Consider the following 287395-nt stretch of genomic DNA (forward strand, 5'->3'; position numbering starts at 1 on the left):
TTTGAGGTACTTGTGCTTTACTGGAGTATTACCATTTTATATTACTTTGTACTTCTACTCTACTGCATTACACAGGGAGATATTGTACTTTTACTGCATTTATTGGCAGTTACTGGTTTCTTTTCAGATCACAAACACATATCTGCCTCTAAATATTAAAGTGTCAGCTGGTGATATGTGAAATCAATCTTATATTTATGAGTGTGCTTTAAAAAAAAAATATTTGTCCTGATGTAATAAATATGCAAAATTACATATTCAACTGTTACACTTTCATGCATTACATCAGAATGATTTCTCCTCACATAAATATAATTATTAGCATTATATTTAAAGGTATTTCTAATATTTGGGCCTTAATGTTTGTAAACAGGGAGGACAAAAAAAAACAGAAACACCCTTCACAGTATAATGCAGTCCTGCACACATCAAATAAAGAACTCAGTAATACATTTAATTTAATTTAAACATTTTCAACACTGAAAACTGAAAATGATGAGCTTTGTAAAGATAAATGTTATAGCAGGGCAGGATTACATTAGACTATGCAGGTGTACCTAATAAAGTGGGTCATTCTACATATAGAGTACTTTGAACACTTTTGAGAATATAATTCCTGATAATACTTCTGCTCTTCTATCTGAGTTGAATTTACTTGAGATGGATTTTTATAAACAGTCCTGCTGCAGATATCATAAGGTAAAATGCCCGTTTACAAAATGCACTACTTGAAATGTTTGTCACAAATCGGAGGCTCTTCAGAGTTGTAATTGTGTGGGTTTTTTGGGGGCATTTTCACTGTGTGCAAGATTGCCTCTCATTATTTCCATAATCCAGTCTGATAGCTGCCACTAAATCTGAACAACATTGTTGCTCTCAAACCTATTCCGGACTTTTGTTGACTCAATCATGCAAAGCCGGGTTCATTCAAACAAAACGTCTCTCTGTATTCACAACAGTACAGTCTGGCCTGTTTTTTTTACATAACCAGCTTACTCGAATCATCAACCCCAATCAGGCCTCCACTTCCCTTCTTCACGGTTATAACTGGGGCACTAGGCAGATTTCATAAGAGTAATGGTAACTGGAGGGTAATGGTGTTTCCTGGACAAAGGCAGATTTTGGTGTCTGTCGCCACCCGGTGGACGCTTGTGAACATGTCTTTTTTTTTTTTTTTTTACGTGTTGGCTGCCGAGTTTTGTCACGTGAGGTTTGAGTCTCGTGTGACCTTCAGTTGCCAAGAGTATCAGCAACAAACACCTGCGTGTTTGACATCTGAGAACCTGCCTGGTGGCTCGGGGCCCAAAGTGCAAGATAACACAGCCTTGATGATGTCCGAGTCACCGGCAGGCTGTTCCTGTATTTAGTTCATTTGTGAATATATAACTTCTGAAACATTTAAATTCCTAGAATGGTATTCAATGTGTTAGATTACTCTCAGAAACATAAAAAATATATTTTTCCCTCTCTGTGATTTTACATTTTGGGACTATTTCTACATAATACTGTCTATCCCTGAAAAAAAAAATACTGAATTACTGCAAAAAAATAATCAAAAGATTGTGTCAGAAAGGAAAGCCATTAAATCAATAGCGTCCATTTAAATATTGATTACCAAATTCAAATTATAAGAGCGGAGAATCACTTTAATGTATCAACATCGTGATTTATAGACGTACAGTAAGAAATCGTACTAATTTTAGATCAATTTATAAGAGAAAGAAAGTTCATCTTGGAATGATTGAGATTCAAATAAAATAGAAAAACACCAACACATACATACACCTCTTAATACTGTGCTCTGATAAAATGTTTTCAAAAGAACAGAACGCCTCACATGACAAGGTTCTTGGTTAAAACCTACAGTATGTGGCTAAAATAGATTACAGTACTTAAATATAAAAATAGACTCTGGATTTGTTTTGCTCTTTCCGTTCTCCGATGCAGTCTTTGAGATGGACGGCTGCGTTTTGTCCGGCGCGCCGACGGAGCCCCTCAGTGGCACATCCGAGAGGTCATCTCTTTCTGTAGGAGACACAAATCACACGGCACAGTGGACTAGGATGTTACCAAAGCTCGGGGTGAAGTAAGTGGATTCTTGAACTGCATCTGTAATCTCACGAGCAAAATAATCGACCGGAAATTGTTCGTCGATAAGACTTAAAGATCGGAGCGGAGCACGGCAAACAGTTTGTGATTGGTGCCAGAGGTGTTGCATCAATTGTCATCAGACAAGAAGGTGTGTAAAAAAAAATAAAAAATAAAGGCCAGAAAAAGGTCAAAACACAGGTTACACCCACAGAGAAACCCCTCCCCCCACCCCCAACACACACACACACACGCACACACACACGCACACACACACACACACACACACACACACACACACACACACACACACACACACACACACACACACACCTCTCACAGGGGTAGGAGGGGCCATTAATCAATAAAATTAACAACAATATATGTGGCTGACCTCAATCGGATTAATGTTTATTGTATTTTAAGAGAATATGACTGTTGTAAAAGAGTAAATTAAGTCATCTTCTTAATAAGTAGAGGCTGAATCTGAATTACACCTTCCATGAAATGAGAACTAAAATTAGTGATTAGGGAAACAAACATACATTTGCTACTGATAAATTTGAGATTCTTGTGGTCTCAAAAAAACCCGTTAACATTTGTTATTTTTAATGAGTTGAACAATAAACCGTTGAACCGTCAGGGTGCCACGTGACGACACTTTTGATTAGCAGTCACTCAATAGAGGGCACAAACCACCCACTGCTTTACTTTTTATTACCTATGCTATCTTATCAGCAAGTATAAGTCACGTTCATTCTCTACTGGAAGCGTTTCAGAGGCGCTTTATCTACCTGATTTTGTTAACTTGCTGATTTGGTCACGTTTCCTTGTTTTCTGTGTTTCTAGCAGGTAAACGTTGATAAATGTTTTTTTGTTGTTGTCAGTTTTGTGTTCATTGGTAATTCCTTAAGACAAAGTTAATACAAGTTTAAAAATTGTGTTTCCTTTAAACATTGTGACCACTCGGGGCACTAAAGGGACCATTTGAAAGAAATATTCCACTCAATACCTAAATCGTAATCTAAAAAAATTTAAATAAATAAATAAAAGCATTTTGATGAAATACTTAAGTTATCTGCTTTTTAACCATTCATTTAATATACCACTGATGGAGTTTAAGGTTTTGTGTTATCATCTAAAATTGGTAACTTCCAGGTCATTTTGCACTGTCTAGCAGGTATCGTTATAGACCGTTGAATATAATCTGCGATCAATAAATGAACTTTAAATAAGGAACAACAATTCTAATTGATATTCGATAATATTTCAAAAATCCTAGCACCACTCTCAATCACTCAGAGTTGAGTGTCGTATGACTTCAACGCAGATTTATGCATTCACTCTTTCCGATCCTGTCCTCCGCCCGACTCACCAGAGGCTCCAGCTCTTTCTGGTCCGTGAGGTTGAACTCGGTGACAAAGTAATAGAAATGCTTGTAGCAGGTGTTGACGTGAGCCTCGGCCCCCATCTGGCTCACACGGTCAAAGTGGTGGATGTAGACGTGGACAAACACCCGGAACAGACGAGACAAAATCTTCTTAGCCACCTGCATGAAGGTCTTAGGGAAGGGAGTACCTGGGAGTTAAGCAGATGGAGACTGAGCACTCGGCGGCCAATCCACGATGACCTGTTGCTGTTTGCACCACAGTTAGAAACACGTTAGAAATACCGACGCAGCCGATGAAAAGTGTGGCACGAGGTTTTCTGTGCTGACCTTACGGGGCCCCGCAGGGCGGACACCAGCCGGCCGAAGGATGCAGCCGGCGTCACGTGAATGGAAAACCAACACGACTTGGTCCGTTGAATAAGTCTCAATTGACCAAGTGATTAATTTAGTATGTCGTTTTGATTTGACTAATTCAATAATATTTCAGGAATCCGTTACAGAGGACCAGTGCGTCAGAGGTCGTTTCTATTCATAGCCGGCTGCACATTGTGTGACCCATTTTTAAATCCATTGCTTGGATATTTCTGTAGTTAAGTCAGCTGTTGAGCCACGGCACGGGGCAGAGTTACATACGGAGATAATACAAAACCGAGAATGCCATTGCAACGGATTATCTGTAATTTTTGCAATGTTCAACATGGTTGGTAATCTAATATATTTGGCCTTGCGGGCTTTCTGAAAGACAAAGGCTTTAGATTTTAGATGCCTTCATTCTGCAGAATTGTATCTATATCTAATTTTCCATGTTAATCATTTAAGTGGCTTTCTTTTGGCGTTTATGTCACTCGTGCTGAAAGGCGTCCACTGAAATAAAGATTAATCATTTATTAGGTAAAAATACTGAATATTTTTGCACATTACAGCAGCAGCTCTCCACCTTTTTTGCTGGTGACCTCTTAAAAACAAAACCATTCCGACGACTGTTCGTTACGCGTTGCGTCCGTCTGTTGTGACCAGTTCAAATAAAGACTTATTTCAGTTATTAATATGTTTCACATATTGAATATCAGTGGGAATTTTACTGCTGTATGACAAAATAATCATTTTTAACTGGAGATCTTGCTCCGAATTCTGCCATTCGGTGCGGAGAGTTTAAGAATCATCTGCGACGAATGTCAACACTTACCGACGTTGGTGGGGAAGATGTTCTCATTGTTGATTTGTACCTCGATCCAGTCCATTAGCAGGCTCATGTATTTGGGGGCAGACAGGGCGGTCGGCCTCTTGTACTTGTGCTCGTCCTGCCAGCGGTATTCGTACTTGGGTCCGCCGGACATGACGGGGCAGGTCTGATCGGTGCATGAGTCACTGATGGTGCCGTAGATGAGGTTAATGCGGTTGAAGAAGTCGACCACGTGGACGGCCACCCAGTCGTTGAGGTCCTCGCCGTGGGGCAGCTGCACGGCCTGCTTCAGGTCCAGGCCTGCGTTCAGAGACGCCTGGGCCTTCTTGTGCAGATCGAAGCGCTGCGTCCCGGGCTCAAACTTGCGCTTGGGCCGGAATGTCCTGTCTTTGTTGAAGACTTGTTTCAGGGCCAGGGACATGGTCGCATGTGGTGGCGGCAGGCGATTTGTTTGAATGCTTCTGGTGAATTATTTACTTAAAAAAAAAAAAAAATGGAAACAAGTCAAAAGGTTGTACAAACAACCAGTGCGGGGCGTTTTTGTTATGGACAGACAGTCTGGTCGTATTTATTTGGACTCAGTATGGGATTCTGCGTATGATAAAAAGAGAGAAACAAAGGGGGAGATAGTTTGGTTAATAAATATATACTTACAGTAAAATTCACACTTCCTGTGAAGCCATACATTGAAATATCATTTATATTTTACAAAATATTGCAATCTGGCTGCAGCTGTCAAACATCAGTCAATTATTTTAGTCTATAAAATGTCAAATAATAGTGATAAATGCCCAATCTAAAATCTACTAAGTATCATAAAAGACAATCGAAAAAAAAAAAAAAAAATCCTCACAATTATTAAAGCTGGTCAATTATCAAAATAGTTTGGTTACTTGACCAATTAATTTGAGCCCGAACAATACTGGATTTTTTTTTGGAGGCAGGATATTTTACAGTCTAACAAATAACTTGTGACATCATTTCCCTGAAAGTACATTTTTACTGGTAATTAAATATTTATGAAAAACTATTACTAAAAAGGGCACAAATAGAAATGGTTTTAAATGACCTCAAGCATCTTTTCCTGCATTATGTTCAGTAGAAAAAAAAAAAAGTATTCATATCACTGTATATCAAGCACTTATAGACAGTTGCCAATACAATCAGCCGATTGATAAATCGGTGGGGAACTACAATCATTTAATTGTTATTACAATTTCTACAAATTTATTAAACACTTAATATTATGGGTTGGCTGGGAAAAAGCAGTCCCGATCACGCACGAATAAAGTGGGCATATCTTAGGTTTACATAAAATCTTGGAAATTCAGGCTTAAAAGCAAAACTGAAAGTTTGAATAAAACATTGCACGAATCATAGGTTTATGCCCAAGCATCATCTTCCATATATATATATATATATATATATAAAAAGGACCATTTACTTATTCTATAAACTACATGGCTGCACTTGAAGGCTGATTGAAACATATTGAAACAGTTAAACGACAAGTCTGAACAGGGAGAACTCAACATTAAAGATGAAACATGGTCTCAGGGAGTCATTTCCTATTTCCGACACGACACCGAGAATCTGCGGAATGACAACAAAACCGAGTCAAACAGCCCGTTTCCAACAGAACAGGACATTTTTTTTAGGTTTATTTAAACCACCGTCAAAAAAAAAAAAAATCCGCGCTGCCTTCTGTCGTTTTTTTTTGGTTTGTTTTTAAAGCACATTTTCCGAGATGAAAGCCAGAGATTAAACAGCGGGGCACATGACGACTGGACGAAGTTTATTCGTGACGTTACGCGCTAACTCGGCCGGACTTGTTGCTCCTTAAAACGGCAAAAAAAACCAACAACAACAACAACAAAAAAACCCAACAGGACACGACAAAAACCCACATTATTCACCTTTAACTCACATCACAGCTTGAATACGACCGTCTAAAAGCAGCTATTATCTCGGACGGCGGATCAAACGCTGACGGTGTCGCACAGTTGAAAGCCACTTTACCGAACTTACTTGTTCCGCCTTCCTGTTTCCTTCGATCTTTAACCGGAATATGTCTGCTTTACCGATCGATAGCTTAACGTCGACGACATAAACGGACTACATTATGGACACACGGTGCCGTACATGTCGTAAAATTACTGATAATTCAATAAACATGTCACTTTATTGAAGAAACTAATGTCCGACTCCTCCCTGCGAAACGAAAAAGTACACCGCCAGTAAGCTGGAGGCTTCCGTGACGACTTCCGGTTCGAACCTTCAAAATAATGGAAATAGTGATTAATGAATCGCAACGAAGTCCACGATGGTGATACAAATAATTTTTTTTATAAAAGCAACACAACAACTGAGTTTCCATCTCTTATATTCACAACCTCAATAGGAAACACCTACCCAGGCTCAACATAAGTAAATATCTGAGGTACTTTTTTTTTTTTTTTTAAGGAAAATGTTGTCGCCTATTTTTTACACAATTGTAATCAGGCTGTAATCTATTTAAATAAGAACTCCAAACTGTAATTTCACAACCAGTCTTCAGTAAACTGAGAATGTCCAAACGGTCAGAATGAAAAAAAACAACAACACATCAATGCACTGTTTCAGGGCAAGGCCACCGAGCATTTTGGACATTGTTTAAATAGTTTTGTTTTTCTTCTTTTTAATACCAGACATTTGAAGAATGTTCGGTCGTTCATCATTAAATTCACTCCAATCTAAGGGTTGTTTTTTAGTATGATTTAACACATAGCATGTCTGTACTATTCACTTTATTTCTTACTAATTACTTGAGTACATTTCACTATTAGAACCTTTATTTCAAGAAGGACTTTTACTTTTACCAGACCAGTTGTCCATTGTAATATTTATAATTCAACTGATTAAAGCATGCGAGATCTCATTCCACCACTTTTATTACTTCCAACAGTGCAGTGTGTGGCTAGACCGGTTTGCAACGGGTTGAAAACTTTGCAACATTATTTTGAAAACTAATTCATCAACTTCCGTTTGCTTGGCAGGTCAGATGTGCTTCCTATAATACAGCCTGTTACAGAGTGGCAGGGGCCAGCCTAACCAACTTCAATTATTTTATAACAGTCATCCTAAATCACAATACATCACGTTTAAATTAGAAAAGATTATAAAACCACAGGAGACATCTGCTGTCACAGAACATGTATTCCAACATACAGACTACAGATTTTGGGAGACAATTTTAGTTTTGTTGATGTCAGGTTTTTTGATTTCTCTTTGCTTTTTCAAACCAGATGTGGTACCCACCACATGTATAGCCCAGAGGGCATGTTTATGAGATATATTAATCCACATATTTCTCTGCTACGTACTTGTTAAAGGTACATATGCTTTAAAATGTGTTCTCTGGTTTAATCTGTTTTTCTGTAGGCCTTGTGAAACATGTCAGTCCTGTGTACATCAAGAAAAAGAATAATTCAGTTTTTGTACTGTTATTTTGTTATAGTTTCTGGTGTTCATCTCAAAAGACATATCCCACATTACCTCTATGATTATGACCTCTACTAAATTAAATCTTAACAATAAATGTGTGATCATTTAAAATAAATTATAAACTCAAATGATCCTTTTCTTTTTGCTTTATTTGGCTTAAAAACAATAAAAGGCCCTTAGTTGGTGACAGATACCACGAAAAGCAACTAATACATGGACCGTATACTCCCATTATACTGTAAAACATACCAGAATATAAAATTAGTTCATTCATCAGTTTGAAGACACTTAACATTCAAACCAAGACAGACAGACAGAAAACCTCCTTATATGGCTGACACACTTTACAAATGCACATTTATTGTCACTGAGGCCTGTTTAGCTGTATCAGTACTGTAGTCAAAGCTGGTCAGTGTGCACTGTTCATAAAACACTCTTTGTTTTGGTTGTTTAATGACTGGTTGAAAGGACGCTTTGTGCAGTGCCGGGGACAGAGTGTGCCTTTTTTCTGTCTAGTTGGTAGGCTCAGCAGCGGCTGCAGCTCCCTCAGGCTTGGCCTTTTTGGATATGGAGTAATGGTAAGACCTCATGGACTCCTCAACCTTCTTGAAGTCCGGACGCTCCTCATGCCTGACGAGAGAGAAGAGAAGAGGAAACAGCTGTTATTAAAGGATGTAATTAATGGGACACAAACTCACAAGGTCTCAAGAGATCAGTGTCTTCTATAACTGACCTCAAAAATACACATTATGTGACGCATTGTCTTCATCGTCTTTAGACCAGGGTAATATTGTAGATTACTTTATTTCACCATAGCTCAAACATGGACGGTCGATAAAAGTGGATGTAGCTTCATGTTGTCTGTAATCCTTCTTAAATACCGAATGAAAATAGCAGATTATCCAACCAAACTCACCTTACTTAACAGCTAAAAGTTCAAATCGGATTCTTATACACCCGTACAGCTTTTTTCTTCTTTTTCCTTTCCCACTTGCCATTTACTGGCGCTATTCCCATCCCCAAGTATGAGACAATGCTGAATAACTTTCTGACATATTTAACATAAGTTTAAAGTGAAAATTCTGAAGTCCAATTTTCTGATATTTTAGTACTTGTGACTGTTACTTGGGTGTGTGTGTGTGTATTGTGGATGCTATGTGTTGTTGTGTTTTATATAATTAGCTCCCATGTCTGTCCTTCTTGTAAAAGAGATCTTGATCTCAGTGAGGCTCAAGAAGCTCAAATAAATAACTGACAAACACATGAACAAGATTCAGTGTCTCACTTGTATGTCCAGCACTCCTTCATCATGGTATACATTCGCTCTGGACATGCTGCAGGACAGTCCATGCGGTTCCCACCTTCTATGAAGCGGATCACATCTGGTCCTTTCATTTTCTGCAAAAAAAAAAATCAGAAAGACAAGAGATGTAATGACACGTTCAGGATCAATCCTCTTCTTGTGATCAAGTCCCGTTCCCAAGTGAAAGCTAATGTCGTGCCGAAACACACGTCACCTTGTAAGGTTTCCCTCCGTAGGTAAAGGCCTCCCACATGGTGATACCGAAACTCCACACGTCACTTTTACTGGAGAATTTGTGGAAGTTTATACATTCAGGAGCGTACCACTTCAGTGGCCATTTACCTGCCGTACGAGCCTGTAAACACAAAATGTCCAACAATAAGCAGCATGTCAGAGACTCAACTAAAGCAGCAAACATCACCGGTGATAAACAAACGTGTATTTATAACATATATATAACATGCAGTGGCTCGTTCATTACAATTTCTCTCCGTGTAATCAATACAGAGATGTAATGAAGAGTGGGAACAAACTGATACTGCGAATCAGTGAGGAATATGATCTGATCAACCTGAAAGCTACTTAAGGGTCAACAAAATAGGAAAAGTGTGTGTTAAAAGGTTAAAGGGATCATTTAGAGCACTAGTTAACAAAGTTTTCATCATACTAAAAAGCATTATATTTATTTTCGCTAAATTTGTGACTTAAATTTTTGACTTGAATTTTTAAACCTATCAAAATAGAAACACAAGCACTAAACGGTATCTGAACGTATTTTCTTTTTAAAAAAATAATTGTAATTTTTGTTTTTATAAATAAATTTAATTTTAACCTGTAACTTTGCACATTTTACTTTTTTCTTTTCATGACTATGAGTATGCTTTCATTTTTACATGTGCAAATGCATGATGTTTGGATTATTTTAAGGTGGTGCAGTGGCTCAAGGAGGTAAGTTTCCATTTTCAGAGTGTTCGATTATTCCTGTGAGTTTCTGAAAACTATATTTCCTCCAGATGTGGGTCAGTAAACCATTAAACAGGAAATCAATTGTTTTTCTTGAGTTTCAACAAAGCGGCTAACACTTTTGGGATGATAATGCTGAATTAGTATTTGTGCAGTGTGAGGTCAGCTCAGAAAGCAATCGATTTAAGCTTCACTATTTGTGTTCTCTGCAACACTGATTATACATTCATGTCACTTTGTCTTGCGGTGCAACAGCTTTAAATAGAAAACATGGCGACATGATGAGTACTTTGTAGTAGTTATCTTCTGCTCCCAGCGCCTTGGAGAGCCCAAAGTCACTGATTTTGGCAAACTGCTGGTTGACCAGAAGGACGTTACGAGCCGCCAAATCTCTGTGCACAAAGTTCTTCTCCTCCAGATACTTCATCCCCATCGAGACCTGGTGCATCAGGTTGACAATGTTCTCCACAGTCACAGTATCCCTGCAGATAGCAAAAATCAGGATAATAGGAATTTTCCATCACTAAATATATATATATCCCTGGATCCAAACCTACACAAATATGAATCGCAGTTTAATTAAAAAGAAAATAAAAACTTTTGTTACACAAAATTTTGCTTATTTTCTTACATTTGTATTTCAATCCATTTATTCTAATAAAATACTGAATAATATCACAACTTTAAGAATTAAAAAATCCTTTAAATGAAACATTTTGAAAAGGAAAAATGCTTCTTTTTGTAATTTTTTTCTTAAAATACAATAAAATGTCAACACTGAGGCCATAACCTGTGATGAAGGGTAATAAACCTGCCTACGTGTGAAGGAGTCACTTGCAAAAAAATATTGTATTTATCTTTGAATGTTACTCACTTATTGCTGGAGAGGAATTTGTGAAGGGGTCCGGCAGATGCCATCTCCATAACCAGCATCAGATGCTCAGCGTTGCACAGGCCGTGCATGCGGACAATGAAGGGGTTACTCAGCTGGTGCATGATCTCTGCCTCCCTCATCATCTCCTCCTTCACCAGCTTCTCGTTGTCGCTCTTCAGCACTTTGATGGCCACATCTATCTGACCCCTAACACAGAAAAAAACCAACACATTAAAGTGACTGGGCTCAGTAGAGGTACAAATCAAAGCACATACAACATACAGTTTGCACAACTTTAATGCAGTTTCTGTTTTATAAGATCCTCACGATTCCATCTTGAGAACTCCCTTCTTGACGCAGCCAAAGTTCCCAGAGCCGAGCTCCACCTCGTCGATGAGCAGCTGAGTCCTCTGGATGTTGAACCTCTTGATGTCATTGGGGTTGTGATACGGGTTGAATCCGTCGCAGTCCATGGGCAGAATGTCACGGTCTTCAGGCATCGAGACCACTGCAACAGCTGGAGAGTCAAAAGCACAAACCACATGCTGTTTGTACTAATATTAATCTGGTGGCAGGTTTTCATGTGTATTATACACACTATGCAAATACTGATTGGATCTTTTAAGACAATCTCTCAAAGCTCATTAAAAATCTCTCATTTATCAATTCAGTTTTTTTGTTATGTATCTGTAAACATTTTAAAAAGAAACCTCAGGGAAAAACCTTTTTAGCCTGGCTTTTACAGAAAGTGTCTTGTCGTTTATTTTTTTTAATACTTTTTATCCATTATTTTTTATTTATTTCACTGCCGTTTTTTAAAAACATCTTTATTGTTTCATTATTGTAATCTTTAAGTCAAGCTTAATTGTCTGTGCTGTTTTCTTGCTTTGTGAAGCACTTTGAGTTGGATGTTTGAATGAAATTTTTTTGTTAAAATTTAATTTGGTGGGGGGGATCAACTCCGGTTGCAAAAGTTGTGGCGTTGGCTCATACTCGTGAGTTTGGAAATGTTATCTGCCGCAATGTGGGCGACTGACCTCGAGGTGGCGGTGTGTATCCATTTGTGCCGGGTCGCCTCTGAAAAAAAAGACAAACATGAATCTCAAAGAATGAAAAATATGATGACTTGAACAAGTGCAGGATGAAGTGAATACTTACTACTGCAGGGATATTGGGTGCCTCTAAAAGGTTACAAGACAGAATAACATCAAATAAATAACTTCACCAGTAAATGTTAATAAACAAGTTTGATGTATAAACAGAACTGTGTGTTATTAATAATCCACAAACATAAACTGTTGATATGATTGAAAAAAGGAGAGATGATCAGTACTTTCAGCAGCTTTGCCAACACTAACACACGCCTCCCCGAGAACAGTTACCAGGCCATCAGATTTCATCTTCAGGTACTCAACCAGCTGAACATTGAGAGAAAGTTCAATTTTAACCTTCAGCTGCAACACAAATTTACAGCCAGTGAGAGTGAAGAAAAGAAAACCACGAGGGAGGACGTACCTGCCAGATTGTGTCAAACTTTGTTCCCTCTGGCATGGATAACTTCCCTGATTTGTCTTGAAGGATTTGATAGTGGTAAACTGTTTTCCCGTACACCGTGGAGAGAGCAAATGTACCAGACTCCTTTTTGTCTCTCACCCTGACAAAAAAAAACACAAAAACTGCACTAAAGCCTTCTGACGCTAAATCTTCAGAGGCTGGTCGACCTTGAGTAACTTACAGAAACTTGCCGTCTGGTTGTGCTCCACAGTAAAGCCGCCTCTCACCTTCCTGGCGGGTGATTTTACCGTGATACCAAGGCATCTTCTCGTGGGCCGTGGTGGCGATCAGCTTCTCGAGCTGAGGGGCTTGACTGATGATGGCCTGCTCCATGGCTTCTCCCTGAACAGAGAAACAGAAACCTTCAGAGTGCAAACAGATATTAGCGTGTCATACTGTATGCATAAAATGAAATAATATTCTGTATGAACTCATCTGAAAGAGAAACATCAGTTTTCCACCAGAGGTCATCTTTGCTTACACAGGTTGTCAAATGTGGTGTAAGATGTTGCATATCAGCAGTGTGATGGCAAAGAGAGCAGCAGACACAGTCCACTTACACCTGGAGGCAGTTTGGCTGTTTAACTGGAGTAATAAAAGGATGCTGACTGGTTACAACAGGAGGCAGATGTTGGAACTGAGTCTGCAGAGGGTCAGATCTCCAACTGAGATAAAGATTCTTTGTTTTTTGGGTGACCACAAAAGTGTTTAAGTCATGAAAAGGAGAAATTCCCCAAATCACCTGTTGATTCTGCTTATTTTCTGTGTTTGTCTCATCTGTAGATGTATTTCAATGCGAGAACTTTCCACCAGGGAACTGGAACTGGATGTCAGTTCTCCTACCTGTGTTTCAATCGGCTGAACCAGGGTCTAAATTAAGTCCTGATGACAAAAAGTCCCTTTCGATATTTAATGAAGTAAATGCTTTAAGATGAGATGGTACATTATGCCCAGATAAAAATGTGTGCTGTCTTTCATCCTTAAATGTGTGCGACTGATATTCCAACTGCTGTCAAACAATACTTTTGCCTTACTTCAGACAAACCAATTTGGCCATTAAAGGATCAGTTTACCCAAATTACAACGACATGCTGTATTTTCGCTCCACTGTGAGAAGTTTTTAAAGTGATGGGGAGCACTGAGATGTTGCTGATTGAAATTTAAAATGTAATGAACATCTGAGTGGAGGCAGATAATTTCTTCAGGAGCAGATTCCACAAGAGGCAAGTGTGAGAATAACCTTTTTTTGTTATTTGACTGAAATTACACTTTTCCTTTTACATGTTTTATTATATTAAAACTAAATTTGTATATAATAGAAGAGACAAACATATTCAAATCATTAACTTTAGTAAAAGTAGCAGTAACATACTATAATAGTACTCCATTCACAATGGCTAATAAAATGGACTTAAATAAATAAAAGTAAATGTTGTTCAGAATGGCTCTTTATCATAGTTTTGGATCATTATTGAGGTGTTAATATGTAAGCAGTACTTTAGCAGATCAGTTTAACTCTGTACTGTGTTGGGTGAATTTAACATTCTAATTCTAATGTGATTTTTTTTTATGTCATATCTTAATCTGAAAGGTGACAGTAGCAGTAATATTTTTTTTCAATGGAATCAAAAGTATTCTGGTAAAGTACAAGTATCTCTAAATTGTGGTATTTACTTGAATAAATATACTTCGTCACTTTCCGCCACTGTTGAAAAGCAGCTCGCAGGTTTTTAAAGGTTGTGACATGCAGCAAATATAAAACAGAACCCAGAACTCTGCAGAGCCTCACCTCCAGGTTCCAGGTCTGCTTCACGTACTCCCTCAGCATGTTGTCTCTCAGGTTGTCGAACACGCCGGACCGTATCAGTGTATCTGGGGAGCGCAGGCAAGGCTTCCTCAGGGTGCACACCAGCCCGTCAGGGTCTTTGCTGTAAAACTCGCAGAGCTCTGCAGGCCCGCAGTGAGACTTCCCTCCTGTGATGCAGTACGTCCCGTTCAGCTGTTTATCTATGGAATAATGGTGAAACTCCAGGTTCCACACAAGAGACAAGACGTAGCCTCCCAGACTGCGGAGACACTGTCGCAGCAAGAAGAGGCCGTCAGCCATCCCGGCCAGCTTCAGATGCTGCTCGGCCTCCAAGCGGCTGATGCTGCCGTAGTAGAAAGGCAGCTCGGCCGCAGAGTCGCTGGACATGGTGGGACCTGGGAGAGTGGAGTCGCACCTGGTCTGGTAGTCCTGGATGGAGGTGGTGAAGGGAAACTGGAGACACACAAAGGAGAAAAAAGGTGGAAAGTGTTTAGGAATATGCTGATTCTCTTAACCAACATGTGACGAGTACACTCAGATTTAAATTCAGTCTGTGACCTTTGGCCTTTCAGCCTTTTTCATCCCCTTTACCACTGTCTGCTCAATCAAATCTGCTTTTTTTTTCATTTACCAAATTACAAAAAAAGTTTTGGGAATACAGTTTAAAAAGGACAACGCAACAATCAGTGCTGCAAATTTTTCCAAAAACCCATAAAATCTTGAGAACCTCACATCTTTCTTTCAGGACCAACAACACACCTCACAGAACGGAGTTGTTCAGCTCTACACAGATGAGCTTTGAGGAGTCGTATGTCTGGATGAGATTGTTAGCATGAGGCACCCACACTTTGAGACTGCATGAAGCTTGCAGAATAACACATTTGTGACAAAAGCCACAACAGGAAGTAACAGTCCGCCCTCACAGCCTCTTTTCTCCAGCAAGTCGCTCTTCGGTTGAACAGGTGCTGTTTGGTTCTAGAGCATTGCCTCTGCATTAGAAACTGAAGTTTGTATATTTTCCCTTCATGGAAAAAAATAAACTTCTGGGAGAGAATTTATCCCAGAATATCGTCACAACAACTACTGATTTCACAAAGAGATGTGTCCATGAGGAATCTGATATAACCTCAGTGATGACTGAGGAGACGACATAAAGATGAGATTAAAATCAGGCAGGTTTTGACTGCAGTCTGGAACGGTTATGTGATAGCAGGCAAAACTTGTCTGTTTGAGTTAGAAGTGGAAATTCACATTGAACAATCACAGTGAGTGACGCACCTCAGGTCACAAAACACGGAAAGGAAATAATCTGAATATGCAGAGGTGGATGCAAAAAACATTGTGATTGTGGAATATTCCAATCAAACTACAAGGAAATAGGGAAGAAGTAAAGAAATTAATAAAATGCTGTGGATTAGCCAGGTTATTCTATAGTTTTTAAATCTTTAAGAGCAACAATAAAATCTAAATAAAAACACTTCTACCACAGTATGTTGGACACTTGTGCCAATTTTGATGCTGAAGTTTTATTTACCACAACGTGAAATCATAAAAAAAGTGTGAAACCTCAGCTTCCTGTCTAGAACCGTGCCCACATCCGCAGTGGACAACTGAACAAACACACAAAGCTGCCACAAGAAGCAAGGCTCCACTGTGACCTGACCTGTTTCCCACCACAACACAGACAGACAGACCCTTCGATGTGGACAAACGGAGACCCAATTTGTCGAGACGCAAGCAGTGAGTCAGCGTCACAAAAAGTGCTTCATAAACTTCATAAACATAGTTCGGTTTAAGTGAGATTAAATGTAGTCTTAATGGGAAACTTGGATCTTTGACTTCATTTATGATGATTCAGATACTAACTACGTTTACTCTAGTGCTGCACTAAATATAAATTTGAGGTACTTCAGATACCACGTTCTGCTGCACTACAGTTCAGAGGTAAACACTATGCTTTTTACTCTACAGTATTTGTTTGATATATTACCCCAATCCAAACCATAACCCTGAAGTCTTTACTGTGTCATCCTTTGGATTTATTTTCATCTATAATGTAAAATAAACTGGATTTCAGTGGAAACTTGAGTTCTGGGGGGACTACTAAATATAATTTCCGAGACAAAATATCAATAAACAGCAAAGTTGTGTGAAGATCTACTTTAGTAAAGAAAATATGAATATATGTAAATAACTTTCAATAAACTGTGAGCCACATGACATATAGTAGCGATCATCAATCATTTTTCCATCGACTTTAAATGAACAAGCAATTTCTGTGATATTACTGAAGGACTGAAAGAGAAAATTTATTTAATGACAAAACAACAAGCCCTCTTCAACACACCATGACATGCATATTGATCATGCTACTGTAATTTATGACATGACCAAACTAACCAAAGTATTGACAGCTTTCCAGCACAACATGAAATTGTCCGACAACAGCTGTAGCTGGGTGTCAGCTCAGCTCATTTTCTTTTTCAAATATGTCTTTTATGCTTTTTCTACTAAACTTTTGTCACAGAAACATAGTGGAGACAGATGAGGTGACACATGACAGTTCCTGAGCCAACTTTGAGGTCAAAGTGTTGTGCAATATCATTCAAACTACATTTGGGAATGAAGATACAGTTTTATACACTTTATAAATCCTTCTGATGTGCCTAAAAGACCTTCGTTAATGAGGTGTTTGCTGAGTACGCAGACAGTGAACCAGTGAGTGGTGGAAAAAGTCCTGTGAGTCACTCTTTTTTCAACAAGTGGAGGAGTACATAAGTGACACACGCCAAAATCTACAGGCCTGCTCGTTTTCCACAGAGAAGAGAGTGAATGTTTTTCCGGCATGAAAGTAAATGTAATGAATTACAAAGAAGAACCCTGATTGTGTTTGTCATTTGGGCAAACTTTTCTACTTTGGAGAGAATTACTGTTCCAGTTATCAATCTTGATGTCAGTGATGGAGATGGTTTTTTGAAGCACAAAGAACAGAGTGAAACTAAACATAGAAGCTATTATATTCTCTCTGATTGCTCCTTATGATGACAAACTATCAGCAATACTAAAAGCTCAGACTTGCAAGTCAAGACAAGAGAAAATCTGCACGTATGGGGGGGATATTCCAATCTCGTATTGGAGGACATTTCATTTACTGAAGTAAACGTAGCAATACCGCACTTTTTTTTTTTTATATAAATACTCCGTTACAAGTAAAAGTCCAGTATTGAACATCTTACTCAAGTAAACAACTATTAGCAAACAAACAAGTTGATTTAACTAAAACGTAATACAGCTAAAAGGTATCGCATTGTTTTGAGCTAAATGGTAACTACTCATGGTGATGCTAGGGGGAAAGTCAGGGCATGATCAAAGTCAGTTAGATTCATTCTCAGGGGAGCATGAACCTCTATACAGCAATCCATCCAGTCCCTTTTGAGATATTTCAGTCCAAACCAGTACCTGTCATGAGCCTGTTGGCATGGCTGAAAATGTCAGAAGCAGCCTTGTAAAACCAAAAAGTGTAATTATCTTGTAGAATGTAAACTCCTGCTTAGTTCATTAACATATCAAACGTATTATTATTATTATTATTATTATTTGGAGATGACATCAGTGTAAAAGTGAGAGGAACAGAGTAATATGTCTATGTCAGAGAGGCAGTATGATGTAAATACTGTGTAAATAGTAATCTGTCTACAGTACACCTGCTTCAACGATTGACAGCGGATAATACAAACACTAAAAACAAAGTCATCCCAACTGTGCTGAGACTCAGAAAGTCATTACTGCTGAGACATTGCAGCTTTTTACATCCTCCCTGAATCACACACGTAAATACCAGCGTGAGGTCAATGATTTGATTTGTCTCTTTGACTAACACGAGCTGTGTATTTTCTGCAGATTACGTGATTCATATGAAATCAAGAAGATTCCAATGATAACTATTTAGCTTTTAGAGTTTCGAGGTCATGATTATTTTGGTTGTGCTATCAGGAAGTTAGCTCACTGTTATGTAACTCAAAGCATTCCTCCATAGATACAATAACGTGTGAGACTGTGTAGGCATCCACCAACAGAAATGTGTTCCTTAACCCAAAAACAATAAATTAGTTTTCCCCAAATCTCTTGTTTTTGTGATGATTTATAAACATCTTAATATATTGATGGACTTGGATAAGAAGCTGATCTCCATCTCAGATGTAGGGCCTAAATTCCCCAAACTGAACCACAATTTCCTGAATCAGTGGAAACAATTGACATTCCCAATAAACAGTTTGCATGTGTTCCTGTGTTATGATTCTGATTGTATTATTCCAATCTAACCTCTACAGAATTAATTTATACTCATAAAAATGAAGTTAGGTCCCATTTTCAGTCGCCTTTACTGTATCATGTAGACCCAAAACAGCACAAACAGCATATCCCCAACAATTATTTTATTTCTGTTAATTATAATATAATTTAAATTAAATTTCTGTTAATTATAAAGAGAAGTTTTGAGTCAGTTGTGACTTAATCTAAAACTAAACTGTGCAAACTGAGCACATTTTGTTCATAAAAATTCTGCCCTCCAAACCAATATCGTCCAACAGCGGCTGGCACATCTTGCAGATATGCCGCAGTCCAGCACCAAAATACATCCAGTAATTTTAAGAAAAGTTACAAGCGATAAAAGACACACACACACACACACACACACACGGACCTCTCGGGTGTGTAAAACCCGACCCATTTTTGGTTTTCCATTTCAAGGCACAATGAAAGCAGCTATATTTTGCACATGTAATGGTTACATTTCCAAGCAAGAGCAACAATGCGTCGGCCCGACTGTGGCGCACACACAGTTTTACTCTTTCTTTCGTAAAGCTCAGACAGTCATGGAATTAAGAAAATAAATAAATAAACTCTTTTTGACTTGTGAGTTTGTCTGAATTTTAAAACAGATTAAAAGGCTTACAGACTCCATTTGGATCAAAGCAAATTAAAATTGATAAAACAAACTTTGAGCATGCAGCTTGATGACCGACTATTACTATCAAATTGCTGTTTATGAAAACATGTAAAATCTGAAGTGTATATGTTGCCTTTAAAAAATAAATTTCAGACTGTACCAGGTTTTTCTTGACGAATTAGAGGATTGCCATACAATTATATCTCAAGTTGAGACAAACAGTACCAATCACATCATTTTTTTTCACTAAATCATTCTACCAATCCGATAAAAACACGTTTGTCGATAAAAGATCTGATATTATAACAAAATCTACTTACATTTCACGGCTTTACTGCAAAGCAGAGCAATACTGCTACTTCAGAAACAAAGATATATCTGTCGATCTGACAGAAGTGTTAGGTGCTGTGAAAAAGTGGGTTTAGAGAAAATGAAACCCCCTCCTTCCCCTCCACACACACACACCAACAACATTTGCATACACAGAGCTCTGAATTCAGCTTGATGTTTACCTGTGACATATGAACTGTAAAATACAGCGTGAGTGATTCAATAGTAAAGAAATAGTTCAACATTTTGGGGAAATTACCTGTGTTTAAGCTTTAGCCAGGAGGCTCTTAGCTTAGCATGATGACTGAAAACAAAGGGAAACAGGTAGCTCTGATTAAAGTGACCCAGGACCCCATTTTGGCGTTAATAACATGAAAGCATGGCTCTTGGCACACTTTGGGATCTTTAGTACTTACTGAGCATCACTTAAACACCACAGCCTGTCCATCACTTTATGGCCACAGTGTATTCATCTTTTAATGTCTACCTTAAGCAGGATAACAACGCTATATCACAAAGTTCATAAGATCTGAGACTGGTTTCTTAAACATGACAATGAGTTCATTGTACTCAAATGGCCTCCACCGGATCTACAACCAATAGAACACCTATGGGATGTGGTGGAATTGGAGATTTTCATCATGAAGGTGCTGCCTACAAATCTGCAGCAACTTTGTGATGCTATCACGTCAGTATGGATAAAAATCTCAGAGGAATGTTTTGAGCACTTTGTTGAATCTATGCCATGAAGAATTAAGGCAGGTAAGGAAAAAAGAACGTGGTCCAACTGAGTACTGTCAAGGTGTACCTAATGAAGTGGCCGATGAGTGTATGGTTACATATAATATCGACCATATAATGATACTAAAATATTTTTTTCTATCCTCCCTTCGATGCAATGTACTATTCTAACATAGAATAACCATTTGACTGATACACCATGCTCCTGCAACTGTACAATTCTCACAGTACCAAACCAATGACAGGGATAGTAACCCCCCACAGCCCACACACACACACACACACACACACACACACACACACACACACACACACACACACACACACACACACACACACACACACACACACACACACACACACACCACCCCCTCCTCAGCGACTGCAGCTGCTTGCTAGGAGTCGCAGATCTGGCAGCCAGTCAGCAGGATCCCGCTGAATCAAGTCACCCAAAAACAGAGAGGAAAAAAACGAGGAGGAAAATGGGCTCCTGCGAAATAAAAGCATGACCATAAACTTGTATGCAAATTTTCCATAAAGTGATATAATTTGAAGGATTCCTTTCTTTAATTTAAGCAGTTTGGTAAACTCATTAAAACACTATGACTAGTAATGCGACTCGGACATCAGAGAGACAGCCTCCTAAATATCTTCAGTATATTTTGTGTCTTCTTTGACTGCACTTTCAGTTCCATTTGCATATACTGGGTTCAGAATCTGAAGGCCACCATGAGCATGTGCAATGAGAAAGTAAAGACAGACCTAACCACAAGTAGTGTGAAGCGCATGTTTAAAAAAAGCTATAGGGGTGCTATAATTGAATATTTCGGCCTGTTTTATACCTCGTGTGTTTGTTTTCTCAGCATCAATTACAAACACAGATTTTTTTTTTACATTTACATTTTTACATTTTTTATATATATATATATATATATTAGTTGAGAAGAGAAAACTTAGGCTACTTAACTACTTTTAAAAGTGTCTGAAAGTGCACCAAATTGTACTAAAGAGAGCTGCAAAACAGACATTGACATTCGCTTCAGTAATACCACTGTTCTTGACCAGTGCTTGATGTGTAAAGTGGTGAAGACTGGTACTTGCACGTAGTGGCCCTGCTACAGATTCTGACGATCCCTGACGACTCCGACGAATACAACAAAACCAGTCACACCAGAGCAACACTGATCTACACCGATCTTCACCATCAGCTCTCCGTTCTTAAACAGTACCCACTAGGCGTCACGCATCCTCATTAAAACGAGCCTCATGGCTAAAACCGAACCAATGTGTGATCTCATCCAGCACATTGCCAACCAACATCAGGTGAACATACTGCTGCTACAACTGTGTTAATGAAGACAAGCTACTTATCGATGGCTTCGACCTCTTTAGCTTCATAGGTCACAACAAACACGGCATCGCCTGCTATACCAAACAGGGAATTCAAACTGCAAGCGGTGATGTGCGGGCCCTCGCACGCTGCACGTCGGGGATCCAGCGGGTCAGCTCCCCAGCGGGTCGGCTCCCCGCCGTGCAGCACCCCAAGGTCCGCATGTTCCCGCTTGCAGTTTAAATTTTTTTGTCCTCGATCTCGTTCCTTATTCCCTTAGAGGGACTTGCCTAAGGGGGACTCAACCCCATGAACCATGTAGTTTACCCTTAGAGGGATTTGCCTTAGGAGGTCTTGCCCTCTGTGAAACATGTGGCTTACCCTTACAGGGATTCGCCCTACAGTGGCTTATTATTACCCCTCTGTAAACCATTAACCATGTGTGATACTGGCGCGGGGCTCGAACCCGTGTCTTCATGAGGTTGTTTCCAGCTGGACGTAGACCGCTGGACTATCTTCAGGAGAGGCAGGAGAAAGAGTTTCACGTTGTTCACTCAGAGCTTCCAGCGACTCAACCTACAGTCTGGTTAACTCAACAGGTAAAAGGTTCTACTTCACCAAGGTTGATATTAGTGGTTCAGATTCCACCTTGGCCTGTTGATGGTGATTCAACTTTTAGTAAAGTTGAAACGTTTGGAGAAATTGAAAAAAGTTTTGCTTCCACAACACATTACAGGAAGATATTTAATATCACTGCAGACCCCCGTGAAAACACGTATATCTACTATCCAAAGAATGTCTGCGGCAATTTCGGTCACATTTGAATGAATATTTATGGCTGGTGGAGTTATAGGTTGCAGTGAGACAAAGATTTGTCACAATGCTATCGTACTCCTGGGAAGGTAGATGGTGCAGTGGTTGGCACTGCTGCTTCTCCCGTAGAAGGTTTGGGGATGGAGCCCTCCCTTTCTCATGAACTTAAAAAAAAGAATCATAAATAATTTCTGACTTTGAAAATGCCTGTAATTTATTTGAACAACATGCCATAACATGACTTGTTGGCCGCCACGCCACGGGGGATACCGATCGACAATAACAACATTATTTTTGATAACTTTTAACTTCAAACATTTTAAGAGTGCACAGACTCAAGTCGGTCCGACAAAACCTGTAGGGAGTTCGTTACATACATGTTCACAACATACGTTTTAAGGAGAAGGGTAGGTTTTAACGGTAGCATTTTAATTTCGAAGCTCTGCTGTCTTTGTACCTATTTTGGCGCAGGCCAACATTGTCGTAAATTTAATTTGATGTAGCTGCCAACAGAGAAGAGCAGGTAAGCATGACGTGTTCTTGCAATGTGTGCAGGGCAGAAGTGCCGATTGCGCAATTAAAAGTTACAGCACACCAAAGTTTGGAGGTGCCGACACTGCGTACCGGTGTTTACCGATCCACTTCGAACCAAGCCCTCTGCTCAGCTCGATGTTTCACCACCAAAACCCCTGCATACACGGCCATTATTTTGAAAGTTTTTTTTTTTTTTTTTTTACCGGATGTGTCTGTGTTTTTTTTTGCAGCGGGGAGCTTGACATCTGCTTCACTGCAGCTCTGTTTCTGGAAGTGGAAGAAGTTGAGTCTCCTCAGTCACCCGCCGGCGCCGCCTCCTCCTCCTCCTCTACGTTCCGCTGCTGAGGACAGAGGACAGACTCACAGCGGAAACTTCTCCAGGGGGACACGGGAAGGTAGGTCAGCGAGCCCGGTCACACTCTCTGCGTACTCACTGCACAGCCTCTGGAAGAAAACGGCTCTGACATGATGCTGGCAGGAGGCTGTTCTCAACTCTTGTCCTCTCCTTTCTCCAGAAATATCCCTGCAGAGATTTTGAATGTCGTCCTTAGTGAGTTTTTCCACCATGGTGTCATAAGATCATGAGCTGCACCTTTGTGGGTTTAATGTCGTTTTTTTTAAAAATGGTATTTGCATTCTTCCAACAATTCCAATCCTTGGATTACCAATCTCTTACTTATGGCTGAGATCTCCTCATTGGTTGGTGATAGGGCTGGCAGCGTGTGCGTGTGCCTGCGTGTGCGCGTTTGCCGGTGCAGGGATGATGTGGCTGTCAGCAGACATCAGGTACATAATGGAAGGGTGGCATTTTGTCCTTCACCAGCTGGGGGAGCAACTTGCAGTTTCTTCCTGGTGGAAAAAAAAACACCAGTGATTCTGCAACAGGTTTCAGAAGGTACCATGCCATTATCACAGTGAACATGCTTCACTGTATGCAACATCTTCCAGGGATTACAGAGGAGAGGGTCTGTTTTTAGACTCACTCGTGCGGTAATTAGCTGTTTGACATGAAGGCACATGTATGCCAATCTGTGGTCCCTCACAGAGAGCAGAAATGGCAGATGAGTCATTACATCAGTTGCCTTGGGAGATATCTGCAGGTTTCTGCTTATATTGTCGGATTCTTGATCATTGTACAGCATCATTCTGTTTTATCCTAGTTTTATTCCATATACATATGTATTTCATCACTTTTTTTATTTGGCCAAATGGAGATCTCAGATGCTATCATTTGAGACGTGGATTTATAGTTTGCACGTGACGGTGTTAGACATTTCACAAGTTTATTTGGATTTTCACCATCACGCAAATCTTTCACACATACTGACACCGTAGGGATACACTTAACTTTTTCTCTTCTGATATCTCAACTTGACGTGTCGCTGTTTTCCTCAAATTCTAAATCTTTAAACTCAATGTGATCATTCCCCTTAATTTAAACATTACATTAACAGAGAAAAGTATATTCAAACTGGATCGGCCACGTCATGGCTGCCAGGACAGCAAACTTGCTGATACCAATTTGTCATATCAGATCAGTGCATCCCTAATATGAACACCTTTACAGACACACACATTTACAGCCTTCCTTTCCACTGCGTCAATGCTCTGTAAAGTATTTTTGTGTTTAAAAGTGGCTTACAATGATAGATAAAGAAGATTAGGGCAGACAAAATTGGTTAATTGACAGAGGTGGCATTGACTCTGATAAGCATTTTTCAATTATGCCAAACATTCATGAATCCAGCTTTTCAAATGTGAGCATTGCTTCTTTTATTTGTGTTTCGTGACAGTTAGGTGGGTTTTTCTTTTCTTGCTCTCGACCGTTGGCTGCCTTAAAGCAGATAAAAACTGCACAGAAATGAATTTGATAAAAGACAGAAAGAGAAAACCGTCCTCTACCATCTGTGCTCCGTTCCCAGTGCTGCTGGCTGACTCGCTTCATGTCGAGTCAGCTCTCTCTCTCACTAAATATTGTTTCAGACTCGTGAGGCACATTTTCAGGGTGAGGGGAGCACATCCGAGGTTCTCCGGCCTGTTTATGTTCCCACTTTTCATCTCTGCACTGTTTATTTGGGGAAATCGAGAAAGGAATGCCCGCCTCTTTCTCTTTCTTTTTCTGTCTTTTGGACCAGACGGAGAGTTTAGTCTGAGATATATCCCCCGGTCTTTACTATCACCTGTTCAGGGATTCATTTAGAGATTTGCTTAAATCTGGACCTCTTTCTTTTTTCTTTTTTTTTCAGTGAGGGAGCAGTTGCTGCTTAGGCAGACTCAAACGCAGCGTCTGACTTGTGACATTCGTCTTATGAGCAATTTGATCCCACAGCCTCATGGTCTTATTAGAGAAGAGAAGCCGCATTGCCAGTTTAATGAAATAATAAACTGAAACTAAAGCTGATTCATGAGCTTCTCCATGATCAAAGTGCAGACAGTGTGTATGTGTGTGTGTGTGCGAGAGAGAGAGAGAGAGAGAGAGAGAGAGAGAGAGAGAGAGTGAATGGGGGAGTGCGAGGCTTGAATCTAAGCTGAGGGACACTTAGCATCTGTTCCCTCCACACAGACTTTACTTTGAGCTGGTCATATGGCTTTGATTAGTGCGCTAGTTTTCGGATAGCTCCCCTCTCCCTGGCAACAGTTAAAGACAAGGACAGCATAGTTAGCTCCAATATTTAAAAGAAAAACATTCACTGTACATCCCTTACGCCACATGAAAAGCACCAGTCAGTGCTCACTGGTAGATGACAAGATGAAAAAAAAAATGACGTGTCATAATGCTCCGGGGTCCACCGGCTTGATTACATTGCAAATTTGGCCCACCCTTAAATTCCCACCTAATTATCCTGAGCGATCCAACTTTTCTGTCTCTTGTTAACAACGACTCCTTTCTTCTCCACTCTTCTGCAAATTGTGATAGCATTGGAAGTTGTGTGGCCTGTCTGCAACTCGGACCACTTTCCCTCTTGGCCGTGATTGCAGCTATACGCTCGATACTTGTAGCTCATCCAAGCAAAACACTGAGCAGAGAGTCCGTGTATGTGCTCACTTGGCCTGCTGACAAACATACGTTTTTATTTCGCAAAAGTGATACAGCCCAGAGGGAAAGTTTTGCACAACAGACCACGGAAGATGTACAACGCCATCACCTCTGCGAGACAGCTTACTCTTAATTTAGCTATATTTCTCTGCGGTTCATGGTGGAGTAATAATTTACCAGGAAAGCTGTGCAAGGCAGTGCATGCATGTTGTGAGGATTTTGTTTTTTTTGCAGGCTGTCCAAAGATCTTTTTAAGCAGCTTTACTTAAAAAGCACCAAGGGACAGCACTGGTGGGGTCCAATCTCCCCCTCTCTCTCTGGTTTAAATAAACAAGAGGAGAGTTAGTGGTAATGAAAAGCACTTGATATCAAGCTGCAAGTTTAATAACCCCACAATAAATCGAGAGCGGGAGCAGAAGAAGTAATGAAAATGGAGGGGAGTTTGGCTTGTGCAGGAAATGACTGGGAGAAAGCCTGAGGGAGGGGAAGAGAGAAAGACTTTTAGTTGTTCCACATATGAGGGAAGCTGCAACAGTACAAAGACCCCTCAGTGTTTTTAAAGCAAGCTCTCTTTTTACTGTACCTGCTCGTTGCTGTTTGAAATGAAACAAGAGGCACATTAGGGCTTTTTTCAACTCATTCCTCCACACAGGGTATTAACACTCAAGAATGGCGCTCCCAGCTGGCTTGAATAGCTTACACTCTGCTGTCCCTCTTTCATTCCTCTCGGGTTTTGCACTTGTTTTTTTTAGGGTTTTTTTCATCCTCTTTTCAGGAGGCAACTTGTTCCCTCTGCTCTCGTCACCAAAAGGTTTCCCATCTGCCTCCGATTACCTTTGGCTGCAGTTGGTTAGCCGCCAGCCATCTGGGCCAGTGTGGCGTCTCCGCTCGCTCTTCTCTCCCCAGACGGCTCTGAAGGAGGGATGGAGGGGAGGGAAGGGAGGCTGGGACGAGAGTGAACTGGGTGGGCAGACTTTACTTGGGAATAGTGAGGGTTGGATTTTTAGCTGACACTGCAATCTGTAGCCAGGAAACTCAAGTCAAAGAGAAGGGCACCCATGAAAATGTGACTTCTGGTCCTGGCTCTAGTCTGGTTTTGTAATGGGTACTGTGGTTCTGAGGAAGTTATTTTCCGTTGTTATTATAAAGCAAATTGGTCTATGTTGGTCTAAAACAAAACAAAAAAAAAAGAGCCCAAAAAAGAATAGTGCTCATTAAAAAGGAACTTAGGTTTATTTTTAGCACAAGACAGCCAAATTAGTAGTGTGGAAAACGAACAAAATTCCTCTCGCCAAGATACAAATTCATAATGTCTGGTTGGCTGAACTATTACGGTCAAATGATCATCATCCGGGTGCTGCCTCACAAACTTTCTATTCTTTATATTCAGCAGTTAAATGTAAGTTAAGTCAGTGTAAAATAGTAATCATCATCCGCTAATTGATAAAAACGGACATTGTGCAGCTCTATGCAGATGATATACAGCTGTATGTCCTGTTTCATGTGCTCTTCAATGTTTGATGTGTCCTTAAAGGGCACGTTTGTTTGTAGTGATTTACGACTGCATAAAGGAAAAACAAATTGTATGACGCCTTTACTCGATTGAGTCTGTGTTGGTTGAGCCTCAAGACTACAAGTAAAAAAAATGCAGGGTTGTGGAGTCAGAAAGACGTGAACCTACGAAACATCTGTGGCCTCTGATTGAGGCTATTAGTGTAACACAACAAAATCTCAGACTGAACTGCCGGCAGTTAAGTCGACATGTAGACACCATGTTTGAAGAGAAACTATCCGGTGCAATGCAAAGTTGGAGTACTTTTCAAAGATCTGAATCTCCAAACTGTTTCTGTAATTGAATCATTTGAACTGCACCAATTGCAAAGCACGCACTCCATAATCCGTCGATTATATTGTGTTGGATTATTTTTAATCTGCCAAATATCAGCACCGCCCTCAGTATCAGTGGGAGTATAATAATGACAGAACTCTTTGTCTTAGATGTAAACAAGCTTCATATAGGCTCTCATACCATCAGTGTGCTACACAGTACACTGGCCAATTAGTAAGCTGTACAGTCAGGCAGTCTGCCAGCAAGTCACTCAGCCATACAACCAACCACCAGAGTCAGCCAGCGTAGCGGTGATGGCAACCTGCTGCTCCTCTCAAATTGGCTCATTTTACCCCCAGACTCTCTGACATAATACCCACTTCAAGCCCTGTTTGGGCATTAGGCACAGCTTCTTTTTTCTTTTACAAGATCAATGGCTTCCTTTGTGTTTGAACTCTTTCCGGTGGGCAGGCAGCTTAAAGTGCGGGTCCTCAGGGGCCCCAGGTTGGGACCTGCTGTTGTCTCTGGTCATCAGAGTGAAAGACGGGGTGTTTGCCCCTCGCTAAAGCCAAGATTGATTATCTGAAGGAACAATGCCGGACTGGGCGGTCCTTGAATCTGAACTGGGTGGATTTGTCTTGTTAGACTGGGAACTCCATGGGTCAATGGGATCTCATGCTCTCTCTCTCTCTGTCTGTGTTTCACTATGTCTGCCTTGTTCTTCCCTCCTCTTTGAGCCTAAATCGGTCTCTCCCCTCCCTTTCACTGCCTTTTCTGGCCTTCCTCCTGCAGTTACTGAACACTTTCTCTTCCACAGGGCAACAGAGAGGAGTGTGAAACCACCACTGCGGCTGAGCCCCTTTACAAATCCGTCCAGGTGTTTTTTCTACTTCTATGACGACTTCTCCAGGATCCATCACCACTTGCTGTAAGTGCTGCTGACTCTCCTCAGATCTTCCTGCAGCCATGGCCCAACAGAGCACTGAGCTGTCCCACTGCTAGGCGACGGGGCATCCGAGAGGGCAGGAGACATGTTGGGACAGAGGCCCGGGGACCACTGCACTGAATTCTGTTACTATAGCAACTACTGTAGTAACCATGGAAACGCTATGGAGGACTGGTCTGATTTGCACTGTCATCGTCGTCATGGTTGCCACCGAGGTCGCAGGAGGTCACAGAGATGAGTTTGCTCAGTCACAAGGTGAGATATAAATCTGTCTGGGAAACAGAAAAAACAGTGTCTCTCTAAAGATTTTCTATATTTGACCCATTTTGGATAAGATGTGTGGATAAAATATTCTGACATGCTATATATACTCTAACTTTGTAGTGCAGTATCTTTGAAAATCAAAAGCAGATATCAGAAACTGTTTGTTATAAGGTCTGAACATTGCAGGTACAACTTTTGATACACTGAATGTTAACTGCTCTGATTAGCAAACACATCAATAAAACTGGCATTAAATTGCAATTGTCATTTTGTTCACTGATTAGAAAATTTTGACTGAAATCAAAACTGCTATATTCTGTTTTGGCTACACTTGTGAATTGTTGCTTGTGTTAAGCCAAGTAACTGCAACAAAGTAGCAGTATTTTTATTTTGTTAAATGAAAAAAAAAAAAGTTTTGTAGAAATGTATGACCACACTTCTCAGTTAGATTTAAAAAAAAAAAAAAAGTTGTAGAGCAAAATAATATGACAATATTTACTGTCTGATGACATAAATTTGTCTTAAGTCTGAGATTTTGTCATACCACTCGCAGCATGGTAAAACAATGAGGACTTAATCAAAAGTTGATCTTCTTATGTAGAAAATTGTGTAGTTAAACATGTGTTGACCATTTCCCATCAGAAAACAGAAGAGTATTAGAGTGGTGTCGCACCCTAATCCAAGGCCGGCCAGGATGGATAACAATCAGAAATTCAAGTTTTTTTCTGCGTCCTTGTCTCACTTTTAAGAGTTGCAGAGACTGGTGTTTGAGTTAAACACATTATTAACAGCACAGACTATATTCCTTTATAAATAGTGAGAAATGTTGTTGGTTTATGGTCTGTGATCCTGGCTTCATAGTTTTGCTTTAATTATTTTCATTCTTTGAAAGCAAGTTTAATGAATTTTATGGTCGAGGTACCTGGAGTAAAATCTGCTTTTCATTTCAATAAAAACAAAAAACAAAACTTAAATCTTCTCAATTTGCCAAGTTTCGATTCGAAATGAATATTTGTAAATACTTTCAGTATGTCATATTATTTCAGTTATTATGCGAGTTCAAAATATGTTTTATAGTTTCTGTAATTGTTTTTATTTGTATTTCACTTGCACAGTGCTCAGATGAGAAAAAGATGGCTGAAATGAGCCGTAGAAAAGGTTTCAGGTCTGACCGGCTGAGGCATACTCCAGGCCTGCAGGTCAGGGCTGGCTGAACTTGAACTCTGCTTCCACAAATCATGTTGTGGCACAGCCACGTGCCCGCCCCCCTCAGCCCTCACCACACAGTCTCTCTGTCTTTCTCACATTCCCACTGAAGCTGGAGCGACTAAAATCCCCCTAAACGCAAAGACATAAATTCCCCGATTGTCAGTGTCTCATCACCCCGAACAAGGCTGTGATTGTGTATTTCCTAAACTTAACCTCTGACCCCTCACAGCCATCTGTCTCTAATAGTCTGCCACGCTGCTTCCTTTAAATAACCCACCCCTCAAACCCTGACGTGGCTTCTTCCCTCAGAGACTTTGTTTTCCACAGGTATAGGAAGTCAGGTCTTTAAACCTGCACTTATTGTTTTTTTTTTTTCTTACATATGTCTTATATACCATCCCAAAAGTATATTGACACCCAAACATTAATTCCAAATGTGATGTTTTAGTGTCTTATTAAAAAAAAAAATGCTGCTTAATAACAGTCTACTTCTCTGGGAAGGCTTTCCGCAAGATTTTGGAATCTGGCTGCTGGGATTTGATCCCATTCAGCCACAAGAGCATTAGTGGAGTCAGGCACTGATGCTGGACGATAACACCTGGCTAGCAGTCGACATTCCAGTTCATCCAAAAGGTGTTGGAAGGGGAGAAGGTCAGGGCTCGAGTTAAATTCTTCCACACCATGGATCTGCCTTTGTCGTGTTAACAAATCACAAAAGGCCACAACATTTGAAGTACAGTGTTGTCTAAAATATTATAGTGTGCCGTAATAGTAAGATTTCCAGTATTTGAATCTCACGTAGCACAATCCTCATCTTTGCATCTGTCACAGTAACTTTAGCTTGGGTCAGGGGACTTCTAACTTTTCTACTCGTGTACGTTAAAATCGGTTAATGTGCAAGAATAGTAGGAACAAATTTAAGGAAGGAACTGATTAGATTAATCTGAAGTGGCAGCCTCCCAAAAGGCGTGTCTACCCTCACCACATCGTCACCTGGAGTTTCTTATTTGGAACGGAGGGGCTTTGCTCAAACTATTTAAAAAAAACAACACCCTTGACCAAAAGGACGCAAAGCATTAGAAGGGGATACACACATACTTTTGGCCATGTGTGTGTATTAATTACTTTCCTATATGGACAACCCAGACTGCATACCGAAGAAAGACAAGCAAGACACAGACAGATATATAAACAGAAAAAAAAGTGTGAGTGAGGTTGCGATTGTTTTATACACACCATCTTTTAAAAGCTTCCTTTAAAGCTGCTTCTAACAAGTCTCTTATCTCAAGGTGAACGCTCCTCCCATCATTTATGACTCTCAGGCTTTATGCTGAATAGTTACAGGGTCTTTCTGCTCTTGTAGTATTTGCTTCAAAGGGGGCTGAGCAGCAATGTTTGGCCTGAGGTGCCATGGAGGTGTGTCTGACAAGGAGGGAGGGGCGCTTTTCCATCCAGAGTACTTCCTCCCACTATTTTCATTTGGCGATAACAGAGCCAGAGTTGTATTTATCAGCACTGACTCGTTAGGGTGTTTTCGCCTGTTAAATTTAGCAAGCATGTTTCCACTGTCAGTTTGCTTTTTGTTTTAATCGCTCCATAACATTTTAAAATTCCGAATCAGTTGATTAACTTTTGCACTATTGGCTACAAAAATACAAAACACAGGCGCTGATGTTGATCAAGCAATGTAATTTGGATTACCCACTCATAAAAGTTATAGCTTCTGCCTTCTCGATGCACATCATAGTGTTGCGCTCCATTCGCATGCAACAGGAACAGTCTCTGAACCTTTAAATCCACCCCCACAGGTGACTGCAAAAGAACTGATATGCAAGTATGTTTGCCCTGATGCAAAGAGATCAAATTTTATGATGTGAAAATGACAAAAGAAGCTATTGTCATTGGCATGCATGTAATTGTCTTGTCTTCTGGTAAACCAAATACGCATAAATGTGATTAACAAGTCAGTTTACATACTGTGTTTGGATAGTTTAATTCTGCAAACATTGGCAATATAACACTGCTGCTTTGAAGTAACATCTGGTGTGTATCTGTTACTATGGGGAAACAACAAAAACTATCAGACAAACAGGATTTATAACAATTTTAACCACATTTGTCTCTCACTGCCTCCAGCTGAAGGTGTTTAATAAAGGTTGTTTTGCGGTCATTATGTCTAGATTTGGCATATTAAACAGTTAAGTCAATGTTTTTTTTAAATTTTCTTTAGATTAAATCAATCCGTAACAGCTACACGTGTGTTGTTTCCCTTGTGGTGTGGGCAGACATTCTGTGGGAACGAGAGGGGCTGGTTGGAAATCCTGTGGAGAGAAGGCTTAGGTGGGTTTTTAAAGAAAACACTTCCGCTGAAACCTTCATTTCAAACTGCAGGCTAATTTATTTGCTGGTTTTCATTACAGTTTATTCTGTGTGAGGTCTCATTAATTTCTTCCAGGGAGGTGGCTTATATCTACTTTATTAACACCCTCCCCTCATTTTCTCTTCAGGAGCTTTTCCTGTGCTTGAAAGGTAATGGTAATACAACCTGCCTGATTACTTGTTGTGGTTTGTGAAAGCAGGATGGATATGTTGTGGAAACCAGCTCAGTGCTCACAGGAACATAACACTTTTGAGGAATACAGCTCATAGGGTTTTGGTGCCTTCACTGTCAATTGGAAGTTCATTTGAAGTAGTTGTTAACAAGATTTCTTGGCTTTGTAACAGAAATTTCTCTGATAGTTCCAGTTCAGAAGTTGTAATAGAATATAGATATTTTTGCAAATATTTGAATCAAATTTTTCATTTTAGTTCTCTTTTTAACAGTTTTGAAAGTTTTCAGAGAAAATTTTTAACTCTTAATGAATCATCAACAAAACCTTGCGTTGCACCTGCTTTTATGCTCAGGGTATAACAAAAGCCTGAAAAGCCGTGATGGAAATAATGTTGCAAAACCTTACAGTGAAAGCCTCACTTAGTAATTTCAGCATTGAGAAAAAAAATTGCTGAGATTTCAGATTGTGCAGACTTTCTTAAATGCATTTAAAACTCTTCATTACTAGACAGCGTGACAAAGTATTACACGTCTAATCTGATCTCTGATGAGACAACAATTGCATGAACTTTATCTCTCCACCACTAAACGCTAAACAAATCAGCCATTATCTAACAGGTTAGTCGAGTACCTTTAAACATATAGCAAGCAAACCGCTAGAGAAATTCTTTCTGCTTCACGAGTCGGCACAGACCAAAACCAACCAGCAAAAAGACTTCATTACACAACTGTTGGCTCATAGTGGCTCAAGTATGTTTTGCCAACACAGTGGTGGAAGAAGAACGTGAAATTTCAAATGCAGAAAATGCAGACTCATTCACCATTTTTGTTCTCTCTTTGTGATTTAAGCCACTTGAAGGCTAAGTCTATTTCGTGCCAGCCTTCTTGTGTCGAAAGTGCGGTGCAACCTTACGAGATTCCCGAAGGCAGCGTTTGTAATTGTGCCTGCTGTATATTTAAGCCACATCTATCTGCTGCCTACAGAGAGTCATTTTCCCCGGGTATTTAGGCCGTGTGGGAAGGGGCTGCTTCTCCACCAACCGAGACCAAAGGTTTGAGGAAAACTGGACCCGTTTGCCTGTGACCTCTCCCTGTTAGTTAGCTGACGTTGGCTGTTTGGAGCTGTGCGTGTTTGGACAATAAATCTCCACCAGGCCCAGGCACAGACTGGGACAGACAGGAAGTATACAGTTTCAGGGTAACCACGGCAACATCCCTTTGGCCTCGCGAAGGAGGGGTTATTTGGAGTGGAGGGGCCTTGTCAGCAGCGGGCCAAGTCCGCAAGTTTGTCTTTGCCAACTGGGTTAGTCTCTCAATAAAAAGGCCCACATTGTTATTCAAAATAAGCAACTCCCACATCCTCAACTGTTTTTAATTAGAGCCAATTAGATTAAGATGAACTTTGGCTTTATGTAGTTAAACACTGATGATAACTTTATGCCTTCTTTATTTCTCCCTCTGTTAGCTGCTTTCCTGTCCAGTCTCGGCCAGTATGAGATCGCAATCCCTGTTCGTGTAGGACCTGATGGAAAGATGATGGACGCAGAAACTTCTCAACACCACCAAAGAAGACGACGCAGCGCTGAAGACAGGCTGCCTGACTCTGTATTACAAAATATTTACTCTGATTTTTTTTTTTTTTTTTGTCCTGTAGCTACACACATCTTTAAATTACTTGAATATATCTATATATCTCTCTTTCTCTGTCTCTTAGCTCTTCTACCAGCTGTCCACATCACGGAACAACTTTCTGCTGAACCTGACGCTGCAGGGAGGCCTGCTGTCACGGCAGTTCAGGGTGGAGTACTGGAAGAGGGGTCGATTAGCCTGGAGCCACCCTTACTCTCTGCATTGCCACTACGTGGGACACCTCCAAGACCAACCGCACTCCAGCAAAGTGGCCCTGAGCAACTGTAACGGCCTGGTAAGACTGAAACCTCGCAGTCTAATCCACAGCTAATACACTGAGTGAGGTCAGCACCCACAGCAGCGCTGGTTCAGCAAATAAGGGATCAGAAACGCTGGATTCCAACATCAAAGCATTACATTTTAACAAACCTTGAATCCTCAAGACAGCCTTAATCCTCAGCCAAACTGACCAGTGTGGTCTTTTTGTCAGGTCCTTTTAAACTTCATCTCGAAGGAAGGATTCATCCTGAAAGAGTCACTTTATTTTTGTATTCTCTAGATTGTTATTCCTACAGATAAATGACAAGTGTAAAAGACGATAAGGTGAAAAGAATCCTGTGCTATCATCATTTCCCTCCAAAAGGTTTATGCCATGTTCACGTCATAGGGGATGGATGGTTGAGGTGGAGAAGATTCTCATGTTTTCGACAAGCCAGGACAGTTGATCTGCAGTTGGTTGTAGGAGGGTTAAAAATATAACTATATCCGTTAAATGTTTAAGGGACGATAGAGCGCGTTGCCTACTAATCGTAAGGTTGGCGGTTCAAACTCTGTTTCCTCCCGTCCACATTCGGAAGTGTGCTTCGGCATGAAACTGAACCCCAGGTTGCTCCCGATGGCAGGCAAGCACCTTGGATGGTAGCTCTGTCGCCATTGGTGTGTGAGTGTGAATTGGTCAATGGGAGGCAAAAATTGCTTTGCGAAAAAAAGTGCTTTGTAGACTGCTAAGAAGGTAAAAAAAGAAAAGCGCTACGTAAGTGCAGACCAGTTTGTTTGTGACAGGAGTTTCCAGAAAATGTCAGTTTCTTTGTCTTAATTTTGTCTTGGATGTTGACATGAACCTTGTGTACATGCCAGAAACTGTTTTTTTTTTTTTTTTATAATGGCTGATGATAATTGTGCACGCTTGTGGACAGTCTCTCCTCAAATACATCAATGGTGTTTTACTCAGCAGGTTTCAGAAAGTTCTAAAAATGTGTTAGAAGTAGGGACGACCCAAAGGGTCAGTGGTTAGGATGCATAAAATACGTGCTTTGCTTTTGCATCCCTGATTTCGACTCCCGCATGGCCAGATGGTGGCAACACGTCATTCACCTACTCTCTTTCTCACATTTCCTGTCGATCTCCGCTTCACTGCCTGAATCAGACAAAATGACAAGAAAACAATCTTGTCTATAATTGTCGACATCAACCCTCCTAATTCTTCTCTTATGTTTTGGACACTAATTGTTAGATGATCTGACAAGCACTTTGTTTGAAGTTTGAGAACCATAACTTTTACCTATGAACTACAATGCATCAAGTTCTGATGTGCTCTCTTTGGGCTGTTATAAGGCCTTCTGGAAAACGTAAGATATTGTTTAGCTGTAGCCATCTTACCTCAGCCTCCCAAAGTGGACTGATTTAGCCCTGAGAAAAGCATCGATTCCATTTCATTTACTTTTCTCATGAAGTTATCTCAGCACACCATAACAGAGGCCTGGCACCTGTTTGTTGATGCTTCAGACTTGGTTCTCGTCTGAACCCCCTGACTGGATATTCTGAATTGTGATGCATCATTTTGTTGGCTGAAAGCACTCTGCTGTATTCATAGCACCGTGTATCTGTGTATCCTCTCACTACAAACAGCAGGCCCCACAATAACAGTTGTATACACAGCTGAGGATTAAACATGTTCACAAAGCGTTAATAAGCCGCACACGTAATTACTGTTGGTCAGACCAGCATGAGCACATTCACCAGCGAGCGGGCTGTGTGTCCAGAGGAGCATCACTAACTTTATTATGGGATTAAAGGCGCTTTCTAATCTGCCGCAGCGAGTCGAGTGGAGACGCTCGCTCTGACCGGGGCCAACACATCTGAGCAGAATCAAAGGAAGTGTTAGTGTATCGCTCGCTGTCTCACTCTCTCGTTTTTCTCGCTCCCATTCACTCTTTCATGCTCTCACGTGTGTTTGTTCTGTGGGTTCCTGATCCTCTTCTCAGATGGGTCCAGCGGTCCCCACAGAGGTCCCCGTGAGGGGAACAGTGTGTGTAGAGCTGAACACAGAGCGATACGATTATCCAGTTGTATGTGTAATTTTTAATATGAGGAGCACTACTTCACTGAACTGCTGTTGGAGACTTTGAGACTCTGGAGATGCACACCGAGTAATAATGACATATTTTAGGGTCGTGTTTATGCTGATGAGTGTAAATTCACATCTAATAATAAGAATCCTGTGACTGATAATATTGATAATAATTTCAAAACATAGGACATGATTTTTTTGTACCTTCAAGGCCCTCCACACTTCACATGTTTTTGTTTCGCCAACCAACAGCAGAGGTTATTTGGGACACATCATCAGTTGAGTACCTGAGCCTCATCGGGTGTTTCGGTGATTCACTCACAATTAACCCTCTGTTGAGGTAATAGGTCATAAACCCTGTCACTGTAAATGAGGATAAAAAATATGATCAATTTTAGTTTTTGAAACGGATTCTGATGAAGTTTATTCTTGACCTTGAAATTAATTTTTTGGTTCTCAAAGTCCACTACTTACCAGCTTTTTGTTTTCATTATTTTGTGATTTCACTACATTACAATGTTGTTTTATTTCCATTAAAAAAAAAAGTGCACAAAAAAACAATAACCACTTGTCAACATCTTCAGTCCTGGGTCATCACAAAGTTAAGCTGTGCAGCCAAATGTTTATTTTGTAGTAATGAATAATTCTGTAGTGGTAAATAACCATGGTGCTACTTTAGTTGACGTAAATTACATTACATTACATTACATTACATTTAGCTGACGCTTATATCCAAAGCGACTTACAATAAGTGCATTTCAACCATGAGGGTACAAAACCCAGAACAACAGGAATCAAGAAAATACAATTTCTTCAAGAAAGCCAAACTACAAAGTGCTTAAAAGTAAGTGTCATTTTAAGTGCTACTAAAGTTCTACTGTTCAAGGTGAAGTCGGAAGAGGTGTGTTTCAATGAAAGTGAACTGGATGGTAAGGGGGTTAAACAACTGTGTTACTACCGCGCAAGTAAATAATTGTTTAAATTAGATGTCGGTATATAGGTTTTTGGAAATTAGTTTCAGCCTTTTCTTTAATAGATTGATCTGTATTAACTTTATGAGCTTTTGTTACAATGCTCATTTGACAGTAAACAAAATTACTGAGATAATTAGTGAAGATTAGGACAATCTTTCACTGTAAAGTTTATGATATTTTTGTCATGATGGCAACTGTCCCTGTTCTGTTCTTCAAATCTGTGTCTCTGCAGCAGGGGGTGATTGTTGCAGGCGGAGAGGAGTACCTGATCGAACCCCTTGTCTCACCAGATAACCAAACCAGGACAGAGAGGGGGGATAGAGCAGAGGGGCGCCCCCATGTGGTTTATAAGCGGTCATCGCTGCGCCATCAGTACAAAGGCCAATCGTGTGGAGTCATTGGTGAGAGCAAAGATATTCTGGTCTCTTTAGTAGCAGCAATGAGGTCTAGACTGGAGGAGTAAACAGCCCCAGGCTGATCTGCACTGCAGCCAGCAGCAGAAGATTGCGGTTGTGTCTTGAGTTCCCAGTTGTGATTAGGCGTGACTGAGTCTGTGTTACAGGGCGTTGCTGAAAAAGCAAAAGTATGTTGTTCAGAAAACCATTTTTTTGACAAATAGAAGTAAAAAACAGTTTTGTAACGTTGTGTTTTAATTCTGCTCCGCAATCATGAGATGTTTGTTCAGGCAGCATTTTCTGGTTGCTTGGTTCAGTATTTGAGCTGATTATCATTAACTTTCTTCCCAGTTATTGCATATACAAACTGTAAAGTGAATAATTAAAAAGTATATGTATAACTAGCTGGACTGCTGCTGCGCTTTCTTAGGTTTCTTTTGAATATATGCTTTCTAAACGTGAGTGTTTGTGAACTGCCTCAGACGAGAAGCCAATGAAAGGTGCGTCATGGTGGCAGCGGACTCTGAAGACGCCTCCTCATCATGTCGGCCGTGGCCAGCTGCCTCTGAAGCGCTCAGTTAGCCGGGAGCGCTACGTGGAGACGCTGGTGGTAGCTGACAAGATGATGGTGGGTTACCATGGTCGCAGGGACATCGAGCAGTACATCCTGGCTGTCATGAATATTGTAAGTTTCACAACACAAAAGATATACTTTAACAATGCACTTTCCTGATGGCTTTTCCCAGAGTTATTCTTTGTGAATAAAATTGAGAAGTCACTCTTTTCTTCATGCCAAGTTTCACCATAAAACACAATCGAACTGAGAGGATGTGGTGAAGATCTTCTGTTTTTGTCTTGTTCAGCTTTTCTAAGCTGAACTACACAAAAACAATCCATCGGCCAATTGTGGTTTGGTTACTTGGCTTAATTAAAAAACAACAACAAAGGAACAGTTTGCTGTCCACAACGAAGATTTTTTCAAGGGATTAAAAAATTGTTGGAAAGAACAGAATGCCTCCAGTGTAGAAATTTCAGTGCTTCTCTAAGTCCATTTATAATGCATTTATGTGTAAAAAAAATAAAAAATTAAGTTGAAATAAATTAGATGTAGGGTTATTCAGTTGCATGGAAATAAACAAACAAATATACAAACAAACAAACAAAAAATGTGTTGACTGGTTTGTCCTCGGGAGGCCACATGCTTTACTCAGACAAGCCGAGGCTATATGTCATTGTCGGCATTAGTTCTGTCAATACGGATCTCTTCACACACAGTTAATCACTTTAAAACCACACACACACACAAACATATGTTAGGAATGCTTTTAATGAAAGGTTGGTCAACAGACAAAGCTGGTTGCATCCGGACTGTTACAGAACAAGATAAATTTACAGTGTCTCTTTAGTGGTGTGAAGCAAAGTGGACTAAATTACACCAGACAGCAATAATGACAAGTGTCTGAGTGCAGCTTCAGTGCTAGTAGTAGTTTCAACTCTGGTCTTCTTTGTTACTGTTGGTCCTCTAATTCTGATAATTACTGTACTCTCAGACTACTCTGTCTTCTGTAATGTTTGGCTGTAGCTTAAAGTCAATCTTGTTAGGGACACAACAAAGGAATGCCCTATTAGCCCAATTTTCTTTTCCCTTGCCATTGAGCAGTTAGCCTGAGCTGCATATATTTACCCAGACTTTCCCAGTGTGATGATTGGATGGTCTGTACTTTTTGACAAGGAGTTGTAGTTTATCCCTCCATTTTCAGGACAGGGCTTTGCTTTCTGGGATTTATCTTGTAATTACAAATGTATTTATGATGGATTACTCCTGTTTCTGTTTCCAGTGTTGTCTCAGCTGCACTGTAATATGCTCCGCTGGTGTATCAGCCGTTTTTAAGACTGGCCTTTTCTTGTTTCCCTGGAGGTCAGGTTGCCAAACTGTTCCAGGATTCTAGCCTGGGGAATGCAGTCAACATTGTCGTGACACGGCTCATCCTACTCATGGAAGACCAGGTAAATGAACTTTGTCAGCTACTGTAATAGCCATACAACCCTCCTCTCCTCTTTCCATGTCTATCTGCTCTTGCCTCTCATTACCCCTCTGTCCAGACGCCATCAAGCATCTATGAGCTCCTTATTTGTGTAAAATTATTGGCTTAAGTGTCTTTTCCCTGCACCACTCCCAGTGGGCTCTGAGTGTGTAAGTGGGTCCTGTGAATGCTTTCTGTAATGACAGGAATGAGAGGATGTAAGGAAGCAAGGAAGAGAGAGATGATTGAGGAAAGGCAGAAAAGTCAGGGAATGAGGGGAGTTTTGTACCTGTCAGACAGAGCTGCTTTGTGACTGTCCTGCTCGTTACTGCGGTGAACAGTGACCTCTCTGACCACTGCAATGACGCACGTCCAGGGTAGAGGAAATCTCAAAGTTAGATTTAGACGCTGATGTGTTTTACATCAGCGTCTAAATCTGCTTCACAAGAGGCGACGGACAAACCCATATGTAATGCATTTACAGTACCAGAGAACACCATCAGACATGATAGACCAGACCAGATCATGATGTCATGATTAATATCTCCTAGACGCACTAGCTATGTGACACTGTGGCCCACCAGTTTATCCTCCACTCAGACACCAGTTGGATGGCCTGCCCAGGGCATGAATCCTGATGACTTTGGTGATGCCTTGCCATGAAATTCACTACACACGTTCATATTCTCTGGGATGAATTTTAACAATATAAAAATGTGAGTTTTCATTGAGGACCACAGGTCATCAGGTAAAAAAATGTAATCAGTACTGAAGTATTTGCCGAACATTAGTGGTAGTATGATAACATGCTCAACTAAGAAGAAGACATGTTTTTTTCTTGTTGTAGCATGTTCATGTTAACATTGGGATCAAACCCCACCGTGCCTAAGTGCACCCTCACAGAGCCGCTGGCATGGCTGCAGACTCCTGTTGCATGAAGTAAGTGAGTGACTGGAGGTAGGAAAGGACATCGAGGGAGAATCCACACTTGACCACAACGCATGCGTTCAGCTCATAAAAAGTGCATGACCTTACAGGCATAGCTCAGGAGATGACATCTGACTACCCAGTAAATGACCTTATTAGCCTGCCATTAGCAGCATGTGGTGAAACGGTGCGGCCGGCACCATCGTAATGTTAACCTTCTATCCCCCTGACAGATGAATCATACTGAATTAAAGGGGCATTACAGTGTGGCTTTGAGGTTTCCTCCATAGCTGTCTTATTAGGGAACATTTATGATTCATACTATTCATACTGCCTCAAAATTAGCTCCATAATTTACTGCTCGGATGTGTTCGTTATCTGTCGGAGTAAAGAAGTAAATGCTAGGATCATTAGCGGTGGGCAGTATTAGTGTTGTTATTCTAACTCCATGGACCGTTAAGGTTGAGGTCAGGGAAGGACTGAGAGTAGTCTCTGTGAGTGGTTCTGTTGGTGGTTTCCAGGTCTGAAAAAGGCAAGCTGCTCCTGGAAAGGAAAATGAGGCCAGCGGTGAGCCCTGAAATGAGGGACTGTGGGATGAGACAATTACTAGTTATGTCACCACATGCATTCCTGGGTTACGAGTTCTCGCCAGCTGTGGCCAGCACAGCACTCCCTCCTTTGCTTCTCCTCTCTGCAGCCTCATAACACTGTGAAGGTGCAGAGATACATAGTTTTCACAGCACGGAAAGACTAACATACTGTAGTGGAAAAGAAGCCTAAATCACTGGGTTATCATAGCTTTATTGGGCTACTATGTGATTGTTGGAATGCCTTCTTTGTTAACATTGGAATAACTGTATATTATTGAATTAAATGACTTTGTATAAATGTATGAAATGCATGAGATTTTTTGGTGTTTGGAGAACAAAATGCATACTTTTATTTTTCAAATTTGCTTTTGAGTCTGCGTTTCCTCTCTTGTCTCTCCACCAGCCAACGCTAGAGATCAACCACCATGCAGGGAAGTCTTTAGACAGCTTCTGTAAGTGGCAGAAAACCATCCAACACCGGAGCAGCTACGGGAACGCCATACCAGACAACGGCATCGCTCACCATGACACCGCTGTGCTCATCACCAGGTCAGAAATACAGAATGAAAAACTTGTCTAATTGGAATGAGCAATTGTTTTGGAGCTTTCTTCATATCAATAATTGTAATTTAGAACAAAATTGTCTGTTGAACACTGTCTGTTAAGCCAAAACAAAATTTCCACTGCAACTTCTTCTCAATAAGAATAGGTTTAGTCTGTTTCCCTGTTCATATAAGGGTTAAAACAAGTCTTTCCTCCAAGATGAATTATTACATTCCCAGCCCCTCTCCTCATCTGTCGTCATTTAGCCAAGTCCAGGAGAGTTAGGCTGTATCTTGTCCTGCCTGGGGTGACAATATCTGGAGCCTCTCTGCACAGCTCAGAACAGGGACAGAAACATAAAAAATATATATATTACAGGAAAGAGAGGGACAATGACAGATTTATTTTTTCTTTAAGAAAGCAGCCCAGAGAAAATGGAGAGACACCCTGAAAGGATGAGGAAGCAAACAGAAATGAAAGCAAACCTGCAATGAAGCTGACAGTTGTGCTTTTTCTCAGTTTCCTCTTCATATTCTGTAACGGCACTCTCCGCTACTGATACTGCTGGTGGAAAACAGGCAAAACTGGTGGTTGCATATTAAACAGATAAAACAGTGATGCTACTGACTGAGGAATGTGCAACAGCGAACAATACAACCACGGTTTGGTTATAGTCATCTGAATGCAGTGGGGCTGCGCAGAGCTGCCACAAATACTTTCCTATTGTTTTTAACTTAATGTGAAATAAACTTGTGCTGCAAGGGGTTAACAGTCAAATAGACGAGGCATAAAAACAGATAAATGTCATAACTTTTTTGAGATGTGGTTTCGGTGGTGACTTTGTGGGAACTGTTGGATTTTACGACAGCATTTATCAAGCAGAGGATGGAAGCTGTCCAGACAGATGACACCACAGAGACCAACCATGGTTTCCGGCTATTGTTTCTTTGTAACTATATCTGTCTGCTATCACTTCTATCCACTGTCCCTCCATAAAATGTGTGTCTGTCTGTCAACATCTGGGAACATGCTGCATGTCCATGCCATGTGTGTTTGTATGTGTCTAAAATCAGTTTTCATTACGTGCTGTGTCTCTGTTTGGGTGTATTATAGAGTCTTAGTTTTAAACAGCCTCATTTATTTTCCTTCCCATCTGCAGGTACGACATCTGCATCCAAAAAAACAAACCCTGTGAAACCCTCGGTAACACACACACACACACACACACACACACACACACACACACACACACACACACACACACACACACACACACACACACACACACACACACACACACACACACACACACACACACGCTAAAAATGTGCATACTTATGAATACTCCCCTCAACATAATGCATTACACCCCTGCTCCTAACCTTTTCCATCACATCTACATACCTAACGCCAACCCTAAACCCTAAGCTGATCCTAAACTATAAAACACAGTCTTGTCCCTCTTGGCATTAGAAAGATCCAGATCAACTAGAGTGTTCTTATTTTCCAAAAATGCCCTCTCTTTAATGACTTACGACTCAAACTGGTCCTCACAGCGTTGACATTAAGTGGACACAACTTCTCATTCATGCACAAAAAAAAAAACCGGACTGCACATCATGTTTGACTTTGTAACTTACAAGGTGTACTGTGTATATTGCTGTTCTACTTTATCAACAATGTGAATTTAACTAAAACCAGATTGAGCAAACTCACTCAAAGAAATGTTTAAAATTTTTCAGATATATTAGGATTCCCTACAGCACAGATGTGTTTTATACTCATGTACTGCGTGTGTGTGTGTGTGTGTGTGTGTGTGTGTGTGTGTGTGTGTGTGTGTGTGTGTGTGTGTGTGTGTGTGTGTGTGTGTGTGTGTGTGTGTGTGTGTGTGTGTGTGTGTGTGTGACAGGCCTGGCTCCAGTAGGAGGGATGTGTGAGCCAGAGAGGAGCTGCAGCATCAATGAGGATATCGGCCTCGGAACAGCCTTCACTATCGCCCACGAGATTGGACATACGTGAGTAACACACACACACACACACACACACACACACACACACACACACACACACACACACACACACACACACACACACACACACACACACACACACACACAGGACAGATGGACGACCCGAAAACATAAAACCTCAGGCGATGGCTACAGCAAGCACCAAGGCACAGAAATGGGTCCAACGTAGACTGAACACATGCACTTGTCTCCTGTCACTGGGTATTAATCATGTTTTACAGTATACATTGGGGGTGACGTCAGAAATCTTTCAGGACAGGGTTAAACTCCAAATGTACAGAGATAATGCACATTAAACTGTGACCCTTCAAAACAATAGAGAAGGAGTACATAACTCATAAACATAAACACTAAATCCCTTGTCCATGACATAGATCCACAGTCCCTCTTTAGCTGAGCCTAAAACATAAAATGTTCGGGTTTCCTGAGGTGTCTCGTATTCTTAGTTGGGGCATGTCCAAGTTGATCTCTGCCTCCACAGAGAGATTGTTCTTAGATTACATCAGTTTATGTGATCTCTAACACCATGAGCCATTTCCATCAATTGGGATTGAGAGTGTGTTAATAGTTGTATATTTTCTTTCAGTCACAGTGGAATTAGTTACACGTGGGGCTCGTACAGCACCTGGATGTGTCTCTGCTTTTTATATCTGGCTCACCCAGATGATGCTGAAACTTTTTTTTACTAATCTACCTGGTGTCTGTGATCTTTATCACTTATTAAATCGTAATTCTATCATCCTGCGGGCTAGCTTTTCTTGGATACACGTGGAATAAAGAGAAGTTATTGTAGTGTCCTTCTTCCTCACTTCACAGTGCAAACAGCACTGAAGTATTACAGCAGATGGTGGATTCATCAGGGATTTGCCTTCTTAATGGTTAACACAGGTAGTTTTCAAGTATCAGACCCTGAGCCGGTGCTGTCAACATGACAGGACAGTGTGTTAATTCATGTGTGTATATACAGCGCAATCTGTTTCCCAGGCTTCAACACAATTAGCAGTTATTTTGATTTGTCCTAGGACTTGTTTTGACATCACGGTGCAGCATTAGATTAAATGCAGGCCTCCGAGTGGAGGAGGGGTACCCACATGAAAAGAAATGTCTGCTGGGGGATGAAACGCTTTCAGAACATTTATATATCAAGCTCAAACACAGCTACTGAGAGCGTTGTTGCTGTCTGCCATGAATGTTCAGGAAAAAAATGAGACTTAAATGGACCTCTAACAATGTCTGACTGTCAGCATATGTTGTCTTTTATTTATCCTTTTACTCTGTTATGTTAAGAATGGCCCAGGACAAGTAATAGTTTTCTGAAAAACACTTTTTACATATAGTACTTTGGTCAATGGGGTTCAGTCCTGGTCTGGGGACTCAGAGCTCTAAAGGTTTTCTATTCTGCAGACTTATATGTAACATATTATCATGTCAGGTGTAAAAACAATTACTCGGTCGTTAAGAGACTCTGCTACGCATTTAATCCAAAGTCAAACATAATTTCTCAGGCAAAAATACTAAACATTGACTTGTTACAACTTTTCAAATGTAAGGAGTTACTCATTTACTGTTGTATCTGATAATATATGGATTATTTTTAGGTTTAGGACTGTTGGTAAAACAATAATTTTTCTTAAATTACACTTGGCTCTTAGAGGTTAAAACATTTGATTGACAAAATGATTAATCCATTCTTCAAGAAAATTACTGGAAGATCAATCCATCATAAAAAAAAAAAGTTTTAATTAGTACCATATTTTGTGTAAATTGAAAAGTTCTTCACTGTGTTAGCATGTTAAGAATGAATGTAAACTCAGCCAGGCTTGTAACAAACAGTTATCTTAATAGATTTATCTGCTTTCTAGAGTGAGTAATTCATTCTTTGGTATGTAAAATGTCAGAAAAATAATGCAATAAAATAGGAGAGAGAAATAATATATTAAATAAAACGAACTCAAATATTGAATTTACATGTAAAAAGAGAAAAGCGGCACACACTCACATTGGGAATTCCTTTTAAGATAAATAATTAATGGCCTAAATTACTATTTGTTCTTTGCAGCTGTAATTTTAGGTCTAAACTTGACCTCACATTATACAGTTTCAGTTTTTATGTTTGTTAAAAATCAAGATAGACTGGCTGCAGTGTTTTTTTTATTCAAATATGTTGACATGCGAGTTCAGAAGCGGAGCCACTTTGAAGTTGTAGTTTAAATTGACATCACAAGGTTGATGTCCAATGAAAAAACAGCAGGGCACTACATTCTGCCAAAGACTAGTGTCTACAGTCCTCAGAAGATATTAGTGAAACATCTGGCCATAGAACTTTGATAGATTTAAGGTGGACATTTGTGACAGCTGCAGACTGTAATCTTTCATATGTCTGTTCTTTAGATCCCTCTTGGTTACCCACAATGATCTTTTTTCCACTGTCCCCATCGCTGCTGCAGGAGTTGTTACCCGTCCACATGGCCTCAAAGTGTTGTCACTGTATCATCATGGGCTTTAGGTTTGGGATGAACCATGACGGTATGGGGAACGCCTGTGGGCCCCGCAGCCAGGAGACCGCCAAGCTGATGGCTGACCACATCACCATGAAGACAAACCCATTCATCTGGTCCGCCTGCAGCCGGGATTACATAACCAGCTTCCTGGAGTGAGTCAGCCTATCAGATATCTGCAACACCACAAATAATTTGGTAATTAGAGGTTTGCGAAAGAGAAATTCTCATTGATGTCGGTTGTAACATTTTTGATGGTCAGAGAAACATCCAAGTTGACAGAAGGCGAATCCATTTCTATTTAATTACTGATTCTGTGGTCTGTCTAATGTTTCAATAAAACCTGATACATTCTCAGAATAAAAGACTGAATTGTTGCCAGTTATTGCATATTTTAATCTTCTCTGATGGGTGTGCTTTAGCTCAGGTATGGGCTCCTGTCTCAACAACGTCCCGCCAAAGCAGGAGTTTGTGTACCCCACCACAGCGCCAGGTCAGGCCTACGATGCAGACGAACAGTGCCGCTTCCAGTACGGGGTCAGGTCTCGGCAGTGTAAATATGCAGTGAGTACACTGTCAAGACATAATCTAATTTCATTCATGTTTTACTTTACTTTTATAGCATTTGTCATTTTAAATTGAAGTATTTATGTGTACTTTGTTTTAGTACATGTTCTATGAAAAATATGAACAAAATAAATGAGGCGGAATGTTTTTTGACTCGAAACCCAAAATAACATTTTGTTGTGCATGGCATTGTAGCCCAACCTTACTCTTGTTGTCTATGACAACTGATGTTCTAGCGAAAGCTGACTGCAGTTTCATGTCTTAACATTGTCACCCACAACTGAGCAATCACAGAGCTCCTAATGTAATTTTGAGATAATATTCTGCATTTGATTTTCAAAAGCAGGATGGAGCTGGTCGCTTGCAATGGATTTGGTTTAATTCCGTTATAAACAACATACATACATCACTTTTTTGTTTTGATACTGTTCATACCATTCAAATGGCCCCAGGCGGACATCATCTCTTTATTTAGCTCTCTGCTCACTCCTGATTCCCGTTCCTCCGGTTCTCTCCTTCAAGTCTCCATCTGTGACATAAAACCGCCCACAATACTTTCAATGAACAGCATGGGCTTTATTGCTTGGTCAAGTTTTACAGGGCCGGGTTCAGAGTGAGTGGACATCTGGAGTAGCAAACTGCTTTATAGACTCATTATTATTGATAGTATGTGGTCAGAGCATATGTACACAATAAAACTTAACCCCATGTGTTATAGGCATTGCTGCAGAGGGTGAAGGTGAACAAGCATGTTTCTGTCTTCACAATGATCAGAAATAAAAACACAGTTACACGTTGTCTCACTCTATTCTTTGTTTTTCTCTTCTCTCTGTCTCTCTGTTGCCAATGTTTTTATTCTCCTCTCGCTCACACACACACACACAGGAAGTCTGCAGTGAACTTTGGTGCATGAGTAAGAGCAACCGTTGCATCACCAGCAGCATTCCCGCCGCAGAGGGAACCATCTGTCAGACCAACACCATCGAGAAAGGAGTAAACACTGACAATATTGTTCATTTTTAAGTTATAGCATCATAGGAAGGCGTTTAACCAAAAGAAAGGCTGAATATTGCAGGTGAAGGTAGAATGGGACCTGTTCTCCTTTTTTTTTACCACAATAACAAAGCAGCACATGTCTTCATAATGAATCGTCTTGGCTGTTGTTTTAGTTTGATGAGATGTTTTCTAATAACAATATTTGTAAGATTAACCGTGTCAGCCTGAAAAACAAATTCAAAATGTTCCTGCAGTTGTGAGCCATGTGCTATTCTTAGTTTAGTTTATTTTCTTTTAAAATGATGATTTATATTATATTTGCTGAGGACTGCAGTTATTGTACTGTATTCATGCCTATGAGTCTTACGTACCATGCTTACGACTGCTACTATATATAAGTTTATCTCTGTTTATGGGCTGCAGTGGTGCTACAAGAGGGTGTGTGTGGCGTACGGGACTCGTCCAGAGGGTGTGGATGGAGGCTGGGGTTTGTGGTCACCGTGGGAGGAGTGCAGCAGGACGTGTGGAGGTGGAGTCTCCTCCTCTGTCAGACACTGTGACAGCCCCAGGTAATAATCTTAGCTGTGACCAATCTGAACTGCATTTTTAGGATTTACAGTCAAACTGATATCTTCCTAGATGCTTCAGGACAGAAGGGAGGAGAGCATGTGAGAAAAACATGTGTTTGAATTTAACATTGAAAATAGTCAATAGCCGTCTTTTATTTATCTACAGTTGTGAGTCTTTATTCTAAGTAAAGGTGGAGGAGAAAATCAGTACAGAATAGTACTGAAATATTTTCTGTGTCAATGTTAAATCAATACAAAGACATCAATTGTCATTGTCTGATTGTATGGAAAAATGTGAAATGGTGAAATGTGTTATTGATTATGCCACATTTACTGTATAGACAACATAAACAAGTTAATGTTCCTGTGATGTCCCTGTAGAGACTTAACAGTGAATATAAAATACTTAGATTTCGATGTAGTTTGTAAGGTCGCTGTGATTTTAAATATTCCAATTATATCTCTTGATTTTATCCAAATGTATCTTTGAATTTATTGTATAGAATATTCTGTTTGAGTGGTGGTAAAAGGGCAAAATGTGTGTAAGATGTCTTATATATTTGTCATATAAACAGTTTTCAAATTTGGATATGATATATTTGCCAATACTGCTGGTATGAAATCAACGAGGGATTGGCCAGAAGTTAAATGCTCCATCTTCATCACTCCACACAGAAAACATTGGTCATTCTTTTTAAATTCAGAGCATTTTTGCAGGCAGTGGTGGAGTCTGAATCATCACAAAACAACCGGCCTTTCGAATCAGTCACCAGATGCCTCATCTTGAGTTGATTAAACTGAGAATAGATTGACCCAAATCTGAGGCCAACAGTGTTCTCCTCTGTCATTCGTTGAAAGTTTAGCAGAAGCAGCCATTTGACAGTGATGGGCTGGAGCTTCCTTCTTAGCTCTATTTTAAGGTGTTGTCTTGACGGTCTGTGAGACACAACAAGTAAGAAAAGACTGACAGTGAGACTGAAAACTCACTGATGAGGGCAGACAAAGCAGAGATCAGGGTTGCGTTGTGATGTGATGAAGGTTAGATCTTGTTGTCTACTCCGGTGTGACTGACCGATTTACTTTGTGTTTCACTGTAGGCCAACCATCGGAGGAAAGTATTGTCTGGGGGAGAGAAAGCGCTTCAGGTCCTGCAATATCGATGTGAGGACTGCTGCCTTCTATCACCACCATCACTGTCAATAATTGGTCAACACACCGTGACTCTGCCAGCGTGTGTGTGTGTTGCAGGAGTGCCCTGCAGGCTCTCGAGATTTCCGGGAGATTCAGTGCGCCGATTTTGATAGCGTTCCTTTCCGGGGAAAATTTTACACCTGGAAGCCTTACAGAGGAGGTGAGTGAGTAACCTGCTCTGTGTGTGTGTGTGTGTGTGTGTGTGTGTGTGTGTGTGTGTGTGTGTGTGTGTGTGTGTGTGTGTGTGTGTGTGTGTGTGTGTGTGTGTGTGTGTGAGGTCAGCTGTCTTTCTGTCATTGTTACAGCTGTTCTTACTCTTCTATGTGGTTGAACCAGCCCATGCAGGTCTGCACTAAACTCAGCGTTGGTTTTTCGGGTGATGGAGATTAACAAACAGAAACTAAACAAAGATACTTGATGATTTTCATTGTCCATCACGGTCTCAACAAAAGCAGATGCGGCTCACTACTCTTCCTTCTCGTCTCGTGCTCTTTGTCATCTGCCCAGTCAGGTGTTACCAAACCCAAATTAATTGTTTGAATGAGGGTCTGGGGTCATACCATCCTACTGGTCTAGGCCTCAGGTTAATTTAGAAACTGTTGGAGCAGCCTTTAGCCAATCAGTATGTGATGAAACTGCCCGGCACTCAACCACCTTTGCAACTATATTTAGAAAAAACACTCAACTTTAAAGTTAGGGCACTTCGCCACCGGCAGTGGTTGCTGATTTATCCACCCTTCAGAATGGCTCAGCGAACGTTAATGTGAACAGAGTTTGCAGACTATAATCAAAGCTAAGAAATGGAAGCTGTGAGCAATGGTCTAGCAGAGCTAGAAATTGCTTTACGGTTCATTTAAATAAAAAATTAGTTTATTTGTTGAAGGGAGGCCAATAACAAAGCCTCATATCCCCAGATACACTTTGCTGATGAATATGTACAACTACCACTTAATTACTGGTTAAGTTGAATGATTGAATGATGATGGTATTTAATTTGTACTGGACTCATTTTATATTGTGATATAACCACTTTTACTTCTATGAGAAGACGAGACAAGAGTGTATCTTGAGGAAGTAGATGAGTAAAATGTGCATAGAAGAAGAGAATAGTAAAGGTGAACAGATTAAGATGGACAGACAGGAGTGAGCCAAGAGGTGATGACAGGAGACGAACAGAAGTCAGGAGAAAGAGAGTTGTAGTGTGTGTGTGTGTGTTTAGCGAGCAATAAGTGAATCAAAGCTGCAGGCTCTCTCCTGTCTGGCCTGCAGATGCTGGCTGCAGAGAGCCATGCGTCCCATAATGCCTTGCAAGAATTCCTTGCTTCTGATGAGCACAAGACGCGGAACCAGGACGTGAAAGATAAATAGTTTCAACGACATAACTGCTTTTAATCTGGCCCTCCAATAACATAATGGCTTACAGAGATGGTCGGCCATCCAAATCCAACTTCAGGCAACAAGTGCTCCTTTCATCACGTCAGCTGATTTTACAATGGAAATCCCTTGCAGCTGTTAAAATAGGAAGAGAGCCATAGTCTCTGCCCCGTGTTAAGGCCAGATCACGCCGTCCAGCCCCTTCTCTGTCCTCTGCAGCCCTCTCACTCTCCTCATCTTCTCATTGCAGCCCTCCTTCTTATACTTCTACCCTCACACTCAGACAGCTTCCCCTTCTTCTCCCTTCTCTTTTTCTTTGTCCCTTCACCGTAAAAACTTCTCACTTTAGTTAGTTCACCATTATGTAATCTCTTTCTAGTTTCTGTCCTGACACGGAGAACAGAGACAGCCTTTCTCTCTGAGCTCAGACAGCCAAGGACAGTTCATTAAAAAGGTCTCTGGTTTGAGCAGGTTTCCTTTTTTTTTTTTTTTTTTTTTTTTTTACAAACAAGCTGCTCCACATCACTGTTCTCAGTCCAACAGCCTTCACATTCAGCCTTCACACTCCATACAACACACCCTGCAAGTTGTAGCACACACACCCTGCTGCAAGCCACGATTGCCCTGCCAAAGCTAGGCAACATGGGAATTGTAGTTTTCCGTGGTCTGACCACTTTACTGTCTGCGAGCCCTGCCAGTACATACTCTCTTTCTCTCTCTCTCCTTCCCAGTACAGACTGTACCTGCTTCAGGGCTGCCAGCACAAACAAACGCAGCCCAGGCTGATGTCAACAGCCACTCAAACAGAGGAGCTGCTGGCAAGCAGCGCAGATGAATGAACGATATATACCACTTGGCAGGAGAAGGCCTTTAGCAACACTGTGTGTGTGTGTGTGTGTTTGAGTGTGTGTATCTCTAATTTTTAGGTATGCTGGTATATTTATGCATTTTCTTGGCCACAGAGTACTTCACCTTCTCACACCAGTGGAGCTACTAAATACATGTACATTTATTAAACAGTAAAGAAGAAATTCAGCTTAACTTTGACTGTGTAGTGCAGAATAGTTTAATACTGACTTTCTTCATGTTTTAACTTTGTTGCCTCAAATATTAATTTTACGTTGTCTATAATTTATGACATTTCTTCGAGAACAATTAAACATTAAACAGCGTTAGCTGAGGCAGAACATTGAGGGGTTGTTTGTATAAGCTGATTTGCATCAGCTTTTTCATACATGTTTCCTAATAATTGGACTGACTCAGAATTGGCCTGTCGTGCTGTACATGGGAATGTAGAGCCATTATTACACCTCTACTGACATGCTTGTGCCAATACTATTTGCTGCTGCAGCTCTATCCACCAACTCAGCCACTAAAGACTTTAATTTAATTTAATTTAGTTTAATTGTTGTGTTTATCAATGGGAAAGCCTTTCCATTACAGATATTATGGCTGCTCAGATTCTTGGAGATCTCCCCCCCAAGAGTGTTTTTTTTTTTGTCATTTAGTTTTTTGGTTCTCCGCATTTGTCCAGAAGGAATCAAGCCACTGTCTGGCCATACAGTACCTCGTGTTCTGTCTGTGTATATTTGCATTCATTGCGGTAGTGTTCTGTAGTTTGGTGTCTGTATAGGTCTATTCCAGCAAAGCGCAGACATAAACACATTCAGCTGCTTGTTCTCTGCTTGTCAGCACAGAAACAACTTTTCTTACTCCCCCTGCAGACTCTTTTCTCTCTAACACTATCTTTTCTGTCCACACCCCTGTAAGGATGTGACGCATTCAGCAGAACATGTGCAAAAGACAGTTCAACATGTGCACTTTATTCTACATAGCCTTATAGATTTTGATGCAGTGTTGATATCTATGCTTAGAAATATCAAAAAATGTACTTGATAAAACTGTGTTCATTGTCACCTTAATATTTAAGTAAGGCACGCTTCATGTCCGGTGTCATTCTTCACTTAGGTGTTCTAAAAGACAAAATGAAATACCCAACTATGGAACCTGCGGCTCTTTGCAGGAATTCATTTTTTGGGCAGTTTCCGTGCAGGACTTTTACTGTCTCATCAGCCCACATCCAAATTCTACACAGTTCGTTATATTTGCATCAGACTGCAGGATACAGGCCGCCAGCTCGCAGACAACTTACATTTCAGTTCCTGGAGAGACGTTTTAAAAGCATCTTGAACTTTTTTCACGACAATGGATAGGCGAGATTCATTTTTGAGATGAGAGACAGCCCAAACACTGATGATTTTATTGCACTTGTACTACAGTATATCACCTAAAGGCCTACTGACTACCTGTTCTGGAGCTTTTAATCATATTACATAGTATTAATCAGAGAATGGAAATTGGACTATGCCAGTGCTCTGTTTGGAGCCTTTATTTTAGATTTTGAAATGTACAGCATCTATAAAATCACTATAAAAAGAAATTTGCTGTAATAAAATGCTTAATTATTGCTCCATTTGGTTATTGGAAATATTTTAGAAAACATGACAAAATGTGTCTTTCATTTGAACTTTTATCACCAGTGACTGTGCGTGTGTGTAGGTGTGTGCAGACATACAGAACATGTGCATTTGTTCTGGTGTTACATTTGGGCCTCAGTCTGTGCAGCTCAACTGTGTTTTTGTTCGTGCTTGTTTTCTATGATGTGGATAGATCTAATATGCTGATACTGCTTTGTGTGTGTGTGTGTGTGTGTGCGTGTGCGTGTGTGTGTATGTGTTTGTGTGTCCAGGTGGGGTGAAGCCCTGTTCTCTCAACTGCCTAGCAGAGGGATACAACTTCTACACAGAGCGAGCTCCAGCTGTGGTGGACGGCACACCGTGCAGAGACGACTCTCTGGACGTGTGTGTAAACGGAGAGTGTAAGGTGAGTTAAGAGGATTCTGTGTGTGTGTTTGTTTCTATACATCCCCGCAAGTGTTCAGCTGAAATACAAGACGTTAGATGCGAGGAGACAGTTTAAACTGAATCAACAGAAGATTGTCTTCATCTGAGATAATATTGTTTATACTTGCTCTCAAGGCTCTGGACGGCCGCCATAGTCTCGTTGAACTGCTGACTGCCATTAAAGTCAGCTGTTCCGCTGAAAAACTGTCTTAACTTTGGCAGCATTCTTAGTTTCCCATTACCGACGCTCTCTCTTAATCCCGGCTGTTAATGAAAACAAAACATCCAACTGCTGTTCATTGTGATGAAGTGGAGACCACCTGGAGCTCCAACAGGTCCCTGGAACCCATTTGACACCCACATGGTCCATTTGTAGAAGAATGTAGACAAAATAAACTCTAATGGTAACAGTGCACAGTTTACGTGGTTGTTGTTGAGTCCCAATCTGTTTATTTTGGATGTAGTTCTGCTCTAACAAGTAGGTAAAAGCTTTTGACAAAAAATGAACACCAGGATATCCAGCTTGCCAGTGTGTCAGAGGTTTGTTCGACTGCAGAGCCGAGGCAGGCTGAAGTTCCTGGGCTCATCCAGAAAGAGGACTTTTTTGTTTATCAACACCCTCTCTATTTTCTCTCCTCCTCTTCCCCTATTTTTCCCTGTTCTGCTCTGCAGGAACTCAGTGACCCTCCAGCTCAGCTGTTCGTCTGTCTGCACTGCAGACTGGTTTCCTTTACTTTTTCATGCAGTTTTTCTGTCTGCAGTCCAGTCTCTCCTCTTTCTCTCTCCCGCTCCTCTATTGTCCCACCTCTTGTGTGTGTTTTATGCACACATAAAACTTCAAATACACTGTAGAGAAATATCTTTCTCTTATTTGCAGCCTTCTGCTGGTTTTGGTTGCCAAGTTGGGGTCTGACAATTAGAGACGGGGGAGAAACAGAAAGATAGATGGGCAAGTTTGGGACATAAAAGAAGGACTTTGGAACAGAAGGTCCAGTTGAACATAACATGCTGCTGCATACGAGAGTTACTTCTGCCACAGCCTTTTATTCTCAGATCTGCTGGATAAAATACAAAGTCTACAAAACATTAGTGAAAGTGTTCTTTCATGAAATTAATGACCCTCTCTCGGGGATTTTATCTGCTATTCTGCCTCAGATTAGAAGTAAAGGGAGCTCTATGAATAAAAAGGTATTTCAAGCTTTAAAGTTGAGACAATTATGACCAGACATTCCTGAAAGAAAATTTGCATGCACTAGCAGACTTGCTTGCAGTTGATTTGGCCCTTTTCATAAGGACTGTAGTTTCAAAACAGCTGGAGTTTCTTGCACAATAAGTCAAATAGATCATGTATTTCATACATCATTTGTGGTGTCCCTGGGTCATCATCATGACAGTAGTTGACACAATTCATTTCTTTCAATAGCTTGACTTCCTCTGCCCTGTTCTTTGATTATTTACCCGAATCCTTAGACTGTTGCTTGCTATTGGAGAACCTCTAAACCGATTTGTGAATACCAAATACAAAAGTAGATTTATTCTTGTTAGTCTTTGACATAAACTGATGTCATTCAAAATAATTAAACATATTAATTAAATAATAATTAATAATTAATTAAAGATATTACCCATTAATTTCAGCATTTCATCCAGTCATGTGAAATGGGTCCATATATTATTTTATATTTTATATTTATTTCCTTTTCAAAACAAAAAAACTAATGTTTGTTGTCATTATCAATTATTTTTGAATTGGTCACTTTGTCTTTAGAATATCAGAGAAAAGAGAAAACATGCACCAAGTTGTGGTGAGAAAGTCTTTTTTTTTTTTTAAAGCTGCAGTATATACAGTAAATATGATCTATATTGTGCTATTAGTCTCAATGAGCTCTGGTAAACGCCGTCTGCATGTAGACACAAGACGCCTCTGTATCATTTGAAACTTTGATAACTCACCACTACTCACATTATGAAGCCACCAGATCGCCATGGGTTAAAACACTGTTTCAAGTCCGAGTTTAGTTTTGAACTGTAAAAGTAATAATAAACTGAAGCCTCATTATCCCTCGCTACAATAAGCAACTGCCATATGAATATATGAGAAAAGGAACAGCTGCCATTAATTTTCTACACTTTTGTTTAGGTTTGGTTCACTGTTAAAGAGTTTGAGTAAAACCACCTGCTTCGCTCATCATGACATTTATTTATGTCGACAGCTATGAGTTTAGCAACCTAAGAGCATTATGTCTGCACAGGATCAGAAATCACATCTGGACTTACCATCTGATATTTCTGTGTTTTGAAAAAGTGGTCTGGAAGACATTAGGAGGTAATCCCTCAGCCCGGCCTCTGACACCTCTCGACTTACTAGCTGTGGCCTTTAACCCGTGCCCTTGAGTGACCCTGCAGCTCACTCGTTTCTCCCCTCTCGCAGCACGTAGGTTGCGACCGTATCCTCGGCTCGGACGTTCGTGAGGACCGCTGCCGGATCTGCGGGGGTGACGGGAGCAACTGTCTCTCTGTGGAAGGACTCTTCAACGACTCGCTGCCTGAAGGAGGTACAGAACTAAAATACTAAGAACCCCTTTTACTCTGATTTCACCATTTAGTTTTGTTAGCTGCTGCCACAGACTTCTCATATAGATGGAGATTTTGATCTGTCCTGACATCATTAGCGGCGGGGAAAAGGGGTTTAACTTTTTGATCTCCATAATGTAACAGTTTCCACCTTTCCAAGAACTGGATTAAGTTAACATGAGGCTTGAGAATTTACTCAACGTAATGTATCTGTTGTACCAAAAATGTGCACATTTGGATTCTGATACTCTGCAATGTGGGTGTGTGTACCTTGGACAGCAGCCTTGCAATGTGAGTTAGGATACCCCAGACTTCCAGAATACTTCATATTATTGTCTGTTCCCATGCAAACCCATGCTGTTACAGTTATTTATTTGATAAAGCCAACAAAACTCAACATAGCCACAGAATGATCCTTTATCTCGGCACCTGCTGCACTCTCTGATGAAAGCTTTGAGATAAATGATGTGTATACACACAGCAGGTGAGAGCTGATGCAGTCCAGACTTAAAGTTGGCATTGTAGATCTTAACAGTCACTTCTCTACATCAGGCAGTTCCATCATTACCATATGGGACAAATTGGAATTTATATTTTACAAAGTCAATCAATTCCTGGGTCGTCCTTTCACGTCATGATGGAAAGTCTTACAAGTTCGTTCATCAGTCCATCAATGTGGGCTTTGAATAGGTTGTCAGGAAGGTATACTCGTATATCATCTGCATACAAATGAAACAAATTTGTTTACTAATTGGATGACCAAGGGAAAGTGTGCAGATCTAGCAGTATTAAGACAGAGCAAAGGTTATAATCAGCTGCTAAGAGCCTAAAAATAAAGGTCAACACAAGATCCGCAGGTTACACAACTAACTAATCTACAAATGAACAAATTCAAGCCTGATCAGTTTCACATACAAACACACAGTAATGAGCCTGCCCAAGATCTTGAAGACAAAGAACTCCCCCTCAAAAAATCTCATAGGCATTTAAGGAAGGACACATTAATACACACATATACATATTATACACTGCATATACTTCCATATATTTATCCACTAGCCACCCAGGGACACGTGGCAGACAGATTTAGGTGAGGTCCGACCAGTGTGGCTTGAGGTCCTTCTGCTGTCGAATCTATTTTGGGTTACTTTCTCCCCACAACACCAGCTCCAGAGTCTCTCACCCAACTGTCAACACCCACTCACCCCCTCCCAGGATTCCTCAGGGGGGACACGCCCTGAGCAGGCAGCGGTGCTCTGAACCACAGTGACCAGGCTGGTCCGCCAACCCCCGCTGAGGTCTCAACTACCCTCAAAATATCTGACATTATTGTTGGCCTAAAAAAAAAATCCATTAGTAGGGCTGAAGTCGAGGTGCAGGTTTAGTCATGCATTTTGTGATGGTCTCCATAACCGATTGTGCGAATGGGTAAAGGGTTACTTCCAGTGATTATTGCTCGAGATGCAAGAAACAGATTTAGAAAATAAAACTGCAAGGTCAAGACTTCATGACTTTTATTTACTTATTAGAGTTAAGCTCAAAATAAAATGCTAGATCATACAGTTCCATAATGCAACCAGACGGTCTCATAGTTAGACTTTTTAATTCCAGTTTGTAACGCAGGCTTTTTGTTAAAATATGTCATCTCCAAGCCGAGACGCCATTGCCAGTGTTTCTCTCTCACATTTTAGAACTCTTCCTCTCGACCCACAGATCTATATTTACGGGCTTAGTAATACTCCTCATGACAGATAAGCCGATCTACATGCGTAAATATAGTGGAGTGCTCCCTAACTAAGCTGCTGTCCCATGTCCCAGCATGCATTGCAGTAGTTGGTCACAGCAACAGTGCATGCAAAAATAAATGATGTCACTTGTGTCTTTCATGTCTTCCCCATCACTTTGTCCACATCACTGCGAGGACACCCTGCTTTATGGTCAGAATTTTGATGTTTGCTGTTTCAGGGAAGCGCTTCCACAAGGCTTGGAAGTCTTAACGAGATCGGGCGCTGACAATACATCCGAGCTCACAGCCAGTTCAGCTTAAAGGCGTTTGATGGGGTTGAAATAAGATTTACAATTTTGAAGACGATAGTGTCCACATTCTTTTGGCCATATAGTGTAGAATTTCCCAAATGCTTTTTGGCCAATGAAAAGTTATACCAAGTTCACTTGAGTTCAAACTTTGTTCCATACTGAACCTGTCAAGGGTCCTAAAAGTCTAAACTCAGTCGGCTTGGTCACAACTGCAGCACAGCATGTTCTCGTCTCTAACCAAACTCCATCTCCAGGCACAGGACTGGAGGCTTATTCTGGTCACAGGCAGATTTATGATGAGCAGAATCACTCAGTCATGTCAACAGCAAGCTTTTGATTTCTCTAAACTCCTAAAGCCTTCAGCCAACACTTCTCCCTCTCTTCTCTGCTTCAGTGATTTAAAGGTTCCCTACGGAGTTTCTGACCTCTCGTAGCGCTACAGAGCCGTTTTGTTGGTCTCGTACACACTCACGTGCACAACACTTATCTGCAGGAGGCGGTAGCAGGCCAATAGATGCAGCAGTACATCAGCAAAGGGAGAAAAAAATAAGACTTCAAGCTTGTAAACATGACTATAAAGTGTCAGTTTTTCAAGAAATATCTGCTTTAGAAGTGTTTCATGAGGAAAGAAATGCCTTCATTGTATTTGTTAAACTTCAGAGAGAGACTCATTAAGTTTTTGTGAGTGACACTGAATGTAAAAATAACACAGAAAACTTCACAGGCCATCTTTAAATATGGTCTGTCTGCTACTGCTGAAGGCATCTGGCAAACATGAGTATAAGCTCATACAGCAAGTCACAAGAATACGCTCAAAACTTTTTATGTTTAACTCTGGTATTCTATTACCATAACTGAGTGACAACATTACCCATACAGGGCGTCTTTTATGAGCCTGGGATGAAGCCAAACTATTGAACGTGCACTGTAAAGTTTGACAAAATAACATTAATGTCTAATGGAGTTCCCTCCATCCCAGCAAACTGAAAGATTAGATTTCCTAGAGCCGCCGTGTTATTTAATTATTTCTCTACATAATTGCATTAATGTCCCTTCAAGCCTATTTCCAATCTGCCCATGTAGGCGGTGAGGGGTAACTGAAGTGTCAAGGGCCGGGGGTTTACAGCTCCTTTGCTCTCTGTTTACCACACAGGGTCCTGACTGTTAACAGAAGAGGCTCACCCTCACACTTTTGAGGTCTCTGTCTGTATCTGAGCTGAAACCTCAAACTCTGGCTGTCTCATCATCTACGCCTCCTTCTACAAACCCAGAGCAGGGTCAGTCCCACCTCTCAGGGCTCCACGAAGAGGTCACAATCCATGCATCACTGAGAGGAATTATTATATTCCTCCATTTTTTTCATTCTTTCTTCCTCTAGTGAGCTGAAGTTATTTACAGGACTACAGTGGCTGGCCTGCTGGCTGGACAGCAGAGCAGAGCGAGGCGGGGTGTACGTGAGATGAGCATAAAAAGAAAGGGGACAACAGTCCAAAACAGATGGAGCGAATGGAGGGGAAAAAGGACAGGAGAAGCCGGCTCTTGGCATCGTTCTTTTTCCCGAGCAAAGAGCTGAGCAGAGCAGCCGAGGACAGCTGCCCAAGAATGCAGCTGGAATCCGAAGCCTCTGCTTAGTCCATTGGCGTCCCACAGAGCTAAACACTGCTTATGCATCACTCCCCTGATCCCCAGTGAATAAACCTTCTTCACCTTCATTTTAATTTCTTGACTTTGTGTGGGTCTGTGTGTCTCAGGTTATGAAGAGGTGGTCAGAATTCCCAAAGGATCAGTGTTCATCCACATACAGGAACTCAACATCTCCCTCAATTACCTTGGTAAGACAATACTGAAGGTTATTTTAACAGAATCGCTTTTCAATCTAAATAGTTAAAGAAAATGCAATTTAGGAATCCACAATGCCACTACTACACTAACTTCGTTATATAATCTCTTACTTTTACTTTGTCCTCTTCCTCGTCTTCTGTGTCCCAGTGCTGAAGAGTAAAAGCGACCAGTACTTTATCAATGGGAAGCTGACCATTGACACGCCGCGCAGGTTCAATGTTGCCGGCACCACCTTCCACTACAGACGGCCCACTGACGGACCCGAAACTCTTGAAGCTCTGGGGCCAACAAATATTACCCTCATCGTCATGGTAAGAACAGAAACCACAGAGCTGGTCTTCCAAGAGAGCTGTTCGTTTGATTAGTACGTTTGATTCGTATTTGCCTAATAAACGGGAATGGGAGAATCAAGTCGAGCTCTAGAAAAGACAACAAAGTGAGAATGTGTGAATCTTAAATGGTTGATTGTATTTGTGTGTAGGTGCTGGTGAGAGAGGAGAACCCAGGGATCCACTATCGTTTCAACCCTCCGCTCAACAGGGAACCACTGAGCGGCTTCGCCTGGCACTACACCTCCTGGTCACGCTGCTCAGCTCTCTGTGCTGGAGGTACAAACACAACGCTAATAAACTGTCACCTTGGGCTTACATTCATACATTCACCACTACACGCTTATTCTTAAGTCTTAAGAATAAAATTTGCTCACGAGTTTCTGTGTTGGATGATACACCCTCCACAGTTTTTGTACAGGCGTGAAATGAGGTTAAACATGACCGTCTTAGACAGTGGTTCTCTCGAGTACACTAGTAAAATCTGGTCTTATAAAACACTGGGTGAAGGTGTTTTTGTGTGAATCATCTGCAGACGATGTGCATTGCCTGTTTTGAAGTCCCCGATTTTTTACCACCAGTGTGGGAATTCAGAGCAGTCTTCTTCTGTGGTGTCATGATTTCAGTGCTGTCACCGGTATTGAGGTCATGATGGGATCATGTGTTTATGGTTGAAGCCTTAAACCTCGAGGCCACCAGGGCTTCACGAGGAAGATACTATTACCCCGATACATCATCCCTACAAATGTGTCAGGTTCCATTTGTAAAAGGGGCACAGATCCGTCACTAATTGCCTCGTGTGTTTGTGCTGTGTTGTCTCACCTGTGGTCAGGTATGCAGATCCAGCAGGTGGTGTGTAAGAAGCAGACAGATCATTCAGTCGTCTACAACCACTTCTGTGACAAGAAGAACAAAACCAAAGAGAAGAGGAGATCCTGCAACACTGAGCCGTGCTCACCAACGTTAGTGGTCTCTTGTAGATAAGATGTGATGTATTTCTTCATGATTTTGATTTGAGATTGTGTCAGTGTTTTCATTTCCTAATTTATTATTTTATCCCAACATGTTCCATCTGTCTATACTGTCTACCTCCATTTCAGACAATTTTTCATTGTTACTTTTAGATCAAACTTTTGTATTTTTAAAGTAGGTCGATGTTTGATGACGTGCCGTTACACTGACATCATAATGACATTTGGATGGACATGATTTTGATGCATCAGTGTAGTGATTATTTAGGTTTCTTCTACAATCACACTATGGTAGTAATCACAATAGAAAAAATATTAGGGTTAATTTAATTGTTTTACTTTACAAATGCATGTGTGTGTATCTACATTATGTTATACAAATGAGGACATTAAAAACAAGCTCAGGTCTCTTCTCTGCTTGTAGCTGGTGGACAGGAGAGTGGTCGGAGTGCAGCCGCAGCTGTAACGGTGGCCTGCGAACTCGGGAGGTGTTATGTAAAAGGAGGCTCTCGGTGACAGAGGACAAGGTCCTGGACGACTCAGCCTGCACCACCCCTCACCCTCCGCTCACCGAGCCCTGCAGCAACCACAGCTGCCCCCCTGAATGGCTGGCCCTGGACTGGTCAGAGGTAGGCAGAGGTTTCCCATCATCCATGTGTTCTGCATGTACTCCTGTAATGTTTTTAGTCAACTTGAACCAATACTTGAGTTTTCCTTAAAATTCCTCTTGGATGAAGCAATAGTTTCTTTTCCAGTTGAACCTGAGAAACCCAAACATGTGCCAGCAGAAAGTAAGAGCAACCATGAAATACACAACAGAGGCACAGAGCCGACAACGCTGAACATATTGTTTCAGTCATGAATACATTGTTAGATTCGTCATGTGAGAATCTCCCATTTTAAATGTGACGCCTAGTTTTAGCAACCAGAGGAAGTTAAAGGCTGCCTGTCAGTGTAGCTCCAACACATCTTGTTGGCTGTTTCCTACCTGCAACAATTTGAAAAGGTCCTTTTCCGTGTTCGCTACTTTTTTCCTGGATCTAAACTTCTTTCTACCAGTTCTGGATGAATTGAAGCAAAATTAACTGGTGTCAGAAGTGCGTCAGTGTTCAACGTTTCTCTGACATCTTGTGTAATGTAGCAATGGCACACGCATCAGAGGAATTATGTCCAGCTGTTTTACAGGAACTCTGCAGGCTCAGGACTTTGTTTCTCATACAGCTGCTGCCCTCTGCTGAGGGGATTAAGAAGATTTTTTTGTTGCATGCTCGTGACCTCAGTGACCCCCTGCTGCAGCCTCCCGTCACCTCCATCTCCCCACCTTCCTGCTTCATGTTTTCCATTTTTTTTCCCTCCCTCTTTATTCATCTGGCACTCTATCTGCAGTGTACGCCCAGCTGTGGTCCTGGCTACAGGCACCGTGTGGTCTTGTGTAAGAGCGGGGAGAGCGGTGACACACTGCCAGAATCCAAGTGCCCCAAACAAGGCCGGCCCACCTCCAGGGTGCGCTGTAACCTGCAGCGCTGCCCTCCCCCTCAGTGGGTGACGGGTCCCTGGGGAGAGGTAAACCAATAAACACTTTCATTCTTAGCCCTGTTTATTTTAGGAAACACTCCATAAATCTCTTTGTTCAAATCCTAACAATACAAGTCTATATTTATTTGACTCTGTATATTCACATTATTATTATTATTATTATTATTATTGTGCTGCTCCACTATCTGGCTACTTGGAAAAAAAGTCTCTGCCACAGCAGCTGTTTGTTTCAGAATAGATATAAACAAGAATAGCCTCCATGACTGACCGGCCAAAGGAATGTTGTAAAGAAACCCAGACTTCACTGATGGATAATCTGAGTCACAATAGAGGCTACTAGCCATAAAAAGCTTCCATGGGCTGTACCAGTGATGTCCCTTAAAAAAAATTATCTTTTTATTTCATTAGAGGGGAAGGTCATTTATTTACAGGACATCTAGAGCTCCAAGAATCCTGGTGAGACTCCAGGAAACTGCTTCCAGCTGAAAAAGATTCACATAACACATAAAACCCCCCATAAAACTAACAAGTGTCGTTTTTGTAGAGATTAAAGAAACGAGACATAACGTATTAATCCTTATTGTCACCTCTCACCCAATGTCAGCGGTGATTGACTCCAGCCCCATGCAGCACTGTATTGCTCCTCTTACTGCTAAGCTAAGCTAACTGGCAGCTAACTGCCTTATCTGTCATATTTAATGGACAGGTATTACTGTGGCAAGACAGTGGACAAGTGTATTTCCTGAAATGTCCTTATTCTTTCTTCGTGTTGTTGTTACTTCCTGATTAATTGTATCTGCGTGTTAAATGTGTTTTTGTGCTTCAGTGTTCTGCCAAGTGTGGTCTGGGTCAGGAGATGCGTTCGGTGCAGTGTCTCACCCACACCGGCCAGCTGTCCAACGAGTGTATGGAACATCAGCGGCCTGCAGCCATGCAGCAGTGCAAGAGCAAATGTGACCTCAGTCTGCCAGTCAGTACAGACAACCCTGAAGGTCAGAGGTCAAAGTTCACTCCTTCTAGTCTCTCATTGTCTTGCAATCTCATGTTTCATACAAAGATTGAGTGGAGATAGATAGATCGCATTGATAGCATCCAATATTAATAAAATTAAGTACTGGAAAATAAAAATAAAAGATAAGAGACAAAATATACCAAAAGACTCACTTTTGAGTAAAAGCTGTCAGGATAACCGGTGAAGATGCACAGACAAGTCTTTGATATATGATTGCTTTGATTTAAAAGAAGCATTGATGAAGCTGTAACTCCCATTTCTTTGTCCACCTTGCAGAGTGCAAAGATGTGAACACTGTGGCCTACTGCCCCCTGGTGCTCAGGTTCAAGTTCTGCAGCCGGCCATATTTCAGACAAATGTGCTGCAAGACCTGCCAGGGACACTGACAGCACGAAACTCACAGCATCCATCATTGGGTCTTGTACACTCACACAGTAAGCCTGAAACCCTCCCACTGAGCCTCATAACAGCAGCCCTCTCACTGTCTCTGCCACAGGAGTGTGGGATCTACCTGGGACACTGTCATACAGACGCCTGGTCCTGTAACTGGTCAGAGGGAGCTTTTTTCTCCACCCAGAATCCAGATCAGAAGCCCCTCTGGACCGAGCTGGGCTAAAGCTGCCCGAGCTGAGTTTATACATTCCACTGGAGGGAGGGCTGCTGAAACCTGGAGGGGCAGAGAGAGGGAGAAACTAACCTTCCTCCATCATCTTTCAGGATGAATCCTCTCTCTCTGTCTCTCTAATCTTTCCCTTTCTCGTAACATTTTGGTGCTACTATATTTCACTTTGGCCACCGGACTGGTCGCAGTACTGCGAGTTCCACTTGTATTTGCTTGAGTGGCTTAAAAGTTTACCCTGATCTCTTAAACCTGTATGTTAACAGGTGATATTTTAGTTATGAATTTGCAAAAAAAAAAATCCACTTTGTAAAGAAACTGATTTTTCAGATATCTTTGCCCACAAAAAGGAATATCTTATATTATGAAATGAAAGGTTTGTGTCTATGTTATCTGATAGTTGTTACTTGACCACGTTGTTTTATGTTATTGCTTTGTTCTGTATTAACGTATTCATCGAGTCCTCGCTGTCATTCAGCTGAAGTATGAGCAGAGTTTGATTTTGCACAAAGAGTCAGCAGTCAGAGGACTCGTGTGTTTTATGTTTGTTTGCGTGTGATTTGACTTGATGTCTCTTCAGAAGCTATAAACGTCTCACTACAGTCAACCTGCCACAGTCTTGCCATGTTGGTTAGTTTGCTTCAATGTTCTCACCTCTGCGGTAAAACAGGGCTTCATGCCGAATGGAGACACTGCCTCAGTAATGTGAGCAAAGCCAATGCGCACTCACCAGGACATTTTACACGATGCTATTTTGTGCTGTGGCTGCAGACTGTTGCAGCTTGTGCATAAAGTTTTCAAAAAGGAACTTAGTGTCACTACCTGAAAATCCCTCAGTGCAGACTCGCTGTTAATGTTTTTGTGTTTTTTTTTCCAACCACATGTTCAACAGTGCAAGTAACTCATACTGTGAGTGGAAATTCAGAGCACAGTGAGCCACAGTGAGTGAGCTCTGCCAGCAGGAACGGGCCCAGTGAGGATGAGTGAAGCCCTCTGACCACACTGCTTTCATTTTATAGCAGGAGTGCTAATCCCAGGATGGATTTACACACACATAAAATGTCTGCTTTCTTTGTGGCAAAGATCTGATGTGTTAATGGATTCATTCAGGCTGCTGTGAGAAGATATAAGCCTTTAAGTTTCTAAATTAGAGCTTATTTATCCCAGTGTGATAATATTAAACCTGCAATAAGATTTTTTTTTTTTTTAACAATGACATATCATCACCTTTTTAGGTTAATAGGACAAACATCCAGCAGTCACGGAGCAGCATTATCACTCATGTGAAGTTGTGATTCTGACCTCCTGACGAATGTAAGTTCACTCAGTTTTTAGTTTCCACCAACTCCTGAGTGAAATTCTGAGCTTTGACCAGTTAATCCCTAACTGTGTCTGCCTGCTGTTTGGTCCTGAGCAGGTGTACAATGGCTTTTGGTGATTTTTTTTTTTTTTTTTTTTTAAACAGTGCCCTTCTGCAGCTCAAAACTACTTTATGAAACCAGTGAAAGTGAAACAAAAACGGTAAAGTTTCAGCCGGACAGCTAAACACATACTTACTATAGAGCTCTCTGCAGCCGAGAGAAGCTGCAGATTCAGGTGATAATTCTCTGTAGGTTCATCACTACAATCGACTCCTTTGATATATGGTTATCATAGAAGTATAGATGGTAGCTTCACCACACTCACTGTGTCACTGTTTCCCTCCTACTATACAGGAAACAGATCACCTGACTCAAATGTGTGTTGCACTGATCTCATTGAGCAGTTTTGGTCACACATTTTTAATGATGCAGTTTTAGCTGTTTCTCCATCCTGCAGATGCAAAATTTTGAAATGCTGCCTAAGAGGCCCAGAGATCAGTCATCAGGTCTGATGGCGTCACTGTGACGTCCACTGTGCTCTGAAGTCTGCTGACACTGAAAGCAGTGTAAAACTACGTCACATAATTTCATTGTAAAAAGAGGAAGCTCTTTCCGGGGAATGAGCTGCAATGTTCCTTTTTTTTTTTCTGGTGGTGCTTCGGTTTAGAATGGTGCTATTAGTTCACTGTTGTTGTCTGTGTTTCTCAGTTATCAGTTTAACAATTGTTAAAATCTTTTATTATTTAGAAAAACATTTGAGCCTTTTGTGATGATACCAATCTGCAGAGCTGGTCTGAGGCGTACGAGTGCAGCTGCCTGGGACCTCTCACCCACCACGGGCCCTCTTTGGGCTCCTCTGTTCATCTTTTCATGATTTAATTTGCACTCCCCGACTTAGAGAAAGTGGCAAATAGATCTTCACAAATCCCAAAATTCTGCTCCCGACATACATTTTAAGACTATGTCAAATCCTGTAACAATTTTCAAAATGAAACTCTAAAAATAATCAGAATTTCCAAGCTTTCTGAAATATTTGGGCATTATAAAAAAAAATAATGCATTTAAACAGCATTAAACAAACATTTTGGTTTGGAACATACAATTTATTCAGAAATAACTTTTGAACGCGCTTAACCAAATTTGAGGTTACCAAATTGTGCATAAGTTTTCAAAAATGACATAGTCTGGTAATCATTCACATGGAGCACAGAAATACTAAGTATATTTATAGTTATTAAATTCAGTTATATGTCATCAGAGTGTACAGATAATGTAGCTCTTCAAATTATCAGGATGTAATAGGTCAAAACACATGTGAAACATTTTCAATCTTATAAACTGAACAGGTGAACATGTTGCTTTGCCTAAAATGTCTTTAATCTCAAACATGGAAGAAATTTCAAAGGTTATTTCCCGGAGATCCTGATTCAGGCCCATTTACACCTGGTACTGACATGTGTCCTCATTATCTCAACTCTGCACTGTGATTGGATCTCAATATGCAAATCAGTTTGGTGTCACAGATGTAATTAATTTATAAATCACTTTGCAAGAGGAGACTTGAGAGCTACTGCTGCTACCTGTGGCCTTTGTTGGGCTTTGTTGACTTAGCAGGGAGAGGCAGGGTTAGCAGGAGGAGGTGGGGTTAGCGGGACGATATCAATTTACTGACAGGATTTTTCTCCTCAGAATATGTTCCCACTGTACAGATAATATTTACATCTGCTGAGATCTGATCACAGTTTAAGTCTGTGTTCATTTACAGTTTGCATTAATGTGCATTTTGCCTTATCTAAAAGACATCTGAACACCAGGTGTAAATCAGGTATCAGTGTCTCAAAGACATTTTCTTTTCCCTGTATATCTATCTGGGCCGATAATTAGGTTTCACGTTGAGTAGTGAACCTGTTTCATCTGAGTAAAAAGGAGGGATAGTACTTTATTTTGTTTTTCATACGCTAATTATAACATGACTTGTACTGTATATTGTTCAATACTATTGGAAATTAATCCATTTGTCCCCCATGTACATCTTTTTAAAAGGAAATATTAAATTGATTAAACATGGTGCATTGTTGATATTAGAAAATGGGATTTGGTCATTTAAACTTTCCTTCCTTAAAATTCTTCATTCATATTTGTAACAGTACTACACATGAATGAACAAATATAACAGTTCAACCTCCAAACAGAGCTTTAGTTCATCAATGATGGTCATCTATTTCTGGATCTGGCTGCTTTCATGGAAAACATGAAGCAAGAACTTTTTCATTTGGTCTGAGTGAGACAAATTTCAGTCGTCAGTGCGATCAAAGTAGGACGAAGTTCTGAGAAAGGGTCAGAGGACTGAGTGTTCAAATGTAAAAACATTTAACATGTTATTTTAAAATGAAGATATGGTGGTGAAATGTGGGAAGAGAGAGCAAGAATGTTGTTTTTGTTTGTTCTAACGAGTATCAGTTTGGTTTCAGGTCAGTTCAATAATCAATTGTTTTCTGGGAGGTTTTCAAGTCACGTGTAACCAAGGATTAGAAAAACTACAGCAGTAATAATAATGATAGAATAATTAAGGACAAATCATTATTAGTGTGATCAGCTGAAATTAATTGTTTAATTCCCTTCTAGTAGCTTCATGTTGAAAGATGTTTGATACAATTCAGTTTAATGTCCGAAGGTTAACACACGTCAAAACAACAACAAAAAAAGAATCAGAAAAGTGATAATCTAAAAGAACTCAACATGTTCAAATTTAGTCTTCCAAGTAATTGTAAGACTGTTTTGACCTTTTGCTACTGTTTCAGTTTGGCGACTCCTGGTGGCTGCATCAGAAAAGACATTTAGATCTGAAACCCCATGAGTCAGAAAGTGATATATCTTGTCAATGTTATGGGTAGATCACTAAACGGAGCCCGAGGATGCATTTCTTGCTGGAAAGTGAATCAAACAACTGAAAAGAGACCAAATGAGAGGCAAAACAATCAAAAACAGATGTAAAATCATGACCACAAAAAAACACTAGACAGCAAAAAGATGACTAATATCGATGCAAAACCACACAAATCAACCAAGTTAAAAATACAAAGTTGCAAAACAGCTAAAAACATTCATGATACATCATACCTCAGAAAGATGCAGAGTACTGCAAAATAAGATGCAAACTGATGCATAAAACCACAGAGACATAAATGCAAATGCAAAATAGGACAAATGTGACTCCACCTGACAGAGGATACATCATGACTAAAATGAGATGCTAAAAGAACATCAGATAAGGTTATCAGGAAGAGACCTCCACCCCTGACCCCATCAAGAGGTTTTAAACCTTACCATCAATGTATGAGACCAGATCCACTTTGATCTACATCTCCTGTACAGGAACCTGTAACATTAACACTCCATAAAACAGCAGAAACATCAATTTGACACCCACACAGACACACACTCACTCCTGTAGATTCTGTTTGAAGCCATCAGTTATTATGGGCGTTGGAAGCAGCAGCCTCTGACAACACAAACACGACGTGAAGCAACCACAGCCTGGGTGGAGCCGGCAGCTCACAACTGAAACACCATCATTTGGTAACAGATTGAAGATAATTATCACGTTGTTCCCATCGACACTCATCTGCAGTGTGGCTCATGAGTCGTATAGACTAATTGTGCTGTTAACCTCAGACACCGGCTGTTAACAAAACACTGTCGTCAGCCGGTTGGGTCATTACTTCATCCTCCATCTTACCACTCTGATCATGAGAGAAATACAGAAGTAACTGCTCAGCTTTGTGCGGTGAGTATGTGCATCAGTGTGTGTTATCTCTGAGCAGTTCTTGTTTCACACACTGAGCCTGTGGGAGTATGAGGAAGTAGTTTTTGAATGTTGCACTGTCTGTCTTGCAGGTTGCTGGCTGCCATTAGCTCCGACTGTCCCGCTGGGTGATGGCTGCAGTGTGAAGAGGGCAACCTGTGAATTTTAACAGCACGCACATACACACACACACACACACACACACAAACACACACTCTCTGGACAGTGGATACCTGAGGAGGAGAGCCCCACCGGAACTATGGTGCAGTACTACACCTTTATTTCCTCTGAACAGCTGTATCGATCATGTGTGAACACCAAGGCTTGTGTAAAAAAAAAAACGTTTCTTCTGTTTGCAAAAGTGACGACAGCTCTTAATGAACTTCATTTAATGTCAGTAGTTTCGTTTTTACACACCAAAGGAGGGTATTTTGTGCTTTAAAGTTCATTTCGACATGATACGAGATATGATAGCTTGTCTTAAAACGCCATCTCTTCAGGGAAATTCAGCTCTTTCTCACCAACAGCAGTGAGTTTCCTCTTTTTTCAGGTCAAGTCTTTAGGTTGAATCTACACCAAAGCTGCCAAATACATTGATTGCACTGCTGTGTACTTGATTTGTGATCATATTTTGGATAAAAACAAATTTAGATTGATGAAAGTCAGAAAACACAGGTGTGTTGTTTATAAAGAACAAGAAATGCACATAAAATGTTGTGTCCATGCTAAAATAAGCAGAAGAAATGCTTGGTCTTAAATTCAAAGTGTAAATATTGAGCTGTGTTATAATCTCACATAGTGTTTATTGCATTCAGGGAGGGCTAACAAAGTGAGCTGCAGGCTGCTGCAGTAAGAGTACCGGTATAATGTAGAAGGTTTAGAGGGTTTCACAAGAGGCGGTGATGAGGTGAGAGGGGGAAGTGGACTCTAGGAGAGGCCTATAGTTTCTGTCACAACACTTCCTCCTCCTGCTCACAATGGTCCCCACAAATCCGAAACCATGCAGGCCTATTGTTGAAGTCATAGTGTGTGCTCACGGTCCCTTAAACCCTTCTAAACAGGCAGATTCAAGGGGGAAGACATTAAAAATGTCCACCCCTATTATCGTTCAGGTATTACCCTTTCAAAATAAGAGCTGGAAGTGTGATGCAGGCCTTAGCAGATGGCTTTTAAAAGTATGTTGCACACTCAATTATAATATGACTTAGCTACAAACAGTGAAGGAATAAAGGCAGTGCGACAGAAATAACTGTTGAGCAGTGAGACAAGTGTTATGAGATCAATTTATTCCGTTTTTTTCTTAATTGTGTAGAAGGTTCCAGTTTAAAGACGTTAAGTTGTGAGATCTCAGCTGTTGTGACTTCTTCCAAAACCACAATGTTTCTTGCAGATGGTATTTTGATTGTGGCTTTCAAAGCATTTTTACACCAGCAGAAAATTCTCTCAAGTAACTTTTCGACGTGTAAAGAGTGTTTCTCAATGAAGACTTGTTACAGTGACACTGTCACATTTTCCCTCAAAATCAGGATCTTTTTTTTTTTAAATGTTTTTTTAACGCTTTAAGCATCACAAAGTCACAGTCCTTTTTTTGTGAATAAAAGTTCTTTCATCAATAGAAACCTCCATATGTAAAATCTTGTTCCTCAACTAATTAAATTACAGAAATGACTGTAACAATACAAACAACAGCCTTGTGTTAAATAAAGGTGACAAGAAAGACATTTAATATCAATCAATAAGTCTAAAAAAAAAAAAAACCACCTCGGTAGTAAAGTCACAGATGTAGAAGATGGATTTCAACAGGGAGACTGCTCCCAATTGAAATGAATTTTGACAGATTTAAGTCCAGAGTGCAGAAAGTTCACAAAACTGATGAAATTCTTAGAGCGTTGCTGTGAAGCCAACCCCTGAGTTAATGCCTACAGTATGATTCATGAACCAACAGGTGAGATGTTAGACACCATCTGGCCCAGAAATCAGGTCCAGCTGAGTGTTCAGACAGAATGCAAAGCAAATGTTATGATCTGACTCATAAACGTACAGAAAGCGAGGAAAACGAAGAGTTCAGTCAGTGGCTGAGGTGAATGATGGGTCGCCCCTAAAGACACTTCACACTCATGAGAAGACCATAACTGTGTCCTTTTGTGATCTTCAACTAGTGACACAGTGTTTCATTCTTACTGACATGTGAGGAGCTGGTTGATCACCTGGTTTACATAAAAGGAGAATGGACAGAGTTGTGCAAGAAGCAGCAGAGTATCCTGTAATTCTCTGGTCTGTCTGAACGTGAATGGCAGGAATTTAACCGTTTAACACTCACTGGCCCTAACTGTGTTAAATTTTGCTGTTTTATTTTTGAAAGGCATCAACCAAAATAAACATCAATAGAAAGTACAAAGTCTCACGGTTCAAAAAGCATAATCTTTTTGAACATACCAACACTGCAGCAAGAATAGCAGCAGCAGTTCCAGTAATAAGTGTGCATGTGCAGCAAAACGGCAGTGCTTGTCTATAGACGCACACGTTTGTTGAATCACTAAATCTTGCGCAATTTGTCTCGCAGAAATAGTCTAGCAAGCAAAATCATTCCAAACTTCTTGTCATTTTTTTTACAAAATGAGGTGAAACCTCTTCTGTTGGTTCTTTTAAAGGGCAGACACACGGTTTTTTATCTTGCAGCGTTTCCTAACAAAACGTCAAAATCTGCTTTATGTTCTCGAGTTAAAGGAAGCTTCTGACGATCTTCTGTATTCATCTTATTGTCATATTGTCATCACGACCCTTGGAAAGGCCGGACCTGATCCTGTCAATAACTTTGTTACAGTGTACGACATGTTCCTTCATTACGACGGATCTGATCTAGATAGAGTCTGTAGTTTATTTGGACTCAGCCCCACATACACAGTCCTGCTGCTATAGATATAATCAATATATGTTATACTGCAAGTACAACACTCAGTTAGTTTGGGTCCTCTCAATGGATTTGTTGGGATAACAAGTGGTTGCCACTTTGGTTGGCTTTAATTACATCTAAACCTGTGACTTCCATCTGAATTTCCCCTCGAGGGTGTTTAAATTTAGAAGCAAAACACACACTGAATGATTTCACACATCACATACACTGTGTGTTGAGTATGTGCTTCCACACAGACTTTCTTTTAAGTCAGCACTGCACCTAACACTGGACACATGTTATCTCTTATATTGACTTTCTCCACATCTTTTTGTTCACATTTTCCTCAAGCTTAATCTGACATATTTGGTATCTTTGGAAACTATAGGAGCGAGAATTTTAAATAAAGTTCACTGTTGTTGTTTTCTTTTTACAAACAGAGTTTGCATTGATGATCGGATAGAGTTATAGGTTTAAGTTTAAAGTCTGTGCTCTTTCTTTCTAATAATTGCAGAAATATTTGACTTTCAATAGAGATTTTAAATAGATCCAACTGGGTGTTGGGAAGAACATAACAAATTAAGTATAAGAGAAGAAAAAAATATGTGAAAGAAAATGTCAAAATTTATTAATATTGCAGGCTGGAAATGACTTTTCAGATACTAATGATGATTTTTTTTTTTTTTTTTTTTTTTTGCTGTTAAATGGCTATGATAATAATAACACTTGATACGAGACACAGCATGTAAGGTATACCGGTGGGCTTTCTATCTGGGAAGCAGTAAATATAGGTTGAAAGGCCCAGACCACAGCCCAACCACCATGCCAATAGAACGACCTGTAAAACTTCACACATCAAACAAACCAGCATCCAGATGCAGGAGGTGACAGTCGCTACCGTGGCTGCATCTACCTGTCGTTTACGGCGACTGAAAATGATCCTCCAGTGGTTTCAAAATTACCTCAAGGTCTACTTCCATTAGGATGCGATGACTAGAAACAATGCTCCTGCCCAGATGCATATATTCAAGCAGTGAATTTGGGTCGGGCTATTTAACAACCGTTTGAAATCAATCTATCCTATCAGAAGAATCACGACCTTATTACAAAAAGTAATTTCACTGCACAACAACCATTCAAGTTTAAGCAGTTGTTTATTGTCAGGCACTCTGCATGTTGAGGCACTTTTAATAATGCTTCTCTAAAATGTCCAAATTAGAAAATGAGCTCACCTCATCTGTCACTGGTTGCCTGGCAACTAGACCCAGCTTCCTGTGAGAGCAACCACAGGGGGTTTATGTTCTCATAAAATGACTTTGCTAATGCCAAACCTCTCTTTCAAGTTTACCAGAATCATGAAATACCCTATATTTGTCCTACAGGCTTCAATGCTCTTTCTTTCGTTCTTATTTAATGTATAACTAATCCATCTGTAAAAATTTTCGTGAGACTTTTTGAACCTGTTAGATGACCAAATCTTTTAAACTCCAGTTGCAATGTAGAAAAAAAAAACCATTGTCTCATAAGTGTTATTTTGTATGATTTCATTTCAAACACAGGAAATTACACATTTACTTATGTCCCAGATTGTGGTAGTAATTGTGATGAGGAAACTGAACTTGTGTAAGATGGATGGAATGTCCCTTTAAAGTATTTATAAAATGGTAATACTTTCTGTACCCAATTTCTGCATGTCTTTCTCTGCTGTGTGATTCAGGCAAAGTACCACTGGCAGAGTCAAAATGTGAAACAAAGTGGAGTGGACGACATGGTCCTGCTGTCCAAGATCACAGAGGACGCTATCGTGGAAAACCTCAAGAAGAGATACATGGACGACTACATCTTTGTATCCTACAAGCAGACAGTTATATCAATGTTGTTTTAATTTGTGGCTGGTTGTAATTTTGTACATTGTAACATTCAAAAAAGCATCCTGTGTTGTCAGGAGATCACATTAACTATTTTACAGGCAGTTTAGCCATAATGTGTCAATAATGTGATTGTCAGCGGATATCATTGTCATACCTACCTCCACATTTAATCGCACAAAAGAGATCAAAGAAAAATTCATCCTAACTTTCAGTGTAATGTGGGGCCTTAATGTTCCTGTCTCGATTTATCAAACAGATTTTGCATCAGAGCCTCTGCTTACACAAATGTCTCCGTCCCTACCCTCAAACACACTGCTCAGTGGACCAAAACAGAAATACTGTACAGTCAAACAATCATGCAAACAAATATGGACATAAACATGAGAAATTCACTCTTCCTCTTTTGCGTTGACTCAACAGCTCACTTCTGTCTTCTTAAAGCTCAGCTGAACTTCAAACCTATATTTAGAAAAAAAAAAAAAAAAAAAAAAAAAAGATTGAACATTAAATCCATGGCCAAGAGCAGCTGACGTCACCTCAAGTAAAACTACACCTACACAATAAGTCATGATTACAAAGTATTTATAATTGATTAATGGCTAATATGATTGACAACTCATCATTAAATGTTAGTCATTCGTTATGTAAAGGATCCCTGTAGTTCGGGTTACTCTCCTTGGACCTTTAAAGTAGTTCTTTTTATCAGCCTAATCAGGAAGTGCGTGGACTGTTCAATGGTCACGGCTGTAACGCAGACTTTTAGGAAATACTGAGGACATATTGGATTCAGTATTTCCCCCACCAACAGGCCCTGTGTCTGGTGATGGAGGCCGGTCCATCACTGTGATGCAGATTTAAATAGATCAACAGTTGCCAACTTGTTTTTGACATTTGGGTTTTGAGTGAAATTTCTCAACAATTACTGGATGTTATGTGGTTCAGACATTTATCCCGCTCAGGAAAAATCTATAATCTTGTAGGTTAATAAACATAAAATATTCTGCTTGGAACGATGACGTTTGTCCGTTATGGATTTTCCCACAAAAAGGTTTCAAGTATCTCCTATCTCATACTTCACAGTAAAGTTCATTCTCAATGTGTATACACTGGAGGCTTCAAGTTTCCATGTCACACTGGTATAAGTTGAATATTGGACCAGGATTGACTTCCCAACTATTTGTGATGTCACAAATCATTCTCGGAGGCCTGCCCCTTAAAAATCAGATTTTTACCGAGCATAGAGAAACTTTCTCCCCTTCAGCAGATGAATGTGAAAACAGCCTTCTAGTTTTAAACTCTTCACACACATCATTGTGCACAGTGAAGCTCGAACATTCAGCTGTCAGAACAAGGACAAAAACATTATTTTGACTTGAGGCTGATTTTAAGTTATTGTTATAAAGTGGTACCAAAAATTGACGCCGTACAAAATCCCAAAGGCTGAATCACTGCCGGAGGTTGTGTATTTCTGATTGCTTCACTTTATTGCGTAAAGACAGTTGGAAGTATGGTTCAACTTTATTCTGACGATGTTATGAGGATTGTTTAAAGAGTAAAATTGCAGAGGCATTTCTCGAGACTACAAATATAATATGGAAAAAGTTCATGGGACCTTTAAAGGATTCTTAAAATGCTGATATTATAACTTTATTTTTAAAAATAATTCCTGACTGATCTGTTCAATCCCATATTGGTATCACTCTTAAAGTTGGATCACAGTCAGGCTGTAGTATAAACATGTTACACATTATTCCCAAACTTTCCTTAACTACCCTCCTCAGACATACATCGGCCCCGTGTTGATATCAGTTAACCCCTTCAAACAGATGCCCTATTTCACTGACCGAGAGATTGAACTCTACCAAGGAGCTGTGAGTAAAACCCTCCAATAGTTTTCTCTCAGAGTTCTGCAAACGTGTGCCTTATGAGGTGCCGCGGTTCCTCTTACTGTCGTGTGCCTCATTAACTTGAAGTGATCCGCCTCTCTCTGCAGGCCCAGTACGAGAACCCCCCGCACATCTACGCTCTGACTGATAACGCATACAGAAACATGATGATCGATGGAGAGAACCAGTGTGTCATCATTAGGTGACCATGACAGTCCCTATTCTCATTCATATACTTGTGTTCGTCATTATCTTTCATTACATCAATGTCTGGTCTGTGCTGATGTGTCTTGTGTAATGATGTGTTGTTTTGTTTTGTGGTGTTGTGTTCTACTACTTTTTGTGTCATTGCACTGTGATAGCGGTGAAAGCGGTGCTGGAAAGACAGTGGCTGCCAAATACATCATGGGCTACATTTCCAAAGTATCTGGAGGTGGATCAAAAGTGCAGGTATAGACTGCAACTTACCTGACCCTTCAAAATGACACTTTGTTCTGGTTATTCTGTGTTTCACTCCGTGTCCCTGTGTGTGTGTGTGTGTGTGTGTGTGTGTGTGTGTGTGTGTGTGTGTGTGTGTGTGTGTGTGTGTGTGTGTGTGTGTGTGTGTGTGTGTGTGTGTGTGTGTGTGTGTGTCGCAGCATGTAAAAGACATCATCCTACAGTCAAATCCTCTGCTGGAAGCCTTTGGTAATGCCAAGACTGTCCGCAATAACAACTCTAGTCGTTTTGTAAGTGACATATTTACTTTCAAGCCTACTGTTAATGCTGTCTATGAAGTTTATTTAGTTCCTTAAGTTGATATTTATTAATAATTGTACCGTTTTCACCTGAGTTTATATTGTAAAATGGGAGCACATGACAAAACACAAGGTATGGGTTAGGTTAGGTTAGGTTAGGTAGTTACTTTATTAATCCCCGAGGGGAATTTTTTTTCGCTACAGCAGCATACAGAAGCAATAAGATAATCAGCAGCTGTAGTTTTCAACTATACCACATGACACAATTTCAGAAGCATAAAGTTAGCTTTTTCTTGATTTTTGACCACGTTAGCTGTGGGGTTCTGTTTGTGCCCAAAATATGTTGACATGTGACAAAACATTTGTCAATGTCTAGTCAACTATGAACCGTACTTCTGTATGCATGTATTTGTGCCCCTTGTTGTTGTGTGTGTCGTCCAATTGACGTAGATGATGTGCATGTTGACATATTAATGGCACAAAGGGAACCCCATAGATAGCAGGATGATTCCAGACATGGGCATTTGTTGTTTTCAGTAAAACAGCTGAAAAACTTTTGTATTGGATAGATTGTTGTGAAATTTGGTACACGTATTTATATCTGTCCATACATGTCAAAATGTCCATTTATTTTGTAACAAAACCTGCAAAACTAAAGACACTGCAGTTGGCCTCAGATGTGCTTTGTGTTTAGTGCCAAGCACATGCTATTGCGCTAACTTGCGAGACTAAAACGGTGAACATTATAAAGACTATGCATGCTAAACATCAGCATATTAGCATCCAACAGCCTGTAGAGTTATTAAGACTTACTGATTACTGATTGAAAATGACTAATCATTCCAGGTCAATGAATTAAAATATCACAATACTGACTTGTTGTGTTACCCAAAGATCCGCAAGAAGCATTTACACATGTATCAAATTATTTACTCACCTACTGCAGTGTTTAATGCACCTTTTATTTTATTTGCCTTTGTGTATACAGTTTGTGTGTGTGTGTGTGTATTTATTCATTGCTCTTATTTTTTTTCTAAAAAAATATTTTTATATATCTTATTTTATTGCATATGTATTTGTAAATTTATGTTCTTCTCGTGTGCCCCTTTTTGTGTTTCTATGCTGCTGTGACGACTAAATTTCCCCACTGTGGGGTAAATTAAATCTAAGTCTAAATCTGAGTCTAAAAAGCATTGCTGCAGCTCATGCATTGGTTTGATGCACACAAAAATACATTTCTCTGTACTGGCTGTCATTTCTCATCAGAGGTGGTCCTGATACTCAACTTTCACACCTATAAACCACATGAACATGCATATGTGCAGCTTCAGCACAATACATCACGAAATCAATTTGTTAGACTTCCCATCACCCTTGATGTCGCATCAGGGATCTTGTGTTCAGGTCAGTGCAGTGAGATGCATGCAAGCTGTTTTATACCGTAGATGTAACTTGGACGTTGCTTATCTTTCATCCAGAAAGCCATTTTGATTGTGATTAATTTAAAACTATTGTCAGTTTGATAAGGCTGTCAGGGCACAATGAGGAGAATTTCTCTTGTTGTCACATTTACCTGCTCACTGTCTGTTTGTCACCACCTGAGGGTTGATTTTCATTCATTTCATTCACCAGGGGAAATACTTTGAGATTCAGTTCAGCAGAGGAGGAGAGCCAGACGGTGGGAAAATTTCTAACTTCCTGCTGGAGAAGTCGAGGGTGGTGAACCAGAATGAGAGTGAGAGGAACTTCCACATTTACTACCAGGTCAGAAGCTGATGAGCTCAGTCACGAATCAGTGTTAGCTACTTTAAATCACACCTTGAACTGGGGGGTGCCAGATACAAAAACAAAATGTGTAACGTCTTCTGTACTTCCACTGTTGTCGTCCAGTTGATAGAGGGCGCCAACGCTCAGCAGAAAGAGGGCCTGGGCATCATGACCCCAGACTACTACTACTACCTCAACCAGTCTGGGACGTACAAGGTGGATGGGACCAACGATAGCAAAGACTTCCAAGAGACGATGGTACTTATTGTTTTCTGTAGATTGTCTATATTGTACCTGACTCTATAGCAGTGTAAACACATGGCTGGATAAACCTGCTAGTAAGCCTCAAAGCAACACTTAAATAGTGAAAGGAATACTGATATCAGAAAAGAAAAAAAACACATTATGCTACACAAATAGACGTCACACGTTTTTTTCTGCCTTTCTGCTCACTATTTTTTGTGAATTACCATGTTTGTAGCCTCTTTTGGCCGCTAACAATGATTCAAAGGAATCAATCTGACAGGTTTGGAGGGAAATGTCAGTCCTTATGGAAATGTTTACACTCATAGATAAGAGGTTGTACAGCATTATAAAAAATGGGGGAGACGAGTGTGCATTTCTATGCTTGAAGAAGAAATGGTCCCAGGTTTGCCATGTGCTAATATAACTGAACCCTAACTAATTGATGATCTTAATTCGGGACCTAATAGGAGATGCTTTGCTCCTTTTAAACTCATTTAGTAATGCATCCTTGAAGTGCCACAGCTTTCACACTGCTAATTACTCTACTGATTTCTGAGTAGCAGGCTAATTAAAAAAGACCCGTTAATCCGAATTAAACCTGTTTTATTGTATTTAGTTATGAGTTCAACTGACTTACAACCAACAAACTTAAGAAAAAATGTTGATGTTTGAAGGCAGCTTTTCTCTTTTTTTGTGCTAATTGACCTTGGTATAAGCATATTTATGTATCCGTACATATTTATATAAAAGACTGGAGTCTTGTATTATACATCAATATTCACCATCCAGAAAAAGGAGGAAATAAAGATGTATTACAGAATAAAAAAAATACCTCATGTTTGTCTGTGGAGCTTTAACAAACAGCTGCCCTCTCTGTCTGCTTTCACATTGTGGTCTCCAGGAAGCCATGCAGGTGATTGGGATCCCCTGTGACATCCAGGCTCAGGTGCTGCAGATCATCGCAGGTATCCTCCACCTGGGGAACATCAGCTTCATAGAGGCAGGCAACTACGGGAAGGTGGAGAGCACGGACTGTGAGTGACACGCCTTCACACTCACACATATATGCAGTCACACGCGGATTCGGTCCTCATGCATATGCACACATTCCCATTGTCTCCCTGAGGGATACAGCAAATTAGAGCTCACCATGACAAAAGCAGCCCCCTGACAGTCACCCTGTTAATTGATAGAATCTGTTCACATCAGTACGAGCTTGTTTTTTTCTGCTTTGTTTGCTGCGTAGGGACTCACTGCTCAACAGATAATTGGTGTTTACATTCAGGTGCTATCCAGCATTACTCCACTTTTCTCTCAAAGTCTTTGCTTACATCCACATTTACAGTGTAAAGAAACATTTTCAGGCCATCTGAATACTCAGTATTGAGGCTAAATATGTTACAATGTTTATTTAAAAAAAAAATTTGACTAAACTAATTTATTTCACTTCATTTGAATGATATATGTGCTGTTTTGTTTTGTTTCAGTGCTCGCCTTTCCCGCCTACCTGCTGGGCATTGACCCCAACCGCCTGCAGGATAAGCTGACCAGCCGGAAGATGGATTCAAAGTGGGGAGGGAAGTCAGAGTCCATTAACGTGACCCTGAACCAGGAGCAGGCCACCTACACACGAGACGCCCTGGCCAAAGCCCTCTACGCACGCCTCTTTGACTACCTGGTGGAGGTAGGCACACTTTACAATACAGTTACAACAAAAAGAGACTAAATGTAGTGGACCATTTTCTTCTTGTTCAAAGGAGATATGTACACTCACTCGATGCATTTGTATATTTCTCTTCTTTACTGTCTGTGTCCTGCAGTCCATAAATAAAGCCATCCAAAAACCAAATGAGGAATTCAGCATCGGAGTACTTGACATTTATGGTTTTGAGATATTCCAGGTTAGTTCTCTTACAACTTATGGATGCATTAACATTTAAAGGCAGCCACTAGAATATAAAATGTTCATTTTATAGATTCAGCACAGCAGAGTTTTTTTTTTTTTTTTTTTTTTTTTTACTGTTGTCTGACATCAGCTGTGTTTTCCTCTGCAGAGAAATGGTTTTGAGCAGTTTTGTATCAACTTTGTCAATGAGAAACTGCAACAGATCTTCATTGAACTCACTCTGAAGGCTGAGCAGGTATATATAGTGTATTTATTGCTTTTCTACATTTTGTCTCTGTATTTGTTTTCCTTGTCTTTAGCTTGTATGACGTAAAGACTGAGCTTCTATTAGGTCTGAATATAGTAAAAATGTATGTCCTAGAACCTATTTCCACTAGTTTTATTCAAAATATTTGTGTCTAATTTCCTCTCAGGAAGAGTATGTTCAGGAGGGCATCAAATGGACACCCATCGAGTACTTCAACAACAAGATTGTGTGCGACCTTATTGAAAATAAATTGGTAATCTCATAACTGTTTTTACTTGACTTATGAATAGGACATTGTCATTATTTTTTTCTTCTTTTATCTATTTGACATTAAAAAAAAAATGAAATTCTTAAACAGCCATCCTCTCCCTGCAGAACCCTCCTGGTATAATGAGTGTGCTGGATGATGTATGTGCCACCATGCATGCCAAAGGGGAGGGCGCAGACGGCACTCTGCTGCAGAAACTGCATGCCGCTGTGGGAACACACGAACATTTCAACAACTGGAACTCCGGCTTTGTCATACATCACTATGCTGGAAAGGTAGGAACCTGAAATCAAACCAAACTAACCCACTTTAGCAGAAATACTCGCTTTGACCAAGCAGAAACCTCCAGCGCTAAAAAAATTAAGCCAATGCAGAAGTGCCATAAGCTGCAGTTCCTAGAATGGCCACTTGAGGCTTCAATCCCCACAGACCTCCATGTTAAAATGCCCAACTTTGCAGTAGAAATAAACACGTCCACCTGTTAAAAAAAAAAAATTCAAAATCTCTTTTACAAGAGAGATCTGGCCAAGATAGAAGCCGTACAAATTTACTACTATGAAAATGCAGCATACACAACATGATATACACAATCCACAATAAATCAGCAAAATAACAATTTAAACATATTGTATTGGGGCTAAAAGTTAAGCAATAATTCCGGGTGGTGCTTCCTTAAGTGACAGGTGGGTGCCTTTACAGTTTGCTAGCTGCCTGCAAATTTCAACCACCAAGTTTCATCAGCTCCACCCACACACCAACTTTTTGCCCACTTTTGAATCCACCAAGCATGAGGTGAAGTTAGGCACTGACAATATGGCGGCAGCTAAAGCCACCTGTTAGCGAGTTTCGAAATTGTTTTTCAAGAAACCTGTGGGTGGCGTCACAGAGGCTAGATCCCTTTTTATAGACAGATTTGGCTTTGACTAAAGGACCAGTGTGTTGGATTTAGTGACATCTAGTGACAAGGTTGCAGATTAACCAACTGAACACCCCTCTTGTCACCTTGCCCTTTCCAAACATGGCCTCGAGGTAACATAAAAACTCAAAAGGCCCTCTCTAGAGCCGGTGTTTGGTTTGCCCCTCATGGGCTACTGTAGAAACATGGCAATGCAAAATGGTGGAGTCCATGGAAGAGGACCCGCTCCCAATGTACATAAGAACTCACCCTAAGGTAACAGAAACACAATGATTCTTAGTTTCAGGTGATTAAATACCAATGAAAACGAAAACCAAAGTTTTAATATTAGAAAATAAATCCTACACACTGCATTTTATTTATTTTCACTGGTGATGTTGCAGTCGGGAAGTCTCAATGACTGCAGATGTGTTGGGAGATTGAGGTTTATTCACATCAAGAAATTGGGATTAACATTTGAATTCAGAATTGTGTATAAAAACCTGACATTGACCCTTAATTAATGTTTTCCTGGTGGGTAAAGTTTTCACCTCAGTAATAATCATCTCAGGTGTCGTACGATATCAACGGCTTCTGTGAGAGAAACAGAGATGTTCTCTTCCCGGACCTCATTGAGCTCATGCAGAGCAGTGAATTGTGAGTCTCCTTTACTATTAATCTGATAGATTAATTTTTCCATGTTTAGTGAAGAAATACAGTAATAAAATCTTAAACTTGTGTCTTTAGTAACTTCATCCGTAGCTTGTTCCCTGAAAACCTCAACACAGATAAGAAGAGCAGGCCGACCACAGCGAGCTCAAAGATCAAGGTGGGAGTTGAATGTATTCCATAACACAGAAGAAAGAAAGAGGTTTTAGTTTGTAACAGCACATTGATCACACATTGATGTTTCCAACAGAGACAAGCTAATGATCTGGTGAGCACACTGATGAAGTGCACTCCCCACTATATCCGCTGTATCAAACCCAACGAGACAAAACGGCCCAAAGACTGGGAGGAGAGCAGGTCGGCATGCCCACAGTGGGACACATACAATAAAACATTTTAAACACTCTCTGATCCGTGGTCGTATCCGTTTTTAGGGCGAGGCATCAGGTCGAATACCTCGGCCTGCGGGAAAACATCCGCGTACGAAGGGCTGGATATGCGTACCGCAGGGTCTTCAATAAGTTTCTGATGAGGTGAGTTTCAATCATGTGTGTTATCTGTTAAGCAGCTCAAAAACACACTCTCATTGTGACTTTTGTTGTGTGTGCCTGTGTGTGTGCTTGTTGAATCCAGGTATGCTGTTCTAACAGCTGAAACATGGCCGTGCTGGAGAGGTCCAGAGCAGCAGGGGGTCCTTCACCTCCTCCGGTCTGTCAACATGGACAACGATCAGTACCAGATGGGACGCACCAAAGTCTTCGTCAAGAACCCAGAATCGGTACAGAGCTCTGTATATATTTTTAATCTGGCTGGTGTTCACTCTGTATTGACCAATGGGGAAATGTAACTACCTTTACAAATTCAAATCTTACATGGAAAAACTATGACAACAGCGTCTTCCCAGGTTTCTGCAGGGCTTAGGTGCTGTGGTAGTGGTGGTGGGCACTTATTTGGCAAAAGAAAACAGCATTTGCTCGTAATTATTGACTTTTATCATAACAATATTTATTTTTAAAGTGCATTGTCCGATATACAAATAAATAATTACCAAACACTGGTAAAACAAATCTCATAGCGAAGCTTTAGTGGCTTAGCTGATGTGAAAATGCACACAGTCCTCCCAAATCTGGAGTCAGATAGATGTGGGACGAAGTGGTTTCCACAGTTAGCCGACCATCTGACGAGCAGCTCTGATGGAGATTACTATCCACTTAAGTAATGTAATTAAAATTAGCTCCAACTCGACAACAGTTAAATGCTCCTCACACTTGAATACATCAGCAATAATTATCTATAAATAAAAAATAAAATAGTATGACACTTACTGGGCTGTTTTAAGTACATTTAGCAAAAAAATACCTTATAGATTAATATCTTATGATAAATTAGTTGCTGATTAAGAGATGTTCTACATAACAGACAGCAAACTGATTAAATACTATAAAAAAAATGTATTCCAAATTGAATGATAGATGTGAATTTTTACTACATGGTGTGTTCCCCCCAGCTGTTTCTGCTGGAAGAGATGAGGGAGAGGAAGTTTGACACCTTTGCCAGGATCATTCAGAAGTCCTGGAGAAGATACATCGCCTGGAAGAAGTACGAACAGATGAGAGAAGAGGGTGAGTTACAAAAACTTTACATTCACCACATTTTGCCCATAAAATCACTCATTTTGAGGTGTGACTCTAAATGTTTGCCTTACTTTGTGTCGCTCAGCCTCGGACATCCTGTACAACTCCAAAGAGCGGAGGAGGAACAGCATCAACAGGAACTTTGTTGGAGACTACCTCGGGCTGGAGCAGAGGCCTGAGCTGCGACAGTTCCTGGCCAAGAGGGAGCGCGTCGATTTCGCTGATTCAGTCAACAAGTTTGACCGCAGGTTCAAGGTGGGCAGCTCTATGAAGCATTGTGCTTCTGTATTTTAAAGAATACAGTAAATATTAGAGTTTGAGATGACAAATTCATCACAGTTTCCACTTTTAAAACTGTGATGAGTAAGATCGCATGTTCACACTCTACCTCTTTCCCAAAGTCACCCACTCTTCTTCTCCTTTCTGGCATCACCCACAGTTCTCACTTCGATTTTTTTTTTTTTTTTTCCCCCACAACACAGTCCATCAAGAGAGATTTGATCTTGACCCCGAAGGGCATCTACCTGATTGGTCGAGAGAAGGTGAAGAAGGGACCGGAGAAGGGACAAATAAAGGAAGTGCTTAAACGAAAGCTTGAATTTGGAAGCATCAGTGGTGTCTCTCTGAGGTAGGTCGTTGATTTACAAGTAATACACCACTTAACATGGCAATAGGAACATTTGTGGTTGATGCTGTGATGAAAATTATGAGAACTCGCATGATTCTAACCTCGTGTATGAGAAGCATCTGTCGCAGCGAGAGTAAAAATAGCAAACAATTTTCTAGAGAACTGAGAGTTCACAGAATTTGTTCTTCTTTGTATTGTTTCCACAGCTAACAACCTGACATTTTCAGGACAATTTTGAAAAACATGAATTACTGCATTTTTAAAGCAGACATGTTGTTTTGACTTTTACTTGAAGTTCTTTCAGTGTCTCAATTACAAATGCCACTTCCTTTTTCTATTTTAATTTGGGGTCAGACGCTGGTAAAAGTTTGTTTTTTCCTCCAGTACCAGACAGGATGATTTCTTCATCCTGCACGAGGCCCAGTACGACAGTCTGCTGGAGTCCAACTTTAAGACAGAGTTCCTCAGTTTGCTCTCTAAACGCTTCGAGGACTTGACCAAGAGAAAACTGACAATCTCCTTCGTTGATAGGTAGAACAACACACAGCCATTTGTTTGCATGAAGAATCACACACAGAGAGAAAGAGATTTCTAACACACTTTTAATCCCCGACTCAGACTGGAGTTCAGAGTGAAGAAGGAGGGCTGGGGTGGAGGAAGCTCCAGAGTGGTGGTGTTCCAGAGAGGTCAAGGGGATCTGGCCCAGCTCAAACCTGGAGGGAAGACCCTCGCTATCACAATAGGGGATGGTCTGCCCAAGTCCTCCAGTAGGTTACAAGAAATATTGACAAAGTACAGATTTGAAATAATCAAGTGCAAAGCAAAACTTTTGATCTAATTTCACACACAAATTTAAAGAAAGTACAAATACGAAGAGATGAGAATAAATAACATGTTGCCACAGATAGTTTGCTGTATCCAGATGTTTTAATTGTACATTTGTTTCAATAGAACCAACCAGGAAGTCTGCTCCACAGTCTCGTGGTGGGGGCAGAAATCCCGTAGCCAGCAGAGGTAAATCACGACTCCTTGCTAATTTATACTTCAACTTTTCTACATTTCAGAGGAAAATTTGGTCCTCTCTACTCCACTACAATTATTTGTCAGCTTTATTTACGGCTTACTTTGTTTTGTGAGTTTATTTTACAGATTCTCCAGACAGGAGTTACGAAATCACCCTAAAAATAGAACACAATATTACAATTACAAAGTTATTGAGATCATTTAGGAGCATGCAAAACAATTGATAAAACATTTGAATACCATTTGATATATGTTGCAGCTTATACTGTCTAACAGTATGTAAATCAGTAAAACATACCATACACATCTTAATGTAACAGCAATAACAACACAGTAATGTAATACAACACAGACAGGGGTCATTATAGGTCACAGAGAGTAGTTCACTGCTCACATCTCTGTTTTCTTATTTAAGTAACTTTTTCAGTGAATAGTTTGTCCTTACTTTTACTTCACTTTCTTTCTCCTCAGCGCACCAGAATGGAGCAGCCAAGTTCTCCAGGGGTCCTAACAACCAACAATCAGACAGCACATATTCTTCCTCGCAGAAACAGGGCCGAACACCCAACACAGCGCTCCCCAAACTGAGCACCCAGGGGGCCCCCCGACCACCATCCCACAACCAGACTAACCAGGCGAACAGAGATTTCCTGAATGTACCTGACCGGGGCATGTCCGGGTAAGAGAGATCACCCTGTGACATATGGGAAAAGGTTGAGGTGGTGACAGCGTGACTAAAATCCACGCATACAGGTTTAATGAGCTGTAAGGGCTTGTCAAGGTGAGGCTCAGTGCTTGCTGTGCCCAAACGCACGAGTGAATGTCGGAGTCAGATAAACCTGTTTATAGTGAGCTGAAGTCCTGATGCCTCCTTCACACTCGCTGCTGTTCCACTGGTTTTGTTGTTATGCTCGAAACAAACCAGTTTGTAACAGCCACATTCGAAGGCAGGTCAGAAAGTGTTACATTAAAAAGTGGGGCAAGACACAAAGGTTACATTCAGGCAGTCTGTTTTTGAATGTATTCACAAAACAGACAGTAAGAAGTTATGTGACGGAAATCTGCACATCTGGGAGTCCCTATTCTAAGATAAATGAACACTTAAACCGTTTGGATTTTAATAAGAAAAATTAAAAAAAAATCAATTTGTCAGCATACAAAAACAGGGTTTTGTAGCAGCGCCATAGCACACGTAGCTCATCAGTGTTACTGTTGGTTCTTCCCTTGTTCATTATATGCAGCCACGCACTCTGTAATGTATCTTTCGAACAACTTTAGCTGTAATCTCTGTTGTCTCTCTGGTGCCACATGATAAGCACGCGGCTTTATTAAGAACACTCCTATTGCATTCAAGGACCGGCTCACTTTGCTGAACTGGTGATGTTTAATTTGAGAACGTCTTGGGGGGGAAATTGTGTTTGTTAAGTATCCCTAAAAAGAAGAATTATCTCAAGAATCATATATATTTTTGTGAATGTACAAAGCTGTGGTTTTAGTGATTTGTCTTACAGTAAAAAGAAGCATTGTTAAAAATGATAAACCTTCAACTGGAATGTTATCTGTGGTTTAACCCTGCCTGTCTGCCCATTTATCCTCAGAGAAACAATTTCCTGTCATCAGCAGCTCCCGTCACCCCTTTGTCATTTGTCTCTCTTCTTCACAGGCAGCAGAGGAAAAGGAGCATCAACCAGCGACCTCCTCCTGCTCCTAAACCTCAGCCTCGACCCCAGGGTCCTCGCTGCCGGGCGTTATATCAGTACGTCGGCCAGGACACGGACGAGATCAGCTTCGAGGTCAATGATGTGTTTGACCTCGTCAAAGATGGTGTGTGAACAAAAGACAGACAGATAAAGAGGGATTAGAGAGGTTTGATCAATGTGGTTGATTTAAAATGGTTTGTGTCTCCGCAGATCCATCAGGCTGGTGGACGGGCAGGATTGGAGGACACGAAGGACTCTTCCCGGGTAACTATGTGGAAAAGATTTGATGAAGACTCGTGGACCTGTCTGTTGTTTGTTGAGGAATATGTGTACTCGTACGATTTGCTAAAGAAGCTGCCTGTGCGTTGTTCGTGGTCGATCTTCATTCATGATGGAAACGGAGCTGTTTGAAGGTGGACCTTGATGACATTTGAGCCGCAACTAACTAGTTTGGCAGCCCGCTGTACAAAGAGAGGACACATTGTTGTTGTGGTCATGATTGTTAAAACTCAACTGCACAGAGCTGCTCAGGTTTCATCTCTGTTGTTGTGTCAAACAACCTTGTTGTGAACGACTGAGCAAAACAATCTTTGACTTCGCCTGAAACTCCTTTCTTTGAGTTGTTACTTCACTGAATGTGACTTAAAGCGTCAGTTCAGCTGTAACAGAAAAATGACTTGAAAATACTGCATCACTTCCTGATGTCTGCAGTGTTTCTATTCACCTGAAGCTTTTCTCAACGTCAACAACCACCACTGCTCAGTATTCTTGATTAAATCTGCAGCGTGATATCAAGTAAAAATAGACATTTGAATTACTTCTGCATAACAACAAACTGTTTCAAATCAAATCAAAGCCACTGAAAGAAGCAATATTTTGGTATGTTTTTTTTAAAACTTTTTTACTAATGGATTTTACTAACAACAATATTTTCTTATATAAATTGATCTCAATAAAAACAGAAAGAAATATATTTTCATATTTTTACCTTTTGCACTGAGGATTATGTTGTCATTAATAAGATGAGAATGAATGATTTTACGTGTTTATTTCTGCCAAATTTTCATTTTTTTTTTTTGTGTATGTGGTTAATTTTTTTTAAATAATGTGATTCCCTCACAGTCAATCAAAATAAGATTTTCCATATGAATAAAAAAGAAAAAGAAAAACAGTCTCTCAGAACTGATTTTCTGTCTACTTTTCTTTTTTTTTTTAAGTGTCAAAGTTGTGTATTTAAGGAAAGGTTTACTTTTTATCAAAAATACAGACAGACATAGGATATATGAGAGGATATATAGAAAAGGTTATTTTAAAAACAGAAATAATGCATTATGAAATAAAACAGTGTGTATACTTGTCCAGATGTACCAGTGTAAAGATGCACAGAGGAGATTTCCTGTTGTTCTTGAGCTTGAATGAAGCACTGACAGGGTGACGAGTAGTCATATGTATTTACATTGAGAGAAGATTTATAAATGAAAAGATTTCCTCCAAACCTGTTAAAAAAGATCAAAAAGCTTTCAAAAGATCAAGATACTTTATTTGTCCCCATAGGGAAAGTTTGTTTGGACTCTGCACTGCACAGTAGATACAGATGAACAGCACACAAAATGAAATATAAACCAGCAGCCTAAAACCCAGGAAGATAAAACCAGCAACAAAAAACTTGCAGCATCAGCTCATAGACCCATTACTGGTGGTATCTTGCATTACCTGGTGTCTAGAGTCCTGATAACAGGCGGTCATAAGTGAGTGGAATGTTTCACCCTGCGTCGGGGGGGCTCTGCATCTTCTCCTGGAGGGCAGACCTCCGGAGCTGGAGCTCAGTGTGTCGGATTGGTGAGTACGACACTCCCACACTGCTTTTTGTGCTGACTCGGTCTGTTCATTAGTCAGCTGGAAGGAGTGTTTATTTTTAACACCACGGATTTTCACCATGGGTTTAATCAACTCGTCAATTTGGGATTTCATCTGAACTGTTTTCCAGACTGAGCAGTGATCCTACAGCAGATGATAGGACACCTCAGAGCATCAAGTTTCTGTTATCACGGCCAGCTCCTGAACAGTCAAATCAAAGATAATTATAACTCTCAAAACAACAGAAGCACTTTGTTTTGGGGTGTTCAAACCAGAATCAGTGTTGGAGGAGTTGCATGTTTCAGCTGTAAACAGGAAACAGCACAGAAAATAAAACCTACTCTGTGTCTCAGCAGCCAGGACTTAATTTAAAGCTCTGCAGCCTGCAGCAATTGGATTAGTCAAAGCTTCTCAACACCTGGTTTTCTCTATATATGCAGGCCCCTGACAGATTATTTCAACAGCACATCTCTGCCTCAGAGATCAGGGATCAACATGGCAGTGTGTGGTGGAATGTAACTAAGTACATTTACAGGGGTATTAAAGTTCCTAAAAAAAAACAACCTCTGAACTAACGTTATTTCCAGTTTCTGCCACTTTATACTCTCCCTCCAATAATTCAGAGGCAATTTTCGAAAATTTTAATCGCTGGTTACATTGCTGATTCAAATCAATTTTATAAAATATAACTATAACTAAATATTTTTATTTTTATTGGCAAAAAGACCTTATTGATCCTTTGGGGAATCAGTGATGAATTACTGAGGTAAAATTACTGCAACATCAGTAATTACAACACAGTAATATAATGCAAAATACTTTACTTTGAAATAGGCTGTTCTGCATAATGAGTACATTATCTTTTAGTACATATGACTATTACTTTTATCAGAATACTTCCACACTGTATTGCTGTTTTTAGCTACTTAAATGTATGTATAAATTATATATAAATGTATATATATATATCTATATATAATATATATAGATATATATATTTATTTATATAGTATTTTTTTGTTTACTAGAATAGGCTAAATATAGGCTCATTGATATGAGTCTAACTCTATTTTGTTGGTTGTATACGTATGTGTACTCTGGGATACGTTTTAGCGGCTACTGAAGTAAAATGACATGGTTGTATTTACTTGCAGTAAGCAAAATAAATTAATACTTCTACTTCCATCATTGCATTTGTAACACATAGCTTTAATATAAAACGCGCACGCACACATACACACACACACACACACACACACACACACACACACACACATACATACACACACACCACCTCCCCCATGCCTGCTCATCCTCTCCACATGCTTTTCATTTGAAATTCACTGACATGCAGATGGCCCGGTCGAGCCTCATTTGTAAGGAAGAACTGAGATTACACAGACAAGCACTGCAGCAACCTGTAATATCTGATGATGTCATCAGGGAGTGTCATATCTGTTTCATCTGTCGAGGGTGTTAGACAATAATTCGAATTTTAAGATTTTGGTTAATAATAAATCCACTCTAGTGGCGCAGATTATCGAGTTTACACCCCCCCCCCTCCCTTACAGAATTTAAAGTAGCTACTTTTTCACTCGTGTGGTGTTACATTATGATGTTTTCTGCAATATTTGTGTTTGTCAAACCAGTTTTTTTTTTGTTTTGTTTTGTTTTTTTACCCCTGGAGTCAAACAGGCCCGTAAACATTTCAATGAGACAGAAAAACAAACAAACAAACGAGTTCATTCCAGACATTTTCCCTCCGATGATATATTGGCTCAAAGATGTGAAACCATTGAACGTGCTCATTGGTGACAGCACGGTCTCACGCAACACGGGTGGAAGCGTTTCGATCCTCCGCCCCGTTAAATCCACCTGTTGTCACACCTGGAGCAGAGCAGCAGTGTCGGGCTGGAGGCTGGGACGACAGCAGCATGGGAGGTAGGAGCCAGGAACTTCTCACACTTTATAGCAAGTGCTTGAACCTTTTTAGTAGGTGTAACTCAGCTTTTCATGTCTCTTTTAGACGACAATAGACGAAGCTGTCACTCCTCTGACAATAAATCACTAGAATATTCCCATTGTTACTCCTGAAGTGACTCCGGTGATCAATAAGTGTCTCATTGGCTATCAATAGGCCTATAGGCCTACTGTATTCACAGTCTATTATCTACTGTCTACTGCCACAAGTTAACAAGTTAAACTAAACCCACTTTTATCAGTTGTAGCATTAACCAGCTGAAGTACACAGTAATACATCAACAATTATTGACTAGTTAAATTCTGTTTTATTATTAATATAGGCTGTATGAATATTCTGAAATGGGGTATTCTTCACTATCACCTTCTACAGCAGGACATTTACTTATAATGTATGTATAGTATCACTTTCATTAAGCAAAACAATTTGAGTACTTTCCTCCACGACTGGTAGCCACGTTATTAGGTACACCTATACAGTATATTGTAATTAAATACAGAAGCTCTGCATAAAGGTTATAATGTTTTTTTCTTGGCATTGTATTTTTAATCATACCTGTCTGTCTTTTTCTGTGTTACACATTGTGACTGTTGACTCCATGCAGCACAGGGCATTAAAAGGGCATTAAAGTATGATGATTTATTTGAAGGTTATTTGGACTCTATCCAGCTGCATTATGGGACTAAGAAATCTTTGTGTTTCTGCTCTGCTTTGTTTTTAACTATTACATTTGAGTGTGCCTCTAAACTGGATGAAAAAGTGAAACCAAAATGAAACGTGTTTATTTTATTAAGGTTCTTCTCAGAAGTGTAATGAACATGAGATTAAATTGAGTTGTGTCTTATTTCTCTCGGTCTCACAATACATTTAAACAGCCATTTTCAGATGGTAGTGAAAGGATGCGAATCCTCATTTGACTTTAAAAACAACTGTGGAAGAGTGGAAGATTTCCATAAACTCATGATATGGGAGAGAAACTGACACAAACACCTTCATTTGAATCTGTAAACGTGCAGGTGTGCCTCTCTTTATTGACTCACTGTGTCTCAGGTTTTTACTCCAGTGAGAAGGCAGGAGTTTTCTCTTACGAGAGTTCAGAGATCGACTGGTGCGAAGACAACTACAAACACTCTGATCATATCGTGGAGTACTTCAACACTGTAAGCTCTATACACGGAAACTTTTATATCAGAACACCTGCCACAGAACTGACAGTTATAGGCCTGTTTGATTGATTGATTGATTGATTGATTGATTGATTGATTGATTGATTGATTGATTGACAGATGAGCAGTTTTTTTTTCTTCATTATATCTCCCATCATGCTCTACCTTCTGCACCCGTACGCCAGAGAGAGGAACCTGGCGATCCACATAGTCTGGGTCATGATGATTTTTGTAGGTAAGTTGATCTTTGTTTGTTTGTTCATTCGCTAATTTGTTCCTTCCTTCCTTCCTTCCTTGTCATTCGCTTGAATTTTTTTTTTACAAAGTTTATTGTTCTGAAGTTATAAATTTAATAACATATACCAGATATAGGCACGAAAAAATAACGTACTTCTATTTGCTTGCTTACTTGCTTGCAAGCCAATTTAACAATTTCACATTTAAAAAATACTTATTCTCTCCTCTGCAGGGCTTTTCTCAGCGTACTTCCACATGACTCTTAGTTTTGTTGGTCAGATGTTGGATGAGCTGTCAATCTTGTGGGTTTTGGCAGTGGGATATGCAGTCTGGTTCCCTCGTAAATTCTTCCCCTCTTTTATAAAAGACAGGTAAGTCAACCTTGGAACAATTAACCCGGCAACAGATGACTGATTAATGTGTCCACAAGTCTTTTTTTAGTGCTGATTCATACCTCTGTGGGTTTCTAAGGACACACAGCTCAATAAACCTTTAATAAATCGTAAAACAATGAGCGTGTTTCTGAAGCACGCCACTATGAAACCTAACCTGTACTGGCTGAGGAGCCAGTCTGACAGCTGCAGCAGGACTCATTTCCCTAAAGGCACAATATGGTGCTGTGCTCTTCACCTGAATGTGACAGAAAGGGGCTGAAAAAATTGAACTCTACCCAACCTGTGTAAATATTTAACTGCAAGGTGGGAAACAGGAATTAAAATTTGATGAGCACCTGAAAAATAAGCCCTCAATAACCTCATAATAATTTCACAGTTTTTCAAGCTCAAGCTTGATCCTCCTGATGATGGGCAGATCACAGAACAGGCCCAGCAGGTCAGGTGGCCCCTGAGCCAGAGCCTCTGTTTGATATTAATTTTTCATGTTGGAAAGTCACAGAGCTGTGGCTATGGAGCCACAACCTTTCTGGAGCCAGCCACTAGTGGCCCTCAGTGGTATTGCAGTTTAAGGCACTTCTGCCCTGGCCTAACTTTTTTGGTCTGGAAGCGACGTCCACTTTTTTATTCAGTCTTCACAAATATGGACTGCAAATTGTCAACTGCACCTTGACTGGTCGGCAGAGGGATACAACCACGAGATGGTAATTCTAGTTTTGTCCTTTGGTCTGAGAGTTAAGACAGTAAGCTGTGGACAGGAGTGAGACAGCCTCTCTTCATTTCGGGTGCATTTCCATCTCTTATCAGTCGTGGTGTCTTGTGTTTGGGCTCCTAAACCTTTTCTTTTGTTACTCTATTCACCCACAGGTCCACATTTTCAAGGTTCGTCCTGTTGGTTACCGTTATCAGCTCAGTGTCATCGTTTGTCAAGCCTACAGCCAATGCCTACGTTTTAAACTGCTTCGGCGTCCATCTGCTTTACACTCTGATTGTCGAGATGAGATGGTGAGAAAAAGATTGTGTTTCTGGAAACTGTAGCTGAACACGGTTTTGATTCACTGTAATCACCAGTTTTCTCCTCCGTCTCAGCTGCACCGACCAGAAGGCCCTGCGTCTCGCCAAGCTGTCAGTGCTTCTATGGCTGCTCGCCATCTCCTGCTGGATTAGTGACCGGTTTGGCTGCAGTTTCTGGCAGCGGCTGAACTTCTGCTACCTGCACGGGATCTGGTAAATCCCAACTTGTTTGTGTCCTTTTCATTCCTTTTCTTTATTTTCTCTTGAACACTGTTTCCTAGAAATTACATGTATTTACTCATATGAAGATATTTAATGTCTATTATCAACTTGATGAGAAATGATTCTTAGTAAACAACATGTTTAGAAGTAATATATTTATCTTGCAACACAACTAGTAAACTAACTACTCACAGAAACTGACGCTTAATTAAACTATTTTAGGTTGTGGTTAGCATTTAGAGAAGGGTTTCGGTAAATACAGAAATTTTAGAGAAGAGACTTAAAACATTGGAAAAGATTCAATTAAATTCAATTTAGTTAATTTTGAGAGTCGTATCACCATGTAGCATGATCTCCATACACTTCACTAACAAAGAAACCACCCTAATAAAATGGAAATTAAAATATCACAGACAAATTGGAGAAGAAAAGTGTAAACAAACACAAGAAAGGCCAGAGACGAACAACTAAAGTGCTCCAATTCATTTATGCGATCAGGCATTTTACTAATCCAGTTATGAGTTTTAAAAGTGCAGTGAAAGACAATCATTATAAATACCGATACGAATTTGGTTAATAAAAGAATTAATAGAGTAACAGGTCACATTTGGAAATGCGTGAAGTACAAGAGAGAGCGTGAGTTGTGGCTGGTCAGTGGACATCTCAGCTTTCCTTTTATTGTAGGGTTTAGAAAAAGATGTGTTTACTGTAACATTTGACCAAGACCAGTCTTTGATTATCAGTAACCATTGTGCTTTTGTTGCCTAAACTCAACCACATGCAAACCCCAGTGTCTCCCGTGTCAACGTGCCTCAATCCTGACCACAACTGTTCCCTGAGAGCAAAGTCCATGAAACAAATCACATTCTGCTGTCACATGTCAAAGAAAATATATAGTAAACAAACAAACAAACAAAAAAAGAGCCTTGTTTATGTGTATTGATCTCTGTTTTCTATCTGTCGCTCCTTCAGGCACATCCTGATTGTGATAGCTGTAGCCTATGGCAGCACCCTGATAGCTTACCTGGACGCCAACTACGAGATACCGTACTCGCTGCCTGGACTGCAGTACTGGCCCTGTGACAAATGGGCGGTCGGATTACCTCACATTGTCCTCAAACGCACCATCAAGACGCAAAAACGGTGCTAACAATGCGACAGTTGAGTTTAACAATTCTGTTAGTTCACGGAGCTGCTGAAGTTTGTGAATGGCAACTCACCAAAGTGATGCAATATCATTGAGATACAGGGAAAATAACAGACTCTTTTAGCCTGGAAGGAGGCAATCATTTCTGTAAGACATTCGTACAATTTCACTTGGCTGTTCACATGAAAAGTGACAAAAATATTTGTGTCAGTGGTGAAAAAAGAAAGTTTAAGAGAGAACAATGGCTCCTTCTTCATCTCTACACCTGGCCGTGAATGTCAGATCGTCGATATCTGACAGTAACAGAAACTGCTGATTGAAACCCGTCTAACCCGGTTTCTGAAGCCACTCGTGCACTGTATGTTTTCTGATGATGAAATTGTTGTTTTCCTCAGAGCCAATACCTGCAGTTATTATTCTTCAGTGCTACAGAGAAATTGTATTAAAATGCCTCGATGTGCACTCTGTCCTCAGGGCCAGTATGAGCTGTGACCTGAATACCTGCAGTAACATTTTCAGTAACATATACAGCCGGTATTTCTCTGGTCTGTTTCTCTGGGAAAATAATGTGGTTTCATTGAGTACCTCTGAAATATGACTCTAGAGTGCATCTGTATGACTGACCATCTCTTTTGTCTGACTGACCCTGATTCACTAAAACGACCTGTTACAAGCCTTTTTGTTGAATTTGGTGATGTTTTGAGAATATTCAGGGACACTGCGCCTCCATTCACATGATCTTTCCTGAAGGACACAATAGATGCAACAAAAGATCCTCTTCACACAGAAACTGCACAGGTGTTCTCTGCACTTCAGTGTTCAACAGAGAACTCCTCTGGGTGATGGGATACGGACAGCACATTATTTATTACAAAACATCAGATTTTATGAATGGTCTGGCACGTTTTGACTCAACTGTAATTTGATCCTGGATGTTACATTAATTTTCTATGAATTTGAATAAAGCTTTAAGCTGTGTGTGTGTGTGTGTGTGTGTGTGTGTGTGTGTGTGTGTGTGTGTGTGTGTGTGTGTGTGTGTGTGTGTGTGTGTGTGTGTGTGTGTGTGTGTGTGTGTGTGTGTGTGTGACAGCTGTGTTTTTTTGGGGGTTTTTTTTGCCGTAGGTTCCCCCCTACATTTTGAAAAGGAAAATTGACAGGTTTATGTCTCACCACAACTCAACACCCTCTTGTCTGACAGCCAGATGGGAGTCCTTTTTCCTCAGACTTGACTGAGAGATAGACTTGGATAAGTTTGAGCGGCAGGAGACAGTGGGGAGGCGCTGAGCCAGTGAGAGAGCAGTGACCTTCTGTCTTAGAGTTGAGGCCCGATAATCTTACATCAAAGTCTGAGCGCTGCAGAGACTTTTCTGTCCTGGTGTTCTTCTGTGAGAAAGAGACGTCTTAAAGTAGAAAACTGATTTCTTTTCAGATGAAACAGTTGAAATGGACATGTAAGAAAGGGCTAAGAAAGATAAAAGCAGCAAAACAGATTAGTGAATCAGAACTTTGTTTTTTTTTCTTTACTCACAATAATCATCTGACACCCACTCAGATTTTTCTGCTGCCCCTGCTGTATAAAACTGGATATAAAGTAGCTCAAACTAGCTCCACCTGCAACAGCTACAACAGTAATGTACTGCTTGCAACACTGATCCTCCGCTAGTAATAATTTAATGATGTGATATATAATAATATATTACTCAGAGGGACCAAACCAGGACTTTAACTTTGACACTTTATTCATTTTGCTGCTAACCCTTCCACTTAAGGAGGATGGAGTATTTTTACATAGTTGTACTGATGCTTTTACTTGAATCTCAGTATTTATTCCAACACTGATTAGTTAAAAAAATAAATGATGCATAATATAATGCCCATTATTGTATAAATCAATTCAGCTTGGCTTCAGCTCCTCTATAAAATCATACCAAAAAGTGCCAAAATAAGTGCTTTTACTTTTGTTACTTTTGGGACATTTTCTTGCTAAAACTTCTTCAATGAAGAAATATTTTCAGATCCTTTAATAGAGTATTTATGGTACTTTGGTAAATGATCTGAACACAGCTTTGATGTTATTGTTTAAACTATACCTAAAGGAGGAAGAATATAGTGATTACGATTTTCTAAGTATTGACTGGAAGTTTGTTTTCAGATTTGGATCTTGGGAGACTTTATGATTTAATTCACCCCATTGTCTATTTGAAGCTCTGAGAGATACTTATAAGTCTCTCTATGATTATAGCTGTTTATGTTGTTTATATCTCGATTCATAAAGGTCTACCTAAACTGATCAATTCATTGGGCTTTCCTAGTTAAAATGAACCTCTACCATCTATTATATAATACTAATTCCAACGTAATAATAAAATAAAAAAAGTTAAAGCAAGATTTTCTTTGCTGTTTGGTTTGCTGGTTTTTTCATTCTGTCCACAAGGTGGCGACAAAAGGAACGTAATTTCTCCTCAGCCAGCAATGACACAACACTTTACAAACTGATGAGGGAAGCAATACTCTGCCTCAGTCATTTAGATAGACATGGATAGGTCAATTAATCTTTTTGTGTGGCTTGCCTTACAAACAATGGTCGTCTGGAAGATGTCTAGAAGGTGGAGCAGAATCTCTCTCTGAGCTGGACTGAGGATCAGAGGCTGAGGTGGACAAGATGCTCTGCAACAATCACCTAGTTCAGAAACATGGACAACCAGGTAACCTGAGAGGCTGCTGTATCTGGGCTTTTCATGGAGGGCTAACAATGAATAAACGTACAATATTTTACTCTCTTTCAGCTTTGAGTTCAGGTGAATCTGGAGATTGGCCACAGTGCTTAGAGAAGGGAGGCAGACACATCAGAAGACTTGATCTGTGACTGGATTGTTTTTGTCCAAGGACCACCAACTGTTGACATCCAGCTCCTGGTGGAGAAAGTTGTCTTCAACCTGCATGAGAGCTACCCCAAACCAAAGAGAGATATAAACACAACCACATATTTTGTATATACAGTATATATACACAAAATATTTATATATGTATATTTATTTATATATATATATATAAATATGTTGTGTGTATATATATATACAGATATATATATACATATATATATATTCATATATACAAAATATTTATATATATATATATCTATCAGGCAAAATTATAGTGCTAATTTCAAACACAAAGCCAATACAAAGAGCTTCATGTGCTTCATAAAAAGCATCAGGAGGGGCACCATAACAACTTGAAAACATATATAGAGTGTACAGGAACCTCCGCGGCAAATAGCTCAGCAGCTCCATTCCCTTCTACAAGACTGACTTAATTCTCCTGCACACAAACCCAGTCTTCTGTCAGCAAGAATAATCAGTTTAATGTCACTGTAACGTCTGTCTTCAGTCTGCCAGAAGCCTCCATACTAAGTGGTGGAGTCGGGCTCTGTCGGCTTCCTCGTGTGTATCGAGGTTTACTTCAAGAACAAGGTGAAAAACACGGACAAAGCTGTCAACGAGGTAAAGAAACAAGACATATTCCTCATGTCTTTTCCTCAGTTTATTATTTTTCATCCAGGAGCAGCCAAAAAAAGGTGAGCTTTAAATACGACCTGCTGCTACATCCAGAGGTGGACCCCTCTGTTGAACATGTGCGCGGGAAGACCATCATCTTCATCAACCCCACCACAGAACCAAATGTGAGGCAAAGAGTACGCTTGTTTGGGACAATGATGGACACCAATGCTGACAGGTAGTCTAAAATGTTGATGCCTATCTAATTTAGAACTTAAAAACACACAACAGACTATGCAGGTTTGAAGGTTAGACCTTTAACATGTGCAGGACAGAACAGATTTATTTTTATTAAAAAGACAGCTGAAGTTTCACAATAAATGGTCTTATGTGGTGCTGGCATACTATCACAGTCTGCTGTCCTGTATGATTTTGAGCGTTGAACCATTTCCTGAACTGTCTGGTAATCATCTTTGGGTTTCAGTGGGAATGTCTTTGTTGTAGCTGCATGGCCAGATTTGAGAAAACTGTCTGTCCTGCAGTGTTGACTTTTGAAAAGTAGAGCCATTCAAAATGTGGGACATCGTCTTAATATCTGAGACACGGGATAAAGTTGCATGTGTGCTGCCACATAAAGTGGAACACCTGGTCACCCTATTGATTACACTGATAGCTGAGTGACTGACTGTAGCTAAAAGTACCAGTAATCATGTGATGTACTGTACTAAACACTCTCAAACGTGTGGTTCTGCCTTCTGACGAGGTAAATAAAGTGTAAGAGTGCAGGATGTATATATTTGCATATAATCATTGAGAAATATTGTGGTTTGGCCTGCATGTGTACTTTAGATAAAAACAAACTCTTGCTGCTTCCATCTCCGTCATTCTCCTCTTTCCAGGTTCCTCTTTCCAAACACTATCATCCCCATACGAGATCCATAATTTGGCCTCTCCAGTCAAATGTGTGCTACATTGTTCACTGCTACTGTCGTGGAGAATTTCAGTCAAAATAACAAATAAAAGACTAATTTCTCAATGAGAAACTACAAGTAATTTATCTACAAAAAATAAAGAAAAATTCTCAATGTGACAAAAAAGGGACAAAAATACACACAAGGAAAAAAGGCAATTCTAACTGGTGTATTAATAAACATGACCAATCATACAATATGTATGACATTTCAGTCTGACCCACTAAGGTAATATAAAAATAAAGAGGGAGCTAAAGCCGGTGGCTGACTACATGCTGGAATTAAGATAGATTAAGAGACTGATTAAATGATTTTGACAAAACACATGACCAAATACACATTATAAAAAAAAAAAAAGTGACTCAAAACATCAATGAACTTGTGTCAGTGTTTCAGGTTAACTAATCAATCAGGCTGAAACTCCCTCTGAGATGACTCAGGATTAGTACAGCATATTTTGTGCATGTGAAAGTTTGTGTTGGTTTCTGTCACATAACAGGTTCTGATCTTCTTCACTGGTCTGAACTGAACCTTGACGCAGCCTCATCCTCATCTGCAACCACCATGACCTGAATTGGAAAGACAGTAGTGGTATTTCTGCATGGATCTTTACACTGTATGTTCCTCCATTCATATGATTTGACCTTAAAGCTGGTGTATGTAGCTTCCTGGAAAAAAAAAAAAAAATATATATATATATATATATATATATATATATATATATATATATATTTTTCATTTTTTTTTTTTTTTAAATACAGTCCTCCTTCTAAAACAGGGGTGGGAAAACTTTTTGGCTCAGGGGCCACGTTGACTTTTAAAATTTGACAGACGGGCCGGGCCAGCACCAGATGCATACATATCAAACATAAACATAAAAAAAAGGCATTACAGTGTTAATACTTACATTCACTTTTAGTGGGAACAGTGTTGTTGATCACCCTTCTTTGCCAGTGCATCGAAGTCTGGTGTTCGTTTTGTTGTGGCAATTCTCAGAACAGATCTGAGGTGTTCATCACTCAACTGGGATCTGTGAGGTGCTTTGTTGGTGTTCATCACACTAAAAGTCTGTTCACACACGTACGTAGAGCCAAACAACACCAGCATCTTCTGTGCCATCTTCTGGATGTTTGGAAATTTGGCTGCGCTTAATGAAGCATAAAACTCATCCAGTTTAAGAGAGTTGAACTTCTCCTTGAAGACGGTGTCACATTGGAGATCAATCAGTTCCAACTGCAGCTCCTGTGGCGTCGTTTCAGGGTCTCGTGTGAAGGGACAGGACACCAGCTGAAGTGACTTGTCAATTTTTCCAAAATCAGAGAACCGATGGCAGAATTCTCCATGCAGGTCGTCCAGTGATTTCCTGTATTTTTTTCCACATGTCCAGGGGCCTCTTTCAGCGTAGCCAGCGTGGGGAAATGAGCAAATGACTTGTTTGACATTTGCTTTGAGAATAAAGCAAGCTTGGTTTTTGAAGGCTCTGACGTTTGTGTACATTTCATGCACAAACTGGTCTTTCCCTTGTATGTCAGTATGTCCACAGCCAAAAGATAAATCACAAAGACAATCTGTGTCACTCAGCTCAGGAAAATCGTCAGCTTTCTCAAGTAGCTCCAAAATTGAGATAATCTCCTGTTTGAGCTCCCAACATTCGTTGACATACTTTCCCCAAACTTAAATATATATATATATATATGTCTGTGGTAACGTTGGCGAGCGGACTCCAAGGTAGCTGGAGCCTCTCGATGACCCCCGACACACCGTCATACGAGTCCTCTCCCCGCGTTTTCCCCTTCAGGGATTCCACGGACAAAAACTCCTCCGTTATCTCAAAATTGTCATTAATCCCTCTGATAAAAATTAAAAGCTGATTGATTACTTTCGTCCAGTGCCAAGAAATATAACAAATTTGTTCTTGCTCTCAGGACACAAGATACCTGCTGTCTCTACCATGCAAAATTAAGTCAATGTACCACTGCGCCTAGTGCGCCACCTGGTGGACCGCCAGGTATTACAGGACAAGGTCAAATGAATGCAGCCATAATTATGATATGATTTGATTTGGGCAATTCTGTACCAATCTTCGGCGGGCCGGATTAAAAAGACCAACGGGCCGGATGTGGCCCGCGGGCCGTGGTTTGCCCACCCCTGAGTCTAAAGCCCACCCCTGAGTTTGAAACCTCTCCCACCAGACGATCATGGGCATATGCACTCCCTTGATACATTAACACAACCCAGTGGTTGTCTGCCTGCCTGCCAGCTGTACTCTCCTTTGTCCCCACATAACCCAGGGTCTCAGGCCCGGTTTGCTTTTGGTGATGTGCGGTGGAGGTGTCAGTTGGTCTCCCCGTGTGCAACTTCTGAACCTCTTTTCACCCCTAAGGTCAGGAACTGTCGATTGCCTTTGGGAGAGAGGCGTCGCAGTCAAAAACACTCCCTTATTCTGGTCTTTGCTTCAAATTGGACGACTTTGTCCACCATCAGGGTGTGCACGGGGTCCCGTGAAGGGTCCCTGTCTGGTGACACCCGACCCTTGTCCGCCACTTGGAACTTCGCAATCTGCACCTCGGAGGAAGGAGAAGTTGAGGGTTCTGCTTTTTAGTTGTTGCCAGTGCTGTTAAAGAAACCAGGATTTTCCACCATTGAATCAGGTTTGATATCTGAAGGAAAGTTCACACGCATATACATTTGCAGATGTGGCACCATTCATATTCATGTTTGAATGTTTTCTTAAGGTCCTTCAAATGAATACACAATCACTGTATAGGTTTGGTTATCACATTGAACATATATGATTATTATGCACAATAATATATATTTTTTTTATTTATAATTTCCCCTTGTTGGTAAGTTTTAAAACCTTTTTTTTTTTTTTTTTTAACATAATAAAGCACTGGTATGTGTGAAATCTGTTGGATTTTGATCAGGATTGAACCGGAGGATTTAAAGGTTGATGTCTCAATAGAAGTCAGACTCCCTCGTGTCTGACAGCCAGGTGGGACTCCTTGTCCTCAGAGTTGACTGAGAGGCAGGCTGGATCTTTTTGAGCGGCAGGGGAAGGGGAGGCACCGGGCCAGTGAGAGAGTGGTGACCTTCTGTCACATAGCTGAGGCCCGATAATCTCACATCAAAGTCTGAGCACTGCAGAGACTTGACTGCAATGGGCCCTCACTCTCTGAGTCTGTATAAAAGAAATGTCTTCAGTCAGAAAATGAAATGTTTGAAAGCGAAGCTGGTACACTCTGACAATTAAGACATGGCTCAGGAAGCTCCCTACGAATACCTGTGGAGTTAGAGATACCAAAACATCTGCAGATATAGCTACCCAACTTCATTTGAGTTAATTTGTTGGATGTGTTATAAAAACAGGGTTTGCATGCTTGAAGTAATTTAAATTATATTGATATGCTTCACAGATCATATTAAGTGAAACACAAAAAACACTTCATTGCCAATAAGATAAAAATCTTGCCTTCAAAATATTTGTGACACAATGCTCTTACAGTAAAGTAAACATTTTTTTTTAAAGTTATTGTATTTTTGTATTGTTATTATTATTAAGTCATTAACATGCTTTAGCAGTACTTTAATGTTGCCGTTTGTGGCGGTATAGCACATTTTAACTGGTCTACATACAGTTTGGTGTGTTTTATAAGCTTACAAGTAATTACATTTTTGAATAAATGTGTCATAAAAAGCTAAATGTGCACCATAAGTATAGTACTTGAGTAAATGTACTTAGTTACTTTCCATCACTGCTGGTCAGTGAGTTACCTATGGTTTTATGAGACGTTTTTTGGGGGGATATGAGATCACAGAGAAGTTTATTCATATTTTGACTGTGCAACATCCTGAAAAAATGCACGAGTGAATTTAGAAAATGTAAAACAATTCACATTTTTGTTTTTGTTTGATATGAGCCTAATTGTTAATATTATGGATTTTCCACTTACCCCACTAATAGTAATAGCTGAAATGGGAAACAAATACAATCGAACTCCGATTAATCAATTAGCATCATGTGCATTTTACAATTGAAACAGAGTCGTAGCCATTGGGACAGGCTCGCTGTCACTCGAGAAAACCACCAGAAAATGCTTTAATTGTATTTGCAGCTCCGGGGCCGCCCCGCCCCCCGCGCGCTCCGATTGGTACCTTTCAAGAGTGCTTGAATTTGCCGCTCTCCGATTGGCCGAGAGAGCTTTCTGTTTTGGTTGCCTGCCAGCAGCCGTCTGGAAGGGGAGGGGAAGCCGTCTGCCTTCCGCTTCTGGGCTGGATTGACACACAATGAGGAGCGGAGGCTGGGGAGACGCTCCACAAACGCCGCTGTAAATAAATACAACAATCACTGAGGCCAGAAAAACATGGAGAACCAGGTACTGTGGCTTTTGTGTCTCCTTACGGACTGTGAACTTTTCAGGGTGAAAATGGCAGCCGGCTGCGCGCTGGCAGGGCAGGAATGAATCCTCTGTTCTGGTCGCCAGAAGAAGAAGAAAAAAAAAAAAAAAAAAAAAAAAAAAGCTCCTGCTGCTAATGAACTCGTAGTTGTTTGGCTCTGGAGCTATGCTAGCTGGGCACTCATACATCGGTATTTACCGCTAGCTAGCCTCCAAGCCCACCGCACCATTCAAGCACCCGCTCCGCATTAGCCGGAGCCCGCGACCGGGCGCACAAAGAGATCTACGGCTGCAACCGTAAATCCGGTCTGCTGCCTTTTAAACGGCGCCAGCACGTTGTTTAAGCGCCCCGAGGACCGATTTAAGTCGAGGTTTTGGTGTGGCTAAAGCTAAGCTAATCTACCTATGAGGAGAGCGTCGGCCGTGGGCTAAAGGCTAAGGAGCCGCTACGAGGCGCCGGGGAAAAGATTTGTCCTCTCCAGGTTGGTCTGGAGAAGGCGGGGTGTTGCCTCCTGCTGCTTACCGGCCTCAAAACCTTTTAACATAACAGGGGATAATAAAACCGGGAAATCTGCACGCTTTACCCCTCTTGATTATCTTTGCCTTGTTTGCCAAAGACTTGGTTAATACTCACCCCCACATTCACGGCTGTGGACTTAAAATGCAATGCAGCGTGGTGTAAAAGATGATTCTCTTGTGGGGCAAATGTTCAACTTGAATTCATTGGCAGAGCATTTAAAAGCGAGGAACCCGGAATATATATATATATAAAAAAAAAACATAATTGTAAGGCTCGGTCTGCAAAAACCTTTTGATCTTGCAACACATTTGATACTATTGCATGTAGAAATTTGCACAGTTAAGATTTATGCCATCATAATCAGGGTGCATAATTTATTTTGCAGAAAACAGAAGTGGGCAAACCAAATTACATGTCTGCTAACTGTGGAAGGGGATACAACTTGAGAATGGGTTTCTCTGTGAATGCCTGAGGTTATTCAGGACTGTATTTCAGATGGTTAGGCCACACACACCCATGGAAAGTGGCTCAGCCACTTTCTTGGAGCGAGTCTCCATTCAACGTTGAACCCTTTGAAGTTTTAACTACATCTGTGGAAGTGCATCCAGAGGAAGTCTTCTGCCACAAGTTAAAAGAACAGCATGCTTCTGTGATGCGTTTGACTTTTGTTACACGAGAACGATTTGCATTTGATGTTTCAGCCTTATTGGACAAACACTATATGCAAGCGTATTGGTTTAATTCTACCATAACGGAGTTCATCCTGTTTACTTCTTGTTAGAACGGTCTCAGATTGGTGTAGTTGTTATTTTTTTAAGGCAGTTTGTGGTCTTATTCAATTATATTGCTTTGTACTAGCAGGTTTTTTTTTTTTTTTAATATTTCTGGTGTCATTGACAAGTAAACACGATCATGTTAAGATATGTTAATAGGCATTCGTTTTAAATAGATACGTCAGACTTATAAGAGATTCGAGTTGATTCTGTAAATGTTGTATTTGAATTGACTTCATCGCAGCATCACGGCACAGTTGGACGGCAGCTCGATGAGTCAAACGGCTTCATGCATGGACAGTAAAGTAGAGTCATGACTTTGTGCAAACACTCAGAGCCATTCTGCTTTCTTATGGTCAGATCTGTGTGGATGAACACTTCAGACGCGATGAGCGGTCGGCATGCCGCTTTTTAATAATCCCCACACACTCAGTCACACACCGTCTTTCCAATACTCCCCTGTTTTCGTTAGGTGCTGCACACAGGCTATTTGTGACTCCCCTGTCACTCTTGGGGATTGATCACTTTCCAATACAAGTAACTGTCTCACCTCCTATTTGTGTCATCTTGCACATAGTTGAGTTTAGGAAGGATTGAGCTTTGCCAAAACACAGCTGCTGACAAGACTGCGTGTTTGCGTGTGTCCCCTCTTAGGAAAACTTTCTGACTTTTATTTTAATCGTTTATTAGCTGGAACAGATTAACATGGTCATGAGGGATGTTATTTACATGGCAGCTGGGAGTTCATTGTTTTCATGGGAGCCAGTGTGTCTGCCAAAAATTGTATTTCCTCTCAAATGGAGCTCTGTGTGTGAGAAAGAGAGAGCGGGCATGCATGCATCATTTCAATATTAACAGCTTTGTGTTATTTGTTTTTGTATCCACTGCATTGCCTTTGATAGAAGTTGGTTAAATAAATACGCGTCTCCACACGTCTGTTTGTCCATCTGATATTAGAGGATATGAAGGATTCAGAAAACATTGTTTTTAGATGTTTGTCTCCGATGTTTTCAATCCGTGTCCATCTCCATTCCATCAGTGTCATTTTCATTTCACGTGTGTATTATTCCAGCTTTATGTTGTCATAATGTTGTTTCAACTGTCTGATTTGTGGGAGTAATTAGTCCGTTCTGTTAGACTCACTGTGTGTTTCTAACATCCTGCTTTGTTTCATATTTTCAGGCCGTTTGAATTTTCATTATCTGTCTGCATTTTCTCAAGTTCAAAGGATTAGTCAGTTAATAATTTAGTAATTGATCTTCACTTGTAGCCATTTCTATAGCAAAAACTGTCAAACAATTGCCTTTTACAGCTTCCGAAATGTGAGAATTGGATGTTTTTTTATCACTGTAAGTTTGATATCTTTTGATTTTTGCATATCTGGTTGGACAAAAACAGACATCTGAAGATTCCACCTTAGATTTTGGGAACTTTCAAAAGTCACATTTCAGACATTGTGTAGTGTAAATGATGAATGATTTAACCAAGAAAACAATACATAAATTATACTATTGTATGATATTATATTCTACTATATATTAGTACAAGGACAGAAAATTGGTGTATATTTTCATAGTGGCTGAATCATTAGAGTCAATATTCCTACACAATTAATTGATAATAACCATCATAATTAGTTGCATCCCTAGTATTACTCTATATATTCCATATTTGCTCGTCTCAATTTCAGGAAATGGCCTTGTATAATTATCTAGAGTAACATCTACAGATGTTTTATTTTGTCCAACCAACAGTCAGTTTGCCAGTTTACAAATATTCTCAGTTTACGTCACAGGAAAGCAGCACATTCTCCCTCCTAACCCTGGAAATTATGAATATGTGGCGTTCAACAATCATTCAGTCAGCAGAATAGCTGCTCATTAATTGTCTGCGTATCAGCTAATCAACAAATTGTCTCCACTCTAATTTCTCAGCCTCACGTTGCCTCTTGGCTCTTATTTTTGTGATTATTGGCAGATATTCCATGTAGGGATGTAGCTAATTATTTTGTTCATAATCAATTAATTTGTTGGTTATTCTCTGAATGAATCATTTATAAATTGTTATGACCTAGGAAAAATAAAAAAATAAAAAAATGTTTTCCTGTTGAACAGTCCAAAATCCTGAATATATTTATTTTACTGTCATATGTGACAAAGAGACTAATAAATCATCACATTTTATAGGCTTAAAGAAAAAAAATGAAATGATCAGTTATCAGAGTATATTTTCTGTCAATTTTCAATTGATTAATTTTGGACACATTTTGGTGGCTCACTCCAGCTTTGTATTGTCATGCTTTGAATTTATTGTTTTCATTTCTGAATGAATCACTAGAATCACTCTAGAATCACTGTCTTCCTCTTTGGCTCATTGTGATGCTGATTTTCATGTTTTACTTATCACTGGTTTTTGAGGACTCCTCAGCGGGAAGGGGGGGTGCTGATGGTCGGAGGGACTACAGGGCTGCTCGCTGTGGGTGTGGTGGTGTCTGGAGTTTAAGGGCATTACTGCCACAGAATGGCTGGGCAGAGTGCCAGGCAGGGAGGTGTGTGTGTCTGTCTGTGTGTCTGTGAGAGAGTGAGCTGGAGAGTGCCAGACCAGCTCATCTCAATCCCGTCCCGTCTAATCCCCCCACTCGGTCCCAGCTCACGAGCTGCTCAGTGCGGGGGCCAAATCCCCACATTCTTCAGTCCTCCCCTGGACATAAAGTGCCTTTCTGTCCCCCACCCCTCCTCGCCGCCACCCAGTCCCAGTCCCCGTCCCTCATTCCCCTTTGCACTCGAGCTCCATAGCCTCTTCACTTAGCCTCCTCCACGGGCCAATCACCACCAGCACAGTGTCATTTTCGTGGCCTGCCGCTGTCATTGTTCTTGGGAGACAGAGGTAGCCCAACAACGCGGCCCTCTTCTGGACAAACCTTTTGAGATCAGTCGGCTCTGGCAGCTAATCACTCCCATTCCTCTGGGAGCGTCCCGACACCAGTCCGGCTTTGTGTTCGTCCAGGCCGTCTCCTCTCGAGTATCAAGTCCTCGGACTCGGAGCCGAGATTCAAAGGTTTTGTTCAAGGTGGAATCAGGAACCAATGAATAATGGCGCTTCGGATTAATCTCACCACTGGCTTTGCTTATGTTTATTTCATAAGCTACAAGGTGTGTTTGCTGCTGTAATTTATCACTGCCAGGGACAAGGATGAAGTCCGGAGCACAGAGCTTTGATTTACGGTCATTTTCATTATCGATCGGTTTGATTGAATTTCCTCGATTTATCATTTAGTACATAAAACAGCCGAACAGTGAAAAGAGGGCAGTTTCCCATCGGCCAAGCGACCGTCTTCAAACAACTTATTTTCTGATGATATAAAACAGAAAAACAAGAAATTCTGACATTTAAGAAGCTGGAACCAACAAATGTTTTCCATGTTTTTAAATGAAAGTACGACTTAAAAAATGAATTATCAAAATTGTTCCAGACTGACGGACTGTTTCATTTGATCGACAAATAGTCTCTAATCTACATATTGTGGAGTCATTTGATCCGTGACCATGTATCATATTGTATAAGCTCCTGGTATGTTTAATTTGTTACAGCTCTGCATACATATTAATGAAGTTCTTGTTCCGTTTACATCACTGTAATTTAAACGCACCTGTGAACTATTAAAGTAAAGTTTACTGACCTACTAAATAATTAATTGACTATGGAAATAGTTGCGATTAATCTTCTTTTGATGAACTAATTAAATACTCGACTAATTAATAGTTTCAGCCTTACATTAGTAGGACAATTAACAGTAAGATATTACATTAGTAATGAGGACGTATGGCAAACCTATCTAAAATTGGGTTAACCATATTTACGATTACTCCTTTTACTCTGAAATGTATTTACTGCATTAATTCTCAGAAAATGTCACATTATGTGATGATATCTTATCGAAGTTCAATTTTAATGAACATTTTTCCTTTTTGAGAACAAACAAGTAATCCATTCATTAGCAGATTAGTAAATAATTGCAAATTAGGAGTGTCCTTTGCTGTACAGACAGTAGACCTCTTGAATTCAAATTTGTGATTTTGGGCAACACAGATAATACAGACTTGACTCATAATGATTGTAGGAAAGGTGGGATAAACCCATTTAAATTTATGTCTACAGATCTTTTAGTTTCTTTTTTGTTTTTTAGTCTGGCATATTTCATTTGTGACATAAATCCTCAGAATAATACGCAAGCTCTCAGGCTGGTAACATGAGTATAGGCTAAAGAAAAGGATTAAATCTCCATGTAAATGAATCAACATGTAGGTTAATGTCTAAAAGAAGAAGAAAAAAGGCTGAAAGCATTTACTTTGCTCTGCTCTCCTCTACATGTACACATTGTCATTAACTTGGTTGATCTTCATCAGATTTTTGATCAGCATGAATCTATTGCTTCTCAATCCTTCCCCTGTAATTCACAATATGCTTGTTTCTGGTTTGTGTATGCGCATCCTTTCCTTGTAAAGTAACAAACAGAAAGTATTTGATCTGTTTGTTTCTATCTGTCTCCCTTTCAGTGCACAGTGCAGGTGAAGCTGGAGCTGGGCCACCGAGCCCAGCTGAGGAAGAAAGTGACATCAGAAGGCTTCACCCACGACTGGATGGTGTTTGTCCGAGGGCCGGAGACCGGCAACATCCAGCACTTTGTAGACAAGGTCGTCTTCCGCCTGCACGAGAGCTTCCCCAAACCCAAGAGAGGTAGGACGCAGCCACTCGGCTCTCTGCAAGTCGAGTTTATTTTTACTGCATAAAACATGATAAGAAATTCAGCACGAGATGCTCAAAACACACAGGGATTAAAAAAATGCTCATAAAAGAAAGGGTTTGAATGAAAACATGGAGGGAGGAAATGGTTTTTCTGTGCTTCTTTTGGGTATACGGATTACACATTTCATCCTGGGGCTCTTGTCTCACCAGAAATAGATCAGATTTCTCAATTTTGAATATGAAGTTGTTTATAAGAGGTCAAATGGTTCAGTTTGATTCATCCACAAGTAAATTTTTGCTTTTACATCTCTGACTCTTTAATGAATGAATCCGCTAACATTTAATCTAAAATATAACTAAACTTGATGCAATAATATCCTGACCCCCAAGGCAGATTCTGTCTCTGTCAGCATCACTATCAGCTGTTTTTATTATTATTATTAAAATGTTTATTAAATGTTTACTAAACATTTCCATGTTGTTCATCTTCATTGTAATATATAGATTTAAATGTTACCTCATTTCTTTCTGATCTCATGTTGTGACAGATTTGTTTGTTTGTCAGTAATCTTTACAATATATTTGTTTATCCCATCAACTTAATGTGAATGAAATATCTCTTCAACAAGTGTTGCCATTAATAAGTCCATGTTTGTTTGCAGTATGCAAGGAGCCTCCGTACAAAGTGGAGGAATCGGGCTACGCAGGCTTCCTCATGCCCATCGAGGTTTACTTCAAGAACAAGGTGAGAGAGACCGGACACGGGTAATAAACTGAGCTCTTTATGGGTTTCTCTGTGTGGATACTGCATTAATAGACAAGAAATTTAGGCTGTAGGTCAAGGAAGTGACAGTGTGACAATAACGTAATAATTCAAATGGATTGACATTACAGAAGGAAGCAGGAAATGTTTAATGCGGTCCTGAGTAATTTGTGTGAATAGCATTTTCGCCATCACAGAATTACAGGATACGCAGCATGTTGGTATAAAACTGCCACTGAGAAGACTGTCTCCTCTGATCCTGCTACATGTGTGATACCGTCTTTATGACCCCTGTTCTACGGGTAACAACAACAACAACAACCTCCGAGATAGCAACCAGCACTCTGAAAACGGCAAATTTTGACAAAGATTTGGATCACACGATAAGGCAGGTCTGCTTGGGATTGAACCATTTAAATGCCAGAGCTCGCATCCCCAATTGTTCCACCAACACGAGTCTCCCTTTCGACACAATTGTTCAAGGCTACTGTCGTTGCATCCGGGGCTCAGCGTCACCCAAGACAATTGTGATAAGTTTAAAGACAAAAAAAGCCAGAGCATGTTTTCATCCCTACAGTATAACAGAATGATATATGGGTGCAGGTAGATCATTCTCCAGCGCTCGCACAACGTGGTGAAGACAGGTCTGTCTATACGGGACTACAGCATCTAGTCTGTAATAGCCACAATACACCACTAGTACCTACAGCCTACAGGGTCTTTTACAGGGTCTTTTAGGGCTCTTAAGTTTCTCTGTTGTCATATTGGATCCCAAACAGGCCGTTATGTTGGTCTTAGCATGATTGAAAATTATACTTTCAATCAAAAGTCAAGCTTTACACTGAGCTGTTAAGAGAATAAAAGCAGACGCATTTTAAAATTCGAGGAAGCTGCGCAGGAGGACCAGAGTTTGTAGGAAAACTGTTAAGTGACTGCATCTGTAATTATTACCATAGTCAGGGTGAGAAATTACCCACATACACACCCTAGATGGGATTCAAATCACTCACCACAGGTAATGTCCAAATGAGCCCACCTCCCTTAGAGAAATAACTCCACTCTGAATGGTTGTTTAGAGGACCTTTACATGCTCACAAGAATTTGGGTTATAAGGAGAGATGAGGTCTTTCCAGTAGTAATCTACCCGTATCAATCAGGTTAAGTCCTTAACTTGATAAAGACAACTGGGTTTCCCTTTTACTTGATGTGTCCAAAATCAGGTTACTCTTTAAAACCAGGAGTAATCACATTACTTAAGTGCAAATTAACACAGTGATGGCTCAGAACCTCTGATTGACCAATATATTTAGGAAAATCTACTCTTCAGTAGGTTAGATACTCATTCTTGTTCATCAGATTGTGTTCGTTCGAAGTCATGGAAATAAAACAAGCACATGCTTTTATACTGGCAGCTTTACGTCTGCATCAGCCATTTAAAAGAATGAAGCACTCTACTCTCATTTCAAGATAAGTGCCAGGCTTAAGAAGTGTGTGCACATTAGTGTACCATCATCTACTGCACTTCTTTATAGTATTGAACCTCTGGACTGCATCCAAAAAACTGCTACATCCTCCTTTTCTGTGCAGTTAACTAATACACGACAGACAAACCTGTCAGGGTGATCAAAGAAACATGTAAAGGGAAGAGGAGAGCAACCATTAATCCATCATCACTCGTACAGAAATACTTTTTTGTTTACAAAATCTCTGAAGAGCATCTTAATGCATTTTCCTCAGCTTCAATTTTCACTCCGCAGCTCCTCAGGAATATCTCTTATCAGACGTCCAGCTATTTCATTCAGCTTGTTATTATCATGTGTTGTGAAGGGTGTCGCTGAGTGTGCGTAAAGAGCATCAGCACAGAAAGACAAACAAAGATTTCACACCTGCTTTTCTCTTCCCTTCAGGAGGAGCCAAAAAAGGTGCTTTTCAACTATGACCTGTTTCTTAATTTGGAGGGCAACCCACCGGTCAACCACCTGCGCTGCGAGAAGCTCACCTTCAACAACCCCACCAAAGAATTCAGGAAAAAGCTGATCAAAGCTGGAGGGGTGAGGCTGCCCGACACACCGGCTCACTGTCAGGCTGACTAACTGGGGGCTCGATGGCCGACTAGAAACAGACAACGACCACATACTGTGTTTTACCCTGGATTCTCAAATAGAGATGCCGGTTCTGGAAGTCCAATATTTAAATCCTCAATGCAGGGCATCTGCAGGTCCTGAAGAATCTTGAGGAGCATTTCATTCTTAAAAAAAAATTTTAAAAAAGGCTTCAGAAAGTATTAAAAAAAAAACTTAAAGTTTACTTTCAAATGTCTTAAAATCTATATTTTTCTTTCATCAGACCATCAAAAATGTACACCACAATTTCTAAATCCATCTGAAATTGACCCAGTATCTGAAAGTGACTGTTAGCCATGGACATCACAGAGTTTTAAGCCTTGTGATTGGATACTTGTTGTTCAAATGCTTCTTACATCTTCTAAATTTTCATGTTTTAAAAAAAAAAAAAATTATACTGATTGAGCTCAGTTTCTTGTCAATCTAAATCATAGAATAACTCCAACTCACAGTGCCTGGAAAAAGCTAATGAACTTCCGGATCCAAGAGACTCCAGAAACACACTTCCTGTTTTGCCGTTGATTTGTGATGTAATGGCAGTTTTAAAGACGAACAGATAAGCTTCATAACTGTTGTCTCTGCAATTTCCAGGTATTGGTGGTCCCTGAGGGGGCTGAAGCTGTGTCGAGGCCCAGCCCGGACTACCCGATGCTCCCCACCATCCCCCTCTCTGCCTTCTCAGACCCCAAGAAGACCAAGACCTCTCATGTGTCAAAGGTTGGTGAAGTGCCCAACAACAGTATGGATATATGCCATCAACAAAATCATTAAATCAGCCTTCAGAACAGGCTTACTCAGGCTACTAATCATTACCAGCTGTTTTTGAGCATCTGTATGCAGAATTACTCAGCCTGCTTATCTGCCAGGAGAGAGGACACATCAGGACACAACAGGAAATTGACCCCTTTACATTTTCCAGAGTCGCCTCAGTTGTTCTATTAACTTCTGTCAAACCAGTACAGTACAGACTGTGACAAATGACTGTATTCCCCTAAACTTCCCTTTCATTTTAATATTAAATACATGTGTCTTCAATCCACATTATTATTGTGCCATGAGTTGGCATGTGTTGAGCACCAGTTTGAGGCAGAGTGAGGACTTGGTTTCATCCAGCTGTGTCCATCTGCTGACTTAATACAGCCCATCAAAGAAGCTTCTGAAGACACGCTCTCCAGTCATTCAATACATACGGAGGCTTACTTTTAAAATGAATGACTTTTTAATAAATTAATCCAATTTGAAAACCTGTAAAAGTGTTTGCTGATAAGTGGGTGGACAGTGAGGCAATAATATTCTTCACCAGAGGAGCTCTTTTAAAAGCTGCTCCTGTGACTCTGTGGTGTTTTTTTTTTTTTGCACATTTGCTATATTACTATGACCATAAATGTGCTCATTGACAGCCTTCAAGTTAAGTCTCATCTCATTTGATTTAAGGTTGTATTAGGCTCATAGCGTGAAGCTATAGTGGCTCATTGGTGCTATGAAAAGCCATGTGTTATGAAGGTATGAAAATGATGTATTTAGATTCAAAGCAATGCCGTGCCCTCGTACAGCAAAGCTGCCAGCCAGACTATTTTTCTGTTTACATTTATTTACTGAGACTGTTATTGCTTTGGCTGAAATTCGCCCTGACCAAAATGTCTAGTTTGACATGACATCCACAGCAAATAATATGATTACATTACATACCAGACTAGAAAGCTTAGGAGGTGACGATACACTTGAATTCCTCGATTAGGACTTTGAGCTGCTGAGCATGTGTCCTGTTTTGAGTGTTTCAAGAGTGTTGATGACGCTGCCAATGTTTTCTCTCTCCAGGAACCCAGCAAAGAAGGAAGTGGTGGCAGCAGCAAAGGACCCAAACCACACAAACTGACCAAGGAGCATCGTGAACGGCCTCGAAAAGACTCTGAGAGCAAAGCCACGTCGAAAGGAGATAACGACCGAGATGGAAGCAGCAAGAGTGGCCGCGATCCTTCCTCTTCCTCGTCGTCGTCTTCAAAAAGCCGACAGAGATCAAAGTGAAAGATGAAGTTAAGGTTCTCCCCAAGGCGGCCTTCAAGGAACCTAAACTCACCCTGAAGGAATCAAAGATGGAGGGCATGTCTCCTAAAGGAGGGGGGGCTGGGAGCGGAGGGGGTGGCGGGGGAGGAGGAGGCGGGGGAGGAGGAGGCGGGGGAGGGCCTGTAGAGTCCAAAGCCCCGGGGAAACGACCCTCCACGGTGGAGTCTCCCAAACCCAGTGCTAAGAAGCAGAAGAAGGGCAGCTCCGAGGGGCCGAAGGTGCCGGCCGGCGGGGCCTTCACAGGAGCTTCTCCCCGTGTCTCCTCCTCGTCCGCAGCCAGCCAGTCGTACGCCGAGAAGAAACCTCCGAAGGAAAAAGGTCGCTGGGCAAAAGGCAAGAATGACACACAGGAGCTGAAGGAGCCCAAGAAACCTCCAGAGTCAGAAGAGTCGAATTCAGAGGACGAAGCATCCTCAAAGTCAGAGGTACAATGACGAGACACAAGTTTAAATCTAAATAATAGACGTGACAGAGATGCAATGAGCAAATTATTTTATAATGCCATGCTGCTTTTATTTGAGGCATAATAGTTACCTCGTGTTGAGTCTGTACCTGAGACTGTTCTTTATTTACGTCCTGTCAACTTTCTTATATTCTGTACATCTCCTTCGTCTCTCTGACTCATCATTTTCTTCTTCTTCTCTTACAGCAGTCGGCTCCTTCCAGTCCTTCCAACTCCAGTTCCAGTTCGGACTCTAGTTCAGACTCAGACTTTGAGCCCGGACAGAAACAAGGACAAGGTACGGCTCTTTCACATTGTTTTCATCAGAAGGTGTTAAATTTGCGAGAGGAGGCGAGTTTGTCACAATTTGATGGCACTTACTTCTGTGCTGAGGTCCCCTTTAACAGAAGTGACACAAGTTGAGCGATGTTCTGAATTTTGGAAGATACAAATGTTTTAGATGTTGTTTAGGTGACTCTGCTTGTCTCTCAGGGCCGCTGCGATCGATGGTGGAGGAGATCCAGTCGGAGGAGTCGGACGATGACGACAGCAGCTCGGAGGAAGAGACGCCCATCAAGACAAACCCGCCCAACCGCGACTCTCGGTCAGTCTTCCCAAAGCTCCCTCTCTTGAGTTTCAATTGGCATACCTCTGTACTTTCACTTGCTGTTTTGAGCGCATATATACATTCACACTGACACGTATGGCAACATGCAGTGTACAAAGAGTATCCGGATCGTGTACTTGCACCGGTCAAAAAAAATGGGCAAACGTTGGATCCTTCTCACCCTCAACTGTTGCCGTCTTGGCTACATAGTTGAAGGGGACGGGCCAACAACTTCTTTTGAAACTGCTGAAAGCAGCGGAAGCTGCAGCCGTTGTAGCAAACACGACGCTCCACAAATGGTAGTTTTGTTGCCCGACTGATACTGGATATCGGGAGCCGATATCAATATTAGTGACTAAAAAAAAGCTCGATATCAATGTTTTGGCCGACATTCATTATATGTGTGGTATACACTTAAGTTAACTAAGGATGACTTTTTTTTTTTTTTTTTTTTTGTAATGATACCTCAAATGTAGTTATTAAACATGTTGACACTGCTGACAAAGTTATGTAATGGAGACAGGATATGTTGCAGTGTATTGTACACACTGACATCAGTGCACTCAAACAGGAAACTATACTGGGAGGTCAATAAAATATACACAAATAGAAAAGATTTTTTTTTTTTCTAATTTACCCCAACTCCTCTTTTTGGCTTATGTTATGTAAAAAAAAAAAAAATACTGATGTATCTGTGACGGAACAACGTCCTAAAATCATACAGCCAATTTATAAGTTGGGCTGTAGAAAGTTGTACACATCCACACAAATGTGTTTAAAAGCACCACCATACGGTTGTTGGATAGATGCCATCAATGTGTCTGTGCGTGAAACGGAGGACTCGAAAAACACGTTTATTTCTGGGGGAAATCGCCAAACAAAAGCCAGCCGATACGTTAGCGGGTGGTGCATTCAAACGTAACGATCCTTTTTGGCGAGGACACAACCGCCGTGTTTGATCTGAGACAACGTGCACTTCACAGGCAAGTGTGCTAATATGCGGCGTATGACACAGAGGTATCCGAGATGAGACCTACTACACGTGTCCTGTGTGTCGGCCTGCGTGTGACTGACCTCTGACCTTACCCTGTACCCCCGTCAGACTCAGCCTGGACAGCGAGAGTGACAGCAGTGACGGCTCGCACCGCCCCAGTCGAGACCCCGCCCCGCCCCCGCAGAAACACAGCTCCTCCAACAACAAAGTGAGTCACACGGACCTCATTTTGCTGCATGCTTTCAGTGATGTATTGAACGGAACTGAATCGGTTTCAGACAATCAACACTCGGACCACAAAAAAAAAAAAACTTTTGCTGTTGCAGGAACCGGGGTGTGTACGTTTCCTCCGTCTGGTCTGATTTAAATCGGATTTAATCACTCCTTTTGTGCAGTTTAAAATAACGTTTATCATTAATAGTTTTGTATCATTAAATGCCGAAAGAGTGATTTACAGAGCGGTTTAATTTCAGTAACAATGTTTTCATATTGCCGAGTTTTTCCTTGGCATGAACATTAATTTCCTCAATCATTATGGTGTTTAATTTTGTGGTTTTGTGTGTAAAATTAGCCTGGGAATTTTCTTCCGCGTGTTTAAGGAAGAATTAAACTGTACCAGTGTCAGGCTTTAGTTTAGCAGAGAGGATTCATTGTGAATTTCAAGACATGCTGTATTTTTTATTTCAAAATAGCCCGAAGACATTCAGCAAACAGGAATAGAAACCAGAGCTGTGCAGCACTGCAACAGGCTTCCACTTAACCTTTCATCTGTATTAACTGCTTCTTCAACATTTTCTGTCTTCCTTTACCTCTTTTTTTTTTTTTCCTGTGCTCTCTCTCTGATCTCTGTGCTGCAGGTGTCAGTCAGAAAGAGTCCAGATTCCTCGTTTCGCTCAGAGAAGGTGATGAAGAAGGGATACGACAAGGTAGGAAGGGTAAATCAAACTTTTTATGCTTAAACTCACACACACACACACACACACACACACACACACACACACACACACACACACACACACACACACACACACACACACACACACACACACAGTGTTTAGTCAACGTTCAGCATTAATGCATTCAAGATGCAGTAATGACCAGGGAATTGATCCAGCTGTGCAGACGGACTTTGGCCTTTGAACCCCTGAAAAGAAATCTTTCCTTTCTTCTTTGTAACCGGATGATTAAAGTTGTGATGAAGTGAAGCTTTGCTCAACAGATCTTGCATCAAGCTTTCACATTAAAACATCTGCTGAGGAGAGACAGAGAAGCTAAATCCCTCTGAGTAAAGGTCGCCTTCAACAAGATGTCCAAAGTTAAAAGCTTGACGTACCTCTTTTTCCTGGTCCATTATTTTTGTGTAAAAAAAAAAAAAAAAACGCAGGTAGAACAGAGCAGCAGACATGTCTCGTTCTGGTGTTGGTCAGGTGAAGTTTATATACAGTACTGTGCAAACGTTTAGTAAATATGAAGTGAGGAAGTTACAAAAATAATATCATCAATTTTTATATATAAGCTAAGTTTATAAAGTAAATAAGCACCGTTTGCCTTTAAAACAGCATTGATTCTCCGCGGAACGCGTTCACACAACTCGGCAGGACGAGTGTTTCAGGCATCGTAGAGAACGTCCCACAGTTCTGGTGAGGATTTATGGCATCTCTCTTCATGTACCCGACTGATGATGCCTTCAAGTTTACCGTCTTCACAAAAGGTGTCCTTGTGAACACCAGTCTTTGGTGGTGTTCCCAACCTCGGAGCTCTGAGCTTTCTGAAAGCTCATCGAGTTCTCAAGTTGTGATGTATTTGCTGTCGTTTACAAAAATGGTGGAGGCCATGTACGTTAATTATTCGTTTGGAGGATAAAGTAATATTTCAAAATTGTAGGCGTATAGAGTTGATGTTCCAAGAAGCCTCATCATCTTCCAGTCATTAGGCCTTTGCGTTTTCTGCATTAACATTACATTACCCTTTGCAGGGTGAGAAGTGCCCGTCAGCACCCGATCTCGATTCAAACTTGGGAGCTACTTTTTTTTTTTTCCTCCCACTGATTTTGTGATGTGCTGCTCAGATTAATCGCTGCGACGCTAAGATACGCCGTCGATCAATCAATCACTGACACCTACCCAGCTCAATCAGACACATCTAGTCTCTTTATCAGTTTAGTAACATTGTGACTCATCAAATTGGTGCATGTGGCTGTGGAATATGTCGAGCCACTGCTGGGTCTCCCTGATGCTGAAGAAATCCTTCTTATTATTCAGTCAAGGTAGAGCGTCTTCACTATAAAATACTGCAGCACACCGTAGCTTAAAGCCCTCAGCGGTGCTTATTTCCAGATTCACAATTTTACATCCAACATCCACACAGTAAAACAACCAAATCATTAAGAACAGGTCATTTTGACTCCCTTTTTCTTGCACTGGTAAACTCTGTTGACCATGTTCGCTCTCCTCTCTAATCTCCTACCTGCAGGCCTACACAGAAGAACTGGTGGACCTCCATCGCAGACTGATGGCATTAAGGGAGCGTAATGTTCTGCAGCAGGTGCGTGCTCAGACCTTCTCTTGTCTGTTTGATGACCGTCACGGAGTGTTTTGTTGTTCAAATTGATTTCATTACTGTAAGCTGAATACAAAACGGTTTGGATAAATGAAAAAAAAATTAAATGAGTGGCTTGCATTTTCTAAACTTGATGCATCATGTCTGCAGAAATTGTTTATAAAAGTTTGACCGTGATGAATGTTCTTTAATTGATCTTCCTTCTCTGTCAGATTGTCAACCTGATCGAGGAGACGGGCCACTTCAACGTGACCAACACCACCTTTGACTTTGACCTCTTTTCACTGGACGAGTCCACTGTCCGCAAACTACAGAGCTACCTGGAGGCGACGGCCACGTGACAGGAAGTGGAAGCCGGCGTGTGGATGGCGGCGGCAGCAGAGGAGGGGGAGGTAGCCTCGGCGGTGCGTCTCCTCTTTAAGGAGGAGGCGAGCAGCCACGTCTGTCGCAGCCCTTTCACAGGCCTGACTGAACCATCGAACAACTACCACACAAACAGAAACACACGAACAAACACAAGCACACACAAAGACACGACACCACCTTCACAAGATGCTGGGGAGAGAACCGGAGGTGGAGGAGGAGGAGGAGGAGGAAGAGGAAGAGGAGGTGTGGAAAGGAGCGCGGGAGTCACTGAACTCCGTCTACAGTCAGGATTTTCACTACACGTCTCTTTTCTTGAATCTGTGCAGAGCTGTGGAATTCACCCCACACACCTCCCTCCACCCTCCTGCACTCATATTGCTCCCGCCTTCGCAAACCTAATACTTCCCCTCCTCCTCCTCTTCCTCTTCTTCCTCCCCCTCACATGCACACTCCTTACTCGGCAGAACACTCCAATTCACCCCCCCCCTGTTGTCAGCTGGAGCTCATTTCTCTCTCCACATACTCTTGAGTCGTGTGTGTGTGTGTGTGTGTGTGTGTGTGTGTGTGTGTGTGTGTGTGTGTGTGTGCGTGTGTGTGTGTGCGTGTGTGTGTGTGTGTGTGTGTGTGTGTGTGTGTGTGTGTGTGCGAGCACTGCTGAGGTTTAAGAGGAGATGTTGTCTTTGTGGTTACTGACTTCTCTTTGTTTGTGAAGCTCGAGCACAAACAACAGCCAGTTTCGTTCCTTCTCCAAGCACACACACACACACACACACACACACACACACACACACACACACACACACACACACACACAGATGCACAGATTCAGGGAGCACTTTACTCTGTTAGCCCCCCCCCCCTATTTAGTCAGTCTATAAACATTGAATAAATGTCTTATAACACACAATAATATGGCTGTAAACAGTATAAATGTTTATTAATACACTGAATTGGCTGAAATAAGACAGAGAACCTGCTTTCACTTTACTCCAGTTGTTTGAGATACTAAAATCTTAGAGAGGAGATATAAAAGCAGACTGTAAATCTCAAATTTGTGAAGCTTTTCATCACCCTGATCCTCGGTGTCATGTCAGGGTTTGGAAGAGGCCAACATTATTTTCTTTTTGTCTCTTTGAGCTGCTCATCATGTCACAGATGCTGATTCTCAACTGTCTTGACAGCTTTTGTGCCCGGTTGGTTTCTGCAGACTCATTTTTTTACTCGAGTTTTCCTTTGGGGCAGTTAAAAAAACAAAACAACAACAACACGTCACCTGATCCTTCACAAAGTCCTGCAGGTTAATGAAAAGTCAGAAACACGTTACGTGCCGACTGACTTCAACAACAACTCGGCACTGCAACAACCCATAGCAGCGATACGCTCTCCATTCATAAATAATATCTGATTTCATTAACATGCAGGTGTCAAGTCCTTGAATATAAGGTGCCTCCTACTGGTTAGACACAAGTTTCAATGGGAGAGATGGGGGGAGGGGGGGGGGCGATATTGTTGTGTGTTATTGTTCTCCAGGGAAACATCCAAAGTGTTGCTCTCCGTTCACCTGAAGTGAAGTGCCTCAAAAGACATGAAACAAATGAGAGCTGGATGGAGTGAAAGCTAAAGAAATGGTTCGACACGGTGTTCCCTCAGCTCCTCTTCATGAATGAATGGCGACAAATTAAAACACTGTTGTAAAAGGTGAAACGTCTCTTTATACGAGAAGTTACCTTGACAGCAAGTACGTTACAGTGTGTGTGCGTGTGTTGTAGAGCAGTTCTTCAATGTTAGCCGTGTTTATAAATGATAAATAGGGGAGGGGGTTAAAGTGAAGTGGTGCCCACATTCATGCACATGTTTGCCTCCCAGGTCCTTCCACTGAACACTGTACACGAAGACACTGAGAACGTGTGCTGTATGAGTGACTCCTTCGGGTGAGGTTTTTTTTTTTTTTTTTTTTTTTCGTCTGAACATCTGAAACCATATGTTCTGTTGAGTTTCCCCCTCCACTTCCTCGCACTGAAAGCTGAGCCTTGACCTCCTACCAACACCTCCTTCCCCCCTCGCCCCCCCCACACACACCTCCACACACACACACACACACACACTGAAGACCCCTCCTCTCCACCCTCCTCCTCCTCCTCCTCCTCCTCCTCTTCTTCCTCCCCCCCTTATTCCCATACTGGCATGCATGAAAGGGCTCGACTGCTCGCGGCCAGAGCAGTGGAGGATCACTCCTGAATTGCCTTCTAAGTGGTGGGTCGGGTAGCGGGGAGGGAGGGAGGGAGGGAGGGAAGAGGGAGGGGGGGGGGGTTTAAAAAGCCGTGAAAAAGTAGCCATACTTGTCTCCCAGAATCCAAAAATAAGAAAAATAGGGGCCACGCTTTTTTACATTTTATTTTTCTACAAGTGCATTTTGTGTATTTATTCCCAGATTGCGGTTAAAATAACCTGTGAGCTATGAATGTATATCGCTTTTACTTTTCTACGGCTAGCAACAGCCCCACTCTAGTGCCTTTTTCTGCGACTTGCAGTGTGAGGGGGGTGTGTGTGCGTGTGTGTGTGTGTGCGCTCTGTTAGTCATGCCCACACAGATTGAATACCGCCCCCCACCCCAAACCCCCACCCCCACCCCCTCTCCCAGATACCCCCTCCTGGGGGAAACAAGTGTTAATTGGGATGCCTGAATATCCAGTATTGTCTTAATGGCTTCCATCCCCGCTTCTCCTTTCCAGTGTCTTTGTTGTCCTTTTTTTTTTTTTTTTTTTTTTTTTAATCAATAATGTTTCTGTTCATCGAGCCCTCTAGAAGTTTCCAGATGACTATTTTTCATTGACGGTGGTCATGTTTTTCTGTTCTTGCTCTCCGAGATTAGGTTCAGTGTTCTTTTAAGAGGACGTGTCAGGTGACTGTGTGGTAGTTTTTAATTAGCTCTAGTAACAGTCGCTTTCAGCTGTGTTGTGTGTTCTGTGAGAGCGTTGTGGCTGTTGAAAAGGGTCCGGGCTCCCTCTTCAAGCGGTTTGAGGTATTTGAAGTGAAGGCGCGGCGTGTTTGATACCAAGTGACCATGGCACTCGAACAGCATCAGTAAACGGACATTAAGGCAGAAAAAAAATAAGCCAAGCGAAACGCTCTTTATGTTTTCTATCCCCTAAATGTTTGAGCTGTATTTCCCTGCGTAACGGAGCGAGATTAAAAGGGTTCGACTTTCGCCCAGACTCACTGGTCTCACAAAGCTGGCTCACTTTTAACCAGTAATCAGCATAAACAACATGTTTCTCATTAGTGGATTCACTTGGCTTCGCGTGCTAAATATATCGGACATCGAAGACGTGCTATCTATTTTTTTTAATTTTTTTTTTTTTATCTTCATTTAAAGACACAACAGTAGAGTAGAATCCGACTGACGCTGGATTTTCAAGGCTGATATTGATATTAAAAAGTTTTAATAGTTTGATAATTACATATCGGCCAATATTACAATAATGATAATAATACTAATTGTCATTACTCTGCGTTTTAAAACGTATCTTTATCATTTGTCTACTTCAGTTTCGTTTATCTGATGACAAAATATACCAATACAGATGTTTCTACAATGAGCTGCTGTTAGTTCGTCTGTCTGGAACTAATCGGGAGGGGAGGAGGGGAGGGACATGCAGGAAAAGTCTCTCGAGCCGTTGCTTTAAATTCACCTGATTTTCAGGCGCAAGTAGACCGTTTAAATTGTTGTTCAATAATCGCTGAAACACATCAACAGGTTAGTTTGACCAGAGTTACCTGATATTACAGTTCTGGTTACATGAAGTTAATGTACTTTGCACTCATTTAGCACAATTAATCCACTTTTCAGTTGTCTACATATTTACTGTAAACTTGTTCAAATCGACGCCCGTCAGCCAAATTGGACACTTCGCTTCTGTAGCTCTGGAATAATGAGCAAGAATTGAGATTTTATTTTTCTCAAACCTTTTTACTGTATACAAATGTTGAGCTTTTTTTTTTTTTTTTTTCAGCAGAAACCTTCCCTCCTCCTTTTAAAAAAAAAAAAAAAAAATGATTCCAATTAATAAACAAGCAATAATGTCAATCAGGTATTTATTCAGTCTCACGACATTATAATAATACCTACTCTTAACTAAAGCTTGTTAATTTGTACTTTTAGTGTAGATTACTTTTTATGTTCTCTTTTATATTTACTGTATATCGCCTTCTAAGTTTTTTTTTGTTTTTTTTTAAACTTTTTTCTGTACTTTTAAGTTGCTGATTACATTTTGTAATACAATCCGCCCCGCAGGGATCATCGGCTTTTATCTGAGATTAGTGACACTACTCTCGATCAGTCGTTACATAAACAAACTTCTGCAGCCAGGAGCCAGTTTTGTGAGACCGTTTTCCAGGTTTTCTAAAGCCACAAAGAACTCAAAGAAAGCCAGACGGAGGTGAACTTGCTTCTTGATTTGGGCCCCCGATGTGTTAGTTCCTGTGGCCCCTCTGAGCTTTACACGCACACACACGCGCGCGCGCGCACACACACACACACACACACACACACACACACACACACACACCAGCCCGCTGTGGGACGAGCCTCCCTCCCTCGCCTCCTCTTCCATTTTCTTCCTGCCGACAGTGTTTTAATCTGACGCTGCGATAGCTTTAATACTTGGCTCTCTCTTTCTGTTGCCTGCCTGACTCAGCGACACGTACACACTCCCTCTGCCCTTACTGTAAACGCCGTCTGAGCGTGAGAAAATCTGTCTCCGAAAACAGAAGAAGAAAGAAAACCTGGATCCACGCCGCCTTATGTGCCCTGCAGTAACCTCCCCCCCCCCCCTCCCTCCCTCCCTCCTGCCCTGCCGTCCCCCACCCCCCTCCCTCCCGTCCCGCCAACCCTCCTCATCCTCATCCCACCCCCACACCCTCCCACCCCATGCCACCTTCATTTTCTCAAGGTGTGCCTCCGTCAACAGAACTTCAGGCCGAGAATGAACTTTGCAACTGTGTGAGTGACGTCCGTGCATCTGCGAGTGTGTCTGTCAGCGACAGGAGAGCATTTCAAAAAAGAACAACTTTCCTTTCTGTCCTCTTCTCTGTGCACCCATGTGGGAACTTTTAAGTCCTAGTTCATGAACTCTGCCCTTTGACCAGGCACTCTTTCAGTCCCTTGTGGTGGTGGCGGAGAAGGGGAGTTAACATTGGAGAAGCCCCACTGTCGACCCACAGTCAATGTTTTATTTATGGACCTCTGCACTTTTGGCTGTGATGACTTCAGTACTTAAGTAGTTACCTAAACTGTATTTTTAAGGATTTTATACAATATTTACATGCAATACGATATGATTGATTTGTTTTCTTTGCCAACCATTTCTTTTTGTTTGTTTCTTATTTAATTGTCTTTATTTTGGCATGTGTTGTCACTATTATTCACAAACAAACATGAATCTATTTTAGGTATGAATTGTCGTTACGGGGGATGCTCCCCGTATGTTTTTGTGTATCATGATTCTGATGACAGCTGAACACGGACAAGCAGGTGTTGGAAAATGTTTGCTGGATGAGCTAAACTTTGTTATCGCCCTCTGCTTTGAGTACAAATAACTGGACCAGGAGAAGGACATGAGGAGTCCGCTCTTTGGTTCGGGGAGCGGAGAACTGTTTCTTTTTTTTTTTTTTTTCTGTTCATGTCCGGTTTTGATTTTAGATTTTCTTTTCTATGTGTTCATGGAAGTCTGTTTCCCAAACACAAACCGTCATCTTCACCTAATTTCATTGTGTTAGGATAACTTGAGCCTGAAGAAACACATCATAGGAAACAGTTGCAAAGTGAGGGGAGCCGATCTGGAAGTAAAAGTGCATTTTTCCCATAAAGGGTGCTGCGACACTGACGGTCTGAACTCTTAAAATGAATCAAATTATTTGTCCAAAATATAGAAACGTGAAAATATCTGGTTGATTAACTGCTACTCCCAAGGTGCATTGCAGCAAGAAGCATCCGATCACTGAGCTGTTACATCGGCCAGTAAATCCTAACGATGACGGTGTTGAGAAAACGGCAACTTAAAAAGACGAAGCATCGCGTGGACTCCCGACTGGCTACTTCTCCATTGCAACTAAGCAGAGGCTCACGGGTACTGCAGTGTTTAGAGTCACGCGTCGTACCAAAAATGATGAATAATTTCTCTAACAAAAGTTAGAAACCTGAATCAATGTAAAACACCACTGAAAACATTGGAAATACAAAGAATTAAATTGCGAAGCCACACCAGAAAGAAAAAAAAAAAAAAAAACACTAGCGGTCCCTTCACTTTGCAACTCTATGAGCAGGGCTGTGAGAGTGGAGCATTTCAGCTGAGACTATATTATATATAATATGTGTATAATACAGCAAAGGTAGATTATCTACTGTGTGGATCTTTAGAGGACGAGGAAAAAGCAAAAAATATAGAGCAAATGGTTTCTTACAAATGTGTGGAGGGGGCGGGTGGGAGGGGGCATGTGCAGACGGGGTGTTTCCTGTGTCAGTGGTGTCATAATGTGTCTGTGACAAGGGGACAGGGTTGCCTGTATTTATAAAGTTTTTTTTTTTTTTTTTTTTTTTTTTTTTTAGGAGGGGGGGTGGGGGGAGGTGGGTGGAGTCTGAAAGTGTTCCATATTTGTGGTCAAAGCTCCAGCCGACGGGCAGAACAAACGAACTGGATGGCAGAAGAACAATTTGGTATTTTCAAAAAGAAAAACTTGGCATTGCAATGCCACCATGTGGCCATATGATGCAAGTTGTTAACAAGGACGAAAACATGTTATTTTAATGTTATTTTTTATTTGAAATCATATTATTAATAAAGTCATTAAGTACTGTTGCCCCCCGTGTGTCCCGTCACTGACCGCTGTGTGACCCCGCCGATGGGGTTCGTGGAGAGTTCATGGGATGGTCAATGCAGTCTTGCGGGGGTTAAAAGGACAAGCAGCCGGCTGGGCAATAACGCTCGTGATGCATTGACCGTCTATTGAGGGACTGTCACCGGAGGGAGGGACGCTTATCGGCAAAGCTCGATCAATAAGCTGTGCTCTGCGACTGAAAAACATTTTTTGTAGTGGAAGACGTTTTGACACCGAACAGCGAGGAAAAAGCAAAGGTGTAAATTCAGACTGCAAGCAGTGATGCGCGGGGCCCTCGCACGCTGCACGTCGGGGATCCAGCGGGTCGGCTCCCCGACGTGCAGCACGCCAAGGGTCCGCATGTTCCCCCTTTGCAGTTTGAATTATTTTCTCGATCTCGTTCCTTATTCTTTTTTTTTTTTTTTTATTAATTTTAAAAAAAAGCTTTTTTTTTGTGGCGGCTTTAACATCTTCAAAAAGTCATGAAAGTTGGCGCCTGAGGCATGTGTAAAGTTTCGTGAGGTTTGGAGCATCGTTTGACCATAAACATCAACTTCCTGTGTCACGGCGAAACATCAAACTTGTATATATATTTTTATATAGGTTTTGTATTGTTGTCAACCTTTCGTTTTTTTTGTCAGTATGACTGCGTGTACAACGCGAACCCAAAAACTGAAACCATGAGTAATCTGAATCGTGTGGCTTACCCTTACAGGGATTTTGCCTCACCCTTCCCGTCAACTGTAAACTTACAGAGAATTGCCCTCCTTGAACTACGTGTGATACCTGAGCGGGGCTCGAACCCGTGTCTCCATGAGGTCGTTTCCAGCTCTGAAGCCGCGTCGTCAACTTTTAGTGAAGTTGAAACGTTTGGAGAAATTGAAAAAAATGTGCATCCACAACACATTACAGGAAGATATTTAATATCACTGCAGACCCCCTTGAAAACATGAACATCTACTTTTTATTGACATTTAGGACTATATGTTATAGCATGACTTTTTTTCCTATTTCGGACGACATGCTATACTATTACTTTGCATTGTCGTCCAAGATAGGAAAAAAAAAACAAGTGATAGTATGTCCTCAAAAGCACAAAAGAAAGTCACAGTGTCTCAGCGTCACAGGCTTTATGGTGCAGTGGTTAGTGCCTGTTCGTCGCAGTCAGAAGGGCTTTGGTTTGACTCTTGCTGAAGCCATGCTTGTCAGGTCCAAAAAAATAGCACGTCTTATAAAGACTCAAACAACACCATATAGTTGAGAACTGGAAAAAAACTCTGTTTACAATTTAACTTTTTTTTCACATTGGATGCGACAGTTTGCATTGTCATCCAAAATATGAAATAAAGTAGTTGAAAACTGGGAAAAAAAAGAATTTCCAACTTCCAAAATTAAACATTTTTGAGGGTTTTTTTTCACATTTCGGACGACATGCTATAGTATGACTTTTTTGTCATATTTCGGACGACAATGCAAAGTCATACTATAGCATGTCATCCGAAATATGAAAAAAAAAAAGGTCATACTATAACATGTCGTCTGAAATATGAAAAAAAAGGTCATACTATAGCATGTCATCCAAATTATGAAAAAAAAAAAGTCATGTAATAGCAAAAAGTGGACAAAAAAAGTGGACTGTTTGTCCGACATGCTATAGTATGACCTTTTTTCATATACTGAACACAGCTGCCTCTAATGGAGATCTTCCAGAGCAGACATGTTGACTGGTCAAAGCAGCAGAAGCCGGTGTTATCGATAACATTAATGATGGACAGTCAAAATGTTTGCCATCAACGCATCATGGGAGGTAAGTGGCTTCAAGTAAAACAATTACTCGATTATGTTTTCCAATTTTGTATTCATTCATTTACATCAGCACATTGCATTCACAGAAGAAAGAAAAATATTCAGATGGTTTCTGGTAATTGTGACTTTCTATCTACGAACAAAGATCTCGTGCACTAATATATATGGGCAGGAACCAGACCTCTTCAGCGCCTCGCTGAAAAGCTGCAGGTTTTTCATATTTTTTCAGTATTGAATAATTCCCTGCCAGTTATCTGTCCATCTAATTGTACAGAGCAAAACGAAGCTACTTTCAAACCCTTATTCAAATCATTGAAATATGCAGTTATTGATAACATTTTCCAGTATGTAAATCTGCTCCAACCTGATCTACTCCGAAATTAAAATTCTGCTTAAACAGTAATGCGTTTACTAATAATCCTATATATTCTTTTTGATTACATCTGTTGTACATGTTTTTATTTCTCTAGTTACTCTATAAAATCATATAACTAAATGAAAACATTGAAATGTCAGCACTGCCTCACTGTGTTGACGTGTGCACATTTGACTGGATGAATCTTATTTTCTGCTACATTATGCTTTTTTCTTTTAACCTCTCTACAGACTACCAGACGCTTCAAAATAAGAGCTTCACAAATGATTATAATGAACTTTTATTCCACACAAATATGAACATTTCTGCAGGCACAAACAGGTCTGCTTCAACTTTCTTCTGCTACATATTTCCATCTTTCAATTGCGATGGTTAACAGCTCTTAAAAGGTCGGGTGAATCAAGTACTGCTTAGATATCAAACTTCTCCTTTTTATTATTTAAAAAAAAAAAGGCCATTTAATGGAATCCATCAGCTTTATTTAGCAGCAGGAAACCACGAATGCTCACTAAGTGAATCACCGTCATTTCCTCTTGAACTTGTTTTAACTTCAGTTACTTTGAGTGACCATCAAACTAACCTTCAATTTGCCAACAGATTCATACCTAGAAATTGATTATATACAATTACTTTATGTACAAGATCAGCTGTTTAGAGTGCAATACGTCTTATAGGATTTTTTTTTTTTTTTTATAGGAGTTTGAAATGCCATCCAGGAGGATCAAAGACACGATGTCGGTGTGATCAAACCCTCGAGCACTTTAACATTTATATGATTCAGAATGGTATGGAAACAGATCGGTAAGAACAGGTCAAATGTGGCTGAGATATTCGCCACAAACCGACACGTAGTCTAACTTATGTACATTTCACTTTGTTGACTAAATGTCTGAAAAATGATCTGAGCAATAAATAAAGCGAGGTAAAACATGACGAAAGCAAAACGTATTTACACTATTCCACAAAATTACAGCGTTTAAATGAGCCAGAAAAAAAAGTCTGACTTCACAAACACACAAATCAAGAGATATGGCTTCATGATACGTTTTAAAGGATGATGATCGCTTAAAATTCATCTGCAGAACCTTTTGACTTTTTGAACGCGTACAAAATAATCAAAGCTGACAAAGACGAGAGAAACGGCAAATACATGTAAACAGTTGGTATGACTGCAGAGTTTGATATGAAGTCTCTCCAGGAATGTTCCTTCATTTTATTTTGGCAAGCATTAACTTTGGTAAACCGAAAATAAATAAAACAAAAATAAAACAAAATTCCTTTAAAACTTCATATTCGCGTGGTTGTTTCTTTTTGATCCTCCGTCTCTTCATCTCAAGTAATTATAGTACAATAAACACCTTTCTCTACATACAGCTGCTGCTACTTCGTCTTCACTGTTCATCCCAGAGATTCAAATAAATAGCTGAATTCAACTTATCGATAACGTCTTCAAAAATCATAAAGCTACTTCAAAATGGCTTCATCTCAATTCTCTTCTGTACAACAATCACAAATGTAAACCAAGACAAACTTAAGGCGGTCATAACTTTTGTACAGGAGCACATGGCAGCAGTGACACGTTATACTCCCCGCAGGTGCAGCGCGTCTATTTGGGAGGCAGCGGGTTGTCCGGGGTCGTCGGAGTCGTCAGCTCCTTGTAAAAGTTGTCAATCTGCTCCTTGTACATCTTGTGCACCACCGGCCGCTTCAGCTTCATGGTAGGACCTGTACAACAAAGCAAACGATTCGTGCTGTTAAGACTCCAGCTTTTCTGAAGCAAATCCTGCTGCAGTTTTGTCCTTTAGAATCCACATGCACACCACTAGAGGTCACTGTATCGGAGGTTTAACTGATGCACACACAGAAGACAGAAATACACACTTTGTTTTCTCACAAGATGATTACCGGAGTAAGAAAAGTCAAAGCTCTGCAACACAAAATTGTATTTATTACTTTTCTCAACTGTCAGATCCTCCCTCTTTACACCTCTTAAATGTATTCAAATTGAACAGTCCGAGCGGGAAAAATTAGTCTCGAAGCTCACATCTCTTGGACTGTGTGACAAGGTGTCTCTGTTTTATGTTGAGGGGTCACAAGCATAAAAAAAAAAAAAAAAAAAAAAGATGTCTGTAACCACAGATTTAAGGCGTTTTTGTTTGTATTATGTGTAACGTATAACAATACCAGATTCAAACAATAAAACAAAGAAACAGACGGGAGGCGGAAACTCCTGTGTTCTGTGAGGCCAAATTAGTGTTTTTGTTAAATGGGAGTTTGGTGACTTTGAAGAGGGCAAAAAAGCAGAACTATTTCCAGTCAGAGAGCTCTGTCTGACTGGAATTTTTTTTTTTTAAATTTTCTAAATATAGCATTTATTTATACTTATGGATTCTCTTAAATGTGCCTTTGTTTAAGTGGCTAAAATTAGTTTTGTTGCCGACGCAGCAGCTCTTGTGTTCTGCGGGCTAAAATGTACATTTTGTCAAGGGAGTCTGGTGTATTTGAAGAACGCAATATAAGGTGTCCCCAAAATGGAGTTCTAAGAACTGCAGTGGTTCTCGGGCAGTTTACACCAAAAAAAAAAAAAAAAAGAGGTACTTCTTCCAACAATTCTTCGAACTATGAAAAAGTTCCTGTGGTCTGACAGTGCTCGTACATGATGCCCTGAGACCGTATACCAGTCTCTGCTGTGACTTCTGCACACTGCAGGATTGAGATGCACCGAACTGACCAGTTCTCCTCCAGTTCTCAGTAAAATAAACGTTTCCTCATCAACGAGTTCCCGTCCCACTCACCAAGCTCTCCTCCACCGACGGAGAAGTCCCGGTCCAGAATGGTCCACTTCTGGATGCGCTGGGCGTTGGAAGACGCCTTCTCGTTGACCCGGTTGACTCCCTCCTGGATGGCGGTGTGGATCGCCCGGTCTTTACCGCCTGCGATCTCAGAGACACGTGTGGCGGTGCTGCCCAGTTTCTTGCAGAGCTCCACAGCTTCTGGTGTCAGCTGGTCCTCTGGATCGCCCGACTCTGCGTTCACTTGGCACTGGAGGGAGAAGAAAAATGGAGAGGGTTTGTCTTTTGTTTCCCACAATGCCATTTTTTTTTTTGTCTGTGCGGCGTGAAGCTGGGAGTTCTCCAAAGCGACCACCAGATGGCGGCATTTAAATTGAAATTGTTGTTCCTGTTGCTGTCACTGACGTCAGATGTACAGTGTTGACTCTTGTAAACATCCAATCTTCATACGGCTCCATCTAAACTGTAACAGCCTGTTTTGAAATGCCCGTCAGATACCGCGTTGTCTGCATCTGATGACCTTCAGTCTGCAACAGCGCGCTACATCCCGCGTTATTTATATGATTACAGTTTAACTACATGATTGTGGTTTCCCCGCTCGCTCCAGTGACACACTATCTGCTTCAACCATCAGGGCTCCGTACCTTGATGGTGAGCAGCATAGACAGGAACTTCTTCTTGTCTCCGATCAGCATGGCGTTGCTAATCAGCGGCACGGCCTCCTTCACTGCGTCCTCGATAGGGACGGGAGGGATGTTCTCACCTCCTGCTGTGATGATCAGCTCTGTAATCAAAACACAGAGCAGCAGGTTAAGTAACAGACTGCTCGAATCGATCGCAGATAAGGAAAAGGCTTCCTGTGACAGGATATTACCCCAACCCCGAGCAGTAACTCTCTGCTGAACGTGCCATGAATTGATCCGAGCGTGATCTAGCTCCGTGAGGAATACCTTTAATTCGTCCAGTGATGAAGAGGAATCCGCTCTCGTCGTGTTTGCCCAGGTCGCCCGAGTGCAGCCAGCCCTCCGCGTCCAGAGCCTCCTCCGTCTTGTCGGGCATGTTGAGGTAACCCATGAAGACGTGGCGACCCCAGAAGCAGATCTCTCCGTTTCCCTCCTCGTCTGGGTTGTGCAGCTTTGTTTTGCACCCTGGCATCTCTATACCGCAACTACAAGACAAACATTTGTTGAACTCGGCACCGAGGAGAAATTCAGCATCTTATCAAACCTGGAGAGAGAGAGAGAAATGTACCTGGTGAGTCTGAAGGCATTGGGCAGGGAGATGGTGTGAGGGCCGGTGCTCTCGCTCATGCCGTACAGTTCGTACAGAGGGATATCGAGGCTGAGGAAGAACTCCAGGGTGTCTTTGGTGATGGGCGCGGCGCCCGTGTAGCACTTGTTGCAGCGGTCCAGGCCCAGAGCCTTACGCACCTTCTTGAACACAAGCTTTTTGGCTATGTGGTACCCGAAAGGAGCGCGGCCGGCTGCTCCGCTTCTGAGGAGAGGCAAAAGTGAGAGCATTTATTTGAGGACGTGACCAACGGCTGGTTAAAAAAAAAAAAAAAATGAGATGCAGAGTATTATACTGTACATTGAAGTCTGCGGATATGCCTGGATTCCCAAAAATGATATAACCGCTACTTATAAGCTAAAAAAAAAAAAAAAAAAAAAAATGAAGTGAAGTACTGTCTGAAAAAAAGAGGAAACGGGAAGCCTCTGCCCACTGAAGAAATGTTTCACCCCAGGCTGAACAAAGCTGTGTTTTCTTAAATGTGTACGTACTGGTTCATCCGGGTCAGGTTGGTCTGCAGACCCACATCTTTGGCCCAGGCGGCCACTTTCCTGCGCACGGCGGAAGACTTGGCTCCAATGGATTTCATCTTCTCCTGCATCTTCTCCCAGACACGTGGGACGCCCATGAAGGCCGTGGGACGAACCTCCTTCAAGGTGTTCACCAGCGAACCCTGAGAAAACACGGCAAAATACTGTAGACGCAAACCCTGCATTTTAACAGCTCACATGGAGCCGAGATTTGGACATCTGATATCGCACGTGACAGTGATCCTGGGATAAGCTTTTAAATGACGAGATGATGGCTCTGTAACAATTCAGTACAGTGTTTTTTGTAAGGAAGTTGACCATGTTACTTAAAGGTGGTGCTGTACTGGACTACATTACATTAGGAGCGCTTTTGAATTTCCTGTCCTGTCTGCGTACGTAAGAAAGGCAGAACATTAGAAACAAGTGACTTTAATACAGTCCAGTGTAACACCATCACTCAGTGAGACCTCTGAGCTACAATTTAATCACTGCCTGTGTGACGGCCAACAAAAAAACGGAACATTATGGGCATCATGAAAGTCGACTTTGTGGCAGAACAGTTGGCTTGTACTGTACAGGGGGACCAAACAAACGGGCTCGTCACCGTTTATTTTGGGTGCCCACATGTTCGCGTGTCTCACCTTCAGGGCGTCTGGTTGAGCGAAGTACGTGGCCCCTCCCACTTTCATGGTGACCCAGATGTCGACCATCTGAGCTGCGATGTGGCTCAGCGGCAGGTAGCTCACGACCACCTCCTGAGCCTGCGTGGCGTCCGTGAGACACACGTGTTTGCTGGTGGAGAGCGCGGCCCACGTTATCTGAGCAGAGCGAGAGCGAAACAGTCATTATGACGGACCTTAATGGTTTTATGTACGGGGGGGGAGGGGGGGTCACTAAGAGACATTTCTACAAAACAAGCAGCGTTTCATATATCTTTACTGTTCAACTTTGGCGAGAATAAAATAATTATTTGAATCAGACTCAGACAGACGGTCGGGCACCAAGTTAATAAGCTGCAGTAGAAGTACAGTGTTTATTACTTCAGGAAAAGTACCATTCGTTGCTGCATTCAACTGCTACTTCAGTAAAAGTGTGGAAGTATTATCAGCAGCTTAAAGTAGCAAAACTGAAAGTACTCGTGATGCAAAAATGCTTTGTTGTTGTATCTGCTCGAAGTGGAGCAGCTAGTTTCAACCACTTCAAATAAAGTTGGGTAGTTCCTGAACTGCCACTGCTTCCCAACCTGAGGGCTGAGTACCATCATAAAGGTCACAAGTTAAATCTGAGAGGTTGTGAGACGATTGAGGGGAAAAAAGTAAAAGAACTATGCTGCACATAGCGGTTTTAATCTTTGTAAAAAAAAAAAAAAAAATGTGTTGTTGCTTTTTTGTATCTTGAATGATTCATTTAAAATAAGCCATGTGAGGAGTTTAGGTGATAAACTGCTAACAACTCTTAGACATCTGAAATGTGACGCTGCCTTTTTGAAAGAGGTCAGAAGCCAAATCTTTAACAAGGTGTTATATTCTATAAACTTATCTTTTTTAAATATAAACAAATACACACAATGTACAATATTCACCGAGTTCATTGAGTCTAATGTTGAACAGGATTACAGCTTGCCGTCTGTCCCTGCTGACTGTTTTAAAAGAGGGACTTTAACCACGAGCACTCACACCAAACAGGTGACACTTCAGCATGTGGAAACATGCGTGGATCAGATAACTTACGTTGTCGTGGCTGAGCATGACTCCTTTGGGCTGGCCCGTCGTTCCTGAGGTGTAGATGAGCGTGCAGCACTGGTTGGGCTTCTGGCTGGAGATGATCGCATCAAGAGGAGCGTCGGGCTCATCGCGGCCGAGCTCCATGAACTCTTCCCACTGTGGTGCACGAAGAAAATCCCTCAGAGGATGTTTCCTGCATTTACTGAACCGTTACAAATGTTCCTCGTACGCGGAGTGTGTGCTTACTGTGTACAGATTTGGTCTCTTCTCTTTGAGTGCATCTTTGTACTGGATAATAGCTTTCAAGTGTGGCAGCTTGTCTTCAACCTGTTAACAAACAGAAAAATGCAATGAGTGTAAAACAGCGTATTTATAATCATCTAACACGGTGTTGATCAGAGGCTTGTAGAAAAATAAATAAAAGGGATGCCAACATTTCGATCCAAACAGCACGCTTATTCTTTCTCTTGCTGATGGTCATGTGCTGTTTGTTCTCTGACTTTGGCTGCCAGTCAACACGAGAGTACAAAGAATTTTTTTTTTTTTTTTTTTTTTAATTGCAACATGACTATTTTGGGCAAAAATGTCTACAAAATAAAATGACTATTACGCAGATTAAAGAGTATTTTTTTTAATTGCTCCAAGAATGTCCATTTGCTGTAAAATATATGACATGTTAATGTATTTTTACATAACGTAACATTTAAATTTGGCCGTGGCCTTCCACCCAGATTCCTTTTTGGCCCTTCATAGGAAAAATGTTGCCACCTCTGCTTTATACTGACAGTAATAACAGTGTGCTATGAAGATTGGTATGTAGTATGAAACCAAGACACAGCATCAGCCTTATCCACAAGAATGTAATGTGGTATGTACAGCTGAAGCTGCCACTTCTCATGCAATCTATATTCATTTTTACTAATTACTTTATTTAATGTAAAGTAACAGGTGCGACAAAATGAAATGCAACACAAATCTACTTGTTGGAACGGGTTCAATTTTTCTGATTTAGTCTGGTTTTAATCGCTTCTCTGAGCAGAGGAATATTATTTCTGTTTATGCGTATGCGGTGAGGGTTGTAGTTTATCAGTTTAAATGCAGCACGGAGCTCATTGTCGTCTCACCTGAAGGATTTTCTGCAGCTGTTTGTGGTTCTCCACCACAATGATATTGGCCTTGCAGTTATCGGCTACATACTGACACGCCTCAGGAGAGCTGGTAGTGTAGATGCCCACAGCAAACCCACTGCAAGAGACACGAGAGACGGCGTCACAGTTAGTGGACCACGTTCAGTCAGGTTCGCATGAAGCTCTCCTGCTCAGTTGCTCGAGCAGATTTCTTCTGTGAACATTCGTTACATCCAAAGCAGAGCCTGTTCTCTGTACACGGTCACACCAAGTTTAGTACAAACCTGACTATTTTAGCGCTCTATCTATCTGGTGCCGTTGTCATAGCAACCAGTCGTTCAAAGCCCTGCAAAAGTACAAGTGTATTCACAGTGAGCTGGTTCAGAGACCAAGACACAATTTTCCAACTTTCCTTGAATTTCTACACAGCGATGATTTTTGATATCACCAGGCACCAGAGCAGCAGGGTACAAAAATCTTTGAAGACTTTTTATAATTGAAATGTAAGACTTTTTTTAAATACTTGTAGGGACTTTATGTTTAGGAAACTAAAATAAGTCTTTTATTATGCCTTTTCAAGAGCTGCGGATACCCAGATTAATTTGGCTGGATAACAACATGTTAACCTGGATTAAATAACCTACGTTTGGATTCCTAAAGTTTAATGAAGCCACGGTGATTTGGACCCGTCTAACCAGACATGCATTTAAAATTCACGGAAGTTCCCTCTCATCCTTAAAGTCTTTTTATTGTGAAAAAGTTGAATTATCTCCTCTATCGTTCCTGTATTATGATACCACATTCCTAACGATGATAAGAAAATAGAAACTATCCGATCAAGTATGATAGTTTACTGGAATAACTAGCATTCACTTTCACTGGGAAGTGATCCAGGAAAGAGTTGATTCAAACATTTTATTTTCATTGGTTCATCTGTCGGCCGCGACTGAGCAAACGCCATCTGTGATTTTGTTCACCGCGACCGGTTTGACATTCGAGTTGACATTTTTTTGTGATGCGTCAGCACTGAGCAGACAGCAAGTGTGGGAATTCGCCTCCAGTATCAGTGTTTGTTTGTTTAAACTCCCAAGAGAGGAGTTTTACCTCTCTTACATTGCATACGAGAGAACAAACGTGCACTGATCATCTTGAATAACCAGACACGTGTATCGCGATGCAGACTTGTTATAAAGAACTGCAGTAATGAGAAAACATTCCGATGATCACGGCTAAAATTGGACAAACCGTATGAAAAAAAACAACAACAACCCAAATGTCACACAGCAGATGTTTGGTGATATAAGCAGCTCAGCCAGTGCAGCTTTGGCGTTGACCAATCAATGTGTTCGATTCTCATTTAGCTGAAAGCTTTTGCTCAGATCGAGTCCATTTCTTGCTCCCTTTTAGCTTGTTGAATAATGCACGTGGTTGTTTCATTACAGAATATTTATGCAATCACAAAAGCAGAGAGGCATGTGATCGTTGTGTGTGATCTGTGCTCAGATCATCAGCCGAGGGAGACATACTCACTTTAATTAAAGTACCAAAACAACAATGTATGAATATTTCATAAAAAGTAAAAGTGCTGTGTTATAATATATATACAAGTGCACTTCAATAAAACTGCGTAAAGTGTACTTACGCGTGTATTTGACCCCTGCAACACAGGCGTTTATTAGATTGTTAGTGTTAATGCATCCATGTGTGAACAGCATGTTACTGTTGTAGCTGGAGCTGGTTTTAACTGCTGTAAACAGTCAGGTAGTTTAGTTCATTGGTTCCCCGCCGACAGCTCAGAGCCCTCCAAAGATTCACGATAAATACGACGGGACGGGAGGTGATTAATTAGAGAGAAGAGAAGGAAAAACGTATTTCTACTTATGAAATACTGTATCATTTTCTTTGGGCTAAAAACTTGTAAGATAAGATAAGATTGACTTTATTAATCCCACAGTGGGGAAATTCAGTCGTCACAGAACCAAGAAAAAACCAAAATGTGCGCACAATATGAACAAATTTACAAATACGTATAAGATATAAGAAATAAGAAATAAGATGGATAAAAAAAAATATTATTTTAGAATAAATAAATACAAAACAAACAAATCAAATAAGTAAATACAGTTTGGGATGAATGGGAAAACAAATGTCCGGTGCTATGAATTCAAATGAAACCACTTGAGGACAGGTCTTGCATTTTATTTTTAAAGCTTATTATATTTTTCCTATGTTCTTAATTTGAATAGTGACCAGGAGTGAAGTATACAGTACAATATTTCCCTCTGAAATGGAGTGAAAATATAAAATGGCACAAAATGTATATATTGAATTTAGTGCCTGAACATTGTTTGAGTAATAGTACTTGCCAGTTTAGTTTCCTCCACTGTAGTAAGTCAGCTTTTTGTTTACACTACTGCAATCAATCAATCAATCAATCAATCAATCAATCAATATGTATTTAAGTTAAGAGGCTACGTTGCTGAACTGAATAACATCCAAGGTTGTGCTCTGGCACACTCATATTTCAGGTCTTTCATTGCATCACCCAGGTATGGAAGACATGGAAATATGCACACACGCATGCACACACAGCTCTCAATGAAACCCTGGGCGACGGAACATACAGAGTTCCTCAGACAGTCACATAAACACACGTTCGGGGATAAAGGTGAAACTCACCCTGCCAAAATGGCTCCGATGTCTGAGATGAACCACTCAGCAGAGTTGAAGCCCAAGATCCCGACTCCGTGGTAACGCTGCAAGCCGAGCTGCAGGAACACAAACGCACTTATTAGGCATACATAAAACACAGCTAAAGAATGATAAGATGAATATCAGGAGTTTCAGCAGATCCAGTTGCAGCACATAGCTCCAGTTTATATTTTGGCTTTGGATAAAATGCAATCTCTTTTCCCTCCTGGCAGTTTTTATTTATTTACTTTTCTTTTATTGTATGGAGAACATTAAATGTGTTCTCTTTCATATTTTAAAATGAAACCTGAAGCTTTCTTCTGCAAGTTTAGAACAGACATTTTTGCCTTGTTATTTGTATATTTAGTATATGACAAAGTATGAGACAAAGTTTATCTTCATTCCTGAAACATTTGGAGACCGTTTTGAACCAAATGGTGATCAGGGCTGCTTGAGGCGCGTTACCACAGTACTGTTACGATGGAAGCACAAACAGATCGTCATAATGCAAACAGCCACTAGGCTTACGAAACTGCAGTGATTTCTTTAAATAATTTGTAAAGGTTTAAATAACAGTGGTTGAAATGTGACATAAGAGTGCAGATGGAAATGTAGCCAAATTATTGACTGACTGAAGTCTGGTTTGGTTAAAACCAGCAGAGCTTTGCATAAAGTGGACTAAAACAAACAACGATCTCAAGTTCATGTGCAAGAGTGGAAATTGATTCAAATCAATGTGTGTACGTGTGCAGAAAGAAATGTGTGTACGTGTGCAGAAAGAAATGTGTGTGTGTGTGTGTGTGTGTGTGTGTGTGTGTGTGTGTGTGTGTGTGTGTGTGTGTGTGTGTGTGTGTGTGTGTGTGTGTGTGTGTGTGTGTGTGTGTGTGTGTGTGTGTCCATGCTGACTAACTGCGCCAGCAAACAATAAAGTGCTCTGTCCTATACAAACAGCTGATGCCTGTCTTGAGCTGCCTCGCTGTCTGCCTACCATTACAGCTGCTTCGTGCTGCGTTGCATGTTGTCTAGAACGAATAAATTAAAAAAAAAAGACCAATTATATAATATACTATTCAACAACTGGTTAATGTGTGTTTGGGCTGCGTGCAACATTTATTTTCATTGTTGATTCATCTGCAGATTAGATATCTGCTGAGGTTTGACAGTGTCAGATAATGTCCATTGAAGTTTCCCAGTGCCAAAAGTATCATATTTTCATGTCTTTTTTTGTGTCCACCAAAGAGTTTAAAACTCCCAAAATATTCAATCCATCATTCATCCATACCCCTTCAATCGTGAAGAGGTTTAGGGAGGGAGCCTATCCCAGCTGACTTTGGGGGTAACAGAGTAGTATTAGTATTTTTGCCTAAAAAATTGATTTAAACAATTAATTTTCTGTCCGACTGATTGTTTGAGCTCCAGTCTGTGATGCACTGTATTTTGGTGGTTTGCACTGCTGAAATGTCACCGAATGGAGTAAAAACAGGTTCAAGTGGAATACTTCAACTGTAAAGATGAGGTTTTGATCCTTATTATGATGATGATCCAGATTATTTAGGAGGATAAAAACTACCTTTAGGAAGCTCTTGGCAGCGGTGCGGCAGGTCTGGTAGTAATCTTTGTAGTTGAGGCTTTTCTGCTGCTCGCCCTCCTTCCAGCTCAGAGCTGTATAGCCGCCAAAGCGCTCCACAGCTGAGACGAACATCTGGTCGACAGTCAGAGGGGTCTCAGCAGCCAGACCGGAGTCCCCCATCCTCAGTTCCACCTCTGCATCCCGCTGTGAAGTCCACAGACGATGCTCAGCTGCCGCCGGCACCGACAGGGAGTCTGGACGCCGGGCAGCCACTGTGAAAGAGACATTTCAGAGACATGATCAGAGAGCTGCCTCAGTGATCCATCTTCTCACTCCTGTTAGCCATGTGAGCTGCAACAGACATCCTGCATCTGTGGCATTAGAGGGGATACCAGTCACCCTCTGACACTGAAGTTACAGACAAGCACGGGCCACTGAGCAAATGAGTGAAACTAATCAGAGCCCTTGGCCACAGAACCTCGCTCCATCACACGGGGAACACAGCGAGGTCTGAACGAGCAGCACCTAATGGAGTTTTCTTTAAAACAGGAGACTCAATATTGTTTCACCATTATATCAACTTTATGAGATTTTAAACTGTTTTGGAGAGACCAAAGTTTTTACAGGAAACACAAAACTTCCTGTTCTGTGTTCCTGTGTTTTAGTTTCCACGGGTCTCAGTTAATTTGTCATGTTAATGGTGTGAGAGTGGCTTGAAAAGTACACATAATAAAAATGTATTAGTTTTATGAATAAAAAAACAACACTTTCAATCAAGAGTTATGATAAATGGCATTAAAAAGAACATCTTCATTTTCTAAAAGGATACAACGATACTAATGAGACAAAGCACCCAACCAACATTCAAATATAAACCATAAAGGATAAGATTATTTACAACAGGGGTGTCATTTTTCTGTCTCAGGCCATCTGTTCTATTCACTATGAAAACACTGCAAACACCAGAGTCATTACTGAAATGAGTACAACGAGCAGGCAGACGATCAGCAAAACTTAATTAGAAGAAAAAACAAATAATCGTAAATTGTAAATAAATTCTAACTGGATCTGTTAACTAGTTTAGATTATCTTTAAAAATAAAACCGTCTGCTTGGTTACGACCTGTCCAACCGTTTCTCGCCTCGTTGGACCTACTTTTGCAAAATTCAGGGACGTCAGCAGTGTCTTTGGTAACTACAGATTAAAAACTCTAATCCATGCTGTGTTTTTACAGCCAGAAAGACAGACGTGTTATTGACCAAACTGACAACAGGATGTTTTGAATAGACGATGGTGTTGTATATAGCGGATTTATGACCTAGATCACAGCTGGTTATCAGTAGACTGAAAGGGCAGGATGCTAAATATGTCACCATGGAAAACTACCAGCAGTAAATATGGGATGTACATAAAACATTTCAATCAAATAAGATTTCACTCAGTAATTCAGACCTAAAAAATAAATAAAACTGAAAAATGGTGTATTTTCTGATGAAAATAAAGTAATATGACAACTTATTTAACACTCACTACTACTCCACTCATCTGATTTTTCATAATACAGAAGTTAGAGTTCCTTTAACTAGTCCCTATTGATTCACTTTGAATCATATTGCAAAATAAACTTTTCATATTGTTACCAAATATCATTGAAAAAGTGTTAGGTGCAGCAGGGTTTTCCCTCAGTGACTGGGGCAGAAGGAATGTCAGAGCAAAGTTTAAAAGCAGGAAAAGGGAAGTCAACTTTGTTCTGCCAAAGAGTGTGACGTTCACTCTTCTGTTTGAGCTGCTTCCTCAGGAAAAAATGGTCAGAGATAAAGCACGGTCACGACCGCTGATTCCAGCGACCGGAGCCAGCACAGTGCCCGGATCCAACACAAGAATGTAATTTAAGTCTCTAGGTTAGGTTAGGTAGTTACTTTATTAATCCCCGAGGGGAATTTTTTTATATATATATATATAGTGTTGATCGGAATTTAAATCCAGTTGCACCACCCTCACGAATGTGAGAGTTCAGGGAGTGACCGAGAATAGAGGGAAACGAGTTCAACCTGGTGGCTTTCTTTTAACCCTCACCTGCTTGTGTGTTTGAGCTCTGCTCAGCAGGGACCACTGTAGTCTTGGTGCTGCTGGTGACGTCATGACGGGCGCCAATCTCCTCCTCCCTTTCCCCCGTGGACTCTTCCTCGGAAGACTCACTGGAGAGGAGGAAGGGGAAAAACATGTTACTACACACAGGTGAGTGGTTTCACATGGTGAGTGTGTACGGGATGACGAGAGGCAGAAACTCCACCCTGTACCGAGTCATTTGGGGGAAAACCTTGGCTCTCGTCGTGCTGACAGCACATATCATGCCTTTATCTCAACTGTAGGTCTTTTAAACACTCAGTAACAGTTTCTAAGTGACATTTATACCATTTATGAAATTAAATTAAATCTTCAGTAGCGAATGAAGTGAATGTAATCTTAATTAGACTGTACAGTTACAAACACTATGTAGCTTCCAAACTAATATAACTATCCCTGACAGTTTGTCTGTTGATGCTGGAACAATGATTTTCAACCTTTTTACTCTTTGGTACTTTGAAAACAGTGCAGTTAAGTTTACGAGCCATCACCAAAAATAACACACCTCTACGATAAGTGAGCAGTTCGAACTGAAAGCGAATTTATTTTTAGAGGCCTGAAGATGTAAAACCACCCAGTATTCGGCAGTACAGTGTGTTTACGTTGACGTACTTCATCGTGTCCACAATGACGTCATCGAGGGAGGCTGCACTTTCGCCTGCACCACAGGACGACCCCAGGCGGCCGCCTCCTCGAGGGGGCTCCATCACCACGGCTTCAGACATGGCGCTGGGCTCACACGCTGTCACTGAAAGAGAGGAGCACCAGAGTTTGTAAGCTACATCTGACAAAAAAATGAATTGGCCACAAGGAAACTGTTACAGTTCAAGGCTGGGAGAGGCACACGCAAACCTAAATGATTAGGGGCCTTGTCAAGTAGATAAAAACAGCATCTAGAAAATCTGCTTGGGGACTAAATGGGGATTTTGACATCACATCTTATTTATAATGTTAAAGTCTGGTTTTCACTCTTGTAGAGTCAGTTTATTATTGGAGCAACCTGGGTCACTCCTGTGCTTCACTGCCTGTTTTTGTACTTTAATTTCTTTCTCGAATTATGGTAAATATTGATTATTTTCATAGTTTGCAAATTTACTTTTAATGTTTTGATTGATAAATGAATTGTTGAGTCTATAAAATTTCAGGGGAAAAAAAAAAGGTTCCCAGGAACCAAAGACAAAATATTTTACTTTTAGATGCATTTTAACATTTTTGGGGCATTTTTGCTTGATTTGATGATATTAATGATTCAGGGGATCAACCATCATGCAATTTAACTATTCCGATAGACCGATATACATCTTCGCAATTTATGTTGTAAACATTAGATCTAGATCATACGTGGATGTCTTTTAAAAGGACCTTCACGTTCTCAAATTTTACCTCACAAATACGTAATATCAAAAATGAATCCATTTTGAAGCATCCACTCAGATCGTAATCATTGTTTTCCTTATTTACAAAAACAGATACAGACACTTTCTCAGAGTAAAATTTAAACCTGTACTACAAAGATGCCTCTTTACTTACAAAAGCCCGAAAAATGTTTGCTCTTTTTGTCTAATTGCTAATTCGTCTAAAAAGTTAAAACAACACCGGCGTGTGACAGCCAGCGGCGAGTCATAAAATAAAAGTCACATCTTTGCTACTCGCAGCAGGTCACACTACTGATTCTGGCAGTTGTAGTCGGGGTCGTGTTCACACATTCACCCCTGTTTTTAGGCTCGTGTTCAGGTTTAGAAATTTCACTAAGTGTCTCCAAATATTGATCACAGTTACGGAGCCTGACCTCTGCTGAAAAAATACAGAAAAGGACAAACTGCAAACTGCAGAAACATAGAATATACTGACAGAAAATTATTTCAATACGGTCTTCATGGTTGACTTCATGAGCTGTCAAACAAATACTGTCTTTGTCTGTAATCTTTTGTTGACAGCATTTTACTGTATAGCAACAGTGTGCGGACCATAAAGGACCTAACGCTGTTGAAGTGCAAAGTCTTGCTACAGAAAATAGTCCATTATTTATCTTTCTATGAATAACAGAATAAAATCGAAATATATTCTGATTATAAAACCAAATTTTGACATGCACAGCAGAAAGAAAACAGCAACATTTCGTGTGACAGTGGAGGACGCAGCTGATCTTACTCTCCTCTCTCAGTCATCCTCATTTACATGCCAGCCGGCGTGTTGAAGGTGATCCAAATCAGAGGTGCTGAAGGGAGAATACTTTTCTGCCTTTACCAGTACCTCATCACAGCAGATATGACTCGGTCATTCCAGCCGCTGTTGTTGCTCGGCTGGGACCTCCTAAATAACAGGTCTGACCCGTTTATTTAAAGGGTCTGAAAACACATGGCAGCAGCTTCATCTATCTGTTGTGGCAGGAGACTATCATGGCACGCCTGTCAGGCTTGGGCAAGTGGAAAGAAACCAGCTTCAGAGAGGTCAGAGAGCGGGAACCAAAATACTGTCCACTGTGTTTTAGAGTTCGACACATATTTGCAGACCGAACCTTTCGGCGTGTAATTGCAAAAAACAGGTTCAATGGCATATTTCACATGTGAATCACGTCTAAAGTATTGGGATTGAAATTGTGGACTCAGCCGCCATCAACCATCATCTCCGTCACCCTAAAAGAAAATCAAGTCTAGCTTGGTCATGTGGCGACCAGCTGACCCTGAAAACACTGAAGCTTGATTCCACATTTTATTTGACCTCTTCCTTCCAGCGCAGCTGCGGATTCCTCAAGGATGTGGGTGGATGTGGTTTTATTCAGTGGAGGATGAGTTTAGGGTGGAAGCAGGCATGCAGATCTCCCCCTCATCTTATTTCTTTAGGTTAGGTTAGGTTTAGTCTCTCTCGTTGTTATGGTGTTGGGACGGGAAGGTTTTGGGGGCATAACGCTGATCTCGAGAAAAGGTTTAGTCAATTCTGTAAGTCTGAGATCTTTAGGCTCACTATATCCTCAAACATGAGACTGAAAAGACCCTCAGGCTATTTCTACCTTACCCCCTTTTATTTCTCCCTTCTTCCTTTCAAACACTCAACCCATTTTAGTCTGATGAGCCATCATCAAACGAGCCCATCACGTTTACATCACACATAAAAGCTTGAGATGCACGACTCTCCCCTTACTGCTTGTCAGGCAGTGATAAATACCTTACAGAAACAACCATTAGTCATTAAGGTGATCGGCATTATTGAGAAATAAAATCCCCTTCCTGTTGCAGTAAACTATCACTTTCTGTTCTTGTATTATCCATTTCTTCCAATGCAGAAGTTTGCAAACTTCCCATTTAACTGATCGTTAGAGTAACCAAAAACAAAATCCCTCAGAAGAAGAGCTGCAACCACTGATTAATTCAGTTTAGCTTTTTTTTAAATTTTAAATTTTTTTTTATTTCACTTTATTAATCCCCGAGGGGAGCTTAACCTGATAGTCAATTGTTTTGTGCATAAAGTGTCAGAAATACTGACTAATTTCCATCAAAGTTTCCCAGAAACTAAGGCGACATCTTCTGTTTAATGAGCAGTCCACAACCAAACAATTTTAAACTCAAAGATATGAAACTATGATTGGATAATAGACAAGTTGATTCAATTCTACAGGGCAGCATGTGACACGTATTTTCTCCTTTAAGGTTTGAAATGCCAATTATTGTTAAAGAGTCCCATCACATCTTCAAATGTCTTGTTTCTTTTCAACCAAATGAAATCCTCTCATTTGAGAAGCCAGAACCAAAAGATGTATGTATTACTTGGTATTCTTTTCGCTCAAGAAAGACAGGAAGCATTTTCTTGAAGTTTCCTCGTCATCCGGCTGCACAGCCGGTGCCGAGGACAAACTACTCAATGGATTTAGCAGCACAGCACAAACTGACATCATCATAGATATACTGTATTCATGCAATCAGGGGAGGATTATCATTGCGGAGCAGAGTTGCGCATAGCAACAGCTGTTCATTCAGAAAGACAAATGCAACACTTAAACCTCTCATGTTACATCGCTGATTAATAAAAAGGAGACAGATGTGGATTCTAATGGAAACAAAAAACTATCACAAACTCATCCTGGAACCAAAACGTGTCCGCCTCCAACCAAACCAGGGGCTCTTCGCAATACAATTCCCCCACCATGCATGCAAACTTCAGTTAGGTTAATCCCCTGTCAAATAGAGCAGATGCAACCCCCACCCCTCCTTTCAACCTCACTGCTTCATCTCTCTTTGTCCAAGATAACAGCCCCCCCTCCACTTCACTGTCTGAAACCTGAATGCTGTAAAAAAAAAAAAAAAAAAAAAAAAAAAACACACAAGTGAGACACACAGAGTTTCTGTAAATCAATGTTATGCATGATCTGCATCGGCCAGCTGCTGCCTCTAAACAGGACCCGGGAGAGCAGTTTATGACTGGGCGTTATCTCCAGCATCCTCCTTGTGCAGTTATCATTTTCTTTGGTTCATTTCCAAATATTCATAGATCTTTAAAGAAAAATAGGCTGACGCTTTAAAAAGGCACTCCTTCCACCTGAGCACAATAGACATGGGCAAAATTCACACAGATCTGCTGGCTGGGTTACACCCTGTGTAGCAGCAAGTCTGCGCAATGTGTTGCATAGAGTTAGCCAAGTCATCCATTTCAACCTCTCTTTAAAACGTGTGTATTATTTTATCACAGCTGAACTCAAAATCGAGCTTTAAAAAAAAAAAGAAGAAAAAAAAAAGGAGCTCCTTTGAATTATACCTGTGGGAATAACGCTAGGAAATAAAGGACATCCTAGCAATTAAGACAAACCTGAAGACATAACTCATCCTAAATCACATGTAGTGTTTGTACAAGGCAGTGGGTTTTTTTTTTTTCTTTTCTCAGGGATCATCACCAACCGGTTTCTAACCAAAACTGATCATAAAAGTCAAAAGCTGGAGTTCGAGATAAAGCAACTCTCTCCCTGCTACAAGACATTAAAAAAAAAAAAAATGTAAACTGAGCTGTGGTACTCACATTGCATGGCTGCACTCTAAATCTTCTCCCTGGTCGTTTTCAACAGATTTTCTTTGGATTCGTCCTCCTTCCTCTCTGTGAATGCTGTGGCCTTCAATTTTACACTCACAAATAGGACCAACGGGCGACTGCTGTGTCTACAAGTTGAGTAGCATATCATTCATTTTCAAACACCAGCCGGCTCCATTGGTCCCTCCCCTTGAAAAACCCCACCCAGACAGGCCTGCCAGCTTCCACCATTCAGCCCTCCCCTCCCTCCCCGCACACACACACACACACACACACATACACACACGCTGCACACCAAGAGCAACCTGATTGGCTCAAACTGCTCACACCACAAGACCCATTTTCCATATAAGGCCACGCAAGCCAAATGTGTAAGGTAAGGGGAAGTTCCTGTGAGGAAACACACACACACACACACACACACACACACACACACACACACACACATGACGGATGATGCTATGAAACTCAAACCCATCCCCCTACAGAGAGAGATACTGCCTTGCACTAATACACGTTGCAGATATGCCGGGGTTACTGTAGGACAAACTGTATGAGAAGATGATGGGGTTTTTTTGTTTTTTTTTGCTTTATGATGTTCCACTGACTGAAATCTTTCTTACGCAGACTGCAAAGACACTCTCACCCCTGGAACCAACATGACCAAAGCTACACACTGATCTTCTCATACATTTACAGTGACATCTCCAAAAGCCTTGTTTTATCTAGTAAACATTTTAAAAACCCACAGTTTACAATGATATGAGGAAAAAAAAGCTATTACATGCACTTACTTTGCAGTTTTGCTTGAAATAAAAAGAATTAAAAAAAAAAAAACCTGGATTATTAAAATAGTTGCAGATTAGTTCTTGTGGATCAAGTAATACATTTATTCTTATTTTATGCCACTTTATACTTTCACTGCACTACACTTCAAAGGTAATTACGGTTAATGGTTTATTTTCTTTTTGTTATTGCTATAATTGCTAGTTACCTTTCAAGTTAAAATTTTACATGAACAATTTATTATAACTGAGATGAATCAGATTCATGTTGTGACTACAGCAAATTATCATAACATTGTTTGCCGATTTAATTATAACCCTCTGACTTGTCAGCACAATTACACATCTTGACAAGGCAATGCTGTACTTCCAGGTTTTTTTTCTTTTGAATTGTGATCTAATGTACATGGTACCAAAACAAAGACAGCAGCTGGAAACCAGAGTACGAAGACAGAGAAAAGAAACTGCTCTTAGCAAAGATTTTGTACTTCTGCCCAAATATATAAATAAAGCAGTGAAAACAAACCAGAAAGACAGGTCATGACCGCTTGTAAAGTATGTGTCCGTGATGGAAGTGTATGTGGAGATTCACAGCTAATTTCATTTTTACACTCTGGTTAAATATAAATGTCATATAAATGTATACAAATAACAAAACAAATACTCAAGCAGCACCTGAAAAAAAACAGTATCAGTGGGAAATTTGATGAAGGGATTTCCCTTGCTCAGTTTCCATGAACTAAACCCTAAACTTCCGCCTGAACTCTTCAAAGGGTCAGAGTTCACGTAGGAGTTTGCATGTTCTCCCTGTGCTTGCGTGGGTTCTCTCCGGGTTCTCCGGCTTCCTCCCATCATCCAAAAACATGCACCTCAGGTCAGGTTACCTGGCGCCGCGCTAGTGGCAGCCTGCTGCAGCATCTCCCCCCCTGAGAGCCCCCCTGCTGTAGTGAAGACATTTCCCCTCGGGGATTAATAAAGTGTATAAAATCAAAAATCAAAAAAATAGAGGAAACAGGAAGCAAACATTTCCTCCTCAAACTCATTATAATATACATTTGACAAAAACTATTCATATACAGCATGAAAGTTGAATTTATATATTCAACCTCACGAGTAAATAAACCTGCGGTTTTTGTCCCTTATAATCTATAAATAAATAAATACATTTAAATATAATTTAAAATGGCAATAATGTGTATGGATTTAAACCACAGCCATTTTATACAGATGCTATTACATGTGATTATGATCTTAAAGTGATGTGGCTCACTTCTTTTTTTTTTTTTTTAGATCAGTCTTTAAATAACTCACGTGTGCAGACGCGCAGATGACTCCAGAAATGTGTAGCATCACTGCTCTATTGAAAGATCAGTCTCAGCCAATTGCCATGAGAGACGAAAATACAGAGCCACCGCATCACAGCATCACATGACACGCAGAGGCCGGCTGATCCGGTGTAACCATGCGCAGCACACTGAAATGCTGCAGGATGTGTTTCGTGCTGATGCACCCTCCACGGAGGTTACTGTCAGTCAGTGACATCTTCCTACTCATCTCCCGCTCTGCTGAGGAACACTGACGTTCTCAGTTCGTCTTCGTTATGCAGAATGGATCTTTATTCAGGGTAATGCTCACAATATGCAATTCAAGCCAAAGGCTTTCATGTGAATTTGTATTTCATTTATACGCCGGTGAATAGTGTAATTCAAAACATTCCATCACATTTTGTCGTATGACTTAATGTTTAATGTGTAAAATACAAATTCCTACAGTAACCGTGGAACTGAGTTACGACTGGCAGGTGAAAGTAGGAGAGTTCAAAGTTTCATATATTTTCTGAAACGTGGCGGAATAAAAAGGTAATTGTGCAGAATATTAAAATATATATTAAAAGTATCACAAAATTATACATGCATATAAATGCATTTCGAGATGGAATAGCAAGATTAAATGTAATCTTTAAAAAATATATTATATCCATTTTAGTCAAATGTCACACGTCATATTTCTACAATTGAGGCTTAATCTTAATATGAACGGACTATCCCTGAGAAAATTATTTTTCTGGTTGGAATTGCAGCATGTATGGCCGAGGAGCCGTGCTGGTTAGTGTCAGTCTAACCAAGTCAAAAGTGAAAGAAATTTCACACTGTGTGTTAACTATAGGCATTACCGAGCTTTTACATGCTGAAGCATCAACAAATTAACAGTTAAAGACAGGCTGCATGAATATATTTGTACAACAACCTGTGCATATGCAATTAATAGCAGTCTTGCCTTTAGGTGTATGTTTATTTTAGTTTAATTTGGTAACTTGGTTGTAGTTGTAGGTCTCGTCAGTGTCCGAAAATGTTTTCCTTGCACTGTGTTTGGAAATGTATTCAGAGTGACCAGAAAAGTATTGAGAGCAACAGAGAACAGAAATCCCACGTAGTGTCGACATAACGGCCAGTTAAATTCAGATTTGGTCTAATAACACTGCACATGTCTAACAAATATCCACCAAGCAGTATCCACACAAAAAAATTAGACAAGTAGGTTTAGATATGGCAAAATAGAATAAAAATAAATGTAAAACTAAATAAATTAAAATTTTGATTTAGTTACATATAAATTCATTTATCTAATTTGGGGACCTCTTTATTTAAAAAAAAACAACTAAATATCCCATTCCCACAAGAGACAATGTTACATGGACGGTCAAAATTGTTCAGAAAACACAGCTTCCAGAAGGCTTTAAAGGCGTAACACTGAAAAGGCTCATGGGACATGTAGCTTCTTAGCTAACTAAGTCTTTGAAATGTTTAACCTTCCTGTTGTCCCTGGGTCAAAATGACCCGCAAAATGACCGGCTGTGTTCAACCAAGTTCTATTTTTATTTTCATATTTTTTGGGATCATTGGTGACAAGGAGGCTGTGAGGGTTTCTTTAAAGAATGATGACCAATGATCCCCCCCAAAAAATATAAAAATATAGAAATAAAATAGAACTTGGTTGAACACAGCTGCGGGTCATTTTGACCCGAGGACAACAGGAGGGTTAAATTGAACCTCTCAGTAGAGTATTAAGACCCCATTTAGCTCAGATTATGGTCTGAAAACTTGAGTTATCAGTTTTGGGTTTTTAGAAATACAATCTAAAAGATAAAACTTTGGAAAACAAGTTGAGTTTCATGCCAGCAATTCAGCAGGTGATAGCTTGTTAAGAGGCAGGATTTCAGCTTTGGAGACGCTTCCCGGTTTAGTAAGTATTAAAGATAACATGATGACTTAACGCGTTAAAATAGCTCAAACTCCTGAAATATGTCACTGTTTATTCATAGAAAACAACTTCACTGCGTGGTCTAACTTTAACAAGAACAAAAGCTGAATTTGCCACAAAAGACACGTAAACTCAATAAAATGCAGCTTGATGCTCCTCCTGCTGATGTTAAGATAGATTGATAGATGATAGGATTACCTGAATAGGCAACAAATGCTGGTAAGGAAGCGGAAGTGGTGTGACCAGAAGAGTCTCTGAGTTAGTTTGACAGCCAGCTGCAGTCCTCCCTCTGACACTGAGTTTAGTCTTATGGTGAGCCGAGCTGACCTGCAGCTCTTTAACACCTGCTGGAGCCAACTGTCAGCTTTACAGCTGCTCACACTGCTTCCTCTATGTGCACCACAATAAAACTACAATTTACGTCATATTCACTATACACAGTGGTAGGCTACATTTACTCAAGTTGCTATATCGCACTTAAGTACAGTTTTAAGGTTGTCGCCTATGTGCAAGTTCCTACAATATGAAATCAAATAAATAAATTGTACTTTCAACATTAACTTATCAGCTTTAGTCACTGCTTGAGATTAATATTTGACACAGTGGATAATATCACAATCTTTAAAAGTACCATACATTGTTAACGATTAAACCAGTTTCCAACCTATTTTTCTCCTGACGTCTTGGGTCATAGTTCAGAAGTCTGTGAGTTGTTAACATCTCAACCAAATAGACATTTTTCCTTTTTCCTTAAACTTCTCTCGTGATTTCAGTTCAATAATTGTTCAAACTATCTAACATCTCACCAAAAATCAAAGATTAGAGAAAACCTGAAAACAGATTTGTGGATCAGAACTTGTTTTTTTCTTCTTTCCTCTCCCAGTAATCGTCTGACGACCTCCTTAGATTTGTCTGCTGTTCCTAAAAATAACTGTAAAAACAAAGTTGCTCAAACTAGCACCACCTGCACCACGCTCCAACAGTAACATAATACTGACCCACTGATGCTTCAGTATTAATAATCTAATCATGTGATATCTATTAATGTATCAGTCAGAGGGACCGAACCAGTACTTTATGCTTTAACTACACTTTGCTGGTAATACATAGTACTTTTACTTAAGTAGGATTATTCATGCAGGACTTACTTATAATGGAGTACATTTACACTGCTGTATTGGTACTTTTATTTAAGTACATCAGAACATTTCTTCCACCACTGATACATCAGTCTGCCCATTATTTTCTCAATCAATTGTTTGCCCCCCCCCCCCCCCAAAGTGATATCATCATCAAATCACAGTCCAAAACTCCCAAATATCCAATTTGCAGTCCCACCAAATGCCTTTTGATAAAGTCTTTATGTTTTATGAAAATATACTCATTTTGCCGTGACAAATGAATAGATAGATCAAAAGGAAGCACGTTGTTTGAGTCATTTCAGATTTACGCTGCTTCTTGCCCCTTCGGTTCTGCTTAATATCTACACGATGTCAGGAAAGCATTTGGTTTCCTTTCATCAATAAGATCTGACAAGGCCATCTTTTAATCTGACCACCTTGGGTCAAATTATTGATATATGCTGCCACCGTGTGCTGAAAGAGGGGAATTCCTGTAGGCAAGGCTGATTACACTAGAAGTAAAACCAACATAATATTTACAAGTAACGTACAGATATTCGCACAAGAACCATTAAATATTACAGAGGGTGAAAATACAAATTTGTACAAATGAAAAATAATGCAGCTGTTTAGATGCAGCAGAAAAGGGAGCTCTATATACATTCAAGTTTAAGAATATTTGGGCACTTTGGTGGTTTCATATTTTGTAACTTAACTGAAGTGTTGAAATGTTGATTAATATCATCAAAAAGAAAGTATTTTGGTTTTTGATTATGACCATAATGTTTGAAATCTGCCAGAAATTTCTGAAGACTTTAGTTTAGAAAAAAAAATTGATATTTTTTTCGACTCAGGAAATACCATCTTTACATGGCTGACTGAAAATGTTATAGTTGTGATCAAAACTGGACTACAAGGCAGAGTTGGCAAATGGCATTGCGACTGCAGACCCGAAAGGCTCCACATGCCACACTCACAGCATGCCAGTTATTTCAATTCTTTACACATTTGTTATTTGAAATACTAAAATAGGTATTACTCAATCCTTTGGATCCTGTAAAGGGGCAGCGTTTAATACGGTTTTTAATTTACGTTTATATTGTGACTCACATGTAACAATGACAGAACAGAATCAGGCCGTAATTGTCATACATGTGACATATGTTCCTTTAGATCATAAACATATTTAAATGAATCCAGAACCAGAAACTGAAATCTGGATCTGAACGCATGTGATCGATTCACTTCAACACCTCCCTAGCTAAAGACTGCCTCCTAGCGGTTCAATTTAAATTCACAGCTTAATAGAACTGGGCGGAACGCTTGTCCCTTTGGCCCCTCCCTTTAATAAGTCCGGGCCATGACGTAGGCATTCTGGGGTAGCAACAGTTGCCTCGAGACCCCGTCGCGCTATAGTGACTGTAGCCGTGGAGACAGTTACTTACCAACGGGCGCAACACTCAGCAACAGCAGCAGCATCTGGAAGTCGCCGAGCGAGTGGGAGAGAGGGGAAAGAGAGCACAGCCAGGGCAGAACTTTTCTCAAGGCAAAGGTGACTATGTGTTTTTAGAATTTAGAAACTGAACTGATCCTGATTTAGAGGGGGAAAAAAAAAAAAATTGCTCCGGGGTCGAAGGCGTTGCTTGCAGTCTTATTTTCCACCACATAACTTTCCCTTCTTTGTAGCATCCGCCCCAAAGTTGGCTCTCTGCTCTTTATTTAACTGACCGACAAGCCTTTCTTTCTTTTTTTTTTTTTTTTTTTGGTTGTTGTCGCCCGGCAGTTTATTTCAGGGGTTTGCTTAAACGTTGAACAAAAGCGTCCTCGTTACTCCAAACTGATCCGACAGCACTTTTACACTTGTTGCTCCTCGCGTCGTCGTGTGCCGAGACGAGAAACGCACTTTCCAAGCTCAGCCTCGAAAGCTTTGGATGGATGGTGGTGGTGGTGGTGGGGGAGGTCAGGCTACCAGTCGAGCTAATGCTAACCTGGACGACCAACAGCTGCAGCCAGCCATGAGTGCGAGTTTGGCTCGTCGTGAGTTGAAAACGTCCGTGTCGCTGTCAAGACGGGAGGCTCTGCCCGGTTCGCGTCAACGCGGACGTGTTTCAAGTCTCCCGGAGCGGCTCTCTTTTTTATTTAAAGCAGGTGGAGGAGATGTGGGCTAACTAGCCTTTAGCAACGTCGGTTCTGGTGCTCTTAACTGGAACCAACGTCCGCCGTGAACTCACCGCAATAACAACTTTCTTTTTCGGCAGGCAGTTTGTCAGCTCTTTTTTTTTTTTTTTTTTTTTTTTTTTTTTTGGTGGGGATTTTTTTAAAAAAATATATCGAGCAACCGGTATTAAACTTCTACCGGCGTAAAACGTCCTTTCACTTGGTCTCCCTCTCAAATAAACACGAGTAAACCGCTAAAGTGAAAGTTAATCGCATTACGTAACATCGGCTGTGAAAGTGGAACAAGTCGGTGCTTTACAAAGTTAAGTTTGTAATATTTCTAAAATGGCTTGAATAACAGGTTATGTTGCAGCTAGGTGGTGCTGTGATGGTTCTTTTACTCTGCTCTGTCTTTGAGAAACGGGGTGTTAGAAGTAGCTGCTGCTTTCTATCTGCTTTTTAAACTGTATGCAGGATATTCTTACGTGTGTTTACGTGTAAGTAAGCAGAATGTATTTTTTTTTTGTTTTTTTGGACCTAATATCTATCCTTAACACACATTTCATCACGACTATATATATCAATTCGTCTACCAATCTCTTCAGCTTTACTGATGCCACCCTTTTTGAACAGGCCTAAAAGCAAGTTGTTTGCTTGTAGCAGAGTTGTTCTCGGTGACACTGCTTTATTGTTCAAGTGGCAGGTCTCCATTAAGCTGTTTGACCCCTGTGCTGAGCTGAGTGCTTATATCAATCTGTGCTATAGTGTTAATGAGAAACAAAGGAAAAGGTATGACTTGAAGTTCCCCCTTTTATTAGTTTTACAGTGCGTCTGGATTTCCAGCACTTTGCATACTCCTTCTCTCCTTTTGGGATTCTGCCTCTATTTGTCCCTGGAGAGACATTAATTCTAATGAACTATCTTTTCAGAGACAGCTGTCAGGTGCTCGGTCATTTGTAATGCCTGCTATTGAAGCATCAGGAAGAATCTTTGCAGCGTGAAATTTTCTCTAATTAATGCGCTCTCTGCTTGCGATTAATTAATTGAATTGTAAACTTTAAAATGTGTATTCATATCAAGTATTAATCTTGTAAAGGAAGAGGTGCGAATGATTCATTTTAAGGAGATGTATTACTGATGAAGGCCAATATCTGTTTTTCTTATAGGTGAAAAGGGGTCAAAAAGTAGGTCTTAGTACGGTTGTATTAATCATGATTAAAATCTAGTTTGCGTAACATAAAATGAAATGTTTATGAAGCAATCCTTCCACTCCATGATTTTACTCCCTCCTCACTAGAATATTGGAGGGAAGAATTGATTTTGCCAGTAACTGAAGATTGTTTTGAAGTGTCAGAGGATCAAACTTAACTTTGATTGGTCAGAAAACTCTCCACAGCTACAAAGAAAATAAAGAGAAAACTACGCTGAAACTGTGTGTAACCCCCACCAACCCCACCCCCCATTTCAGAGTGACACTGTTATGTTTACATGGCAACTTGATATACAAATACACCCAAGTCATGGAAAGAAAAGGCTTGGAGCGGGCCAGGGGGCGAAATGTTATTCTTTTAAAAGTCAGTGTTTTTAATCAGGTTATTTTCACCTCCTCTCTTTGTGGTGGGAGTGCAAAGCTTCGGCTTGCAGAGGCAGGTCAGGAAGAAAAGGTGTTCAGAAAGGAGAATTAAACAAAGTGGAAAGCAGCTGGTGGTTGGAGAGCTATTTAGACTTTTCTTACTAGCTTGGAAAGTTCAGACATGATTAATGAGGATGTTGATTTGAAAGGGGCAATAAAATGCTTTCCATTTTTTTTTTTTTTTTCCCCCTGTAGTAGGTTGCTTGCCATGTGTCTGTATCCTGTATTTCAGTGACCAAGCTCGGTTTTATTGGCAATGCCTTCAGCCTGTGATCGTCATACTTCAGTCCATTTCAGCAAAGAGTGTTACACTGGTCTTTTCACAGGAAATGATGGTTTTTCTTTAGGCTCAACTTCCTCTCTCGCCTTCTTTTAAGCCATCTCTGGAGTTGCTCTTTTGATTTCTGCATAGCAGTGTCCGCTGTTACCCTTGTGTGCCATTTTGAGTGTTTAATGGACCTGTGTGTGTAGTACAGTTCAACTATCAATAGGACAGCTGCAGTGGTCTCTTGGGGAGGGGGTGACCTGACACAGCTTTTAGTCACATGTTCTGTGTGTGAGTTGTTGTGGGTGGATGTGCTTTGGTGTGTGTTTGCTCATGCCATATTTAGCTTATCTTGATGAGGCCCAGTGCTGCCCGGGGAGAAGTTCTCAATCCAATTCCAGCTACAGATATAGACATGGACCTGGTCAGTGCCATCAGTTTTGCCTCTGCTGATTACAGTTGATCATATTCCTACAGAATTGTATTTACCTCCCAGTGCGATAAGTGAACTGCCTGGCTTTTGCACATATCATTGTCTGATTTTAACATAGTTTTAATGGGTTATCCCATAACTGCAGTCAAAGGCATGTCAGGAAATCACAGAGCAAAGCAGAAGAACTGAGACGAGAATGCCTCGTGGGGCTTGTTAAGTGGAACTTAATAGTGCCATTTGTACACATGAAAAGTTTGATTTTCATAATCTTCATAATTCATTTATTTGTTCAGGGATTTTCATTTCAAGTGCTGTGCTCTTACTGTTTTTTAAGAATTTGTTGGAAGGAAAATTGTTTAAGTGTCCTTATGACTCTTGCCAGGTCTTCCAGCTTTAAAGATTTTGGAAATCATTGTGGGCTTATGCTGCTAGGATACACAGAAACAAATCTTGTCATATACCAAAAAAATGCCGCCACTGATTGGCCCTCGTGTGGTGGCAACAGGTTGAAACTCGTTGTGAAATGAAATGTTTTTCAGTCTGCCTCCTCTGTCTGTGTGCATGTCATCAGCAGCATTCTTAACATTCCACCTGTTTGTATCGTAGCTACACAACTGGTAATTAAATTTCCTGCCACAAACAGCAGACAAGGCAGTGACATTTGCATTACAATGACTGCCCCCCCCTCCCCTTCCTTTCAGGCAGGGATAGTAAGAGACCCCCGTTCGCTTCTCACTTTTCCTTTCTTTTGAAGAGTTTGAGACTTGTTTAAAAAAATGAGAAGATCTGTTAGTGTAAAGCAGCTACAAAGTAATAACCATATCCATAACATATATTTTTGTTAGAGAGAGATTTGGCCTGATTAGCGAAGGAGGAGATCTCGGCAGTATTTTTAGGTTGAAATAATTTTGGGGTCTCCATTGTTTTTTCAGTTCAGAGATTTGGTGGAAAACAAATGAAGATGATTCACTGGTGGAAATTGCTCTGTTTCACCTTAATGGTGGGTCTCCTTAAACACTGCAGCCTTCGGATCCCAATCTTGATCTTCACGAACCTTCTCTTCCCACTCATCCAAAGGAGAGCTAATGTTAATGTTGCAACGTTCAGAATGGGAGATATTTAACAACAGCATTGTATAATGATTACTGCCATATAAGCATATAGAGCATTTGCCTGACTGATTGTGTTGCAAATTGTAAGTTAGGGTAGCAGGTCTGGCAGGATGTCAGTCGTACTCTGTCACCACTGTTTGCTGTGTTTTCTGTGATTTCCATTTTGATGCAAATTACCGTGAACTTGATAGATGAGAAGTAATTTTGGTGGTTAATGGTCTACAAATTAGACTGAATATGATTTGCTTAATTGGTGTAAATGCTACATAAGTCATAGTGCTAGCTGCGGAAAAGATTATTTACAATCTTAAAATCACTGGTTGATGAGCAATATGTGGACTGAATCCCACTAATTAAGTCCACTCTATTTGTGGCAACTATAACAGCTGATATGCTGCTAAGATGGAGTTTGGCTTTAACTTGGACCAGACACTGCTCATTTGAACATTTTTGGTACGCTAGTTTAAGTAAAATTATGCTTCTGCGGGATTCTTAACTGTATGGTAGTGTATTATTTTCACACCAAAATGAATCACTAGTGTTAATACAACAAATTATAATAAACTTGTGTAATACATTTTTTGTGTCGCAACTGTAGTCGGTAGTGTCATTCAGTGTCATTTGAAAAAAAAAGAAGAAAGAATTTATGTAAACAAGTCATCCAGCATTTACTGTACCTGTGAGCAGTTACACCTTTGTATGTATGTATGTGTTTGTGCGTATGTGAAGCATGCATTAAATACTTAAATCTGCCTGATGGCAAGTAATTAGCCTGGTGCGGTATTCCCTGCATGAACAACAGACTCTTGGATCCGTCTCAGATTTAAAGCATTACCTGATGACTCATTGTTCGTGTCAGGTAGTGCCCGTGAAAACATACTGTACACCCAGTATGATGCCTCAGTGTCATATCTCTGTTTAGTGAATGCCTGCCAAGAAGGCAGACTCCTCGAGCGTAAAAAAGACGCAAATCTCGGGTTCATCAGTCAAGATCGAGGCAGCACGCTGCCAGCATCTGAGGTGATCTTTGCAGATTGTGGTTCCTTCCAATTCCCAAGTCCACAGGTTAGAATCACACCTGTCAAAGAGGGAGGCTGAAAACAGATCGAGCGTACGTGTGGGTGTTTTTCGTTAGTGAGTATTGTCATGCATCCACAAAGAAGGATGCAAGTCCGGGCTAGGACCAGGCTAAAGATTAACTACCTCATGTCAGTCAGTCTTGATAAGGAGTTTTAATTAAATCCAGTCATTGTGTTAATACTTTCGGAGAGACTTCAACATTACCTCTGGCAAGGAAATGGTGTTTTCACTTCTTTGTCTGATATTAAGAGATGAGGAAGTGATTCCGTTTTGTTTTGTTGTTGTTAATATTGCCTTTCAACATCGCAAGTCTGTTTTCACATTTCTTTTACAATTTTATATGAAATGCTGTTTTTACTTGAAAAAGATTTTACGTCTCAATATTTTCTATAATTAAATCAAAGCTAAAGAATTAAAGCAGCTCTGGCAGGAGTGTGTGCTCTCTGTTCTCTGGTTTTGCGAGGGAAACCGATATTATGCAATAATCTCATCGATAACCGTTTTCGGTTTCTCCTCAAGGAGCCAAGTGACTTGAGTGAAGTTCTTTCTTTGTGTCATCACTGTGGCAGCCTTGAAACACATTAAATAAATACTCATAAAAGACAGAGACACCCACACACATGAGTATAGCCTGATTACATTACCAGTTGTGACCATCTCCCCCCTCCTTCACTTCCCTTGTTTTCTTTCTCTCTTTTTTTTTTTTTTTCTCACTTTAACTTATGAAAATGTGCAGTTTCAAATTCAGTCTTCATCTTGAGATGTAAAATGCTAAGGATAAGGGCAGGGGGTGGACGGAGGTGGGGGCAGTGGAAATCTGGAAAGGGTTAGAAGAGGTAGGGCGTTGGGGGAGGAAGTTGCTAGTGTAAAGCATAGGCGAACACACAATCTCCATGGCAACAGTTTGATCTTTCTCTCTGTGGCTGTCAGGCCTGCAGCACACATGGAGACAGAGTGGACAGGTTGTGCTGATGACCAGAGGTGGGGAGGTGAGCTGCACAGAGGAGGGGTGTGCTTGGATCAGAGACAGTGGTCACTGCCTTCATAATCCCCCCCCCCCCCCCAACTCTGCCATCTGCAGACCCGAAGAGCTGCTTTGATTGGATTAGCCATGAATTAATGAGACAGGCTTGAAGAACCGCCTCTGTTGTGGAAATCTCTTATCATATCTTAATTCGCTCTTTGTGTGAGCGCGTGGGCCTCTGTGATCTTATAGGTTCTTTTAATGAAATCAAAAAAGAGCTTAATGTTTTGTTCAAACCCACAAATGCCAATGAATTTGTTTGAAATAATAACAGAATTGACTAAATGATTGCTCAAATTGGGGAGCACATTTTAAAGCCTAATTAGAGACCAGTTGCTTTTCCTTTAAGGTGAAACAGGAATACGTGATCTGCATCATGTAATCCTAACCATAGTGGTTCCTTTTAAAAGCAACAAGTGTTGTTTCTGCCTTATTTTACCTTCCCCTGAGTTGGGAAAAGTATTACTCTGCTGAAGCTGTTTATTCTTTCATCTGCCTAAGGAACTTTGGAGAGACTCAGCTGGTTTTGGAAGTGTTGTTTTCGGGTGGCACGAGTATAAAGCACCCTTGAAGAATAGACTGTTGTCTCCATGATGACTTCAGCATTCCTCCTTCTTTTGACCACCAAGTAGTTACAAAAACAGAGCACTTCACCCTGTCCTAGTCATTCTAGTCATAACCAGTCTAAAGTCTGTAAATTTTTATATGACTGCTGCACAGAAATAACTCTGCCTCCATGTCCCCCGGTGTCTGAAATTAATAGCTTACATCGTATTTATTGTTGTAAGTTTCTACTTAGCGTGAGATAGAGGGATCAGGTGGGGGATGGCATTGTTTGGTTTGGGAAGTATTCTGTTGGTTGCATAGCAACAGGCTCCTGGAAACGGGAGTGGACGGTGTTGCCACTAGCAACCGTTGTTGCTCTGCAAACAATGTGGGCCAGTGCAAACATGAGCCAAGACTGTGGGCTCCTGCTTTTAATTGAACATCTGTATGTGTTTTTCTCTGATTGAGGCCTGTTTAAGTGAGATCTGTCAGTGACAGATGTTTAAGTTTGGTCGGTACTGTTAACATTATAGACTGTAGCATTAATGACGGTTTGTGAGTATTTGGGTTTCCTAAAATGTCTCTTGTTGTTTCTGTATAGCTTTTAAAACTCTGGTATTTCTTGAAAGGAGGGACTGCTGTTGTAATGTTGTAAAGTGCTCATCTGGGATTTACCTAAATGAAACCAGGCTCGCAGACCTAACGTGACAGATAGACGTGTGTGAAGTTGTCTGTGGTTTGGAGGCAGAGAGGTTCAGTCCTGAAGAGCAGCCTATCCTCAGTAGCAGTTTTGCAGCAGTGTGCCGTGACCCCTGCTGTGTTCTACCTTTGTGCCTTTCAGAGCTGCTGGTGGGGAATTTGTGTGGCTTTTAACCTTCCCTGAACACGAAGCAGAAAGACTCCTCTGAGCATTCATGTACTTTCTCTCTCCCCTTCAACTTAATGATTTTGGCACACTTCTTCATACCCTATTTAAGCCAGTGCTTTAGGGGAGGAAAACATGCTGGTCAGTGCTCAGTTTTTTTTTTGACCCTCCACCATCTTTCCATGCCACCCACTCATTAATGGTATAAAGAAACCCCCGCCCCCCCCAGGCTTCTGTCACTTCCTCTAGTGAAAATGACAAGTCGAAAGAAAAATGATGGGATTGTTACAAGTGTATTTATAACTCAGCTGACACTTCATATACACATTCCTGGCTTTAGAGAGATGCTTGAGCTTTGCAGCAACTTTTAAAATGTTCAGTCCTTGTTAGCATCGGTCTGATAATAGACTTTTGGTACTTTAATGACGTACATGAAAGGGGTGTGAAGAAACGCTTTAATGGAATACGAGAGCCTTTATATGTAAGTGTTAATTGTGCTCTGTGCTAACACATATCTTGAACATAGACTCAGAGGTATGCTCAGGGAAGACACAATGTGGTGCTTACAGCCATGTATGTGTTTGAAGGTTGACTCATATCAAGAATTTCAACATAGGCCTCTTCCAGTCAGAGTATTAGTCATGTAGGCAGAGCAGTGTCTTTGCCTGTGGCACACATGGAAGATGTCATTGGTGGCACACCCGAATCTGTTGTTTTTCTGTCTTAAAGGTACACACTCTGAGAATGTATTCATAAATGCAAATTCACTGTCCTCTAGTTAAAGTTACAATTTAGTGTTTTTAATGAAACATTAGTCCTTAAGGTCTCTTTTTCTGAATATGGGAACGTCATCGTTATGGCTGGTAAGGGTTTTGTGTCCGTGTTTGATTCATCGTGTAGCATTTAGTGGCAACATCTTCGGCGGTTGTCTAAATCAGTGGTGTTATCCTGTATCATGAAAGACCCATCATTGTGAAAATGTGAGCACACCATTTTTTTTGGGACTGTGGTTTGGTTGAATTTATTTGCCCTTTCCATCTCCAGTGGGGTGTTCCTTGATTCTGACTCATTTTGCCCTTGTTTTTGGAGTTCTTCCTTCCTTCCTTTTTTTTTTTCTTCATTTCTTCAAGTCACGTGATTTTGTTTCTGCTGCATCACAGTTGCATTTGGCAGTTTTTTTGGGGATAAAACTTTGAGACACAATCCCAACACTTGGTTTCATGCAATGGGATCGCACATGAGATTTAGATATGATAGACTCTTATCTTATAGCCTCAATCATTCAACCCATCAAAAAGTTTTGCTTAAACCTAAAACAGCCAAGCATGTCTGCTTGTAGCTTATAACTCATCCTGCCAGGTCTCTTCAAGTGAATTCAAATAACATCGTTGTGCATGCTGCGTGTTATGACTAATCGCAGCATGTCTAGAGCAGGTTTTGTCTTGTGGCCCTTCGTTGTAATGCTCCTTGTAAACACCACTCTCTGGATTACATACTGAGTTTTTCCTGCTGCCCCACGATTTCTGCCTCAAACTGAAGACTGCTCATCAATTCAAGCCTCCCCCAAATGTGCCGTATCTCCCTCTCCCTTATTCTAATCCTCCTCCCCCTCTTCTCTTTGTGGTTGCACTCGAAAGTTCCTGTGCTTTATAAAGGGGGGGAATAGGGGAGTGAACGTGAGGGTGGGGGGGGGGGGTGAGTTGGGGGTGGTCGTCATGGATTCCTCACCATAGCAACCGACAAACGTTTACAAAGCATTGAGGAATTTCCTCATATCAGCTGGATTATTGGAGCCCTCAGAGATCGGCTCTCGTTCGAAACAAACGTTGGATATCATCAGGACCCTGCCAGGGGCTGGAACCCCACTGCCATTTTCATCTTTTTCCCCTCTGTTTTTCTTTTTTGGAGAGAGTGGGGAAGTTTTTTTTTATTTTTTATATATCTGCTAACTCCCCCTTGCAGTTCCATTCTTCTCTTGTCCCTGCCTTGCTCCCGCTCTTTCCCTCTCTGTCCTTAAAAAAAAAAAAAGAAAAAAAAAGAGCCTTTGTGTCGCTCCATTTTTAGCTCCCCTTTGCTATGCTGTGCACATTGTCACCCAGTGGAAAGCGGAGTAGTGGCAGTGGGTTTGGTCCTCAGGAAGCAGTTCAGTCCTGTTGGTAACTTCAACTTCTCTACTGTAACTTTTCCACACGGGTCTGTTCTGTCAGCAGGACTATGAGTTTCTGCATAATACTGTTGGGCTGCATATTTATCTATTGATTAAACCCAAAGGTGGGCAGCCTCTGGGGCTCTTAGAACTTCAGTGACTCAGCTTGACTTGGCAAAGTCAGGGACCCCCCGGGGTACAATGAATGCACCACTGAAGAAGGGTTGGGGTGTTAGAGCATTTATTTAGTACGGCTATCCATGTGTATGGGGTTGAAATGTTTCTATTTTTTTTTTTTTATCTTTGAACATTTTTACCTGTTAGGGTATTTGTTCAGACAAGTATAAATACCCCTCTTCTCCCGTCTTTTCCCCTCCCAGCATGCAGAACACCGAGGGAGGGTCAGACACCACGACCAGCGTGGCAACACTGCGGACATCATCATCAGCCCAGGCACCTGTGGTACAGCCTGTCCCAGCCTCCCAGCAGGTAGGGTAATACCTCTACCCTGCTGTTGCTGTAATGACACAACAAAGTCTGAAGTGAATTAACTGTTCAAACCCATGGCTTTCCATTTGTTAAGTATAAAAGTGTTATTTTAGAAACCAAACCAGAAGCTATTGGTTAAATTATTTTTTGTTGCATGGTGTCCAACAAGGAAACAGTACATTGTCTTGACAACAGATTTTGTCCTAGATGCGCTCACAGTTCAGGGTCCCACACAGCACCAGGAATACATTAACATGTATTTTAAAATTGTGGGTCTAATTTATAACTTGTCAGCAACTGAATCTGCTAACCTCAGCTCTGCCAACAGATGCCTCTTGTATCAATTTTCCATATTAGCTTGTGCCCTGACTTATCTCTGCCTTACCAGACCAGTACATTCATTTTACCAGTGAAAGAACCTAAAAAAAAATCAGTCAAAGTCACTGCTATAATATTTTTTCTGTCCGTGCGACTCCGTTCCTATACGTTGCTGTTCAGCATGTCAGAAGTCTATAAAGAATTTTCTTTATTTGAAACGTTTTGCATAAAACACGAGCATCTGTTTATGTGTTCGCCCATGTTGTGTTGACCGCCATATGTTCACAGTGGTGTGTTTGCATGTGATTGTACGTGCATACCTATGTAATTGAGTTATGTCTTGTATCCACTCAGAGGGTGCTGGTTCAAGCCACAGGCTCAGCTCAGAAGGGAGGACAAGTACAGCAGCTTTCAGTACCAAGGGTCCAACAGATCCCTCAGCAGGTACACAGTGCTGTACATACTTGTACAGTGCTCTGAAAATATTTGTACACCCCTTGACTTTTACAGTACAGTGTACAGTGTTTTCTTTTACAGTAAAGTAACATTATTTCTATGAATTCAGATGAATTCAAGGTTTGCAAAACAAGCACACAGCCTGTCTCACCAGGGCTAATCTTGGCCATTTAAAAAAAAAAAAAAAAAATACTCGATTATCTCGTCAGGCCTCATTAAGGTGATTATTTAACATTCAGCCTGGGGGGGGGGGGGTTGTTGATTTGGTCTTTGCGTGACACATTAGATACTAAACAAGTTAAATAGTAACCAAACCAAGTTTGTGTTAAACGCTAGATAAAGATTCCAAACATGGAAGACCATTCATTCCACCAAAAGGTGCCTCTCCAGATCAGAGCTGTTTCTCCCGCTTCCTGTTCCCCTTGTGTGTGTGTGTGTGTGTGTGTGTGTGTGTGTGTGTGTGTGTGTGTGTGTGTGTGTGTGTGTGTGTGTGTGTGTGTGTGTGTGTGTGTGTGTGTGTGTGTGTGTGTGTGTGTGTGTGTAAAGTAAAAGTTTCTTTCTCTGGCTGAGCCTGGCCCGCCCGCTGCTTGTGTACATGAATAGCACGGCTATAGTAACTTAATTCAACTCCTGGTGGCAATTAAATACATGGTTGATAATAAAAAGAACCATTTGTAACAATGAGGCTACTTTTCTTGGCTGCTCTGATGCTTGTTTTGTGATGATTATTACAAAAAAAAAAAAAAAGTCAGCTCCGGACCTCGGGGTGAAAGGTGACCTTGCAGCAAAGCCCAGTGGTGTACCTGGGGGCTTGAACCAAATCCCAACATGAAATCTGTGTCACGTCTGGCATCTTATGTTGAAAACCAGTCTTTTATTTTCACCTGCCATAAGGTCATTAGATAGCAGACGGAAAACTTAATTACCTTCTTTTCGCCATTTTTATCCTCCAGTATTTCATTCATTATCAGGAGTGATGTTTGTCAAATATATCATTTTTTAGTAAACCACATGTATGTCTGAATCAGTTTCACAAACTTTGATAAAATGTATATTTTCATGTACTTATTTTAATCTTTATTTTCCCCATCCAGCATTGTTCTAAATCACCTGAATTCCTCTCAATGAAAATGACTAATATATATTATATTGATTTCACATTTTGAGAAACTGACATACAGCAGTAAGTGCTTTTAAAATGTTAAATAATATTATTGCAGCTGCTGCTTTGTGCAGATTATTGTGAATAAAACAAGGGGTGGACAGATTTGTTTTCACAGCACTGCCTGTAAACACGTACAGCTGTGCACATGCTTGCAGTCATGAAAATATGTTTATCTATACAGTATTTGTCAAATTGGGCCGTGTGCCTTACACTTGTTTTAAACCAATAAAGAAGCATAAATGAAGTTTTTCTCGGGGGTGTCACCATTGAGCACTGCTTCAATTGTCCTGTTGTCTCTCTGCAGGTGCAACAGGTGCAACATGTTTACCCTTCCCAGGTCCAATATGTAGGAGAGAGTGGAGATGCTGTTTATACCAATGGAACTATGTAAGCAATGCTACATCATTTCAAAGTGTAAAAAAAAATTGTAAACAAATACTTTGCTGTCTGTTGTGACGGCACAATATAGTGATGCGTGCTACATCCTAAAAGGCTACAAAACACACTTGCTTTTTGAATCATGCAGACACAGCAATGCACATCATATTTGGCTCCTCTCCAGAAACAGTCATCTTGAATAATGTAGGAATGTGTTCGGGATAAAAAAAATCACAATGGAAAATAAGACTTTCCAGACCAATTTTAACGGGTACATCCAATTGCAAAATCCCATTAAAACTAATTAAAGCCAAAGAGATATTTCTTTCCCACAGTTTAATGTTTGATACGACTCCAAATATTTTGATGACATCAGTTATATCGTTGAGTGTCAACAAGATTTGTTCCGTATCAACGGGGCTGTATTTCTGTGCCTTTGCGCAAGATTAAAAAAAAAAGATCCTTCTTCTTAGACAGAGTGTACAACTTAAAGTGTATTAGTGGTTTAAATGGACTTTCTTTACTCATACTAATTATCATGATCTCTCCCCAGCCGAGCGGCTTACTCCTACAACCCTGAGGCTCAGTTGTATGGGCAGAGCAGTGGGGGAACCTACTTTGACTCTCAGGCCGGCGGAGCTCACGTCACCACAGTGGTATCCTCTGCCAGTGGGGGCGTGCCCCCTCACAGCATGGTTGGCATCGCCATGGACGTGGGCAGCAGCCACATCATCTCCAGCGGCAGTACCTACCTGATCCACGGCGGAAATATGGAGGGAAGTCGCAACCACATATCACACTCGTCACGCTCCTCCTCAGCTATGGTGAGCAACACCCATCCCACAGTCCCTGTCATACACCGCAGAGCATTATTCCAGTAGGACAGGTTTAATGAGGTTTACACCCACCAGGAGCTCGAATGACTGTGGAAGTCCTTCCGTGAGCAATACGATATACTTGAAGTGTTGTTTGTGTTTTCCCAACCACCGTGGGGAGTCCATTTATAGTTTTTAAGGAAACTTGTCAACACTACCTGAGCCCGTGCCCTGAGTGACTCCCCAGTTTCCCAGGAACCTGCTACCTGAGTTGGGGGGGGCCTCTGAGCGCTGTAGTAACACACAGAGAACAGAGTGGTGCAGGGTAGTGATCCTGTAGAACCGGGACACTGGCTTAAATAATTCAGCACTGCCTTGTTTCAGAGGTTTTCACAGGCACTTGAGGGCCCTATGAAACAAAGCAACCCCTGGGGCTCATTACCATTTGGCCAAGAGCCCTCGGGAGCCTTCTTAAGGCTTGGAACGCTGCCTGCTTCTTTTTCCTTTTCTTCTGTCTCCAGTTTGGCTGCAACACCACATATCTTTTCTTTTTTTTGACTTGATTTTCTTCTACAGCTCCACAGAATGTCCCTGGTTTTGTCATTCACTCTGCCCGCCAGTTTGACTCCATTATTTTTTTGTTGTCCACTGATAGAATAATATGTTAGTGTATTTTCTACCATGGCACATGTATCTACAACCGGCTCTATCTGCCTTTATAGTTTTACAACTCTTTTTTTTTTTTTTTTTGAAGTTCCATGTTTGATAAACTGGAGGGCGGTTGGCACTGTTGACCTATTGTCCCAAACCTTGAGGTGACCTGTGCCCCTGTTTGTGGTTCCTATTTGCATACATTAGAGTGTCTGACCGCAAGCCTTCACTGAGCAGCTTAACCCTATGAGTCCCTCGATTTGCATGCTTTTGTCAGTCAATAATGGATTTGGCTGCAACACTGACTGATTTTAATGGAAATGCAGAGATCTGGCTGCTCGCTAACAGTCTTATTTCCTTTATCTTTTTTTTTGTGTGTGTGTTTGTGTGTGTGTGTGTGTGTGTGTGTGTGTGTGTGTGTGTGTGTGTGTGTGTGTGTGTGTGTGTGTGTGTGTGTGTGTGTGTGTGTGTGTGTGTGTGTGTTTTCCATATACCCCTGCTTATTTCTGTTCCCTTTTTCTATCTCTCTCACTCTTTTTGCCTCCTCCCCCCTTCTGTGTCCACTCTTTTTTCCCCCCCCTTTTTTGCATGCTTCTTCTTTCTTTAGCTTGAAATGGCGATTGAAAACCTCCAAAAGTCTGAAGGAATTGCAAGTCACAAAAGCAGCCTGCTCAACAGCCATGTAAGTCAACCAGGAACTTTCTTTGAAAAGGACGAGAGAAAATGGGGAGAAAAGGAAGCCGAGGCTGAACCTGTAGGCTCTGTGTTCGTCTTGTGTTCTGCTCAGTTGAACACACGACTACCACATCGACTGCTAGCTTACTTACTCTGCACTGTCCCGCTGACGCGCATAATTGTCTCAATTATTTTCGTCCTTGACCTGAACTTGCATTTTGTCTCACTTTTTCCTCAAGAACGTATCTTCTATGTGTACCGCAATACTCTGCATGTCAGCTTTTCTTTGTTTTTGTGTTGTTTTTTTTCCTGTTATTGTCCCTTTTTTTTTTTTTTTTTTAAGTACACCAGGACATGCACTCCTTGGTACTAGATTTTACTGCAGTATAACTTTTGCTCTTTTGTTGGGAGGCTGTCAATCAATTATAATCCAATTTAAATGATGATTCATGTAGCATTTCTGCCCAGATTCCTACTCACGCGAGTACATTTTCCGCAGCTCGTAACCTCGGTTGTTGTCTCACGATCTCTACATTGTTAGGATAAATTGTGTTTGAAGTATTTTCTTCATATCCCGTGGAGATTCGAGCTTTGCACATTCTTTGATTGCGCGGTCGGCACGATGACTTCGTCCTTCCCAATATTCTCTTGAATATTTGGCTGATAGAATAATGAGAGCTGTCGATGTTCGAATGTTTGAACATTCACTCAATCGGCAGTTCCCCGTGCTGTCGTCACTGACTGCCTCAGTGAAGAATATAAAGACCCCAACAGCCACAGCGGGAGTGCAATGGTCTGGTGTTCAACTTAATAAAAAAAATAAAAAAATCTGTGGTTGTATGATGTGCCTGTGATGTGTGGCATCTGTCTTTTGATGTGGTAATCGGATGCGCTGCTGGCCAGGTGACGATCGCAGAGCGGAGTTTGTCCACCAGGGCTCGCTGACTGTGCGACTGTGTCTTCTTCTGTGTATCTTTAGCTGCAGTGGCTGCTGGACAACTATGAGACAGCGGAGGGCGTGAGCCTGCCCCGGTGCTCCCTGTACAACCATTACTTGCGGCACTGTCAGGAACAGAAACTGGATCCGGTCAACGCAGCCTCCTTCGGCAAACTCATCCGCTCAGTCTTCATGGGTCTGAGGACGCGCCGCCTCGGCACCAGGTGAGAAGAGGAAGAGTTGAAGATGCAGGAGATGCTGATAACAGTAATAACCATTACAGATGTAATGTGTATGATGACACTTATAGGCACTGGAGACCTGCTGATGGAAGAGGATAATGATAGTGATTACACTGATGGCCTAGGCTTTCTTTTCACTGGTTTCTGGCTTTTCTCTCGCTGTATCCACCAGAGGAAACTCTAAGTATCATTACTATGGCATCCGGGTGAAGCCAGACTCACCGCTCAACCGGTTGCAGGAGGACACCCAGTACATGGCCATGAGGCAGCAGCCGGTCCACCAGAAACAGAGGTCAGCACTTTCCCCCTGTCTGCCCTTCTCAGTCCTCTTCCTTTCCATTTCTTGTGCTCTTTGTTACATTTGTCACAACTTTCAGCTGTTTTTCTACTTATCTTGTGCCATGTTGTTGTATTTTTTTTCCCCTCCGGTGACAATTTCTTTTCAGCGCTTATCAACACAGGTCCTGTGTAAATCAGATTTTACTTGTTATGACATCGACCCTGCGACGGCCGCCTTACTGTCAGCACTTTCTTTGTTTCTTTTTTCTTGTCTTTCATCTAATCCTTTTTCCATCTGTAAGCGCTTTCCCCGTTTCTGGTAACTAGAAAATAGAACATGGACGCTTTCAGTACATCCACAATATGCTGTGTATTCAATGTAATGTACAGGTTTTTTTTTTTTCTTTCTTGGAAACGAGTTCATTTCAATGACCTGTTGCAAATAACTGCATTTCTTCATGTTCTTTATTGTCTGATTTTTAACATTTGTCAGTGAAACTCGGCTTTTCATTCGGGTGCAAAATTACTCTAATAATAATAATAAGCTAATTGCACTCGACTGATACTATAGATCGCGCGCGCGCGCACACACACACACACACACACACACACACACACACACACACACACACACACACACACACACACACACACACACACACACACACACACACACACACACACACACACACACACACACACACACCTACCTCTATGGCAGATGAATTCTTAATCCTGCTTTCACAGACCTTCAAAACCCAGCTAACATACACGTCCTGCCCTCTCGTTTCTGCACAGGTTCAAGCCTCTCCAGAAGGTGGATAGCATGTCCGACAGCCTCTGTGGGAGCTCTCAGCACTGCAACAGCACTCCGGAGCAGTCAGTGGCTGCTCAAAGCCAACACCACCAGCAGTACATAGGTAAGGACGGGACCTGCCACCAAAACGGTTTTCAATCATTTTAACTCTCATCACTCCTTTCTTCTGATATTTTTTTGTCTTGATAACATTTTAAATAACGCCAACAATCTTTGTTTTACCTAATTACATCACTTGTTAAATCGTATTTAGCACAACCACATGTTGGCTTTACTTTTTATTAAATATATATATATATATATATTTTTTTAAATAAATATCACCATATTTAAATTAAAGGTCAGGCTTATTCTTTGTTTGTTTCTGTAAAATACATTATATGAGCTACCCATACACTTAATGCAGTTCACTTCATATCGTGTCTGTTGCCTAAGTCCTTGAGGCTGTGTGAATGAAATGAGTGACACCTGTCTTACATTTTTTCTTTATGCAGATACATCTCACACCTTGCCCCCATTTCCCTCTCCTGACTTGGGCAGCCAGCCTCTGCCTGAGCGCATCAACATAAATGATATCAAGATGCTGCAGACACTCTACAGAGGCCACTGTGTGGTGGGTTATTACATCACAGTAAAACTTGTTTTTATTTATTTTTACCCTGAATTTGACGGTCTAATTTTGATCAGGGGCTAATGCTTCAGTTCCTCATATTTAGACGTGAAACAGAACTCATCGCTGGTTACACCACACACTGCTTTAGCCTCCCTGGTTTATCATACGTAGATAAATGCGAAGGAGACAATAAAGACATGGTTCCATGTGGCCAATTCTGAAATCCTACTTGTCACAAGTAAATATTTACTGCCAGTCAGAGAAGAATATATGTAGACAATGATTTGCTCCGTACACTTGAATATACCATATGTCATTTGCATGGTTTCTTGGCTGTTCGTGCCACTTACAATTGACAAAGATGTCCAAACATACTGAACAGAGAGCTTGATTGTAGTATATATTTTTTTAGAATGAAAATACGCTTTAACAGTTAAAAAAACGGGAATAGTTGTTTCTTTCTTTCTTTCTACGCGATCGCTCACTATCACCATTTGCTTTAACTCCGTGAACATGGTTATAGCTGAGCTCAGCCTGATGTGGGGCAATTTATGGTTTAAGTAAAGATCAAATGGTAATTGTTTAAACTCATCTCAAGCTACAATACAACAGTAATTGGAAGTTCGGTATAGATTTTGGTTCCATATGCAGCTTTAACCTGCATTACACCCCAGCCAGGGTGGAAGTAAGGACACCACGGCAATAAAACTCTGATGGTATTTATGGCACTAATTTAAATTGTAAACGGCAATTACATGTATACTGTTTATCTATTAGATAAACACTTAAGTAACTCGTATTGAACCGTTGGCTGGTGGATATCTTTCCTAAACTGATCTGCTTATTGTGCGTTAAAGGTTAAGACTGGTGACAGTCTGTTTTCCCGACAAGACCAACCGTAAACCAAACCGACTAACAGCTATTGTCTGTCAAGTCAGTTTTATTTATATGGGAGATTTAAATACAACACAGGAGACCTAAAGTGCCACAGAATAAAAAAAAAAACACCTATTTGAAAAAGCCACCAAAGACGGAGGAGCAGTAATGTGTCTCCAAAGACTAATGTACTGTAGCTAACACCGGATGTCATGGTTCTTCATTAGCATAATCACTAGCACTGTAGTTTATTTTGAGTCAATCCCACAAACCTCCTGCTGCCATAAATACTAATACCCCCTTGAGACAGACACGCATGTTAACCCGCGTCAGCTGACACTCCCCACCCCCCCACCCCCCCACACACACACAACCCTCGGCTTTGTTGACCCGGCGTTGCTTTCAAGAAAGGCAATAAATTCAAAGATACCGACATTTAAATGTCATTAAGCTGAAAGGAGAGGGAGATGGAAGGAGCGTGCATATGGACAGACGGAGGTGAAACTGAAACTTTTATCTGGTAAATACCGCGTGAAATTCAGGGTAATCCTCAGGCTGATCAGAGATGTGTATTGAAGCACGTTGCAGACTGGAGTCTCTGTTAACAGTGGAAATAGGGTGACAGCTGAAAGTTGTATAATGAACAGGAAATGTCTATTGGTCTGCTTCTAGAAATAGTCCCTAACAAAATGCACTATTTATTCGTGTTTGCCCGAAGGTTTGGCAAAAAAATACAGTGACTGGCTTTTTTTTTTTTTTTAAATTTTAAGTAGCTAACAGGCTATTTAAAACTGAGCGACACAAACAGGTCAAAGAAAAGAAAGTGGTCTTTTGATGGGATTGCTTATCTTGCCTTATCTTTTAAGGTTCACTGTGAAACCAAACTACGGCGGTCAGCTGGTGTCCTGTTTCAAAAACTGATTACGAGTTTCGACTGCGTTGAACTGTTGTAGAAAGCTGAATGAAGAGAGCTCGGACCGAAATGGTGCCATTTCGTAGGCTGCGGAGCATAATTCGGAGTCTCTAGGTAGGACAATAATTTTCGAGTGGGCAGAAGAGGATGAAACTGGCACCGAGGAGAGAGAAATAATATGAACATTAAAATGCGGGGCTTTACACGCAGGACAGAGGCTGTTATTGAAGCAGCAAAGCTCTGTCTTTATCATATTATCCCTGCCCTCCCCTTGTCCAGCCTCACCACACTCCCTTTGTTCCAGCCGTCTTTTCATCTCCGTGCAGCTTTCAAGACATGCCAATTAACCTTTCAGCGCGCTGGGTGGACATCTTGGTGTCTTTGTGGTGGCCTCCCCTTGGGCCTTTGTGTTGCCTTGTCTGTGGACGGGCACATGGGCTCCTGTCTTTGTCTGCCAGCGCATTTCTGTCACTCTCGGCTCCCTTCGCCTCTTGCTTGTTTAATGTTTATGCATTTCCCTTATTTCCCTTTTTTTGTGAGCCAACAGTGACCTGTTAACTCATTAGCCAAGACTTTTATTGACAGCATTTAAAGTTACAATACAAATAATGGTAAAAAAAAAAAAAAAAAAAGTTGGCCAGAGCATGAAACAACATTTTACTTTACTTTCATGCAGTTAAAGAGTCTCTTTTGTTGTTGTTGGTGTTGTGTGTGTTGTTTTTGGAGTCGGCTGTGGACAGAGTTGTATCTACTGGTGTGCGTGTTTTTTTTTTTCACGTCATGGTAACAGCCAAATATTCAGGCATCAGCTGTGGCATTAAATTAATGTTTAAGCTCAAATAATTAAGTGTTTAATAAAAGGTTGAGGGTTGATAAATCACAGAGTAAACCATGGTATTTGTCATGTGTCGGCACAGGAATGAGGGCTTAAGTTTCGGGAAGCCATGCCGCGGGCTGCTTGTCTGTCTGACTGTGCTTGTGAACACGTGTTATTTCTCCTCCACACTTCTTTTTTTTTTATTTTTATTTTTTTTATTTTTTAAGGCTGTTGTTTTTCCTGTGTGTCCAAAAAAAAAAAAAAAAAAAAAAAATGTGCAGGCAAAATGCTCTTGTTCAGAGGGGATGGGGAATTCTCTTTTTTTTTTTTTTTGGTTTTGTTTTGGAGTTCTGTGTTTGACCTGTTGCCGGGGGCAACTGTAAACACGGTTGCCATGGTGACGGCTAGAGGAAGCAAAAACATATCATGTGATTGAAGCCTACACTGCTGTGTAACAAGATCCAGCGGCAAGTGCACGTCCTGCCAGATAGAGAAAGAAGAGAATCTCTGGGCACGGTGTGAATCATTCGCTCGTACTCGGCCAGCACTCGATGTGGAGATATATTGACCGGTTCGACACCAAAAAAAAAAACAATAAGTTTGACCTGTGGAGTCCAGCTGATGTGTCATCTGACCTGATGAATGACCTTAAAAAACCTCTGCAACGCTTGTTTTAAGCGTTTTACTTGCATAAACGCGAGGAGGCTCGTGACTTATCTGTTCGCTCCGGTTTTAGAAGGCGCTTGTCATTTGAAATCACTAACCACCGCTTCCTTTGTGTTCTTGCACTGATCACTCGTATGCAACATGCTCTGCTTTAGCTCACGCATATGAACAGGAAGGAGGAAGTCACGTGGGTTAGTTCAAGCGCATTAAAAGTAGCCTGCGATCTGCTTAATAAAAACAACCCAAGATTTCAAATAAAAAAAAAAAAAAAATTAAAAAAATAGAGTGAGATGAACAAGAAAAAAACAAACAAACAACAACCTCCAGCTGAATCCTAAACGTGGCCTTCAGGATTCTCCTGATGATTAATGTGCAGGGAGCTGTGTTTAAGCTGGCTCATTGTCGAACCAGGAGGGCCCGGAGTGAGCGAGAGGCTGCCTGCCTGCCTGTAGAAACTTTGTTGTGTGTCTGGTTGCCATGGTTCAAGCTCTGTATGTTTTGTCCCCCCCCCTCTCCTCCCTCTCTCCCTCCCTCCCTCCCTCCCTCCCTCCCTCGCTTCTCTCCTGCAGGCTACTTTGGATGTGGTGATGAACCTCCAGTTCCACTTTATCGAGAAACTCTGGCAGACCTTTTGGTATTCAACAGCGCCATCTAGTGACGGAAGCACAGCCATCCCCAACAGGTCAGATTTCACAAACAGGAAGAGACGCCGTGCAAAGGCTTCGACGTTCACAGCTCTGAAAGAACTAAACCTGTCGTATCATACCTGAAGTTAAATTGGAAGTCTTAAACGTGTCCCTTTTTTTTTTAATTTTTTTTTTTTTTTAACCTGATTTTTACAGCAGCGTTTTTAAGATGGCAGTATTTAAAGTTTGGATATTGTGTGTTTTGTAGTGATGATGAACTGGAAGAAAAGATTCCCAGAGAGAAGCTGTTGGCTTTGTGTAAATATGAACCAATCAGACTATGGATGAGGAGCTGCGATCACATCCTCTACCAGGCCCTGGTGGAGATCCTCATCCCTGATGTGCTGCGTCCTGTTCCCAGTCAGTACTACCCTTCTTTTTATGATGCTATGATTTAGAGAAAGTGGAGGCTTGAGGCTTCAACTAGCACTTGTCTTTTTATTTTTTTATTTTTAAACCAGTTTATCAGCTGGTTAGTTTTTATCATTTATATCTGGTTAGTTTTTCAATTGCCCTCAATTTATATCAGATTTAATTAAATTGTTTTCATCTTTATAGAACACTTGAAAACAAAAACTTTAAATGAACTAATGCAGCACCTTTTTTTTTTTTTTTTATACTCGGCATCCCAATATTTCACCCTCCATAAATTCAGAAGATTTTGTTTTTTCTCTCGTAAATATTAACACAACTCGACCTCCAAGTGATGTCTGTTTAGTAGAGGTTGACAGTTTGCAATCCAGGCTGTTCTCTTTCTTCAGGCACTCTCACTCAGGCCATCCGTAACTTTGCCAAGAGTCTGGAGGGATGGCTGACTAACGCCATGACCAACTTTCCTCAGGAGATTATCCGCACCAAGGTACTTTAAAAAAAAAAAAAAACACATTTCTCATACGTTTCGTCTTTTAATATGAACTTTTAGAATCTGCTTTGGGTTTTTTTTTGTGTGTGTGTCCCAACAACCCCTTTTTACTGAACCTATGCGGCTGCATAAGGTCCTTCGCTTCACACCCGATGACGCCGCGTGTCAGAGCTTGTTTGCGTTGATTGAGGTGCCCGACTGAAATGGATCGAATTCACGCTGTTCGTCTGGGTGAATCTGAAAGAGGTGTTTCTGGCATCTTAAATACATGAACTCCACAGATCAGTTTGTTCCTCAATTGGACACACATTTCTACTCATTAAGGCGTAACTGAATATTTGAAGCTTCGAAGATAGGGCAGTAAACGCACGATGCCTTCATTTACAGTTAAAAACCTGAAATAAACAATAAGAATGCAACCAGGGCTAAAAACCCAATGAAATAAGATATTTTAATTACAGGCATAAGTTTAAACCGGCGATGCTCATGAAGCGTAAAGAATCTACATTTCATTTGACTAAATTATGAACGTCTAATCCTGAACCCCGTTTTTCAAATGCTCAGACGAGAGCAAACTACCCGTGGGACGACGCTGGTTTTGGTCATCGCCGTCCTGACAGCTCTGACGGCGAAAGGCTATATATTGCGTTGCATCGCGGGAAATGCATTTCCCTTTTTTTTTTTTTTTTTTTTTTTCCAAATTAAAGCGCAGCACCAGAAGTTCTGTGCCGTTTCCCCTCGACCCCGTTCAGCATGTTTTCCGCGACCCGCCAGTTCAGAACCGCCGCCGATCTGCCCTCACTGCGGTGACGCGGGACTCCCCGGTGTGCCGTCTGCTCCTCTGCGTTGCAGGTGGCCGTGGTCAGCGCGTTCGCCCAGACTTTGAGACGTTACACCAGTCTGAACCACCTGGCGCAGGCGGCGCGCGCCGTCCTCCAAAACACCTCCCAGATCAACCAGATGCTCTCCGACCTCAACAGGGTGGACTTCGCCAACGTCCAGGTAAACACGTCCCGACAATCCAGCCAGCGACGTTCCGATCAAAGAGCCGCCGCAGGACGCGTCCGGCTTCGCAACGCTGAACGCGGCCGTGTGTGTGTGTGTGTGTGTGTGTGTGTGTGTGTGTGTGTGTGTGTGTGTGTGTGTGTGTGTGTGTGTCCGTCCGCCGGCCGTGTCGAACAGGAGCAGGCGTCGTGGGTGTGCCAGTGCGACGAGAGCGTGGTTCAGCGTCTGGAGCAGGACTTCAAAGTCACCCTGCAGCAGCAGAGCTCGCTGGACCAGTGGGCCACCTGGCTGGATAACGTGGTCTCTCAGGTCCTGAAGCCTCACCAGGGCAGCCCCAGCTTCCCCAAAGCCGCGCGCCAGTTCCTGCTCAAGTGGTCTTTCTACAGGTAAACGAGGGGAGGAGCGCCGAACCGTTGGGAGTTATTAAAACCGGTCGTCGATGTTTTTTTTTTTTAACACTGTGTTTTTTTTCTCTCTGTGGTTTCCTGCTTCAGCTCGATGGTGATCAGAGACCTGACCCTGCGCAGCGCTGCCAGTTTCGGCTCCTTTCACCTGATCCGCCTACTTTACGACGAGTACATGTTCTACCTGGTGGAGCACCGTGTGGCTCAGGCCACCGGAGAAACTCCCATTGCGGTCATGGGAGAGGTAAGAAAGAAGATTTTTTTTTTAAATTTAAATTTTTATTGATGAAGACGGAAACCGTCGCGGCTCAGAATAATTTAAAATTCTGTGATAATTGAAACTGATTTTGTTCAACGCTGCTCTCTCAACACCTAAATTACAGTTCAGTGACCTGAGCTCCATGATGCCATCACTCATGGAAAAAGGTAAGCCTCTGTTGTCTCCGTGTCAGTTTTGATGCGTCTGGAAGTAAACTTTGTCAAGTCGCTCTGTTTCACAATAATGTCCACAAAAAAAAAAAATAAGTAAAACAGGACTGAAACCAGCAGCTACCAAACCAGCGTCAGTCCGTGTACCAAGAGGCAGCTCTTTCCTCTCTGCCCGACGGCTCACGCTTTCCTAAATCTATTTAAGAAAAAAAATAAAATAAATCAAATTCAATCACACCGTTGCACCGGGTGACTTCTCATTACAATCAACAGGCGCACTGCAGTTCAGTTTGAGTGAATCTCCCAAATAACATGTTGATGCAGGAAATACAGACCATGAAATGCGTATTAATCAGCAGCTGAAAATAAGTCCTAAACGAATGCATCCGAGTAATGTTTGCTTAAAACTACAGTTGCCGCTCGTAAATCAAAAATACAGGCCCGGTAAAAAAAAACAAAAAAGCTTCCCTGAAACGTCTTCGGTGGGAACCGGCGGGCTTCCCGGGATCGTTGACGATAACAAAAAGAGACGGTGTAACACCGGCCCGATCCTTAAAAAGCATCTCCTTTCCGTTTGAATCTTTTGCACTGTAAGCTGCAGTCACCTTCCTTTGATCCGTTCTTGGCACCGTTTGGCTTCGGGGTCACAAATGCAATCGAATTGAACCGCCGTGACATTTAAGGATCCCTCCGTCTCTGTGCCACTAGATGCGTCCTTCTCCGACGAGATGAGCGACTTGGGCAGCGATGCCGATGCGTCCCGAGGACCTACTGAACCAGCTGTAAAGAGAGAGAGGATTGAAATGAGCCACCCTCTGCAGGAGATGTGAGTCCGGCCTGAAAGCCTCGCGGACCGGCGTCTCTCCCTGGAAAGGTGTCTTTCGGGGGCCACCCGGGCTGAATGTCCTCCTGGGCTGAATGTCCTCCTGCAGTCAAGGGCGTGTGCGACGCGCAGACATGTATACGTAGATGCTGCACCGGCCACTTCCGCGCGTCAACACGTCCACCGTATTGGTCCGAGCAAGACGGGTCCGTCTTCACGTACAAGTGAACGGGTTTTCCGGATATAAAAAAAAAAAAAAAAAAAAAAAAAAAAAACAACAACAACAACAACATTATAACGTTCCCAACCGCTTTCCATTAGTTGTACTCATGTTATTTATTATGTCCCCGTCACGGTCTAAACGGGTGATGACCGGGTCACGTCGGCTGTTTACGTCCGACTCTCGCGGCCCGTCCGTTTTGCCGTGAACGCGTTATCGCGGCCAAACACAACCACAAAGCGCTCGTTCCGTCGTAACTGTGAAAGGTTGCGTCCCGAGCTCTTGATTTGAACAATCCCCGAGCGGCTCTCCGGCGTCCTCACTCCGGCACGCGTCTGCCGAGAGACGCGGCGGGTCGCCCGGACCGATACGGCGGCCGCGTTGGCGCACGATCCAGAGGCCAGTGTGGCGTCTACGTGAATATGTCTGCGGTGCAATGTATATAGAGAAGAGTGTAGCAGTGTCAGTCCTCCCCTCACTAGTGGTTTTTATTTTTTTTTTGGAAGACGGTGAACTCTTTCCCAAAAAGCTCTCGTCCGTTTTTTTTTTTTTTACTCACGGGGTGTAACACAGGTCTGATTGTCTTTGTTTTTGTTGCAACTGTGAATGACTTTGTGCAGTACTTTTATTTTATTTTATTTTATTTTTTTTATTGGATGTGTACCTTTGAGTGGTGGTGTGTGGTGTTTGTGATTCATCTTCTCTCTTTTTTTTTTTTTTTCTTTCTTTCTTTCTTTCTTGTTTTCCTTTCGACTAGCTGTGCCATAGTGTCATTTGAGTGCCTTAGCTCGCTAACTTTGAAACCACCACTACAGATGTCTATCTGTCCCTCAGCTGTGCCTCTACCGCAGTATGAATGTATTGTCTCCAAACCTCAAACATTCAAAGCACCTTTAACATTGATTTGGTGTATAGGCGTGTTCTCCTGTTTGCCTCTGCTGCAGCTCGTAGCAAACCTTTTTTTTTTTTTTTTTTTTTTAAAAAGTAAAACATTTAAAGGACATGCAACGTACTGACCCAAAGGACCTTTCCCTCAGTAGTTCCCACCAGCTTAGCCACAGTTTGGGCTTTGTGCTTCAGGCAGTAGGACCTCCATAATGTCGCAGTAGTCGGGAAGGCGGGGAACTGTCACCCTGGCCGTGTAGGATGTTGGTTTGTTTACCTCAATAGATTTCTATGCTGTGCTCTGTTCGGCTCAGATGACACGAGGCAGGTATTTAAAAAAAAAAAAAAAAAAAGAAAAATGTAGCCGCTGCTCCATTTTGTGTCCCACTCCCGTCTCCCCTTCATGTAAATAGTTCTCCACGCTCCTCCGAACGGTTTCAATCCTGCGGCGGCTCCTCGGCGCACTGTCGGGGTGCGAGTGCAGACCTGTCGGCAGTTTCAGTCGGCTGCCACGGGAGTTGGAGCAGATCCAGAATAATCAGCTTAATGGAGACGATATGTTAAAACCTGAACTGGAATCTGGTCTTTCTCAAAAGTGGTTGTACATTTCATCTAAGGAAGCTGGATAAATACGTGTTAGAGCACCGGAACTGTAAACCAAAAGAGGATGTCGTTGGCATCTGAGCCGGCACGCGCTCCCCGACTTCAGATACTTTGACCTCATGTTACTCAGTTAAAGTCTTATGTTCTGTTTGAATTAGATAGAAGAATACAGTCCATTATTTGGGGAATTTGTCCATTATAAATTATATATATATATATATATATATCTTTATATGATGTAGAAAGTGCGTGCTCTGTGGCCTTCGGTCTTTCCTAATCTCTCTCTCCTCACGCTGTACTTGGTCACATTGTATCAGAGGAAAATGCTTTGATGTGTAATTGGTTAGACTGGTGTGCGTGATAAATTTGTTTCCGATCTCAAATGTTCAGTGTATGAAATTTAATCATTACTGCGGTGCTACTGTCCCCCAGTAAGATATTAACCTGTCGCAAGAAATATTTCTATTTATATGAACTAATCTGATTTGATGGACTTCAAACCTTTTGGTTCGGTTGTTTTTTTTTTTTTTTTTTTCCCTCTCGGATGATTTTGTTGTAGCGATGAGAATCCTCGAGTTTGAGTTGTTTAAGGCTTTTTGTAACTCGTGCCTGTCACAGTAATTTGCCTTAAAGTGCTTTGGAAGAAATCATTTCTATGTGTACTTTGTAATGTTTTGTACGGCTGTTTAGATTTTTTGGCGGAGGATTATTTTTTATTGAACTAGGTTCTTCTTACAAGTATACTGAACCCTTATTTTTGTGTATTTCTAAACCTGTTCTTGACTACACTTTAACTAGCCTAAGGACAGATGATGGTCTGTAATAAACTGCATAGTTCAGCTGTATTTTGTACTTGGTCACAATGTGTAATAAATTGGTGTAAACCAAAGAAGTTTGACCACATTTATTATTTTTTTTTTTTTTATCAAATATCAACGTCACAAAAACTGTTATTTGGAACAAATGGCAGATTTACAAACAGTTTTGTTTTTTCTTCTTCTTCTAAGGTTTTGATAGAAGACCTTTGCTCACAAACGACTGGTTCGATCCTTTGGGGATGCTCTAGAGATACATTATTTACATAATTAAAAAAAAAAAAAAAAAAAATCCTAGTTTCCATGGCAACTCGGCTGCAGACAATAATATGCTGAACTTTATTCACACAGCTTCTTTTTTTTTTTTTTCTCCTTCCTCTCCAATTCAAGAAAAGTTCTGACATCTAGCTTATTTCGCCGCGTCTTGATACGAAGGCACGCAGAACACGGTGTGAACAGATTGAATAGAAAAAGAGTTTTCCTCCCGGAAAAGGCAGGACGACCGAACGTACGACACGTGACGTTGACGTTGAGAGGGAGAAGAAGAAGACGACGACAAGGCTTGGTCCTAAAGCAGCGGGACACCGTCACAAAGTAGGTGCACATTGTCCTTCCAGGATGAGCTGTGAATGTCCAATTTGAAGCCTTACCGAGAACCACCACCTCCCTCCTCCTCGTCTTCCCGGCCCTCCACTCGGACAAAGTGCGACGTCCTCTGACCCTCCGGCGATGGTCCATTTAGGAATCCGACGGTCCCGCACACGATTCACAAAGAGCAGCCCGCCATGTACTTCCCTGTCGGAGACATTCGGTCAGAGAAAAAGCTTTTATATTTCCAACAAACAAATCCCCATCTATTTCTCACAACATATACAAAGCAAACTTAAAAAAAAAAAAAAAAAATGTAATTCCTCTTTCTTGCCGAGATTTGATTTGAAAATTCTTTCCTTTAAGTTCGGAGATACAATCAGGTTACGTGTGCCGTCCAGAAATATTGTAATGTAATTAGTGCTGGGAAGTGGATTTGGACTTGCTCCCGTTTCTTTGCGCTACAGCTGTGAGCGTGACATCACTCTTCTCATCTAACACTCAAGGGAACTTCTCAACTACTGCAGAGTTATTTTAATGAACACCATAAAACATATAAGAACCAAACAGCTGTTACTTTCATTACAGAAAAAAAAAACAACCATCAACACCGTCTAATATCGGGCTCCTTATATAAGCTCTGTTACCGGCCTAATTTATTTTTGCCATTAATAGGAACAACATTTGCGTTGCAAGGCAGTAAAATCCTTTGTATTTGATAATAATACAGTTAAAATGTTATTAAACTACTAATACATGAATGAGAATGTCAGAACATTTTGATCATGGTTGTAAATGTTTATAAAATGACTTTGGGTCCACATTGTCTGCAGTGCTTTTTCTAGAAATATAATTAAAGTATTTACCACGTCAAAGCTGTTTTTAAAAGGTTACTTGTCAGAAAATGTTGGCATTTTGTATTAAAGGGAACTTTGTGAGGATATGAAACGAAAAAAAAAAAGAAGCAGCAAATGATCACATTTGAAAAACAAAACGACAAATGCTTATCAATTTTTGCCGGACAAGAATAGATCATGAAAACGTTTAGCGGTTATTTTTCAGTCATTTGAAGAATGGATTAACGGCATAACTGTTTTAATCAGTTGTCCTTCTAACATGACCGGAATCAAGTGCATCCGATGAATACAAACAACGCTGTAATAAAACGTGCGTGAAGCCCGCATTTCTTCTGCCAAAGCTGCCTTTGAAGTTTACATTTACCCGCACCGTGTGATGTATCTACATACAAAACAAACTCCAGAAAGTGTGTTCAGAGTGTCACCTGTGGCGAATCTCTTCTTGACCAGCGACATGCGGTAGCGGCTTCCCACCAGCTCCACGTCCGTGCCCGACAGTGATGCCCCGGAGCCCACGAACTGAACGGCCAGGCTGGGCGGAGGGCCGCGGGGAACCTCCAGGCACTGCCAGCTGGCACACAGAGTCCCTGAGCCTGAGACGGCAGATACACGACATGAATGCACTGCAGGGATAAAGATCGGCCAAGTCAAAGTGTTTAGATTCAAGATTCAAGAGAACTTTATCGTAAGATACAGATACATATCTATATATATATATATATATATATATATATATATATATATATATCTAGATATATATATATATATCTAGATATATATATATATATCTAGATATCTATATATATATCTAGATATATATATACAGAGCAGGGATAAAGTTGTTTGTCTGTTGTCAGGAGCCTCTGGTTAGGAGTATAATCTAGCTTGAAACGGCATAAATTGATTTTTCAATTAATGAAATAGAAATTATTTTGACAGTTGCATAATCATTTGACATTTTTAAAGCAAAAATGTCAAATATTTGCAGTTTCTTACTTCTCAAATATGAGGATTTGATGCTATTTCTTCTCACGCGCGACAGTTAAAAAAAATAAAAATAAAAAAAAAAAAAAAATCCAAAGTAACAATGTTTTGTTGACAAAAATAATGCAGATTGTTTAATACTTGTTAGTTACCCTCCCCCCCCCACCCCCACATCGAATTAGGACTCTGCTTCACACTGAAATAAAGTCATTTAAATAATGTTAAACCGCAGTGATATATCATCGCTAAACTTTAATTTTAAGCTTGGTTTAAACCTTCAGTCTCACCATCTTTTAACCTGCAAATGATCAATTCAAGCAAGACTTCATAATGACAAGCCTTCGTACGTAAATGTCACAAATATCTTATTTCTGATGGATATATTATGTATGGATGAAGACATGCAGTGTAAAAGAATATCAGGCGAAACACTAATTACTGTACGGACGAGCTACTGCAAAGCTCCTTTTCAGTCCCCGTTCAGGTGAAAAATATTTTCTCCCCAACACGTCTGCTTCCGTTTACAAGACGTCCGGTGGAAATAATTAATTGCAGTATTAATGCAAAGCTGCACTTTTAACACGTTGGTGATGAAGAAGCAGACATTGCGCAGGAAATCACTTTGAAGGGACAGGAAGGAGTCATGGCGGCCATTCAGTGTTTTCGTCAGAGAAACCAGAGAAGTCCTCCCAACTTTAAACGTTTTCTGCCTTTATCATCCCATCCATCACCGGTGGCTCTGAATAGTTTCTCGTTCACTCTTCTACAATCCCATTACTTCACACCGAGGTAATAATATATCATTAGATGAAAAAAAAAAAGGATAAAACAAAAAAGAAGAAATGTGGGTGTCTTGATACAAAGAAGCACAAAGGCAAAGCAAACCCAGAGCTCAAAGGAAGCCAGAAAACCTTTTATCATATGGTTTCGCATTTGTGTACCATTATAAAAAGACCTGAAATATGAACTACAATCAGTCCGATGCCAAATAAAGTGTGAATATTTTAGGAGTCTTTGTTAGTTCAGCACTAAGAGGCACCTTCACTCTCATTTTGTTCATCTGAAGAGGCTGAGGAGAGCAGCTGCCACGTTCAAATGCTAATGCTGCTGTTAAAAAGGTAACGATTCAGGCTTCGGCTGTTGAAAGAGAGAAAGATCTCTCCCGCTCATTTCTACATCTGTCTCGACACGACGTAGAGATGTGACACTGACGAGGAGGCGATGACGTTGACAACAAATTCAAAGAGACAACTAGTGAACTGGTAGACGGGAAACGGGTCGAGACGGTCAGGTAGACATCAGGGTGCGAGTAGAGCTGGGTAATGAAGATTTATTTGGTGGGCCGCCAGCGTGAAGGGAATTACTACGTTTTCAGTTCAATCTCACATTAGAACTCCAGATTTTACTCTTTATCAAAACACATTTTGGCCACACACCTGTCCGAGTTACAGGCTGAAGTAATTGGAGGCTTTGTGCACAGCCAGCTGGGTAGCGACTGACAGCCTGCACGTGAGGCGTTCAGGGAACATTAGTAAATTGTAGCATCTGTGGTAACCTGCATGCGAGGCGTTTAGGGAACATCGGTGAATTGTAGCGTCTACCCCCGTGAGGCGTTTAGTTTGGAGGCATTGCAGCAACAGAAAACACTCTTCCCGCTCTAAAACGCATGAAAACTAAATATTTGTATGTCATTTTCTTTTTGTTTAAATGGATCTTTTTCAGGAACCGGTACGGAACATTTTTGAATGACAACCAGCCCCCGGATCTTGCAGTCTCGCTTTCCAGTGAGCAGAATTTTCGAGTCAAAGTTTCCATGTCCAACGAGGGTTAAAGAAGAAAAGCAGAGCGGTGAAAAGAGCAGCAGCAGAACTCCTGACCTTTGCTGTGGTTGGTCGGGGAAAGGTTGGGCAGTTTCCACAGCAGCCGTCGTTCTTCAGCGTTCCTGCACGGGGAAAAGAAAAGTCACTGAGGCCTGAAATCCACCGCAGTGATCCGATTATAATTGTCATTGAATATTCTATATAATGTTCTTGTTTATTTAGTCTATAAAATGACAAAAAAACAAACTGAGAAATGCTTCAGGAGGGAAGTACATGTCTCATTAATGCTCCAAAATCAAAATATAGTCACTATAAAATGATCATAAACAGAATAAAACTCACAACTGAACATTATTCAGCAGTAAATCTTGTAGCCCTCCCGACTTACTTTCATTTATCATCATTTTAACTGTTAGAAAAACCAACTTAAGTGGATTTAAATTTCCAATCTGAAGGGAAATTAAGACAATAAAGACTCGGCCCGACATGCGTATCTTGTTCTTTAGTCGTCTGTCATCACGTCAGAACTTTTATTAAAATCAAATTCCCCCTTCATTCTTCTCATTAGCCAGCAGCTCTGCTTCTGTTTGTGCATTACGACAATCCTCTTGATTACATTTATCAGGTTAATAACAGGGCAGTCTCAGGGCAGACAGAAACTACTCATTATCCATCATCATCATCATCATCATTATCCATCATCATCATCACACCGTCGCAGCTCACCAGGAGGCGGGCGGCTGGCACTGCAGGTCTGTGGCAGTGTGGTCCAGCGGCAGCAGCACCTGCACGGCGGTGAGCTGGGTGGAGGGCGCGGTGGCGGGGCAGCAGTGGTAGTCGAGGGACACCCGGGTCACCGTGCCGCTCCGCTGACACTCGGCCGACAGCAGGAGGGGAGCCCGACCCGGGTCCTGAGACGACACCTGAGGAGGCAAGGAGGCTTACAGTTTGAAAGACTTTCAAATGAAGAGCCCAGAGTAGCATCCACGTCAATAAAACGTTAATATATGGCTCCATGGGGGATATGCCGAATATGGTGAAAATAATTTGTAAATTTGAAATGAAATCAGACCTCAGCTGATATGAAGAGGAGATTTCCCAATGACAAATGAACAGTGAACGAGGTTTATTTTGGCTTTGGAAGCTCCTATTTTCCCCTAAAACGTATAAACTAATAAATTCTTTTCAGACCATTCTTAATAAGAAGCATGACGGTGCATTTTCATTATCTCACAGATGTTTTTAAATGACACCTTCAAAGACCCCTGAGGGAAAATGGAGAAGGATTAGGAGGATGAGAAGCTGAACTGCGAAGCAGAACGGGTGAGAATCCTCCATTTAAATCCCGACCTGATACTTGAGCAGGCCGACGTTGTAGTACGAAGCCTGGGGGTTGAGTTCAGCCTCTCTCTGCAGGTAGAGCTGCAGAGCCTGCATGTTAAACCAGAAGTCTCTGGTGTCTGGGTCGCTCTGAGAAGGGTCGCTGCGGAGACGCGGAGACAACGGAGTGATGTAGGTTCGAGTGGACGGGGTCCGTGACACACAACGCGGACGGCAGCTGACCTGTAGAGCAGCTTCTGATTGGGCAGGAAGTGATCGATTCTGGAGATGTTGACCAGTCGGAAGCTGAGCACAGGAACGTTGGGGTTAGCCGTGAAGATCCGGGTGATGCCTGCTGGGAAGGACATCGTCAGGTCGCCGGTGATCTTCACAAGACAGCTGAGGAAAGAAGAAAAGCACACAGACCAAAAATAAATCAGCGGTGTTTTCTTACTCCGATCCGTCGACACACATTCATCAACAGAAAACACGCAAACGTTCTGCTATTAGTGTAAAACAGGGAGAATCATACAGACCGGTTGTGCTGTCCACCTTTGAAGTAGGCATTGATATATTCTGTGATGGCCGCTGCTACCGGCCAGGCCTCCTGCGTGCTGAGGGAAATGGGACTGGGACCTCTGGACAGGTGCACTGTGGAGATCACGTGATAAATCTGCTGTCAATATGAGCCACGCCATCTTTAAAGAACAGTCCAACGTTTTAGGAAACGTGCATAAAATATGCTCACGGTCTTGTGTCTGTACAGTAAATACGAAGGGAGTTAGCTTAGCTTGGCTTTGTCAGAAGGTAACAAAATCCACCAGTCAGCACTTGTAAAGCTCACTAATTGGGATGTCACATCTCTTTTGTTTCACACATTAAAAACCCTAAAATGTAAAAACAACAATCTGTGATTTTACCGGAGGTTATTTGCGGGATTATTTTCTTGACTGGGAGCATCAGTTAAAGTCGAGTGTCTCTATATGTAAATGGTACCGGTCTTCTTTGAAATATACAAACAAACTCTACCGTTAAGTATATTTCTCTCCGCTTAAAAATAAATAATTCTGCTACTTCCAAAGGGCATCTTGAAGTTTAACTTTAAAAGTGGACTTGTGCGTCTTACACTGCCTCTGCTGGTGGTCCTGGTGCTTGAAGGGCAGCGGCGAAACCTGTCCCACCCTGGCAGGGCTGGCCGCTCGCTTCTGGGCCCCCCACTCGCCGTCCCTGGCGTGAGGCCCCCACTCACTGGGGCTGGAGGAGGAGGAGGAGGTGAAGGAGGGGCTGGGCTCCGGCAGCGGGGAGGAGCACAGTGACCGGGACTGACGCACGCAGGGATGAAGCGGAGTCAGTATTTGGACTATTTTCACACAGATGATGCTTCTACGTGATCACACATTTACATTAAGTTTAGACTTGGTCCGGTTAAGCCACATTACATGTCGTGGTCTTATAAAAGGCCAAACAACAGTATTGAAAACATGAATTTGGTTAAATATTTACAATTATGACCTTTTGGAAACTTCACAGGTAATAGAAGTTTCAGGAGGGTTTTTTTTTGCGCACAGACCGCATTCAGTAACTGTGCTGTTCGGACTTCCGTAAGTTTGTGATGTCACAAACTCGGGCTCGTGTGTCCACCCGAGCTTTAATGTGGAACAAAGCATCTAGGAGTCATTCCGTTGAAGAGCTGGCAAACTTCTACATTGAAGAAAACCTGTGACTGGCCCGGGAGCGTGTCACTCAGAAAAGAGTCAGCCAATCAGAGGAGCAGCTCGTCGAGATTAATGCGACTTAAAGAGACGGACACAAAACGGCCTGTTTTTGTTTGAGCTCTGGAGAAAAGCTTATGAGAGGAGAAGTAAAACTATATTGAGATGTGTTTTGTCATTTAAAACCGTAAAAATATCTTTGTATGCATATCAAGAGTGGAAATAAGATACCAGAAAAGTATAAAATATGAGACCTTTAAGTCATGACTGCTACTCACTCTCTCACAGCCGCTCAGTCGGCCCGAAGACCTCTTGGCCCGGGTCGCCCTCTGAGGAGCAGCTGCGAGCGCCTCAGCTGTGTCCTGTCTGAAGTTCTGTTTGGAGCCTACCGGGAACACAGATACACAAATTAGAGACAGACGTCCTCTAAAATCAGCAGGAAAATACCTCGCTGCCAACACAAGCTGGCACCCAACATTTGATTTGTTGTGGTTTAACTGAGCGATTAAAGAAGCTGTTGGTGTCTGATCATGCGCCAGAGATTTTCTTCAATTATTAATCAGTTATCAAAATATTTGTAGATTAGTTTTAGATGCAGAACCCAATTAATTGACCATTTTTTGAGAATTAATTTTTCTGGATTATTTTTGTGTTGCGTCACATTAACTTTTGCATTTCTTCTAAAGCGTATGAACAGTTGGTGTGTTGGTCCACTCCAGTTTATAAAACAAGGGAAACACTCTGCAGACGCTACAGTAAGGAGAGATGATGTGACACTTTATGACGCCTTCATTGCTCGTTCCTCATTTTAAAAAGGCAGATCTCTGACGGTGTCAAGCGGCTGGCTGAGAGCGGCGGTGACGGGTGAAGCTGTGGCTGCTCTGTGGTGCTGCAGATTCGTGCAGCTGTTACTATTTGAAGCCGCAGTGCTTCTGTGACAGATGTGTTTTGCCAACACGTCGCAAGAGCTCAGGAATACAGAGGCTTCAATACAACGCTCAGCCAGACAAACCGTCACTGCACACACTGCATGTAGTCCGTGTTACACCCTTTAACTAGTCTGCAACAGACGGGCTCAAAACAACCAAAGCAGTAAGAGTGGAAGCGATATCATCGCAAATCTGCAGTCATACTCAGAACTACAGTCCGTTTCAGTCTGCCTCAGTCACAGAGCTGGTCAACCAGATCCTCTACTCTTCTTTCTAAATGCGGTGGTTCAGACACAGCTGACGGCGCACCGACTCTCACTGTGGTCACAGCAGACCTCTACTTTTATGACACAACACATGACACTGTATCATGTTACAGCTCAGCCATTTATGTGGGTCCCACGAAATGCAAAGGTAAATGTGAAGTGAAACAGAAATATAGTGAGGGAACGCAGCAGTAATCGTGAAAATAAAAGCCCCACCCTGACCTTTTACGGGGGTTTCATTTGGCTGAATTAGCCCGTAATGAACGGCGTACCAGGCAGACCCCTGATGGAAAGATTAGGCCTCATACCGGATAATTAAAAGTCAAAGCTGTGTGGTTGCAGAGGTGTGCCGTCATTAGAAATCAGCACCCTGATCCACAGAATTAATTATTTCTACCCGTTTACTTTTACATTTAAGGCAGTGAAAATGTGCACAATACTTGGAAGCTGCTGTAGGAGACTACGGGTCATTTCAAAGCTGTGTTAATTTATTCTTGCTGCCCACGTTGCTGGATTTTAATGTGGAAATTTATGATGAGTGAAAAGTTAAATGCCATCGGAAAAGAAGAAATTGAGTACCCTTGTGAGAGCCGAGAGTGCAGGTGATCTGAGTGTTCAGGTCCAGACAGTCCTGATCTTTGTCTGTTGAGAAACACAGATCCTCCTGGGGTCCTGAATGCCTCGTGAGCGGAGGGGCGTTCCTGCGTGGCTCGTTCTCTGACGATCGATGTTTTCTCCTCTCTCCTCCTTCTCCTCCTCCTTTTCCGCCTCCCTCCTGTGATTTGGAGCCGACGACTTCACTGAACGGGTTGTGGACAGAGTTCCAGTGCATCAGCTCCTTCTTTGGCTGAGCTGACGGTGAAGAGTTCGAGTTAACGTCGAGTCCCAGTCTATTGCTTTTGGCAGAGCCGCTGCTGCTGTTGCTGCTGCTGCTGCTGCTGTCTGGAGGGATTAACCCGGCGGCTGCAGCCAGCGTCGACTGGTGCGTCGGGCTGCCAATCATCGTGATTGCAAACGGGTCATCGGAGGAAATGGGAGGCGGCAGACTGCGGTCTCGTTTCCTGTCTCTGTCCTTACGATTGGAGGAGGAGGACGAAGAGGCAGCGGAAGGGGTTGGGAGTGTCTTGGTGTCGGCGAGGGCGATGGAGAACGGGTCTCCTCGCACCTCCATTCCCCTGCCCTCCTGGGCGGGGCGGGGCGGCGGGCGCGACCAGGCGTCGGACAGGTTCAATGTCTCCTGGGTGACGGACCTCTCGAAGGCAGCAAGGAAGGGGTCCTCAGGTGGGATGTGTTTGCAGTTCCACACCGACAACTCCATCTCAGGTGGGGGGAGGGACTGAGAGAAAGCAGGGAACCGCATCGACGAGGGGTCCATATCGGGGAGGACACGAGACGGGCGTGATGCGGCGATGGACCAGACGCCGGCAGGGTCGTCCTGCGGGTGGGGGCTGCAGCCGGGGGAGGGGTCACGGAAAGCCGAGAGGAAAGGGTCCGCCGGTCGCCCCAGTGTTTGTGTCTGCTCTTTACTCTGTGACACAGGAGGCCAAGCTGCCCAGCCCACCGGCTCAGGGGACGGCCCAAGGGGCTGATGGGAAGGTGAGTCCAGGCCAGAGTCTTCGACGTTCTCTGGAGAGGAGGAGTCGGACGAGAAGGCGGCATCTGACAAACACAATAAGCATACAGATCGCAGGAAATCAGCACAGAGCAGTAAATCTGATTATCGATAAAAGAAGGAAACAGAAAATGAGTAAAGATGGCGTTAGACTCTCCTGATGAGCTGTGGTGAATTCAAGTTTCAGGGCAAAGTAGTAAGAACAACGACACAGTAGCTACATTCTTCAAAAAAAAAAATATATATAAGGGGATATGTTTTCTGGATGTTACATGTTGCATTTAGAGAGAACACCTGTCCAGACATCCATGTATAATGCAACCTCCATTTTTTTCACAAGTTGTTTTGGGTCTCATTTACCATCAGAGATCTCCACATTAACACCCGGCTGCGTTCTGAATCCAGTGCGCCTCATCGTCTCCGACTACGCTGTTCAAGTTCCGACCTTCAAACCTCTAATACCCTGATTTGTAGATTACTTCGTAGAGCCCTCATCCTCCAGTCATTACCAGGAGGCTCAGAGGTAACAGATTTGGTCGGAGATATGTGATGAGCTTCGCGATGAGGCGATGCAGAGGATCAAAGGCTGTTACACAAATGCGAGACTTCAGTGAGTGCAGTTATAATATTCATTTTGCAAAGACTTCCCTTTAGTTTCAGCTATTTCCAAGAACAAATGAGGGGACTCATCTTTTCAGAGCTTGTTCTGAAGTTAAAAGACTTAACAGGAAACACATGATGTTTCGATGCATAAAAGATGAAGCGAAGGGCAGAATTTCCACTGATGATTGTCTAATCATTTTACAAAATCCTTTTATTATGCCCCCTCCATTTATTCAAGTGTTTTTGCTGTTTTTTGAGTTAGTTTTTATTTATTTACTGATTTGAACGTAAATGCCGAGCAGGTGTTTTTATGTGACCCTCTTGAGTTTGGTTTAACGTGAACTTTATTCAAAGTACTTTTTAAAAAAAAAAAGGCTCGTTGTACATCTCTGCGCTGTGAGAACGAGAGGCCGTGTGGGCGGCTGCGGCCAACAGAGATACAGCATGTCTGGGTAATAATGGAGAATTATTTGCTGGTCTGCCAACTTTTGTTTCTCATTTGTTTTGTGAATTTTTAGTTTGGCTTTGTTTAAATCATTTGTGGGTGTTACGTTTGGGTGTCATTGTCGCTTGTTTATACTTTTGTAAATTTATTCTGCTGTTGGAAAAAGTGCATCATATAATGAGGGTTGTCTTATTTTTGTGCTGACACAGTATTAATATGATATCACGTTGCAAAATGAATGTACAGAATATCTTCCACACAACTCGTCTTACATTCAGAAGCTCCAAAAGCGATCGGCTCTCTGAGTTGCTCCCGGCTGTCAAAGCTTTTGGACTTGAAGGCCGATTCCAGTGGCGGCCCAAACAGACTGTCTGAGCCCGACGCTGTCGAACTCAACCTGACGGAGAGCAGGGAAGAAACGGAAGAGGAGATCAAGCAGAGCGGAGGAGTGGTGGAGGGAGAAGTGAAGACAGAAGTGTGGGTGTAAGGAAGAGAAGAGGAAACTAGGGGTTTGTGAAAAATGCATGAAGAAAGACAAAAAGTGCAGGACAGGGAAGGAGAGAGAGCAATGAACAGTATTTGTCTTCTTGTATCTTTCTGGAAAGATACAATTCTGCATGTAGCCAGTGTTTATTTCCTGCTGTGCACCTCTGTAAATGTCCTGAAGTTTATGCAGGGTCATTTCTATTCTTCCTATTTATAAATTGTCAGTTTCTAAAGCGACAACCAACAGTGACGTCACCCTTTGGTTTGTGAACTGCTGTTCTGAAGGTTCCAGTTTGCTATTTTGGCCGTCACCATCTTGCTATTTTAGAGCCAGAAGTGACCATATTTGGACAAACTGTGGAGGACACTACGCCCCGCCCACTTATAGCGGAAACCTGACTGCACCACAGGCCTGTCAATCAAACAGACACGTCGCCCAAAATGCCGCTTTTGCACTGCTAATATCTGATTAATGGTGGAAGTATTTTCAGATGGACCACCAGAAAACTAATACGAAAGAGTGACTTTAGCAAATGACACCATAATAACTTATGAAATGGAAAGTCAATAAATTTTTTCCACGAGAGAAGTTGAATGGGAGTCTATGGAGCCCGATCCTTTTTCAAGCCAACCCCTAGAGGCCCTTGGTGGTATTGCAGTTTATGGCAGTTTGCACTGGCCTCATTTTTTTAGACCAGGAAGCTACGACCACTTTAATACACAGTCTGTGATATTTTTTTATATTAGTTTGGTGTAGAAGAGTTTGACGGGCTTGCACAGAGCAGAACCTTGATGACAGTGAGCACACCATATCACCCGACATCAGCGTCCGACCTCACTAATGCTCTTGTGGCTAATCCCTGCAGGCAGGTTCTAAAATGTTACACCAGAAGAGTGGATGCCATTATAGCTGCAGATTAATTCCTACAACTTTGACTTTAGATGTCCACGTACTTTTGTCCATGTCGTGTATGTATCGCCACTAGTGCCACAGTGTATTCTTTGGTCTTGCTTCTGTCTGAAAACAACTTTAACCAAGTAAAAGGAAAAGTTCTGTCTGAGCTGCAGAGGAAACGAAGAAGAGGGAAATAACAGTGAGAGAAATGGGCTGACGAAAGGGGAAACTAGAATATAGACAAAAATAAATCAAGGACGGTGACAGGTGAACGACTGTGAGCAGAAAGCCTGAAGAGCTTCAAACCGCTGAAAAGGCCACTGGTGACGCAGATTAAGCTCCAAATATACCTCTGCGCCCGCTCAGAGACAGATATGAGGAAGCTGGGAGGAGATGACGTGAAGGGCAAAGATATCTCACCTGCTGTGATCAGGGCTGGAGGTGGACCTACAGAGGCCCTCCTGCTCTCCATCTGTACAGAGACAACACACACACACAACACACAACACACACACACACACACACACAAGGAGACACTGTGACTCAGTGCAGAGGATGCTCCCTAATCAGGACTAATCAGCAGCAGTGTTCTTTGTCAGAGGCTGGTATCGGGTGAGATAAGGCGACACGAGGGAAAACCCATCAGACATTACCCTCTCAATGATAAATACCAGTAATTAGCCCGGTCTCGCTGAGCTCCGGCCACCGCTGCTGTCCCTGCAGAGTTACCCCTTTAATCAGAAGCTGATCATTCATCCTGCTGCCACCGGATTTAAAAAGAGAGAGGCTCCCTGCTGCTGGAGTGCAGCAAGTTGTAGCCTCCCACTCCAGACTAACCTACTGACAGCTACCAAACCTGTGGGCGATCGATAAAACACGGCTTGGAGCACGAGCAGAGGGCCGGGTGTGACTAATGGAGGGTGGCTGCTAATGCAAGGTCAGACGATGAAGAAATCTACTGTCCAGGGGGAAACACGGGGGCTAAGCAGGCTGGAGGTTGAGAGATGCTACACGATAGCATCATCAATCCACCAATGCTCCAAATGCAGCTGTATGATAGTGTGAGAATTTGTTTTGGTTTTTTTTACCTTTTCAGATTGCAAACAGCAAAAAATGAAGGGACAGAAGCTTGAAACCTCCAACACAGGAAAAAGAGAATATGAGGTACAAACAAAATGTTGTAAGTTTTCCTGTTGCACGCAAGCATAGCGCAACACAGTGATACTCACGGAGCAAGGGGGAGGTATCACTTTTCTGAGCGCGTATTCCAAGTTATGTCGCTTGATCAACAGAGTTACAAACGTTTGGTGACCACCAAACAGAAAGCACACATCAAATTTTGAGCGTGATCGCGCACCGTGAATTCGTACCCTCAGGGTCAGTTGCCTGTGATGTTTCGAGGAGTTTGAGCGAAAACATTTGGGGCAAAAGAACTGTGAAGAGATTACAAATGGGTTCTCTAAGTTTCTCCCCCTAAACAACACAGTTGTTGTTCCCCACCACCAGGGATTTGTCTCCCTGTGATGGAAAGATTCTTTTGTTTTTTTCCTTTTTATGTACATGTTATGTTATACTTTGTATAAACAGGAGGGATATGATGGAAAGAAAAGATTTGTCTCTTCCTCTTGTTTGCATTGTGGCTCCGGAAAGTCCCTTGTCAAGCAGGCTCCGAAAAGTCTCTTTGGGTTTCTCGTGTTTGCAAATGATTCCTTTTGTTTTACTTTCCGCATCTAATTGACGACTCCCCTGTGTCCTTATCTTGTGACCTACAACCAACTCTGTATTACCATACGAAAGCAGATACAAAGGGAATGGGGGTGACTGTCAACTGTTTGTCCCACTGTATAAAAGCTGCCCTACGGAGGAGTGAGGGGGCCCTTTTTTGCTGGACACCTCTCTTTGAGGGTGCATGTATGTGTTCCTTCTTGCAAGAATAAATGTCCGATGTGTTTGATTTTGAACCAAGCCTAAGAGTAATTTTTCCAACACCCTGTAACTTATTTCTGTTGACACAAATTTGACATCTCCCTCTCTCTCTACTCAAGTTTCAGGTCCATTGTGTCATCGCAAATGCACGCGGACCAGTGGTCACAAAAATGTGTGTAACACATGTGCTGATGTTGAGTTACTCACAGATGTTATTGCTTCCCCCCTGCTCCATGCGGACTATTATACTGAGCTCTGTTTGTGTGCAACAGGAACAGTTTCTGAACTTTTGGATCGCATGTCATCATATTTTGACTGTTGCGGTGTTGATTAATTTGCAATTATTTCATTGACAAGCAATTCATCTTTAGCGCTAAAGAAAGTCAGAAAACATTCAAACTGCCTGCATAGATTCCCTGAGTTAATCATTTCACATTACTAACATCTCAAGACCTAAAATACTGAATTTGGGACAATGGGCCGTATGCCGAAGAAAAGCATCAAATCTTTTCATCTAATGAACTGGAAGCAGAATTCTTCTTGACATTTTCCTTTAAAAAGGATTAACCATTTATCAAAAATATTTGCAGATTAACTTTCGGTTTAACTGACTAAAAATAATAATCCACTACTCGCCTGAGTTCTCTAACAGATGCAGTGACTAACAGACAGTGAGATTGAAGACTCACCTCTGTGGGCAACAGCTTCGCCCTCTTCTGATCGGCCTCCTGCAGTAGTCAAGTTTCCTGCAGAGACGCATCGGAAGATTTCAGCTGTCAAAAGCGTGAGGTCGGAGATGCAGTGCACAGATTACAGTAGATTTCTCACCACTTTGTGTTACAGAAAAGGAGATTTGCTGCACAATAAACACAAAATTACTCCACAAACATTCCAACTGAACTTACTGAACTTACTGGAGAAATGCCGCTTCACTATCACCTGAAAGTCAAGAGAGAGAGGTGCAACTTTTCAACATACTGGACTCGTGATGGATTATTCTGTATTTTTATTACTGTCAACAAATCCAACAACGCTTTAGCCCCTCTAAATAATTTGTCTGTCTGTGGCAATCAGCCACGAACACACTGGTTCCTACTCATAAAGACAAAGTAGTAAATGTACTGTAGCGCTGTAGGTTTTAGTTATTAAACAGTACATTGGTAGAAAAGTATTTTCAGAGCCATTTGGTGCACTACTAAATATTTCTTGCAGCAGAACAGTGTATTTAGGATTGCCTCAAAATAAACAACAGTACAAATGTTTGTCGTAAAGAATGAAAATGTCCGCAAATACAACATTGTGGCTCATTGATGTGTTTTTAATAACTTATAGTAAACGATGGCAAAACTTGTTGGTTGTTTTAGTCTTTCTGTGGGATTTCTTTAAAACTGTATTATTTGATACTTCTAAACGTCAACAGTCAGTCTTGAGGAGTCTTATTTTCGTGGTTGTTTAGGGCTAAAATAAGATGTCATCATCATGTCAAGTAGAAACAACAAAAACAAACAACCTGTTGCCGTACCCCTCTGTTGGGCGGCAGGGTGAGCGACCCCACGGTGGCTTTCAGCTCCTTCTCTGTGGCGACGGAGTTGCTGCGATTGCTGCTGGCCACCGGTCGGATCTGGATGTGGAACTTTTTGGGCTCCTCGTCGTCAAAGTCCGAATCGCTGGAGTAGAAGTTGTTCTCCTTCTCATCAGAGCAGCGTGAGAGGGAGAGAGGAGGGTCAAGGAGAACATGCTCATACTGCAAACAGGGATGAGAAATGATGGTGTCTGGGAGGTGTGTTTGGAAAAAGAAAACTATGCATCAGCTAACTCTGCTTGAGACTTCTGGTGAAAAAACATTTCAAAATTAAAACAAATATGAAACCAAATAATCTTTGACCAGCAGAATATTACTATTTAGGCAAATGCTGATTTCCATTAAGAGAAAAGATGTTGATTTGATTAAAATCAGAACAGAGAAACAGCTGCAGCAACCAAACATTCATGCAAAACACAAGTAGATGCAGAAGCACTACAGAGTTTTCAAGTGTCAGAGCTGTCACACTTCCTGCCGCACCATCAGCTGCAAAACAGTCACCTCTACTTCCTCTTGATATTGGCCGGGTCTCTGCTGCATGTGCCTGCGGTGCGTTATGTACGCCTCGATATCTTTGATGAATGCGTACTGTCGATTCTGAGCATGCGGGGTGTCTCGATAGGAGGACAAAAAAAAGCAGGAAGACTTGTTATCTCGCATGTGTCAGGACTGAGAGTGATAAATGGATCAGAGCTGAGGAGCCAGGACGTTGAGTACTTGAGTACGAGGCTAGGGGGGGAGGGTCATTCATAGCTCATGCTGGTCAGGCTCAGTTCAGCCTGACTTAACCTCGTTAGGTCAGGCTGATCAGTCCCTCTCAGTTAGGGGTCGTTTTAGGGTCAATCTCATGAGGTTTAGTTTGGTGCAAACGGAGTCCATCACATGACCGATTCAAGTTTGTCACATCTTTCCGAGTATGAAATGTGCAGGTATTCCACATGAAGACGTAGAATGAATTTGATTTTAAAGCTGTTTATCTGACTTTGCTTTAATGTAACAGATGGTGTGTTTCATATGTTTGGTAAAGCTCAGCCCACAGCTCAGCTCATCAGTTAGTCAACAGAAGATTAACAGAAAATCAACCAGATGCAGATTTAATACATCAGGAGATTTGCTAATTACAGCTTCAGAATTTAGAGGAGTTGTAAAACTTTGGGTTTTTGTATTTTGTTCAGACTGACAATTTTTTTAAACTTGTTAAAAGTCTTTCCACAGGGTACTATTTTAAGACTTCGTCATATGAAGAGCATGTTGATTATTTGTTAATGTTTTAAAGAACTACATAAGGCAGAGAAAATGTTGAATGCTAATAAAAGGGATTCACCACAGCTGGAGGCTCTCGTGTTTTATTGGTTTATACCATCTAATCAAATTGGTAATAAAAATGTTTTTTGACACAGATAAATAGAAAAAAAAAAAAAAAAAAGTATTAAAAGTAAAGTATTAAAATGGCCTTCAACATTATCAGTTCTCAACCCAGCTGAACATTAACATCCCTCATCAAAACATGAAAAAAGGGAACGTGTCAGAAGACTGGTGTCCCTGCTTTCAGTGCACTTCAAAAGACTTGTTAAATCGAGGAGCGCTCCATCTGCTCTGGAAGCAGACTAAACCTGTTGATGATTCTGTTTTCTTTAATTTCACACCGATCTATATCATTAATTATTATACTACTACAAGATAAGAGTTGGAAAAAGAGAGAGTGGTGTTTCGCGACCCTAAATGTCCGGACCGAACACGCGTGAGCAGAAAAAGGATATCATTCTGAGTGCTGTCTGATCGGATGACGAAGCCTTCGTCGTCTACCTCCAGGGGGGAGTTCTGCATGAATGGAAACACAGAGGAGATAAAGAGGGAGGCAGACACCAGCTGGGTCAGCAACACGGAGACAAATGGCACATATCTGACACACACAAGTGCTTTATCATACTCTGTAACTCAGCACTTCAGATTACATGCACAACAGAGAGCTCTCCATTCGAGTGTAAGTGAATAACCAAAGCCTACAAAAGGTAAACACTGTGTGAGTCAGTGACGTTCTCACCAAGAACACGAGTCGTGTGATGAAGCGACAAGTGCACTTTGAGTTTAATTTAAATCATTTAATCAACCACGGCTCTGCGCTGTTTTTCCAAATGAGAGCGATTTATTACATAGATATTTATACTGCGTGTGTGTGAGTGTGTGTGTGTGCGCGCACTAAGGGACGCACCACCAAAATCCCACATTGGTCCATGCCTACTACACATAAAAGCCACTGTTTCACATTAAAAGCTTTCCATCTTTTATGATCAGCTTTTATTGCGAAACAGCTACGGGAAATGTTGTGTGTTGCATGCGGGAACAGGCAGATATTTTGGGCTCCCCTGTAAGCACACAGTGTATCCACAACCAGCAGAAAGTTGTCTTCTTTTTAGCCTATACTTTTACGTTAAAAAAAATTACAGTAGGTTGTCATCTTTACTGGCACACTGTGCTCCTGAATTATTTTTCTGTTCTTTAGGGACGAACGCATGTGAAATGCTCCCACTTGTTGAGCTCGGTCAAGCCAGGATGTCTGTCACTGTAGTTAAATACAAGACGTGAGGAAAGCCAGACGAACATCGAACCAACGCTGGAGCTGGTATTTTTAGACCGAGTGGGGAATTAGAAAGATGATATTTAATTACATTTCACGAAACAGATCTCAACAGATGAAGTTGATATAATGAGTCCAAGTGTCGCCATTGATATATTTTTTTTATAGGAAAATCTGATACAGGAATAGTCAGAACAGTCCAGCTAATATTGTAGTTGATAATGTGATGAGGTTACAGAAGTCAGTTTGAGAAGATAAACTTAACGGCAGCCGCAACCGCTTTACAGTTAGACACGTACTAAAGATTTAAAGATCAAGACTCTTTATGTCAAGACTGATTGATTTTTTTTTATTGTATCATTAAATCGCTCTGAAATTGAAAGATGTGACGGTAATTGCCAACTCAGCTACTCGTTTTAAACTCTCAGCCACTTTCACTGCATTTTTTTTTCCTGCTTCACAGCCTGAAAATTCACTCTTCTGAAGTATTCTTTATACTGTTCAGTCTCACTTGAATCACCCCTGTTTTCAACAGCGGGTCACATCTTCAGCTCTAACAGAACCAGTGCATGCTCCCTGCTCAGCACCAAACGGCACACAGACGATTTGTGACCAGCTGAAGAAAGTCTGACAGTGAAAGAGAGAAATATGTTTCTCTAGAGTTGCTGCAGGCCAAAACGAAAACTCCAAAACAAATACGATTTAATCAAGCAACGTAAACACTGATACAGTTAAAATAACATGATTTATATACTAATAACACATTGAAGAGGCCCCAGAGACACCAGATTTCAGTGAATGCAGCTTGAAGTAATGCAGGCTGCTGTATCTAAATTTCATGCAGCCACTGATTCAGTGAAGTGAATGTCCCCTCAAAAGGACTTCCAAGTGTTTTGGTGAAAATATTTTTTTTGTAATGGGCTCCATCTCCTGATCTTATGACAGCAACTCGCTTTCTGGACTGAATTGACTTGTATTATATTCTATCTTGAATGTGAATGGAGTGTGACAGTGCATTCATGTCACGTTTTAAAATAACTTCTGCTCACATTACTAGTAACTGTCAGATTGCAGTCAGAAACAAAATTACCTTGAAAGTGTGTAACAGCAGCGCTAGTGGTCCTGGGATCTAGGGTTCACTGTCTGATTCCACGTTAATGTTAGTAGACAATAATATTTTCACTTCCCATCATAAGCTCTGAACTGGTTTCAATGCTATCTGACTGATTGATCCCTTTCTATTAGCATTGTTAATAGAACTGAGGGACTCTTCCCAGTCAGCCCCTCTCACCTGTGGGGACCGTTTTGGGTCCAGTTCTGTTTTCATTTTATCTGCTGCCTCTTGGTTCTATTTTAAGACACACAACTGGCTTGCCTGAGATGACTTTCTGGCAGCGTCCAGAGCCCTTTCACACACAAACACAAGTCTCTCTCTCTTACACCACTTGTACACAGGCCATCACGTACACAAACAAACACAGTTGCTCTCACATGCAGTTACACACTTCCCCTCTGGCTGACAGATAATCTCAGAAACGTCTTCTCAGAAGTACCAAAATAAACCTGGGAAACCCCACACCATCAGACACGTCATTATCACACTCATGATCCCCGTGATCACCTTTCCACAAACACCCCAAACACACACTGTTTTCATCAGAGTAGATGCCCTCTAATGTGTTACAGCAGGGATATCTGGAGATTCAGGAGTGAGACAGGACTGATAATTGAGTCAGTGGTTTTTGAGCCGCAGTATTTGGATGTAATTTATTTCCGATACTCACGAGTGCCTCCGTCACAGTTGAATCACTGCAAATACAGAAAACAACACACGGGAATTATTTTCATTATTCAGTAATAACACAAACTGTGACAAAGAACAGAATTCACAATATAATTTCAGAAGTTCGGGACTTGTAGAGCTCTTTGTGTGTGTGTGTGTGTGTGTGTGTGTGTGTCACACTCACGTGGAGTCTGGCTCCTTGTCCCTCTTGCCCAGACCGGGGATCCTGAAGGCTTTTGCTCGACTCTTTTTCCCACCTTCGGGTGCCAAAGCTGTCATGTACTCCTCAAATCCAACCAGAGCTAGTGACGACAGGCAGTTTGACAAAAATAAGAAACATCCATCTCACTCTCTCTCTCTCACACACACACACACACACACACACACACACACACACACACACACACACACACACACACACACACACACACACACACACACACACACACACACACACACACACACACACACACAGCATTCATGTGAGCAGTTGCAGTATGCCACTATGAATTACTCAGCCTCTACATTACTCTTGAGTGTGGATGCCTTTGAAGTTTTATTGTTACGTAACAGCTGAAGTTGCAAGTTTATTCTTTTATTTCCTTCCTGCTGAACACGTGCCGGCAGTCATTTCTGTGAGCTCACTGTACCTGGCCGCTCTTTGCCCGTGCCCTTCTGCTCTGCAAATTTCTGAATAAGGTTATCGATGCCGATGTTCTCCACATTCTGCTTGAATTCCTCGTGGACCTGCAGCCGAGAACAACAGAATGATTTATTGTTTTTGGTTTATAATCAGTATTATCATAATCAGAAATGGTAATAACGCTTTCACTATTCCACCTCTGAAAAGCAAGCAAGAACCCCGTTGTTGCTATTTAATACAACAAATTTTTGAACAGGAGGAATAAAACAACAATTCGAACCATCTGACTGGGGTGACACTGTTGTTACACTAAGTTATCACCAAGAGCTTTAACTAGACACAACTGCTAGGATGTAACAAAAAAATCTGCTGGTAATGACGGCTCATAACTGACATTAGAGTAATTCTACTTGGAGGACTCCAGCTATTATACAAAAATATATAAAAAACAAAGATAAAAAAAAAAAATCAGTTTTTTGGAGTGCAAGGACAATTGCTGTCTTTTGTGGGAGATCATTAATGCAGGATTTTACGTCAGCTCCCACCTACCTGTCCCACCTGGACGTGGGTGTCTTCGATGGAGTGGGAGTAACCTTTGATCAGCTGTTTCATCTGGCGCAGGTGAGTCTCCTCGATTTCCTGAAACTTCTACTCAAACATGTACAAGTACGCACACAAACAAACAAAGACAGTGAAACAAAATGTAAAAAAAAAAAAAAACCTGTTACTACGTGAACTCCTCAAAAATCCACTGTTGGATAATTTATCTTCTCATCTTATTTAAATAGCATTTTACATCATCACTGTGAAGGCACATAGTCACATTAAATCCACCCACAACTCAATAAATTAACATCAAAGCATCAACTTGAAAAAAAAACAGACTCTTTTAGATGCTGCAAATATACATTTCCTGCACATGCAAATTGCAACTTCAGTGTGTATGTCCTAAGAGGTAAATTCCAGTTTTCCATCATACATCTGCTCGGGCTTTTCTTAATATTTGTGTAAATATCTTTGACTTGGTGCTTTTGTTTTGTGTGATTTTATTTGTTGAATATGATTTGTGTTTTCTTCATGTTTATTGCTCTGGTTGTTGAGATTTATTTTCTCTGGTGTGTTTCAGGTGCATTCAGACAAGCAACCAGATTCTTACAAACAGAGAATAAAAACTTTATGCACTAAAGTGAAAAGATCCTTTGACAGAGAGCTGAGATGCAGAGAGGCAGTCAGCCAGCAGAAGAGGCCGGGGATGCCAGGTCGTTAAACCGGCGATAATTCGAGAGGATTTAGTATTTAAGTTTGATCCTGCTCTTTATTCAGCCAGTTCATTTGTCGCCGTCTGCTTCAGGGGAATTGTCTTGATATAGTGCCTCTGGCTTTTGTTGGGGAAGTGAACTTATGAGCAGAGTTGTGCCAGTTCCTTTTCTCCAATTAAACCCGGCAAAATCTGGGCACAGAGAGCAAACATAAAACACTCTCAGCACACCAAAAGGAAAGGAAGGACTCTGGCAGTGTGCTCGTAGGTGACTAGGGTTTAAAAAAAATTAGCATGGACCGTATATAAAAAGGGGCATAGCATCCAACTCTTAAAAGTTAAGCCTAAATTAATCTAAGTGCAATTCCACTGAGGGCCACTCGGGTTTGGCTTCAGAAACCCTCTGGATCCAATAGACTCCCATTCATAAAGCGTCAACTTCTCTCATGAAATACAAAATCAGTTATTATGGTGTCATTACCTAAATTCACTCCTTTTGATCAGTGCTCTGGTGGTTCTTTTGAAAGTATTTCCATAATTAATCAGATATTCTGCCTCAAAGAGCAGCTTGGGTGCAGACAGATTTCTGGAAAAGGCGGGCTGACATAGTGTCACTGTTCACTTCTGGCTTACAAAAACCAAGATGGTGACAACCAGAATGCCCGACTGAATGCTTTAAAAATGTCAGTTCACAAACCAACGTGTTACGACTGGTGGTAACACTGGTGGTTTGCAGCTTAACAATCAGTTAATTAGTGGAAAATCATTAATTATTTTGATAATCAATCTAAATGCCTAAAAAATAGTTTGTTTCCAAAACATGTAGAAAAGCTCTCTATTATTAAAAATGGACTATGTTTAGGTATTTGAGACATTTTTCAATATTTTTCAATATTTTATAGAACAAACAAACAATAAATTAATCAAGACGAGTATCTCTGCTTTATTATTTGGTCGTGTTGCCTCATAATAAGAAGGATTAAAGAGCTGCATTACTTGCCGTCACATGATGTTCAGTGTTGATGCATGATAAAACTCATTAAAACTGTCCGATCGATGTGTTACCTGTCAGTCCAAATGATTTCATGTTTACAGCACGTGGTTTGGTTATAAAAAGGCAGCGTGACTACGAACCAGACCAGAACGGAAAAAGCATCAACCCGTGTTTAATTTTAATTTTGTTTTCTATTTGATCGTCTTCAGTCTCCTCTAATAAAAAGCACTGGTCTCGGATTTACCGGTTTACTATTTATATGGTCTTCCTCCATTTCATCTCTCATCATCTGTTGACGTGTGTTGTTCTCCCAGGTACCAAATACTCCCTCATAATTATGACCAGACCTTCTCCTTCAAAAGGATAATTGGTCACAAGGATTTCAGACATCATTTCAAATGTAAAACACAGAAGCACTCATTGGGGTTTGTTGAAGATTTCCATGGAAACAGCAGCCGTAACCATGGAAGTGTGGAGGCAGTGATTAAGGGTAATGAGCATGAGCCGGGTGCAGGATGTGTGTGTGGGTGGGTGTTTAGGAGTCGGGGGTTGAGGTTTCCTTTTTAGGGGGAAGCACGATGTAGTATAATAAATGAAAGATGGAGTTCTTGTGTGGTGGGAGGCAGCAGAGACGGTGAGTCAGGGAGGGTTGGAAGAAGATTAAACCAACATGAAGGAGAAATATTTTTTTTAAAAACACCTCATCCGAGGGTGGGAGATAAAAAGTGGCCCTTGGCCCAGCTGGAGTCGGAGCTGACCTGTGCAGACTCGCTCATCTTCTGCTCAAACTCTCCTCCCACGCGGTTGTACTTCTCGATGCACACCGCGAACGACTCCGCCGCTTTCTTAGACTTCAGCTCCGCCTAGTGAAAAGAAAAGGAAGAGAACAATAATGGGGCCTTTAGGCTAGTGATTCATTCACAAACCTGGAAAAAAAAAAAAAAAAAAAAGAATAGCTCGATAAGTGAATGGGAACAATTACTGCCTCATAATTACAACTAGTCCATTCTGTATTCAGTTTGCACTAATGATACTTTCAATGATTATCTAACTGGAACAAATCAAATATATTTCAATTATGTCTGACATGAGGGTCGGTAAAACTCTCATCTCCTGAAGGATGCATGAAGCACTTTATGCTTACCATACAGACAAAAATAACATGACATCCAAAAGCTCATTATAGGATTCTGATCAACAAATTCCAGTTCACAACAACAGACAAAGAAAGAGGTGCAACAACTAATTTATTCAACACAGCCTGACACACTCACATTTTTCCTATTTAGTTAATATCAGCTGTAAACATTTATATTGCATCATGAAGCCCTCAACAACCTCTTAGAAATAATTAATGTCTTTAGTTTGAAGGATCGATCCTCCCAGAATATTAAATTATGTTGCCAAAGTTTTCAAAGGCACTATTTCTTCAGAAATGTCTCTGAAGGTAGACCGAACCGCACTCGTGCATTATACAAACATGACCTGAAAAACTTAAGATAGAGCAGTTCAAACTTTGAGAGTCTGTAAATTATCTGAAACTGCAGAAGTTTTTAAAATGTCTTTTATGCAATTAGCACCACAAACTGAATACTATTCACTTCCATTATACTGAGGCAGAAGCAGAAATCTCAGGTGGTCATCTTAAAACCTGAACAAATAATACAAAAACTATCTGCTGTCCTGAAACAACAACAACAGGTAAATTCAGCTTCTTTGCAATTTGTGTAACTGAAACTCTAATTTATTTCATGGGACACACATTCAGCTTCAGTTTTGTGCAGAATTGTTGTCAAATGAAAGCTAAAAGTGGTGGCTCACCTTCTCCAGTTCTTTCTGTGGTCCTCCCTCCTTCCTGAGCCGGTCCAGCTCCAAACACTTGGTGTGGTAACCCTCCTTGGACTTCTGAAGGTGACCGCTCTGAACCTGCAGCGCCTGCACAGCCTCCACCGTCCCGACCATCTCCTCCTTCGTCTGGGTGACACAGAATAAGACAACACATGGACATAATGTGCACATCATCATTGTACTTCATACTTTAAGGGCAGATGCAGCAGTTACCACGAAGGAGAAGACAGTAATTCGATTTGCTGTGAGATCAATTAGATCAGGGCGACAGAGGCTCAATGCAGGTCGAGCAGCAAGAAAATATTCACCCACTGCATCTTCACAGACAAAGACAAAGTGTTGTGTCTGGGCGGTGGCAAAGTACGTCTTCTCTTCTCAGATACGTACCTTGCGGTGAATTTTGACCTGCTCGTCTCCATACTTGTTGATGTCCCGGATCAGATCGTTCATCTTTTTCATCAGCTCGAGGTGGCAGAGGGCCAGTTTATCTGAGGACACCCTGAACACGTCCCACATGGGAGCAAAAGTCCTGAGAAATACACCAAAAATCACACACACACACACACACACACACACACACACACACACACACACACACACACACACACACACACACACACACACACACACACACACACACACACACACACACACAAAATGTATTCTAGTATTAAATGTCACCCTATGGAAAAATTACATCTAAGGAAAGAGCTTCCACAAGCTAAAAATACTTTTTCATTTTGGCTCAATTAATAGAAGCTTGTAATTTACCTGTGACAAGACAGTCAAAGAAACATTTAATAATAAAATGAATAGGTAATAACATTAATACTTTCTGTTTGAAATCCATCTGTCAATATTCCAAGACAGGCAAAGGCACCCCTGAGCAGTGAGCATTTTATTATTATATTATTACATACTATAAAAACAACTGAAAAGGTCTTTGGGATGGAGGCAGTCGGGATAATGTTGTCATAACTATATTAACTACACTTCGAACCAATGAGACAAGAACAAAAAGAAACATGAATACAGAAATCTGTCAAATAAGCAAAACTTCCCATCTGTGATCATGAGGGATCGAGTCATTTATATTAAGATGACAATTAAGTTTTCAGAGTCTTTAATTGGTTGTTCTGCTCTCATTTGCACGAGTCAGCCTGGTTTAGTGCTTTTTGACACACTTTCCATCTCTTTGTATGTATACAGAAATGTGGAGGACCACGTACGAGTTAAACCACAGTCTAAATGGCAGAGAAGATGTCATTTTAATCATAAATATGGACATGTGGTGATACAGATGGTACTCATCCTTATCTCATACGCAGCCATATGACCATTACATCTATAATGACAAAAACAACAGCTTCTGGGGAATACGTGCTACTGTAATGCTGTCCTGTGTTTACATGGCGGCACTCACCCCTGTGGACTTCCATTGCTGGCCATTTTAGCCAGTTTGTTCATCGATTTGGAGTAAGTCTCCTCGATGGCAGCCCTGCAAACACAAACAGGCACACAAACATGTGAACACGAGCACAAGAACTGATGCAGGAAATCTAATTTAGGGATATCCAGGGGTGTGTGTGTGTGTGTGTGCGAGGTCTGAAGATGTACACGTTTTCTTGTTGTCTCCCCCACTAAAGTCGAAGTTGCCAATAACATGACAAGGGAGACTAATGTTGTGCGAATCCCCTGAAATGTAAATTCCTCTAAACAGCCGCAGACCGGTAAATGTAATGTACTCCAACAGCCCTTCCTCACACTCTTACTCACTATTGCCTCTGCTAATGGCCTCATATGTTATGTTCTCCATGTGGACCTTACTTTGGTCCCAACGCTGGGCCTCCACCACCCGAGTGTGTGACACGAAGATTAATTTTCATCAGCGATGGGCAACTGTTTCAGCAAGCCACATTTAAATGATAAATAGACGAGTTTCACGAGACTGGCCATGAAACTTTAATAACCATTTGTAGACCCAGGAGACGAAGAAAGAGGGAGAATTGATCCAAATAACCTGAGGGGGACCAGAATATGTATTATTGTTGTTGTTTATCCTGAGCAGAGAGGCTGATGTTGTACTGGGGATCCAACTGTGTCACAAACAGGACATATCTATATATTTTCAATATATATTTTTGTATATTAATTTATATTGTTGGATATTTTTATTTGATCAATTTATATTATTTGTCAACAGCCAAAGGGTTTGATGAAAAAAAAAATAACACCAAGATATTTAACTGGCTCATGACAAGTAATTTTTTTTTGTCATTTTTACACGACAAAGTATTTTAACTTGTTAACGTAATTCAATGATTCATCAATTATCAAAATAGAAACTTACTAAAGACCACCTAATTGATTAAATGACTAACTACAGGCTGGTCTCTGCTCTGTTCCCTCCATCACTGGTCCTTAAATAAGTCAGGTCAACTAAATCTTATTTTCACGGACACTTTCCATCCTCAGACTCAACTAACCAGCCTTAGCGGTTCAGCGTATCTTCATCAGACTGAGTACCGTAGTGACGTCAGTGAATGAGAATGTGGCTGAGGAGTTGTTACGGTGCTTTAACCGAGTGTTTCTTATATAGTTTCTTATATCAAAATGAGCTTTCAGTGAAGCAGCGAGAGAAGGAGGACATTTATCAACCCAATTGCTTTGCCTTCATTCTGCAGGATCACATACTATTTTTTCATTTCCTGACTGCTGATTTGTTGTCTGCTGCTGTCCTGAGCAGATAAGCGAATTTCCCCCAGAGAGGAATGTGCACAGGCGCTCTGAATCAACGTCGGGGTTATATGACCGAGCTGACAGTGGGCTCTGTGTGTGTCCGCTTCCAGCTGTGAGAGAAACAAACTCCTGCGGGTTCCTCATTACTGCCCTCAATGTACTCACTGCTGACCACTAATTAGTGGACAAAGCTGAATATGACATCTATCCAATTTAGAAGACCCGTTTAGTTTTGTAATTGACCGTCCCAATTACATACTGCTGCACAGCAAATATGCGTTTTACGATGATAACAAAGAAGGCGGAGGAAACCAAAATTCAACACGCCTGCCGCGCCTCGTTACGGTGGCAGAGCTGTGATTGAAGAGGAGGTGTTTTGGGAGGATGAAACTGTTTGAGAGAATTCAAACCCAGCAGTCGGCACACAGGCGAAAAAGATACACGTGTGTACTGCGGGAAGCTCAGAGGTCAACCAAATACAGTGTCAGTCTCTTTAAAAGTAGAGGACAGGGGTTAAAGGTCAGAGCAGAGACATATGTCTGAAGCCGCTCAAACAAAGAGACACCTGTTTAAGTGTTCTCTCCACATTCTGCTGGCAGAGCTTTGAAACGGCATAAATCACCAACACCTTGTTAGATGCAGCGGGAGATGAAATCCTAAACCCTTCATTTATAATCGCCGAGCATTTCACGCAACCTTGGCGCAATCTCCCATCTCTCCTTCGGAGTACGCAGAGGAGTCAAGAACGTAGAGTTTCTCCTCCACCCGAGTCCCATCACTACCCGCCACCTCCCACACACACATATTCACAAATACACGCAAACCTTACCTCTCTCGGACAAACTCGGCTAGCTCCTTGGTTGCCAGCTGGCCATGCTTCATGTTGTGATACAGCACGTCAAAGCCGGCATTCTTCTCCCCCTGCCGAGGTACAAATGAGACACGCACACGCGCGCGCACACACACGCACGCACGCACGCACGCACGAACACACACACACACACACACACACACACACACACACACACACACACACACACACACACACACACACACACACACACACACACACACAGTCTGTTAGCACCAAACGGCAAAGCAACAGTATAAAGTTAAAGAGAGTTTGCTTCAGTATCTTTATTTGTGATGATATTCCTCTGAAGACGTCGGTGTCTCCTGAAAGGCTCAACAAACAAAACAAATGATATAACACTACGCTCTATCATCTTTTCTCCACCTCTAATTGAGAAAGAAAAATATCACGAGTGAGCAACAATTTTCATGTTCACATGATCGCTGTCAAAATAAAAAAAATTAACATTTAGTGCTCGATTGATTTCTTGTGCTTATTTAAGATCTTCTTTCTATACATTCTTGTGGTGCAACTGGCCGTCCATCCAGGATGCATTTAAAACCACACCTAAGCCTTCCACACCAGCACGCCTCTTGCTGCAGCACATCCGCTGGAACTTAACTCGCTGTCTGTTGTTCATCTGTCCAGCATGAAAACCTCAGAGCCAAACATGACTCGGTGCTATTAAAATGTGAGAAAACCACAGAACTGGGTTAAAAGTTGCCAACCTTGCAGCGAAGCAGATTTAACAGAGACGACATCACCACCTCACAACCGTCACTGTTGTAATTATACAAACCTACACCTGTCTTAGCTTAAGTCTGTCTAAATCTGACGGTGCCGGAAGCTGCAGCAGTGCTGCAGACAGGCTGCATCGAACATTCAGCCTCACCAAATTTTTCCAGTGAACAGACGGCCGGGCTGCCGGCGCAGACAGAAACACACACAGCTGCTTCTCGGGACCTAAAAATACCCCCGCTGGAGGAGAACAGAGCAGTTCCCAGGTACCAGGGGAATGGCTGGAATGCCAAAGAAGGGTCACCAGTAACACACACACACACACACACACACACACACACACACACATGCACACACATGCACACACGCACCACATAGCTGGCATAAAAAGCAGAGACACAGCCGGAGCTCTCGACTCCCAGCGAGCGGGAAGAGAAACACTTGTTTTGGGAGGTGCAGACAGGTTGATGACACAAAACCAGACAGAAAACCTCCGGCAAAGTCATTCACTGCGGCGGCGGCGCTGACATCAACACATTCTCAACACAGAATAAGCATCCACGCGCTAAAGTGGACAGAATTTTTTTTTTATTTGTAACAATATTTGTTAATGATTATTGCATTATCCATGAGGGTGATTGGTAGTTTTTATTTCCTGTCTAATAAAGTTTCAGGATCTCTGGTCCACTGAAAAAAGTACTTGATCAATCAAATAATCAATACAGAGGGAAAAGATCATCATGCATCACAATTTTGAAAATAAGGCTGCGCATGTTGGGGGTTAGTTACGTCATCCTGAAATAAACACGTCACTGCTTTGAAATAACTTTATTTAAAGTAGGCTAAAAGACAGACAGAACATCCTATTTTCTTATCTTTTTAACAAATGACAGGGTTTTTGTATGATAATAAAACGGCTGACTGCCTTGACATTAGCTGTTTATTAACAGTGAATGGGCCTTCTGCATGTCCGACAGTGTTGTTTATTAACTGCTCTATTCAAAGGATGACCATTACTGTCTCTATAGGTTTTGTCTCTTCGTTGCAGTTGGCAGACGCTTTCTGTTGAAACTCGACCTTCTGCTCAGAAAGGCGAGCTGCCAGTTTAAGCCTTCAAAACACACACGTACACACACAGAAACACACCTGCCTCTCCACAGCACCTGTGCACCACTGCTAGCAGACTGTTACGGGCATAAAAAAACACAGGGTTCAATGATAAGTCTCGTCAGGACAGCTGCTCATAAAGTCTCCATCATCATACAGTCTTCATCATCATATAGTAACTTTACAGAGAGGAAGTAGTTTCTGACTTTCTATATACCACTGCTAGTTTAAGTTTATTCCACTGTCACATTCTCCAGGTTTGACACAAGTAAAGCTCTCGGGACGCTTCATCAGAGCAGCTTGTTGGATGGCTCAATAGCTTTGTAAACTTCACGCTGACCAATCTATTTCTGTTTCTTTTTCTGTGCACAATTAATGCAACAATATGAATGCATTTCAAGAGAGACTGACTAAAAATGCGCACCGTTAACCCTATATTGGTGTCATAAAAGAACTGATGTCGGATACCCAGCTGTAGAAAGAGTTGCCTGTCAATTATTATTGTTATTGTTAACAACTCCCATCAAAAGACGAAAACCAACCACATATTGATCCTAATAATAATTACCGTCCATTCACCTAGAGCATCATAAAGCTTATTGCTGTGCTAAAAGCGCAATCGTTCACCCGAAACTATTGAGCGCTCAATCAGTGAGCCACATGGTTGTACTGGATGACATGTTTGTTACAATGAACACAGGCACTGTGGATTATTTTGTGAAATCTACGCATCCGACTTCCTGCTGCTGTAAATATTCATGAGAACGACAAACGCCATCAATCAGCAGCTGGGAATGGTTAACAGCATTTCACAGTTTTGGTCATTTAGTAATCATGTATTTCTAACCTGTTTTTTGAAGATGCATGTATTCAGTATGAATCCAGAATATTTTGAAAGTATTAAGAGATAGAAAACAGATCAGTGCTTTTATTTTGGGACTGTTGACGATAATAAAACTATTGAGTACCATCCTCATCTTCTAACACTGATTCTGATGTTTACAAATCAATGAAAAACTTATATAAAAAAGATGCATTACCATGGGTGAAATACTTACAAGCCAAAACAGTTCAATCTCCTGTCTCATGTGGCTCATCGTAGGGGAACACACCTTTAACTGAACTAAGGTGAGACCGCACTGACAGGTCTGTCCTCACTGCCTGAACACTACAGTCCTGTTTGCGTCTAACCAGATGAGAGATGCACGTTGAGTCATGCCGAGACACGTTACGAGAGATCTGCAAACCCGCTGACTTCGTCTTCAAGTGTCTTCAAGTGCCATAATTTATTCCTTAAGCCTTTAGTGAATGAAAATCCCTCATGTCTGATATATGCAAACTCCCTCTCTTCTCTCCCCTCTTGCTGATCTCTTTTTCATCAATTTAGTTGACCGTTTTGGTTACGCATGATGGAGTCCATTACCATGACAATGAGGAGAGTGATGGGAGGGGAGAAGAAAGGAGCGGGAAGGGGGGAGGTTTGTGGGGAAGTGTAAAATCTGTACGTGGACAACTTTCTCATTAAGAGTTAGTGGATCACTGAAGGCAGTGGGGGATCTGCTCAAATTTGTTAAAGAGGGTTGTGTTGCAGGAAAATGATCATTTCATCTCAGTAAATCACATTCCAGCACTGGTCTGTTAAGTTGTTAAGATCTCCAGTTTTTTCCCAAACTGATCTGGGACAAGGACTTTAGAGGTTTATTAACAGGTGTAATGATTGTCACTCTCAGGTCTCAAAGCAAAAAAAAATATTAACACACTTTTCAGCACTTTTTATGAAGGCAAACCCAAGACTTAGAAAAGTTCTTCAGGGGTCAATGTTTAGGTTCAACTAGGAGTCCGAGCAGCTGATTGGTGGAGACACTGAAGGCTTACATGAGTTGTATTCTATATCATTCTAACAAATTTTGAATAATACAATTTATTCCGTTTTAAATTAATCTTGTTAGTGTCAGAAAATGTGAACATTTCATGTATTATTCTTCATCTAAGACTGAGTTTGCTCTTTTTTTTTTTGAGATCATGAGGACCAAAACTATTGTTTGATTTTAATGAAGTGGTTTTATTGTTTATATGTTAATCATCTGCCGTTTCTAATAGACCTCACTTCAGGCAGCAGTAAAAGCACGACCCATTTAAAAGTCTGGCACACTGCACAGAATCATTTTCAGAAGCATTTACAGTATTGTTATACCTACAGCTTTCTGATGCCAAACCGTTTCCATGCAGTTAAAAAGTTCACTATCAGGTCAGGTAATTTAATAAGGATCGAAGGCTTTGTAGACCATTGATATCAATTTGTTCCAGAAAACCTTCTCAGATTTCATGAACACGGTGACCGCACTGAAGATCTTTGAGGTTCAGAGCTGCTGCTGTAGGAATAATGTGCCTCAGCGGATGTGATAATACTCTGATAAGTTTTCTCTGTTATAACAAATGTTTTAAAAGCTTCACTATAAAAGAATATGAACCTTATAAGCCTGTTTCCTCCACTAGCGGGCAATTACCTGCGAATGTATTGAGAAAACTGATAAAAGAGAAACATAAAAAAAAAAAAAACATCATTTATTTACTTATTCTATACTGTCTGAACCCCCTTAACCCTTAACCACTGTTTCATCTGTGCATGTGTGAGTCTGTTAGAGTTGTTTAACTGCTCTCACTTGATTCTAATCACACACACATCTTCAGACTTCCCTTCAGGCTTCTATGAAATAAATTACAGACAGTGAGGAAAGCTCGGGGCCTTCTTCAAAGCTGCTTCACATCAACAAATAAAAGATCCTCTTCTGCATCTTAATCATCTGACTTGTGCTGTTGATCACAAACAGACTATGAGAACTTTCACAAATAATTTTTATCCTTAAAACAAGTTGAAATGACCTCAGTTATACCTACAAATCTAAATACTTCCTCATTGTGGTATAGCAAGACACAAAGATGACTGACAGCTGTCTCTTTCCTCAAAAATGAACATAAACCTTTCTTTCCCCTAACCGGATCAATGCACTACTCACTGGTCAATTTTCAAACCTCAAATATATCTTGTGTTTTCTAAACATTGACTTTCTCCTAATTCTATTTTCCAAAACCAGAACAAAATGTCTTTCAAATATAAAAAACAAATAACTTCCTTTAGTGCTGTAAAAGAGGCACCAGATCGTACAAAAAGAACAGACTAGTATGGTAAAGTAGACTTCAGTTGGATGGATGGATTCTGTGTAAAAACTGTTTATACTTTCTAACTCTGAAAACACACACAAAGTGCAGTTCATCAAAACCTCTTCTACAACATCCCAAGTGAACAAAAAACAAAAAAACTATCATTCACAAAAAACACTGGCTTGTTGGTATTTCCTTGAACCTGTCACAATTGTTATGGGTAGTGCTAGGCCCATGAAGCAGTGACAGTGTCCTTTGGGGAGGCGAGCCCGGATATTAAAATGGCCAAATCCTTCTTGGATTCCTCTTTTGAAAGAGAGAAAAACGGTAATGCACAAATATAGTGGAATAGGAGGAGAATGTTGCCTGGAATAGTCGGGCGAGTCAGGCTATTAAGAGGCACCGGCAGGATTACATTTCAAATGTACGCACACAATTTGCCCGGCAGCTCGGTAGACTGTTTTTTTCAAATTATCCTAACGAGTACTGTATAGCGTTACACCATTGTTAGTAAAACTTATCTCTTCCAAATTGTAATTGCAGCTGCAGGCTAACTCGTGCAGCAACACATTTATGTTTCGAGTTTTCTATGGTCACCGTTAAATTCTATAACGGGTATCTATTTCACCTTCCCACATTGTGCACTTATGGTTCACTTATGAGTCACAGCTTATATTTTATGTATGCTAATTTAATTTATCTATGTTGAAATTTTCCAGAACTGCATGTTTAATCAAAATTACCAACATCTATTTAACTTGGTTGCATTATTTTGAAGTTATGATGGAAGAGTGGCTGCTGGTAATTGGGAGGGGAGGTGTCCAAGAAAAATGGATGCGACCGGGGCCAATCACAGTTACTCTGCAGCAGACAGCCTGCACGTCTACGAAGCGAGCGAGCGAGAGAGGAAGAGACAAACTGATTCAAGTTACCGACACAACACCCTCAGAAAACTTGAAATCAACCTATCTGCATCATAACGTCATTTAATAAGTGCAGCCAAAACACAAGAACAGGATCTGCTGTTCTCACAATTTGATTTTCAAGAATGTATATTTTCCAAAAAAACTAAATCATAAAGAAAATGTACGCATAGTGGATGCAGGATTACAGTTGACGGCGCCAATGATAAAATAAAGTAGTTTTTCCTGCTATATTATTCCTACTGCACTGCACTTCTACACTTCTTTTGTTTTGCTAGAATTTGAACATACTGCGTGTAGGACCGGGAAAGCGAAGTGTTGCTCAGCTTGGCTTTGACTTTCTAATAAAGTGCTTCTTTCTCTGGCAACATCTAGAACTGTGTCCTTAGTTCTGGCTAATGGTCAAATCTGCCTTTACAGTCTGTTGGAGAGGATCCGATGTCTGACTACATTCCTGCTCTGTAACACAGTCCTTCAGTCGTATCAAACACAGGTGGGACTACAGAGCAGAACATGAGGCAAAGCAGCTCAGGCTCTGCAGATATAATAATATCAAAAACTGCTGCTATGAACCACTCTTAGCATATATCACATTACATTTAAGGACAGCAACAGTCTGTAACTAGTATTGAATATGAAGGTCACGTTAATATTGCAGGTCTTCGCACAGCTGCTCTAATCTGTGTGGATGCTTGTCCATGATGTTAACATCTGACTGCACAAAATAAGATTTCACTTTCTGCATGAGATTTGACACTTTTTTTGGATTTAATGTGGTGTTTTGTTTTCAGCTTCTTCAGGTTTGCTCTCCTGCGTCAAAAAAACCCAACAACTTCTAAAAGGTCATCGTGCACTCAGCCAGAATCCAAAGGACTTATTTAGAGGTGGTACAATAAAATAAATCTGTGCACTTATGTTTGGTTATTTGAGAGAAATACTATCCCCATTGTTGGATATACTTTACTATGCTTAGGTGTATCTTTAAGCGAAATAAACCTGCAAGATAAAGTGGCACAGGTGTTAATAAGAAAAGAATATCAAATGGATCTCTGCTTGAAGATTTTGCTGCTGGTTTTAGACACATTTCACTCAGGGTATTATATGTGTCTGTTTTTTATTTGTATTCAGGCATCTCCAGTAATGTCAGCTATTACAATTACAATATTTTTTGTTGCCCGGTCAACATGTTTTAAAGGGGGAGAGGAGGGGGCGGAGGCAAAATTAAGACAGTTATCACAGGTAAATGACAAAAAAAAATTACTTTCTTTCACAGCAATTATTACAGGCTGTAAGTGACTCGTCAAACCGCACATTTCACAAGATCCAGTTCGGTGCACAACATAACGCAGCTGCCTCACTGTACATCAGGCTGCTGTCAAAAGTAAGGCGGACATTTTCCACCGCCTGCGTCAGACACTACAGCATGAAGCCGTCCTAGCAGGCTGCTGGCCGGTCCATTAGCGAGGCTGAGTGTTTTTCGCTGACTCACAGAAAGTGTTCCTGCTGACCGGGCAGGTTGAGCAGAATGAACAATGCCACAGCAGAGAGGTGTCAATAACATCAGGAGCAGGTAGCAGCAGCCCAACATCACTGATGGCTGACGACTGATTTGTTGAGTCAGTCTGAGAAAAGTCAACCTTTTGCAAGTCTGCAAGATTTCTCATTTTCCCTGCTGAGAGAGGAAAGATAGAAACATGGATAGTTCCTGGAATAATGTATCTATATTCTGTCAAGGTATATGCAAGTTTAAATCGTGATAGTAATATTTACCTTTACATAGGTTTTTAAAAAAACGATTTAATTCTTCACTCGAACCAAAATGGTTGATGGATTTTTTTTTTTTTTTTACCCACCCCAAACGCTACACAATCATTTCGTGTTACAAAGTTATTTTCCTCCGTATTCTGCCTTTTTCACACATGGGAACACAAATTTAGCAACGTTTATATTGATCTATCTTGGCTCGTAATGTGCCTTGGCAAAGCACAGAACCAGGACGAACAAACTGAGAAAGACCGAAAGCAAGGACAGAAGGAAGAGAGCCGAGACAGGAGGAGAGATAAAATCAAGGAAGAAGTCTGAAGGAGGGAAAGAAACATGGAAACATGGAAAGGAGACAGATTTTCCGTGTATGTTTACAGCGCTTCACCCTGAGAGAAAACCACAGGACTCGATGAGAGGGGAGGGCAGCAATGCTGGCATCATTAAACTGAGACGCAGGCAATAATAAAAAGCCACTGGGCGGTGTTTCTGTGCAACACAGTATCTGCTGGGAAAGAAGCAGCCATCTTTAAAAAGGGGAGATAGAAGTTTTTTGTACATTGTACACCCAGAACTGAATAATACGCTGACCTTTACAGTTTGAAATAATTCATTTAAATCTATCTCGATAACATGCAGACTGACTTTGTGCACCTGTACTGTACACCACCGAAGACAATCCTTCTGTCTATCTTGATGATATCGTGTCATTTTTTTTCCAACAAGTAAAACCCAAACAAAAGGAGGCTACTGTGTGAGTGAAGCAGTCAAGGTACTAACCACAGTGTCTCCATTGAGTTATATCAGCTATATCTTTTATTTCGTTTTTTTAAACCAGTGCAACCTCAGAAACACCTCACTGTGTTTCTGCAGTAAGTTCCATTAATCGATTGAGCTCAACAGAAAATGTACTTGGTCAACACTTTGAGTTGTTATTTTAATCAAAAGTGCCCGTCCTTAACTGTTTACAAATAAATGTGAAGATTTTATGCTTTTTTTTGGTCATATGATCATAAACAGAACATCTTTTGTTTCTAGACTGCTGGTCAGAGAAAACAACACAAATTTCAAGGTATGAGAATTTTCTTCTTTTGATATACAGTATATATATTTAACAAACTAAGCGACTCATTTACTAATCAAGAAAATAATCAACAGATTAACTGACAGTGATGCCAATCATTGTTTACGGCCCTGCTTGAAGCTGAGGGCCACCAGATGCCATGAGGTATATTGGAGAAGGCAGCAAAATAATGACACTCACCGTTTTTCACCAAGAACCCTAAAACTAATCAATACCCCTACACTTTCATGTTTGCTGCATGTCAGTGAGTTTGTAGTAATTTGCTTAAACATATGTTAATCTAGTAATCTGCTCCATGCAAGAATAAAATCCAGTGGAATCTTACAACCCTAATCCTTATCACTGCAGTTTATATAATGCTATAGGAAACATATCCCCATATGTACATTTTCAGTTAATCAAATTATCCCAAGCCTAAAAGTGCCACACAGTGAAACTGGAGCCTTTTGAGTCCGGGGCCCTGGTCACATGCTGACTTGGCTTAAATGTGTGGTTTTCTGCAGCACATAATAATGAAGGAAAATAGTTCACTTTTTATGCAGGTTCTGTACATTCAGTAATTACACTGATATGAGGCTGACAGGTGATTGGCTAATCGATCACAACAAGCACTTTCATTGCATAAATTACTCAGAGCAGCACATCGTAACATCAGGAAACCATCTTTCAATCCAATTCCTGAGGGAAACTGTGGATTGGTGCTTCAGCTTGGACTAGGAGCAGTTTGAGGGACAGGGATCACGCATCTGAGAAACACTGAAGTCATTCAGAGCATGCTGAAAAAATACTTCCCCTAATCATATATGAAAATTTTTTTTTTTGTAATTCCTCTAAAGGAAATACTATTTTGATTCAAATTCCCAGAATAACCGAGCGGGACCAATCCTTACGGAGACACAAATTCTGTTCCTAAGACTTAGCAGCGCCTTAATTTGCTGAGGATGTACTTAATTACAGCTGATGGGCTTCCCTCTGTGGCCCATGAGCACAGCTCTTATATAGTAAATGGAAAAGGACAGCGTGCCATGAGGAGGCTTTGTGAGCGGCTGTGAATGTTCTTGAGCCAAACAAGACGAGTCTCTGTGTGTGACTCCTTCCCAAGCGGCCGTGCTGGCTAATTAACTAAAGGGTTGATTTGTATTACACAGCTACTTGAGTCTGAAAGCAGGCTGGGAGGGAAACACATAAGCGTATATATATATATATATATATATTTTATTTTTTTATTTTTTTAATACCCTGGACAACGAACCAAAGACCGACCATCATTCAGATAAAAGCAGACCAGAGATGTTTGAGATATCCCTGGATGTTGTACTCTGATGTGCAGGGAATGATCTACAGGTAGCAACTCCTCCTCACCTTTACCGCAGGTTCAAACCTGCATAAAAAGGTCAAAAATACTTTCCAGAAAAGAGCCTTCAATGTCCTAAAACCATTTCATGATTTGAGCTAAGTGTGTAATTTTAGTTCAACATGCCAAAACTATTACTGAGGACTTTTCTCAGTCTGAAAAGGTAAAGCAGAAGAATTAGGGCACACCTGAACCTTATATAATTTTGTCGTTTCTTTACACCAAACTACTAAAAGTTCCCCGTTGACGTCAGACTCTGTGCCGGCAGAAGGAACGGTGTCTTAAATATTCCTCATCATACTTTTGTTTTTCATGTCTCTGATGATGCAGCAGGAGAATCTGCAGCAGCCACTTTCAGCTGGGTCAAAGGTCAAACTTCTCTTCACAAATATAGTGTCCGTTCTCCTCGGACGAGGTGTGCATGAGGTGTGCAGGGACGGAGCAGAGAGGAGAAAGTGATGATGGAGGGGAACAGCTGACAGAGTCACCGGAGGATCAGGGAGGTGTTGGCGGGATGAAAGAGAGTCTCGCTCCTCTGCTGTCCACATCTGCCTAAAGCTGCTAATGAGGCCATTAAGTATTGCAAAAATGAAGCTAATTAGGCCATAATTAAATCACATTTCCATGTCATGGTACTATTTTTTGGTACACTTGTAAAATCTAAAGGAATCTAACACATGTCTCTGTGAGGCTTCTGATAACTCTGCATTAGAAAGGCGATGGTTCAACGCAACTTTACAGTTAGCTGGAGTCTGCTGTTGTCTATTGTTGAAATTTGTTTCTAATATTCCCCGAGAGTATTGGTGTGACACCCAGATTTTGTGTTTATAAAATTGTAATTCACACAAGCAGACAGACACTAGAGGTCAGAATCAAACCATGGCGCTTTCTTAGTCTCGACTAATATCTGTCTTTGCCTTCAACTATCCAAAAGTGTCAAATGTAAAAAGTTGAAGTGACAAGCTTCATCAGAGTCTCACCGCAGGTTCAATTTTAGCTCTTGCATTCAAAATCATTTTGAAGATGTGAATCAACACAAAGACGCATCCAGTTAAAATGTTTCATCTTGAGTTTAAAATTTAAACTTCCTGAGGTTTTATTGATCTTCAGAAAGAAATACAAGAGGAGGAAGGCTGAAGGAAAATAACAAAGTTGGGATTTCTGGTGAGTTTTAACACAGAAATGATCGTCGTATCTGTTGCTCGCAATCTTACAGTTGTTGTCTTTTTTGAAACATAAACAGGCCAGGGGTCTGAATCTAAGCTTTGATCAGACCGTGAGGGTTTTATGTATTGTTGAGATACTGGTAATGAAACTCGGATATCAATTGGCCTAAGAAACAACTAGATAATGTACCACCTGCTACGTGCCAAACAGGTTTATCAAATCAATTTAAAGGTCACGAATTTCCATGACATAATAACCGCAATTTAAAAGTCATTTCCATCACACAGCTGACATTATCTTTGCCTACGAGAATAATCTGAACGAGATGGCTTTCTATGTGTCAGAAATAAGCAGAGGTCTGAATACAAGATTGATCTCTATTGTTAGCAAACACTTCCTGTTTGTACCTGACAAAGCAACTGGGAGCGGGATGCCGAGCCATCCACCAAGAATATAAATGAAGTGACTCGTAGCTGTGATTCAGCTATAATTGGTGAATATGAATAAGTTATAAGAGGCCGTTAAAAGATCAATGTAACCACCATATGCAGGTGTCCTGCATCATTATACAGACTCTTTTTCCGGTGTTATCAAGACACTTACCCAGAAGTTGTTCTGAAAGAAGGCCATTGTCACTCAGAGGTTCACAGCAATCTGGAAAAAAGAAAAAAAAGAAGAGCTGCATTAGAGAAAAGGCTGATGTCAAGATATTTCTTTTTCAGGCTGTCTGACCTCTATTTTCTACAGTGCAAGTGATGGAGAGAAAGGCCTCAAGGATGGCTTTTGGGTTTCCTGTAACAGTCTGAAAGATGTAATTATTTTTTTAACCTTTTCTCTGCTCCCTTGACAATAAAGTACAGAATCAAAGTCTCAGCAAATTGCACTTTAAACAAGCTTCTGGAGAGTCCTGGCTTTGTAAAAACTCCTGAGACACCTTCGGTGGAGGAAGGGAGCTCCTCGGGGAGGGTAAGTGGAGAGGAGCTTAACAAATGACTTCAAAGGATAAACTTAGAGGATGGATGGAGCTGAGGAAGGGAGGAGGAGGGAGGAGGAGGAGTGACAGGGGAGATGGGGGAGATCGATGAAGGGAACGAAGGCAGAGGAGACGGAGGACACCACCAAGGAGATGATCGGCGCTGGTGGAACAGATAGATGCTGTACTCAGCCATGATCGGCTCATTCAGAATCTGCATTTATCATACAAAATCACTCTTACTGCTGCTTTTACAGTACAATATTCTTTCTAGCAACCACTTTGTTTAACAACATGATATACTGCTGTTTGATTGACATGCCCGGGGTGCAGTCAGGTTTGCAGTGGGTGGGCGTAGTGTCCCCTTGGATGATGGTCACTTCCAGCTCCAAAAAACCAAGATGACGAAAGGCAAAATGCCAGATTCGAGGCTTCAAAAACGAAAGCTCACAAACCAATGGGTGATGTTACAGTTGGTTTCCACTATGGAATTATTATATTGTAGTATGAATTTATGTAACAGTCACAGAAATCCTTGTTTCTGTTCAGGTGGATCACAAAAGTTAACATTTAGTGTTTCTGCCCACAAAACATTTTTAAAGGTATTTCCTTCCTCACGGAACCTGCATTAAACAAAAGATTATTTTGTTAGTCACCTGAATATATGCTGTGTGAATCCAAAATCACCCCTCAAACGTGTTTTTGTTTGACTTCCATTGACCTCATTTTGTCAATGACACATTTTCACAACGTGAATTGTGAAAGAATTTATAAGATAATGTCTTCATTAAACTTTCTTTAATTGAACCAGGCATAAGCACACAGACGGTCCTGTGTAGGGGCAACCATGCCGAGTTAATGACATGCACCCTGCGACTCTACCAAACGCACTCCATGTATGCACGGACGGGAAAATAACATCATAACACAACAGAGCGCCGTGTTATCCAGAAAATAGATAAATACAAAAATAAAACATACCTCCTTAACCTTTGAGGTTTGACTTGGCCTGGTGTTTTCATGAGTGAGGCATTTTTAATTGGCTGGTGGCAGCAGGAAATACACAGCAGCGGCAGCAGCTGAACATACACCTTTTGACCTCCTCGAGCATGCACGCACGCACACAGACACACACACACACACACACGTTAAAGAAACACACACAAAAACACTGGAATCTGGTGCTGTCCTTTCCAAGAGAATCCATAATGTGGCAAGTGTCTCCCCTGGGCTGCCCTCATACTGGGTTACTGTTATCTACAATTGTGCCAAGTATGCGTGCGTGTGCGTGTGCTGACAACAGCCCTTTCCCTGTATTGGCACAGACTCTGCTCTGGCCTGGTGACCTGGCATCAGGCAGCAGGAACACGCGTAGAAACAAAAACAGCACGACCTACACACACGTACGTACACACACGTGACACACCTCACACTTTGTTAATTAGCTCAGCAGTGGGACTGGAGGCCCTGCAGACAGCTTTCTGTTTGGCAGATCAGGACAGTCCGACACAGGAGGGAGAGAAATACAGAAATATTGTAGAGCAGCCGGACACCGTGATAAATCAATGTAAACTTTTCTTGATTTCCAGTGAAACTGCGTCATGATAATATGATCCCGTTATAGTTTTCCAAATTGTTAACTTTAAACCGCCATAATTAAAGAACAACAACAAAATACTTTATTAAAATTTGTTTTTGCATGCATGAAAAATCTTGTGAGATTAGTTACAAAATTTACAATTCTGTGCACAACAACATGTTTTCCCGTGGTCAAACCTGTTGGCATGAAGTATTTTAAACTTAAAATATATTAATTTATTGTGCTGGATCATTCCTGATTTGTATAATTCCAGGGTTATCACCAAAGGTTTGGTATGCAACAGATTACATTTTGTCTTTACAGTGGGCTGATTTATTGGTTGGACTTCAGGTTATCCATCACTGGTATCTAATGGAAAAATGCAATATGTGCAATGATGAAACATTGAGATAGCATCAGTACTTCAATCATTTGAGTTTATACCCCACCCATACCATTTCAAAACCATCTTAACAATATTACTTAAATTAAAAGTAATGTTTTTTTCTGAAATTTCAAACGGTAAACATTTCAAACTCACTACTAATAAATGCTGCCTGGGCAGATTTCCATGGCTAAATACCCATACAGTGGCTGTGATCCTGACCAAACCACCAGATGGTTTTCATGCAAGCAGAAAGGGGGGCACAGGGAGGACAGCAGATAAAAAACAGACGCACCATGATGGAGGGGGGAGACTGGTGTACCATACTGTAACATACTGTAGATCTGAGCTAATTAGCCATTTTTGCTCTAATCCTCTCAGTTTTGACACAGCAGAATCCAGACACACAGACACAGAGAGCGAGGTGTGCGTCAGGACCCCATGTGGGACACAGTGGGATGTATAGAAGTAGCTGACATCCAGCATTCTCCATCTGGTTCCAACTAGACGTTCAGCTGAAATCAGCTCGGAGGCAAACGAGGCCCCGAGAAGAAGTGGGACACGCTGTGACCTTGATTTCTCGTGCTCAAGATCATTTTTTATTCAGAAATTATACGTCGGCACAAATTCGGTTCTTGCAGTGTGTGTGTGTGTCCCTAAGCACATATAGTTGAACCACAACGGCAAATATCAACGGACTGACACTGAATCATAAACACCCCGAACAGAAACACGGACAGGGGACACTTTCAGGCTTCATCATTTTGAGTTTCCTCAGTGCATCACACTAAAGATCTGCTGTGGTGACTGATTATTCAGACAGCTATATATTATTCTTATAAAAATGAGAAAATTCAATTTTCCAATAACGTAGTAAGCAGGTCTTCCCTGAATGTTGATATGTTTAAACTTGACTGGCAGACAGCTGAATCAATGTTATTCTGAATACTACCTTAAGACAAAAATGGGCCAATTTGTCAGAAACATTTTTATTTCTTATGTTAACCGCAAGTTGTTTTCAAAAACTGTAGTGACAGCAGATAAATAAACACGACAAATGATTTTGTGGTTCAATTTTGCATCTGAAGAAGTTAATTCAGGTGAACCAAGATTCTTAGAAAATCAGTTTCTAGTCACTGTTACAGAGATAAAGTGATACCAGCAAAGAGAAATGTCTGACACAGACTTCTGTATCTATAATCCCGAAAACAAACTGACTCAGTTACTCTCTGGTCGCTGCACATCCCATCTTTGAAGAAATTTCCCCTCGGGGATTAATAAAGTGTATAAAATAAAAAATAAAAAATCAAATCTTTGTCAAAGCATCATTTCCTCAATATTATCCATCCTACTTTATCTTCATTTATTTTTTATTTTTTTTTAGCTTTTGTATCATCTTCAAGGATTGTTCCCGGAAATGTGACCAAATTCAAAAAGGAGCAGATGTTTCTCATGCAGTAAATCAGGGAACCTAAAAGCTGCTCTTAAAGATTAAAAAAAAAAAAAAGAAAAAAAAGAAAAGGTCACAGAAAAGAAAGAGTCTTCAGGGACTCTGAGGCAGTGCAGCAAAAAAAACAAAAACAGGCAGTAACAGTCTTTACTTGGTGTTGCTCTGGGCGGAAATCATAAAACATGTGGTGAAATTATTGGAAAATGCAAAATGAAGAACAAAAAACATTTGAAATAAAAAGTAAAGAAGAACAAGTATGCTATTCTGAGACTTGTTTCCAAATTAGATGTCAGCAGCATTAAAAATGAATGCCTGTTATCACCGTCCTGTAATCCTGTTTGCCAGCCAGGCTTGTTTATGTTTAATCACAACTAATCAACCCTCATTTTTGATGCTATGTAAATGATTATGTGTGACAAGTCAGAGAGTCACACACACACACACAGATAAATAAGCAGAAGGGCCTGAAGAGACAGAACAGCAGCACCTCAAACACAGGTTTGAGGTGAGCGTCATTTCTTTAAAGGACACACAGACAAAGAATGCAGCCAGCTTCATCAATGAAGACACACTGACCTCTTCTCCTGCCTGACGACACACAGATGGCTGCCATGAAAAATTAGGACTTAAAAGAAGCAGATGGGGAGGAGAGAGAGAGCGAGAGAGAGAAAGTCTCACATGGCAACAAATACCATCCACAACCCATTTAATTCCTGCAGGAAATAAATGACACGTCCTCTCCGCCCATATAAGCAGCGCTGTTTTGATTTTCTTTCCTCTTGCTGTTGCCAGACACGAGTCTCCTAGCAGATGTCTCTCTCTGAAGGAAGGTCAAAACAAACTCCCGCCTCCTCACCAAATCTACCTGCCTCTCTCCCTCCTCCGGCTGAGAGAGGAGACGAGAGAGCTCGGGCAGAGTTCCTCCCCCAGGTGTGTCCTCACACTGTCGGTGAAAGCAGCTCTCCTCCTCTGGCTCAAGGAGCAAAATAAAAATGGAATTGGGTTAAATGTAATGACACAGCTGAGCGTGGAGTAAAGATGCTTCGCTAACCTCTGAACGGGCACATTTGTCACGAGCTCAGGGAGAAAAAAGCAGATGGGAGAAGGAAAATTTACACAAAGGAATAGAGGAAAGAAGGAAAAAGGACAGGTGGAGGTGAAAAACAGAGACGAGGGAGGGGAAGGTGGGTGGCAAGGCCCAGAGATAAAGCAAACACAGGCATACTGCAGAATCAGACGGGTAAACACAAACAAGCCTCCGAACAATTGAAGGACAAGGTGAAAAATGGCGCAAAAAGCTAAGTGACAAAGTGGCGAAGGCGTAATAGATGGAAAAGGTTCATGCAGCAAACGTTGTCATTTAGAAATGAGATCACAGAGGTGTTAGTCGAGATCACGTTTTTATTATGCTAATTTTAATAATATTATTTGGGCACAACCAATCAGATTCCTGAATGGCAACCCGAGTGCGAGGCTGTGCTTTGAGCTAGACGCTAACAACTAATCTTGCCAACACACTCGCATCGAAAAACATACTGCTGTTTACCATGCCCATCATCTGAGTTTAACACGTGTGCAGTTATCATTACCCACAAAGTACAGCTGACAACGATGGGAATGCTGTTAGTTTTGTAAAAAAGTTTCTGAATTATTAGTTGTACAAAATGAGTAATTTGAAGAATTAATTCAGGGAAACAGTGACCGGCACTTTCGTCAATAAAACACAAAAATAATCAGCAGCTCAATCGGTAATGAAAAGTAGTGTCCTTATGTGGTTTTGGAAAATATCTTCAAATTCATCAGACAGTGAGATCCCAGCAATGCAGTCAGAATTACTATTATTACTTAAGTGCAGGTGTGACAGAGAGAGGACGAGCACAAACAGAGTGAATTTATGGAGCCGCTGGACTGCAGATCGACTCGTCTGTCCTTCAGTATTAGTTTTAAACCTGATTTGGCCAAGCGTGGAGGAGAGATCATTCTGTGTCGGGCCTAATTTCCCTTTCACCTCCACTGACAGTCTTCTGCCACATCCACCAGCATGGGATGACTCACTGCTGAGGCTGGTAATTTAGAGCAAGGCTTCACTGTGGCGGTTCAGTAGTTTCTTCCATGAACATAAAACCTCAATGACGATGTGATCAGTTGGTTTTTTTGTTTTTTTTCCCACCAAACAAGCAAACAAAGAGCGTATTTTGCATATTTACGTCAGTTGTAATTTATATTTTTCCATATCTATCTTCTTTATCCCAACTGACAGAATAATAACATGAATCTTTGAAGAAGATTACACAGTATGAAGCATGGAAGGATTAGCTGAACAACTGAAAATTATTCATGATGTTTGTGGCAGCAAGCTACGCTGAAGCAGGATTTTTCCTACCATTAAAAGACTCAGGCGGCCAACGGCAACAAACCAACGGGTGACATCACAGTTAGTTGCTGCTTGGGGAGGACTATTTAACATCAATTAGTTACGCCTTCAAGTTAACAATTATCGATGTTACTATCATATGTGACCAAGAACATCAGCAAATATTCACCCCGGCTTTTGCCTGTAAAAGGAACTGCTCATCAACAAAATTGCTCATAAATTGTCCGTGTTAATCATCGAGCTAAATATTTTGATTTTAAAGAGCACCTCTGATGAAACGTTTTTCATCTTGATAGCACGCTTGAAAACATTTGCTAATAAACCTCACAGCTGATCGTTTCTGTTTTGGACCTGCATTGACAGTCTTAAAAACACAGATTCAGACAGTCCGGTTTTCATACGTCATACGCAGAAACCAACCCATCGACCTGCAGGTCAGGGCTTTCCTTACCATTGAGCTGCCAGCCTGAGCTGCAGGTGAGTGGGTGGTATTGTTCCACGAGTACTAAATGAAGGCAGAAGTGCAGATTTGCATCTCAGCTGTTTCAAGGCATTAGGAGATTTTTTTTTTCTTAAGCGAAAGTCTAAATATGTCATTTTGATGTACAAAGATTTGTTTTTAGGAGGTTTAATCAATGCCCAAGAAGGACAAGTCATCATTAAAGTCATATTCTCTGGCCTCAGGTTTTGAAATGTAGGGATTTGCTGGTTTTCTCTGTTGTGTCATGTAAATTTACTGTCTGGGAGTATCAACGTTTGAACATATCCAGAAACACCGATGAGCATTCTTCATTACTGTCAGATATCTTACAAACAGAAAGATTCAACGATTGATCACAAAAACAGATCAAATCACAGAGGTCAAATCAATTGTCCACATCCGATCCTGATCTTAAATGATACAACATCCTGTTGGTGATTCATTGTTCAGCTATTATAAGAAAAAGACGATTATAATCACTCACAACAAATTCAGCAACACCAAACTGTCAGCACAGCCCACTGAACCAAATGCATCAACAAAAGCCCACTAAAACCAAGCCTGCGGTTTAATAATGACACGCTGAAACTGACAACCACACCACTGCCGACATGATGGCAGAGTTACAACCTGTATTTAATGACTAAGCAACAGTGCGAAGCTTTTCTCAAGGCGATAAACAGGCCGCCTGGTGAACATGTGCTCGAGCCTTCGGTGACCGAGACAGAAAGAGAGAAGCAGTGAGACAGCAAACACAATAAACAGGAGGAGGCAGTGAGAGAGGAAGAGAGAGCAGAGTGATAAAACACAACCCAGGCTGTCAGCTCCCCATTGTCCTGGCCTGAATGTGCTTTTGTCACTGCAGCATGCAGCTCCAGTCCAGTCCAGTCTACGACAGCGTGCCAGGCGAGCATCGCCTCTATAAGCCCTGGCATGACCAGCTGTGTGAGAGCAGAGAGCGCACGTCGAGGTCCACACACAGCTGGAGATGAGCATGTTTGTAGTAGTTCAGCTGTGAACAGTGTTGAGTCTACTCCGACCTTGCAGCTGATCGTATCTACAGAGAGACTGACGGCGAGTTTCCCAGCTCCTATTTCTTCTCCACATGGATTCTTTTCTATTTTTGGCAAAGCACTGCCGGATTTTTATCGTTTCATCCCTTTTTTTTTGCAGCCACACATTTACCCAACTGAATTAATGATACGTGTAAGGCAGCACTTTAGATAAGAAGTCATTATGACCTTCATAATGTAGTGCAACTGTAGTCTATCTTCCTTTACTCTGTTTTCTTCTGAAATCCTCATCTTAAAATGGCAGCTCTCCAGGCTGTCATGTCATCAAATAGCTTGTTTTGTCCATCCAACAATCCAAAATGAAAAAGATATTTAAATTATTTCCACACAAAGACAGAGAAGATGCAAATTTGCATTGGTAACATTTTTCTTAAAAAGTAACTGTAACAGCTAATTGAGTTGACGCAGAAAAATTAAGTAACTGACATAGATTTAACAACAGACACGTTGTTTTACACCCCTTTTCATTGTTGATTATTTCAATAATAATCAATTACTGGCTTGCACTATCAAATCTGAGAAATTTCAAAGACAACAGTCCGAAACCTAAAAGTGTTCAATGCAAACAATGCGAAACAAAAAAAAGCAGCAAATCATCATATCTGAGAAGCTGCAACAAGAAAATGTTTGGAGCTTAAATGATCAATTGACTATCAGCATTTTTTGGAACTAATAGTTGTTTTTGTTTAATCTGCTCGTGACTTTCTTCTTTGTTTCGTTAGACCAACAGTCCAAAACCAAAACTTCATCTTCAATGATATTAAGATCTGAACTAAACTTTCTGTTTGATAAAAAAACCTTTTGCAGATGAATTTTCTTTAGCTGAGCTAATTGTTTCAGCTCGAGCTATCTTGAGGTCTGTGACATGAATACAGGATATAGGGAAAAGATAAAACAGCATTTTCAATAAAATATAAGTGATCATTATGGAGTCTAACTCTAAATGAATACACAGCCGGTCATTACATGAGAGGTTTCCCTCCTCGCGGCTCATTCTGGTTCGACTCGAGGTGATTAAAAATAATCTCAAATTGAAATGGTACTGCTGTTAATCAACAAAAGACACCTCTTCCTATCGCTCCCTCCTACTGAGCAAAGCATAAAATGAACCAGTAACCCAAAAACAGAGCCAGGACCAGAGCCGGGGGGAGCCCACTCCTCCATGCTGCCTCAGGATCTGCCCATCTGCCACAAGAGGACCTTGGCTGGACTCTTGCTCACAACCTCAGGCACAGGTCATGGTTTTACACAGAGGGCTTGTCCCCGCAGGTCGTCACCTGTTCTCATTTCAATTCCTGACACTTAACCACAGCAATGAAAAGTATCGCTCTGAATTAAAAGAGTTCAACTTATGTTTTCATTACGGAACAGGTTCGCTTCACTGTTTCCTGCCTCTCGGTCCTGCCCTGCCTGGCAAGGGCGAGGGGAGGCCCCGCAGCACTCCAGCCTACATATGAGAGGCGACACATTTATAATTAATATTTGTCATGGGCACCCTATAATGTGCTGTAGGAGAGCCAATAGGGAGGAAGGAAGGAAGGCCCACAATAAAGTAACAGTAATAAGATCTTTGTGGGTCAAAAGAGAGAGAAAGAGGAGTCGTCAGGGATGCTGAGGAGTCGGGCTGATTAACTATGCATGGCTGCAACTGTGTGCACGTGAGGCCGTGTGAATAGCAAACGGGACTGTTCGGCAGGTTGCCGTCACAAAGCATCAGCTCGGCACGGACATCTCGTCCGCTCAAATCTAAATGCAAAACAGGGAGCTCTTCTTCACCTTCCTCCGTCTTTCTCCCAGCCGCCATCGCTGATGTCTTGAAGGCTGGAAATCAGGCTTCACAGGAGGGTTTGGTGGTTTAGTTGATGTTACAAAGCGGTGATGAAAATCGCCAGTCAACAAAAGCTTCAGGGTGTCACTGGAGGTTTGGGCACTTTTTCACTGCCTGTATTATCCTCTCAGGTGGCCTCCCTCCTCACTTTCTGTGACTGCATAAATAATGACCGGTAACTACATACAGTATCTTAGCTGGAGTGATTCCTACGTGGCCTTTTTTTTTTTGGTGAACAACTGCAGTTCTACTGAATTCGTTGCGACAGCTCTCTCATCTAAAAACAATATATATCACAAATTTGTGTCATATTACGATGATGAAAACAAAACAAAAAGGCAAAACTGTGAAGTTATGTATATTCAAACATGCCAAGCTTGACACTATAACACCTGTAAGAACATCAAGTTGTTTTTTGTTTTTTTTAAATAAAACTAAATAAATGCAATTACTTTTAATGGTCAAATGTAATTTTTTTTTCCAGTGTTGGCACTGCTCCTGTGGAATATTAGTAGAAGTATGCAATATGCTACCATTCAATATTTATGATAATGTCTTGTATATCTTCCATCCAGAAGTAAACTCACTTAGCAGAGCTTTCCCCTCTTCGACTCAAAGACAAAGAATACATCAATATATTTAATAATCACTGTTAGATTCTAGATGCTTTTGTCCTGCAAGATGTTTGTTAAATCCATCAAAAGCTCTAAATCATCCACAAAAGCACAAACAAGGATGCAACGAAAAATAAATCAGTGATGAATAGCTTAGAAAATAGTCTGTAGTCACGCTGGAAGGTTTGTGAGGCTCATAAATCAAAGTGTTAGACAAACTGACACTTTGATGGCAACAAATAAAAAAAGAAATCTGAGGATCACAAAAGTTTACAAGGACCATGAACAACTACAGGAAATTGTATTCATAACACATTCAGTAGCTTATGAGACAGTTTACTATGAGCCAAAAAGGACAACCTCATGATGATACTGGAGGGAACAACTCTTAAGGAATGTCCTTCATGGGTGAAGAGATAACGGACAGAAAAAAGACATTCATATTCAAATTGTCGTACATCAAATTGTCAAGATTGTGCCTTTAAAGAGAGAGGGAAGAAAGAACAGCTCCCAGCGTTCATTTTTATTTATTTCATGATAGGAAACTCCTCTTCACCCCCACTCACCCGGTCTCACTTTCTCCGCATTCAGGAGGGAACGGGTCTAACTCCTGCTGAAGTCGAGGCACAAGGGTGCAAGTTTGTTTACCTCTCTGATATCAAAAGACCCAGCAGCATTAAACTCTCAACTGCAGCCATTTGCTTTGAGCGACTGAGGGAGAAAAACGAGGCCGGCAGCAGACAGACCGTCGTAGCACAAGAAGACGGCCGTGTTACAGCCGTGAAGATGCAAACGCTGTGCTGCTTAGGCTATAGCTGTCTGCAAATTAAGTCAAATGTCAGGGTGAGAAACTAAACAGCTACCAGGCAGTCAAAGGGGAATTCCAGGCTTGTTTCTTTGGTGTAGGCAGACGGAGGTTGACTTGCACCTCCTAAAAGTGACGCAATGAAAGCTAAATAACCCTGAACTCAGACTGCTGAGAAGATTTTACCCAATAAACTTCAATCAGAATTAAACAAAGTGGAAGCATACTTTGGTGAGCAAATGTTAAGCAATCTGCATTTTTAAAGAGGATTTTTTTTTTTTTTTTTATCAGATTCTGCTTTTATTTGACAGCATAGAGTACGGTAAGGCCACAAACCATTATCTTGTTGAAACCATAGTTGTTGCAGCTCTACAGCACAGAGTCACAGGAAATGTGAAGACCGAAAAGGAGACCGTCCAGATTCAAATCAGGAAAGTTGTGGTCCCATATGAGCAGGCCACCGGTTTCAGGCATCTTTATACCTATAATTGAAAATCAGAACTAAACATGATAATGTCAGCAGGTTTTATTTCAATGATTTCAAACATTACCCATATCTGATAACAGTTAAGTTAATCTCATTGTTAATCTCATTAAAAGACTCATGACAAGCATCAATCCTTTATGTTGATTTAAGGAGTGAGCAGATTGTGTCTCTTACTAAAAAGACCCTGATGATCCTGCACTGTCTGTAAATATAACTACATCAAAATACTGCATTTCAATTCAAGACAGTATGAATCTGAATGATCTAATTACAGCCCAAAGAAGTCCACAAACTCTCTTTAATCTGATCCTTCTTGAATAGAGGTTTGTAAATAAGAGCTGGCCCTTGTCTCCAAGTTTGGTACCAATCTAAAGGCAAACAAATACCTGCCATTGCCCATGCATGGTGAGTCATATCCAAAGCTGCAAGTGTCACAATCAGCTGATTTCAGATACATCTGCAGCATCATGTTTGTGTCAGCTGAAATGTACAGCACATGTTGCTAAAACTATGGGACATCAGCATCAATATTCGCCTGAACGTCCTCTACTGGTACGGCTTATGTCATGGGTTTACGTGCTTGCATGAACTTTTCAAGTAAAACACTCACTACGAAAGACAACCTTGCCTTACAATTCAAGAAAATCCTTTGGAAGCAGTGAAATCGTATCCACATCTCTCTCTCCCCCCACCCCAAAAAAAAAAAAAATGACAGCAAAGTAGCATCACAAAACAACCTCTGAGAGGGGAGCCAGATCGTAAAACATATTATATGACAATATGTCCTGTTTAAAACCGGAACCGTCCACGGTACATCGTGCTTGTTTTAAACTCCTCTCAACGGAAATCAAGACAAAGTTGAGATTCTGGCCACACGTCAATATTTTAAACCCACAAAGCACTTGTCTCAAGTTTTTCCCCTTTCAGCGTTAGCAACATTTCCCTCCGTCCCGATGTCAAACAAGCGTGTCGCGATATCTTTTACAGCCCGGCGTCAGCGCGGTCTTTCGAGTCAATTTCAGAATGAAAGTCACAGAGCAAGAGAGGAGACGGACAGAAAAGGCGAAGAGCGGTTTATTACCTGGACAGAGTTTTCGGCTTACAGAACATTTCCCATCTCCCGTGTTTCGGCTGCGTCGGTCCGGCACTCGTGCGCACCGGGAGCGGTTTGATCTTAGTAGTAGAAATTCAGCAGGCAGTTTTCAGTGAGCGCAAACTCCCACCCAGCGGGACGCTGATTGGATACTTCGTCCGTCAATCAGAGAGAGACTTCTAGTAGGCATAGCAACCACATAGAGGCGGGTTTAAGAGTGTATAGCCGCAGCCCGTTGGTCACGTTTTCTCAGGGTAACGCCCATAAAATACAGAGCGATGAAATGAAGGACTTTGCGTTTGTATAACAAAATAAAACAAAATATAGACTAACTTCAGTCAGCTGTAACTTGCCTTATTTAATGTTGCCAATACAAAAATTCGGACTTATTCAGTGTTACGGACATAACAGTTTTCCTCCTTTTTTAACTTTACAAGTGGAAAAAAAAAACCTCTTGTTCTTATATTATGAACAGTATATTATGTTTGTATATTTAGTCTGTCCGTTACAAATGGATCCACAGACATATATGCCAAAATATACAGTACAGAGTAGAGTGGCGTATCAGTGTATGCACGCTCACACATGGCTATACATATGCACTAGTCTGCAATGTTTGTTTGTTTGTTTTTGTCCTGTATCTTTTTAATCCAGGTTTTTTATTTGAACCTGGATTTAAAGTCAAACATGTTTACACTTACTCAAATAAAAGATTGCTGTTTTTAATGGTGCACCATTTCATCCAATCAAAATATTATTCATCTTTGGAATGTTTGAAATCACAACGTAATCTAAAGTAAAGATCTTTGAGTGACCCTGGAGCAGTTCGGAGAGGTTTTAACGGTTATAAGTTCAGGCCGCAGGGGAGATAAGAGGAAAACACGGTAGCAGAGCTTTATCTTTGTCCCCGGTGCTCATCTATCATATTGACTTCTAGTCCGTGCAGTTAGGCCCTGTGGGTCGTACAGGCGCCTATGCCATACAGTCACGACAGGTGCAATCTAAAGCCAAAACACAATTGTTCTATTGTTTTATATCTTTGGGGCAGACATGACCTGCAGTCAACACACACAGCTATACCCAATGTACCAGTGAGATAACTGAGGGGGAAAAAAGTTATAGTTTAAGGATAAAACACCGTCACAGCATTGAGTTATCATCTGATGTCACTGTCGGAGTGAATCTTAGCTGCAGTGTAGATAAGATTTGGATAGGTCAAAAGGAACGTCACATTTTTCAGGCCAACAAATAAATATTCACCTTTTTGGCTGTAAATAAATGTATAAATACCAAGTTGTGTATAGGCTGAAAGCAGTAAGCTGCAAGTAAGTCGTTCACATTTTAGCAAGCACCTATTTTGTGATTCGCATGTAAAAAAAAAAAAAAAAAAAAAAGATCTTAATTTTTACAGCTTTAACATATCTAATCCTGCAAATCACCAAATGTATGCATGTGACAGGAGTGCAGCTTGAAAAGTGATGCTATCATACAGGCAGAATGTATTTCAGCGGGCAACTGACAAGAATATATTTACCTCCATGCCAACCTCCCCATGAAAGTCAGATAAGATGGTTGAGATGCTGACAGTGGGCCTGAAGGAGGTGATGGCGCCAGGCTGATTGACTTTGAGAGGGGAAGGCAGTCGCATCCATCAGTTCCACAATGAGGCCTGTAACATACATGTGGAGCAGTTCATTTGAATCCAAAAGGCCACGCAGGCATCATAGAGATGCAGTGCGGATGCTTGGATTCACAGAGCACATACTACAGAAACCCTCTTACAGCTTTAGGTTGCAGCTGCTCTATGGCTCATCTCAACACTGCTGCAGTGATTTCAGACACTGTTGACAGTTTATTTCCTAGTAATTCAAAGAGTGAATAATTATATTGATGTGAAAAGTAAACAATAATACAGTCTAATTGTTATGACACAGGTATTTTAAGCTGACTGTTAGCCACATGTTTTACAGTAAAATGTCCATGTAACAGGAGTCAACAAATATTTGATATGAGGCTGACTACAAACCTGAAAGAGGCAACTGGGCAGAAATTGAATTATTTGAGTAAGATTGTAGTAGACAGATTAGGGTTACTGGATCAAATATTTATACGTCAAAAACTGGTCAGTAGTGTTTTATGTTAGTTTGTATTAAAATAAGTATCTATTGAGAATTGAATCAGAGAAACAGCACTATCTTGCACATAGGGATATTTTGTTGTACTTGCTTCATACAAACAGGTAGTGAATTTAAAAAAATGTGGGTGCTGATGAATATTCAGTGCAAAAGTTACAGAATTCATTTACATAGAGGTTGCAGCTTGACACTTTTGTTTTGAGGATGTCTGTGGACATTTTCGAGAGGTAAAAAAAGAGAAAAGTGCAGCTGTTGGTGTTGTGGTTGATACTAAAAGCTCTGCCACAGGCACAGCTGTTGTGGCTCACTGCTGTGCACCTTCCTCTGTCCTTTCAGGTGCTGTTACACATCAAAGATGTGAGCAGTGAGAATCCTCTGCTGGAAGTGTTGATGCCTGCTTTGGTGTTTAGTGATGCAATATTGAAATCAATAGAGGGTGCAGCAGAACATAATGTCAAAGACGGGGAAGTGTAGCTTGACACAGGGTATAGTTATTGTCGATTTTCTGTGGTGTAACTGAGACGGTTGAATTAGATTGTCATCACTTTAGACTTGCATTGAGCTAGAACCAAGATATTTTAAGATATCTGTGAGGGCTTGAGTTAACACAGGACATAAAGAAAATAAAACTCAGATCATATAGACCCAAACCCAAACGTTTTGTAAACAGCATGATTGGCAGTGTTCCTTCCTTCCGTCTGCAAACACAAAATAAACGGGGGATAAAAATTTTTTTAGCTTTTCATCTATAGTAAAATCTCCAAATATAATGTAGTGCTGTAGAAGGTAATTATGCATCACCAGTCCCTGCCACCTGTTGGTGTTCCTATTCTTATCCTGCTTGAGTGTTGCCTCTGACACCAGCCGGTGCGCTCTCATTTGTCTCCCTCTAAAGGTTCTTTCTGATCATGTTCTCATTCATCATATAAATACACTGCAAACAAACACTTTTGGTCAGGCGTGTTTTTTTTTTAAATTATTTCAGCCAGATTTTGCAGATGCCAGATGAACGGCTGCCGCTCGTTACGTCATTTCACAGCTGTCTTCTTCTGACTGACTAATTAAGACTGTTTGGTGGAAATGTATTTGAATGATAACAAGAATCAAACTGAAAAGATGCAGGGAGGTTTACGATTTAAAGTGCTGTGCCTGTACTCTGATGATAGCAGGCTGAGATTGTTGAGTTATTTCCTGTTCATTTTTTCAGAAACATTTGGTGCAAAGCCAGAATGTTGCTACGTTACTATTGTCAGTCTATTCTTCAACTCGGAAGATGGCAAGAACTGAATGAGGCCTAGTGTGCACACCCACATGCTGTGCACCACCTCTCCTCCTGTGGGTCTCCCTGCTTCTGCCTCTGTTCAGGCTCTTTCAAATCAGCTTAACTCCTGCTTGAACAGGCTGGCTGATTAAAGCTGCCAAGACAGAAGATGGCCTCCACTGCTCACAAAGCACACACACAATTTTGGGTCCAGAAAAACTCACTCACTCTCCCATCAGTGGTCCTCTAATCTCCCCAGGAGATCCAGCGTGCACGACATCCATCTGTGGTAATAAGCGCTTTGTGTCTGATATTACTGCCTTTCACTGGCTGTTCCTCTGTGCCAGGTGTCTGACTCTCCATGGGCTTGTTGGCCTGCAGGGAAGGTGAACAGAGACACCACAGCTCATGTCAGTGAATGACGGAGAAAAAAAATATTAAAATGGCACATCATCCTTCTTGTAAAGAAAAGAAGAAACACCTCTAAGATTTTAAATTTTGAATTAAAATTTTGAAGATAACTTTCCATCCACAAGTGATATATTTTGTCCTACTTACTTACAGATACCTAACCAAGGCTAAGGTAGCTGCAGATGATCTGTAAATACCTCCAAACTATAGTTTTGACCTACTACTGATACATTATTTCTTGTATGCTTAGTTTAGCATTCAGTTTAAACTCAGTAGCACGACTTGCACTTAAAAATATTTTTGTAAACTGTAGTCTGTTTACTTTACTTAATACAAGTACAATGCACAAATTAAACATTTGTTAGGAGTTTTATGCACATTCACGCATATACATGAAGCTTCAGAGAAATACAGATGACGTCCTTTCAACTTAACAGGGAAAGAACAATACATTTAAGACAAAGCATTCAAACAGAACGATGCTGAAGCGGTTGCTCAATCATTGATTTATCTGTAGATTATTTTCTTTAATAACTTTTGGTATTAAAATTCTATTCTATTTAATAAAGCTCGAGGTGATGTCATAAGATTTCTAGTTTTGTCCAAAACATAAATATACTCAGTTTAAATTCACAAACAAAAGCTGAAAGAATTGATGAAACTGCTTTTTGTACTGTTTCACCGCCATGACTCCCACATTGCAGAACTTTTAATTATCACACTTTAATAAGGTAATTTTTCCAACGAGCGCATCTAAGATGTGCAGCTGTCACACTAATGCAGACGAGAACTGTAAATTTTAAACACAAGGGGGCGTACTAACTCTAGTTTTAAACTTTCAACTTCAACTTCTCAGCCTTGCACGAGTTGTCTCAGGGTTTTTCAAATTAGGCTGACAGGGACTTGATGCTTCCTTTTTTCACAGTGCTGTAGACGGGAACTGTTGCGTGGGTGTCTGTGTTTACCTGACTGTTTGGTAGGTGCAGTCATTTCAGCCAGATGCTGTTATCATTACTGTCTTGACACAAGTACACTAATGAGCACTTTTCTTCTGATTGGACCATGACATGATGGGAAAATATCTCAGGCATGATATGGTCCATCAACACTGCCAACCACAAAATACCAGCCCACAATTATAAAAATACATCAACACAGTAATCACTGCTGTAACAAGGATCCTGTTTGTGGTTCCCTCACAATAAAAAAACAACAACAACAACTATACAGTAATTGTTTAAACCAAAAAGAAATCACAACCAAATGTAGTTATATCTATATTATACATATATATATATATATATATATATATATATATATATATTTATTTTTTTTTTAAATTTAAAATCATTTATAGTTAAATGTAGTCATATTTTTTGTAATACATGTCTACATAGACCAAGGTCTTAAATGCATGTAAATGTGCTGACTAAAATATCATTATGAAAATAAATACTAATGCTAACACAAATGACCTCATGTTTCCCGACCTGAAGGTCAGTACCCACCGAAGAGGTTTACAGATAAATGAGGGGTCAAAAGTAAAGAAAAGCAAAATGCTTATCAAACTGTTTAGGTTAAATTTTTAATCTGTGTTATACTCTTATTCGTTTCTGGATCATTTTGCCACTTTTACTCCTTGAAAAAAGGGGACACATTAAAGCACTGAGAATAAACAGCATCAGTGTTGATGTGACCTCATGTTTCCCGACCTGAAGGTCAGTACCCACCGAAGAGGTTTACAGATAAATGAGGGGTCAAAAGTAAAGAAAAGCAAAATGCTTATCAAACTGTTTAGGTTAAATTTGTAATCTGTGTTATACTCTTACTAGTTTCTGGATCATTTTGCCACTTTTACTTGAAAAAAGGGGACACATTAAAGCACTGAGAATAAACAGCATCAGTGTTAATGTGGTCACATCCTGTAAACAAACTGCTGTGGGGTCACTCCAGCTTCTTTTGAAAGAGTCAGAAGCCACCGAGGCTGAAAGCAGAGAATGAATTCATTCCTGTTTGTCCCTCAGTTGTATCTCCGAAACTTTAAGACAAAGCCAGCATTTCATTGCTCAACACCTGTATATATTTTTTTTATTGACCACTAGACACTTTTTGGCTAAATAGTATTTTGTTTTCCCACATTAGTGTTTTATTGGAGTACAGCTGGATAAAGCTGTCCAGTTCCAAGAATAAGGATTTAAATAGTCGAATCTGAACTGCTGTAAAAGCATTCAGTTAGTTTTATCTTTGATCTATCATTAAATAATTGACCCTAACCCTAAAAGATTCTATAGATATATTGTTGTGTAAATGCAAATGAATACTGATTTAATGTATTTTATTTTAAAATGGACTCAAGCAATAGTATGTGTTGCCAAAACAGTACAAAATTGGATCCAAATAAACAATAAAATAACATTTTAAAGAGATGAAAAGAAATTACTTGACCTCAGCTCTTACGGTATTGATTTGAAAAACTTTAAAAGTCTGGGAGGATGTGAGAGTGTCCAATTCTCTCATTTGTCACAACCTCTAGTTCTTCTAGTGCTCAGACGTGTGTAAAGTCAACTGTCTGTCTGGCACAGATGTGTGTTGATGTGCTTCCAGCTGTTTGTGAGGAATCATGATGTCTGAACCTATGGTCTGGACCGGTGGACCTTCCCTCCAGCCTGTGAGATCATCACATTTTTAATTAGACCGGATCCAACAATTAACAGAAGGTCAGACGCTCCCTCTGAGCCTTTTAAAAGCAGCCGGAGTCAAACCTTCCGCAGTGTTCAGACGGAGGCTCAAAGGAGGTAGGTGACATTTTATTTTGAGTGTTGTCTCTTAGGTGTAAAGACTTTCAGATGTCAACATCTAAATACTCCTGCCACACTAGAAATGTGATTTACTTATTCTCTGTGTGTCTCTTGCTCAGTTTCAGATTTACAGGATGTCTTCCACAGTACTTTTTGCTGTTATGTTGCTGGCTTGTACTTTGAATTGCAGTGCAACTCAGTGTGAGTATAAGTTACCTGAATTATATTGTATATTGTGTATATTGTATGGCAGAAATTTGTTTTGAATTGTTTTCCTGGAATCTATTATGTGTTTTCTGTGCTTGCTCATGTTTACTCAGTTAATAATTATTCACCAGAAAGGCAGCCTGTGTCTACACTATGTATTTGTCACAACTTCAGAAATCAATTTCTGGCAGCGTTGTTCAGTTTGTGTCCTCAGTCAGCAGCACAGATGCCCTTTTATTTCTGTACTTCATGTCCCTCTCTGACATTTCTTCCTTTTTACGCTCTTTCAAACAGCGAGCTGCGGAGGTCGATGTGGTGGCGAGTACTACAGGGGTGACATGTGCCAGTGTGACTATAACTGCCTGTCTTATGGAGAGTGCTGCAAAGACTTTGAATCTCAATGCACCACAAGTGAGGCAATACAATAAGTATCTATTCTGTGTTACTGATGACAATATTTTACACTTATCAAACGTAATTTGCGCTGATTATTACCCATCCTTATCTTTGCAGAGTAACATTTCATAAGCAGTCCTGAATACCTGATAAATAATCATTCTAGTGCCCAATGATTCAGTTTATCTGATATCATGTAGTCTCCCTATGCAACTCTGTTATGTTGAAGCCTGCTGTGTTTGTATGCAACAGAAAACTCGTGTAAAGGAAGGTGTGGGGAAAGCTTCAAGAGAGGCCGGCTGTGTAGCTGCGACTCTGACTGCATAAACTTCAAGCAGTGTTGTCCAGATTTCGAGAACCACTGTGATGCAGAAGGTAAGCCTTTTCCACAACATTTAGACAGTTCTGCGTGTATTCTTCTGCATGTTAACCACCACAAATTTCCTTTACAGTTTAATGTCCATCAAAAAACTTTCCCTGATGAAGTTTTCATACATCTCATGGTGTGACATTTGACACATAATCAGCTAATGCAGAATCCATCACTGCATGTTAAAGTTATTGCTCTCAATTGCAACATCATGCAACAATTACAATCGTGGCAATCGAGTCCATGTGCATGAATGGTGAAGTGCAGTGAGATTTTCTGTCGACTTTGACATGACAAACTAGTCACTATGAAACAGCCTGCATGTCCACCAGCAGCACGCACAGCAGCATGTACAATAGCAGAATACAATGCATGCAGTAGTCTGCATTGAGTTGAATTTGACAATATTTTCTGTCTTGGTAATCACCATAGAACAAATTACTGGAGCAGCCAGTGCAACATCACCAATGAAGACTAGCCCATGCGATAAAGTAAATAATAACAAACCCAAAGGTATATTTTTCTTGACAAAAGGTTTAATTTGTACTACATTATCAATATAAGATTTAACTCAAGCTATTTATTTCAAGCCTATATAACATTTATTCATGAATATTCCCCACAGAGCCAAGTCTGAGTGACGCAACAGAGCAGTCTTCAACATTCAGCGAAGGAAACGCAGCCGGTGACTTCAAGCTTTTTCAAATTTATACACAAAAATGAATTTAACACTGGATTTCAGTAACAGAAACCAATTCTCATTGAATTTCATCTGGAAAGTCACGTGTTTTAGATCGCTTCCATGACTATTATGAGCTAAACACGGTTAGGCGTATGGCAGGAACATGTTTACGGTTGATTGCCAACACTGTGGCTCTGTCTCTGTGGTTTTCTTTTGGGGGCCAAGTCTCAACAGAACAGGCCAGGAGTGTTAGTATCACAGGCCAAAAGAAACACAAGTAAGCAGTGTTGTCATGAGTGGACCGTGTGTAGGAGGCTCGGGCACAGGTTCAGTCACAAGAGAGGAAAGCATGAAATGAAGCCAAAACAAGTACGACAGAGCATTTTCTTGGATACTTTCTTTAAATTTAGTGGTTTGTTCTGAGCAGTTTAATGGAAGGAAATACTTTTGCATCCAGGACAAAGTCATGTCCATGACATTTCTGTCAAATGCAGGAAAAATGAAGATAGTTTCGATTACAACATTTGTACTAAAACCACTAACTATGCACATTTGTACTAAATGATTTTGCTTTATTTGCCCACAGATGACAATCCACTGGACAGTCAAACATCAAATCCACAAGATGATTTCATTGATGGTGAGCAGCGATATAAATGTAAATATACACTGTAAAGAAAAAAAAAAAAAGGTAAAATGTCAAACAGCAAAAGTCATCAAACATTTACCGTCAAATTAAAGTAAAAAAAAAACCCACAATAGTTAAAAAAAAAAAAAAAATCTTATGCTATTCTAGTAAATAAGTCTTATCTCCCTCCTCTCACTCTGGTAGATATTTACAGCGAGACCCTTCCCACTGAGGAATTTTCCAAAAACGGAATGGAGGATCTGGAGGCAAGTCCAATCCCAGAGAGCATCAGCGAATTAGGATCCAATACAGGCGACCTGCTGGGTCAAGTTTCTACTGAACCCACCCTGAGTACAGACACTCTGGACTCCACCACAGAGACAACTCCCTCAGACAAAGACAACCTCTTCACTGTTTCCCCCACAAAAGTAGAAGCCCCTAGTGGGAGCACAGGTGCGTGATGTGAACAAATAGACAGTAGGCTATATCATACACTTGTCATTGGTTTGTGCAGTTAATATTTCCACCGTAAGGTCATGTTTTACAGGTTTAAATGGCTCAATTCATTCCCAGAGCTATATCAAGACATTTACGTTGAAAATATCTGATGCTGTTGAATTAATCTAATTCAAATCTAAGAGAAACTCATCCTTGTCCACCTTCAGATGCCAGTGATCTTACAGGCTCTCCTGATCAGGGAACAACTCTCCCTCAGCCCACAACAGCAGCTGACCAGGACTCCAGTCAGCCTACTTCAACCTCCGTACCCCAAACAGAGGCTTCAACTCCAGCCAGCACCCCGGAGCTTGAGACAGCGGACCAGGCAGAAATAAATCCAATGGATGACATTTTTCCTTCTGATGAGCCAGAAATTACAACCATACCCCCTAACAAGCAGGAGTCCACGACAGTCCTGGAAAACACGGACGTCACCACCATCCCTGCCTCATCAATGCTGGACTCGACAACCGTCCCAGAGGAAACCACTTCAAACGTCAACACTGAGAGCAGCGCAGGAGATGCCACAACCATCTCTCCTTCCTCTCTGGGAGACCTTGAAGATCCTTCCACCACTGTTTCTCCACAGGGACCCGAGACCTTATCACAGCTCGATGCTGTGACGACCCCCATCCTCTCGGCCACAGCTGCAGTGCAGGATGACACCACAGACAACCTCACACCAGGGGTGACCACTGCTGATCCGCTAAACGCCACCCAGAAACCAACATCTGAACCCACTTCAAAACCCCAGGAAAGACCCGAGCCACTTGAACCCAAACCTGAGACGAAGCCCCTGGACCCGGCAGAAACCCTGAACGTAGATGATACGAGGGAATACCAAGCAGGTTAGATGGGTTCCTATTGGTTAAGATCCTTAACACATCTTTCAACAACGGGAAACAAACACCTTCAAAGATGAGGGTTGATATTTCAGTACAAGCGTCAAAATGTCCTCCCCGTGGGCTTTACTGAAATCAAATTTATGTTACCAGTTGGACACTATTTCAAAGACGAAGGGTTATAGTTTCGGGTACATATTTATTGTTACTAGTTGCAGCCTCGTTTATGAGCTCAGTTTTGTTTTTACTATGCCTCTGAGTGAACTGAGGTGGCTTTTTTTTTCTTTCTCACACTGTAAATGAATCTACACGTCATGACTTTATAATCAAAAACAAAGCTCAGGTATCCTCTAGAAAGGAAAAACAAGATTTACAACACAGTAAAAGTCCCTGAAACTCCTGCAGCGGAAAAGTACACTCAACACCAACACCAACCAGTCGGTGATTCCATCTGTTTTTGTTCTTTTTTGTGTGTGTTATTGCTTGTTTATCCAAACAGATGGTTTTCTCATTACTGTGTGTCCCCTTTTCTTCCAGATGACAGTAATGACACAAACCTGTGCAGCGGGCGACCAGTCGGTGGAGTCACCACCCTGAGTAACGGCACAATAGCGGTGTTCAGAGGTCAGTGCCAGCCAGCTAATATTATGTTAATAGTAATAATCTCCAAGAATGTTATCATATGTGCATCCATATGGTCTGAAGTTGATTTACATAAAAAGGGGCCTTTGTCGAAGCTATAACCGATTATATTTGCTCAAGAAATTTTGAAGTAAGTATTACTTATTGTACTTTTCACTATTTATCTGGCAACTACAGCTTACTTGTTACTTTCCAAATTTAAGAATACAATCCATTTTATGAGCCGTTAGTCACATTGCCACAGTTTAACATTCCAACAAATTAACGACAGATTTCAGATGGTAACAGATTAGGTGATCTTTTTTCCACAGGTCACTACTTCTGGTTACTGGACAGTGACAGGGTTCCAGGACCGGCCCAAAGCATCACACAAGTGTGGGGCGTCCCGTCACCCATTGACACAGTGTTCACCCGCTGCAACTGCAATGGCAAAACGTACATTTTCAAGGTAAACGGACTAATAATTGCATTTGACAAATCTTTGTCTCTGACTTTAGCGATTTCATGGATGTGAATCCTTAAAAATATAGTCTCCGATGAAAATTCTTCTTTTATTCAATGCTTTGCGTTGGTACTTTAGTTGCCCGAGATTTAATGTGTTGGTTTGTGCTACATGATGTTCACAGAGAGGCCTGTACTGGAGATTTGAAAATGACCACTTGGACTCTGGCTATCCCAAAGTCATTCATACAGGCTTTTCTGGGCTGCGGGGGCACATCACAGCTGCCCTGTCTGTGCCTCAGTACCGGAGTAGGAGAGAGGCAGTCTACTTCTTCAAAAGAGGTGAAAAAATGAGTAAAGTTACTCAAACAAAAAAGTACAGTTGTATTTGTTGTTGGTGTTCGATTTGTATTAAATACCGTATATTATGACTCCTGGTCTGAATTCTGAGATTTTTTTTTTTTACTTTTGGTTGTTTTTTTCTAGGAGGATATGTCCAGAAATATTCATACCAGTTTGGCACCAGTGCACCATGCAGCAGGAAACCCCAGTACAACGTTTACACAGTCCATAACCGAGTGGTTCGACAAGCAGGTACTTCAAGAACAAAACAAATCCGAGACGAGAAATTCATATTTAAAATGGTTTTGCATAGATGCATTTGAAAAGTGGCAAACACTCCCTCAATTTGAGTTTAAATTCTTAGTAAGGTTAAAAGTCAGATTATGTAAACCTTTATATTGTAGGCCCGATGAGTGTGCCGAGTGTTTTATCAAGACTGTTTCAAACAAGTTCTTTGAAAAAGTGAGTCATGCTTTGGCAGAGGGAAGAGGGTCCATCTTATAAATAACTGGCAAGTGGAAACAAACACCTGTGTTATGGTTTACCGGACTGCCACCGATGGAGAGTTTGGACAGAAAACATCATAAAAAAAAAAGATAATTAAATGTGTTGAAATTTTTTTAACTGAGAGAAAACCAATCAAATGCGGTAATTCAACAAATTTTCTTCCAGTGTCTGTTTTAGAACGAGCCATCAACATCCGGACGTCGTGGAAAGGCTTCCCCTCCACCATCACAGCTGCTGTGTCCGTCCCCAGTAACAGAGAACCGGAGGGGTACAAATACTACGTCTTCTCAAGATGTAAGTCATTCATACAGTCACATCTCTTGGTTGTCGTTTTTTTTCTTTTCTTTAAAATTAGTCGTGTTAAATCAGAAGATTTCAAAAACGTAACTAGTATTATTGTTGTTTTGGACATCACCGCCAGCTGCTGAGTCACGCAATTGTAATTTTTCCATGTGTAAATTTCAAAGCTTTGCAAAGTGGGATTGTCCGAAGCCATCAATACATTTTATACAGAGAGTTTGGACACGCAGTTAAAATGGCAGAGTAAATAAGTTTTACACTACTTGCGAATTAATTCTCAGTTTACAGGGCTTAAATAAATGTTGAAGAGGTTTTTAAGAAGTGAATGTGGTTTTACTCCTTTGTTCATATGTCTTTGCTCGACTTCAAAAGGACAAAATGTCCTTCCCTTTTTCGTCAGCAGTAATCTGTTAACCTCATTCACATCATGTCTGAAACGCCTAACGAGGACCATGTGAGTGAGTGAGTGTGTGTGTGTGTGTGTGTGTGTTAGGGTGGAGTGTTAGACAGATGTAAAGATTATTGAGGGTGGTGTCCATTCACCTACAGCTCAAATTTATTGTGGAGTAACAAAAGAAAAAGGTTCAATTTCAATGATAACACTTTTTTTTTTTTTTTTTTTTTAATAGTTTCTGATTTAATTTTTTTTTTTTTTTTTTAAACAACAACAAAAAAAAAAACTGCTGACTAGACTTTTCTGTCTGGTCGTTTATGTCATTCACAAAACACCACAGCTCTTAAATTTCAGGTCCTGTTGTGGCGAAGAGCTGTCCAAGTTAATGTCCTAAAAACTTTGAGGTCACAACTGGGGGAATATGAAACATTTTGTTTTTATACCAAATACATTTCCTTAAAATGGAAACTGGCATGAAAACAAGCTGCCGAAGTGGCACCTATAAATTTAACCGTTTACCAAATAACCAGTTCTGCCTCGTTTGCAGCAAAATCCTACAACGTGAGGATGGACGGTCAACGTCCTGTCATCGCTGCTCCGAAAGTCACCACGTCACCGGAGACCAACAACTTCTTCAAATGTCCAAAGAAAGTCTGACTAAAAAACAGCGACTGTGCGAAAGAAAGCTGCCTTTCGCAGTAATTTTTTTTACAGTGTCAAAGTTTATTATATTCTTCATAAAACACACTGCTTCAGCATGGACCATCATTACACAAAGCTCTTTTCCTAGTACAATAAAAAACAAAAGCAACGCAAAACACGTGAACTTTAATCGATAACACAGAATCCAACCACTCATGACGTGTTTCTAAGGGGAATGACGAGCTCCTCATGTTTCTGATTAGTGCTTCATCTGGCGAATCGTCTCCCGTGTGTTCCCCGAGAAGGAAAGGCTTGACCTGTTGAGGTGTAAAATGTGTTTTTTTTTTTTAGACAAGGCTGCTGCATTGATGTTCAAATTCTGTACAACGTGTCTTCATGAATGAACATATTGAATGTATTATCATGTTTTTCTGGTATTTTTTTCATCATTAAATACTGAATTATAAAAAGGTAACGTGTATTAAGTCTGTGGGAAGTTAGAAATGGAAAAAAGTGATTTGGACAGATTTGTGTTCACATTAAAATGTTCACATTCAACACTTTTTTTAATTTATTTTTAAGATTCAAGATGAAATCTGTAACTTTATGCTTGACTAAAAATAAAGATGGAGGAGTGTTGAATCAGTTTGTGTGGAAGCCGGCATTTTATTTAAATCAGCCATCGCAAAACCGTCAATGGATAATCCAAATGTGTGACGCCGGTAGGACCCGTCTTCTTGATGAAGTCTAAGAAGCGTCTTTGATTACATAGTTTTTATACTTTGAATGCCACCAAACATGCCGTATGTGACACCTTTTTATCAAGGCCGTATTTTAAAATCAAACTAATTTGTTGACGATAAAAACGTGTGCAGGGTAACTTTACTATCGCTACCGGAGTTCTTTTTATGTTTGACGCATTTTGACTATCTGTACCAGTGAAGTTATCAATGCACAAAGATGCCAGGTACGCAGTGTCACCAGTTACCACCACAAAACCTCAGTCAGTGTGTTTGCTTTGAAATGCGTTACCTCCTCTCTTCATGCGGCCCCCACGGCTCTCTGGCCAGCGCTGCAGCTGGAGCTGCCTGCTGGGTCCCGGTCGAGAGGGTCTAGGTGGAGCACTGCTCGTATCTAATAAAAATAAAAAATAAAAAAACAAAACACGGTAATCACAACAGAAAAAGACACACCAGAAGAGAAATTCTATTTACATTCAGAGCAGGGAAGCATGACGGTGATGAGGCTGCTCTGTACCTGCAGAGCTGGACGAAGGCTCCTGGCTGGTGGACGGGAGGCTGGCCTTGTCAGATGGCTGGCTCGACTCCTCCATGTCTCCCTGAGACACGACGGGATCCCCCGACACTTCACCACCGGGCCTGGAACAAACAAATCGTCACACTAAATGCACACAGTGTAAAATGATGTAATCAACCACCCTTAAAATGACCTTTGTAAACCTGCCAAATCCTCCAGCTGGTAGAATTGTATGTTTGCTACTGATATTAACAGTGGAGAGAAAGGCTCACATTTCATATCAGGCTTGAACTTTGCATGCCAGCCAGTAAGGAATACTGAAGGCTCGCTGACTTCAGGGCCAGCAGTCTGACTTCCATCAGCACAAAAACAAAACAGAGATTGACAAACTGCTGAGAGGAGTGAGACTCACCTATCAGTGTCTGGCTCCAGGAAGACGTCATCTCTCTCCTCCCCTGTACCGGCTGCTCCTGACACAACCAGGCCTGGTGTGGACGTGCTCACCATGGGAACCGACTGGGAGGCGTGCTCTGTTGTGTCTGACTGAGCCACCTCTGAGAAGAGCGTTACTGGAAGATAAGGACATGAGAACTAAATACTCACATTGATTTTGTACTTAGAAAAGTGATAGTGCTCCTAAATCTGATCATTTCCACCCGGTTTACGATGTTCAAAAAAAAAAATACAGATGGTGTTGAGAAGGTTGATGTGAAGGGCGGGAAATAGATAAGAGGAGCTGATCCCTTAATATCCGACTGACAGAGACGGACAGATACCTGGTGCTGCAACTTGAAGAGGTGTGGTGGGAACGCTGCGTCCACCAGACTCCTCTTCATGAGTCGCTAAGAACATCGGGCCGTCATACATCCCGAGACCTGAAGACAAGAATTGCTTTGCAGTTAAATATAACATTTTGGGCATTCTGATAGCCTGACGGTTAAGGGTCATGCCACGTCACCACAACATCCACGGTTTGGTCCTGTTGCATTACACACCCCTCTCTTCTCTTGTTACCCGTCTCCCTCTACATTCTTTGGAAAAATATTACCCCCCCTCCCCGCCCCCCCGTGAACATGTGGTAGAGTACCTCCTTGCGACGCGAGCTGTCCCAGGTCAGATTGCGAGGAGGAGCTCGTCTGCGGAATGTCTTCTAACTGACCGAACCTGGAGCGAGGCACCCCGGCCACTTGGGGAGAACTGACAAACAAACGTAACACGAAGATGAATTACATCACTCTTTTTTCTAGTCTAGTCTTTGAATATAAACAGCTATGAATAAATCTTTACATTTATAGTATATAAGTCTTATGCAGCTTGAACCAGAGTGTGAATTCAAGATGGACCATGATAACGGCCCTAAAATGCAAAAAGGACAAAAATGCCTACGATTAAAAAAGGACTTGGGCCAGTTAGAGTGTAATTGTTAGGCCTTTCAGTGAGGTGGAGCCTCTCATACCACAATATGGGAATCGCTGCAGTAAAATATTACACTAAAAGAAGAAATAACAGCAACACAGAAGAGAGAAGATGCAACTTTTCTAACTTCTAACTAACAACTATCTCTGATCTTGTTGTGTTAACAGTACTGTCTGCCCACGTATACATGAACAGGACATTTATGCAAAAATTTGCACGCGTTTTTGTGTTCTAACTTTAGCCTCAATGTGTGTGAGACTTACTGGATGGCCTGGTCGAAGCCATCGGAGCGGTGGGGCGCCACCAGAGTGGGAGCGCTGGGAACCATCCTGTCGTCTTCATCAAAGAAGTGCTGCTGCTGACGGAGAGAGGGCGGAAAATGGTCGGATGCAAATAAGTGCAGAAGCACAGGAGTATAACTTTTACACTAACATCTGAATGAATAACACAACTGTATATTCACAGGTTGTCGGTGTGACTTACAGCACTGCCCGGCATCCCAGGAGCAAGTCTGCTCACTGACTGGCGACGAACAGGGATACGCTGTGAAAGTGATTTTACAAAACACGTTAGTGACCACATCAAAAGCTCTTTAATATTGTAAAAATACATCTTTAAAATCAACAATCAAAACTCGGGTGTTTCCTCCTCAGTGAGATTACTCTTCTGACATACCTGAACCTGAGCAGGCGGCCCCAGCTCTGATGTTGGGGCAGGGTGAATGTTCAGGCGAGGGGGCAGCTGATGCATTGGTCTCCGTGGCGACTGGGGCATTCGTGTGCAAGAACTTGTGATAGGCTGCTCTGAAGGAAAGGCCTCCATTGTGCTGCCCTCAACTACAACAATAATAAAAAGGTTCAAATAATGAGGGGTACTTTTGGTTTGAGATAAATTCAATCGAGTCCAGAGCTGCAAGAGCTTTAAACAAAACGAGGCCTGCTTATCGAGCACTAACGGAGCTTCTCAAATTCAGTCTTGTAAGTATAAAAAAAAAAATGTTAAAAATCAATTTGAAGTTGGCACTGAATGTAAAAGACAAAACCTGTGGCACATTATGTTTTCAAAGAAATGTTGATAACTTTAATGGATAATTGTAAACTGTATATTCAGAACGAGATGTTTGCAGTAACGTGGCAGGAATAGTATAAACAATGTGAAGTATTTTGTAAAAAGTCTCAGTCAAGTTGCCTTGTTTCCTACTATACTGTTTGGTCAGGAGTAAATATTATTATTAATTTTCTACAGATCTAAACTCTAAATTAAAAAAATATTTTATTTTATTTTATTATATTTGGCAATCAGGCTGTTTTCTTCATGGAACCAGTATTGTACCATCCGTACACCCATTTACATTTAAGACAACATAAGCAAAATTACTGGAATCATTTGATGTTGTTTTTTTTTTTTCCAGTAAAGCCTCTGTTGGAAATGACCTTTATTTTGGCCCGTTTTGCCACACCTCCCTTCAGACAGACAACAACATATTACATATTTTCCAGTCACGGTGTAGCGTCAGATAACTAATTGGATGTCGGGACAGTTTGTGGGCACATGTGGAGACTGTGAGGTAGATCTACGTTAAGTGCGTTTCACTGGGTTTACTGGATCTTACAGCTCGGTGTCTGGGAATCTGCTGGCCTCTGGGTGGAGTCCGACGCCCCCAGACTCTCTTCTGTCTCAGTTCCCGGGTCCGTTACATCAGCTCCCTGCGAAAGGAAAGAACAAAAGAAAATAATAAATGAAGTGGTGATGGCAGACCATGAGTGGAATTTTAAACTGTGAAACAGGTTCAAAGAAAACGTGAGAATACGAGTGAAGATGTGCATTAAAAGGTAAAAACGGGAGTACACTGATTACAGGAAGTAAGTTATAGGAAGGTTCCCACACAAACACAATATACAGTAGTTGCCAGGGTATACTGGCAGAACACCACATACATGATTATGATTCACTTTCTTCCCATAAGGAACAAAGAGCCTTTTAGAAAGGGCTAAAAACACTTTGACATTTTAATCCAAAACATATGGAAATGTACCACTGGCAGCAGGAAAACCTTATATACACACACACACACAATAGGACAAAATAATTAGTTTGTCATTCGATCTGGATGTTTTCTTTGACTGGTTTATTACATTTTACGAGCAATACTAAAGGTCAGGCTCAGAGGCTGGATTGTATTATCATATCTGTGCTGCCGCCTTTAAAACAAAAATAAGGGTTTAAATCTAATAAACAAACCCATTTAGGAATAATTCGCTGTAAACCACGATAACATTTCATAAATAATATTCTACTTTCATTCTCAATATTGGAATATTTTACAGCCTGAGATACAAAGATTAAAAACAAACAAACAAACAAACAAACAAACAAACAAACAAAAACAAAAAAATTGAAAGCTAAGCTAACTTAATCACGAAGCCAATCTGGACACAAATCTAAAATAAGGGCCACGAAAGACGATTACCACGTTGAAAGAACAATACATTATGTGTCCTTTAAAAAGAGAGCACAATGCTGTCAAGCATTGTTTGATGAAAAATGATGTTACAAAAAAGGTCATGGACTGGGGATGCTCCCCTCTGATGAACATAAAATCTCATGCAGAGGTGACACCTACAACTGTGACTTATTATTCACCCTGAATCGCCCGGTACAGGATGTTTGGTTTGGTGTGAGACTTCTGTTGAGTACACCCTGTGATTCAAAATATGTCTGTGAGAATAGTGTGTTCATGTCTACGTACTTCTGTTGCGTGAACAGAAATTCGCAGTTAGGACCTTTTTAAAATTGTCTATGGCCTGCCAGAGGGTGCCTGCAAATTGGATTGAACCCTAGACATAACAAGTAAGAAAGCAGGGGTGTGCAGCTTGAGTCATGGACGATCAATGTGGGTAACCTTGGCGACAGCATAGTGTGGGTATGTGAAAGGATCGGGAAAACCTCAAGTGTGTTTTAGCGTCAGCATGTGCTGTAATTGACGGAAACAGGGTTACAACTTGCCATTCACTTTGTCAAACCTCATGTTGTTCTACGCCAGCGGACCATAAAGAAACTTACGATGGCTAAACAAGAAGCTTCAAAATGTCTCTCAAAGCTAAAGAAATGTAGAGTTGATAGCGAGAAATCTCCTTTCTGGAACGGATTATAATGATACCATTAAAGTCAAGAACGAAGGATGTAGTAATATATCTAGTAATGATTACGCTGAAAGAGCCATTTGTAGCCATCAATTCACAAAGTAATCATTGATTTCTCCATTTGGCCCACTTGCTACTAAAGTGTGAGTCCTACCAGAAGGTTTTGGCAGAGCACCAGCTGTTGTCTATCAGCTACAACACTGGCTTATTGTTTATGAAAACATCACCTCAAACACCTTTTAATTTTTCAACCTCACACACGTGCAGATTACAAGCACAAAAAAAAACATGAACTGTCCCGTTGCAGACACTGACTCATCCCACTGAATATGCCCAACCAAGACAACAGAAAAAGGTAAACAAGTAAAGTCAACATGGTCACAGCTTGCATGCAGACAGAAGGTTACAACCTGGGGGTAAAATGCAAGTGACCGTGTATTGAGTATGTGGAAAAAGTGAGTGCGTGAGCTGGAAAGGGAGCGGGAAATCTCTGACAAAGCGTGGGAAGGGTTAACACAGTGTACTGGGTATGAAAGCTGTGTGGGTGACAGCGTACGAAAGGTCAAAGGTGTAACTGTGAGTACGTTGTGTGTCGACGGTAATCCGACCTCTGTGTCGTCTCCCTCGTAAGCCTCGTTGCCGTCTCCGCTCCCCTCGTTACTCTCCTCTCCTTCCTCCTCCATCCCTCCGTCGTCGTCTTCCTCCTCCTCGTCTTCATCTTCATCCTCCTCCTCTTCTTCGTCTTCCTCTTCTTCCTCCTCCTCATCATAATCCTATGATGAGCAGCGGCCAGATAACATTTAGAATTTAAAAGACAAATTTTCACTCATGTCTAACACCAGTTTCCGTATTGACTTTTAAAATGCTCAACAGAAACTCTACCTGCTCCTCTTCCTCTTCCTCCTCATCTTCCTGGTCATCTTCACTCTCTGTGTCTGTTACTATGACGATTACTTCTCGCTGCAACTGGTCAGGGGTGTCACTTTGGGTCAGGGTAACCTCTTGTTCCATCATGACGGACTGAGAGGCTGCACCTTCATCTCCTTCTTCCAGGGCAGGAAACCCCTCTTCCTGCAGGGTAAACAAATGAGCACCATGAACAACATACATTCATTTAAACTACTTTTGTATATTAAAGTGCCAAAAGGTAAATGCAATGTTAAATCTGCAACATTGTTATGAACGTCTCCTGCCGGTTACACCGACATTACCAGTACATCTGTTTCCCCTCTGCTAAAATGTCTCCGTAAATCTGTGGCTGTAAAAGGTTGCTTCGTGAACGGAGCATTCAGTTTTTTGGCAATGGCGAGTGACCCGCATAAGAAAGAAGCAGATATAAAAGGGATGATGATGGATAAAAGGAAGAGCTTTCCCTAAAGAGGTTGTGGGAATTAGTAATGATTTCAGTTAGATCATGGCAAACCTGGCTTGCTTCTGCACCGTCTTGACCATCTATTGGTACGACTCCCTCCGCCTCAGCGCTGTCCTCGGCCAGCATCTCCTCCTGAGGAGACCACATGACAATCAGAGATGGAACAACAATTTTCATTATTCTTATATGAAAGAAAAAAAAAAGAAGAAAAAAAGAAATCGCTTATTGTTTGAACAGATTTCTAAGATGTCTTCCTCACCTCTGGACCGACTCTCTGGATAATGCGCAGCTTCTTTGGTATCGGAGCCCTGGAGGTGTCCTCCTGGGTCGCCTCTGTGTCAGTGAGCACAGCGTTGCTGTCATCCTCTTCACGAGGCCTCTTGGACATTGCAGAGGTTCCTGGTGTTGCTGAAACTGGAGATAAGGTGTTGCTATTGTTAAGCAACTTTACTGATTGTAACAGAATTACCTTAAACTGTCAACCTGTCAAGGGTTGTGTAATTAAAACATTTTGAAAGAGAAAATAATATATGTAACTGTATGTATGCCTCATACTGGATAGACCAAACAGTAATGTGGCTCTAGACTCGTCCATTAAGTGCACAAAATCCAAATCAAAATATAGAGCGTATGAGAATGGATTTTCCTTTTTAATGTTGGAGCCCTGCATTTAAATCCTATTTTATAACTTCTATATAATATGTAATCTATTTTTGTACTCCGAGGATATTCTTTCTGGCTCAAATTCTTGACCCCAGTACTGCTCTTTACAATGCTGATGTCCTTATTTAATATATTTGGAAATTAAATCAGTATTATCAAATCGTATTAATATTCCACATGAACCTGTGAACATATCGGCTTTCAAAAACACTTTTCTCACCAGTGCCAAACACAGAGGACGTGGAGGACGCCGAAGGCCATTCCACCTGCGAGCTTGGTGTTGCCTCAATCACCACAGGCGGTGGCTCCTGATTGGCTGGCTCTGCGTGGGTCACACTTTGTTGCTGTGTTGGCTGAACAAATGCTGTGGTCTGGGTCTGGGTCTGGGTCTGCTGCACAGTCAGCATGGGGCTCGCTAAACTGGTCTGGACGTTGGGGCTGGCAGAGCGCACAGAGCCGCTCGCACTGCCGTACACCGTCACATGCTCCACTGGCGGGCCGTCAGTAGACTGCATGGCTGTCAAAGTGTTAAAAAAAAGTTCGACCAAATGTTATATCAAAATTAAAAATATTGTTAACTTTAGCCAACTTTAATCACTGAAAAACTGACTCCAACGTCAAAATTAAGATATGCTTCAGGGAATAATCAGAACCAATTATCTATCAGACAAACATTTGTCACTTGAAACTCATCTCTAGAAGAAATCATTTTTTGGTTAGTTTCCTCCTTTAGAAGAAATCTGTGTCTGAATCTTTGCGGTTACACCTACCTTCTTGGGTCTCCACCTGTGTGGTCGGCATGACGGTAGCGGTGGGTGTTGGGGTGGGCACAGTTGCTGGGGTGATCATGGGCCTGATGCTTGCTCTTGGAGTGGGTTTGTTCCCTGGGTTGACGGGCTGTTTGCTGGCTGTCGGGACTACAGGTGTTGGCTTAATGTTGGCAGTTGGAGGCTCGGAGGTGCTGGCACTGACAGAGGCATAGTTTGGGATCAATAATGATTCTACTGGACCGGAAGTACATATTTCCATGAAGCTACCTAAATATGTGACTCTGTACATCACATTTACGGACATAACTGACTGAATGTAACTTACAACAGAATGAGTGAATTCTATTATGACTAAGACACCGTAACAAATGTGGTTTGACCAAATCCGGTTGATAACCGGTCGATTTACTAAAGTCACTATTGAGAGAAATACCAAACCGGAAGATTGGATTCGTTCCTTTTACATTACATTTGAGAAATACCGGAAAAAAGTAAAAACCTGTCAGAAAACATATGCAATGTTCACTTCTGTGATCACCAGGCACTACAGTGTAATTACAACAAAACATACCTGCCCCGATCTGCTGCTGGGGTAGTCTTCAGACTGATCTGCCTCTGTTCTGTGCTCCTCTGCTGCTCCTGGGTCTAAAACGAAGGTAAAAAGACAAAAGAATGAGAGTCAGGATATTGTAGTTTTACATAACCTGCAGAAAATCCATTTGACACACCCTTTGGATATCTGGAAGTTTTCTCATCTGATCTACTTAAATTGCCAAGCAAATCAAAAATGGAGAAATAACGATCAAATACTATGACAGATTAACGAATCACCATCTGTTCTAAATGTTCTTTGGGTTTTAAGACAAAATCTGGAAACATCATGTAATTTCTGGGAGTTTGTGAGAAGGTTAACGTGCCGATGATTTAATTTATAAAAAAAAATAACACTGCTGATATGAATAGTTGACCGTTTCAGTCCATTACTGCAACCTTGTATGACTGAAACACAAATTAAAAAGTCTGGCTTGTGAAACTTTCCCCACTGAATCTCACCTTACTGGGACCTGCCTCAGGTGGCTCATCTCTCTGCTCTTGTCTGTCCTGATGACCTCGCAGGTCTCGGAGTTCTCGCTCCTGTCGACTTAGGCGGCCCTCATATTGAGACTTGATGGCGTTCAATCGAACCTCCAGCTCCTCACGCTGCTGCTGCTTTAGTTCCTCATTTTCCTTCAGCAGCTGGTCTTTGGTGCCTGGACATAAATTATTTAGGTCTCAGATTCAAATAAACAAACAGAAAACACTACAATAGGGGCAAAAGAAAGAGCAATTAATAGTCCCGGTGTTGTGATACGAGGACAGCCTCTCACCCATGAGCTGGTTGATCTTCTGCTTGGCACAAACGATGGCCTTCCTGGTCTTCTCCTCCTTCTCGGCCATCTGCTGTCTCAGCGTGTCCCCCTGAGAAGTCTTCTCCTGCAGCTCCTGCCTCAGCCTGGTCAGCTCTGTCTGCAGCCTGGATGACTGTTCCTGGGCATTACGCACTTCAGCCTCACGCTCTGTGACCACCTGTGGCAAATGCGGAGCAATGTCTGGAAATCGCCTCTTTCAAGAAAATCTTTGCAGTCATGTAAACTATTAACTATGTGAGTTGATTACTGAGAAAAACAAGTACATCACAGGTGGAAGTGAACAAGTCTGTCTTAAGTGGATAATACAGTAAAATGTTTTAGGCGAGTCATGTTTGACCTTGTTGATGTTCTCCAGCTGTCCTTCCAGCTCTGTGGTCTTGGCTTCAGCCTGACTCAGAGAATCTCTGAGGCTCTGCAATACTTGAACTGATGCTTGACGAGCCTCCTCTTCTTGGGATGGACCTGCTGCAGCCTCAGCTACCAGCTGTAGAATATGTGGTAGGAAATATTAACCTCAAACGAGCACAACAGTGCAGTTGCTGATCGTCATTTCATGACTGATTGAAACATACAATACTACCATGCACTTTTACTTGGAGCGTTGGATTGAAGGTGAAAGCAGTGAGTGAACTAACTACCTTATCATGTTCCACCTTGAGCTCATCATACTGAGTCTTGTAGCGCCGTCCAATCTTCTTGACTTGGGTGATAGTTCGCATCTTCTCCTGGATTTCCTGGCTCTTGGTCTCCATTTCTCTCTTTACCAAATTGCTTTCTTCAGTTATCTTACCTATATTGTCACGCAAGTTCTGCATCTGGATTTGCAGGGATGTTGTGACATTATTTGTCCTATAGAGAGAAATGAAGATGGGGAAAATGAATGGTAGGGTGGAAGAACGAAAACAGATAAGACTGAAGAAGGGAGCGCAGCTAAACACTCAATATCCTGCTTAATGCAGCAGTTACATCAGATATAATCCCTCACCTGGACATCTCTGCTTTAAGTCTGGTGTTCTCCTCCGAGAGCTGCTGGATACGTTTGAGATGTGCCTCTCTCTCAGAATGCAGACGCTTGTACTCTTCAGGATCCGAATCTTTCTGCTGACTCACCAAATGCTAGAAAAACATCAAAAAACACTTAGTTGTGTGAGTAGATCAAACATTAGCAGTAAAACTTCACTTAAATCAAGCTAAAATGCTGCTTTCCTAATGATGACAGGCGTAATTTCCCCTTCATAGAAGTAGCCTTATAGATTTAGGTTCTAGTCTTTACACCGACCTGACTCCGAGCCTTCCAGCACTTGATTTCCTCTTCCAGTATCTTCCTCTCCGCCTGCAGCATGCCGCTCTTCTCACTCAGCTCAGAGTTAGCCTGCTGCATTGGTAAGATGTCTGACTCCAGCTTTTGTACCTGAAACACACAAGAGATGAGCTGAAACTGAGAGGTTTGCGAAGTTTAATGGGAAATCCTTAAAAGATTTCTTAAAATATAAACACTTGCAATAATGGGATAATGAATAGGTTTTAAGTATAGTTCACATCAACTTCCACTAAGATTTTCAAAAAAATAATACCTTCGCTTGAGCTTGCTGCAGTTCTTGCTCAATCTTTTCCTTGTCTTCTCTCAGCATCCTGTTGGTCTCCATTAGGATACTCATTGTTTCTGTCTTCTTCATCAGCTCGTCATGCTGAGCCAGCGTCTTGGCTGTCACCTGAGACATTAGCAACGGGGTATCAGTCACATACCATTTTATGTAAGTTTGAGAGCTACTGGCCAGATCAGCGTTAGTTGTATACTTGTGTCCCCTTACTTAGTGTTTTAATAAGTTACACGTCTTTGACCTGAAGCTGAACACCACCATTTCTCTACACGGTTCAACAGGTAAAGGAAATCTTTCTTCTTCTCCTTTTCAGTGGAAGTAACCTGCACAGACGGTCTGTGTACGCCACACAGCACCAACGCAGCAATCTAACCTTGTTAATTCTGAGTTCAATGAGTCAGCAAGTATATATAAAAAAAAAAAAAACTACCTGCATCCTCTCCCTTGCAGCACTCAAACTGTCCTGCAGCTCCTTCAGCTCTCGTTCCAGGTGCTCCATCCTCAAACGGTAACGCAAACTCTCCCCTTGGGCAACCTCAAAACGAGACTCGGAAATCTCCTTTTCCCGACGCACAAACCTGTAATGGAGAACAGGAATTGGGATGTTAAAAAAAAAATAATTGTGAAAACAATGGCGGGACAGGACCACAGGCTGGCAGTTTATTTGGTCAGAACACTAGAAGGATGTCCAACCTCATTTGTTTTTCATTGAAGATTTCTACTAACATAGATTTGATTTGTGAGATTCCTTGAGCAAAAGACAGGATCTGATATAAACGTGTTACCTGAGAATCTCAAGGAGCTGGTCTTGAGATTTTCCCTCTTCAGTCAGAGAGATGTTCAAGGAGCTCTCACTGGTAGCATGCTGCAAATTGTCAGCCATCTTGCTGCTCATCGTCTGGATCTGCTCATGCAGGAGGGTGTTATGCCTCTGCAACTCTTCAAAGCGGCTCTCCATCTTGGACATCTCCTCCTGTAAGATGAGGAAAGAAGTTACAGTTTAATGCTAACGCAAAAAAATAAACAAAAGATGAAGACAAATATAATGGAATCCAATGGCCTAGAAATAAATGCCTTTATCAGACTTACAAGCATCAGATGTCATTTTGTAAACTCAATATATCTGTTTGTTCACAAACTATATAGCTGTTGTATCACCTCTAATACTCACCTTGAGGATCTTTTCCTGCTCCTCCCAGGAGACCCTGGCCTCCAGTAACTCGGCACTGACCCTTTGGACTCTCTCCTCCAGCTGGTGTCTGAGATCGACGGCCTGCAGAGCCTGAGCCTTCGCAGCCTGCAGGGCCTCCACGTCTGCTGCGTGCATCATCATCTCCCGCTCATACTTATCTTGAGCTTCAGCAGCCAGCTTAGCCTTGAAGATGGAAAAGATTTGAGCTCAACTTTACATATTTGAATATCAGCGGTTCATCTTTTAATGTTTCATTTAAAATGATAATTTAATCATAAAACTCTTAATGAAAAAGATACAGACTGGAATCAGTCTATATTCTTTACAGAAGGCTCTTGATCAGTGGATCAGTAATACTGATGACAAAATCGATTAATAAAATATTTAAGTCATTTAAGTGCTGATCCATCAGGACATCTGGTTGGTAGGTTTACCAGATGTCTGAGAGGTGTACAAATGGTTGTTTGTAAAATCACTTGATCCATCGCAAGGACATTGTACGTAACTGGTATTTCCTAAAATATTATGGGACATGATGGAATTGCTGTGGCTTTTTCAGTCTACTCCACAGAAATTTTGGACATTGGAAAACAGAAATCACTTCAGATAAGTTGATTTTACAACATTAAAAGACATTATTTGACCCTGCTGGGAATATTCCAAATAGGAACCGATATTGCCCCCTCATCTAAAATGTTATTATAGCCGCTTACCTGCTCCTGGCTGTCCTTCACAGCCTGCTGCTGCTGGCTTTCAGCTACTGCCACTCGCTGTAGCGCCACCTGGTGATCTGCCTGGACACTGCTGAGACTCTTCTTTAGATTGTTTATCTAAAAAAGACAAAACAAAAAAGGTATTACGAGTGCTTTCATTTCTTGTATGATGGAAATTCATTATACAAGGTCAACTTTATTAACTTTTCATATTTTAAGGACAGTGTCTAGCAATAGTTGTGTTTATTATGCAGATTTCGAACCTGTTCCTCCATAGAGGAGAGGGCTCTCCTCTTCTGCTCCTCCAAGTCCTGCTTTTCTTTCTCCATTTCCAGAAGCTTCTGTTGCAGCCTGCAGTGCTGCTCCTCAGCTGCCTTCATACGGGCCTCAATGGATGACCGTGCCTGCTCGGTTACCTGGTCATCAGGCATTTACAGATACAAAAAGTTTATAAAAAAAATTATATTCAGTTTCCACTTGAAGGTTTTTAGAGCTAGATGCGAAAACATACATGAATACTCAATGTATCTTTTAAACACTATAGTTTTGGACATTTTAAGAGTAGTTTAGACAATTAAAAAAAATATATATATATTTCCACCATTTAATCCGTAAGAGGATCAGGATTCAATTCAAAAGCAGGCCATGTTGCACCATCATGTTTCTACAATATCCCAGAAAAAAACAAAACAAACTGCAGCTTCTCTTAAACCTTGGACGGGGGTGGTTAGGTTGGGGGCATTAAGGTGGTTGCAATCAACAGCCTTACTGCAAAATGCCACGACATCCCACACGTTAGTCCTATAACAGCAAGGGGTGTGCTACAAACCCTCCCCTCGTTATTTCAGCTATATCAGGTCAACATCTTGGGTTTATATATGTAATGCCAATATATGTGCCTCCCACCAAACTATTCAGCAGTTTTTACGTCATCTTTTTCTAGTAGCAATTGTTTTATGAGTTCGGGGGTTATGTCATGATTGTATCCCCAACCTGTTTCTCTTTGTCCAGGGACTCCTCCAGGCTCTGAGCCATAGCTCTGTACTGCTCCATGCTGGCGGTAGCTGCCCTGATGCTCTCCGTCAGCTCCTCTGTCCGGGTTTCGGCCAGGTGCAGGCGGCCTTCTAGGTCGTCTCTGTCTTGATCTGAACCCTGCAGGACTGCAAGGGGGTGATGCAATTTGAGAGTCAGTATGTGATTTTAGGAGGGGAGGATACTTTGTGGACTAACCACAGTTCTATTGCATTGTTAAGAGTCTGTGTGCGTGCAGTTTAGACATTTCATCAGGCTCTTTTACTGGATCTCAAATAAAGAAGAGCGATTTAAAAGTAGGCCAAGTATAAAACTAGGTCAGTCGACCAGAAAAATGGACGTGGTAAAATCTAAACAGTTTAAGTGGTGTTTTATTACCCTCTCAAAAAGCTCACTAGCATGTAAATGCATACTTTAAAGCATAATAATCACACAGATAATGACTTTACCAGATGCTATAAATTATTTGATTACAAACGACTGGAGAAGTTAACCAATGAATGGCTTTGCTTAAATCTGACATTACGGAGTTTCAGGACATCCAGTGAATACGCAATTTAAGTGTGTATATGTGTTGATTCCACTGTGCATACTGAATGCATTGAGGTGTTGTTTATAAATTTCTGGCTGAATGCATATATTTATGCCAACCTCTGATGATGGGTGTCAATGGGGAGCTCAGGATGTGACGTGGTTCAATGGTGCCTTGCTGCACCCTGAAGGTGTTCAGCTCTAACTCAGCAGCATTCAGTAGCTCTTTGGTTTTCTGATGTAAAGCCAACTGTGTCTCCAACTGCCTCTTTGCCTCCATTAATTGGATCTGTGCATGAAAGAGAAAGTTAGATTAATAATACTATAAATTCTTCTCTGTCAGTTTGTTTTATTAACTTTAGGCCCGAGATGCTTACTTCCTGGTTCCTGCTGAGCAGGTGCCGCTGTTCCACTTCGTGCTCAAACCTCTTCTGTAGCTGGGAGATCTCTCGTTCCTGCTTCTCCACCTGGCTGTTGAGACGCTGACGTGTATCAGTCTCTGAACGATCGAGAGTGGCCTAGAAGAGGAGAGCAGTAAACAGTTTCAGACTTGTGAGTGTGAGTGAGACAATGAGTGAAAAAGTCTCAGATTACCTGAATAGACTCGAGATTGGTCAGCAGCTGATTCTGGCTCTGTTGTTGGCTCAAGATAGTCTCCTTTTCCTGATTCAGCCTTGACTCCACCAGCTTCAGCATGTCTCTCTCCTTACGCAGGTTCTCAGCACGGCCCTAAAAGGCAAAATGAGATAAGTCAATGGTAACTGTCATTTCCTCAAGCAGTAACACATTTCAAATCACACAAAAGTGCAATTCAACTCATTAGTGATTCAAAACAAAACAAAAAAACAACTCGGCCACAAACATCACACTCGATGATTGATCAAAAACAAACCTCTGCCATAGTGAGTTTCTCTTTGGCCGCTCTCAGATCCTCATTCAGCGTGTGGATGGTCTGCTCGAGCTTCTGTGTGGCAGCGGCCATCTTCTGTCCTTTCTCTCTTAGGGAGGCAATCTCTTTCCTGTAGCCCTCAACATTGTCCTGCAGCATCTCGTACCTGAAATTGTAGAGATGGAAGTCACTTTTAGAGGCCAATGCTCTCCCATGTAAAACAAAATGAATGGCAAACTGTTGTTTCAATTAAAAGTTACATCCATAGCAGTTACTTCCACAAAACTATTCATAGTTCTGTTCCCGCGTATGTTTTTCAAATTTACCTTTTGGAGGCAAACTCTAGCTGGGTGGATATCTTGGCATTCTGGGAGCGGAGGTCGGAGAGCTGCTCCTGAAGCTTCTCGTTCTGCTCCGTCGTTGCCTTGTCACTGTCCATGCGCTCCTTCTTATAGGTGGAGAACACATCCTGCAACTGAACATGCAACAAGCCATTTTTTATAGCAGTGTTTTTCCTGTTTCAGTCATTTTTATGGCGGATAAATAACACACTTTATACCGGCATTGGATCCAGTAATATAAGCCTTTGGTTCAGAGAAACCTGGGCCTGTAGAGCTGTTATTCAATACTCTCCACACAAGTACATTTTTGTCTGACTAATAAATAAAATAAAGGCCCAACAGGTATTATTTTTCCAGATTTCTTTCTTGCTTGCTCTTTCAGCAGTGAAACTGTTTTTGTCTCAAAAGCACAAAAAAAAAGATTCTTTATAGCACATGATTGTTAGCAAATTTAAATACATATAAAATATCTAATCTAGAGAAGATATCCCAATACAAGCATAACACCATCTGGTGACCGATACAGGCAACATAACACAAAGACCCAAACTCTTTGATCCACAAATAGTTTTCCCATATTCGTCATCAAGAGAAATGTGGAAGGTGGAAGACATTAAAAATTGTTTCATGGGAAAAAATTCCTCATAAATCAAGCCTGGAACTGGAAGATCTTTCTCGACTTAGGCAATGCTCCATGTGCACCACTGGCTGTGATGACTGTATACATTACAGCGCCGACAGAAACAGCGCTGCCATCGCTGAGGAGTTCAAATATAAACATCTCCCTACTTCAGTCTTGTATGGCAAATGCCATGCTCACCTGTCGCAGAGCTGCCTTCGCCTCCAATGCTTCCGTCAACTCTGTACCCATGGAGACGAGGGCGGTGGGTGTTCCTGTGGTGGGAGTGGCCGCAGGTGAACGTCGGGGGGTGGAGGTCAGAGAGAACTCATCGGGTGGTGTACCTTAAGAACAACCAATCGGGAGGTCAGACACACAAACAGAACCAACACAGTAAAATGTTGTGACTAACAGGGCAGAAACTTCTGACACCTGACCTGTATCATGTCTGTTGTACTTCACTGTCTCACTCTCATTTGCGTTACCTTGTGGGAAGCTGACTCCAGTTGCCTGAGCCAGTAGCACACGGTACATGTCCCTCTGCCTCACGATGGACTCCGCCATCTTTATCTGCTGGCTGCGTTGCTCCTTCAGAGACTCGAGCTCAACCTGGGCTTTCTCCAAACTCTGCTCCAGCTCCCCACGCCTGGGACAGTTCATTTGTATTAGCCGAGGTATCAGTTTAAGTTCTTTGTTTAAGGACAAATTAGGGTTTATCAATGTAAAATTTAGACTGAAATTTTATCATTATTCCCCCACAAATGTAATAATCCTTTTGGATGGAGAGACAGTTTTGGCTTTGTATGGCAAGCTAAAGCAAAAATAAACCAAAAGACAAAAGAAATCAGCACACATTCTAACATACTTATTTCCTGTGGCCTCAAACTCCTCTTTCTCTTGGGCATCACTGAGCTCCCTGAGAGCCACAAGAAGACGCTGGTTCTGCTTCTGAAGCTCCTCTACGCTGCGGAAGGTCACCAAGTGTTGGCTGATCACCTCGGATGTGCTGCTGACATCAGCTGAGCTCACCTCCTCCTCATGAACCACATGGTTTCCCCGAGCCTCTTCCAGCTCGATCAGCAGCACACGCACCTGGCAGGAAGCACATAGGATGGGACAGAGTTTTGAGATGTTTGATTAATTCTATCGTCGATTTTGAAAAAAAATTTAAAAAAAAAATTATCCTGTGACTAAGAAAAGCATTAACCCACCTGCTGAGCCATGTCTACCAGCTGGATTTCACACCTCTGGTTGTCCCTTTCCAGGACTGAGGAGCGCTTGTTGGCTTCATCAGCCTCGTTCTGCAGACGGTGCACCTCCTGCAACAAATACATATAAATTCAAAGCTCTAGCATTGCTTACTTTAAATACAGATGGTATTAGGTAGTTAAGGATGGACTAAATACTACCCATGTTCACCATGAAGAAATTAGATTTTTATTATGTTTGCCCCCACTGAGGAAAAGGTATGTCTTGAATATACCACAAAATTTGCTCTTCGGAGCGTTATGTCAACACAACACAAACAAATTAGCAATGCAAGGGAAAATAGTTGAAACTGATTGGAAAATCCCGTCCCGCGGACATAAAACGTGTCTGTACTACACACCTTAACAGCCTGCTCCAGCTTGGCAGAAAGACTGGCCACTGACTTCTGCATGCGCTCGTGCTCATCTCTTTGCCGTTTGAGGATGGGGGCTTTTGCTTCCACTTCCTGCACAATGTCATCCAGATACTTGTTGACTCGCTTGTTCTCCACTCTCTCCAACTGCAGCTGCTCCTGGCTCTCAATGTATGCTGTATACAACTAAAAAAAAAATACAGATTATGTCTTATATCAAATAAAAGAGCAGAAAGAATAACTGTGTCTCACATTTCATTCAACACAATTTGTTAAAAAATTAGCACAAGTAGGACATTAACAACTAGTGTGAAAATACAAAACAGTTTCAGGTTCTACTAGGGTTTAAAATTAAGTCTGCAATTTGAATGTTGAAATTAGGTTGTACATACCTCAGTTAATTTCATACCCGGCTTAATCTTGGAAACAGCAGCTGCTGTTGGAGACATTGTTGTCATTTGCTCCTCTGTCAGCACAGCTGTAGTACCAAGAGGGCCTGGACAGGAAATGCAGAGAAATGAAAATAATTTATTTAAAGAAAAATCTGAGCAAAACTTGGTGTTGGCTTATTTAAAAATTCAAGAAAAACACATTTATTATTTTAAAATGCCATCAAAGCTATCCAGTGTCACAAAGATAAAAACCAGACAAGAATCAGCCAAACTGACCTCTAAGTTTAGAACTTGACAGCAGTTCATTGGCGTTGTCCAGCTCTCTCTCAAGGCTCTGGATCCTGTCCTTTAACTCACCAACACTTTTGTCTGTGGCACCATTCATTTCCTGCAACTTATCCTCAAGAGCTTTGTTTGCTAAGGGAGGACATGGTTGTTGTGGATTACCAACAATTGGAAATTAAACAAGCAATTAAACCACAAAGCTAAAAAAAAACTTAGTGACCATGCTTCATGTTCAGACTTTATCTTCCTTGGAAGATGTTAAACAATAATGGTAATGGTTAGTTTATGGTCATAAAGATAATTCTGTTGTACCTTCTCCTGCATCTTTCAGAAGCTTATGTAGCTCCTCCACCGCCCGATTCAGCTCTTCACTTTTTGCCTCAGAATCTGCTGATGCTCCCTGCAAGAAGAGTAAATTGATAACAAAACTACAGATTAAATAAATATGTTGGGTGTAGTTTGTTTTCAGCAACATCTTTGCAGAACAACAAATGTGTATCAATGCCAGAGCAGTGCAATATGTCTTCAAAAAAACTCAAAGTTGATGCAAATTCTGGCTGGTACTTCACTAACATCACGTATTTAACCCTGGGTCGTTGCATGTCTGATTTTAGCCATTGTCATAAAAATGAATATCACAAATTATCAATGAAAATCTTACCCTAAAAACTTATCTAAACAAATAAACCAAGATGTGACAGAGATTTAAACTTAAATTAATTTTAAGTGGGAGTTGGCACAAAGTACAGCAACACACGGCGTGCTTTCTAACATGTACATACCTTGTATAAATTGCAAAGCTTAATGTTGGCATTCAGCTCATTTCTGAACTTCTCCTCCATGGTGGCATGTTGCTTCTTAGCCTAAAAAAAAAAAAAAAAAAAAAAAAAAGAAACATCAGGCCATTCGCTTTAAGCATGACACTTCACAATGAGCACTAACATGCTGATGGTTTTGTTGCAATATAGATGTCAAAAATGTATCCGTCTCTGAATAAACCTGGAAACACACGTACTTCTTTCAGTTTGCAGATCATGTCCTCGTTATGTTTCTGAAGGTGCTCATTTGAGGTCTTCAAACTGCTCACTTGATCTTGGAGTTTGTTCAACTGAAAATCACAACAAAAATGACATTAAGTCATGTCTTAAATGTCTTAAGATTTGACTAATTTAATCATTATTTCCATCAATTTAAAATGTACTACTTGCCTCATCATCTTTATTCTCCACGGTGCATTTCAGCTCCAGGATGTCATTACCCTTCTGCCGAGACAGGGACAGCAGTTCTTCACTCTTGGCCTTCAGCTCCTCATTCAGCCAAGATGTTTGGCCATGTAGCAGCTCTTTCTCTTGTTCCATGCGCTTCTCCTTGTACTGAAATGGCAAACCACCACAACCTCATTCAGGAAATTGCTTACCAGGTAACAGGTGGAGTAGAAGGCAACATATGTTTACGAAGTCTTCCTTCCTCTGCAGACAGCTGTTGTTAGGATATGCACTCAATATGAAATAAGACATAAAACTCACTTTAATGTTGACTTCAGCAGATTCAAGGTCATCTAACTTCATCTGCAGGGCCATCTTCGAGGTGTTAACTTCCACCAACTTATTATTGATTTGCCGCAAATCATCTAGTGGAGCAATCAAAATAACATTAGCAACTGACTTTTTGGATGCACAAACAGAAATAACAAGTTATGAAATTAGTGTCCAGAATAAGTCGTCTGTACAAACCATTTAAATGCTCCACTTCCAAGGATCTCCTCTCCAATGTTCGGACAAGTTCTCGCTTTTCTGCCTCGAGCTCCTCTTTGGCTTTTGACAGCAAAGTCTACACAATGACATTACCACAACGATTGTTGGTACAAATCAGCATAATTTATGAATTTATGTCTGAAATTCTGGCAAAAAAAACAAAAAAAAACACAACCCAATAAGAATTAGTTTTTATACATTTTGGAGAGAAAAAAAAAAAATACATTGACAAAAGGTACAACTACAGTTTGGACAACTGTGTTCATGCAGGCTTGTTTAAATTCAGAAAAAAAAACCCACAATAGACACACATATCTGGAACAACCAGTTACTGACTTGACTTTTACAATAAAGCTGTTTCAGACAAGTCAGTGTTCACTCTGTTTGGTGTTCATTACCTGTTCTGATGAAAACTTCTCCTGCGAGGATTCATATTCTTTGTTCTTCTCGCGTACGCTTTTGAGTTCTTCCCCTAAAGAAACGATTAAAAGTCACCACCGTGAATAAATTGCAACTCGCACGAAAGCCCCCCCAAAGTCCGCAAATGACCCGACAGTAAATCCACTCTTACCGAGTTTGGTGAGCTCCTGTTTGAGGTTAAAATGTTCTTCAGTCTGGGACAAAAACTCTTTCTGACATTGGGAAAGCTGCTGGACTTTTTCGAAGAACTGTTGCTCTGTAAGAACAAGGTTAACAACAACAACAACAAGGCACATTTGAATGGTTAATTTCTCCCAACTATTAACTTCCTGTTAAATGTCATCTTAAATACAGACTTAGCGGTTAGCTCGGGAGGCTAGGTAGTGCTAGCGTTAGCTAGCTTCACATCGTGGTTATTTGATCACCTTTTTAGTTTTACGTCGTGTTAACGCCGGTCTACATCCCTAAAGACATTTAGACATATATACCGAATACAAACGTGAGGTTAGTACGTTCAAAGCAAACGTATTCACGTTAACTTACTCTCCCTCCCCCCCCCCCCAACATGCATGCAAACACTTTAGCGACGCTGGCTGGCAACGTAACAGGCAATAACTTACCGCTGTCAACCCGAAATTGTTCCTGGTGTGCTTTCAATAAATCTATTTCATACTGCTGGTCTGAAAGAATTTTGTCGAGTTTGTTTTGGATTGCTTTTGGTAGCTTAGATAGCTCAGGACCGTCCAACTCCTGCTGCAGGAGTGCCGCCATTTTTTTTTCCCCCACAACAACTGCACGGACATGCGCAGTTGATGACTTGTCTGCTGAAAGCATTGTGGGAAATGTAGTCCGTCCAAACGTTGACTATTTTGTCAAAAGGTAAAGGCTGTTTTTCCCCAACCCAGACCGCGGCAAAGCCGCTTACAAATGTCCTCATGTGCTTGTTGCAAAACAAATTCGTATCTTTGATCAATTTGAACTGCAATTCAACCTAAAACAATCGCTTTATCAATGTTATTTGTCGTCTTCATTGACCTTCATCAACCAAAGACGGTCAGCAGATGGCATCAACGCACTAAAAGACTTGGTGTTTTGAGGTATGCAGGATGCGCAGCCTTTGTGTCTGTCACTTCGAGAAAAAGGATAATTCAGCAAACGGTGTGTTTTATAGGAAATTCGGAGATGACAAAAGTACGAATCAATCCAGTTACATTACGAAAAGGTGAAAAACAGTATAATTAAAACATGGATAACCACAAGAGCAACACTCTCAATGGCCTCAACACTGATATACTGGATGATAATTGAATCCATTCTCATGAAGCAATGACAGTCAGTGGCTTTATAGGAAAATATATCCTGCTACTCAAAAAAGAGGGTTAAGAGTCAACAATAGATGATTGGTATTATCAGCATGGTTAAACTTTGGAAGTCGCTTTAAACTTTTTAATAAAGCACAGGGTTGAGGTTTTTTTTTTTTACCCTCAACAATACCTGCCAATGTGAGCAAATGTGTTTGTTTTTTTTCATATTTTTTTTTTATAAACTTGATAGTTTTAGTAAGAATAAAACACTTTAAGTTTCAATTATTGCTGTATACTTGGTCTTTAACTTCCACAGTTTCAGTTTGAATCAATTATTAACTGCGTCCCCAGTGACATACACCTGGTAGGTATTCAGACCTTGTTGGGGCCAGTTTTGACAAATACCTCAGTGGCCTTTTGGTTCATAATCAGTGATACCTCCACAAGACAAAAGAAAGCATGAACATGAAAAGTGTCAAGGCAAACTTTTGCCCCAGGCAGCAAAGCTATTTTCTTACACTCAGCTGTCACGCCTGGATACCAACATGTACAGTAACCTATAGCAACAATACAATGCAAACTTCTTAATCTGACTCATCTATGTTGGTTTTTGTCTGCACTTGTCATTGGTATGAAACCCAGACCCTGCAATCTGTAGTGTTTGAGGCATGATTCATGCTGACAAGTGATTTCCTATTTTAAGCTTCATATAACACTGAACAATGTGAAAGAGCTTTGGAATTGTAATAATTCAAACATTTCTATCCATCCACTCATCACTTACTCCAACTTTGCATTTGTCCAGGTGTCCATCCATTCATTCAAACAGCTTTGAAGTGAACTTAGTGTGTGAAACATCAGCAAGACCAACCCAGATTATTATGAGGGAGTGTTATTTGCACTGTAATTTATTCTCCTTTATTACTCAATCTCATTCTCTTACACCTCTCCTCTTCCCCTTCTTTCTGTCATCTTTTAACAGTTTGCTCACTCTGTTTGAGTAACAACAATAGTGCTCTGTGTAAGACTGTGTCAATATAGTGGCTGCATTTTATCCCACTGTATTACACATGACTGAAAAGTAGTTGTTTATTTATATAAAATATACACCAGTTTAATCTCATCGGGCGCAAGTGAGTCAACCAATGACATTTACGTCATTACTTCAACAATAAGATAATAAATGAGCATCTTAACAATATGTAAACAACCTAAATAGAAGTGGGCTTTCATTTAGGTTGACAGCCAGTGACCACATTTCATAGTTGTGTCATCTACCCTACGTCCGCTGTCCATATTTGTTCAAGCGCGCCTCAAACCAGGTGTCCACTGCCGTGTCATGACTTCACCTCGTTCAAATAGTTTTTTATGTGGGTGAACTGCAGCACGACAGCTGAGCTTTCCAAGAGTCCAAACAGAAAAAGCAAAGAAGTTCTCCAATTAGCGAATCAGTATAAACAAAGAGGGAATCCAAATGTCAGAATGGGGGGTGGGATCAGGTTGGCAGTGCAGGGGTAAACATTGAGGTAAACATTTGTTTGAGCAGAGCAATGAGTCAAATGATGCTTTGAAACCTGTTCCAAGAGGAAAGTTTACTGAGTTATCTGGGTAACTTGGCTGAGTAAAACCTGGAATCTCCTCAAATCTGTAACATGCAAGAGTTGTGCAGGATTTTACTCAACAAAGGATTTCAAATATATCAGGAAACCTGAATCATAGAGGAAGCCCATTCTAAAGTATCTACGTTCTACAGAAAATTGAGGCATAATAAGCCCTCTCACTTAGTAATCGTTTATTTTTTATCCTGAACTCACATGAGTCATCTTTTGTGCATCTTCGGCTCAGTTAACCATTATTCCTGTTGTAGAATGCAGGTACATACTGTACATACTTGTGATGTGTGAGTGAAATGCACAGGGATATTCTTATGCAGTAGCTCCATCTAGTGTGAACTGTGCTAGAGGTGGCACACATACACTATCTCAAGAGTGAAAATGGGATGTTTTGGTTAGTCGGCTGCCCTCTCACGTACTTTGGTCTAGGTCAGCAGCAACTAGTCTGGCTGACATGTTTGGGCACCTCGGGAAAATCTCTCTCTGCTCGAAAAGCTCTTGTGGGAAGTATCAAAAAGGTTTTGATAAATCTTTGACACGCTATTGTATGAAAGTGAAGCATTACTAGCCAGAGGCTACACAAGTCATGCCAAATGTGGTCCAGTTTAATCACAAACACATGTATATCCTCAGAGAAATATGTGTTAGCGTGTCATACTTCAGTAGCTCTTGCTTTTAGAATAATTAGAAGTCAAGAGCTCCTTTGCAGGCAATATGTCAGAGATTACTGAAACGTTCTTACATGAAGCCACATAAAAGTAGACACTTTGGACTGCATTCAGGGTTGCTTTTCCAAAAGTGAATTCTGTTAAAGAGATGCCAAATAACGCTGAAATACTGGGCGTAATTGCCTCATCTAGTAGGCATGTTAACAGCGAGATTAGGTCGCTTTAATCCTTTTATGTCTTTGAACATAAAAAGTTGTAAAAGCACTGTCCAAGATACAATCTTAATCCTGCAAGAGGAATGACCTGAACAAGTACATGTAGACAATAAAATGAATCGGATACCTTAAACACAAAAAAAATCTAAATGCATAGAAAAAAGGAAGGAAGGTTTTTAGTCTGCTTTTAAACAATGGCATTCTTTGATTGTCCATAGTGATGCAAGAACCAATTGGCAGTGCATCAAGAAGGAACAATGGAGGGAGGATCTTTCTTGAGAAGAGGAACTAAACATTATATCTCATTTGTTTATCTTCTGAACTGTAGTAGTTGTCAAGAATCTTGTCCATTTTTTTAGGTGATAGTTTTATTCAGCCCTCTGACATCCCCTCCCCTATCAATTATTGATGAAGCCATACATGCTGCTGTCCGATATTATGACTACTCTATGTGAAGCAAAGTAAAGGGGAGGCTGCATTGCTGTGATTTTTAATTAAAGGAGACATTTAAGGGGCAAGCAGAAAGCTAATTAAACAGCTACTGTCTGGACTTCTTGGCAAACTTAAAAATAGTCACATTTTAAACAGGCTCTATTTTGCTACTCCAAAAACCTACACATACTTTCTATAAGAGAGAATTATGAAGAGCAAATTATTTGCCTTCAGAACAAACCTCTGTTTCCTACTGTAGCAGGGAATGTGTTTGTGCGGTAACGTTTTTGGCAGTTTCCACAGTCGCTATGAAGCATCTCAATTTAATTTACTGCGTATCAAATTGTGGGCTAGTATTGAGAGTCTTTACCTAACAATCTTAACCAGCTTTTATGTTGTGGTTTTGGCATGCCTGGAGCTTACTGGGGTCACGGGAGAGTCAAGCCTTCAAAACAAATGAGGTTATCCAACATGTGACAGCCTGCTCCCACTGAAGATAGGAGACATGTCTTCTATAATGGTATGCAAGCCTGCATTTGTGTATTTTGTAACTTTCTTTCCTTAGTGCTTCTGTTTTGAATACACACTAATAGCATTTTTGCTAAACTGTTGTTAAAAGTATAGATGCAGGTAAGTCTGCGTTAGATGCAGAGAGAAATATTCCTAAAGAAAGTGAATTCATAAGCTCTATATTCAGACAATGGTTTTGAGAGTATTTCTATCAAACCACATCATCTATATAAATTGCATGTACATGATGACGGATGTCAGGTCAGGACACTCCTGGAGTCGAGACTCTGATGGCGGGAGTGCACAGAAGACACTGAAATGGTAGTGTCATTCTTGGCTGAATCTCCTGAGACAGTCTGAAGATAAAGGTGATAACAGGGTGGTGGTGATTGAGGAGAAGGTAAGTTTTGCAAAGTTCACTCTGCAAGAAGGAATCATAGATTCAAGACATTTTGCTGCCTTCTTTCTTGCCCAGAGTTATACAAGAAGACTGGCACCACTCAAAAAGCAGTCATTTAGCTTAACAGAGATCATTAAAAAAATGACAATATCTTCAAACCTAACTGAACCATACATTTTTCTATAGTGATTTTATAAAATTCATTTTTAAAACTAACTGAAATAATATTTAGTTTCCATGCAGTTTGAAGGGGGAAGTGTTGTTTTCTGTTGAAGCAATGTAATGTCGCAAATGTCACAAATGTTCTGTGTTCTGAAATGAAAACTGTTATGGTGGCTAAAGCTTCTAAGTATCAAAATTTGGGACCGAATAACATAAAAAATGTTGACAGTCGATACTATTGAAGCATTTGGTAGGTGCCATAAAAGTATTGAAGTTAGGTACCCAACAGTAGCAATATTACACATGGAGAAGAGGGAAGGGGTGGCTCGGTCTAAAGGTTAGAAAAATCAATCTACCAGCATCTCTTAAATTCACAAATTAAATAGCATTTAATAACAATTGTAACCAAGGTAACAGCAGGTTAACTAGCCACTGTAAAAACGGTTGATTATGTAAGGTACAAAAGGTAGAACTAAATTTGATCCAGAAAGGAAAAGTTGTACACTATTTTAGCAACTTCTCGGCCTCAGTGGTGGGTGTTGTCACTGCGAGGTTGCCAGGCAACCAACGGAAAGTCTATCTTACATGTCAATAAAATGCAACATAAAATTTTACTATTTTATTATGAATATTATCAACAACATTATGTTTTATCATATTACAGTCCACATTATAAATAGTATCATTCCCTGTTCAAATTCATTGATGATGGTAACGGTGTGCTGAGTCAAGGACTTGCTGAATCATATCCCTCAAGAAAAAGAAGGCTTACGGTTTACTTTCTGTTTATTTCCATGACTCTCTCTCACAGAAAGAAATACACAGACATTAAATAAAATTTCTGTTTACATAAGATCAATTAAAATGAGGTTCTTAAATGTTTGTTTTTTTCCAAACAAAATACTCACCACTTCCCACATTGGCTAAAGAAGCAATGTTAGGTAATGTTGGAACAATGTTTACATAATGATGTTTCCACATCTAGAGTGCTTTGGCTTCTCAAGTCTAAGAGCTGCTGCTCAATTCAACTTTTTAAAAGTTACTTTTTTTGTTAATTTTGACAACATTACAGAGACATCAAATAAACTAAATTCGGGGATGCCACCTTCTACGAGCCCTGGCCTCTTTTTTTTGGTATAAATTGTGCACAGATAATACCAATTAAATGCCACAAAAACATGCCATGAAGTAAAATTTAAAGTACGTTTAATTTAATAATTTAAAGCACATACAGCATGTACTATTGTCTAATCTTACAAAATAAAACATTGCAATTATAGCTATAGTTAGCTAGTTTGGGCTTTTTTTCAGGGTGGTTGTAAGGGGGGGTTTGTGCTATATTTATGTATATCTTTATAAATAAACACTGCTTATCCTCAGTTTACTGTCCCTCACACTCATAGTCAGCAGCACACATTTCTGGGACGCTAAAGTTTCTTCAACAACTGAATGGAAAACTTCTCTCATAGAGAACAATCGTCAAACACTAGTGGAGACGGTACGGTTTACCTATTTGCCAAAGACCAAAAGAATACCTTGTCTTATTTTACAAATTGTGTTTCTTAGATCTCTTTGCAGCCCCTTTACACGGCTTCTTTTCCTCTTCAGCAGCCAAACTCTGTTTACTCTACATCATTTTCTTCTTCATCCTCCAATCCAGGCAGCTCTTTCTCAGGCAGCAGGCCATAGCTGTTGAGGAAGGCCTCCACGTCGGTAGCAAAGAACTCCTCATTTAGATGCTGTGTGCAGGCTAGGAAGTTCCCAAGTAGCTCTCCAGCCTTGTACACCAGCAGTGTAGGTAAAAATTCATCCGAAAAACGCTCGGCGGCTCCAGACGACACAGCATCAATCCTGCAGAACTTTACGGAGGGGTACTCAGTGGCCAGGCAGTCAAGGCAGCTGTTGAGCTCCTCACAACCTTTGATCCCAGCCTTGTAGATGTGCACAACCACCACTGTGCTGTGATGCTCCTTCTCGATGACTTCCAGGAAAGCCTCTCCACTATCCAGGTCATGCACACCTCCGAACTTGGGCCCAAAGCTGAGCTTGTCATGCATCTCTTGCATGCACTGCTTTCTGTACTTCTTTAGACATCCTTCATCCTCCTCTTTGAGCAATTCGTACTCTTGGACACTCATCTGAGAAAATCATATTCAAACAATAGTTACAATTACATATTGCTTTAGAATTGCAATTGCATGCTTTAGAATTGCAACAATTGCAATTGTTACGAGTTTTGAGACCAGGACTTGTTAATGTTCAGGGTTATCAGTAGATACATCCATTTGCTCATTAAGGTGAATTTCTTATAATCACTTCAAGAAGCTCTCACTGCCAACTGACTTATTTTTTGCATTTATCTATACTTCTACAGTCATTTCACAAAGATACAGTTGTTTCGTAATGCACCGTGTCCAAAGATTACAATCAAACATGTAGGGCATTTGCTGTCCATCAAAGCAAATGCCTGCTGAGTTCTTTTTGCACTGGGTTAGCACTATACTGCAGGTACTGGGTTGTACCTTGCGGTTAAGGTTTGCTCTGGAGTCATCTTTTTGCCTGCTCGGGGATGACATCTGTCTCAGCAGTTCCTTTTTGGCATGAGGTAAGTTCTCCTGGTCCATACTTTCCAACTTGTACCTCCTCCAGTCATTGATGACTCCTTTTGGACCTGTGGAGAAAGCAAATAGCAGTCAGTTCCTGAAGGGTAATGACTGAGGTCTTTCCTCAACTGTTTACTAACACAGCCTGGTGGGGCTAAAACAGAAGGGACAGGATTCATAGTGCAGCGGGAGTAACTTTGGTTTTAAGAAGCAGAAGTTTTGAACTCTTAATTAAACAGATATAGTGAATATTATATGTAGGATTTTCAGTTGAATGACTGATTCACGCCTTTGTGAAGTAACAGTGTGAATCATTGTTTGGTAATGTATCCAGTTTTAATTTGAGGATTATTTTAACCTTGCTGGAAGAGCATGAATGACCCAAAGAGTGTCTGCTGACGCTCTACAGAGCTGTACTCTACTCTGCTTTATTCTGCCTTTTGGACCAATTTCTTTGTGAAAAGTTTGCTTGAACCTCATAATAACACCATTTAATAATGACAAGTTATTGAAATTTGTGTTTAAATATGAAGACTCATCTGACCCATAAGCACACAGGCTCAGTGTGATATTTGGAAGCAGTGTGTCTACTCACCTGTGTGGGTCGCGGTCTCTTCCAAATCCAAAAGTTTGTCAGACATTATACTGCTTAGCTATCTGTAAAACAAAAAATAAGAATAATCTCCTTTACGGGGTTTTTGATGTTTTTTTACTTCAAACGATTGTAAAGCTAAAGAGTTAAAATCTTTGTACTGTGACCTACTAAACACCAAGTGAGACCCATATAATATAATTAAATTAATGCAGTCTAAGAGGATTACCAAACTGCACTGGATCTGTGTTACTTGCTGTTAGCCTTTGAAGCAACTGTTTCAAGAATTAACAGATGGAGCTGACAACTAAAATCATGAAACCATGAAGAAAAAATAAAACACAACTGGTGCATTTATTTATACATTAAAAGAAGAAAGTTTTAATTAAATTAATATAAAGTAAAGTCAAATTCTTTAAAGTGCAGATGTACAGTTAGTGCAAAAATACATTTGTAGTCCCTTTTCACTATCTTTCGGGCTTCACAGTGCTTTATAATATTTGTGGTGTCATTGTTCAAACAACTGGATAATGTGACATGTGCAGAGCCAATATCTGATTGGATCAACTGACCTTATCCTTCTGTTTCAATTAGTGTTGTCCCCCTCCCCACCGCAGTCTCAACGCTGATCTGCTCTAATGATCTTTGTGGCCACCTTTCTAAATCCCTATTCACAAGTGGAGATTTTCCATGCTAAATTTAAGCATGAGCAAAGGAAGCCATGGATAAATGTTTCAGCTCTGTGTCTGCATTTGTGTAAGCAAGAGATAGACAATAAAGTCTTGTAAACAGCTGACTTCCAATTTGACACAGACCCATGACTAAATTCAGTAGCAAACGAAAGAATTCTTTGTTTAGTGCAGAAGCCTTAACTTTAACAAAAGAAAATAATTTAACACAAATTTGTAAAACCTCTCTATTCAATATGTTGTAATGTTGCGTAAATGGTAAATTATCTCTTGGAAAAATCAAGATGGCCCCCAAAATCAGAGCTGAATGTATGTAAAACCATATAGACCCCATCACTTATCTTTTAATATATCAATTTAAATCCAAACTTCACCTTTCTACAAACATTTTAGCTAGTTTTATTTGATCATTAATAGAAGTTTTCTTACCTCCCACAGTCACTGTAGAGTCCTCCTGTTGTGTCAGTAGTTAACCTTGCACTGGTCTACACTCGATCCCGTCACTGAGCTGGTTGGTGTGTTTGTGTGTGCATGCATGTGTCTTTTTCAGCCAATGAGCTTGGTCTAATGGAGATTTCAAAAAAGACCCTATAGACCAAACAGAAATAGAGCATAGATCCTAAGAGGATTTCACTTCAGGAATTAAAAGCCTCTACTTGTTAAAGGCCTGACTGCGCACAGTGAAGAGAGAGGACGATAAAGACAGAGAAAGAGAGAGAGAACTAAGCACTTATTTTTATTTTTTGACTTTGCAGTTTCTTTTTTTTTTTTAACCAGAAATAAAACATATCACTTGATCAGGCAGTTTATAAGAGCTTTTCCTATTCAAGAGGAATACAGAAGAGCTACTGTCCTGCATTTAACAATTACAAACAGCATATTAAGAGTTAACATAAGCAAGAGCACCATATCCCCGAGATGAACTTTCAAATAAAGTGATCTTGTCTGGCATTCAAATTTCTCCCAGGCATAGAGCTTCACACGAAATGAACACATGATGGGAATCTTTCAAAATACAAAACACCTCTAGCTATGGGTGGGGAGTTATCTACTGATGCTTTATCATATGCTTCTTGATTATTTTCAACACAAAAATCCCACTGTAGTCTCTTCTCACTTCTTAAAGCAGGGTTTTCCTTTTGTGTTTTCTCACAAGTAGCTCCATAGTTAAGACTTATGCTTTTTTATGTTTACAAAGATTTTTAAAATCTTGTTGTGAGAATAAAAAAAAAATACCAATGCATTTAAAAAAAAAGAAAGATAAGAAATAGAAATATCTGTACATCTAGTTATGTTTTACTATACTGTATGTTTCCACATGCTACCATGCCACATGTCTCACTCTAAACTCTCCTGGAGCTCAGTATTGAATCACTGCAGTGCAAATAGGAAGACCAACTGCTCTCCACACCCACACAATATTTTCTGAAGCCTTGTTTGACTTCTATCCTTCATCTCTGTGTCTGTGTCCCGTATTTATTGGCTTAAAGGATTACTGGACTTTTTTATTCAGGCACACAGAGTCAGGTGGGGCTTTATTAGTGTCAGTCACTTAATAAGCATAGGTTGCTTAAAATGGAATTCAGCCAATTATTTTGCACCTTTTGTTCTAAAACTCTGTCAGAAACAGTTTATAATTCTAATTTTAGCCTCGCTTTCTTTCTATCTGTCTGTCTGTCTGTCTGTCTGTCTGTCTGTCTGTCTGTCCGTCCATCCGTCCTGTTGATGGGCAACATATCTCAGGCAGAAGAAACCTCTCTTTACACAAGAAGGAATGCAAAAAAATACCAAATCGTTTATTTATGACCAAAGGAATTATCTCATGCTATAAGATGAATAAATGTATTAATTTTTTGATAAATTGTTTACCGGTACACAAATCATTTAATTTCCCAATAAAGGGCTTTTTTTTTTTTCTTATTTAACTATGAAAATACATAAGGTTGAACGCGTGATCTGAAGATAAATGACTGTCTACATTTGAATACATCCAAAGCAGAGGACGGAGGTAAATAGAGACAAAAATCCAGTACTCCACACAGGCTTACATTAGTAACGGATTACGGCTCAGAGCAATAATTCCAAGTAGAGGAAATGTAGTTTACGTGAAGTAGCTGAACATTTGCATTAGAGAGCCATTTCAGTGTCTGTGAGAGCAGAAGACTGTCTATCAGTGCCCAATTCAGAGTCTCTCTCTTACATGATCACAGATCATTCCATCTCTTTCCTTGGCTTGATAACAGTGACTCCAGGTCAGGTCTTTTGCACCTTTTAAACACCAGAGGTCACCCTTCAGCCTGCAATATTTGGATTACAAATGTACAAAGGCCTTGGATAATAATGAAAGTCTTTTATGAAGCTTTTTAAGTTGATGATCTTGTACACAGAGGTCCATCCATTCCATGCTCCTGATCGGGATATCTCAGGAACACCTTGAGGGATGAACCTCAAAGATGAACTGAATGGTCAGAGGTCAACGGTCACTGTGACCTTAGAACATAACTCAAGAATTCATACATTAATTATGACAAAATGTTACACAATTATCAAGAAGGATAAAATGAAGAATGGATAGCATTTTATGCAAAAAAGAGGTCAAAGATCAATTTAGCTGAGACATAATATTCTGCAATATAATTTTCTGGCCATTATTCAACACCATAACTCAGGAACAGAAGGAGAGATTATGACTGTATTTCAAAACTAGTCTGTGAGGCTGAAGATTTGCATAATTCATCCACAATTACAAGTGTTTGCAGCTTCTTTGCAGCAACATCCATATTTGAAGCATTGTCTACCCATCATGGTTACAACTTCGTGTTCTATCAGACTCAGCTTTGTTTGCCAAGCATTTGAACACATTTGTCCTCATAACATATTGTATTATATGAGTCTGGACAAACATGGATTGGAACTCCATCTTAACTGGTTGGCAGAGAAGTACAACCGCGAGATGACATTCAAATGTTTTCCTCTTTTTTTTCTACATTTTCTTACATTTTTGCTCTGTCCTATTTTATAAACAGTACTTTACTATACCATTAGTTCTTCATAAAAAAAAAAACTGAACGTAAAAAAGAAAAGAGTTTTATTCACAACATGCTGCTGAATACAACTAAGCTCCACTGTTGAACTCAGAGATCTCCTGATTCCGTATGTCCTTATGACTCAGGAACACCAGTATGTCTTTGTTTGGTTGCTAAATATACATTTACGCCTACCAGCATGTTTCCTTCCCGTGGGAGCTGGAGAGCACAGAAACTGATAGTAAAGTAAAAAAAAACAAAAAACATGGTAACCAAACTAAATTGCACATAATGCCTTGAAAAAAAAAAGATATTAGGGGCCACACTGATTGCAGATAAGTGTGTGTGCATCATCTCCCATATAATTAGAAGCACAGGGTGGATTTTGTTATATGAACCATGTGCTCTATGATGTCATTGTATATCGAACTTAAAATATAGAGTTACTTCCTCTGTCAGTGTTTTTTATACTATTATGCTGAGGTTTCTGAACATTCCGACTTTCTTTATTAAGCGTTGAGTCACAGAGATGAATTACATTCAGATGTTGAATGTAAATTACCAGCATGACTATGTTCCTTGTGTGAATATGCCACACGTGTGTCAAAGAGTTTTAGTATCTCCCCCACATGCTATACTGTAAGTACACATCCTTTTTTTTTTTTCTCATGCTTTTTGGGTGACTCAGACACGTGTGCATTCTTCAGAAAAGCTGGGAGCAGCTCAATTAAGCAATAGCCTTCCTTGAGTGTTGATCATTGACTTAATAGGGTTAACCAGCAGAAATCACAAGTAAGGCGGCCTTTTGTCAAACATCCGCCATGAAGAAAACAGGGTCATTTGGTTGTTAAAGGAGAAGTTTTATTCTAGCATCAAGTTCCACATAAGGTGAACAGAGTAAAAAAAATGGTAATACCGAAGAGGATACAACTGCTGTTTCCTATGAAAAACTAACTCCAGAAGTACCTTATATTCATCTTGACAATAACTCCTGACAAATGCATAAAGAGTAATCTCTTGAAAGAGAATTTCTTTGCCGCTCTCACTAAAACCACATGCACAACACCTCCGTGACAAAAAAACCCGATGAGTTAGAGCCTGGTCTTTTGAGCCGTAAAAAGGAAAACATGAATGGTTCTGTAGCTTTCCTCTGGCCAGGCTCAGACCTAGATGTGGTTGAATCATTATTACAAACAGAAATCGAATCTTCCAATATTATAACAGCTGTGGGATATTATGAGGCTGTCTGAAAGTCCAGCCTTGCATTACTTGAAGCTCACGTCCAACTCATTTCTGCTGCTCTGACTCAGGAGAATTAATTTCCTGTTCAACATGAACTGGCATTGAGGAAGACCTTTCACTGTCTCATTGCAATTGCATCACTTCCAACAGTTATGATTTTTTTTTTAAATGATGTTGAGGCAACAAACATACATGATGCTGGAAGTGTCCGTCACGGGATTCCTATCTCCTACTCTGCACTCAGAGGCTTATTTTTTTCTGTTTTATATTTTTCCAACAACACATTAAAGGCCAAATAGGCGAATGGAGAGCTCCTCTTTCAAACTTGGATAGTTCCACGTCGACCTAATTTTCAAAAACTGCACACCAATGGGCAGAACTTCTAAATTCTCTGTCTCCACAGATTATTTTCTGTAAATTCCTCACATTATTACTTTGGCAAATTCATTTTTGTCTAAATTGTGATGACTCAATTCTCTGACATCTCGCAAACCAAACAATTAATCCACAAAATAATCCACAGATAAACCATTACCATATGAGACATTAAGAACAACACATCTTCTTTATATTTGACATTGGGCTTAAAACTTTCCTATTTGATAAATGTTATTGTTAGGGGTGGCTCAGGTAACCCTGGCTTCCTGTGATGCACTGAGCAACTCTCTCTTGCAATTGCATGCCATTATTGCATTTTGTTTTATCACTTCTTTAACACTAATGTTTTAATGTGGTTGTCTTGAACTTTTCTTATTTTTATCGCCTGGTATGTACTCTTTATAATTGTGTATATTGGGGTCATGTTGTTTGATTAGTCTGTGCTTTAAAGAAAGTGATTGATTGATTGAGTGAGTGAGTGATTGATTGATTGATTGATTAGGGTTCTCAAACATAAATTACATTGGGATCCGTGTATTTAAAAATCTAATGATTTTTTTGTCACAATTGTTATGCAGGACTGAAAACATCTTTCTTCACAAAACAGTGTACCAATTCCCATAAAACATGTTGTCTCTAGTTTTATTTAGCTGGTATTTCTTTGTAACAAAGCAGTTTATGTAAATACCATGAAGACCATCCTAAATTATTTCTTTGGACCCTGAGGATTTAGGTAGTCATTTGTCGGAAGATCAGTCACTGCTGAATTTCTTTTTAAGTATTAGTTTTCAATGTTGCGCCACAAATAAAAAAAACATTGTCCTCCTGCACTGAACTACAATGGTGGGAAACATCTGAGAAATTTCAAAAGAAGTAACACCAAAACGGTCTGCATGACTAGAGATAACTGGGAATATATATGTGTGAATCAATCCTGTAAAGCTTTGATGAACTGGATGAACCCAACATTTTTGTACCACTTCATATTTTCACTGCCTTCACTTACAGTAAAAGTAAATTGAATGCCTACGGCGCTTAACTCTTTGAAGCAAACAGATGGAAATTGTGATGAAGCGAGGATAGACTGAGAACAGGATAAACTGATACAGTAAATGGAAACACAAAAAAGGATGTTTTATTTGGTATGACTGTTATGTCTGTATGCATTTAGGTCTGCCACAGTGTCTGCACATTAACACTGGAAATGACCGGACAAACGTTTGATGAGAAAATGGAAAAAATAATCTTAGTTTTTGTCAGT

At 40.9% G+C, this 287395-nt stretch overlaps 12 protein-coding genes across 31 annotated transcripts; 6 read left to right on the plus strand and 6 right to left on the minus strand.

Annotated features, from left to right (window-relative positions):
* Positions 1-1568: 1568 nt before the first annotated feature.
* On the minus strand, positions 1569-6903 carry mob3a (MOB kinase activator 3A). Of its 4 annotated transcripts, none has more exons than XM_069718094.1 (4): positions 6690-6903; positions 4665-5137; positions 3464-3666; positions 1569-2025 (listed from the first exon to the last, which is right to left on the minus strand). In XM_069718094.1, the coding sequence occupies exons 2-4, from the start codon at positions 5080-5082 to the stop codon at positions 1996-1998; spliced, it is 651 nt and encodes a 216-aa protein (XP_069574195.1). In that variant the 5' UTR covers positions 5083-5137; positions 6690-6903; the 3' UTR covers positions 1569-1995. The 4 variants fall into 4 exon arrangements, with proteins under 4 accessions (XP_069574195.1, XP_069574192.1, XP_069574194.1 ...); XM_069718091.1 differs by having other exon boundaries at positions 1570-2025; positions 4665-5252; XM_069718093.1 differs by lacking the exon at positions 6690-6903 and adding an exon at positions 6589-6683 and having other exon boundaries at positions 1570-2025; positions 4665-5252.
* A 1375-nt stretch (positions 6904-8278) lies between these two features.
* On the minus strand, positions 8279-19990 carry zap70 (zeta chain of T cell receptor associated protein kinase 70). Of its 3 annotated transcripts, none has more exons than XM_069718100.1 (13): positions 19917-19990; positions 14628-15098; positions 13020-13180; positions 12800-12938; positions 12618-12702; positions 12443-12465; positions 12322-12361; positions 11612-11801; positions 11285-11491; positions 10700-10892; positions 9662-9802; positions 9430-9542; positions 8279-8774 (listed from the first exon to the last, which is right to left on the minus strand). In XM_069718100.1, exons 2-13 carry the CDS (start codon positions 15030-15032, stop codon positions 8657-8659), a joined length of 1815 nt encoding a protein of 604 aa, XP_069574201.1. In that variant the 5' UTR covers positions 15033-15098; positions 19917-19990; the 3' UTR covers positions 8279-8656. The 3 variants fall into 3 exon arrangements, with proteins under 3 accessions (XP_069574201.1, XP_069574203.1, XP_069574202.1); XM_069718102.1 differs by lacking the exon at positions 19917-19990 and adding an exon at positions 15405-15469; XM_069718101.1 differs by lacking the exon at positions 19917-19990 and adding an exon at positions 15378-15443.
* Positions 19991-23639: 3649 nt separating this feature from the next.
* On the plus strand, positions 23640-69099 carry adamts10 (ADAM metallopeptidase with thrombospondin type 1 motif, 10). Of its 2 annotated transcripts, none has more exons than XM_069718080.1 (26): positions 23640-23739; positions 29027-29410; positions 34645-34784; positions 34894-35103; positions 38365-38533; positions 39010-39212; positions 40451-40534; positions 42472-42617; positions 43771-43814; positions 44521-44626; positions 47148-47294; positions 47562-47703; positions 48592-48699; positions 49126-49271; positions 50369-50432; positions 50520-50622; positions 54586-54719; positions 57171-57294; positions 61102-61182; positions 61340-61503; positions 61674-61800; positions 62354-62483; positions 62917-63121; positions 63879-64055; positions 64855-65020; positions 65317-69099. In XM_069718080.1, exons 2-26 carry the CDS (start codon positions 29308-29310, stop codon positions 65424-65426), a joined length of 3333 nt encoding a protein of 1110 aa, XP_069574181.1. In that variant the 5' UTR covers positions 23640-23739; positions 29027-29307; the 3' UTR covers positions 65427-69099. The 2 variants fall into 2 exon arrangements, with proteins under 2 accessions (XP_069574181.1, XP_069574182.1); XM_069718081.1 differs by lacking the exon at positions 23640-23739 and adding an exon at positions 32914-32968 and having other exon boundaries at positions 29311-29410.
* A 1632-nt stretch (positions 69100-70731) lies between these two features.
* Positions 70732-90363, plus strand: myo1f (myosin IF). The gene is made up of 29 exons (XM_069718088.1): positions 70732-70807; positions 70918-71087; positions 75436-75564; positions 77371-77460; positions 77583-77677; positions 77838-77925; positions 78114-78203; positions 79845-79976; positions 80103-80237; positions 81127-81259; positions 81713-81909; positions 82046-82126; positions 82280-82366; positions 82545-82631; positions 82754-82921; positions 84113-84198; positions 84289-84370; positions 84461-84567; positions 84645-84743; positions 84844-84988; positions 85718-85832; positions 85930-86099; positions 86327-86472; positions 86857-87003; positions 87091-87239; positions 87424-87486; positions 87967-88174; positions 89159-89319; positions 89406-90363. The coding sequence occupies exons 2-29, from the start codon at positions 71085-71087 to the stop codon at positions 89480-89482; spliced, it is 3270 nt and encodes a 1089-aa protein (XP_069574189.1). The 5' UTR covers positions 70732-70807; positions 70918-71084; the 3' UTR covers positions 89483-90363.
* Positions 90364-93998: 3635 nt separating this feature from the next.
* On the plus strand, positions 93999-98063 carry acer1 (alkaline ceramidase 1). Its single transcript, XM_069718082.1, has 6 exons — positions 93999-94193; positions 94320-94434; positions 94669-94807; positions 95696-95833; positions 95918-96055; positions 97037-98063. The coding sequence occupies exons 1-6, from the start codon at positions 93999-94001 to the stop codon at positions 97212-97214; spliced, it is 903 nt and encodes a 300-aa protein (XP_069574183.1). The 3' UTR covers positions 97215-98063.
* A 7882-nt stretch (positions 98064-105945) lies between these two features.
* On the plus strand, positions 105946-124294 carry mllt1a (MLLT1 super elongation complex subunit a). The gene is given in 13 exon segments (XM_069718089.1): positions 105946-106055; positions 111926-112106; positions 112778-112860; positions 114786-114929; positions 115593-115718; positions 116820-116996; positions 116999-117490; positions 117718-117805; positions 118000-118111; positions 119217-119316; positions 119966-120034; positions 121581-121652; positions 121880-124294. Coding segments are annotated over 13 exon segments (1785 nt in total). The 5' UTR covers positions 105946-106043; the 3' UTR covers positions 122009-124294.
* A 7927-nt stretch (positions 124295-132221) lies between these two features.
* On the minus strand, positions 132222-154289 carry acsbg2 (acyl-CoA synthetase bubblegum family member 2). Of its 2 annotated transcripts, none has more exons than XM_069718067.1 (15): positions 154203-154289; positions 145555-145690; positions 144892-145013; positions 142816-143087; positions 141234-141322; positions 138552-138672; positions 137674-137754; positions 137434-137583; positions 136345-136521; positions 135665-135846; positions 135135-135377; positions 134834-135051; positions 134528-134667; positions 133887-134133; positions 132222-132816 (listed from the first exon to the last, which is right to left on the minus strand). In XM_069718067.1, the coding sequence occupies exons 2-15, from the start codon at positions 145665-145667 to the stop codon at positions 132698-132700; spliced, it is 2274 nt and encodes a 757-aa protein (XP_069574168.1). In that variant the 5' UTR covers positions 145668-145690; positions 154203-154289; the 3' UTR covers positions 132222-132697. The 2 variants fall into 2 exon arrangements, with proteins under 2 accessions (XP_069574168.1, XP_069574167.1); XM_069718066.1 differs by lacking the exon at positions 154203-154289 and adding an exon at positions 149950-150139.
* A 2305-nt stretch (positions 154290-156594) lies between these two features.
* On the plus strand, positions 156595-182188 carry rfx2 (regulatory factor X, 2 (influences HLA class II expression)). 5 transcript variants are annotated; one of them, XM_069718071.1, is made up of 18 exons: positions 156595-156677; positions 166767-166875; positions 167548-167637; positions 169119-169201; positions 169746-170016; positions 171266-171340; positions 172313-172494; positions 172685-172804; positions 173590-173711; positions 174103-174221; positions 178063-178175; positions 178388-178539; positions 178941-179038; positions 179894-180043; positions 180224-180432; positions 180541-180694; positions 180834-180876; positions 181588-182188. In XM_069718071.1, exons 2-18 carry the CDS (start codon positions 166768-166770, stop codon positions 181707-181709), a joined length of 2211 nt encoding a protein of 736 aa, XP_069574172.1. In that variant the 5' UTR covers positions 156595-156677; position 166767; the 3' UTR covers positions 181710-182188. The 5 variants fall into 5 exon arrangements, with proteins under 5 accessions (XP_069574172.1, XP_069574170.1, XP_069574171.1 ...); XM_069718069.1 differs by lacking the exon at positions 156595-156677 and adding an exon at positions 165960-166396; XM_069718072.1 differs by lacking the exon at positions 156595-156677 and adding an exon at positions 166310-166511.
* A 2701-nt stretch (positions 182189-184889) lies between these two features.
* On the minus strand, positions 184890-237451 carry fcho1 (FCH and mu domain containing endocytic adaptor 1). 7 transcript variants are annotated; one of them, XM_069718127.1, is made up of 27 exons: positions 237373-237451; positions 224846-224896; positions 212923-213014; positions 210778-210852; positions 209742-209883; positions 209328-209480; positions 208265-208369; positions 205804-205902; positions 205262-205358; positions 204796-204913; positions 204613-204637; positions 202011-202071; positions 200191-200372; positions 199583-199607; positions 199358-199414; positions 197163-197214; positions 195634-195758; positions 193281-194360; positions 191785-191891; positions 190921-191116; positions 190331-190445; positions 190038-190193; positions 189825-189957; positions 189201-189397; positions 188532-188596; positions 186096-186263; positions 184890-185020 (listed from the first exon to the last, which is right to left on the minus strand). In XM_069718127.1, the coding sequence occupies exons 2-27, from the start codon at positions 224870-224872 to the stop codon at positions 184992-184994; spliced, it is 3681 nt and encodes a 1226-aa protein (XP_069574228.1). In that variant the 5' UTR covers positions 224873-224896; positions 237373-237451; the 3' UTR covers positions 184890-184991. The 7 variants fall into 7 exon arrangements, with proteins under 7 accessions (XP_069574228.1, XP_069574224.1, XP_069574223.1 ...); XM_069718123.1 differs by having other exon boundaries at positions 186096-186293; XM_069718122.1 differs by having other exon boundaries at positions 186096-186293; positions 199574-199607.
* A 6445-nt stretch (positions 237452-243896) lies between these two features.
* On the plus strand, positions 243897-251525 carry prg4b (proteoglycan 4b). 2 transcript variants are annotated; one of them, XM_069718130.1, is made up of 15 exons: positions 243897-243986; positions 244109-244190; positions 244491-244607; positions 244845-244967; positions 245395-245475; positions 245588-245647; positions 246231-246284; positions 246477-246725; positions 246938-247618; positions 248150-248236; positions 248566-248702; positions 248881-249037; positions 249182-249289; positions 249710-249838; positions 250786-251525. In XM_069718130.1, the coding sequence occupies exons 2-15, from the start codon at positions 244124-244126 to the stop codon at positions 250893-250895; spliced, it is 2160 nt and encodes a 719-aa protein (XP_069574231.1). In that variant the 5' UTR covers positions 243897-243986; positions 244109-244123; the 3' UTR covers positions 250896-251525. The 2 variants fall into 2 exon arrangements, with proteins under 2 accessions (XP_069574231.1, XP_069574232.1); XM_069718131.1 differs by lacking the exons at positions 245395-245475; positions 245588-245647.
* On the minus strand, positions 251109-273071 carry tprb (translocated promoter region b, nuclear basket protein). 2 transcript variants are annotated; one of them, XM_069718129.1, is made up of 51 exons: positions 272921-273071; positions 272452-272556; positions 272279-272352; positions 271860-271956; positions 271653-271756; positions 271335-271499; positions 271142-271234; positions 270909-270989; positions 270439-270526; positions 270118-270258; positions 269842-269945; positions 269438-269635; positions 269040-269147; positions 268694-268920; positions 268314-268474; positions 268030-268172; positions 267195-267343; positions 266872-267034; positions 266574-266708; positions 266357-266497; positions 266100-266268; positions 265410-265576; positions 264680-264832; positions 264417-264533; positions 263683-263886; positions 263297-263484; positions 262942-263089; positions 262485-262622; positions 262190-262321; positions 261896-262026; positions 261549-261759; positions 261248-261394; positions 260869-261067; positions 260555-260751; positions 260073-260146; positions 259502-259698; positions 258952-259248; positions 258328-258482; positions 258120-258200; positions 257579-257767; positions 257305-257469; positions 255166-255259; positions 254229-254389; positions 254037-254096; positions 253817-253908; positions 253225-253334; positions 252914-253012; positions 252550-252706; positions 252138-252259; positions 251913-252014; positions 251109-251197 (listed from the first exon to the last, which is right to left on the minus strand). In XM_069718129.1, exons 1-51 carry the CDS (start codon positions 273069-273071, stop codon positions 251148-251150), a joined length of 7134 nt encoding a protein of 2377 aa, XP_069574230.1. In that variant the 3' UTR covers positions 251109-251147. The 2 variants fall into 2 exon arrangements, with proteins under 2 accessions (XP_069574230.1, XP_069574229.1); XM_069718128.1 differs by having other exon boundaries at positions 253817-253911.
* Positions 273072-279187: 6116 nt separating this feature from the next.
* On the minus strand, positions 279188-280854 carry pdcb (phosducin b). The gene is made up of 3 exons (XM_069718108.1): positions 280803-280854; positions 280127-280275; positions 279188-279742 (listed from the first exon to the last, which is right to left on the minus strand). Exons 1-3 carry the CDS (start codon positions 280846-280848, stop codon positions 279227-279229), a joined length of 711 nt encoding a protein of 236 aa, XP_069574209.1. The 5' UTR covers positions 280849-280854; the 3' UTR covers positions 279188-279226.
* Positions 280855-287395: the final 6541 nt, after the last annotated feature.

This window comes from Brachyistius frenatus, unplaced genomic scaffold (assembly GCF_029030835.1).
Source record: "Brachyistius frenatus isolate BFR_SWC_R1_liver_20210118 unplaced genomic scaffold, ASM2903083v1 Contig_186, whole genome shotgun sequence".
NCBI lineage: Eukaryota > Metazoa > Chordata > Actinopteri > Embiotocidae > Brachyistius > Brachyistius frenatus.

Coding starts and splice junctions, on each gene's coding strand:
- tprb (XM_069718128.1), bottom strand. CDS start 273,071: ATGGCGGCACTCCTGCAGCAGGAGTTGGACGGTCCTGAGCTATCTAAG. Junction 269,946..270,117: donor GTCAAGTTCTAAACTTAGAG/GTCAGTTTGGCT, acceptor TTTCCTGTCCAG/GCCCTCTTGGTACTACAGCT. Junction 251,198..251,912: donor GGGCCGCATGAAGAGAGGAG/GTAACGCATTTC, acceptor ACACCTCAACAG/GTCAAGCCTTTCCTTCTCGG.
- pdcb (XM_069718108.1), bottom strand. CDS start 280,848: ATGTCTGACAAACTTTTGGATTTGGAAGAGACCGCGACCCACACAG. Junction 280,276..280,802: donor AGAGACCGCGACCCACACAG/GTGAGTAGACAC, acceptor CTTTCTCCACAG/GTCCAAAAGGAGTCATCAAT. Junction 279,743..280,126: donor GAGCAAACCTTAACCGCAAG/GTACAACCCAGT, acceptor TGATTTTCTCAG/ATGAGTGTCCAAGAGTACGA.
- fcho1 (XM_069718120.1), bottom strand. CDS start 224,872: ATGGCCTTCTTTCAGAACAACTTCTGG. Junction 208,370..209,327: donor CACAGAAAGAACTGGAGAAG/GTGAGCCACCAC, acceptor TCTTTTCACTAG/GCGGAGCTGAAGTCTAAGAA. Junction 189,958..190,037: donor AATCAGAAGCTGCTCTACAG/GTCAGCTGCCGT, acceptor GCGTCTCCGCAG/CGACCCTTCTCAGAGCGACC.
- myo1f (XM_069718088.1), top strand. Junction 87,240..87,423: donor TGGTCTGCCCAAGTCCTCCA/GTAGGTTACAAG, acceptor TTGTTTCAATAG/AACCAACCAGGAAGTCTGCT. Junction 89,320..89,405: donor GTTTGACCTCGTCAAAGATG/GTGTGTGAACAA, acceptor GTGTCTCCGCAG/ATCCATCAGGCTGGTGGACG.
- zap70 (XM_069718100.1), bottom strand. CDS start 15,032: ATGTCCAGCGACTCTGCGGCCGAGCTGCCTTTCTACTACGGCAGCATC. Junction 10,893..11,284: donor AAATTCCTCTCCAGCAATAA/GTGAGTAACATT, acceptor TGCTATCTGCAG/GGATACTGTGACTGTGGAGA. Junction 8,775..9,429: donor AAGGAGTGCTGGACATACAA/GTGAGACACTGA, acceptor CTCTCTCGTCAG/GCATGAGGAGCGTCCGGACT.
- adamts10 (XM_069718080.1), top strand. CDS start 29,308: ATGGAAACGCTATGGAGGACTGGTCTGATTTGCACTGTCATCGTCGTC. Junction 43,815..44,520: donor CAAACCCTGTGAAACCCTCG/GTAACACACACA, acceptor TGTGTGTGACAG/GCCTGGCTCCAGTAGGAGGG. Junction 65,021..65,316: donor CAGTACAGACAACCCTGAAG/GTCAGAGGTCAA, acceptor TCCACCTTGCAG/AGTGCAAAGATGTGAACACT.
- rfx2 (XM_069718069.1), top strand. CDS start 166,317: ATGCTGTGCACATTGTCACCCAGTGGAAAGCGGAGTAGTGGCAGTGGG. Junction 166,397..166,766: donor GAAGCAGTTCAGTCCTGTTG/GTAACTTCAACT, acceptor TTCCCCTCCCAG/CATGCAGAACACCGAGGGAG. Junction 179,039..179,893: donor AGGAGATTATCCGCACCAAG/GTACTTTAAAAA, acceptor TCTGCGTTGCAG/GTGGCCGTGGTCAGCGCGTT.
- prg4b (XM_069718130.1), top strand. CDS start 244,124: ATGTCTTCCACAGTACTTTTTGCTGTTATGTTGCTGGCTTGTACTTTG. Junction 244,968..245,394: donor GAACCACTGTGATGCAGAAG/GTAAGCCTTTTC, acceptor TAATCACCATAG/AACAAATTACTGGAGCAGCC. Junction 246,285..246,476: donor ACAAGATGATTTCATTGATG/GTGAGCAGCGAT, acceptor TCACTCTGGTAG/ATATTTACAGCGAGACCCTT.
- mob3a (XM_069718094.1), bottom strand. CDS start 5,082: ATGTCCCTGGCCCTGAAACAAGTCTTCAACAAAGACAGGACATTCCGG. Junction 3,667..4,664: donor CATCTTCCCCACCAACGTCG/GTAAGTGTTGAC, acceptor CTTAACTCCCAG/GTACTCCCTTCCCTAAGACC. Junction 2,026..3,463: donor AGAAAGAGCTGGAGCCTCTG/GTGAGTCGGGCG, acceptor TGTCTCCTACAG/AAAGAGATGACCTCTCGGAT.
- acsbg2 (XM_069718066.1), bottom strand. Junction 145,014..145,554: donor GTCATTGTGGACACGATGAA/GTACGTCAACGT, acceptor CCTCCTCTCCAG/TGAGTCTTCCGAGGAAGAGT. Junction 135,847..136,344: donor CTCAACCAGACGCCCTGAAG/GTGAGACACGCG, acceptor GTGTTTTCTCAG/GGTTCGCTGGTGAACACCTT.
- acer1 (XM_069718082.1), top strand. CDS start 93,999: ATGGGAGAGAAACTGACACAAACACCTTCATTTGAATCTGTAAACGTG. Junction 94,435..94,668: donor GGTCATGATGATTTTTGTAG/GTAAGTTGATCT, acceptor TCTCCTCTGCAG/GGCTTTTCTCAGCGTACTTC. Junction 96,056..97,036: donor TGCTACCTGCACGGGATCTG/GTAAATCCCAAC, acceptor TCGCTCCTTCAG/GCACATCCTGATTGTGATAG.